This window comes from Mustela nivalis (genome assembly GCF_964662115.1).
Source record: "Mustela nivalis genome assembly, chromosome: 12".
NCBI classification, from domain to species: Eukaryota; Metazoa; Chordata; class Mammalia; order Carnivora; family Mustelidae; genus Mustela; species Mustela nivalis.
The window spans coordinates 9,973,208-10,243,590 of record NC_139031.1 but is presented as its reverse complement, the minus strand read 5'-3'; the positions used below and the strand labels follow the sequence as shown (position 1 = coordinate 10,243,590).

Sequence of the window (270,383 nt, the reverse complement as noted above, 5' to 3'; positions counted from 1 at the left end):
ATGTTGGATTCTGCACCCGGTGGGGAGGCTGCTTGAAGATTCTCTCTCCCTCTCCCTCCGCCCCTCCCCCTGCTTACTTTCCATCTCTAATAAGTAAATAAATCTTTAAAAAATATATAGAATTCCAAACCTAGAGAACAGCCCCACCATAGGCTGCATCTGTTTAGGAATTGGCATAAAAATTCCCCCTGCCCAAGCTCAGAGCAGAGAATGAAGCACAAAGCACCCCACCAGCCCCTTGAACTTCCTGGCTAGGGGCTATTACTCAAAGGAATGTGTAGATGGGTGAACTGCAACGAGGAATTTGAGATGTAATCCCATCTTCATGCTCATAAAGCGGGATAAAAATTTCCACCATGCAAAGGTGGTATCACCGAAGACTCAGACGCACCCCATCCCCTTGAGAAATTAAAGTTTGGAGAGCTCCTTCCCATGCTCTGGGAACAAGGGAACAAAACCTGGATTTGCAAAGTGAAATGTAGGTTAGGCTGTTTGGTTCAGAAGTGACCAGACAGAGGGGGAGGGAAAATAAAAGAAATCTCACAAACAAAGCATAATTGGCCCCTTGAGATTTCATGACAAAAGTTGGAGAAAGTTACCTGTTCCATTTGCACTTGCTTCAAATTTCACAACTTGCCCACCTCTGCCATCACACAGGATGGCCTCCTCCACTCTGCAGAGGTGAGTCACCCATTGCCAGGCTCTTTTTAGCACTTATTTAGCAACATAAATTATGCAACCAGCTTCCTGTTATCTGTAGTCCCTCCTGGTGCATGATGGCTTGACGTATTTGTCCTCTCCTAGAGATTTGTCCTAAGTATGTGTCTTCTGGCTATTCAAATTAGGAAACCAGAATTTTCAAGTCACTGAAGGGTTCCCCCACCTGTGGTGGCCTGAGGCTGCTAACACGCTGGCAGCAGTCCTCTTACCTGCTTTTCACCCACCTACTCCTGGTCTGTGCAGCAGGCACCAGATGGGCCTTTTCTTTGCTGATGCCTATAGAAAGAGGACTCCCTCAGAGACTAGCTCTTTGCCCTCCACGCAGAATTTCTATTTGGGGAACAAGTACAACTGCCCATCTGGGGCTGGTCAGGAGTCTAATGTAGCTTTCCTAGGTCCCACTCGCACACCAAATAGGCTGCTTAGCTGATATATGTTGTTAAAATAGTAACTTTCAAGTTTATTTCCGTTTATTTATTAATTTAATGAAGCATTTTTGTTTTTTTTTTATTGCTGGATAATTATGCATATACTCCTCCAGGAAAAGCACTGTTTATGCTACTATCTTTATTTTTCAGATATAAAAACTGATGTGCTAGGATTTTAGAGGAATATATGCTTTTCCACAACACTTCATTCCAGTGGAAGGGGTCTTTCAAAATAAAAATCAAATGTTCAAGATGCATGAAAATGATCCAAAGATGCAGAGCTGTTGGTAATGATAAACGCAGCCTCTCTATCCACCCCCCCTTCCTTTCAGTTCTCTGTGCATTTTACTTCTTTTCTTTGTCCCATGACCCTCTCTTTTCAAAACTATTTTAAAGGCTCAAAGAAACAGATACAGGTTTCTGATCCTCTCCAGGGTACTTTGGCAATGCAGAGATGACCCTGGTGAAGTATTTGTTCCTCTTTGCAAAGCAGATTATGATAAAGTGACTGAAGAACAGAAATAATTTAATAATGCCAACTATATGTACCTTAGCTAAGTGTTTTTGAGTCTTCCATCTTTTGGTGAGGAATTTGGGGTTTTTCATAAATGTAACTGATGAAAAATTTGTCCTGATGATGTGTGTGGGGGGGAGGTGGGGGAGGTTGTCCTGAAAGATTTCACTCTTCCTATTATCTGAGAATTCATCAATTTCCCTGGTAAATCTATTTTGAGCAGGATTTCTACCACGATAGAACAAAATTCTAGAAAATTTCACTGCAAAGTACTAAAAATAACACTCTGGGATTGAACACTAAGATAAATAAAATATGGGAAGCTCTGGTATGTAAAATATTGGATAATTCTAGCAATGTGTTAATTGATTAATGTCAAGAAAAGGGCATCGGTAAATATTTTAATTTTCTCTTCTCCTATTTTCATTGTTCTATTTCTTCCTCATTTGGTTTCCTTTCAACTTCCTGGCTTCTTCACTGTACGCTTTTTAAAATTTTGTCTTCCTTTCTAATTTTTTTTCCTTTCTGACCATTAATTCTCTCTTTGACTTTTTCCCTTTGTCCCTAGAGAGCTTGTCAATGACTATGCTTTTATTTATTCTTATTTGCATCTCAATATCCTCTCTTCTTCTGCTTACCTTCTTCATATCTTTCTCTTTCAGATATTTATTTACTACTTGTTTATTTAAATTTGCGTAGTTTTAATTTTTTTAAAAGGTATATAATGAAAGAAATTAATGAAGGTTTTTAAAATTGAGGTATAGTTCATATTACATAAAATTAAGCATTTTATAGTGCATAGTTCAGGGTCAGTACATCCCAGAGTTGTGATTTTATGTTATGAATGTACAGCTAAGTAGTTAGGACAGAACTGTGAACAGCTTTGGCATGAGTGAGTGTGTTTGTGTGTGGAACCACAAGGGGGCGCCCTGAAAGCAGTCCTCCGGCAAGAACTGCATCTCTTCACGTGTGTAATGATTTGGGCTTACTTACATGGTCACTCAACATTTTACCTCTCTGCCTTGAGTGTGATTACCAAGTAGCCCTCTTTTTATGTTAGTGTGACAGTAACTACTTACACAAACAGAGGGGAGATATGTTGGCACTATTTGTAAACCCTCACCACTAAGGAGAATGGAGTCCAAGTTCCTTCCGAGAGGCAGATCAGAAGGGGCAAGTCTTCCAAGCAGATGAGACTCATCCCCACAGTACAGAAGCCTTGTCATGACTCATCTTTTTCTTGTTAGGGATAGTCTTCTGGCTAGACAAAATTGTACTTAGGTTTATTCTTCTTTTGCAAGCTGATTTTTAAAAATTAGCACATACTTTTATCCACTTCTGATATTAGGTCATTTTTGTTTCCATTATTGTCTATAACCATAGGCCTTCATTTTTTCTTAAGGGAGAAAGAAAGGACCCCCTGCCGTGGACCCATCTTGTAGTGGTCACCATATGAGACACAAAGTAGAAGCATGATCACCTTTCTGAGTTTGTAAAAGAAGCCAGTGAATCACGATCTACAAGAAGAATAGAGTTTCTAAATGAAAGAGATACGCTTTGTTTCTCCTTGTCCTGTTGTGGGCAAGGCCTGAAAGCCAGACTTCAAATTCCCAAGTAAACAGTAGGCACTTGCTCTGCTCTACCACAACTTGGAAGTGAATGGGATCCAAAGTAGGACCTCAGTCCTCTTGGTATGTCTCCTGATTTTTTTAAAGGTTTTATTTATTTTTCGGAAAGAGAGAGAGAGAGAAAGCACAAGCAGGGGGAGTGGCAGGCAGAGAAGAAGGCTCCCTGCTGAGCAAGGAGTCCGTTGTGGGGCTCCATCTTAGAACTCTGGGATCGTGACCTGAGCTGAAGGCAGATGCTTAACCAACTGAGACATCCACGTGCCCCACTATGTTTCCTGATTTTACGTCAGGTGAATCCACAGCCCTTAAACAGTGACTATTGCTGTATGGCACACGGGTCACGCTGTGTGTAGAAGCACTAGGGATGTCCCTAGGTTTCAGGTAACCCTGTTTACCTGCTGACTCTTCATCTCCTTTACCTCCTGCAAATAATAGGCCAAACTTCAGAGTGTTGTTGTGAAGATTTATATTATATTTATTATATTATATATTATTAGGTATATAGGATATTTAGTATAATTTGGTACACAATAAGAAATAAAATGTTTGTTCAACTTGATACAGAAACAAATGCAGTTATAGTTTTTAATTCTTCTCATAACATTTTTCCTACCCAGTGAATTTTTGTACTCTGGGTGAGCAAGAGTGTTTCAGGAGCTTGTTTTCCTCCCACCATCTGCCCCCCAAAAAGCAGATAATTTAAGATTTTCTAAAACTGACTATTCAGGGATTCACAGGGCAATTGATTGGGTAAGTCATTTGAAACAATTTTACAAAGAAACAGGATTTACTTTGACTTTAACACATCACTTTTTAAAAAAATATTAAATGTATTTTACTAAAAACAGCAAAATCACTCACACAAATTATGTATCACTTAGAGATGTACTAGTCTGACTGTGTCACTGAGCAAGTATGACATGACTATAATAACAAATACCCACCTTGTGGATATGTTTTTGGAGACAGGTAGGAAAACACTTACTTGTTGAGTTACTGTTTGATTTGTTAAAGCTGACATTTGAGTCCTGGTTATAGAAGTGTGAAGAGTGTAAATGAATCTACCATGACCCATCACCTTTGCATTCCCGCCACCTGTGGGCGTATACACCCCTTCTGACATCACGTGGGAAAGTGGCTGCCTCACAGTTGTATCTGAGCCCTCGGCAGTCAGGACTGAAGAGGGTTAGGTGGAGTAAGTCTTACGTACAATGTGACACAAGCCACTGGCATTGCTTTAAAGAACCGGTTGCAATAAAAATACGCCTTAGAAACAATTCATCCCACTTTGGTATATTTCAGGTTTTATTAAGTGTGATTTATACAGTTGTTTGGTTTATTTCATGAAATCCTAACACAAAGCTATAAGTGCAAAATAACTTTTTCAACATCTACCTTTTCAGCAATTCTTGAAATATATATGTGTATGTATATGCACGCACATGTAGAAAGAGAGATAATTCTCTTCTAAAACTGCAGATTTGTGGATGTCAGAGAGAAACCTGTGTTTTCTAGTGTGGTCTCTTTAGTTCTTGGTGAATCTATAAAAAGCATTAGAGTGTTAACAATACATTTATGTAGGGATAGGAAAGCACTGTAAATATATCGGTCCATATTTTTATCAGGGTTTTCATGACTAGGAAATTTTCTAACCATTATAATGACAATATTTTTTTTATTTCAGTGTAAAATAATGGCAAAATGAAAAGAAGCTGATGTATAAATAGATATAGTGCAACAGAAATTACAAGCAAGGGAACACAAAAGAATTAAGACTATGCTATTGGTGTATAGCCATGAGGTTAAACAACCTGTTAAGTTTTAAATATTCTAGAAAAATATAACTCTTGATTACGAACTACCTATTTGTCATGAAGATTTTGAATCCTGTATCTTATTACATAGTGAAGAACTTTACTTACACTGTAAGCATTGTGACTCTCTTTGCCAATCTCATTCCAGTTAATTCTGGTGTGAATGACTGGAAGGTTCCACTACAAGGCCTTGAATGGGCTTTCTGATGTTGTTTGATTATTTCCACTATTTCATGTGTAGCACCCAGTTTCTGAAAGCTCAGTTTTTAGTAAATTCTTTGGCATTTTGGATATTACTCAAAACAATACTAAATCCTGAATATTTAATGACAAATGGTCTGAAAATTGCTCTTTTCATGACAATGAATTTCAATTTTAAGTCCCCCAAACACCTATGTTAGAAGAAGCATGATCTCTAACAATTATTCTAAGTTTTTAGGCTGAAAGTGGAAGTCTTTGATAAATGCAGTTATAGTCTTTCTGTCCTTCAATAATTATAGCATGAATAACATAGGAGCCAGTGGAGTAAGAATCTTTTTTTTAAGTTTTTATTTAAATTCTGGTTAGTTAACATACAGCATAATCATCTTTCATGTAGATCTTTCATCACTAAAATAGTCTCTAAGACTTCAGACTCCTATCTGTATACTTGAGTTATGGATCACTTTTTTTCTTTTGTAAGTAAATGGAAGAAGAACATTGGTTTGGGGTCAAAGAATTACTGCTTATGTCATCATGTTCTATAATTAGGACCTGATCTTCTATCCTGTCTTCACTGGTGAGGACTGATCAATGTTGTATTGAGAAATGAATGAGCTGTTCCTTCCTTGAGAAAGCATCATTGTAAAGTGATAACCTCACATCATTAAACACGTTATTAAACTCCCTTTGAAGGGCACAGAAGATTAATTAGCAGCTATGTATACTTTATGCAACACCCAATTCTTGAAGTTAGCTATCTTCTGTTGATCTCGCCCAGTGTGGCCACTGGTGTGACATAGGTAGAGAGGAGGCCTTCCATTTGACACTCTCAAAATGACAAGTTACAGCAAATGTATTCAAAATAACCTATTAATAAAAACATAAGAATATTATTTAAAACATCTAGGGTTTCATGGATGCATTCCACTGAGGAGTAAGTAGGGTTGTGTCTGAGATATTTAGAGGGTAAATCCAATAAACAAAATGAAATTAAATGGGACTGGACATCATTCAGGATTCAGAAAAATATATCTTTCATGTGAACCAAAATGTTTCTCACTAAGAAGACATGAATTCTCGATAATAACTACTAAATTGAGTAGGATTTTAAGTCTAAATATTCATTAATTTCCTTCCTTCAGTTAAGAGCTGATGTTTCAGAGAAGAAATTATGATCCAGTAAATGGAATTATAAGAATATAGCTTCTTTACTCCTTGATTTCCAGTTACACAGTTGGGTTCTATTGTGTTCCTCATATATGGATGCATTCAAGCAGAGTTTGGATGATGATTTGGCTGAGATGTTCTAGAAGAACTTTGGTTCAGATGGGTAGACTCTCTCTATATGGTCTAAAAACCAGCCTTCTAATCCCAAGTTTTCATGATTTGTTTTTCCAACATCTTTAGAGTTTGGTCCTCAGAAGCTCATGGACCAGGAAAATAAAACCCAGATATGGGTGAGTGAGTTTATTCTGCTGGGTTTGTCCAATGACCCAAAGACTGAAGTCTTCCTCTTTGTCCTGGTCCTGACCATGTACTTGGTGACTCTTGTGGGAAATACCCTCATTCTTCTTCTGATCAGTCTGGACAACAGGCTTCATAATCCCATGTACTTCTTCCTTGGTGTTTTATCTTTTGTGGACCTTTGTTATGCAAACAGTTTTACCCCACAAATGCTAGCCCACATGCTCTCAGCCCGGAAGTCCATCCCGTTCTATAGCTGTGTGTTTCAGCTCTACCTCTCCCTAGGATTGGGTGGATCTGAGTTCTTCCTGCTGGGAGCCATGGCCTATGACCGCTATGTGGCAGTGTGCCATCCACTGCACTACACGGTCATCATGCATGAAGGGCTGTGCGTGGGCCTGGCTGCTGGCTGCTTGGTGGCTGGTTTCACAAATTCGCTAATGGAAACAATCATTACCTTCCGGCTTCCCCTGTGTCACAATGTTATTAATCACTTTGCCTGTGAGACCCTCGCAGTGGTAAGGTTAGCCTGTGTGGACATCTCCTTCAACATGGTCATGATGGCCATCTCAGGATTTCTGGTGATCATGCTTCCCTGTTCCCTTGTTCTGTTCTCCTATGGTTGTATAGTTACTGCCATTCTGCAAATTCATTCTGCTCAGGGACGTAGCAAAGCCTTTGGGACTTGTGCCTCCCACCTCATTGTGGTTTGCATGTGCTTTGGGGCTACCATCTTCACCTACCTGGTTCCACGGTCAGCCTCCTCCATGGAAGTGGAGAAATTTGTCACTCTATTCTATGCTCTGGTGGCACCTATGTTGAACCCCTTGATCTACAGCTTGAGGAATAAGGAAGTTATGGCTGCTTTTCAAAAATTTCTAGAGAATTTCAGAGATAAAGAGTAAAGACTATAAGATCTTCCTATTACCTATAATCAAAACCAAAAAGGAGATGGGCTGGAGGTATACAGGACTCCCACATATGACCTTGCGTTGGGGTAAAGCATCACTCTACCTGATTAATGAATTTCCTCATACAGGCCAATGCAAGATAAACCACATGCCAGTGATCCATGAGAGGGCCTTTCTTAGATCATCTTCGGTCAGCTATCCAGTGGTATTTAGACTTCATTGGCCCATTTTTACAATTTCATTAGCATATCAATGCATAAAGAAATGATCTGCCTCTTTGTCCAGCAGATCTGGTGTGGAATGAATAGAGAGATGAATTCCACCAATTAGGTCTGCTTTTACCTGGTGCAGCAGAATGGAGAATATCTGTTCCTCTTTCCACATGACAATGTTCCATTTATTTGTAGAACAACCTTATTTCCTCCAGGATAATCACAATAGTTTCTTTAACTCTTTCTCAAATGATGACAGTTTTAGAACTTTCAACATCATTTGTGCCTTAGTCTAGAGTGTGATATGATATTCTGAAATAAATAATATATGATGCTTTATTTGTTCACTCCAGTATGTTGGTTCTCATTCGCTTTTCAAGAATTGAATTTGCGGGGCACCTGGGTGGCTCAGTGGGTTAAAGCCTCTGCCTTCAGCTCAGGTCATGATCTCAGGGTCCTGGGATGGAGACCCATATCGAGCTCTCTGCTCAGCAGGGAGACTGCTTCCCCCTGCCTCTCTGCCTACTTGTGATCTCTGTCTGTCACATAAGTAAATAAAATCTTTAAAAAAAGAATTGAATTTATTTGTAATATGCAAAATATCTGTGGCTTCACTATAGTCTTTTTTTATTGTAACAAAATATACATAAAACATAAAATTTGCTAATTTAGCCAGGATACAATTCAGCGACATTATTTTCTCAATGTTGTGTAAGCATCACCATTATTTCCAAAATTATTCATAACTATGGTTCTTTATTTAACTAATTTTCCAAGATGATTTTCCTATAAACTGCTTACAAAATCTCCATATTCTCTGCATTCTTATTTTATTAAAACTTAAATGAAAACATGTATATTTAGCTCTGCTAATTTTTATTATTGATTTTCATGCATCACACCAACCCACCAAGAATATTTTGAATCTTGATTCTCAAATTTATTCCGTTAGTTTGCTTTCTCTTTCTTTCTCATAGACATAATAAACAGAAAAAGTCATTAAAAAATTACCATGTAGTACATGCCAATTTTATACCACTGTGAACCTACTTTCACATTGAAAACCAATAGAGCAGATTTTGTGAATGCTTTTAAATCTACTTTAAAATAGATTATTCAAACATTTTAATCATTTTATCTAGAAAGATCTAAGACTTTGCCAAATACCTTTATTATTTTCTGATCCTTGTCTGTTTGCATATAAGTGGCAAAATTCACATAGTAACAATTCCTGATGCTCTTAGCTCCATCTGATTATTATCTGGAAGTGGGGTCTATTCTTGTCTTCCTATGCCCAGATCTGGAGCATCCCCAGAGATGTTAATGTGTAACATGAAGGTCTTTATATGGCACTAATCTTTGGCTCTCTAGAACCCCTGCAAGGATAGGTATCAGGTGAAGTAAAAACAGATTTTGCACATCAAAACCAATGCCTGTACCTCTGTAAAATTCCTCTAGACTCATCTTTTAGTAACAGATTTTCTTCAGCTTCTCAAGAGTATGTTCTTTAAAGCATAGCTATAGGACTAATGAATCAAGTTCTCTCTTTTATGCTAGAGCATTTATTGAGGGTGGAATAAAGGGAGAGAGGGAAGGAGGGAGGGAAAGACTGGCACGTGGTCAGCCATTACCTGAAAAAAGACTAACTCAACTATAGTGAAATTGTTTACCAAGAGAAAATCAAAGACTAAGTCTGGGTATTTGCATCTGTGTGCTGGACATTCCATAGCAGTAAAAAAAGTCCCTCTGATATTCTTTGATGCTCAGAGACTGGTCTGTCCAGCCTTCCTTGAAGACCTCTAGTGAGCAATAGATGCTGTATTAGTTTGCCAGGGCTGTCTTATTAAAATATCACAGATTGAGTGGCTTAAACAACAAAAAGTTATTTTCCCACAGTTTTAGAGGCTGGAAGCCCAAGATCAAGGCATTGACAGCATTGTATCCTTGGAGGCCTCTCTCCTTGGCTTTAGATGGCTGCCTGCTTGCTGTGTCCTCAGCTGGTTTTTCCTTTGTGTGTACATATCTATGTCCTAATCTCCTCTTCTTATAAGGACACCAGTCATATTGCATTAGGGCCTGCACATGTGACCTCATTTTACCTTAATTACATTTTTAAAGGCCTTATCTCCAAATACAGTCATATTCTGAGGTATTGGGGGTTAGGACTCTAACATATGAATTTTGGTGGGACACAGTTAAGGCTGTAACAAATAGTAACCCCACATTCTGAACTTTCAGTCAATCCGCTCTGATAACCAAAACTAACCTATACACTGTGTGGTTAAAATAAAAAAAAAATTTTTTATCAACCTATAAACCTATCAACCATAAAATATTTTTATGATATAAAAATCAATAGTTAGTATGCATTATTGGTTATAACGGAACTTCAACTTGTTTCTGGTGAGTACTAACAATAGGCTGCTGAATGTTCACAAACACTGCTCGATAGTTAATCCTGGAATTTTGCCATGCCAATATGCCTGTGTTTTTAAACCCAAACTCCTGATAATTTTGAAAATCTTAAGTAAAAATACTTTACATTTGTTTGTCCTTAACTTCCTGGTACAGATCCTCTTCTCTGTGGTTCCTCACAGATTACAATCGGGGGCAGTGAAATAGTGTACACTCATCTTCTAGAATCCGGGGATAAAACTCAGAATCCGGATGAATGCAATTAATTTAAAATAGCTAGTTTGTTCTTTTGTGCATCTTGGGAGGAAATCATTTTCTTGTGCTGCTTTTTCTTTCCTTTATTATATAAAGGTCATTTCATTTGATGAAAAGATTAGCTTACCCTTCTGTCTTACCCCTTTTATCTGTGCATTAACATCAGATCTTCTCTAAAGGGAGGCTTGGTTTTTTTTTTTCCCCCCTAGGCCTTTTACTTAAAATATCACAAACTCTTAAAAAAAAAATCACAAACTCCTTAAGTTCTTCACTTTGTTTCTAGCATTTTAAGTCACATCTTGCTAAGTTTTCCTGTTATTAACTGTAATTACTGAAAACTTAAAGAAAGGAGGAACTGATATAAAGAATCTCACCATATTAAACAAAAAAGTCTATAGATGCATTGGCGAAATAACTGAATGTCAAGGGTAATGAAAGTTTACAAAGATCTAGAACATAAACAAAACAAAAGGGTCACTTAGAAAATATTTTTTTTCTATTGCTGTGTAACAAATTACCACAAATTTAGCAGCTGAAAGCCACACAAATCTCTGTTTCTGTTGGTTGGAAGTTCAGGCACAGCCTAAACACATTGTCTGCTGAGGATCTCATTCAGCTCAGGTCAAGATGTCAGTCAGAGCTACGACCTCATCTGAGATTCAGGGTCCATTTCCAAGTTCACGCTCTGTTGGAAGAATTCATTTTCTTGCAGCTGACCAACTGAGATGAGCATTATTTTGTTAGTCATTAGTTGGGGAACATTTATAAACTCCTAAAGGTCCCCTTCATGGCTTTGCTATTTATGTCTTTCCTCACAGCATGGCAGTTTGCTGCTTCTAGAGCTGCAGGAGAATCTCTACCATTCTGAATCTCTGACTTCTAGGAAAGCCTGGATACCTCTAAAGGGTGCACCTGATTATGGCAGGCTCACTGAAGATAATTTCTCTTTTGAAGGTTTCTTTCTTTTTTTTTTTTTTAAGATTTTATTTATTTACTTGACAGAGAGAGATCACAAGTAGGCAGAGAGGCAGGCAGAGAGAGAGGAGGAAGCAGGCTCCCTGCTGAGCAGAGAGCCCGATGCGGGACTTGATCCCAGGACCCTGAGATCATGACCTGAGCTGAAGGCAGCGGCTTAACCCACTGAGCCACCCAGGCGCCCCGATAATTTCTCTTTTGAATAAATAAAATTCAACTGATTAGGGATCTTAATTAATCTTCAAAATCCCCTTTTCCATGTAGTGTAATATTATCACAGAGTGAAACCCCATCATATTCACAAGTCATCTTCATACTCAAGATGAGAGAACTCTATAGTGCGTAGACAGTAAGTGGTGGCAATCCCCGAGGGCCAAATTAGTAGTCTGCCTATGACAGCTGCAATCAGCCTTTGCAATTTTAGATGACAGAAGACAATGGAATAATACCTATTTACAGAATCCTGAGAGTAAATGTTAGTAAAGAAAAATTCTTATTTTTTTTTTTATTTTATTTATTTTTTTTTTAAAGATTTTATTTATTTATTTGACAGAGAGAGATCACAAGTAGGCAGAGAGGCAGAGAGAGAGAGGAGGAAGCAGGCTCCCTGCTGAGCAGAGAGCCCGACGCGGGACTCGATCCCAGGACCCTGAGATCATGACCTGAGCCGAAGGCAGCGGCCCAACCCACTGAGCCACCCAGGCGCCCTAAAGAAAAATTCTATACTAGATCAAGTCATTATTCACTATAAATAGGCTTTATTATTTAGAGCGGTTTTAGGTTCACAATAACTGTGAGCAAAAGATACAGAGATTTCCCATATTTTCCCTGTCCCCTCCATGGCCCCCCATTCATAGCCTGCCTCATGACCAACATTCGCCACCAGAATTGTGCGTTTGTTACAACTGATGAACTTATATTGACACATTATTATCCAAAATCCATCATTTACCTTAGGGTCCACTCTTGCTGTTGTACATTATGTGGGTTGGGACAAATTTATGATGACACAAATCCAGTATATAGGCTCATACAGAGTAGCTTCACTGATCTGGGAATCCTCTGTACTCCATCTTCTCATCCCTCTCTCGCCCCAAGTCCCTGACAACCATTGGTTTTTTAAAAAATTTTATTTATTTATCAGAGAAAGAGAGATAGAGAATGAGTGCACATAAGCAGGGGGAGCAGTAGGCAGAGGGAAGCATACTCTCCATTGAGCAAGGAGCCTGATGCAGGACTTGATCCCAGGACCCTGGGATCATGACCTGAGCTGAAGGTAGACGCTTAACCAACTGAGCCACCCTGGGGGTCCCTGAAAACTGTTAATTTTTTATCGTCTCCATAGTTTTGCCTTTTCCAGAATATTGTTGAGTTGAAATCATACAGTTTGTAGCCTTTTCAGATAGGCTTCTTTCACATAGTAATATGCATTTATGTTTTTTCCATGTTTTCTTCATGGCTTGATGTTTCATTTCTTTCTAGAGCTGAGTAATATTCAAAATATTTTGAATAATAATTTGGAACTGTATAATTGTCTGTATGTTCCACATTTTTTTTTCAAGAGAACAATGAAATTCAATTTATTTATTTATTTATTAAATTAATTTATTTATTTTCAGAAAAACAGTATTCATTATTTTTTCACCACACCCAGTGCTCCATGCAATCCATGCCCTCTATAATACCCTCCACCTGGTAACCCAACCTCCCACCCCCCGGCCGCTTCAAACCCCTCAGATTGTTTTTCAGACAATCTGAAAAACATGTTCCACATTTTGTTTATCCATGCATCTACTGAAGAACATCTTGGTTGCTTTCAGATTTCGGTAATTATGAATAAAGTTACTATAAACATTTGTGTGCAGGACCTAAGTTTTTGACTCCTTCAGATAAATACCAAGAAGGATGATTGCTGGATTGTATGGTAAGAATATTTACTTTTGTAAGAAACCTCCAAGCTGTCTTCCAAAGTGACTACACCATTTTGCATTCCCACCAGCAGTGACTGAGGATTTCTGTTGCTCCATATCCTCACCAGCATTTAGTGTGGTCAGGCTTCTGGATTTTAGCCATCTTTATAGGTGGATAGTGGTATCCCATTGCTGTCTCAATTGACATGGCCCTGATGATATGTGTTGCAAAGTATCTTTTCATATGCTTATTTTCCATCTGGGTATCTTCTTTGGCAAGGTATCTGTTAGGGTCTTATATCCATTTTTTAATTGACTTCTTTGTTTTCTGATTGTTGAATTTTAAGAATTCCTTGTACATTTTGGATAATAGTTCTTCATCAGATGTGTCATTTGCAAAAATTTTCTCTCAGTTTGTGACTTATCCTATCATTCTCTTGACATCATTCACTTTTAAATAATGAGAGACACACATGTTTATGTATGCGAGAACTCAAAATTATTACCCATTCCTCCTGAGTTAAAACTATAACCTTTACCCAGAAAAATGTGAAAGCAACTTCAGGCAACAAAAGATGATTTAAAAGAAAACTGGGGGCATGAAAGTGAAACAGTTATGAAACGGGCAACAAGCCAGAACCTTCTAAGTGTAAAATTAAGTTTCGAAAGCTCTAATTGCCTTGTGTTGAGAGTGAAGAAATAAAGACCAGAGTGGTAAGCACAGAGTGAAGCTGCTGCCCCAATGGAGAGTGAGGACAGGGATAGAGCCCAGCGTCTAGAAAGGAGTCTTAGTTAACTCTAATTAACCACTTTCTCTTAAGAGAGGATCCCAAGTGATTCCTTCACACATCACCACCCTGTTTATCTGAGGCTCTGCAGGAAGCCCATGCTTCACAGGCTGTCCGCCACCTGGACTTTTGTCCCAATTTGATCTACACATCTGACCAGAATATTTCCAATACCACATCCATTCCCAAGTGTCCTCTGAAACCTGTGCTCCGTTATCAGCAAAATACTCTATATTCTGAGTGTCTTTTTTCTGCGTTCATCTCTTGCTTGATTCAAACCTGACTTTTCTTATGAACTCTGATTCCCCTCTGCTCTTTCAAATACAGAGTTGTTTTCTCCCATTGTTTCTCTAATACTGGTGTCTCTCTATCCTCTGCAACTTCCAGACCATTGTTTTTTACTCTTGCCCAAATATCTCGAGTTCCTTTGATGCATGGGCTATCAGACCATAGCACTATCACCTCATCTTTTTTTTTTTCTTCATTTACTACCCAGTGTCCTCATTTTACACTGTTTACCACTAATTCAATCGTGCATGTGAACATTTCAATATCTATTAGGATCTTTCAGTGTCTTGGCCTGTCTTCTGCTAATGTTTGGTTTCCTTATTCATGTCCAGCCACCCTCTTTTGTGATTGTATTCAATCCTTTCCATTGTCAATAATTGCACTCCCACTAACACCTCCATCTGAGCACTCCACTCTAACCACTCACTCCTATTTCTTTTTTCCAGTTCATACCACCTAATGCAATTCCAATAAATTTTGATCCCCACTATGACCTCTATTACATAACTCTAACACATTTTCCTCATCCATTACCAATGGCCTCCGCCCACTTTGTCTTATTACCTCTTTCTCGGCATAGGTTCCAAGCCCTCTTGTACGATCATCCCTCACATTATACCTCACAGTCATCCCAAGGACACTGTCCTTGCAGTTAACTCTCCCCTCCTACACCCAGAAGTGGATTTGCCATGAAGCTAAAGAAGTTTAAGCTTCAGAGTTCCTTATTTGCATGAGGTTCTCCAATACGCATGGCCGTGTAAGGGTTTTTTTGAAAAATATGCTTAACGAAGCCTATTGGTTGAGCTGATGTCACTTCCCATTTTTATTTTCCATCTCTCACACTTAACCTAGGGGGCAGGAACTCAAGCAGCTGTGAGCATTTTGGGGATCCAGATAAGGGAAAATTGAGGTGGGGGTACTGTAGTCACTTCCTAAGGCTTCTGTAACAAAGGACCCAAACTAGGTGGCTTAAAACTACAGAAACTTATTCTCCTACAGTTCCCGAGTACAGAAGTTCAAAAGCACGATCTCAGGACCATGCTCCCTCTGTAGATTCTAGGAAATAAAACTTCCTTATCTCTTCCAGGTTGAGGTGGCCCCAAGTGTTGCCTGGCTGTGTCAGCATAGCTCCTTTCTACTTACGTCTGTCATTCCAAGGGCAACTTCTCCATGTGTCTCTTTGTATCTTCTCTTCTTATAGAAAGAGGATTGGTTTGAAACTCACTCTAAATTCAGGATGATACCACTTCAAGATCTTTAACTAATTAATTACATCTGCAAAGATGCTATTTCCAAATAAGATAACATTTCTGTTATCTGGCTCTGGGTGGACATGTATTTTGGGGGGAGGGTGTATACTAATCAAACCAGTATAGGTATATTTAGTGCACATTCAGTCGAACACATTTTAATGTCATTCATAATCACTCCAATGTATAGTTTAGTTAATGTTAGTCACACTGGTTAGGTTTCAGGAGTGGCTTTCAAGAATACCCCTACTCTCCACTCTGCTGACTCACCCAGAGTCATTTGTGGAAACAGGAATTAGTCTGTGGAAACTTCTTCCAAAACTTATTGCTCACTTGAAAGAGGTTTAACCAATAAGCCAATAAATGTAAAATAACTAAGATAATTAATATGAGAATGCAGAGAGGCAGAAAAGAGAAACCAAAAAAAAAAAAAGAGACAAAAATAGAAAGCAAATAGAAAATCAATAGATCGAAATGTATGTTTATTCATAATAATATTAAATTAAAATGGCCTAAACACAGTTATTAAAAGACAAGGACATCATGTAGGATAACGTAGAAAGACCCAAGTATGTGCCTTCTAAAATCAATCCATTTTTAGTATAAAGACATAAATGGATTCAAAGTAAAAAGATGAAAAGTATATACCTTGCAACACTAAAATCAGAAAGCTAGAGTGACAATATTAATATCAAGTGCTATAATCAACAATTAAATATTACCAGGGGAAAAGTATATTATTTAATGGTAAGAGCATTAATTCACCAAGAGCACATAAATATTCTAATAATCTAATTACAGAGCTACAGATACATAAAAAATAGATAAATCCACCACTATTATTGGAAATGTTAACATCATTCTTTCAGTATTTGATAGATCAGTTAGGAAAAAACCAATAAATACATGCAGACTCGAACCAGCTTGTCCTAAATGACATGTTTATGATACTCCAGAATACAAACGTCAACACATTTAAATAATTGAAAAAATGCAGAATATTTTCTTTAAACATAATGGAATTAAATCAGGAACAAGTAACAGAAAGATCAGAGGAAAATCCCCAAATATGTGAAAATTAAACTCCTTTCTTCTAAATAGCCCATAAGTCAAAGAAATCACACAAAAAAATAGAAAAATATTTTGAACTGAATAAAAAGAAAATGCAATATGTAAGAACTTTAATCTGTCAGCTGAAAAAGAGGAAAATTTTAAACATTAAATCCTTATTAAAAATGTCTCAAATCAATGACTCAAGCTATCACTTTAAGAAACTAGACGGAAAAGATCAAATTAAGCATATAGAATGCAGAGGGAAGAAAAAAAAACTATTTAAGAAATCCTCAGAAAAAAACAACTGAAAAAGTCTATGAAACTAAAAAACATAGTTTCTTTGAAAAGTTTAATTACACTGAAAAACCTCAAGCCAGATTAATCAAGAAACAAAGAGGAAAAACACAAATAACCATATTAAGAATTAAAGAGAGCATATTTCTAAAGACCCATTCGACATTGAAAAAATATTATGTTGCATCACCACTTCCTCATATCAGGGAGATCATATGATAGTTGTCTTTCTCTGCTTGACTTATTTCGCTAAGCATGATACGCTCTAGTTCCATCCATGTTGTCGCAAATGGCAAGATTTCATTTCTTTTGATGGCTGCATAGTATTCCATTGTGTATATATACCACATCTTCTTGATCCATTCATCTGTGGATGGACATCTAGGTTCTTTCCATAGTTTGGCTATTGTGGACATTGCTGCTATAACAATCTGAGGGTTTTGAAGGGGTGGGGGGTGGGAGGTTGGGGTACTAGGTGGTGGGTATTATAAAGGGCACGAATTGCATGGAGCACTGGGTGTGGTGAAAAATAATGAATACTGTTATGCTGAAAATAAAAAATAAATTAAAAAAAAAAGAAAAAATATTATGGCAATATTTTAATAGATTTATATCAATCATTTGAAGAAGATTGTTTCACATGAAATAGATAAATTTCTGGAAAATAAAATAACTACCAAAGCCCTCATAAGAAAAATGTAGGTAACCTCCAAACTTTCTATCTATGAAAGAAATTGAACATAGAGTTAAAAACCTTTCCACATTGAAAACTTCAAGTCAACTAACAAATTTTATGAAACATATAAGGAACACATAGTATTAGTGCTATACAAACTCTTCCAGAAAATAGAAAAGAAGGAAACATACTTTTGGCAAATGCCACCATTGAAGCCAGGGTTAACTTCACATCAAGACCAAACCAGTACACTATAAGAAAAGAAACCTACAGAATGATAACCTTCATGAACAAACACACAAACATTCTAATAAAATATTATCAAATTCAGTAACTTACAAAAATATAATAGATCATGACCTTGGGGAGTTTAAGCAAGGAATGAAAGTTTGGTTCAACAATCAAAAATAAACCAGTGTCTTTCATTATATTAATAGACTAATGGAGACACCCAGTTAATCATCTTAATAAAAGCAAAAAAAAATAGTACAATTATAAATTAATCATAGTAAAGTTCTTTACAAACTAGGTATAGATGGGAGCTTTTAAAACCCTAATAAAGTTATTCAAATAACTTACAGCCAACATCATACTTAATGGTGGAAGACTGAATGACTTCCGCCTCAGAGACTGAAAACAAGACCTGGCTGTCCATATTCATCATTTTCCTGCAACTAGAGATACTCGTCAAAATGATAAGGCCAGAAAAAAAAAAATGATGTAAATTAGAAAGAAACAAATAGAGTCATTTCTATTCTTAGGCAGTATTATCATCTACATAGAAAATCTCCAAGAATCTACAATAAATAAATTTGTAAGGGAGCTTGGCAAGGTTGAAAAATGCATTCAATATATAAAGTATATGTATATCAATATACTGAAGTATAAATTTTTACTTTAAGGTAGTGATGTTTCAGTAAACATCACTGAGAATGGTGGAGCAGGGAATCCCAGGACTCTATCCCTCTATAAAAATAGCTAATAAGTTGTCAAAAACTGTCAGAATTGCCTTTTGTAGGACTCTGGGATCTAGTATAAAAATGGCAATGATGGGAAAGATTACGAAGTTGTTGCACTGTGGTGCCCTGGGGCTGGGGCACTCAAATTGCCCACCTATCATCTCCCACCTGTCTGACCATGGACTGGTTACAGCCATGAACGTGACAGCCCACACTCTTGGTGTGGGTTAGTAGACAGAACCAGTAATATGGACCTTATTTCCAGAGAATTTTGGTTGAACAGTTCACCCTATATGGCAGCTAGCAGAAGGATTGACATAAAGGCTTACCTTTGCTTCACTGACTCAGCATTTTCAGGGCTGGGGTGCTTCCCAGGTGGCATCTGCCAGAAGTATTTAAAGGCAGAAGAATTGGTTTTAGCAGCTTGAGGCGAGGGATAACCATTGAGATGAGCAATAGGCTGACAGATTGGGAAAGAGGAGGTTGGGAAAGGACATACATGGCAGAGAAAGGGCTTTTATTTATTTACTTATTTATTTATGTTTAAAGATTTTATTTATTTATCTGACAGACAGAGATCACAGGTAGGCAGAGAGGCAGGCAGAGAGAGGAAGGGAAGCAGGCTCCCTGCTGAGCAGAGAGCCCGATGCGGGGCTCAATCCCAGGACCCTGGGATCATGACCTGAGCCGAAGGCAGAGGCTTTAACCCACTGAGCCACCCAGGCGCCCCGAGAAAGAGCTTTTACAACCTCAGGTCTGAGAAGACTATATGCAGGCCCAGGACTGAACATATGCTTAGAAAAAGCCTGCAAAGACCCCGAGATTTTAACTCTGGGTGACCTTCAGTCTCTGTACTCAAGGGAGCGAGGGTTGACGCAGAGTTGTGCATGGCCTGAGTAAGGGTTAAAGGAGTTTTCCAACCAGAACAGCCCATCAAGAGGTGAATAGATAACACGCTGTGGAAATATCCATATGTTGGGATATTACTCAATAATTTAAAAAAAAATGAATATCCTCTTACTCTTACAAAACCTGGATATAATACAACAGACAAGACTGACAATAAAAACAAACAAAAAGAAGGCAGATAGCCAACCAGATCTGGGGACCTGAAGAACAACACGACAGTCAGTGTTTTGGATTTCCTTATTGCTTACCAGCATATCCTAGATTGGAGTCTGCAGGATTCTACAACCTGGACCTGCCAACAGATACAAATGAAAAAAAAAAAGAAAAAACTCCAAAAAAAAGCCCGTATAGCTGAATTCTAGGATAAGACAGTGCCAGCATGTTGTAGAATATACCATTTGTATCAGCTGAACATCTCCAAACTATTTGGGGGATTATTTGTAGGAAATTCAGATCCCAAAACTCTTGTATCAGGGATCACGGTCACAGTGGTTCATAGAACCTGTTCATTATAGATGTGCGTTCCCTGTCTTTGAGGGAAAAGTATGCCTCCCCACCCCCATTCAGCCTGCCTAGCACACAGACAGCACAACAGGTGACCAGAACAATTAGTGCAACTGTTGTTTGGTAGGCACTCTGTCATTTCTGTTTCTATCACAATATATTTAAAATCCTATTGGAAAGTTGTGGATAATATCAAATTATACATTTTAGGGGATGTCAGAGTTTTTACAGAACTTAAAGATAAATTGAGGCCAGTGATTTGAAAGGCCTGGCTTAGTATTATTAGTTTTATTTGCTCCAATAGTTTTGTCTTATGCTTCAGTCCTACAAGAAATCTATATTAAAGAGTGCTTATGAGTCTTTTAGCGGGGAGTTCTGAATTCTAAATAACAAAATTTATCATTTCCTCTTTAAAAAAAAGCAATTACCATAACCCCATGTTGCGCACTGAATTGCTTATAACTGTCACTATCTCCATTTATCATTTCCTGAAGGCACAGTGAAATTGACAACTTTTCTTTCTGTGAGAGCTACTTTAGCGTCCAGCAGACTGCAGAGAAGTGATGATCAGTAAACAGAGTTTTGTTTCAGAAAGTGAAATATTGGTCAAGGAGTTCCCAAAGGCAGGTGACGAAGTAAGGATGATCACATCATGATAAACATATTTGGCACACAATTATGGCATAAACGCTTAAAAACTTTTATTTAAGATTTTCCTGAAGAGAAGAGCAACTGTGTGGCTCAGTTGGTTAAGTGACCGACTCTCGATTTCGGCTCAGGTCATGATCTCAGGGTTGTGAGATCAAGCCCTGTGTTGAGCTCCACGCTCAGCCCAGGGAGTCTGCTTAGGATTCTCTCCCTCTCCCTTAACCCCTCCCCCCACCACTCTCTAAAATAAACAAAATCTTTAAAAAAATTTTTTCTGAAGTGCAATAATGTTAGTCTACTTTGGGTACTAATGTCTCCCTTGAAGCACTGATCAATTGTCTGGTTTCCAGTAACCTGAAGACTGAATAATAATTGAAAATCTGCAAAGAGATTAAAAGTAGTAACTTTTTTCCTTCATGTTTCAGCAAAGAATAAATTCAAATCTGATTCTTTTCAAAGCGTGTGACCATAAGTGGATATTTCCCCCTATGGAACTACTAGTACATAAAACCAATAAGACTGCCACAATAGGCAAGTAAGAATTTCTCATGGTTCCCACAAGAGACCTGGACTGGCATCATCAAGGTAGTTTTCTCCTGGGTCTTGGTAGAGATGTAGAGAAAGTCTTGATACCATTTAAAGCCCTCAGAATTCAGAGCTCTTCATAGGTTGGTGAGCCTAAGGCTAAGAGCACTGCAGCTTCCCCTGGGCAGGCAATGGGTGCTGTGGCCCTGGGGTGCCAGGAGAGCCACCCTGGTGACGCATCAGGCACAAATGTGATCCTAGAGCCTGCGGTTCACCTCTCATTTAGTCCTGGCTCTCGGTCTGAAGGCATTTGGGTACTCTGTGCCCACTTACCTGTAGGTTTGGAGAGTGGGGTCCTCACATCTATTCAGTACCTGGATCTTTCTTTTGTACTTCTTCCTATTTTAGAATCGGTGAAGAATTTCTTTTCCTGTTCCACCCCAGCAGAGGCTGCTGAGCCAAGGTAAGTGTCTCCTCTCGAAGCATCACTTTCTAACTACGCAGGCAGCCCCCTTTCAGATTCCCATGGCAGAGTAATGTTTAAATCCCAAATATTTAATATTCCTGTTCTGCCCCTCTCTTGTATTCACCCCCAGTTCCTGTCAGTTGGTCAGGGTGATACTCGCATCTGTCACACGGTCAGTACAGCCCTGCATGCAGTGAGCAGAGACCACACACACTCCCCCTGCTGCATTGGAGGGACATCTCTTGGTGCTGGGTCAGAAATAGGCACCCCAGACTCTGACCCCAACCTGCAGATCCTGACCAGGGCTCCTGGGGCCCCTATGCTGCTGCCTCCCCACAATAATTCCTTTATGAAGGAGGTTACAAAATCCCTGGACTCTTGGCAGGGACAGAGGTTATATGTTGATCAAATTCTAATTACTGAAACCTACGGTTAAACAGAATCCAAACAAAATTGAGGGACATTGCATACACAGCAGGTACAGGAGTGGAGAAAGAAGCTCTGATGTTTGATTCTAAATCCATGGGAAAAATCTGCCATAAGGGTCACTCTCATGGAGTAGGAACTATTATGAATGGGAGCTCACAAATCTCATGGCGAAATAATGCATTGACAATAAATATGGCCAGCTCTACTTACTAGTATGCAATAATGAGTGCCTATATATTCTTCTTTTAGTTAATGAGAAATAGGGCAATCTTTTTTCTTCCTTTTGGGTGGTTTGGGTTTGGTTTGGCAGTTTCAAGCTTCCTCTAGGAAAGCAAAATTACTTGTGTAATTTATGAACGGGTGTGTCTAACGGTTAACTTTGTTTCTATAACAAACACTGTAAGTAGTGTTATTATGCTCTCGTATGTCTTCAAGTGTCTGTTATGCATGTGTCTTCCAAGGAGCCTCTTGATCTTTGGTGTACCAGTTCTTTCCCGTGCAAATCCATCTCCCTGCATCAAAAGCCAGGGTGAAATATAAGGATGTTAACAGCTACTGAAAACATTCAGCAATTATTTACTGTTTATACATCAGGACAGTTTTTATATGCCTTGATATTTCACATGGAGGTCACCGACTGGTCCTTGAGACTGTTTCTGTCTGTTTCTCTCTCTCTCTCTGAAACCCCTTTTTCTACTCATTCATTTTCTTATAATTTTCCCACCCAACAGCAAATAGCTTTTAATCAGCTGCTTCCCTGAAAATGACAGGCTGCTTCATACTCCTATGTCTTTGTTCACTCTGATTCACCTCCTTGAAATGCCTGATCCTTTCCTTATTTATATTTCAGGTCTTAGTCCAATGACTGCCTCTTCTCTTACCTACTAAGCATTTCTATATGTTTATTTCTGGTCTTGTGTTTACATGACTGAATATGTATTTATGTCATATTATCATTATTATTATTTTATTTTATTTTACAGCTTCTTCTGTAAATAATAATATTATCATTATTATTATTTTATTTTATTTTACAGCTTCTTCTTAAATTTATTGGGAAAGATGAGATGGGACAATTGCATGGTGTTAAAAAGCACTCATAAGTTTTGGCTTGGTTTTTCTTTTTGTTGTTGACAGAGATTTTTTATATATATATATTTTCTTTTTCATATATCATTACAATTTAAGAGTTCTTATTTTCTTTTATTTAATTTTTTTATTTTTTATTTTTTCAGCGTAACAGTATTCATTGTTTTTGCACCACACCCAGTGCTCCATGCAATCCGTGCCCTCTCCAATACCCACCACCTGGTACCCCCAACCTCCCACCCCCTGCCCCTTCATTATTTTTAAGTTTGGATTCATGTCTAATAGCCAGTGTCTATAATGAAATTTCAGTAGAATTAGAGACTATTTCCTAAAATAAACACTTTAAGTATAACAAGGTGGTGATGAGCCTCAAATCGGGTATTGTCGTATGTGAGTTGGCCTAGGGGACATGCCTCTCCTGTCAGACAGGCCTCAGCTTGGCTGTCAGGCAGATCTCATCACTCTCTAACTTGGAAATCTTCCTTTCTCTGTCTAAACTGGTGTCTTCTGGAGAATTAGAATAACAATACCTCATTAGTATCGTTTTGTGGATTAAATGGGATATTTTATGAAAAGGACTTAGAACTGAGCAAAATTCTCAGCAGGTAGTAAATGCTCAATAAATTATTGTTACAATTTATAATAAATCACAATAATTTATTATAATTATATTATAATATTAAATTAAAATATTATATAATTATAATTTATAATAAATATTCTGGACTGATTGCTTAAGCTTCACCTTAAAGTGAATCAAAACACAACCCTACCTCATTTTTGCTCTTTGCCATTTCTTCAACTCTGAGGAAAATGGCTGTAAACATCCCACGTTTCCCCTATCTTTGTAAATGGCATCCCTTCCATGTAACCCAGCCATGTACCTGAGATTCCTCCTATATTCCTCTCTTTCCTTTTTCTTCTGTATTCAACCCATTGATTACCATTAAAGAGTCTTCTAAAATGCATCTGAAATCTGCCCACCTCTCTGAAACCACTGTATTCAGGGCTACCAGCACCTTCTCTGAATAGCCTGCAGCCAGGCTCCCCACCATTCTTGCTTCCAGAGACTTGGGCATTGACAGAGTTATCTTTGCCCTCATAAATCATAAACCACACTGTGCCCCTATGGGGCTTTCGTGCTTCTTGTGTTTCTCATTGTATTGAGATTGACATTCAGAGCTTTATTAAGACCTCCAGGGCCCTGCCTACCCGTCTCACCTCTTGTATCCCTTCCCTCACTGACCACAGTGCTTGGTGGCGGCCCCATTTCAGCCAGTGGTGTCCCTCCTCAGCAACTCAAAGGACTGGGGTCATGGAACTGTTCTCAGTGGGTCACTTCCGCGGAGGTCTAAGTGAACTTCCCTAATCACATTCGTATCACTTTCTGTTTTGTAATCTTCATAAAAAAGGTCTCAAGTTTTATTATGCATTTCTTTTTGCCTGCTTAAAGACTCCTCCCAGAGACCCCTGCCCCATCTGTGAGGACTTACAGCTCCTTGAGAGCAAAACACATGTTTGTGTTGTCTCCACTCTGCTTGGCTCACTGCACCTCCTCTCCTTCCTCCTGTTAGCCCAGGTTCCCTTCCTAATGCCCTAATAATAGGGGGTCAGAGCCCCTTTCACACTTTTTGTCATTTACAGTTCATATAAGCTTTCATTCATATTTTTCATTTGGGTTTTGATCCATGGCAACATAAGCAGAATGACTATTAATATTCACCTTACAGAAGACAAAACTGGGTTTCAGAGAGGATAAGATGTCAAGGTCATATAGCAAACCAGGACAAACCTGGTAGTTCACTGAGGTCCAGTTCTTTGACATGGAAAGCCTAGCTCTCCTGATCTCAGCACTCACATATCTCAAATGATCGTCATCATGCGTTCATGACAGCTACAATCCATCTCCCTGGATGGTGAAGGGAAAGGATGTAATGGTATATATGAGGGATAAGTGAGTTGGAAGGAAGAACTTCCAAAGCACTGCGTAGACATGGGCCAGGAGCACCAGGCATATCCTTTGGAATTGGCAGTGGTAACATGGAACATGGAGACTGCGTATTGTTTAACTTGGGAGTGGCTGTGAAGGCAGTGTAGGATATGAGAGCATGGGCTTTGGTCATAGATGTCAATGTGATTCTTGCCCTGTTACCTGTGGGAAGTTGATAAGTTGCTTAATGTCTTTCTGAGACTCAGTTTCTGTATCATTAAAATGGGTATAGTAACATGTAAAGGGGCTATGTATGAGTTAAATTACATTACTGGGTGCCTGGATGGCTCACTGGTGGCTTAACCAGTGGGTTAAGCCTCTGCCTTCGGCTCAGGTCATGATCTCAGGGTCCTGGGATTGGGTCCCACATCAGGCTCTCTGCTCAGTGAGGAGCCTGCTTCCTCCTCTCTCTCTCTCTCTGCCTGTCTGCTTCTATGCCTACTTGTGATCTCTGTCAAATAAATAAATTGAACCATGGACTCTGACCAAGTGATATTTTTCTCCCCAGGAGAGCTAAGTGCTGTATCTCCAGTATGGAAGTGGAGAACCAGACCCAGGTCACCAAGTTCATTCTGGTGGGATTCCCTGGGAACTGGGGCATGCGGTTAGCAGTGTTCCTGATGTTCCTCATGGCCTATATTGTGACAGTGACTGAAAATGTGGTCATCATCCTGCTGGTGCAGCAGAATCGGCCACTGCACAAGCCTATGTACTTCTTCCTGGCCAACCTGTCTTTCTTGGAGACCTGGTATATCTCTGTGACTGTGCCTAAGTTGTTATGCAGTTTTTGGTCTGTGAACAACAGTATCTCCTTCACTCACTGCATGATACAACTTTACTTCTTCATTGCCCTCATGTGCACAGAATGTGTGCTCCTGGCTGCCATGGCCTATGACCGTTACGTGGCCATCTGCCGTCCACTTCACTACCCCACTGTTATGAGCCACGGACTTTGCTTGCGCTTGGCTCTTGGATCCTGGGCCATTGGCTTTGGCATCTCTTTGGCTAAGATCTACTTCATCTCTCGCCTCAGCTTCTGTGGCCCCAATGTCATCAATCACTTCTTCTGTGACATCTCTCCAGTCCTTAACCTCTCCTGCACAGACATGTCTGTAGCTGAGCTGGTGGACTTCATCCTGGCACTGGTCATCTTTCTCTTGCCCCTCTCTATCACTGTCCTCTCCTATGGATGTATCCTGGCCACCGTTCTGCGCATGCCCACTGGAAAGCAGAAAGCGTTCTCTACTTGTGCCTCCCACCTCGTGGTGGTCACCATCTTCTATTCAGCCACAATTTTCATGTATGCCAGGCCCAGAGCCATCCACGCCTTCAACATGAACAAAGTGATTTCCATCTTCTATGCCATTGTCACCCCAGCTCTCAACCCTTTCATTTATTGCCTAAGGAACAGGGAGGTCAAAGAGGCTCTGAAGAAACTGGCCTATTGCCAAGCTATCCAATTGGACTAGGACTTACAAATTATTAGGAAGACATGGTTTGATTTGGTGCCTGCTCTTCCATCCTTGGTCCTTTCTTCTTTAATGCCTGATCTCATAGTACTCATATTGGTATCCTATCACCACATCCACATCAACTACATGTTCTTGGCTGTGTTGTGAGGCCTGCATTAGCACACGTGGTCTGTGGTCTAAGGGCATACCCCTTGTAGAGAGAACTCTCTTTGGCTGAGACCTAAGATAAGGTTTCTGACACTGGGGGTAAATCCCTAATGGAGTAGAGTGGGTGAGCATGTTGGTGGCATCTGAGTTAGCTTTTTTTGGGGATCTAGCAAGCATTAAGTGTTGTGGGCCAACAGATCTGAGATGGCTTCCTGACTGAGACAGAAGTAGCAGTGTCTTCCTGGTTATTGTGCTGACTGTCAATCTTGGTGGCAGAGACTAGAGTTTGCTCCTCTAGTTGTGCTGGCTGTCAATCTTGGTGGCAGAGACTAGAGTTTGCTCCTCTAGTTCTCCCCCCGCAACACTTTTCATAAGTAGCTGCTTCCCTGCATTATAAACATTTCTGCTTCAGGTAGCTAGAGTGTTTCCTGTACATGAACTATACATAAAACAATTGTAATTTGTCTTCTGATATAACTTATACTGTTGTTTTGTACTGAATTTCATATTTCCCTCCTAGATGTTACAGTATGTTTGTTTGTATCTGCTAAAGGCTGAGCACAAAATAAATGATAAATAAATAAATATCAGCAAATATATTATTTGCTGAAGGAAACTTTGCCCTTATGAAGCATCTTTTCTTTTGACCTCAATGTTTTTCTTCCTCTTTAATCTACTTTTACTCCCCCTGTCCTCCATCTCTCAGCACGTCATCTCAAATACAAACAAGTTGTCCAAGTTTAGGATTTGACAGATTTCCATCCTATGCCACAGTGACTCTCAGCTCTCCTACTTGTTTATCGGACACCCTACTGATGAACACTAGACTTGCTGATCAAACATGTCACACCCACAGAAGGTATAGATGTACCTACTCTTGGTTCACAGTTTTGTCAATGGCAAAGAGAACCACACTTTAAGCTACATTCAATATAATATGCCAATATCAATATGCAGGAATTTAAGTCTTCCTTTAAAACAGTTGAAAATAGAATCGCTTTTAGCATTTTCAACATCTTTTACCCCCTCCAAAAAAAATTAAAAAAAAATTTTTTTTAATAAGAGGCATTAAGAAAGATTCATTTTATAGACTGCATTTTATAGACATGTGGACTAGAAGCTTAGGAAGTAAATAATGTACCATCAGAGTGGGGAGCAGAAGTCAAAAACCCAGATCTCCTGACTCTGAGCCCTGGGTCTGTCGTTGGCTCATGGCATCTTTCTAGAGAGAAAACATGCTTCTTCAGCAGACTAAATGTGTAGGGCTTTGGTTAGAATCATTAAATGCTATACCTGGAGAAATTGTTAATAAAATAAAAATGGACAAATGTGGAATATATTCCTCAGGAAAGCAAAGAAACAAAGATAAAATGCAAGCTTACCTTACTTTAGAGAATAACATTCAAAAGAAAATGACTTTCATAATGGAAATGATTTAATATTTGCTCCTGGAACTTGATGTAATAAAGAAGTGATTATACATATATTTCCATTTCAAACCAAACATATAAGGAAAAGTTATTATTTTCTGAGCTAAATCAGATGAACCAATCATAAGGTTGCAGTCTAATAGGGCTATGAAATGCATGTGCTGAAAAAAAACAAGAAGTAGTGAATGGGCAATAAAAATTACCAACTGGCTGCTGACAATCTGAGTTCTGGTCCTGGATGTCTTTGTGATGTGACATGAACAAATCATCTAAACTCTCTGAAACACTGATTCTTCACATGTAATACAGAAATAATAATGCCTTCTTTGCCTCCCTTCCACGATGGTTAAGAGGATAAGCTGACATGATTCCAAAGACTGATTGTTCAAGATCTGGGCCAGTGTAAGAGCTAAGCAGGCCAAAACTCGGTTACAGTTTATTGGGGAGAACTAACAGAAGTCTCTGTAGACCTCCAAAACCATCTGTACGGACTGAACTCCACCTCCTAGAGTCTGGGAGACTCCCAATAGAGGGTTGTTTGCTTCTTTATTATTTCTACTAAGTGTCTGGGTGAGAGAGAGAGTGTGGAAGTAGTTCTATTCAATTGTGTTTCAAAGAGCAGTTGGGAATCAGTTATGTAATCTTGAACTCATGAGAGGAACACCTAAATGCATGAACTCAGCCAATGAGAGAGTAAAGAACAGACCAATGTAGGAATCAGCCTCAACAGAGGAAAGATGATGTACAGCAGTATAATGGATAAATGCACACATAGGATCATTATTTGTAAAGTGAGCCACATAAAGCAAGACATTTTGAACAAGTCATCTTGGGGGTAGGTAATGACCTTGTAGACTCTGGTAGTCAGTTTAAGCAATTTACTTGGAGACCAAGCCTCAGATCGGTCCGTTTAGACCAATGATTGATTCGTTTAGACCAAGCAGCCCATAATGGAGTTCATTAAACCAATGAAAAAATATTTTTATAACAAAATATAAAAACTTGTATTTAGGAACAGATGGCAGACAATATAATTATACATACAAAATTCATACATAATATACATAATGGAGTAGGTTGAATGGCAGCCCCCAGAAAGATTTGTCCCATCCTCAAGCTGGAATTTGTGATTGTGAACTTATTTGGAAAAGAAGCCTTGGATATGTTAGTTAAGTTAAGGTTCTCAGAGTGCCTGGGTGGCTTAGTCAATTAAGCAACTGCCTTCAGCTCAGGTCATGATCCCAGGAACCTGGGGCTGGGAGCCTGCTTCTCCCTCTGCCTGCCACTTCCCTGCTTGTGTTCTCTCTCTGTGTGTCAAACTTTAAAGTCAAGGATCTCAAAATGAGGCCATCTTTGATTATCTATATGGGCTGTAAATCCAATGACAAATTTGTTGTAAGACAGAGAAGGGGAGAAGGCAGAGGTAAAGACCATGTGAAAATGGATGTAGAAAGGACTTAAACTTCCACAAGCCAAGGGATGCTTGCAGCCCCCAGGAACTGACAGAGCAAGGACTGATTCTCCCCTAGGGCTTTTGAAGGAAATGTGTGTAGGAGGAAGATGGTGCATGGCAGGAAACAGCGCAGAGTGATGCTAAGTGCTCGCGGAGGTAAATCGGGCAGTTACAAAAGCCCTTGTTGAAAAAGTGAAGTCTGAGCAAACCAAATGTTGCCAAATGTTTGACTAACAATTTACAACAGACAAAGGTACAGAGTTTAGATCCCCATATGGTTAGAGTCAATTTGCAGACATTGATGGGATATTATAATCTGGCAGCCTAGTTAGAGAAATTGAACCAAAGCTGACATGTAAAAAAATTCACCGGGCTTATATCTAATTTAGAGGTTATTTAGCTATTTTTTTTTTTTTAACTGACAGACTGTTCTTCAGTGCTGTTGGAACACACCAATTTGTCCTCTCTCTGCTGTTTCTCTTGCTAACAGGTTAAATGAATACTTGCACATGTTTATTATTTGTCAGAGACTGGATTTGGGGCTGCGGGTGTGGCAAATTGCAAATGAGCAGTGGTGGTAGTGTGTGACTGGGGAGTAGAGTAGAATCAGCCATCTGGGAAGGTCTATGAGGAGGTAGCATCTTGCACAAAGCCTGAATGAAAGAGGGAGCCAGTTATGACAAGTAAACCTTAGTGACTGAAAAGCTCGGATTCTGGGTCCAAACGACCTGGCTTGAAGTTAGTTCCTATTGCATAAACTTGGGCTAAATAACTGTACATATTTCATTGTCTCATTTAGAAAATTAAATAAATAAATACAGAGAAAATACTAAGATGAGTGCTTGGCACAGAGTAACTGCTCAATAAACCACTAGTTTTATTTTATTTAGGGTGAAAGTTTTACAGACAGAATGAACACTGAATGCAGAAGCTTGTAGTGAGAGCCACAGTGGCATGTTCTGTGAAGAAGGCCAAAGCTGGCAATCATTCAATTAGACAATTAGAATTGGAACTGGAATTGGAATGTGGAACAATCATTCCAATCTGAACATCTATGCATTTACATGGGAATGATTAATGAGATGTTTATTGTAATGTTTTTTATAACAGAAAAAATTGAAAAAAGAAACCCAGCATGTTAAAAAATAGAGTTAGATGGAATGAAATATGGCCTATCCCTATGATGGAAAACCTTGTAGCTAAAAAAAAAAAAAAAAAAAATGACATGGAAAGTGGCTCATAAAGTATAGAGGGGGAAAATAATTTACCATTTACCATTAACTGATTACAAAAATGATGTACACAGGATCCCGTAAAAATACATGTGTATATGGTTAATGGGTACTTCCATGAAAAGACAGAAAAGAAATTAGAATTAATAAGATTTAGGATGCATAGGAGAAAATTGATGGTCAAATATTCATCAAATGAAGGTTTAAGAGTCTCACAGTGTTTCAGAGAACCGAGGCAGCTGATACTTCTTAGCACCTGGGTGGCTGAGTCAGTTAAACTCCGACTCTTGATTTTGGCTCCTGTCATGATCTCAGGGTCTTGGGACTGAGCCCCACGTTGGGATCTGCAGTCAGCAGGGAGTCTGCTTGGGGATTATCTTGCTCTTTCTCTAAATAAATAAATCTTAAAAAAAAAAAAAAGATAAATGAGTGGAAATATATACAGAGTGATTTCACTCTTTTACTTTTGTTCACCGCTAGATTCTTCCATGGTCCAAAAGTATCAATGGATTGAGTCAGTTATGACCCCGTAAGTCTATACGTAGGGAAACATTACACTGCTTCATCAACCTCACCTTTTGCTGGGAAGGTTGTTATGGTAACAGTAGGGCTCAGAAGCAGTAACAGGCTGATGCAGCTATTACAACTCTACACAAAATGTGTTAACACCATGACTAGGTGGGATTCATCCCTGGGTCATCCCTGGGTTACAAGGATGGTTCAACATTCACAAATCAAACAATGTGATAGAACAAATCAATAAGATAAGAGAGAAGAACCACATGGTCCTCTCAACTGATGCAGAAAAAGCATTTGACAAAATCCAGCATCCATTCCTGATTAAAATGCTTCAAAATATAGGGATAGAGGGAACATTCCTGAACTTCATAAAATCTATCTATGAAAGACCCACAGCAAATATAATCCTCAATGGGAAAAAGCTCACAGCCTTCCCGTTGAGATCAGGAACACGACAAGGATGTCCACTCTCACCACTCTTGTTCAACATAGTATTAGAAGTCCTAGCAAGAGCAATCAGACAACAAAGAGAAATAAAAGGTATCCAAATTGGCAAGGAAGAAGTCAAACTCTCTCTCTTCGCAGATGACATGATTCTTTATATGGAAAACCCAAAAGACTCCACCCCCAAACTACTAGAACCCATACAGGAATTCAGCAATGTAGAAGGATACAAAGTATCCTTTGTATCCAATGTACAGGAATACATTGTATTCCTGTATACAATGTATACAATATCCTGTATACAATGTACAGGAATCAGTGGCTTTCTTATACACTAACAATGAAAATACAGAAAGGGAAATTAGGGAATCGATTCCATTTACTATAGCACCAAGACCCATAAGATACCTGGGAATAAACCTAACCAAAGAGGTAAAGGCTCTGCACTTGAGGGACTACAGAACACTCATGAAAGAAATTGAAGAAGACACAAAAAGATGGAAGACCATTCCATGCTCTTGGACCAGACGAATAAACATTGTTAAAATGTCTATACTGCCTAGAGAAATCTGTACTTTTAATGCCACTCCGATCAAAATTCCACTGGTATTTTTCAAAGAGCTGGAGCAAATAATCCTAAAATTTGTATGGAATCAGAAGAGACCCCTAATCGCTGAGGAAATGTTGAAAAACAAAAATAAAACTGGGGGCATTACGTTACCTAATTTCAAGCTTTACTACAAAGCTGTGATAACCAAGACAGCATGGTACTGGCATAAAAACAGACACATAGACCAATGGAACAGAGTAGAGAGCCCAGATATGGACCCTCAACTCTATGGTCAAATAATCTTTGATAAAACAGGAAAAAATATATCATGGAAAAAAGACAGTCTCTTTAATAAATGGTGCTGGGAAAACTGGACAGCTATATGTAGAAGAATGAAACTTGACCATTGTCTTATACCATACACAAAGATAAACTCAAAATGGTTAAAAGACCTCAACGTGAGACGGGAATCCATCAGAATCCTAGAGGAGAACATAGGCAGTAATCTCTTCAATATCAGCCACAGCAACTTCTTTCAAGACATGTCTCCAAAGGCAAAGGAAACAAAAGCGAAAATGAACTTTTGGGACTTCATCAAGATCAAGAGCTTCTGCACAACAAAGGAAACAGTCAATAAAACAAAGAGGCAACCCACAGAATGGGAGAAGATATTTGCAAATGACAGTACAGAAGATATGAACAGACACTTCTCCAATGAAGACATACAAATGGCTATTAGACACATGAAAAAGTGTTCATCATCACTAGCCATCAGGGAGATTTAAATTAAAACCACATTGAGATACCACCTTACACCAGTTAGAATGGCCAAAATTAGCAGGACAGGAAACAACATGTGTTGGAGGGGATGTGGAGAAAGGGGAACCCTCTTACACTGTTGGTGGGAATGCAAGTTGGTGCAGCCACTTTGGAGAACAGTGTGGAGATTCCTCAAGAAATTAAAAATAGAACTTCCCTATGACCCTGCCATTGCACTCCTGGGTATTTACCCCAAAGATACAGATGTAGTGAAAAGAAGGGCCATCTGTACCCCAATGTTTAGAGCAGCAATGGCCACAGTCGCCAAACTGTGGAAAGATCCAACATGCCCTTCAATGGAAGAATGGATAAGGAAGATGTGGTCCATATACACTATGGAGTATTATGGCTCCATCAGAAAGGACGAATACCCAACTTTTGTAGCAACATGGACAGGACTCGAAGAGATTGTGCTGAGTGAAATAAGTCAAGCAGAGAGAGTCAATTATCATATGGTTTCACTTATTTGTGGAGCATAACAAATAGCATGGAAGACAAGGGGAAGTGGAGAAGAGAAGGGAGTTTAGGGAAATTGGAAGGGGAGGTGAACCATGAGAGACTATGGACTCCGAAAAACAACCTGAGGGTTTTGAAGGGGTGGGGGTGGGCGGTTGGGGGAACCAGGTGGTGGGTATTAGGGAGGGCACGGATTGCATGGAGCACTGGGTATAGTGCAAAAACAATGAATACTGTTATGCTAAAAAGAAATAAAAAATTTAAAAAAATGTGTTAACACTTGGAGCATTTCCATTTTGATTCATGGTTAGCCTGGGCCATTAAAAGATTCCATGTGGGGCGCCTGCGTGGCTCAGTTGGTTAAGCAACTGCCTTTGGCTCAGGTCACAGTCCCAGAGTCCTGGGATCAAGTCCCGCATCGGGCTCCCAGCTCCATGGGGATTCTGCTTCTCCCTCTGACCTCGCTTCTCATGCTCTCTCTCACTGTCTCTCTCTCAAATAAATAAATAAATAAATAAATCTTTAAAAAAAAAAAGATTCCATGTGTGCTGAGACCATGTGGTCAATAACAATTTAATGAGAAAAGAATCTGGAATTCTAGACAAAAAATTTTAAAAGTCTTTGTTTAGGAGTGTATGGATTGCAAGTGTTTGTCTTTCTTCCTCCTCACCTGGTCTTAGTTCTCCTTTTTCACTTACTTCATGTTTTCTACTTTTTTCCCCACATAAAAATGCTATATTGCTAGTTTCTAATATAAAATAATTCCTCCAAATTAAAATGCTGCTATGCCCCTGTCATACTCCTCTTTAAATCAATGTTTCCCTCCCTAGACTGTAAAGACATAGTCCTTAGCGTGGTCAGAGGCTCTTGTGTGCCTGCTTCTGCTTCCAGCCTCAACACCTTCTTCTCCAGCATCTTTGCCTGGTTCTCCCACCTAACACTTGGCATTCTCAAACTTCTTGTAGTTTCTGCAAGATGCTATTTCAGGCACCCCATCTTTGCTCCAGCAATTTCCTGAGCTTACAACATCTTTCTCTGTCTTCAAGATTAATGTGTACTTGCTTGGTTTTTCCCTTTCTTCTAATTCATCTGTCCTCTATTCTCTTCTCTGAGCTCAAAGGAGCAGGAATCATGTCTTATTCATCTCTGTGTCTCTAGAGTCTGCACCTGGGATGTAGTTGGTGTTTCTAAGAAAAATGGAAGGAAATAAATTTCATAGGACCATACATGGTATTCCTTTCCAACTACTCTAAATGTCTTGAAAAGCTTCCTTAAGAATTCCAAATACCCAACTTTTGTAGCAACATGGACGGGACTGGAAGAGATTATGCTAAGTGAAATAAGTCAAGCAGAGAGAGAGTCAATTATCATATGGTTTCACTTATTTGTGGAGCATAACAAATATCATGGAGGACAAGGGGTGTTAGAGAGGAGAAGGGAGTTGGGGTAAATTGGAAGGGGATGTGAACCATGAGAGACTATGGACTCTGAAAAATAATCTGAGGGGTTTGAAGTGGCAGGGGGGTGGGAGGTTGGGGTACCAGGTGGTGGGTATTATAGAGGGCATGGATTGCATGGAGCACTGGATGCGGTGAAAAAATAATGAATACTGTTTTTCTGAAAATAAATAAATTGGAAAAAAAAAAGAATTACAAAGATCAGGGCATCTGGGTCACTCAGTCAGTTGAGCATCTTACTCTTGGTTTTGGCTTGGGCCATGATTTCATGGGTCATGACATGATGGGTAGTGGGATCCAGCCCCACATTGGGCTCCTTGCTCAGTGGGTAGTCTACTTGAGATTCTCTCCCTCTGGCCTTCCCCCCACTTGTGCATACTCTCTTTCTCTGTCAAAATTAAAATAAATCTTAAAAAAAAAAAAAAAAGAATTTGAAAGATCTACACATTCTGGGGCTCCTGGGTGGCTCGGTAGGTTAAGCGGCTGCCTTCAGCTTGGGTCATGATCCCAGAGTCCTGGGATCAAGCCCCACATCAGCCTCTCTGCTTCTCCTTCTCCCTCTGCCTGCCACTCTGCCTATTTGTGCTCTATCAAATAAATAAAATCTTTAAAAAAAAATCTACATGTTCTTTTTCAAAAATTAACATACAATGTATTATTTGTTTCAGGGGAGACCTACACATTCTGTAGCTATTACTAACAGTCTCAACAAATTCCAAGCTATGAGTTATCTGCATTGGATGGTGCTGCAGCCGTAACACTTACTCACCAAATCCCAGAGCTTTTTCAATCCTCAGCCATCGCGTACCATGCTACCATACCAGAAATTGGGAACTACCGCTGTTGCCGAGAAGAACCTGGGTTTACTGACAGAGAAACTGTAGTGTCTGCCTCTAAAACTCAAGATATCCATATTAATCCTTTTCGAATTCCCTCATAACCCACACGAGCACAACTGACTCCGCTTTTCTCCAGTTGTTATCCAGTTACTATATTTGCTCTTGTTTTTCTTGTCCTCCATTCCACTCCATCCTCCGCCATGTTCCCTGCCTGATACACTTCCTCACCGTGGCTGCCACTCACCATTCAGCTGTCATAACCCCTCACGGAAACGTACTGGCACAGCTCTTCGCCCTTTTCCGTCCTCCTCTTTTCACAAACAGCTACACCCCAAGCAGATGTATTTTTTTTAGACCACTTTATTGAGGAATAATTGACATGTGAAGAGCTGTATATTGTTAACATACACAGCTCGATGAGTTGGGGATAAATAGACACCTAAAAGAATACCACCATCATGGCCATAGACACGTCCATCACCTCCCAAAGTTCCCTCCCACCCACCCCATTTATTACTGCTATTATTGTTAATTATTGTTACTTTTGTAACAATATAAGAGCATTTAACACAAGATCTATCCCCTCAAAAAGTAAGTATACAATGCAGTATTGTTAACTATGGGCCTTGTGCTGTGTATTAGATGTCCAGAATTTATTTATTTATTTTTTGACTAATTGAAATTTTGTACCCTTTGACACCACTTCCCCATGTCCCCTGTCAATCGCCACTCTACTCTCTGCTTCTGTGAGTTTGTCTATTCTAGATTCCATGTAGAGGTGAGATTGTACAGTCTTCCTGTGAGCACACATAACTATAAAACACTCTGATAAGGAAACTATGGAAAAGACTTCAATTTTGTTTCATTTTCTGCCAAATGAAGGTCACAGACCTTAGTTTGAAATTCAATATCCTCCACTATCTGCTTCAACATGTTTTTTATTTTATGTGACACAACAAATTGAACCCATAACCCAAAATTAATCTAAAATATCCCAATTTCTTTGAAGACATTGCTGATTTCTGTAGCTGAAAGTATATTTGCACCTTCTGAATGTTTTCATTTTTTATTTTTATTATGGTTTTTTAAAAAATATATTTATTTCTCATTTTCCTTTATAAGAGCATCCCACATGGTTTGTTTTTATGTGGTCACAGACAGCTCTCACACTGCACTCAGTAAATATTTGTGTAATAAGGTATTTGGGGTTGATTTAATAAGCATTACTTCAAGTAATATTTCCTTGGGGATATGTGTTAAGCTGTTTATTAGCAAATATCTGTCCAGTTTTTAAAGTGGGGAAAAATCTATGATTTTCTATCATTTATTTCACAAATTATAACTGTTATACTTAATAGGCTACCTGTTCTGATTATTCATTTCTCCAACTCACCTTAAAAAGTGGTCAGTGTTTTCCAGAAGTGTTTATTTGGTGTTGGTACCATCTAGTGGGAAGTCTGAGTAATGCTCAATGATTAAATTGGCTTTGGAGAGCTAGTTCTGAGCTGAACTTGAAGATAATCTGGTCTAACACTCCTCATTATACAAATGATAAACTGAGATTTTGAAGATTTAAGCAGTTTCTCTCAGTCTGAGTATGGCTGAGTATCTATTATGTGAAATGAACTTGCCAGGGATACTAAGAATCATAAAGCATTCTTCCTACCTCACATAATTAACCACCAACACAGTGACATAAAACATTAATCTGTAAAAGGTGGCAAGAAAAATTATTTAAATTATTCAATACGAGTAAAAACTTGGTAAAATTTTATTGTTTGGTAAAATATACAGACAAAAATATCTGTAAGAAAAATGTGCTAAGTGCACAGTCCATTAAACAATAAAGTTTCTAGAAGAGGTGGGGTTTGTGCTGAATCCTGAAAGTTGTGTACACGAAGATTTGGACAACGAGGGGAGCAAGGAAGGAACATTTAGTGTGATGGAAAGGATAGAACAAAGACATATTTAGGGGACACTAAGCATGAGAATAGAGGAGATAATAACAGAGCATTAACTGCTTTAAGTGGAGTGGAGGCTGGTGGAAATAAGATATAAAGAACTGCACTGAATCCATTTGGGATGAGAAAGTAAATAATAAACTGGTAACTTGGGTCACAAATTGAGTCAATCTTGGGAATGCACTCCAAGGCAAAATCTTGGAGTTTGGAATTTATTTTAAGTGACAGTGGTGAGATTCAAAAATTATGATTATATGAAGAATAAATTAAAAGGGCGCTTAGGGTAGCTCAGTTGATTGAGTGTCTGACTCTTGATCTCAGCTCAGGTCTTGATCTCAGGTTGTGAGTTCAGGTCCCGCATTGGGCTCCATGCTGAGTGGAACCTACTTAAAAAAAAAAAAAAAAAAGAAGAAGAAATTAAAAAGACGAATATCCCTCAACGTGAGACAGGAATCCATCAGAATCCTAGAGGAGAACATAGGCAGTAATCTCTTTGATGTCAGCCACAGCAACTTCTTTCAAGATATGTCTCCAAAGGCAAAGGAAACAAAAGCGAAGATGAACTTTTGGGACTTCATCAAAATCAAAAGCTTCTGCAAAGCCAAGGAATCAGTCAAGAAAACAAAGAGGCAACCCATGGAATGGGAGAAGATATTTGCAAATGACAGTACAGACAAAAGGTTGATATCCAGGATCTATAATGAACTCCTCAAACTCAACACACACAAAACAGAAAATCATATCAAAAAATGGGCAGAAGATATGGACAGACACTTCTCCAATAAAGACATACAAATGGCTATCAGATACATGAAAAAATGTTCATCATCACTAGCCATCAGGGAGATTCAAATTAAAACTACATTGAGATATCATCTTACACCAGTTAGAATGGCCAAAATTAGCATGACAGGAAGCAACATGTGTTGGAGAGGATGTGGAGAAAGGGGAACCCTCTTACACTGTTGGTGGGAATGCAAGTTGGTGCAGCCACTTTGGAGAACAGTGTGGAGATTCCTCAAGAAATTAAAAATAGAACTTCCCTATGACCCTGCCATTGCACTCCTGGGTATTTACCCCAAAGATACAGATGTAGTGAAAAGAAGGGCCATCTGTACCCCAATGTTTAGAGCACAATGGCCACGGTCGCCAAACTGTGGAAAGAACCAAGATGCCCTTCAACGGATGAATGGATAAGGAAGATGTGGTCCATGGAGTATTATGCCTCCATCAGAAAGGATGAATACCCAACTTTTGTAGCAAAATGGACAGGACTGGAAGAGATTATGCTGAGCGAATATCCTATTGTTAAATGAAAGAGCACTTGTAGCACTACGGTATAATACATTGATTTGAAGACATTGTATTTTAAATAACTCAAAAGAAGGTAAAAATGGTGTGCTTTAGGAAAATCATTAGAGAATTCATAAAGTAGCCCTGATGATGGATGCTGATGTTAAAGAAGGTGGAGAGTTGGAATTAAATCGGACATGAATGTGACAACATAGATGGATCTAGAAGGTTTCATGCTAAGTGAAATGCATCAGACTGAGAAAGACAAATACCATACAACTTCACTCATATGTGGGATATAAAAACAAGGGAATAAATAAGTAAACAAAAAGCAGAATCAGACCTTTAAATACAAAGAACAAACGATGGTTGCTAGAGGACAAGGAAGTGGGGGATGGGCAAAATGGATGAAGGGGAGGGGAGAGTACAGGTTTCCAGTTATGGAATGACCAAGTCAGGGGAATGAGAAGCACAGCATCAGGAATATAGTCAACACCATTGTAATAGTGTTGCTTGGTGACAGATGTTAGCTACACTTGTAGAGAATGTAACATAATGTATAACCTTGAACCACTGTGTTGTACATCTGAAGGTAATGTAATGTTGCATGTCCACTGTACTCAAATACAAAAATTTTTTAAAACTTGGGGCATGAAAGTTGAAGAAGTATTATGTCTAAAATATTATATATGACTTAAGTAAGTATAATTAGTAAGTTAATATCATACAAAGAAAGGAAAAGATAACTAAGCTGTTTGCTTTCTTTTTGCATTATTGAGATTATTTTTTATTCTGTTTTGACACTTTCCTATATGTTCTATATTCCTTGTGTTTCTACAACATATCTTCCTTTTATAATCAGAAAAATACATGATTTCAAAACTGAATATAGCAAAAGGCTCTTTGCATTTCATTTTTAAAAAACATTTAGCATTAACCATGGTTTAAAATTTCATGAAGAGTATAGGGTGAAAATGTTTCCTTTGTTTCCCCATGTCTTGGGAATGAATTTGGCTTTCTGGGAGATAAAATGGTAGTACAAAGTGACAGACATAAATCTAATTTTATTATTTTTCTCATACTTTTAGTGGGTTCAGTACCTTCATTGTGTAATCCATCTCTGCATCACTGATTTGAGATACCATTCTTATCATGAACACAATCAAATATATATATATATATTTGTTTATTTCCGGATTTTTATGGTTTCAAGTCTCACACTTAGTTCCTTAATCCATTTAAGTTTCTTTTTGTGTACGGTGAAAGAAAATAGTCCAATTTCACTCTTTTGCATATGGCTGTCCGGTTTTCCCAACACCATTTGTTGAAGAGACCTTTTCCCATTGATATTCATTCCTCAAAAATTAATTGACCATATAATTGTGGATTTATTTCCGGATTTTATGCCTATGTATCTATTTTTATACTAGTACCAAACTTTTTTTTTTTTAAGAGTTTAGTTGTTGTTTTTTTTTTCCTAAGAGTTTATTTATTTATTTGACAGAGAGAGATCACAGTAGGAGAGAGGAAGGGAAGAGATCACAGAGAGAGAGGAAGGGAAGCAGGCCCCCTGCTGGGCAGAGAGCCCGATGTGGGACTCCATCCCAGGACCCTGAGATCATGACCTGAGCCGAAGGCAGCGGCTTAACCCACTGAGCCACCCAGGCGCCCCAGTACCATACTTTTTAATTACTACCACTTATAATATAACTTGAAATCTGGAATTGTGATACCTCCAGTTTTATTTTTCTTTTTCAAGATTGCTTTGGCTGTTCGAGGTCTTTTCTGGTTCCATAAAAATTTGAGAATTGTTTTATTTCTGTGAAAAATGCTGTTCATATTTTGAGAAGGATTGCGTTAAGTGTGTAGATTGATTTGGATAGTATAGGCATTTTGACAGTATTTGTTCTTCCAATCCTTGAGTGTGGAATGTTTTTCCATTTCTTTGTGTCGTCTTCAATTTCTTTCATCAGTATTTTATACTTTTCAGAGTACAGGTCTTTCACCTTCTTTAGTTAAGTTTATTCCTAGGTATCTTATTATTTTTGGTGCAGTTGTAAATGAGATTGCTTTCTTTTTTCTTTTTTGTTTTTTTAAGATTTTATTTATTTATTTGACAGAGAGAAATCACAAGTAGTCGGAGAGGCAGGCAGAGAGAGAGAGAGAAGCAGGCTCCCCGCTGAGCAGAGAGCCCGATGCGGGACTCGATCCCAGGACCCTGAGATCATGACCTGAGCGGAAGGCAGCGGCTTAACCCACTGAGCCACCCAGGCGCCCCGAGATTGCTTTCTTAATTTCAATTTCTCCTGCTTCATTATTAGTGTAGAGAAATGCGAAAGATTTCTGTACATTGACTTTGTTTCCTGTGACTTTACTGAACCCATTTTTCAGGTCTAACAGGTTTTGGCAGGGTCTTTAGGATTTTCTATAGATAGTATCATGCCATCTGCAAATAGTGAAGATTTCACTTCTTCCTTACCAATTTGGATGCCTTTTTTTTCTTTATGTTGTTGAATTGAATTGCTGTGGCTAGGACTTCTAGTACTATGTTGAATAAAAGTGAAAATAAAAAGATCCTTGTCTTGTCCTTGACCTTAAGGGAAAAGCTCTCATCTTTTCACAATTGAATATGATGCTGTCTGTGTATTTTTCATATATGGACTTTATTATGTTGAGTTATGTTCCCTCTAAACCTACTTTGTTGAATGTGATTTTTTTAAATAATGAATGGATGCTGTACTTTGTCAAATGCTTCTTAAGCATCTGCTGAAATGATCATATGAATCTTATCCTTTCTCTTATTGATGTGATGTGTCATGTCGTTTTGTGAATATTGAACCACTCTTGCATTGGAGAATATATCCCAGATGATCATGGTGAATTATTTTTTTAATGTATTGTTGGATTCCATTTGCTAATGTTTTATTGAGGATATTTGCATGTATGTTCATCAGAGGTGTTTGCCTGTACTTATCTCTCTCTCTCCTTTTTTTTTTTTTTTTTTTTTGGTGACATCTTTAGCTGGTATTGGTATAAGGTTGATACTGGCCCTCATAACTCTTCTTTTATAGAATTTTTCTGGTGATTCATGCTTTTTTACTTTTCCATATGATTGTAGCATCATCCTTTCCAGTTGGGAATTGCACTATATTTATTGATTTGCTTAGGGAATTGGCAAATTTCTGATACTCAGTTTCCCTATTCAAGAATATTGTAAGTTCTTCCATCTGATTAAATTTATTGCACTAGGAAGTGCTTTGCAGTTTTTTTCACAGAGTGTTTACACATTTTGTTAAGCTTTTAAGATACTATGGAATTTTAATTTTCCTATTTTATTAGTATTTTCTATTTTTTGAATTGCTTAGAAAATATCTATATTCGTTCTACTTTTAAAAATTATTTTCTTTGAGGTTTGATATATGGCTCCCCCACCCTGCCTTTTTTTTTTTTTTTTTTTTTGAGAATGTCTATTGGCATTTGAAAATGCCAAATCCTAACCATTAGACCACCAGGGAGGATCTTGTCTATTGGCATTTGAAAGAAGGTTCATTTTTTTCAGGATTCAGAATCTGTGAAATGTTTATTAGATCTACTTTATTAGTTATGCTATTTTTAGTCCTGTATATCTTAAATTATTCAGTGATCTGGTATGAACTGAGAAAGATGAATTAATGTCTCCCACTGCATTTGTTTTCCTTGTATATCTTGTAGTTTTTGCATTATGAAGGTTGACCTTATTTCATTTGGAATTACATAGTTATAACTATTTTACCTTCTGTGTTAATCATAGTATTTAGTGTTATTATTAGTACCCTTGTATGACATATTAATGCTTCTTTTTGGTCTGAATTAAATCTTGTCTGATATTAATATTGCTTTACTTTTGTCTGTGTTTGCCATTTGCCATTACCAACACTTTTTTCCCTAAATATTCGGAATCCCTTTGCTTAATCTGTTTCTAGTGAACAGCATAGAATTAAGCCTTTTTTAAAAAAATTCAGTCTCTAAGTTCTTTAATATGTCAGTTTAAGTCTATTTTTATTTATTGTTATAACCAAAATTATCTGGTTTCTATCATCTGATTTTATGTTGGGCTTGGTGTATTTATAACTTTATATAGCTCTGTTGTATATTTTATATTTTGTGTACTTTTCTATTAAAAATTAGGAGAATTGTGGTTTCATTCTGGAGGCTATGTTTGATATCTATTATTTTCTATAGCATTCTTAATCTTCTAGTTCTTTATATTGAATTTAATATACTGCCATATGTAAGTAATAACCTGGTATGGGCAATAATGAAATTTATCTATGTACTCTTTATCCTTTCTTCTTTCTCCCTCCTCACTACCTGGTTTTACTTAATCATATTATCATTCTTGGTAATTACTTTCATCAGTTAAATGTACTTATATCTTTTTCACTAGAATTGTCAGATTTAAGTAAAATACTTTGTTGCCAGATATTAAAGATGAGGAAGTCAACATTACACAATCACTGTCTTTTTTTCCTCTCAACTTTTGTTACGTATAATATGTTTCTACAGGGCATGTTTTAAGCATTTGAATTCTGCTCTCCACCTTAATCCTCATATTTATATTCATTGCATACCTATAATGAAAAACGATCCAATGCTCATTGCCACTTCTTTTACCACGGATTTTCCAGGACCAATATTCTTTAAATTCCTTCTATTTCTACAGTATTTGTGCCTTTGCATTTGTATAACTGTTTGGCTGGGTATGAAATTGGATGATACTTTCTTTCCTCAAGAACTCTGTGCAAGTAACTTCACAAACTTTAGCATTGAATATTGCTGTGGAAATGTGTAAGTCCAGAATGATGCTTTTTGATTTATAAATGGCTCTTTTTGGGCTTACCTAACCACATGATCCTTTATCTTTTTAATCTAATAACATTACTAGACTACTTCCTTATATGACCACTTTGTATCAGTTTCTCAGGGACATAGTTTTCCATTTTTATCCCTAGATTCCTATGTTTTTACTTCAGGAAAATTTTTTAAATTATATTTCAAAAATGTGTATTTTGTTATTTAGATTTCCTAGAAAATGAATGCATTAGGTCTTCTATGCCTATCTTCCATATCTATCATTTTACTACTAATTCATTTTATTTTTTTTAATTTTTTATTTTTTAGAAACATAATATTTTTATCCCCAGGGGTACAGGTCTGTGAATCACCAGGTTTACACACTTCACAGCACTCACCAAAGCACATACCCTCCCCAATGTCCATAATTCTGTATTTTAATTTGACTATATTTGCTTTCATTATTTATATGCTCAATTTTTCTTCCTGTGTTTCCAGCTGTATCTCTATTCTCTTTTCCCCATTGTACTCTCAAATTCATTTCTGGAGTATTTTTCAAAGTTTTTCATTTCTACTTTAAGCCTTATTTTTTCATACTTTGTTTCCTTCTACTATATCAACATACCAGTCCTAAATTCTGGATTCTCTGGGAAGTCTTAAGTCTCTACAAAGTCTTCTTGTTTTATAAAGAAAAGAGTTTCATTTTTTTTTAATTATTGAGAAATGTTTAGTTACTACTGTCACCTGTTATGTGAGAAAATGTCTTTTGTGTATTCTCTATCAGCCATTAAGTTTCTGGTTTCTTTCCCTTTTTCTTGCAGAATATTTTCAAAGATACAGTCAATTCTCATTATTTGCTAGATTCTATATTTGTGAGTTTGTCTACTGGGTAAAATTTATTTGTAACTCCCAATCAGTACAGGGGATGCTTTCATGGTATTCATGAGTATGTGCAGGATGGGGAAAATTGCAAGTCTCCCAACGTGTGTATTTCCAGCTGAGGCTGAACAAGCGGATATTCTGTCTTCTTGTTTCAGCTCTCCTATTGTAAATTAATGTCCTTTTCATCGTCCAGTTGATGCCACATTTTTCCATTTTGGTGGTTTTTGTTGATAATTGCTGTTTCAAATGGTACCCAAGTGTAATGTAGTGCTGAAGAATTGTCTAGTGTTTCGAAACACAAAGAGTCTGTGATGGACTTTATGGAGAAAATAACCATAAATCTGGTTGATGAAGGCTAGCTAACCTTCTTTAGGCATGATTTATAGTGCTGCTGGCCATGAATCCAATATTAATGAATCAACAGTACAATACATCCTGACGAAGGAAAAGGAAATATGCCAGTCCGTACATGAGAGCTCCCCAGAAAGTGCTAACCTAACAACTATAGTGCATGATAAAGCTATGGAAGAGATAGAAAAATGACTAAATTTGTGCATTCATGAGATGACAACTGATTTTTTAAAAAGTGTAATGGACAGCATTATTGTGAGGCCAACAGCAAAATAAATTTATGATCATGTTACCTCAAATCTGGAAAATGTTAAATACTTCTTAAACCCTTCTCAGCTAGGCTGGCTGGCTGACATTTTTAAAAAGGCAATGTACCATGGGAAACATTAAGCTTGCAGGCAAGATGTCCTGCAGATATGATGGCTGCAGAAGAATTTTAAAAATACTTGCTAAGTGTTATATAAGAAAGGGGTTAGGTGTAAGAATGGCTTTTCAATGCTGATGAGATCGACTTGTTTTGCAAGGATGTTGGTAAAGTGCCCCATATAATGCAAATGGCATTTTGGTTAATTAAAATGCTATAACCAAATACTTGCAAGAACCTAACTCTGTATATCCCCAGGAGCAATAGTTCAATATTTGTTAATTCAGTGCTCAAAGCAACTTTATAGAACATAACCACTGCAAATACCAAGAATCAGCTGTGCTATTATGGTTCCCTTTGACTATCTTTGAAGCAGATGAATTTTCTTAGGCAAGCAAAGGAAGAGGCAAATCCAGTAGGAAATTTCCTTATGAACCAGAGTAATAGAGTTGATTCCTGTTATTTTTGGTAGTTATGCTCTATAAAGTTGCTGTGAAGACTGAATTAACACATACTGAACCATTGCTCCTGTGGGAAAAACAGAACTAGGTATTTTTGGGACTTGTTTAAAAAATTTTCAAAGTTTTATAGCAGTTTTAGGTTCACTGCAAAATTGAGCAGAAGCTGCAGAGATTTCCCGTATATTCCCTGCCTCAACATGAATTAGGTATTTTTTGGACTTGTTTAAAAATTTTTTAAAGTTTTATAGCAGTTTTAGGTTCACTGCAAAATTGAGCAGAAGCTGCAGAGATTTCCCGTCTATTCCCTGCCTCAACATAGGCATTATCCCTCATTATCAAATTCCCCAGCAGAGTGATATATTTGTTATAAATGATAAGCCAACACTGGATTTGGATATCATCCAAATCCCATAGTTTATATTAGGGTTCACTTTTGGTGGTATACATTCTATGAGTTTGGACAAATTTATGATGTCTCGTACCCACAGTTATGGTATCGTACAGAGTATTTTTGCTGCCTTGAAAATCCTCTTTTCTCCACCTGTTCATCCCTCCCTGCTCAACCTCTGGCAACCACTGACCTTTTTCCTGTATGGACATTTTTGCCATTTCCAGAATGTCATAAAGTTGGAACCATACAATATATAGCATTTTCAGGTTGGCTCCTTTCACTTAGTAATACACATTTAAGATTTATCCATGGCTAGGTACCTCATTTCTTTTTAGCACCGAATAATATTCCACTGTCTAGGTATAATACCAGTTTGTTTGTCCATGCACCTACTGAGGGGCGTCTCAGTTGCTTTTAGATTTGTGCAATTTTGAATAAAGCTGCTCTAAATATCCACATGCAGATTTTTGCAAGATGTAGGTTTTCAGCTACTTCTGGTAAATACCACGGAGCATGATTGTTTGATAGTGTGATATGACTGTTTTGTAAGAAAACATAATACAGTCTTCCAGGATGGTCATAACATTTTGCATTCTTACCAGCAATGAATGAGAGTTCCTGTTCATCCTTACCTGTATTTGTATTGTCAGTGTTCCGGATTTTGGCCATTCTAATAGTCACATAGTAACATCTCACTATTATTTTACTTTACATTTCCCTGATGATATATGCTGTGTTTTTATATGCTCATTTGCCATCTATATATCTTCTTTGGTGAGGTGTCTTTTGAAATCTTTGGCTCACTTTTAAATTTCATTTCTTGTTTTCTGATTTTTTAGCTTTAAGAGTTCTTTGAGTATTTTGCACAAGAGTTCTTTATCAGATATGTCTTTTGTAAATTATTTTCTTCCAGTCTGTGTCTTGTTTTCTAATTCTCTTGATATTGTCTTTTGCAGGAGAAACTTTTTAATTTTAATAAAGTCCAGCCTATCAATTATTTCTTTGATGCATCATGTCTTTGGTGTTTTACCTAAAAAGTAAGGGAAACTCATAGGATCATCTTAATAGATGTTAAGGGAAGTCTTTTTTTTTTTTTTTAAGATTTTATTTATTTATTTGACAGAGATCACAGGTAGGCAGAGAGGCAGCCAGAGAGAGAGGAAGGGAAGCAGTCCCCCTGCTGAGCTGAGAGCCCGATGCGGGGCCCGATGCAGGGCCAATGCGTGCCTCCATCCCAGGACCCTGGGATCATGACCTGAGCTGAAGGCAGAGGCTTTAACCCACTGAGCCACCCAGGCACCCCTGTCAAGGGAAGTTTTTAAGATCCACTTATTTATGGGATGCCTGAGTGGCTCAATTCATTGTCTTCAGCTCAGGTCATGATCCAGGGAGTCCCAGGATAGAGCTCTGCATTAGGTTCCTTGCTCAGCGGTGAGTCTGCTTCTCCTTCTGTTCCTCCTCATGCTCAAACTCTCTCTCTCCCTCTCTCTCTCTGTCTCAAATAAATAAATAAATACAATCTTTTTTTTTTTTTAATCCACTTACTTAGGAATAGATAGGAACTTTTTCAACCTGATCATGGGTAACTATAAATACCTACAACTAACATAACGGTGAAAGACTAAATGATTTTGCTGAACAACAGGAGTGAGGCAAAAATGACTACTCTCACCACGTTCATTCAGTTTTGTACTGAAGGTTCTAGGATGTGTGATGAGTCAGGAAAAAAAAATTAAAATGTGTATAGATTGGAAATGAAGAAAAATGTCATTATCCTCAAATAACGTGTGTGTGTGTGCGCGCGCCCGCGCAGAGGGAGGGACTATAAATAAAGCTACTGGACTAACACATTGCTTCAGCAAGGTCACAGAACACTAGGTCAATATACAAGATTAATTATATTTCTAAGTACTAAGCAATAAAATTTGAACTTGAAAACTAAAACTATTTATAGTAGCAACACAACTATGAAACACTGGAGGATAAATTTGACAAAGGAGGTACAAGACCTCTATTCTGAAAACTTTGAAATATTTTTGAGATAACTTAAATAAAACCTTAAAAAATAAAGATATGATATGCTCATGTAAAGGAAGATTCAGTATTGTTAAAATGCTAATAATTTTTTACAAAATTGATATATTAAAATTCTAGGTCCCGGTGTGATGATGTTAAGAGACAGGACCTTTGGGAGGTGGTCAGATCACAAAGGGGGAGTCTTATGATTGGAATTAGTGGTGCTATAAAAGTGGCTCTACAGGGATCCCTGCTCCCTTCCAGGATGTATGGACACTTCTAGAAGGTACCTGTCTTTGAACCAGAAAGTGGGCCTCGCTCCATGCTGAATCTGCTGGGACCATAACCCTGGACTTACTAACCTTCAGAACTGTGGGAAATAAATATCTGTTGTTTATGAACCAGCCAGTCTATGGTATTTGTTACAGCAGCCTGAGCAGACGGTGACAAATGTAAACCTCAATGTTAAAACTGGAAGTCCCCCTTTTTTACTTCTGAGATTTGGGGGATTGAAAAAAAATCTAAGAACTAAGGTGACATCTAAAACATTTAAGGCTTTAAATGCTGTGAAATTCACTAGTAACTTATTAAAATAATTTTAGTGGGGTTTTAGTGAAAAGTTGGGTTTTAGGATACATCGAAGGAAGGAGAAAGAGGGTAGAAGAGTTCTTCCACAATTCTGGCAGTGCAGGAAAGGACAGGCCAGGAGCTGGTGAGACAGGCTTGCTGGTATGTGCTCTTTGGGAAGAATGGCATCAAGAGCCAATAAAGAGGAAAAGTGAAAACTGAAGTCATTCATTTCTTGAGAAAAAGAAAGAGATGGGGTCAAGAGCATCCGTGTAGAAAATGGGAGGAGTTTCTCCATTGGTTAGAAAGAATGAGGAAAGCATGGCATCAATCAAGGGACATTTGAATGTTTTGTGCTGAGAAGTCAAAAGGTGTCTGTGTATTGTCCTCTGTTTTGCTCCGTGAAAAGGAGATAAAGTCACCTGTCATGTGTGACAGGGGATGTTGGTGAGTTGGGTGGGTGGTCCAAGGTTTGAATAGAGTGAACATGTTTAAGGTATCAGTGTGGAGAATGATAGAGATGATTGCTGGTGGACCGGAAGAGACTGGATTTTATGGATTTTATTGGAAACCACTTCTCCAGCAATGTTGTTTTTTGTTTGTTTGTTTGCTTGCTTGCTTGTTTTTCCAGCGGTGCTCAGCCTGAGCACCATGGAGAAGATGGTAAGATAGCAGGATTGATCCCAGGATGGTGTATTTTCCTGTCACTTTCAGTGAAACAGCAATGAGATTGAACTTATTTATTAAGAATGTTCTTTATTGATGGAGCATGGACTCTAAGCAGGGTAAGAAAAGCAGTGAAAACTAGGAAAAGAAAATGTTAGACTAGAGGTTGCTATGAGGTCAAAGAACCATGACCAGTGGACAAGTGAACAGGAGAGCTGATGAGTGGATTTAATATTCAGAGGTTATGCTTGGCCCCAGGGCTCAGGATAGCAACCCTAAAAATAAAATAGCCTGTTACTTTACGAGCAAAATGAACTTATTTGGGAATAAGAGGAATTGGAACTGGGGAGAAGCAAACTATGCCGAGGCTGAAGACAAAGGGAAGGTCAACTTTTATTAGGCTCGGGGGGAAACTGGAGAGGGTTGTTTTGCACTGAAGTTCATTGGAGATGAACAAGAGTTCGGGATTGTGAGAGTTTCTCGTTGGCTGTAGGAGGTGGTTAGTGCCTTGTTGTTGGGGTGGGAAGAGGTCCTCCTTCTTTTCCTTAAAGAGGAGGTAACGTTCCTATTCAAAAAGGAACCCCCCCCACAGCTAGTGAGGCAGGGTGCAAGGAGGGGTGCATGTGTGGGTGCCCCTCCAGGGATCCCCACTTCATTTTCAGTGAGTTTCCTTTCCTCATTTCATGGCCGCTGGTTAGAAGACGGGAAATAAAGGCAATTAAGTGACCCGCATGGTGCTGCTTCTTTTTCTTTTCTTTTCTTTTTTTTTTTTGTCACATTGGTCTGATTCTAAAATACAAGCTTGGCAAAATTATTAAGCTTTCGTTTAAGTGACTGAATTAAAATTAGCTGAAGCTGAATGACCTGAGTTTCATTAAACTCAGGAGTTCCACGTGAGAGGAGAGCCTGGCAAGGGGAGGCGGAGAAGGAGAGAAGGTGGGTGTGCGGGCACCGAGCAGGCTGGCTGGGACGGGTGTGCTCCTCCATGCCACTGACACTCCAGGGTAGGGCTCCTTTGTTTGCATATTAGTTTGATTATTTTCCATAAATAAGACACCAGGTTCTCAACCCTGGAGTCGAATATGACTAGGGATGACGCTGACTCTTGATGGCTGCCTCGGTGCCAAGTAACTAGCCTGTGCTGGGCAATTTAAAAGAGTAAGAGAAAGAAAATGTATATGGACAGATTCTTTGTGAGCTTTTGCCTATCAGAAAAAAAAAAATCAACATAAGTAATGAGAGAAGGAAAGCATTCTAAATGGTGTGGTTTCCCTGGTCTTATTTTTGTGTTACATTCGTTTGCCAACTCAGTTGATGTGTTTTTTGATTAGGTTTTTTTCCTACATTTTTTATTGTGAAATTTTTGTAACTAGAATTTTGGAAAAAAATAATATAATGAATATCAATAACTCCTCTCTTTTTAAAAAAAAGATTTCATTTATTTATTTGACAGAGAGAGACACGGTGAGAGAGGGAACACAAGCAGGGAAGTGGGAGAGTGAGAAGCAGGCTCTCCACTGAGCAGGGAGCCCAACACAGGGCTCCATCCCAGGACTCTGGGATCACAACCAGAGCCGAAGGCAGATGTTTAACAACTGAGCCACCCAGGAGCCCCCATAACTCCTCTGATTATTTACTAACTGCTAGTAGTATTTTGAAATATTTTCTATCAGTCTGTCTACCTACCTACCCAACTACTTATCTACCTACCTACTAATGTTGCTTTCTATTGGTTGCTAGCTAGCTGGGTATACACACACAGATATACTCAGAGGTAGATGAGTAGAGATTTTCACTAGTTCCTCAGGAGACATATAACAATGTCTGGAGATATTTTTGATTATTATCATAAGGAAGGGAGGTGCTACAGGTGACTAGTGGGTAGAGAACAGGGTGCTGCTAAACATCCTACAGTATAGGGGACAGTTAGTCACAGCAAAGAATTAGTTTCCCATCTAAAATGTCAATAATGCTGTTTTTTTTTTTTTTAAAGATTTTCATTTACTTACCCGACAAACAGAGATCACAAGTAGGCAGAGAGGCAGGAAGAGAGAGAGAGGAGGATGCAGACTCCCCAGGGAGCAGAGAGCCTGATGTGGGGCTCGATCCCAGGACCCTGAGATCATAACCTGAGTTGAAGGCAGAGGCTTTAACCCACTGAGCCAGCCAGGTACCCCCAGTAATGCTGTTTTAATGGAGTTTATTTTGGCGTTATTATGAGATATGTTATAGTCAAAAAAATTTATATGATTTGCAAATATATATTTTGACTGAATCTTTTAAAAGTATGTTTTAGACAGTATGAATGAACCTTAGTAGAATGTATGTACATAAACACCCATTCACTCCTGAATAATTTAGCATGAATCTCCTCGAAGCAAATATTAAACACAATACCATTATCACACTCACAAAATTTAACATTGATACTTTCTTCGCTCCCTTTGTTTTTTCTTGTTTTTTTTTTTTCAGTTGGAGATCCAATAAAGATCGTGCATCGTATTTACTTGATTTCCTCAGCCTCATTTAATCTCTAAGTGTTCCCCCTCCCTTTGTCTTTCATGTCATTGATACTTCTAGAGTCCAGATAGTTGTAGAATGTCCTGAAATCTGGATTCAACATATCTACATTCAGATGAAACTTTTTGGGAAGGAAGTCTACATAGATGAAGTTTTATTCTTCCCTATGTGTTGTATCATGAGACACATGATGTCAATGTGTCCCATTATTGATAATGTTAAGTTTGGTGATCTGGTTAGGTGATTTCCACCAGATTTCTCCATTGTAAAGGAACATTTTCCTCCATTGAAATTAATTAGTATTCTGCATCATGAATCTTGGAGACTATATAAGGATTCTGTTTCCTAATAATATTTTCAGCCAATTATTTTAGAATTCATTGGCTGCCTGAGTCAATCATTAAGTTGGCTAAAAAATAATTTTTTTTCAATTCTGTCATTATTTTTTATAATTATTAGATGATAATCTTTTCTAAAGAGGAACTTTCTCTTCCTCTTTTCTTTATTAAATCCTGTACTTTTTATTTCTAACTCCTTGAGATTTCTGATTTATGGAGTCTAAACTTTATAGAGTCTAAAATCATGACCAGTTCTGATGAACATACAAATCAAGTTATGTATGGACATCTTACCTTATGCCCCTTCCATATCCATGCTTCACCTTTCTCTGTCATTCTCTGTGCCAGGTAAAACTGATCTGTGTATACTACACCAGAGGGCTTTACTGCCCTCTGGCTTCTTACTGGGTTTGGCTCATTTGAAACAAAGATAGGAGACTGGAGAAAGGGAGGAGAATGAGGTCTAGTATTTATTCATTTCCTACAGGATTAGCATGGACTAGTCAATTGACTTAAGATTCCCGCTTCTATCAGCTGCCCTTTTTACACATTCCTCTTTGTCTCCAGGTTCTAGTAAAAATCTCCTCTTCTTTAGGCCTAGAGTTTGTAAAGAAGTTTTATTACCAACCCAAGTCCCGGCATTATCCTGGGATCTTGTTCTTTCCCTTCTGGTTCCCATACCCTACACATAGCTTTGTGCATGTCTATATGTCCCTCTCTTTCTTCGCTCTCTCTATCCTCCCCAGGAATCAGACCTGGATTAAATGGCTCTCCAAACCTTCCCTAGATCCCTTCTCATTTTCTCTTACGGTGTTTCTGCAGTAAATACCATGGATCCAATCATGCCATGGCATCAGCTCTTGGAGGACCCAGACAAACATTGTAACATTGTTACAAACATTATAACAAACATTGTAACTTATTAACCCCAAGCCTTCCTCCATGCTTTGGGCCTTAGTTAAGTCTTACAGAAAAACTGAGAGCATTGAATAATTTGGTATCAGTTTAGTATTTATCTATTGAGAAATATTCAATTGTATTAGTGGACCTACAAAGGTTTCTAAATGGACCATGTAGCAAGGAGATGATGGAATCAGATCTGGGGTAATGTTACTTTGAGGAAGTTCAAGCTTCTATCCTTTCTCGTCATCTTTATGTTCTTGCTATTGCCAAGGAAAAAATATACAGGGTGGTTGTTTGGGTGGCTGAACTGGGGACTATGATTTGGTGTAGGGAGACTATGCTTGAGTTCATCCTAGACTCTCTCAGCAGAAAAATAGAAAAGGCTTTGGAATCACTTTGAAATTTTGGACCTCACAGTTATATGACCTTGGGTGAGTTATTTAACTTGACTGAACTTGCTTCTCCTTTTATAAATAAAAGGGCAATAAATATTCACTTGTAAAAATTATTTTGATGATTACAATACTTCATGTAAAAATCTTAGTACTGTGCCTGGAATACATTGGCAGTTATTTGGTTTATTATTTTATTTAAATGTGTGACTAGGAAAAGGAGCTCCATCCATCGATAAGACGCTTGGAACTCCATTCTCCAAGGAGTGGGTGTCCACATTCCTTTTAACCTTAACTCTGGAGTCCCACAGTGTAGCAACTAGAACAGTTTCTCAAAAGGCATTTTGGCCCATGGTCTCTTGAGCAGTTGCCTGCAGAGAGCACTGCTCAGTAATTAATAGAAGCAAGGCTTAATGAACTCCACAAGGAGATTTTTCCTGACACTTATTTTTTTAGATCCTGAAATAGTTTCTATTCCTTTGAGATCAATTAAAAAGTTTTTTTTTTTTTTATCTTTGCCAAAATACCTGAGGCAATTTTCCAGCTGTGTCTTTTTAATGAGTTCTCTAAATGGCTCCATGAGGTTCTTTAGTGAACTAACTGAAGTTGTAAGAGCTCTCTGGGAGCAAGAACAAGAAAGCTTCTGAGAAACCCTGAAGGTGATTTCCCTGGGCAGGCTCAGAGGTGCACATACCTTTCAACTTAAAAACTTTCAGGATTCTTCACAGCTATTCGGGGAAGGTGAAAGGAAACAAGGGAGAATATGCCAGAAGGCTTTAATAAGTCTCTAATGGGTGAGGTTCTTCCACTTAGGTTCATATTTGAATACAGCCTTTGAGCTTCTCAGCTTTGTCCTATTGGCTAACAACTAAAGCCAGAACAGTGACTGTTCTTAGTGAGGAGAATAAATGATAACCACACTCTTACCAACCCCATCCCCAGACTCAGACTACCTCTGGCCTTTAATTAACCTGACGAATGTGTCAGGTGACTCTTTCATCTCCAGGAAAGCAGTACACAAAGAGAGAGAGAGAGTGAGAGTGTGTGTGTATGTGTATGTGTGTGTGTATGTGTGTGTGTGTGTGTGTGTATTTATACAAACCAGATTGGATATCATTTGAACTAACAGATCTGTTCATGATGAACAGATTTCATGATGAGAAAGATTTAATTCAAATTCTTATAGAAGTAAATTTGGGCCCATGAAGCCAAGTAATGAAACAGCTTTACTGAGGAATAGATTACACACAACCAAGTGTATCTGTTTTAAGAGTCAAGTTCAATGAGTTATGACAGATCAACACAATGAAGATATAGATCAGACTGAACAGACTGGTATTTATTGTTGAAGTGACCAATTTTGAGTTCTTTAATCTTGCATTTATATCAGTTCTCATCTATCAAACATACCACTGGAGAAAGGTTGGGACTAAGGTGAATGGAAGAAGAACCCAGATGGATTCAACTCATTATACACAGTCCAGACAGGGAGATACTGACAGGGTATCTATGATGGAATTTAATAATCTTCACATCATATTTAAAGGTAAACAATTCCCCCATTTATTAAGTAACTCCTGAAAAAAATAAGCCAGCAATTTACTAATAGTCAAATACTTTCCTGAATATGATAAGGCAATTTTCTTAGTAAAAAATTAGATAAATTCATTTTAGAGAAAATTCTTAGAGTGAAGCATTAGTGAGAGAAATAAATGATTTTAAGTGATAACAAATGGTCTTCTAGAATAAGGAAGATTTATCATACATATTTATCTCATCTTCCCAGATACCACTGAAATAGAGCACAATGGGTAAAGTACAGGAGAAAACAGAATGGCAGAGGAGACATCCTGAATAAGAGGAATTGCTGCATTTTTAAAAATATAGATAGAAAGCAGAGGGAAGGGTTATAACTAATTTATCAGACAAGAAGCTACCAACTAATGAGCATGGAGAAGGGAAAACCAATAAAAGGTAAGACACATTACCTCCAAGAGCCCCTGAGAAGCTGCAGACTTGAATCCATCAGCAGCAGTGGACCCTGGGGGTACACAAAGGGGAGAGAACAGGGAACAAGTTGAAAGTCTGTTATTACAGTGGTTGGATCTTCTGATTCTGCACCATTCCACACAGCTGGTAACAGCTCATCCTGGGCAGGAGCCTAGAAGTTCATTTTACAGAGAAACTGTAAGGATAGGAATTCTAAGTTTTGGGATCCCAGATGAAGCAGAAACCAATGAGGCTTAGATCTGAAGACAGAGGAGTTAATTAAAGTCTGAACACTGAAGAATGAGAGCGTCCCCCGATTATTCTCCGTGCACCCCAATCTCTCACGCTCAGGTGCATTCTACAGCTCCTGCTCACAAGCAGACAAAAGACCGAAGACTTCATTGGATAAAACAACTAGTCCAGATGACATGCATATTTGAGGGAATCTCAACAAAGTAGATAGCTGGACCCCATGCATATGTGTAAAACTCCACATATGCAGTTTCCAATGAAAGACAAATATAGAAAGAAAAGAAAGTATCAGTGGAAACAAAGATGATGATGAAGAAAAGAGCATAAAGCTATAAAATACAATAATTAGATATTCCCACTTTTCCCACCTTCTTTTCCTAGAAAAAGAAGCCAGCAGTTGGCCAGTTGCATGGTGTGGGTGCGATGGTCATGCAGGAATCTGTGCCTCTGTGTGGGAGGCACTCCAGAATGCAGAGTGTAAAGGTAGCATGGTTGGGAGACTGAATGCATTGAACAAAGAAGTAGTTGGCCGAACAAATAAGCAAACATTTGGAGGACTTTCTCACAATTGGAAAAGGTGTTCACAGTTACGGCATGGTGATAGACTAGTTAGAAGCACCCAGTAGAGTAGGACTGGAATTGGAGCAAGCACTGTGAAATCATTTTGTTTTTTGGACAGCTTTACTGAGAAATAAATTACACACAACCAAGTGTATCTGTTTTAAGAGTCAAGTTCAATGAGTTATGACAAATCAACAAAATGAAGATATAGATCATTTCCATCCCTCAAACAATTCTCCTGGTGTCCCTTTACAGTTGATTTATGTCCTTAACTCTCTGTCCTAAGCAGCCACTGATATGCCACTATAGACTTCTGTCACTCTAGATTAGTTTTGCCTGTTGCATAATTTCATATGAATACAATCATACAGAATATATTTTCTGTCTAGCTTCTTTCACTTAGCATGATTTTGTGTTTTGTCCATGTTAATGCATGTATCGGTTCATTTATTTTTATTGTTGAGTGATATTCCATTGTATGGACATGCCATGATTTTTTAATCCATTCAACTGTCGATTGGCATTTGGACGGTTTTGCTATTTTTTTAGAAATTGCTCTGAACAATTACACAGATGTCTTTACACCTATGTTTTCATTCTCTTTGGAAAACACCTAAAAGTATTCACTTATTTTTCGACATAGAAGTGTACGTTTTAGTTTATATGGCACTGAAAGGTTGTTCGATTTTACACTCACCCCAGCATGTAAGAATTCCATTTGATCAACATCTTCTCCACAGTTAGATTTTTTATTTTTAACCATTTATTTTTAACCATTGGATGTATTATGTTACCTCCTTGTTTTAATATGTGTTTTTCTGACAGTTAGTGATGTTGAACATTTTTTAATGTGCTTATTGATCCTTGGCATACCTTCCTCAGCAACGGATTTGTACAAACCGTTCGCTCATTTATTATTTGGGTCACTGGTCTCCTTATTAAATTTAAGAGGCCTTTATAGATTCTTGACAGAAGACTTTTGTCAGAAATATGCATTTTAAATATTTTTTTCAATTCTACATTTCTTAATGATGCTTTTCACAGAAGTTTTTAATTTTGAGGAGGCACAAGTTATCATGTTTTAGTGAAATGGTGTTTAAAATATAGATACATAAATAAAGAAATATTTATAGATGTATATATTAGTGGGTGTAAAGATGGGACCATGTAAATGCACTTCTTTTCCAGCCCTGTTTGCTGGTCTCCTTACAAACACTGACACTCTTCTCACAGTGAGCACACTGACAGCCTGGATATGGTCTTTAAACTTCTCCACTAAAGGGAACAGGGCTTCCTAAAGAAATGGCTAATTCCAGGATAAGATTTAAAAACAAAAAAAAAAATATACGAAGCTCCTGTAACACTTTTACTCCAGAAAATAAGAATATTCTAAAAAAATGGTGGGAATGTAATAATAGGATATAGGAATCACCTTGAAGGGACTCTCATTGGCCAAATAAAAATAAAAAAATTAAAGTAACAGTTTATAACCATTTAAAAATCTAGGGATTCATGAGTCCATACTGATATAAATAAATAAATGACCAGCAAAATGAGATGTGTAAGCTCTTTAGCAGAAGAATGACAACTCATAAATGTAGAAGAAATAATGGAAAAAGAACTTGTCTGTCAGTGACCATTATAATGGTGGTTGATTTAGCAGGAGGTATCCACTGAAGCTAAACCTGGTACTTAAAGTTCTGATGAGGGTCATAATTTTGGTATAGCATCAGAATATCTCCTACAAAACTTTAATAAATTACAAAGGAAAATTTATGACTTTGACAGAGGAACTTGGCAGAAATCAACATGATCAGATGATCAAGGTTTAAATACTGCCAGTAGTGAGATGGATAGATGCCGGGTGGCCTCAGATGTACTGAGAAGAGCATAGCATAGTTCCTAGTCATGACAAATATGCAGATTTAAAACATACAAAAGTCTAACAATTATTATATACATGTACACAGAAAGACAAGCCAGCAAGGAGATGTTAAGAAATTCTTGTATACTTAAGATGGAAAAATTAATTGGATCAAACTTTTTAGAAAGCACTTTCATAATACAATAAGTAATAGTAATTTCTCTTTATTTTTCTATTTAGATATGACAGGAACTGTGAAGTATGATGTTACAACCAATTTTAAAATGAAGAAATAATTGAGCCATTTAAACATCTTACCTAAAGTCACACACTAATAAGTGGTAGAGCAAGACTCACTGATCTAAACATTTGTACTGACTTGTGTCATGAAAATATTTGTGATCTTTCAGTAAGTATATATATATTTTAAAATTTATTTATTCATTTGAGAGAGAGAGTTGGGGGGAGGGACAGAGAGAAAGAGAGAATCTGAAATTTTTAAAGGAAACTCCTTGCTGAGAATGGAACCTCAAACAGGGCTTGATCTCATGGTGCTGAGATCAGGCCCTGAGACAAAATCAAGAGTTGGGCACTTAACTGACTGAGCCACCCATGCACTTCTTATTCAGAAAGTATATTTCTAAAAATTAAAACAATAATCCCAAATGAAGAAGTTTTATACACAAATGTATTCCTCTATTTGTAGTATGTGCATATACTCTTAAGTTGTATAATATTAGTATAATATTTTAAAGTAGTATAATATTTTTAGCATATGGAAAAAAATCTAAGTATCCAAAAAAGATTAAGTAAATTATGATATGTTCATATAATGGGATATCATATACCTATTGAATTTAAGTTTGTTGATAGATTACCTGGATTATTATGATAAATGGTAGAGTAGCATAGGAAGTTTTGTATAGAGTATGACCTCAACTATGTTAAAACTACATGAAATCTGACAAAAAATACAGCAAATGTTAACAAAATTTACCTCTGAATGTTTGCCTTGTGGGTGAATTTCGTTATCTTCTACTTTGAGCATGTATGTTAATTTAAAATCAAGGAAGGGTGAAAGTATTTAAAAAATGGTTTTACATAATAAACATTAAGACAAATGGAACTCAGACGGCATGACCCTCTTGCAGATGGTATGCCTATTCATGTCCCTCCTGGGCTTATCAAATGCAACATACCAGTCAAAGACTGGGGCAGTAGTTTAGTAGTTTATGAGATTTGTAATCAGACAGACCCGGGTTCAAGGTCATTTAACTTCTTGGAGTCTCAATTTTTTCATTCACATGAAGTTATTCAGTTTGGGGTGTATTTTGAACAATTGCTGCATGAGAGTATGTATGCAAAGTTCCTGGCACAGTGCCTGACACACACCAAGAAGTGAATTATCATACCAGTTGAGCTCTTAGAAGATGGAGGATTATGTCTCTAGAGATAAATGTGAATTCAATTCAAGGCTTTCAGATGTAGTTAGCAACTAAATGTGTGCCCAGATAGATGATACAATTAAGCAGAATCTACAAATTTAAACTAGACAATTTTTATTTATTTCAAAATAATTTATTATAGGGGCATCGACTGGCAAGGAATTCACTGTCAAGGGCAATTCTCACTCATCTTTCAGTGTTGTTCACATGAATGTTGAGCAGAGTACACCAAACCTCAAACGTCTGACCTCACATAGGTAAACATCTCATGGTCTTCAGGGGTTGGGAATATTTAAGATACTGTCTGTGGGACAATTTCACATCAGCAATCATTAAATCATAAGAATTTCCCCTAGGTCTCAACCTAAGAAGCTAAAGAGAATCTTTACCTTGAACTTCAGATTCTAAGCTCTCCTGAATTTTCTTTTGACTAATCCCCATTCTAGTCATAGTAACATGAAACCCTCTTATTCTCTTGACTAATGATAAATCAATTATCTTTGATTAATATACCAGTATTACAGATGTTTTATATATTATGCAAGTTCTCATGGAGAAGAAGGAAAATATATTTATATCAACACCTTCCACTACTATAGTGTGTCCAGAATTGGCATGAAAGAGCATAAAAGAAAAAAACTTAGAAAAGAGCCCAAACTTGAGTGTTATGACCACTATTTCATTTTTACTGATGAATTATAGCACAAATCCTCCTCATACAGATGTTAGCTCATGCTCAGCCATAGTCAGTGAGGAACATTGATATATTTACAAGGAGTCCAGTGTTAAACTGTTTGAAAAACCTATTCTTTACCTGTGTTACTAAAGATGCAGCTATAGGCTATTTGTCAAGAAAGAAGGAAGGACAAATTATAAGTAGATTTCTCTTCATATGAAAAATTGGGCCTTCTGGGAGAGAAGGAAGAGCTAAGTCAATAGAGCTTCTAACTCAGACAGCCCATGCATTATTCACACTTATACCTTCTTGGAGGTAGCTAGGAAGGGGAAGTTTGGGCCTTCGTGCCCCCTGAATTAGTCAGCATCGGAGCTTTAAGAGCTGAGGCTGCGAAAGATTTATCACCGTTGTTTTTTTGTTTGCTTTGATTTTTGCTATTTGGTATCTTGTTATCTCAAGTCCTATTTGACATTCTTCATTAAACTGTGATTCACACCATGCCTGAACATCATTTACGTTCAGAAGCGAGAAGAGTGTTGAGGGAAAGGGCCCAAGAAAACACACAAAAGAGAGGTAAAAGGAAGAGAGGGGGCGCAGGAGGAAGAAAACAAGGAAATGGGAAGGAGGGAGGGAGGAAGATAACTGGGGGAGAAGGAAGTGTAAAGGATATCCGGAAAACAAACCACCTCAGCAGTAACTGAAGTTAGGCAAAGGGAGTTTTGTAACTAAACATCTTACAAGTCTTGCTCAGTGTAATGAAAATGGTGATCCATGAGCAAACATATGAGGAAAGTCTGCTTTGCTAAGGCTATGAAAATGTAATCTTTTTCAATAAAAATGTATATTTCACAAAAAAACACGAAGTGACTAATATATTATGTTCTTAACTCTTTTCCATTAGCCACTATGAAATAAGCCTAATTATCAGATATGTGACTTATTTATGCAGCAAATTAATTGACCGCCTGCTATAAGAAGCCACTGGGATTTAGTGAAACAAGACATAGTTCCTAGCTTTAAGGACTCTGTGTCTAGTAGAGAAGACAAAGAAGCAACAATGAAAGGCCTACGAATTTCAGTTTGTGACATGTGCTGCTGTGCTACATGAGAGCGCGGTGAGGGACAGAGGGACAAGCGACAGTTAATCTGAGAACATACTCCTGGTGTAGTGACCAGTGAGCACAAAAACCCTAAGGCTGCCAGGATTTTTTTTTTAAAAGATTTTATTTATTTATTTGTCAGAGAGAAAGAGCACAAGCAGGGAGAGAAGGAGACAGAGGGAGAAGCAGTCTTCCCGCTGAGCAAGGAGCCCAGCACAGGACTTGATTCCGGGACTCTGGGATCATGACCTGAGCCAAAGGCAGACACTTAACCAACTGAGCCGCCCAGGCGTCCCACTGACAGGTTTTGATGTGATCTAGAACTTGCCTCGGTCCAGTATAACTTTAACACCCTGATCAAAGAGGAAGGTTTCCAGAAATAGAGTTTGAGAAGCAGGACGGGCCAGAGCATTTAGCACTCTCATAACCCTCAAAGGGAATTTGGATTTTATATGGTTCAAAGAGAGGACATGGAAAATTTTTAAGCAGGAGGGAATGGAGTGGGACCTGGAAGTCATTAAGAGACTTTACATCAGTTTAGTGGATTTTGTCCACCATCAACAAGAATAAGGCCTCACAGAGGTTAAGAAAGGCACAGATCAAGTATTTTTATTTGACTAGTGAATAATGGAAACAATGTTAAATGTATGTATTTAGGCCTATTATACTAGGAGGGAGGGTCAAACCTTTCTCCCTCCCTCTGATCCAGACACACAGACCTCCAGCACCTCATGGTGTTCAGACTATGGGCTGCCATGAACAGAACTCAGATAGCTTTTGGAGAGGAAGAAGAATCAGGAATGACTGTATCTCACTTGAGTAACTTGGCTGGTGGGAAGGGGATATTGAAGCAACTTACTATGATAGAAAAGGCAAGAAGAAGAAAACTGAAATTTCATTTTAAATACACTAGATCTGATGCTTGGGCTCTTAACAGAAATCTGCCTTTAGTCTTGAAAGAGTCATACCTGTCCTAGCTTTAGTATTATCATCTTTAAAATGAGTTCTCTAAGCTTCTTTGTATGCATGAAAGATTTTTTTTTAAGTAGTACCATACATAATTACTTTGAGTTTTAGACTTTGCAAAGTGCTTTTCCTTCCTTATAAAGAGTGAGGTGCTTTTCTCATGCTGGTGGTTCTTGGACCATGCTTTGAGAAACATTTCTCTATCACCTAAGCACACTATGAAATGCATAATAGTTGAAAGGTTAAGGGAGAATTGAATGGTTTTCTTAAAAAACAACAATTTAACAGACATACAATTTGTCCTTCAAAATCATATCATTAATGTGGGACTATCTGATGCCAACTCTGTGTTTAGAGTGTCCTCACTCCTTCCCCCTCCTTTTGAGTCTATACTGTAGTTCTGGAGATAGGAAAGATCATGTGGACTTTTGTCCCCTAGTGGGACAAAAAAATAAGAAATGGTGGAATCCACTGTTTTTCCTATTCATCAGGTTTCTGTGTGTGTATTGAAGAATTAAGAATAATGTGATGAGTTACTGGGGGATGGGTGTGCTTCCGGGGGGCTAACAGAAGCTTCTTTTGAATGTGATGGATTCTTAGCAGGATGAACTATGCTTCTCACCTTGGATATGTTTGGTCATGTGCATCTTTATCCTTGGTATCGTCTGCTATCAGTTGAGTCCTTTTTTCATACAGGGTAATAACTACTTCTCATTTTCACAATGAAGTCATTATATATTTGTACTGTATTATATTTCTGATTAGCACCTTAATACCAGGCTCTCTGGAAATTAAAATTTCCTCTACATGCCACATAATGTCCACCCTTGTATACAGGTCAATACAAATGGGAAATGGCACCCAAAAAAGTGATGTATTTTTCTTGAAAGATAATAATGGCTTTCTCTCAGTAATTTTGGTCTTATTTTTTCCATAAACATTTACTTCAGTGTAGCTCTGCGCAGAAGAATATTCTTGTATTTAAAAATGGAATTACTCATAGGATTAAAGTGAATGTCTTAGTTTGTGTCCTGGCATAATACAGAGCATAGCTCGCCGATTTCCTTCTCTTCTATTTTCTGGCTTGCTTTCTATTTCTCTGATCTTTCTTTTTGTTCTTCTTTGGGGACTTATCTTTTTCTGTCCATCTTTTAAATATTGGCCATTCTTAAGATACTGTTCTTATCCTTTCTTCTCACTGAAACTGCTCTCCTAAAACACTGTTTTTTAATTATCATGGCTTTAACTATCACCTAATGTATATGATTCCCAAATCTATGTCTTTGAGCTAGATATCTTTAATAAACTCCAAAACAATCTGGTTAATTCCTTATTAGTCACTTCCACCTGTATGTGCCGTAGGTACATCAGACACATCGTATTAAAAACTATGTAAAAACTCTTTTTCAGCCCTTACTGTAATTCTCCCCCAGGTGTTCTCTGTACAAGTGAATGAAACCATCTATATAAGCCACATAAGCCAGAAACCTGGGAAGAACCCAAAATCTGCTTTTTGCCTCAGCACACACACGTGACATCACTAAATACTGATAATCAGATTTCACATGCATTCTCTCTCCCCATCCCCTTGGTTATCTCCCTAACTCAAGTACTCATTGTCTCTCACTAGAACACATCAACTCTGCTGATAGCTTGGCCTCATGGTCTCCAATCACATTCTTTTTTTTTTTTTTTAAGATTTTATTTATTTATTTGACAAAGAGAGACACAGTGAGAGAAGGAACACAAGCAGGGGGAGCAGGAGAAGGAGAAGCAGGCCTCCTGCTGAGCAAGGAACCCGATGTGGGGCTCAATCCCAGCACCCTGGGGTCATGACCTGACCCGAAGGCAACCACTTAACGACTGAGCTACCCAGGCGCCCCCAATCATATTATTTTAAACAGACTTATACACTAAGCAAGAAGTAATCTTTGTAACTACATATTTAGTCATTTAATTCTACTCTTTATTCAAAAGGAAGGTCAACGTCTTTGATCTTGTACCGAAGCCTGTTTGTGAACCCCCTTTCCAATATCGTTCTTTTGCCTTTTCCTCCTCGTGCCTTAAGGGACAGCCTGGCATGTCCTACACACCTTCCATCCTCCTGAAGAATGGGAAAGCCCATACCAGTTCCTTTTCAGAATGATCTAGCACACCCTCCTTCAGCCCAGGGTATACTGTGCACACTTCTGTCACAACTCCTATATTGCTTATTCGTATGGCTCACTCTGAAGGGGACTGGAAGGCCCTTGAAGGTCAAGGCAGTATCTCATTAATGTTTGCTTTTCCAGTGTGTAGGACAGTGCCCATATATAACAGATGCTCAGTAAATATAAACTGAATGAGTGCTTGAATAAAAGAATGACTTAAATTATTAAGTATCTACATGTAGGTAATTGTGGATATAAAGTATCCACATATGGATACTATATAGAAACTAAAAATCCTCCTGGAAATATTTTATTTAGTTCTCCAGTTTCAGGTAGTCAATAAACTTATCTTAAATGCTTCAATTAATTTTCTAACTACTGTATAGAGCTTCTTACTCCTTTTCAGGATATTTATCCCTTGAGCTTCTTTTTTCTGCCCATGGAAAGCCTAGGCTTTGAATCCTTGACTAGCCTGTCAGTCAAAAACCAAAAGCATATATTCTTTCTTCCCTTATTAATAGTGAACTACATTGTTCACAATTAAACAATCCATTTCTCCTCTTTTAAGTAAAGAACCAAATGTGATCTGATAAGAGAGTTTTGAATGTTTCTTTCCAAAACTTTGTCCATTGAGAACATAAATACACACACATACACAGGTGGGACTGACACACATAAGAGGGAAAATCAGAAAAATTTTCATGAAATTCTGTGTTTATGTTTTATCCTGTTAATCTAAAGTCAACACCTCAGTCCAAGGCAATCAGACACCTCTTCAAGGTCAGCTACTTTGGTTTCTGTTTTCCCTTACTTCCAACATCCCATATCAAATCTCGGGTACTACATGGAGAGGACTCAGCACAGTGTGGGAAGGTGGACAGAAGAGTTTTCTTTGTGTGTACCATCACGCAACTTAGAATTATCTAGGGAGGAAAGTAAAAAACATGAATGCCAATTTTCAACCTACTGCCTCATGAAGATGGGGCTCTGCCTCCTCCAAGCTCTACAAATCCATCGGGACAAGATAAAGATCCAGGAACCTGTCACCATCCAAATACTTGGGGGGTATAATTTGCAATGCGGTCCCAGGAGTATGTTTGTTCTTATTACTATAGAAGTTTCACGTGTGTGGATTCAGCTGGGTATTAAGTCATCATTTGCCAGCTCTTTTTTTTTCTGAATGTCCATCCCCAGGGCCCAGAGAAATGGAAAGAGAAAGACAAACAATTTTGGTTCTCCTGATAGAGGTGTGTGTCCTTGTCTCATCACCCCCAGGGACACTCAGAGACAGTCTAGGTGGGCTTGGGTGAAGAGGAGCTTGCTATAAAACCTTTACTGCTGGTGCTCCCGATGAGCAGACCCCAGTACCTGCATCAGCCTGTGTCAAGGGAACGAGGACAAGCCCTGCACTTCAAAGGCCCTCTTTCAGAGACAGTTGGAGGGGCAGGATCATCCGCTCTCACCTTCAAAATCTGCTGACTTCCGTGCAGTTTCTTCTAAATCTAATCCAACTCTAAGATAAGACAGGCCGGTATCACAGTGAGTAAAGGGCCTTTTTCAAAGTGTGTTAGTTGAGAGAACTGGGCTTTGGAGGAAGGAAGAGCTCCAGAAATTAGCATCCTGAACAAGAGGCACATGGTCAATTTATGGACAGGCAGCTTTCTGGTCTTACACAGGGCTGAAATTTGGGGCGCCTGGTTCTCCAGGCTCAGTGGGATAAATAGGGCTGAAATTTTCAGAGTTGGAATCATAAGCTGCTTATTGAGAATGATCAAGTATATCATGAAATATCATACAATAGGTGTCTATAATCGGTTCTAGGGAACATTTCAGGACTCCCTCTCTGTCATCCCTGGGGCCATCTGCTTGGTGAAATGGCAGCCAGAAAAAAATGAAAGAAAAGTCAAAAGCCTTGATTAAATTCTGGGATAGGCACTTTGGATGTTATTCCTAATGGGACACCTTCCATCCATCTATCCATCCATTCAACAAATGGGTGCTATATTGGGTACTGTCCAAATGCAGGGGGACCCAGAAATAGCATCTGCACAGAACCAAGGAAGCATTCCTGCAAGAGGGTGGGGGTCTGGCAGATATAGAAACATTGTATAATGAAGTTTTCACATGATAACCACTTCCCTGAACCTATACCTAAGTTATGTCTAGGAATGCCGATCAGATTCATTCATTGCTCTACCCATGCTCAAGAGAAACAGCCAGATTTTCCTATGTAGCATCAGGAGTCAAAAAGTTCGTGCTAACTTCATTTGCCAAAGCCCTAAAGCTAGTGAACAGAGAGAGAAAACAATTCTCCTTGAAGTTACATTTATAAATCTTATTCCCTAATTCATTCATTCATTTATTGATTCTGTCATTTATTGAGCACCTGGTACGTGCAATGTACTCCACAAGTTATAAAATAAGAGCAAATCAAATGATAAAGAGAAAGTGGAAATGAAATCTGAAAACTAAATCAATTAGAAAGTAAACATATATGACAATATGGCTATGGAACTTTCCCTTAAGTGAAATAATTGGTCATTCTGGAGAACAAATGATTCTGTGTCTGCCATCATGATAGTATATATGTGGATCTTGCAATCAAAGTCAAATAAAATTCTGTAGACCTCAAAATAGTACATGCAACCTTGCGCTCCTTAAATAGGTTCTCTTCCTGCGTTACTGTGGATTAAGGATTTGACATCATGGCTCTGAAAAGGATTGCCAGCTGAGGTAACACACAAGATATACTTTAACCCCCCTCTTTCTGTTTGAGAACTAACCCAGATCTGTGTTCGCTCCTTAGCACACAGCCTCCCGCAGCAGCAGAGACTGGTACAGATACTGTTGCCAGGGAATGACAGAAAACCAAACATGGGTCACAGAATTCATTCTCCTGGGATTCCCGCTCAGCCCAAAGCTGCAGATGCTCCTCTTTGGGCTCTTCTCCCTGTTCTATGCCTTCACCCTGCTGGGGAACAGCATCATCCTGGGGCTCATCTGGCTGGACTCCCGACTGCACACCCCCATGTACTACTTCCTCTCCCACCTGGCCGCCGTCGACATAGCCTATGCTTCAAATAATGTCCCAAAGATGCTGGCAAACCTTCTGAGCAAGCAAAAAACTATCTCGTTTGTGCCATGCATAATGCAGACATTTTTATACATGGCTTTTGCTCACACTGAGTGCCTCATCCTAGTAATGATGTCCTATGATCGGTACGTGGCCATCTGTCACCCCCTACATTACTCCAGCATCATGAGCTGGAGAGTGTGCTCCGTTCAGGCGGTCACTTCCTGGGCCTGTGGCTCCCTGCTGGCCCTGGTCCATGTGGTTCTCATCCTGAGGCTGCCCTTCTGTGGGCCTCATGAAGTCAACCATTTCTTCTGTGAAATCCTGTCTGTCCTCAAGTTGGCCTGTGCTGACACAAGGCTCAACCAAGTGGTCATCTTTGCTGCTTCTGTGTTTATCTTAGTCGGGCCCCTCTGCTTGGTGCTGGTGTCCTACTCACGCATCCTGTTGGCCATCGTGAGGATCCAGTCCGGGGAGGGCCGCAGGAAGGCCTTCTCCACCTGCTCCTCCCACCTCTGTGTGGTGGGGCTCTTCTTTGGCAGCGCCATTGTCATGTACATGGCCCCCAAATCCCGCCACCCTGAGGAGCAGCAGAAGATCCTTTCCCTGTTTTACAGCCTTTTCAACCCTATGCTGAACCCACTGATCTACAGCCTGAGGAACGCAGAGGTCAAGGGTGCCCTGAGGAGAGTGCTGCGGAAGGAGCCATCAGTGTGAGAGAGGCCGGAGACAGTCTGAAAGGTGGAAGACTTGTTTTCTATGAGATTTGGAACAACGGTAGTATAAATGCTTTAAGAATCTAGTGTCTCAGATTTTCAATATTAAAAATATATATTGAACTGATTTGGTCCCTAACCATGGGATACTTCCAGACCACAAAGTCCAGGCATAAGAGAAAAATTGTGTCCTGGTGAAGCACAGAATAGAGTCATGGACTCCACCAGCCAGGTCCCAGTGCTACCTAGGATCCAGTTTCTTTTCTTTTCTCTCACATCTCCCCTTAGATTCATCTAAGATTTCCATCTCCCTTATTGCTCTAAGTATATGCTAAAAATGCCACCATATATTCTGTACAATGGTGCACCTCTAATAAGAGAATAGAACTGATCTTGTTATGAAGTCCTCTCCTGGGAAATGTACGAAGGAACCGCAAGTCTAAGGATGATGACATCAGCTCTGAAAAATTATCTGAATCTGAGCCCACAGAATCTATTTCTGTGAAAAGCAAAGTTTGACTTTATGGGTTTTTTGTTTTTTGTTTTTAATGTATGTGACAGGCAGAGAACTGTTAGACTCTTTGTTTCATTTTATTGAATTCTGCTCTGTTTAATTTAAGTGTGTTTGTGTTTAGAATAAATATGAGAGTCAGGTATCTGAGAGAGTTACCATTTGCAGCGTTCAGAGTCAAATCCAGGTGTAGGTAACAACTGACCATTAAGATGGTGGCATAAAATATCACCAGAGTAAGAAAATCTTCTAGAAGGAAAACAACATGAAGGGAGGCCAGTAGCTTAACATCCTGTTGTAGAGCCACGTTTGGAGCCACTAGCACGACAAAGTCGGGTAAAGACTTGTAGGAACCTCAACAAAATTCCAAGAGCATCTGGTCCAGGAGATACTAGTCACTTATTTTGGGCCCAAGTGGTCAGAATGATGAAGTATAATTTTTTTTTTTTCTGCTTCTAACACATGTCTGGGAACTAAGTGGCCAAAGGAGTATGAAAACAGTGATTTCTTTAACACATGAAGTATGTCATCTTTTGAATTCTCTTCTTCTCTGGTAGGCTCGTGTGCCATTCCAGTGTGTGGCATATATGATTGTGTATTATTATCTGGGTTCTGGAGATCTTTCTATTTTTTTCACATCTCCTCATGTACCATTATCAGTCCCCATTTTTCTTCTTCCACAAAATTAAGATGCACCGGAGAAACTTTGCCTTCCATCTCGCTCCTAAAGCATGATTTTCCTCTCGCTTCTTAAACAGCCGCGTCGCTGATTATTCATCTCCTGGACTATTCTACTCATTAGTTAACTTAGGCAAAACGTTTTTCTCTGGCCGTTATCTGAGTCTCCATGTCTCCACTGTATGAGGAGGTCGCTTGCTCAGGCACACTCCGCTTGCTCTCCTCCCTCCTTCTCCATCGACCCCCACCTTCTTTCCCCCTCCCCGCCCCCCAAAATAATTTGAATAAAAAAATATTAGCCCTAAATGGAACAATAAGCATGATGGAGCTACTGTGAGACCTATTTTAAAAGTAGAAAAAAAAAAACCTGGCGATTCACGGACCTGTACCCCTGGGGATAAAAATATATGTTTATAAAAAATAAAAAATTTTAAAATTAAAAGTAGAAAAAAAAACAAGCAATATTTTTATAAAAATGATATTTTAACTATACTTGGAAAATCATTATTCACTAAAATATGTATACCTTAAATTAAGGTTAAAATTCAAAGAGGGAAGAGGAAGAGGCAAAATTAGGATAATGTGTCTCAGAAAATATAAGCTCTTGGTTTGGATTCAGAATGTTTCTACAAGGACCCATTAGAAAAATCAGGGGATTGCATTCACGTTTATGTCAGTTCAAAAATACTTGAGAAAATGTAGACCAGAAAGACCAAGCTTCTGTCAAGGTAACTGAGATGAATGAGTTAAAAAGAGACATCCTTCAGCAAGTCTCAGAAATGGCTCTGGTTCAAAAAGGGAAAACAAAACCAAGAACTATATTTTGTCAAGAAATTACAGAAAAGCCTGAGTGTATGAGAGATTCCTCTTAATTGTTTTAATATTTGAGGTAGAGGACTTTAATAAACAGATTCTATTTTGTTGACTTCTTTTTATGTATATTCTTTTGATGTTAGTCACAGTTTCCAGAGAGCTGAGGGTGAGGGAAAGAGGGTACACTTCCTTAATGTGGAGGAGTCTGGTGGGCGCTTCCCAGGCTTTATCCCGTCCTTCCCCAGTGACACTGGAATGTAGACACTGTTCACAGAGGACTTCTCCTCAGCAAAACAGGTGCCAGAAGAGAACATTCAGAATGAAGGGGGGAAGCATCACTCTACAATTTTATACTTGGCCTAAAATTCATTAAGGAATAAGAAAACCAAAGGAGAGAAAGTCTTATGAGATAAAGTCTAGCAAAATATATCCCCCACAGGCCTTGGTGGAAGAACTCTAAATAGATGTACTTGGGTCTTTTTTGGAGTGAAAGCGTATGATGTAAGGAAAACTTGCCAGGCACACAAGTTGCTAAAACATGCTAGTAAATGTAGCTGTTAATGTGACAAAATTAGGTTTTTTGTTTTGTTTTGTTTTTTGTTTTTTGTTTTTTACAAATTATCTTTTTATATGAAAAAAAGGAAAAGGGAAATGTTTATCAGCCATGAAAAGTTGATTAATACCAATGAGTCATTGAATCAAAGTAAGTCCCTTGTTATGGCTAGCAAGAAGATGAAAATCTGGAATAATTGTAGATGTCATTAGAAAATTTTAGAATTAACGTATGTGTTAAATATTTTAAGGGGTGCCTGGATGACTCAATTGGTTAAGCATCTGCCTTTGGCTTCAAGTCATGATCCCAGGGACCTGGGCTCAAGATCAAGCCCCACCTCGGGCTCCCTGCTTCTCCTTTCCCTATGGCTCCCCTCCCCCAATCATGCTCTTTCTCTGAAATAAATAAAATCTTTTTAAAAAAATTCAAAGTAGATCACCTTTGCTGCCTCTGAACTCCTGCCTCATCAGGTGGTTGCTATAACTTCAAAGTCTACCCGCCCAACAGTGATGCCGTGGACTTCTAGCCACAGACAAGGACCATAGTTCTGGTGCACAGAGCTCCTGAACTCTGTTGCCAGCTGGGTCAGATCAGTGTCTGTGCTGCCCAGCTGCCCTGACCCCAGTAATCCTGACCTCCACGGAGGATTGTTCCCAAAGGATTTGAGGCAAGAGTGAATTTCATGGGAACTTTGGAAGAGGCACCATGGAAATGGGCACAGCTAGCTAAGAGGTTGGGATTTCCTGATAAGACCAGCAGGTCTGATGTTCTAGGGTAAGGTAAGCTAGCTAACCTGAGTTGGAGGTTTGTGATCAGTGTATGTTAGAATTCCTCCATAGGTGTTTCCTGCAAGTGAAGGACTTAGGTTTAATTTTTGACGCGGATCAGGCCATTGGGCTAGCCTCTGTGCTGTGGGTCCTGATATATGAATTAACTATCACAAATATGCCGGTGAGGAGATTGAATAGGGTGATCTTTATCTGAGGAGGCAGAATAAGCACATTTTTGAGGAGTGATGAGGGATAGAAGAAGAAAAATGTTCACTGTTAGCCCAGAAAGCTGACCTATATCCTGCATAGTTTAGATAAGAATCAAATACACACTGGTTTCTACATTCTTCAAAGGTCTCATGATTGCCTGTATATCTCACTGATAGTTAATATGGGGCTGAATGATAAGCACCAGAGAAATCTTGCAAAAGTAGTTTTATGAGAAGAAATTGGAGGAAACATTTATGATCTAATACTCCCTGCATATCCCCTTGAGCACTAAACATATAACCACCAGCTTCATACAGCAAAAGTTGAAGCTCTTTCTCCTCCTGGATCCTGTCCCTGTGCTACTTAAATTAGCTTACAAAGTTGCACCATGAAATGTCTCAAGAATTCTTTCTTGGCCACTGGGCTTGAAGACTCCACAACACGCAGTTATATTTTTCTTTGAAGGCGTTCAATTTGTGACTCAGAATTTTGCCTTTCATTTGAGAATACTGATGATGTTAACCATAAGAACAATGATAATTGACAACATCCAGTCCTTGCCTGGAATGGATTAGCACCCAGTTAATGTCATCAAGATACTTCCAGAAGAGTGAGCCCAAATAGGACAAAATTAATGATTCTAAAAGAAAATATGCTGTTCTCTATTAATCTGCTAGATAAGCAATGGAATCTATCAGTGTGGTTTATGAACCTATAGGAAACCAGGTGTTGAAATGAGAATTTTTGAACAAATGAAAGAAAAGACAAAGACCAAGGAAGAGAAAAAAAATGAAAAGAAAAAGATAATCTCAAGATATGGTCCTTGCCCTTGGCTGACCTTGGGAATTGCCTGGGAGCTTTAAAGAATCCTGAGGGATTCACAAATTAATTAAATCAGAGTCTTCAGACATGTGTCCCAGGGTCAGCATTTTTTTTAAGGCCCCAGGTATAGTTAGATTTGAGGACCACTACTCTAAAGAAGTACTTTATTTTCTTGATGATTTTTTGAGAATGGAAAGTTGCTTAGAAAGAAGGTTCATAAACAGAATAAAAATATCCTGGAATCCTAAAACATGTCCCAGATTTAAAAAAAAAAATACAGATTCTGGAAAAGCTAAAATTTTCCTGGTAGGATTTCTGTTTCAGCCCAATGAATATTTAATAAGTGAAATATTGACCTGTGATGTGATTTATAAGAAATATGTTTGGTCTTCATCCATGCTTCCTGGCTCACAGGTCCCAAAACTTTTGTAATTACCTGAAGGATAAGAGCAATGGGAGAATCTTTTATTATAACATTCAGTCTCTTATCCTCAGTTCCTGAAATTACTTTGGAGCCATTAAGGTGAAATGTGTGTCTTGTTATTCATAATAAGCCCCTTTCCACCATAGCCATGTTTATATTAATGAGGTGACTTTTGGAAAATACTAAAGTGCAGGCTGGTTGCCAGGAGAATCAGAGGGGCTGGATGTCGGATCCATCACCAATGGCTAATGATGTAATCAGTCATGCCTGTGCAATGACGCTTCCATTAAAACCCAAAAAGACAGGGTTCAGAGAGCTTCTAGGTTTGGGAACCAGAACTTTTCCATGTCCAGATCATCTGTCCAGGACCTCACCTTATGTGTCTGTTCATCTAGCTGTTGATTTGCAACCTTTTTGTAAGAAATCAGAACCTAGTGAGTAAGTCTGTTTCCCGAGTTCTGTGAGATATTCTGGAAAATTAAGCAAACCCAAGGAGGATGTCATGGGAACCTCTGACTTATAGCCAGTTGGTGAGAAGCCCATAAGTTAGGACATGGACTTGTGGTTGTCTTCTGCAGGCCAAGGAGGCAGTAGTGGGAACTTCTGGTCTGTAGCAGGGAAGTCAGAAGCCTAGGATGGACCTGGGATTGGCATCTGAAGAGGGTGCCAGTCATATGGGGGCTGAATGCAAAATCCAGAAATCTGACACTCTCTCAGGGTAGATACTGTCACAACTGAGTTAACTGTGGAACACCTGGCTGGTGTCTAGAGAATTGTTGCATATGCAGGGGCATCCCCCAACACATACTGGGTGGAACTGGGTGCAGAACCCTTCTGGACCATAGCAAACATAATGAGGTCAGACACAGATAATTCTCATCCTTTCCTCTTTGATAGGGCAAAAATTACACACCACCTCACGTTTCTAATATTGATGAAAGAAAAACTCTTCTTTCTTTGTAAATCACTATAATTGTCCATAAACTTTCTTCAAACCAAAAAGCCTGATTTATGGCTTGCCAAGCATGCATTGTACATTGGCTTTGTGAATGAATCGCCTGAAAGAAAACCATCTTATCCTTGAGGTATTGATCAGTGCTCCTACTCCCTGCCTTCATACCTTGAGTGAAAACCCATGATTCCTGCCTATATGCTAATGCATAATCTTTTGAGCTTTTACTAGATGTAAAAGTGTATATTATCCTGTTTATTCTCTGGAGCACTTTCTCCCTTGTGAAGATGGTGTCCCACTTGGGCTATCCTACCTTGGGTTCTGATAAAACTCTATTTCTTTTTATATTAGAGTTTTCTCTCTCTGGTAAATTTGTGTTGACAATCGGATATGAAGAAAGGAAGTCACCCTGGAAACTACAATGAACAGCAGAAATGTCAGCCATGTGGAGTTACCAAACCTAGAGTAGAAAGAGTCCTAGTGATTCTTGCTTTGAATAATTTTGTCCCTCTGAAGCTCTTCAGAGTAGGGACCTGTCAGCTGCTGTCAATGTTTTCCTTCTGCAGATTATGGATTGGGGATACTTTTCCAACAGGAATAGCTCCATGATAATGTAATTAATGGGAAAGGCTATTGAAAATAATGATAACTGAGATAAAGAAGCCCAAGATGAAGGATTTCTCGTAGGACCACATTTAATAATTATAAAATTTGCTTCTTTGAAGATTTTTTTTAAAAACTTTATATGATCTTGGAACTTTATATGATCTCTAAGGAACATACTCGGTCCTACTGTAGTGGCATTTTATGGTGACAGATGGTGGCTACATTTGTGGCAAGCATAGCATAGGTACCGAGTTGTGGAATCACTATGTTGTACCCCTAAAACTCATGTAACACTCTGTGTCCACTGTACTAAAAAAAAAAAAAAAAAAAAAAAAAAGCTTTGTATGATAGGAAAACTAGTAATAGTAAGGTTTTGGTTTTTTTTTCTAACATTATAGTGTTACTAGTTTTTGCTAGCTGGAGTAAAATACCCTTGAAACATCAGTATTTAGGAAGGGATTAGCATTCACTTTGAATATAAATCAGGTAACATTTCATGATAAAAACAAAACCTCTATCAGACTGTGATTCTCTTTGGGGGGTTCTGACGCCTCTGTCAGAGAGTCTGTGTGACAATGAACATCATCATCAGGCAGGAAAACTACCGTATTTACAAAATGTCAACTAGCGTTTACTGACCTTACGTGGAAGCTGGTCTAGAAACAACAATATGATACTTACACTACAGTCCTTTGTGGAGAGTGTTGGGTAATGTCTGTGTTGGGGACAATGGGGTATGATGGAGGTGATTCCCTTGGAGGAATCAACGTGGAGGGGATTCCTGTCAGCTTCTGAGACACAGCTGTGCTTGGCTTCCAGTCTTCCTCTCTCCTTCTCTCTGGGGGTCAACTATCAACACGAAGCACACATTTTCCTCTGCCCCTCTGTGCTGTAAGTTGTACGTAGGCTGTGTCTTGTAAGGAAGGCCAGTTTTATAGTGTTTCCTGTGTCTTCGCAGTGGGTTCTGTTCCGGGTAAGGAGTTAATAAGTCATTTGGGTAGCACATTTTTTTTTTTAATTTTATTTCTTCATTTGAGAGAGAGAGAGCATGCACAAGGTTGGGGGGGAGGGGGGCGGAGTGAGAGGGACAAGCTGACTCCCCCCTGAGCAGGGAGCCAGATGTGGGACGTAATCACAGAGCTCAGAGATCAGGACCTGAGCTAAAAGTAGATGTTTAACTGACTGAGCCACCCAGGGGCCCTTTGGGTACCACATCTAAACCACATTCTCCACATAGTGTTTCTTCAATAACTCCTGCACCTCTTCCTTAATTAATTCTCAATAGGAGTGATGTAGAAGCTTGTTCTTTATTGACAAGCTTAAAAACCCCAGCATATTGTACCCAGGCCTATAGTAGAGATTAACCACACTGGGGCATTTGGATTATTGGTTTCAGTGGCTTACAGTTGCTTGTGCTGTGTGGGTAGGGAGCTCTAAAAGTCACTGGGAGCTGGGGCTAGGGGGACAGGGACTGACTTCTTCCTGTTTGCTTGCTGGTCTCGTCCAGATTGCTCAACCCCTCTTTACTTGGTGGGTGGCAGCTGGTGCCTGTTCCTCCAGTCTTTATTTTCTGACTTTCCCAGAAGGAGCCTTCTTCCTTCCCCTGGAGGCAACAGTGCAACCAGGGGAGCACCTCCCCCTCAGAAGTAAAGTCTGAACCCTGACTCCTCTGACCTTCTAGTTTGTAACTACGCCAACCTCTGCTCTGGGTCTTAGCCCTAGGGATGGTGACTGCTTCACTCAGCTCCTATCTGTGTATCACAGAGCTCCATTTTTAGTGTTGAAACTCTGCAACATCACTTTAACCATTTTGTTACATTTAAATCGCTATTGAAATATCTATGTGACTTCTATTCCTATGGGATTCCCATCTGATTCAAAGAGAGGTTTGAAAAACACTCTGAAATTTGGGACAGTTATACCAGTGATTACATACAATATCTGGGCAGGTATGAAGATTAAGGAAAAGAAAATTACTATGTAATATTTCTAAAATTACCTAATGTGTTTCAAGGTGATCCAGTAATTATTAGGTGTGGTGTGTGTGGTACCTGTGTCTTGAGCGAAAATGCCCAAGACATTTACAAGTTTTGTTCACTAAGTGAAGACAAAACAATGAAGTAAAAAAAAAAATAAAAAATAAAAAGTGGGCACCAGGTCAGACAATGGTACAGTATCTCTTTTTAAAAAGAGCAGAAAAAAGAAATATAAAGGTCAAGAAAAAGAGTGCTGAACAGAAAACAGAAACGGTAGTCTAGTTATCTCAATATTTGCACTGAATGAAAATATATTACATTCTCCTATTTCCTCATTGATATTTTCAAAACCCATAAAATACAGCTTTATATATTTATAAGAGCAACTAAAATGGGTCACGAAGAAAAGCTAATAAGGGTATTGAAGAACATATTCTGTGCAAATATATGATGAATTGAAGCAACAATGTAAATACTAGGCAGATATTTGCATTTATGGCTATATAAGGCGGAAAGCATTAATATAGATAGTTACTATATACAAATACACATAATAGGCTGTTGAGAAGATGTAACAATCATAAATATGTATGTATGTGACAACATAACTACAGTATAGAAATAAGGGGGACAAAACCCAGAGAATTATCATGAAAAGTTTTTTAAAATCCAGTGGGATTTAGCAAAAGTTCTCAGAAACAAACTGACAATCTTAGAAAAAAAATCAGAAATACAAGTTCTGAAAAAAAGGAATTAACAAGCTTGATGTAATACATAAAGAATCCTGCACCCAAGAAACAGAGAGGTGGCTCAGTCAATTAAGCATCTGACACCTGATTTTGGTCATGATCTCAGTGTTGTGAGATTGAGCCCTGCGTTGGACTCTGGGCTCAGCATGGGTTGGCTTGAAATCCTCTCTCTCCCTCTGCCTGTGCCCCTTTCCCCACTCGTGCTTGCTCTCTCTCTCTCTCTCAAAATAAGTAAAATCTTGAAAAAAGCAATAGAGAACATACATTACATTCAAATAATATAAAAATTGAAAAATCTGAATATATACAAAGCAACAAAACCTCTCTGATTTTCAAAGAAAAATATCACAAGGATTCATTATTTTACCACAGTGATAATACATTTTAAATTAAAAATAAAAGGTTATATAAATATTTGGAAACCTAAAAATATACTTCAGCATCATGTAAAAACGAAGTTAATAGGGGCGCATTGTGGCTCAGTGGGTTAAAGCCTCTGCCTTCAGCTCAGGTCTTGATCCCGGGGTCCTGGGATCGAGCCCCGCATCGGGCTCTCTGCTCAGTAGGGAGCCTGCTTCCTCCTCTCTCTCTGCCTGCCTCTCTGCCTACTTGTGATCTCTCTCTCTGTCAGATAAATAAATAAAATCTTAAATAAAATGAAGTTAATAATGATGGAAGTTGTGAATACCAAACGAGATGGATGGCTAAAATGGTAGAAAAAAGCAAATTTATATCTCAGTTTACATTTATTTAAAAAAAATAGGACACAAAAAGTAGTTCAATAGTCAACTCAGGAAGATGATCAAGAATTAAAATAAAAAGGGGCATCTGGGTGGGTCAGTCACTAAAGTGTCTGCCTTTGACTCAGGTCATGATCCTGGAGTCCCAGGAATTGAGCCCCACATTGGGCTTCTCACTCAGTGGGGAGTCTGCTTCTCCCTCTAACCTCCCCCCCACCATGTTCTCTCTCTCTCTCTCACTCACTCTCAAATAAATAAAATCTTTTTAAAAAGAGAATTAAAATAAACATAGGAGTTTATGTAAGAGCAAACCTTACTGATGAAAATAAAGAATTTTGAAGATCATTAAAATATAAACCTAGTTCTTGTTAAAAATACCAATAAAATAAATAATATTTGTGAGGGAAAGAAAGAGAAAAGGTCTATATATAAAATTTTAAGTATAATACATTATCTAACCAAAAAAGTAGAGATTAAAAACAGAATTCTATGAAAAAAATTATTTTGATAAATTTTAAAGTTAGAAATGTTACTAAAACTTCCTTATGTAGAAATAGAAAATCTGAATAATAATGATTCAAGAAAATTGAATCAATGACCAAACTTATCCTAAAATCAGAGTCAAACAGTTTCAAAGGCAAATTTTTCCAATCTTCAAGAAATGCCTAATTTTCCTATCATGTAAAACCTTTTTGAGAACAGAAGAAGAGGGACAACTATTCAGTTATTTTATGAGGCTAACACAACATCGATGACAAAACTAGTAAAGGGTCATAGAAGAAAAGTAACAATAAATTTCAAAAGGTAAAATAAATACAAAAATCTTAAATAATTAGTAAAGCAAACACAGCATTTTCAATATCAAACAAAAGATATTTTTCAGATAAAATAAATTATTAGCAAAAAATTTTTTTGAGAAAAATAGGAGCTTTAAATGCTAGTAGAATTAGAAATGGAAGAAATATGGTAAACTTATATGTTTAATAAATTGGACCATGAATAACATACAGGTAATGGTGACTGTTTCTCTTTAGGCATCAGAGGCCCTTGGATATTATCAGTATGGGAGAGTAGCATCTTTCCAGCATGTCAGAGTACACATCTGGATGCCAGTTACCAATAGACCTCTCCTTGAACAAGTGTGTTGGAGAAAAACCCATTTCAGATCTACTGTTGGTCAGTGCTCTCAAGGTAAAAAAATAATTGGTCTATCCATGATTTACTTGATTGGCATGTACAGTAAAATAACTTTAACTTGGGAAACTCTACTTCTTTTATATTTGAGTATAAGATAGATTTGGATAAAAGAACAAAAGAAATTTAAGTCACAAAGTCACCATCAAATTGACTCTGTTGTATTTTCTAATATTATACAATGGAGCTAGTTAATTCCATTTTAGGAAGAACAGAAAATGTCATAGCTACAGACCTAGGGAGCCTTGGTCTTTCCACCCACTTGAGCTCAGAATCTCTGGAAATTAAAAAATAGAGATTGTTTCCTGCTGAGAATTTTCCTTCCCTTTCTGTACTCTAGTTAAATTCTACAAAACAGGATTTAACAAGTCCCATTGGGATACTTTATCCATTTCCTGACTCTTTACCATGTTCCCCGTAGCTACTATAGGTCCTGCTACCTGGTCTTACTTTATAAATGGTATTCCTTGTGGTGACCTGATGAAAAAATAAGGTGCATGGTTAGTTGGGTCAGATGTGGTATAAAGCTTAGACAACACCAAAGAGCATGGGAGAAATGTATGAGTTTCTTCTGCCCTAAATACCACATAATCTATTTGCGGGGGTTGGGGTGTGGGTGCATGGGGCTGGGGGGACGTTGACGTTTTTGAAACTGAAATAAATCCAAGATTGTGTTAATTGTGATATACGAAGGAGCCTGGAAGACATCCTCATACTCCTTACATTTAGGATCATGGTGGACCCCACAGTGAGTGAAGAAATCATCATCAGCAGCATCTCGTCATGAATGTCCCTGTAAGAAAACCAGAGGTAAATGCAGTGACAGCCCCTCTTCTCCAGGAGCAGTAGTTGGCGGTGTGCAGGGTGGGTCTTCATCCCTCCCCTTCCACCAAACACTCAAAAACATCTTGAGAGGTGGGTGCGCTGAGCAGAGAATGGAATCCTCTCCTCTGAAAGAAATCTCATTGCCTCTGTTGAGAAATTTTTCTTTCAAGAGATCGTTGGAAGAAAATAATTTCAACACTAACATACAGATCCTGTTTACTTTATTGGCACACTTGTGCTTCACCCAATTTCTACCCAGTTTGTCTCCTCATTTCTTAGCTGTAAATCTGAGATACGTTGATTATCTAGCCTTTGTTCACTGTACAACATCAGACAGGCTGTAATGAACAATCACAATACAAAATGTAATTGCTAGTGTCTGTCAATGCCAAATTTCTGCTATTTATAGACTTAGCTAATAGGATAATTCAAAAGTTAACATCTCTTTTAGATACACTTACTATGTGTCATTTACTCTCCTGAATTTAGTGCTGAGTTTCTTGTTTAAATGGTAACAGCTGTTTGAGAGATTTGCTGGAAACCTTTTCCATGGCCTCAGGAAATTTAATGGTGTTTTCATGAAATAATGGGCTTGATTGACCAAAAGGGAATCTGTTACAGAAAAGGAGTTGTCCTGAAGGTTTTTATTTTTAAAATATGAAATTTCTTGTGGTGATTTATTTAAATATAAGAATTACCATCTTTGCGAATCCTTTTAACAGTGCTGTCATTCCAGCCAGCTGGTTATATACACCAGCAGACGTGAACAGCCTTATATAACATGAAGCAGGACATAGACTGGGTTCAGTAAATATCTGTGGATTTTAGATTTTGTCTTTTAGGTATTTGCAGGTAGGAGGAAGATGAGGTAGTCATTGGTCCTTCTACTTGGGTTTATTGTGTGCCTTCATCATATGAAATCTTAGAAATAGCGTTGTGATCTTCATTGGCTCTAGTTAGTGCAAGAAAGTTGAACTGAATATGACTAACATAGGGGCCAGTGAATCCTGTCGTTGGAAGGGACCTTAGCATTCTTCTGGTTCAACACAGGAATGTTATCTTGAATAGATGGTTGGTCAATTTTTGATTTAAAACATTCACTGACTAAAGTCCACCTCCAATAAAACAGCTAGTTTTCAAGGAGGTGATTCCAGTTGTTACAGCTATTTTTTGAACTAAGATAAAATCATCCTTCAATAATTTCTACTATGAATTCTGATTCTGTCTTTGATTCTGTCTTTGAAGCAAGGCAAAATGTTAGTTGCTTTTATGATATCTTTCAAGTATTAACAGAAAAGTTAAATGAGAAACTGATAGATAGGAACTCAATTATGAATTCTTCTAGGATTCTTATTTTAGTGAAATTCAGATGAATTCTGGACTGAAGAAAGATATGGAGTCAGAAAAAATAGAAACAACGGCTTAAAAGTTACAATGATTCAAACTTCAGAGTACCTACTCTGTTATGGAAAGATTCTTTTAAAATTTAATAAGCCACAAAAACCTAAAGATTCATGATAAATAATAATAATTTTTTATGTAACGTTAAACTATAAAATAAGTTAATGATCCTATGATTATGACTCCCTAGTCAGGGCTCTTGCCCTAATCTTGGATAAGAATCGGGACTTGTTAGGTCCCAGGCTATGACGCACCCTGAAATCATTCAACCACCATTTTTGCTAATTAAATAGAATAAAATAATACAGAAAATACATTTCGCCTCATAAGGACACAAGAATATTAATGCATGTATGTATATAGTAGATGTTTCTTACTATAGGATGTGGCAAAATATTTGGGAAAAACTAGATAGGTAGGTAGGCAGATAGATAGATACAAAATTTAAATGTAACATAGAGTGTAAGAGGGGTGACAGAGGTAGCATCCTGATGATGAGATGACACAATCAGAAAGGAACATCTGTAGGTACAAAAATCAAAAGATAAAGGTCTCCATTTCAAATCTAGCCAAAGTCGTGGCAAACAGCCTGCCATTCTCTTATTTCATTCAAGATTATGCTCTCAGTAAAGATCTCAAGTAAAGATCTCAAGGCTAAAAAATAATTAATATATTGAAAGCACAAATTCATGGGAAAACCTAATGGAAGAATCACCGACAGGTACCTTCCCTTCTTCCCATCCCCATAGATGAGCACACATGAGTCATCCTGTGATAGAATCGTTACAAACTGAGGGAAGTACCCAGTCCTGTGAAGGCAATTTAAGTATTATTAACATTTTGTACTATGGTGAAAGTTGGTCAATAAACATAAGATTTACTGAAGACTGTAATAGAATGCTAGGATTTAGCCTATTGCTGTGAAAAAAGTTTCCTTCTGTGTCATTTGGAATGTATCCTTTTCACTTAGTAAGTGACAAACAGGACAAAAATCTCATTGAAGATGTTTTCTTAGGAAATAAAGGATGACACACAGAGACCCATCCTGTTTAAACACTTCCCCCAGGCATTCAGACTTGGTGAGCTCTGTTATCTCTTTCACAGGGAAATGAGGGGAAATCAGACATCTGTCACAGAGTTCATCCTACTGGGATTTCCCCTCAGCCCAGGGATTCAGATGGTTCTCTTTGGGCTCTTCTCCCTCTTCTTTGTCTTCACCCTGCTGGGGAATGGGCTCATCCTGGGGCTCATCTGGCTGGACTCCAGACTGCACACCCCCATGTACTACTTCCTCTCCCACCTGGCCATCGTCGACATAGCCTATGCCTGCAACACCGTGCCCCAGATGCTGGTGAACCTCCAAAATCCAGATAAGCCCATCTCCTTTGCTGGCTGTGTGACACAGACCTTTCTTTTCTTGACTTTTGCTCATATTGAATGTCTTCTCCTGGTGGTGATGTCCTATGATCGGTATGTGGCCATCTGCCACCCCCTCCGGTATTCTGCCATCATGAGCTGGAGGGTCTGCATCATCCTGACATTGACTTCCTGGATTTTAGGAGTCCTCCTGGCTCTAGTACATCTAGTGTTACTCATACCATTGCCCTTCTGTGGACCCCAGAAAGTTAACCACTTTTTCTGTGAAATTATAGCTGTCCTTAAGCTTGCCTGTGCAGATACTCACATTAATGAAATTGTGGTTTTAGCTGGAGCAGTATCTGTGCTGGTGGGACCATTCTCCTCAATTGTGATGTCTTACATTCATATTCTATGTGCCATCCTAAAGATTCACTCCGGGGAGGGACGCCAGAAAGCCTTCTCCACCTGCTCATCCCATCTCTGTGTGGTTGGACTCTTTTATGGCACAGCCATCATAATGTATGTTGGGCCCAGATATGGGAACCCCCAGGATCGGAAGAAATATCTCCTCCTGTTTCACAGCCTTTTCAATCCCATGCTCAACCCCCTGATCTATAGTCTCAGGAACAAAGAAGTCAAAGCTGCTCTGAAGAGGATGCTTGAAAAAGAGAGAACATCACGAAAACCTGTAGAATAAAATAACTGAGTTTAAAGGGGCCTGAGAAATCATCTCATCCAATATTTACCAGGATTCACAAGTATGCTCTACGGCATCCTTTTCATCTGCAGATTTTCCTAGCACTCTCTCCCAAGAAAGATCATTCTACTTTCCCTACTCTGGCATTGAAAGTCAGTGCTATACAAGAAAATGAAAATAACTTCCTGCTAGCTGCACCATGGACACACTTTTTTTTTTTTTAAGATTTTATTTATTTATTTGACAGAGAGAGATCACAAGTAGGCAGAGAGGCAGGCAGAGAGAGAGAGAGAGAGGAGGAAGCAGGCTCCCCGCTGAGCAGAGAGCCCGATGCGGGACTCGATCCCAGGACCCTGAGATCATGACCTGAGCCGAAGGCAGCGGCCCAACCCACTGAGCCACCCAGGCGCCCCACACTTTTAAAAATTATATGAAACATTCTGAATAAGAGGAAATAAGTTTGTATATTGTTCTGTAATCAGGGCTAGTAGACAACATTTTATAAAATAAAGCAAAGTATTGTCAGAACATTTAAGACACAGCAATTGGGAGAGGTTGATACCATAATAATTTCAATATTTGAAATTCAGCAGCTGTCATCTCCTTCAAAAATAAGTCTACACTTAAAATGGAATTCCTGTGTAAATTCCTGTGGTAGCAATGTTTTCTTAGGCAAAATCAACAAGTGGGGAAGAGCATGAGCCAAGGCTTCAAGGGAAAGAGAATGAAAAATGTAACTCTGATGCTACTCCCAATAACAAAGAGCCCCAAAGGAAGTCTGGCTGGTAAATATATGGACATTGGTGCGCTCTCTGTTACTTGTTTTCTCTGCTTGGGGAATGGAGGTGGTGCTATGTGGAGGAGAAGAGAGCAGAATGGTTGGGTCATTTGTCTCCGATGGGAAGGGACCAACACTTGGAGAAAACTTCCTCGCAAATGAGAGCAGACTATAAAGCACCTAAAAATACTGGATAAAATATTTTAAAAACCATAATTTTTAAGTACACAGCTGGGCTTGCAAGAACGTAAATAAAATTCGCGAAGGACAAAGAGAAGGCATAATCACCAACTGAGTGGTGAGACTGGAAACCAGCGCCTGGCTTTCAGGTCACTTTGAATCCCTAGGATTCCAGGTTGCAATGACTGCAATAGGCCCATGAGAGATACAGCTCTCATGGCAGGAGATTAGAATACAGACGCCTTCGTGAGACTGGACCCTTCCTCCATTACCGTCAGGAATACAGTAATAAGCAGTTACTTGAAAAGCTAACTTCTCAGTGGAATCTACAGAAGTTAGAAGTCAGAGGAGAGCAGGAGAATACCTTTAAAGCAAAACAGAGGTCACTCAAAAATTTTATATATGGAAGAGTACCCTTCCAAAACCCAAATGAAATAAACACATTCCCAGACAAAAGCAAAAATAAAACCGACAAGCAAATAAATGAATCTGAGTCTTTATTGCCAGTTGGTCTACACTGCAAGAAATCCTAAAGAAATACCTCTTTCTAGCTGCAGGAATGCTCCCTGATCATAATGGGTATAATTTTTTTCTCTAAATATTAAGAATATTTACTTTATCTCTGGTTTTCAAAAATGTTACTGCAGTATTTCCAGGTATCTTTTACATCAATTTATCCTGGCTGTGATTTGCTGAGATTTCTGCATTCACGGGAGCATACTTTCACCATCACTGGGAAAGCTCAGAAATAACTTCTTCAAAATTTGCTTTTCTCCCCATTATATTTTTCTTTCCTCTTGAGAATATGTTAGAATTTTTTTTACCATACTCTTTTATATCTTTCAGATTCAACTTTATTTTTCCATTATTTTTCTTTTTATGTTTTTATTTGATAGTTTCCTGTTAATCTTAATATGAGATCTTGGTCCTGCTCTCCATCAGGGACAATCATCTGTTAAATTCATCCAAGGTTTTTTAATTTATTATTTATTACTGTTTTAGAATGAATATTTTATTCTTTCTGTAGATTCTAATACCTCACTGAAATATTACATTTTTTTATTCTTTATATCTTCATTTCCCTTTCCTTTGACAAATTATAGTTATTTGAGTTTTTATTTGTAACTTTAGTATCTGTTCTATCTGGTATCTCTACTGTTGACTATTTTACTTCTTGATTATGGATAACTGTGTGAAATGATTCATTTTAGAAGCTGTAAATTATGTCATACTCCTATAAAGATTATTGATATGTTTTATTTCCCTGAATAAGCAGTGAATTTGTTGAAGACCACCTTGTTTCTCTTGGGGTTCCATTTTAAGTTGGCTAAAACTATCCAATTTCGGTTTTACCCCTACTGCTCAGGCATCATTTCTGTGCCTACACCAAGGTTTTTATGATGAGCTCTTCATCCTGGCTAGACTGTAATTCTAAAATCCCCTGAACATTTTGCAACTTCTGAAGTTTCTGTTCAGCTCCTTTCAGCTCCTCTCAGTTCTCCTCATCTTTCGGCACTTCAGCCATTGGTCTCTGCTAGGTTTCAGCATCCATGTACTTAGGACTAAGAAATGCCTAAGAAAATTCCCCGCTCCTCTCACAGAGTTCCTTCCTCTTGCACTTATCTAGGCCAATTCAATTCCCAGTTCTCTTATTTTTCTGTAACTCCCGTTTCTGTTGCTTGCACCCAACAAGACTGCCCCTTTCTGCTTGGACTCTACTTTTACAGCCACTGTTTGGGAATATCTTCTGGAAGAAAGCCTCTGTGAATGTGAGCTCATTTTGTGTATCTCTTTTCCTCAAGGAGCACAACTCTGTACTATTGGTGTTTACTTCCTAAACACCCTCATCTAAAGCCTAATTCATTTCCAGTTATCTTAGCGACTTCACCTTGCTCAATAAATCATTAAATATTATCAAATAAAAATTTTGTGAGAAATTGATCTCATTAATGGTTAAAGCTGCATGAAAATAATGTTGCCAGTTTGAAGAGTTGAAATACATATAAAGGCTAGGGCCTTTATATGTAATTCACCCAAATGGCAAAATGCTCCAGTTAACAGTTTTGTATTTATTACTGAAGTCTCTATTTATTGGTAAGTAAGAACTGGGGCAATATAACCCTGAACCGTATTCCAGAAGATGTGATTCTGAAATATCAAGTCATGTACCTGAGAAGTAAATGTTAAGGAAATTGATTTGTGGTTGCTAATCATAGATACCATGTGATAAGGTTTCATTGTCTTAAAAGTGAGTAATTAGCTGGGTTGGACTAAATTGTGTTCACTCAAATTTATATGTTGAAATCATGGTCTTCTAATACCTCAAAGGGGGGACTTTTTGGAGACTGGGTTTTATAGAGGTAATTATATCAACATGAGGTATATAGAGAAGCTCTAACCAATACAGCTGGTGTCCTTATAAAAAGAGATTAGGACACAGACATAAACAAGTGAAGACTCAAAGAGAAGATAGCCATCTACAAGAAGACAGACTTTGGAAGGAACCAACATGGTCCACACCAAAATCTCAGACTGACTACTAACCCTCAGGACTGTGAGGAAACAAACTTCTATTGTTTATGCATCTCATACTGTGGTATTTTGTTATGGCAGCCCTAGCAAACTAATAGAGAAGTGAAATAGCCAAATGAATATTAATTAGCAGACAGCCAAGCATAGTTTGGTACAAATAAGTTACCAAAGATACCATTTTGGGGTTATGGACATTATGGGGGTGTGTACTGTGGTGAGTGCTGTGAAGTGTGTAAACCTGGCGAGTCACAGACTTGTACCCCTGGGGCTAAAAATACATTATATGTTTATTTAAAAAAAAATACCACTTAAGCAGCTACTAGAAAATTCTTCACCATGACAAAGAGTTTATTTTAAGTTTGGAAAAAATTTTTTTTTCTTAATTGTCAAAGTTTTTTATTGAGATCTTTTGGAAAGAAACAACATCTCTAGTATCATTACACAAAACTAATATCCTAGATATTTTCAAGTTAATGTTCATTTTATGAAAGCACAATGACCACAACAAAACTATTTATAAATTTGCCAAGGATTGCACTTCTCTGAGATGCTCTAAAAGAATCATATAAGCAAAATTTACCTTAAAAATTAAAGTAATATGAAAATAAATACCATTATGGACAGTATGGATTTATTGTGATCTATATCTATATCTGTATCTATATATAGATGCAGATATATGTATTCTTCAATCACCAAACCATGTTGATGATTAATAGATTGAATTCAAAAGAGAAAAAAGGAATCTCATCCATGCTAACTGTTCCCTAACTTCATGTTTTAAACACCAAGTGCAATAAAGTTTGGAGAAGTCATCAGAAACCTTAGTTAAATAAGGTTTCTAAACAGACAAGAGTTAGACATGTGAAGGGCTAGAAAAGTTTCTTCCCCTTTTTGTAAGCTTATTCATATAAGCTGTGAAGAGCAGCTGTATGTTATCTGTGGAGACAGGAAATATGCTTTTTCTTCAAAAAATTATAAGCCCTGTTCAATAGAAATAACGTAGTAAGGATCTCCAAAAATCCTCTGCTCCATAAAGAAAAAAGGACAGTGACAAATTTGTAGAAATCAATTCTTTCAGAGCTCGGGGTGGTCAGGGGAGACAATAATCTAGGGAGTGTGCATGCAATAACTGCTGATCTTGTTAAGAACCATGAACTTTAGGATGGTTAAACTTGCTGTGTTTCCATCTCAAACTCCCCAGCTTTGCAATATCCTTGAAAACCAACAGCTCCGCAATTGTCATGGAAACCAGCATTTCTACAGTCTCTGGAGGGAGAAAATAAGGTTGAAGCAATAAAAGAGCAAAGATTGGTAAACTATTGAAATTAAGTTGAATTAACCTGAGTCATATTATTATAAATTAAAATGCCACTAAGGAAACAACTCAAATGTGTGTGTGTGTGTGTGTGTGTGTGTGTGTGTATTGAAATGACAAGAGAATTAAAGAAACAATAAGAGAATTAAATAGTGCACTACAAAATATTTAACAAAAAGGGGCCAGTAATGAAGGAAAGAACAGAAGAACAAAACACTGTAAGATATATGGGGAAAAAAATAGCAGTTTGTGTACAAATGTTGATGTTGATGTTGAGTGCATCTAGGTGGTTCAGTGGGTTAAGCAGTCGGCTCCTGATTTTGGCTAGGTCATGATGTCAGGGTCGTGGGATTGAGCCCTGCATGTAGCCCCTCCTGTCAAACTCCCCACTGAGCTGCAATTTGGGAGTCTGCTTCTCTCTAGCTCCCTCTGCCCCTTCCCACTCTCTAGAATAAATAAATAAATCTTTAAAAAATTAAAAAATAAATGTTGATGTTTTGGGCGTAGAGCCTAGGTAGGTCTTAGATCCTGTACTGTTACACTCTCATCCAAATGATGGAATTAAGACTAAATTTTATCAACATTGGGGAATATAATACTTTATAACACTTTAATTAGCAGTAAAAACTTTAATTAGCAGTAAGAAATTACATAAGTTATAGGAATCACAAAAGACAACTAGAAGAAGGGAAGAGAGAAAGAATAGAAGACATGGGGTATAGAAGTGCATTTCTTAATTTATACTGCAGAACGGTCTCCATATAAAGCAGGCACTCTCTCAAAAACAACAGAAGGAAAGCATGAGAGGAAGCTAATAATTGGGGTCATCTAAGTGGATTTTAAGATGTTGAACTTACTCTTTTGAGACAGGAGGTCAGTGGGCGCTGCTGATTCACTTGACGTGCACTGGGCTAACATTCAGTCTGGACACTGCATTTGGGAAGAGGCCTGGTGGGACATACGAACTGAAGTGTTATCAGCATGTAAAATGCAGTGAAATCCTTGGGACTGATGAGGTCCCATAGAAAATGGACAGAAACTAGGTACAAAGAGCAAACCTTGAAAAATGCCAGTGTTCATAGGTCGGGGAAATGAGGAGAAACCCACAAAGGAGACAGAGAAGGAGCAGTCAGGAAGGTAGAAGGACCACAGGGGGAGCAGAACAGCATAAGAGTGGAGGGAAAGGAACGCTTCAAAGAGAGAGCACTGTTGACTGAGTTATATGGTGCTGGCAGGTCAAGTCAGATAAGTACGAAGAATTGGTTATTGGGTTTAGCAAAGTCAAGATAATTAGTGTCTTGGAGAAAAAGAGTTTCACATGCTGACTGGATGCGTTCAAGGGAATAGGAGCAAAGACATTTGAGACAAATTGCTGGAGAGGAGTTCTTGAGTAGGCAGGAGGGACAGGACTCCGTATAAGTGGCGGCTGTCCTTCATGAGGGTCGAAACCAGGAACTTCACAGTAACAGCAGAGGAGCTGGCAGGGAATGCAGATCCAGGCCCCTGGTCAGTGTTTTAGTTAGATTGTGAATTGTTATCTGGTCACTTCTGTGTTCCCAGTGACTCTCAGTAGCTGGGGCTGTGGGTGGGCGAACTCATAGAAGGTTTAAAGAGAGAAATTATGGAGAAAAATCATCTTAGAAGACTAGGGAAACAGGATGAGTTCTGGTGGCATCAAGGACCAAATTGATGTGAATAGTCATGAACTTAAAGCGGCCTGAGTTGTCAGGGTTACGTGTTTTTCTCCAGATGTGTGGAGGCGGGCAAAGCCACCCACCATTTAAATTCAGTCTAACACCTGAGGGCTTAGAACAGAAGCATTAAAATTACCTCTGTAAGTACAGGATGGAAAAAGAAATGTTAAAAAAATGGACAAGTATTTAGGGGGTGGCTTATAATCAAAGGAAGACAGGAAAGTACTGAGTTTCATGTAAAAATTCATGATTCAATCTCTGAGTTTCCATGTAAAAATAAATATTTACAATGGAAAGTTTTTTTTTTTTTTTAAGATTTTATTTATTTATTTGACAGAGAGAAATCACAAGCAGATGGAGAGGCAGGCAGAGAGAGAGAGAGGGAAGCAGGCTCTCTGCTCAGCAGAGAGCCCGATGCGGGACTCGATCCCAGGACCCTGAGATCATGACCTGAGCCGAAGGCAGCGGCTTAACCCACTGAGCCACCCAGGCGCCCTGGAAAGTTTTGATAATTCACTTTACAGTAACACTTTTCAACAGACAGAGATTATTCACTCCCTAGGGAGGATATAGTCCTTTGAGGTGCGGCCTTAACAAGCCCCATGGGGGGCACCCATATATCCTAACATTTAAACCATTCCAAGAGGGGACATTGAAGCAGGCACCCTTGAAAATCAAGTCCGTAAGAAGTCTGAATATTTGAGGCTTGTACTATGTGACATAGGCCATCAAGTATGACTTGCGTCTGCTACATTTTCATGCCAATGTTCTCCTGAGTAGGATCACTCATGCCATTCTTCCTGAGTTCTCATTTTTCTGCATAAGCAGGTGCACAAAGATGCGTACACGCTTGGATAACAGAGCTGGAGAACTCTGCACAGGCTTCACACTGCTGTGTAGGGAAGCCGTAGGATGGTGGGAAGTCACTTTGTCATGTGTTCCCTGAATGCCACAGGTACGCCTCTGGGGAATGGGTTGTTTTTAGGTGATGAGAACATAGAGCCCTCCCACCTAGACACCTCCTGAGCAGCCCTGAGTACTGTCCTCTTGGTCAAGGTGGAAAGGAAACCTGGGACTCATCATCCACCAAACCCACTTCAGGGAGGAGGTGACTCATTTGCCCATCTCTGTGAGTTTTCCTGTATATTCAAGATGAGTTTAAAAGATATACCAGAAATAGCACCTCCCTTTGTATAAATCGTTATAGAGACACTGGTTGATGAGTAACAGAAGAGCAAGGCAGAAGGATGGCAGAAATCATCAGGTTAAAGAGAAGAAGAAGAAGCCACTTTTGTGAGACCCCTTTCTCCCACTACGCTGGGGGTCTCAGTAATACCAGTATTACTAACCATTACACTCTCACAAGCCCTCCTCAGTCTCACGTATGGGAAGAGGCAGATGGAATTAGATGTCTGTGACTCATGGTATCAAACCGAAAGGGGCATAAGTGCTATCTAGTCCATTTGCCTTTTTCTACAATTGAAGAAGATGAAGCCAGAGGTCTTACACAATTTTCCTTGACCTGTCATTTCTTCCCCGGCTGCACTATCTGATCGTACCACGGCTTAGAAATATCTTCCAACCAGGGAAGTAACAACACGGGGGGCGGGGGGAGGGGTGCTCCTTTTATATGCTGCCCAGGAGAGAAGTCTTAATCAGTATCAGGGAGAAATCCCATTGTTACTTGATAAAATTCCATTATTATCTTTTTTTTAATCGGTAAAGCTGGAAGAGGTTCCTGATTAGCTTTTTCTTATTTGGTGTCTCAAGCTTGCTCTTACAGGATGGCAGTCCTCATCCTAGGGGTGAGGTTCCCCAGGGGAACACGTTGATCCTAGAATGGAATTATGTGATCACTAGTTTCACTTAAAGTTAGGAAGTAAGTATAGATGGTGGAAATATGGTAAAACACACCCACGCGCGCGCGCGCACACACACACACACACACACACACACAACATAAAAAAACACTACTACAGAGTTTCTCTACTTCATCTCTATTCTGTATCTGGCACTATATTCAGTGAAAACATCTGCGCTATAAAATTTTAAAAATTTAAATGCTCTTTACTTTTTAAGGCACTTTTGAGAAGTGTGGGTTTTTTTAAACAATGGAACTAAAGTAAAAATGTGTTATTCTTATATTTAAAAAATGCAAAAAGAAAAATAGGAGAATCCAGGTCAGTGGGAGTAATATGATGTAATGAGATGATCTTCTGCTTGTTTAGATTCTGTGTAAGGAGTATTTGCTACATTTAGGATCCTCTCATTTGTATTCTGACAGGTTGGCTTTCAGCTCTCATATTTAGATCTAAAATCTACCTGGAATTTATTGGTGTATTCTGTGAGGTAGGGGCTATGTTCTCACTTTGTTTCACATGGATAGTTAACTGAACCACATTATTAAATACCAGTGCCTCCTTTGCTAGACATGGTTGAGTGTGCATATACAAATGCATGCGTGTGTTTCTGAATTTCCAAGTTAATCACATTGTTCTGTTGATCTGGTTGTTTATCTTTGCCCCAATACTATGATGATTTAATTACTGTGGCTTTATGATAAGTGTCGACTATGGAGTAACTTCTACCTCATTCTTCCTTTTCAAGATTTCCATGACCTTTTGCATTTCATATTACATTAAAATGAGATTATTAATTTCCACACACTAAAAAAACCTGCTGGGATTCTGATTTGAAAGTACAGATCCATCTGGAGAGATTTAGAACTTTATAAATCATCTAATCTGTAAACACACACACATACAATTATCCTTCATTTTGTCCATTGACCTTGAATTCAGAGTTTTTATAAAAATCACTCATTGATTTCAAGAATTTACCTATGATTTTTTTAAAGATTTTATTTATTTATTTGAGAGAGAGAAACATGTGAGAGAGAGCAAGACCATGAGTGGTTTTTTTTTTTTTTTAAGATTTTATTTATTTGACAGAGAGAGATCACAAGTAGACAGAGAGGCAGGCAGAGAGAGAGCTCCCTGCTGAGCAGAGAGCCCGAGGCGGGTCTCGATCCCAGGACTCTGAGATCATGACCTGAGCTGAAGGCAGCGGCTTAACCCACTGAACCACCCAGGCGCCCTGAGTGGGGTGTTTTTATTTTTTTTCCCAACTTTTCTTTCTTTCTGTCTTGTAATTTTGAATTTTTGTTGTTCTTCACCCAGCTCCATGGACCCTGCTTATATAATATGTAATATATAATACAGGAGTGTCTCAGTCTCTGGTGTTCTAATGAGAAAGGCAGAAAGCATACTGACCTCTTGATAGTCACTTTATTCAATGGCCCAATACCTGTTTTATATCTCCTTTTATATCCAAACACTTAGTTTCAAGCAATCATATTAGTATATTCTATCTCCCAAAACTTGCCTTGACTCTGTAAGAGTTGCAGGTCTCACATCCCACTTTCATACTTGGAGCATACATGTTTCTGATTCATTTCTGATGTTGCAAAAATGATCTCATTGTAGGCTTTGGCTATCTATCTGGGGGTTTGTATTTTATATTTTGATTTCTCATCTCCATGTGTTAAGAACTCCTCTTGAGCACAGATCTTTCTTCTTAACTAAATATATAACCAATAGTGTAGTACAATGTTAAAATTGTTAGTGTCAATTATTATTGTTCATATTTCTGGGAGAAAATAGAAATTAGTGGAAGAAGAGGTAAATGAAAGAGAATCTGACCCTATTTCCTTATTAGCTTCAGCTGATTATTGCTTACAATGAATTTCAAGAAATGACATATCTTCTATTTTTGAAAAGCAGCCAGAGACCCTAATTTGTATGTGAAATCTACTAATTGTGAATATTGGTCAATAACTAAATTTATTAGATATTTCTAAAAGCCAAATGTACAGATCAGTATCACAGACTTTGGCCTAGATTGGATCCATGAATTAGCGACTTGCGGCCTTTGCAAAAATTCTTACTCTGTATGAATGTATCATTCCTTTTTCCTTTCCTATCACTCAGCTCCAAAATGCCCGTGCTAAGAGCAGCACTGTACCTATCTGCCAAAAGAGCATGGGAGGCAACCAGACATGGGTCACAGAAGTTATCCTGCTGGGATTCCAAGTTGACCCCAAACTTGAAGTTTTCCTCTTTGCATTCTTCTTGCTATTCTATAGCCTCACCGTGATGGGGAACAGACTCATCCTAGGGCTCATCTGGCTGGACCCCAGACTGCACACCCCCATGTACTTCTTCCTCTCAAACCTGGCCATTGTTGACATGTCCTATGCCTCAAGCATTGTCACCAAGATGCTGGCAAATCTTATAATGGAGACGAAAACCATCTCCTTTGCTCCATGCTTACTTCAGACATTTTTGTATCTGGCCCTTGCTGTCACAGAGTGTATGAGTTTGGTAGTGATGTCCTATGACCGGTATGTGGCCATCTGCCATCCCCTCCATTCCACGGTCATCATGAGCTGGAGGATATGTACTATCTTGGCTGCCACTTGCTGGATATAAGCTTCCTCTTAGCTCTGGTCCATATTACTCTCATTCTGAGGTTGCCCTTCTGTGGGCCACAAAAAATCAACCACTTTTTCTGTCAAATCATGTCAGTATTCAGACTGGCCTGTGCAGACACTAGACTCAACCAAATTGTTCTCTTTGCGGGCTCTGTGTTTGTTTTAGTCGGGCCCCTCTGCTTGGTGCTGGTGTCCTATATGCACATCCTGTTGGCCATCCTGAGGATCCAGTCCAAGGAGGGTGCAGGAAGGCCTTTTCTACCTGTTCCTCCCACCTCTGTGTGGTGGGGCTCTTCTTTGGCAGCGCCATTGTCATGTACCTGGCCCCTCAATCCAGCCATTCTCAGGAACAAAGAAAGATTCTATCACTGTTTTACAGCCTTTTCAACCCTATGCTAAACCCACTGATCTATAGCCTGAGGAACTCGGAGGTGAAGGGTGCCCTGAGAAGATTCCTGGGGAAGAAGTCATCGGTGTAAGGGATGGTTTGGAGTATTTCAAGACTGTGAGCTTTTTCCACATGATTCTGGGTTCTTGAACGCACTTTTTTGTCCCTTAATTTAACAAACCCAGTACTCTTTATCTTTGGATTTCTTGTAAAATGAGACTATAAATACTCTTACGTTTTAAGTCATTGATACAAAACCTGAGATAAATAGTATGAAACAGAAAATCACAGTCTAATGAAGAGAGTTGCAAAGAGCTTAAAGAAAATATTAGTAAAATAAGTCCACAAAATAATATTACATTTTGATACAGTTTTATCCTCCAAATGCAAGAATTATTCAACATTAAAACAATGAAAATAATTTGCCACATTAACAAATTAAAGGATATGTATCACTTCAACATCAATTCATGATAAAATTCTTTTTTTTTTAAAGGTTTTATTTATTTATTTATTTATTTATTTGACAGACAGAGGTCACAAGTAGGCAGAGAGAGAGAGGAGGAAGCAGGCTCCCCACCTAGCAGAGAGCCCGATGCGGGGCTCCATTCCAGGACCCCAAGATCACGACCTGAGCTGAAGGCAGAGGCTTTAATCCACTGAGCCACCCAGGTGCCCCCATGATAAAATTCTTTACAACCTAGTATAACAGTAAGTATTTCTTAGAGGATCTACCAAAAAACAAAAAACACAAATAATAAGTATAATACTTAGTGGTGAAATGCTAGCAGCTTTCCCAGTAAGTTAAAAAATAAAAGACAAAGATGTAGACTCTTACCACTGTTTTTCCTTGTTTTAACTTTTTTACTAGAGACCCTGAAGAGTATAGTTAAACAATAAGAAGAAATATATGAGTTGTGTGCATACACACATTTGACAAGGAATAAATGATTTGTGATTATATACAAAATAGCTGATTATATATGTAGGAAATCTGAACTGTAAGGAAGTAAAGTAGCTTGATATAAAATCAATATGAACATAAATTACATTTTTATATAACAACAAATAATTAAAGTGAAATTTTACACAATGTTTGTATAGACTACGGAACTTACTTTGAAATGAATGTTTCATTTCATGAAATGAAAACTCTTGAATGTTGTCAAGACCTTATTTTGAAATGCTTAAGAATAAATATAACAATATACAAAGTAAATTTAACAATATATAAAAACTATAAAGATACACTTAGAAAAATGTATTGAGTCCCTATAATAACCAAATACACAAATGTACAGCATACGATACGCTGACTTCTTGAACTGGGAAACATAAAATTACAAAGATTCCATCTCCTCAAGCTGATTAATATATTTAATGGAATCCTAGTCAGTATCCCACAATATTCCAATGGTGTGGCTATGTGCAGAACTTCCACAAGCTGATTTTAAAATGCAAAGGGCCAATCCCAGCCCAAACACTATTAAAAAGGATAAAGGATAAGGTGGGAGATTTAGTTCTCCTGAAAAGAAAGTGTACTAAAGTGCCAGTAAATAAAACAGTGTGTTGTTCCTGCAGGCGTTGACCAATAAATAAACCGAACGGAATACAAAGCACAGAAGCAGACTCGTGTCTTTGTAAAATGATGCTCGTCTTGTTCAAGATGTGGCAGGGCAGTTCGGTGGGGAAAGGAAAGGTTTTGTCGTAAATGCAGCTGCCACAGTTAAGGAACCGCGTCAATGCTCAAACTCAGTTCCCAGTGTTTTCAAGACCTTATTGTCAAACACAAATTGTACAAAAAGCTTTTAGAAGATAAGAAAGGGGAGGACTTTAAAAATAATATATACAAAACTGTTAGTCCTAAAAGAAAACATTGATAAATTTGACTAGATTGAAATAACAAATGTCTGTCAATCAATAAAGAGCATACAAAGAGTGAAACGACCAGACCCGGCAGTCTCTCCTACCCACTCTTCTGATTTATCGGGTTTCAAGCCGCACGTCCTCAGAGACCAGCATATTTCAGAGTCTCGCCTCTCTGCGCTAGGTGACTTTCCACCCTATCACTCCAGTTTATCTTTGTACCCAAATCACTTTACGAAATAAACAGACCTAAGGAATAAAGGCAGAATGGGTCTTTTTTCTTTCCTGGACCTATGGTAGATGAGGCATTTTCAGGTGTTTTGGTGGTAGAATTTTCTGGCATATCAGTGTTTCAAACGATAAAGAACAAAAGAGAAACTCTTTCTGCCTGGCTTTCCCTCTTTATCAAGAAGGAAGATCTTTTCTGGAATTACTCCCCCTCGGCAGGTTTTTCCTGGTATTCCACTGGGCAAAATTGGGCCAAATGCTCGTCTCTAAACATCTCTGACGAAGACAATGAGATGAGAGCTTGGCTTTGATCCCTGTAGCTCAGAGTGAGAGCCACTTTCTGGATAAGTTTACTATTTGCTACCTCAAGACTATCAGTACCAGCTCAGCAAGGAAGGGGGAATGGCCATAGGACAACCAACAGTATCTGCTCAATGGTTCAAGTTGTGAAGCAAGACTTCTTGAATCTTCAGTAAAGCGAGAAACTCACAGTAAAGCATAATGTTTAAAACTTAATGCTGGGTGCCTGGGTGGCTCAGTTGGCTAAGCAACTGCCTTCGCCTCACGCCATGATCCCAGGGTCCTGGGATGAGCCCTGAATTGGGCTCCCTGCTCAGTGGGGAGCCTGTTTCTCCCTCTCCCTCTGCTGCTCTGCTTGTGCTCTCTTGCTCTCTCTGTCAAATAAATAATTAAAATATTTTTAAAAAATAAAAAATAAATAAAATGTAATGGTTACAACCTCTAAATATATCAAGAGATTGTATTAAGAATCAGAAGATTAAAAAGGCTCTCAATTAGAATAATTTAGTTACATAGTAGGTACTTTTTCTTCTGCTAGATTAAAAAATATATACACTTAAAAATAGAAGTATGGGGCGCCTGGGTGGCTCAGTGGGTTAAGCCGCTGCCTTCAGCTCAGGTCATGATCTCAGAGTCCTGGGATCGAGTCCCGCATCGGGCTCTCTGCTCAGCAGAGAGCCTGCTTCCCTCTCTCTCTCTCTGCCTGCCTCTCCATCTACTTGTGATTTCTCTCTGTCAAATAAATAAATAAAATCTTAAAAAAAAAATAGAAGTATGAACCAATTTTCACTAAAATACTATCTGTTTATCCTTCCCTCCTTTTATTTCTCTAAACATACAGAGATATATGGGGTCAACTAACAAAATGTTTGGGTAATGTATTTTTATGAATTGCTTATTTTCATTTGGGGAAAATATTCCTTTTACACAAATAAGAAGTCAAAATACTTTCCTAAAACATCATGAATTAGCCCTGAATCTGTATATTTACTTGAAGAAATCTCTGGGATACTGAGTTATTTAGTCATAGTAGTTACCTCCAAGTGCTTTATTATGGAATAATTTTAGATTTTCTATGTACTTTTCAGGATTGCTTTTTTACACATGGAGCTCATTTCCTATTTACAACAAAGAATTCCATTTTTTCTCCTAAAAGTGGGTAGAGAGGGCTGGTAAAAAAGCATAGAGACTTAAAGAAGGTAACATGAATGCAGCTCTTCTGTTTACCACTAGGATGTGAGCAAAGGGAATGCAGATTTTATCTCGATCAGTTTTATCCCTTAGTGTCTGACACATTACTGGTCGATGAGGAACATCTGATTAGGGACGATAGTGGTGGTAAGCACCTACTCTCTGGTCCTAAACAGGGTACAATGCAATGTTGTTTTCCCATTGATCAGCGCAACAAAGAGATGCAATTTCAGGAATAGTCTTTGGGTGAAAGAAACAAAACAACACCCCATTGGAAGCCCATTCGTCCATAGCACATCAGCAGTGGCAAAAAGTTTGTATAGAAGAGAGAAAGGGGGGAAGGAAAAAAGGAAGGAAGGAAGGAAGGAAGGAAAAGAAAGAGAAAAAAGAAAAGACAAGACTCAAGCTCTCTGAAGGAGAATTTTCTGTCTCATTGATGGCAAAATACTAAAATGATATTTAGGGGCAGCTGTAGTTATTCTATTTGTGATCTTCAAACACTTCTCTCTCTAAATTGACATTCTTTAACAGAGGTCCATCCCTAATGATAGAGCCAAGTAGGCTTTGTAACATTTATTCTCACTAAAATATTAATCAATATAAATACTGATAATAAAAGAAGTCTAAGACTCCTCACAAGAAACGCTTTTTCTTTCTCCACTTCAAAGATTAGAGACAAAAAAGAGAGAGAGAGAGAGAGAGACAAATCATGACACCTCTTTGCATCAACAATGTGCTGTGTTAAATATCATCATATTGTCAACCAAAAAAAATAAAAGTGGTAAATAAACATATTTTTTTAAGAGGGAGAGGTGGGAAGGGGCAGAAGAAGGGGCAGAGAGAGGAGAGGGAACCTTAAGCAGGCTCCAAACGCAGTGTGGAGCTCAACATAGGGCTCATTCTCACAACCCTGATATCATGACCTGCGCTTAAGTCACGAGTCAGACATTTAACTGACTAAGCCACCAGGTGCCTGAGCAGGCATCAACTTACTATCCTTGGTTCTATCTGGGTATTGGTGAGTGAAATTTATTTTTCTGTAATAGTCTTGTTTTCCTTGTAAAATACAGGAAATACAAACAATAAATAAAATAATAAAAGTATGCAATTACTTAAGCACAACTTGATAAGTGCTTTTAGTCTTCCGGAGAAGGAAGACCAGTCTGGGTTTAGATAGTCGAAGAGAGCTCCCTGAGTGCTTTGAGGGATTGTTATTATATTTGAAGTCAAGTGGGTACCAGGACAAAATTGACTTGGAATAAGGAAAAGTATTTCCTGAGTGGGAGCAATTGAGTAGCACTTGAATAAAGTGGAGTGTCTTGAAGAATGAGAAGGTATGTGGAGTGAGGCTCTATCCAACACAGATTACTTTAGGAAAAGAAATAAAACCAATATCCTCTCCTTAAATATATTTTCTCTGCTGCCCAATAGATTAAATATGTTACTTTTATTTCGAAGTGGCTTTTCTACCAAAGTTTAAGAACTAAGACTCCACATGGGCACTCTGGAAGTTAGAAATGGAAGGACTTTACAATCATCAAACATCACTTAGCACACAAGGTTGGGACCCATTATTTATTTGTTTGAAAAGAGAGCACAAAATGTGCTGGGCGGGGGGAGCAGAGGAACAGAGAGAAGCAGGCTCCCTGCTGAGCGGGGAGCCTGATGCAGGGCTCGATCCCAGGACCCCAGGATCATGACCTGAGCCAATGGCAGATGCTTAACTAGACTGAGCCCCCAGGTACCCCCTGCCCTTTATTTTTTCCCAAAGATTTTCTTGAGATTCATTTTAACTGTAGACCTTAACCCAGGATGAAGAAGCAAAAAATGGGATTCAGAATTCTTGAGAAATTTGAAATGGAGACAAACTAAAGAAAATTAAGGGAGAAGTATATCTAAACTTCCAAGTGAGAAATGTGCAGTGATTTCCTGGCAATAACATTTCTCCACTGTTTCTCTAAAATGATGTATTAACAGGGTCCATGGTGTCCCTACCATGAAACATCAAGAAATCACAGCTTCTCTTCTACAAACAGGAGGAATTACAGAGTGGAGCACTTTTAAGGCTGATAAAATACATAGAGAGAGAAATTAATTTATGATATGATCTTGACTTTTTTATTTTCTGTGCCAGAATCTTGTGTAATTTAGAGACATTCTGGCCTCACTCAATCCCAAGCAAACACAAATCCCAAACAAATGCACATAAAAAAATCCCACAGGACCCTGAAAGATCAAAATGAATACACATGGGAAATGCATTTATTGGTTCACCTGCTGATAGGAAAGTGGCGAACTCTTCAAATCTCTCTGAGGAGAGTGTGAGTGGATGTAATGCCACAGGGTTCTGTCCCCTGCATCATTATTCGTGTCTGTGGGGACGGAGCTGGGTTCAAATGATGACAGAACAAAGCCCTCACTTGCAGAAGCGAATCCATCATCAGGTTCTGTGTATGTGGGCTTCCCCTCCCGATGAGTTCTCTTTAGACAAGAGGCTCATTCCCGGGCCTTCCCTGTGAGATTTCTTCTAAACCCAAGGCCACATTTGAAGAAAAGAACACAGATTCTACCACTGTAAGTAAATGTGGTTCATTAGCGATAGGACGGGGTTTGCAGGAGAGAAATGGGAAAAGGCAGGTGGGAATGAAATCCCTGGCTTTGGGCATCAGTGACTAAATGCTTTTCATGTGGCCCTAAACCTATCTTCACAAGTAGGGCCCTGATGGGGATCTCTAGGTACCACTACTAATTCCCATGGTGTAGCCATGGCACCTCTGACCCTCTAAGACCCTCAATCCACATTCCCCTCATGCGGCAGCTCTTGGCTTTGTCATGACTGTCAGAAAAGAGGAATCAGCTAACCATCCAGTGGGATCTGATCTGACTGACGAAAGGCTTACAAAGAACTTTAGGGGTCACGTGGCACAGGTGCCTCCCCTTACAAATAATCCTGAAGTCGGAGGTAAGTGGTTACTTGCCCTGAGACTTCTCTTCCTTCCCTGCTTTGTTAACTGCCTGCCCCTGCAGATGCTCAGAAACATTGCCTTCCCCAAGAGGACCCACTTGTCACTTGCCTGGGAGATGACATTCTCTTAGAGAGGAGACCCTGGTCTGTTGGTGTACAGATTCTCTTTTTGTCCCCTGTTTTAGCAGAGGAATATTGCGATTCTCAACCTGTTTGCTTATGATTATCGGATGCAGCAGTTACTCTGTGTGTTGGCTTTCAAATCCCTAATATGTGTTTAAGCACTTACTATCTTACGTGAGTTAACTCATGAGGTTTATTGTTCACCCCACTTTGCAGCTGGTGGAGCTGAGGGCCAGAGAAGATCAGAGGGGTCACAAGACCAGCATGCGGCAAAGTCGGGATTTGAACACAGGCCCTTGAGCTCAGAACCCATGTTTCTTTGTTACACTCTGCTACTCATTAGGACCAAGCTGTGTCTCTAAGTAAGTATTGGAGATGGTAAGTAATTTCTGAGTAAGTGTGTGTTTCCTTTAAAGGATTTTTCCATTTTTTTAAAATCTTTTTGAAAATTAATTTTTTTAATCAGTATATAAAAACAGTAACAGAAATGAAAATAAAATGTGTGTGTGTGTGTGTGTGTGTGTGTGTGTGTGTTTATTTATTTGGTGTGCTTTCTATTTCAACTAAAAAAAATAACCAAAAAAAAAAAGGCAAAATACATGTGAAAAGGTTTACAGTACCATGATTTTGTTGGATTTCTAATCCCGATGATTTGGACTCTTTCTTGAATTTGTGGTCTTATTAATATTGTTAATAACAATTAACATGAATATAACTCCTAATATATGCCGGTTTCGTGGTCATTATCCTTCACATCAGCCCTTTTAGACACCTGTTGTCATTATTTTGTGGACAAAGACAATGAGGTGGTGACGAGAGTAAGTGGCTCCAGGTCATAGCGTCCACCTTGCAGATCAGAGATTGGAACGACGCTCTGACCAGCACTGTTAACACTGTTAACCATGCTGCTTTCATCCTGGTTCTGGGATCTTGCTGTTTTCAGTCCCTGTGAATGTTTATGCTGTTGAAGAACAGAGAAATGTATCCATGAAACTGTCCCTTATTCTGTGCACTGAGGACTTTTCTTTAACATAGAGCTGGAGCAGATACTTAAGTCATTTACGATCTCTCTGTCTCTCTGTTGTTATCTGCCCCAGGCTTTTTCTCAGAGGAGAAAATAAATCTGGTTTCTTGAACTGTGAAATTCAAAATGCAAGATCATGCCAATATTTAAAAGGAAATAATGCTTCCACCTCATGTATTTTTCTACTTTTCTTGTCCTCCACAAAGGAGCTGACTGACAGTGTGTGTAGATAGTGACCATTACAGAGTGGTCTCCTTGTGATTTTCCTACAAAACTGTACAAGGGTGCGACTGGCAGCCAGTGTGACCTGTAGTTTCTTAATAGCTCACGTTTGATAAAACATGTTGTTTCACTAAGAATTCTGTTTGCCTCCTTTTGGAAGGCGTTTTGGACATTTTGGAAATTGGTTACTGGATTCTCTCAGAAATATCTTGGGGGAAAAAAATTACACGTAAAATTATAATTCCAGATTATTTTAAGTGTGAACTTTGATTAGTCAAACAATTTTAATCATTTCGGAAAGGGAAGCTAATAACTGGCATATCTGAAAGCTGAAGGATCCGTGTCTCTCCTGTCCTGGGTCACGGGCCTGGGTGTAACAGGAACACGGAGGGACACATCACAGATGAGCCCATCAGGCTTTCCCTGGATCTACTCTCAGCATCTCATCTCAGGCCCAGACAGGCTTCCTTGGCCACAGGCCCTGTGCTCAGCCGCCTGGCCTTCCCCTTCAAGCTCATGTCACACTTCCCCTGCAGGAGGTCTCCTAAGACTGATCCAAAGGCAACCCTTGGAAAGAAATGGTCTTTCCTGCTTCTGTGTCTTCATTAGCTCTAAAGACATGCATACAAGACTCCGGAAAGCGCGATCTCATTTTCTGTCATGACTTGTGCCTTGCTTTCCATGGTGAGAGAATGTACTTATTTCAGAAGAGCCTTAAAAACTTACAAAATGTCATATTCCTGGAGGCTCTGGCATTGAGAGCTCTCTGAGCCCTCCTATTCAGCTTGATTCCCTGGGACCCATTTCCATTTTGTCTGTCCACAAAATGCCATATGCTGTTCAGAGAGAAAATGTACCGTTCAGACAGAATTTGTATTGTCCAGACCGTTTCCGGTTTCCTATTTCATACCCGCTAATTAGTAATTCAGTATAAATCCTTTAACTGTGCTCTCCTTGCATGAATTTAAAAGTAAGTCAATAAGTCAAAAGTACATCTATCGGCCCATATAAAATCAGTAATATTTGAGTGACTTTGTAAGGTATTTTACTGATCATAATTTGCTGCTAGTTCCTGGGTCCTCCAGTGAATGTTCACCCAAAACTTAGGAAGTTAACTTAAGACAACCACTTCCTTTTAAGGGAAACACCAACTTCACAGAGGCATAGACACATAAGTTCACATGAAAGAGAGCAAATGCCTCTCGAATTTACAATTCCATTGCTTTCTGCACAAATGTTGTCTGCTAGTAAGCATGTTGGTCAACTACACGATTATAAACAAAGGGAATTCACAAAAGCAGACATTAGTCTGCAGCATCAGAGCAGTATCCAGGGAAAGAGGAGGCCTTCATGAACTGGCTTGGGACAACTGCCACTAGTAAGCAAGCTGATTCTAAGTGACTTTTTCTAAGATACTGATGGGAAGTTTCCTAGCAGACAGCTAAATTCTCTGTCCCTCCTGATTCTGCTTACAGGTACTGGTTTTATTGTTGTTTTCAGTGTTTTGGTCTTTAACTTCAAACCCCTAAAAGCTACATTGCAGATAAGGAAATTAAAGGGGCTTCACAATGTGCTTCTCTGAATGACAGACGCCACCGTCTCTGACCTCTGCCACATCACAGCTCTGCCTGTGCTCGCATCACATTTTGGTGGGTGTTGCAATAGTTTTCAACATAATTTATGATCTATTTCTACTTTAGTCCATAGAAGATCTTGATCTTTTTCTCTGTTAATTCATAGAAAAAAATCTGTATAAAAAAAATTGAATTTGAGGTTTTTAGTTTCCCCTTTCCTGTCAAAGGTTAACTATTTTTCGTAATGTAGTGATTAATTGCTCTCGTATGAAACTGTAAGAAAATCTGCTTAGATTTGAGATTCCTGTTAACATCTGGTGAGGATTACTCTCAAGATGAGCAGGAATAATGTGAATCTAATAATAATAATAATAATATGCATCTTTGGTTGAATATTACATTGTAGATTTTTCAAAAATGAAAATATTTTGCTTTTTTTCTCCCAGTAATGCATGAAGTTTATTAAGCAATGAGCAAATAAGCAAACAATTTATACAAAAGAGAAATCCCCATACAATCTTTTGCTCGGTTTCTTCATTCTCCATCATTTGGTCTTCTGTATCACTAATTCTCTCTTCTGCCTCAATTATCCTAGCAGTTAAGAGCCTCCATTTTTTATCGCATCTCATTAATAGCTCTTTTAATTTCAGCTTGGTTAGACTTTAGTTCTTTTATTTCTCCAGAAAGGGCTTTTATTTCTCCAGACAGAGTTTCTCTAATATCTTCCATGCCTTTTTCGAGCTCAGCTGGCACCTTGAGAATCATCATTCTGAACTCTATTTACCGATGTCCGTTTTGATTAGGTCCCTAGCCTTCAGTACTGCCTCTTATTCTTTCCTTTTATGGTGACTTTTTCCGCCTTGTCATTTTATCCAGATAAGAATGTATAAACAAGAGAATAAAATACTAAAAGGGTGGCAAAGACTCCAGAAGAATGTACGCTAACCAAATCAGAAGAGACCCCAAATTGAGGGTAGAACAAAGGGGGTAAAAAGAAGTATTAAAAAAAATTTTTAATTTAAAAAGTACATATATATACTAGCCTGGTGAATAGAACGGAGTCACCCACTTGATTCTGGGTGTATTTTGGTCTCTTTGAAGAAACTACCTCCCTAAATTTAAAAAAAGAAAAACTTCTATATATACAAAAATAAGGATAAACATGATGAAGGGATGGAATATGACTGTAAAGACGAAAATTTTTAAAAGAAATTCTAAAAAAGGAATTGATAAGTTGATTGGAAAAAGAAAGTGGAAAGAATTTGCTCAGTCTGGAGACTAGAACAAAGCCCTGTGCTAGATTTAGGATATATTTTGATCTGTTGGAAGAAATTGTATCCCAAAATTTTTTAGAAGAAAAAACCCTATATGTATGCAGAAAATAATGTTAGATACAATGAAGCATAAAATTATGACTATAATACTGAAGGCTTAAAAAGATTTTTTTAGGGTGCCTGGGTGGCTCAGTGGGTTAAACCTCTGCCTTCGGCTCAGGTCATAATCTCAGGGTCTTGGGATCATGTCCCACATTGGGTTCTCTGCTCAGCAGGGAGCCTGTTCCCCCCACCCGCTGCCTCTCTGCCTACTTGTGATCTCTCTCTGTCAAATAAATAAAATCTTTTAAAAAAAGATTTTTTAGAAAGGTATTGTTAAGATAAACTAGTTAAAAACATTAAAAGAGGAAAAGTTTAAAAAAATTATTATAAGAAAAAAAATAAAATTAAAGAACTTTAATTAACTTTGCAAGACTAAAGAATCATGGGGAGAAAGCCATGAATTCCATGCTTTGCTTTCCCCTCCTCTGGAATTCTGCTGTTCTCTTTGATCAGTGAGCTTGGTCTTGGCTGGATGCTCTAGCTGATCTTCTGGGGGAGGGGCCTGTTGCAGGGATTCTCAAAGGTCTCCACCTGAGGCGGAATTGCACCGCCCTTGCCCGGGGCGGGGCTAGGTAATCTCCTCGAGTTCACTCTTGGGAGCTTTTGTTTCCTGAGCGCTTTCCGTAGAGTTCCCTAGGACGGGAATGAAAATGGCGGCCTCCTGGTCTCGGGCCTGGAGGAGCCAAGAGCTCGGGGCCTCACTCCTCAGTGCGCCCTCAGAGAAAAGCGCTCTCTGGATCACTCCCGTCTGCCTGGTCTCCAGCCGCACTTCAAGCTCACCCGGCCTGTGACTGTGCATTTCTGTCTCTGGCGCACAGCCCCGTTTGGAGTCTCCAAACCGGGCAGATGGAGGTGCTCTTCTGGCAGATGGAGGTGGGTCTCCCCAGATCTGCCTCTTGTAGGGTCCCTGCTCAAAGAGCAGTGACTTGACTGTGCCACGGATCGCAGTTTAATGTAACCCCAAGCTGAGCGCTCACTCCTTGGCTCCGTCTCTCTAGCTGGCTTCTCGGCTCTGATACCTGCGAGCTCTTCTACATTCAGACACCCCCGATCCTTCTGTGACCCCACAGGACCTGAGACCACACTGTCCCCACAAGGGCTCCACCCCGCTTAGCCTCTGGAGCAACGGCCCTCAGTGGAGCAGACTTTCAAAAGTTCTGATTTTGTGCTCTGTTGCTCTGCCCCTTGCCTGGAGCCAGCCCCACCCCCCACAGTCTATCTTCCCATCGCTTTGGATTCACTTCTCCACATGTCCTACCTTTCAGAAAGTGGTTGGTTTTCTAGAACTGCTGCTCTTCTTCTCTTCGATCTCCTGTTGCATATGTAGCTGTTCAGAATGGTTTGATAATTATCTAGCTGAACTCCTGCGACCTGATGTCATCTCAGTCTGCTACTCCTCTGCCATCTTGACTCCTTTGGTTCATATATTTTTAATGGTTGCTTTGAATTCTATGTTATAAAAGTAGCCAAATATCTGAATCCGTCTCCAACTTTTAAACTTTATATCAATTCCAAAATTTTTAAAATATAAGCAGGGTTATAATGAATATTTAGAACCTTGTGGTCATGACGGTTCTGGTACACTGGATATTTTTATTTTATTTTTTTTCTAAGTACTTCCTGCCCAGGGATTTTGTCTATACTGTTCCCTGTGCAAGGAACAGTCTACTTTGGCTGTAGTTATGGTGGACTCCCCTTCATCATTTGGATTCTGTCCATGTGTCTCCTTGTTAGAAAGGTTTTTCCTGTCAGTTCCATCTAAAGGAACCCCCCCATACCAAGTGACTCTTTGTTATATTACCCTGTTAATTTTCTTCATTGTACTTTCCACTATTAACAAATACTTTATTTCTTTGCTCCTGTTGTTTTAGGGATGATAATCAACCATGATGTCTCCTTGTTCCTGATCTGAAGAAATAGAGAAATAGACCCAAGAATCAGGTAGAAATTTAAAATATATGCTTTCTTAGTGAGGCTTATTGGAAAACATTATCTATAGCTTTAACATAATGTCTCTCCAAATTAAAATCACAATCATTAGCCTACCTCCACCCCCTAAATAGGACGGTATATGCTCCTGTAGGCTTTAGCAAGAAACAACAGAAATACATAAGACCAAAAAAGGAGCAGAGAAGGGGCATTCTCACTTCCTGTTTCCTGTTCTACAAATCCTATAAATAAGAGAGCAAGGGAGGGGCAGGTCTCCTCCAGTGTTTCCATTCAGGGGAAGAGAGATTCCTCCCCTAAAAGGAAACATGAAGAATAGATGACAAATACACTACCTGACTTTTCCAGTATCTGTTTCCCCTGTAGAATATGTCTACTTTCTCTCTTCTGATCCTCCAGAGTTTAAAAGAGAGGCTAGAACAGATGATGTGTTTGAGGACTATGTGTTAAAGAATTGTGAATTTAAACTATATAAAACTACTCACATATTCTATTTTCAAAGTTGATAAAGGGAGACACTGGTACATTTTTCCTGCAGGGAAGCTGACCGTAGGTGTCACAAGCTTTGAAATGTAGCCTCTGCAATTTGACTTTTAGAATATATCCTGAAAAATGAACACAGACCAAATTTCAGTTTGAAAGAATATTTATCTTGATGCTAATAAACCTAAAAGAAATAAGAACCCCAAAGTTTTCAACAGTAAGAAATAAAATAAATTGTAATATAATAAAATCACATTAGTTTCAAATAATGCTTATAAAGTATTACTTTAATACATGAAAATGTTTATTAAATTAAGGGGAAATGATAGTAAAAAATTGTCTCTATAATATGATTCTGATTTTAAAATATGAATTTGAGGATTTAAGTTTTTACAAAGAAAAATTGAAATTATTTTTTAAAATATTCTGTTGGATTTGAAACTACAGCCTAATTTGAAGTTCTCAGGTTGTTTCTGGGGACAAGGTGAAGAGAGTGCAAAGGCACAGCAAGCACCAGTTTACATGGGTTCAAGACTGTTCCATGACCATTTTTCCTCTTGGATAGACCCAGCTACCTCCCAGGAAGAGCTTCCTAAAAAAGAAATATCCAACCAGTGCCCACATGTTCCCACTCCCTGTTACCCTTAGAACCCATTAGAACAGCAGGGGCCAGTGAGCATGTTAACAGGTGAGGAAGGTTCTGAGGGAAGTTCATGGCCACAGGAGTTGCCAAATCTGGGAAGATATCATGTTGACAATTCTGTCACACCAGAAAACAAGATAAGCTCCAAGATTTTTCTTGGAGAGAAAATACCCCAAAAATAACATTAACAGCTATGTTGTCATTGTAATTCATTTTCTTTTCTGAGATTCATTGTTGAGAAAGCTGTAGAAATGTCCGCCTTATTTACCAGAATTCAGGATATGTACACGTGTTCGTTGCAATTAGCCAAAGAATTCTTTCTCTTATGCCTGAATTTCAGTATCCATTGTTGATCAAATAAAACTGCAAACACTGGAGATGGGAAAAGAGGTTCTAGAAAGAAGCTTGTAGGGAGGATTTTTAGCTGAAAATAGGGGCTTACAAAGTAATAAAGATACTACAAAATTGAGATTTTATTTAGAAGGCGTTTCAAATCTGAAATAAATAGGTAGAAAAGCATCTGAGGAGGTAAATTGATAAGTAAGCAACACATGAAGAAGAGAGGGCCCTAATTACCTCATATCATGGGCCAAGAAGACAAGCAACCTTAGGAAACAAGACTACCTCCTGCTGCATACACTCTGTCAGGGCATCTCTCTTCTAACTACATTAGCAATCAAGATTTGCACCCTTGAAGGGAAGCCAGAGCACTTTAATTCTCCAAAACAACATATCTGTGCATGTGTGTATGTGTGTGTGCATGTGTCTGTGTGTATGCTTTAGTTACAGAACGTAATCATGTATATTATGTTGTAATATATTTTATTTATAATAAATTATACACAGCTCTATCCTGTCATTCCATTGATACAAGGGGAATTTTTTTCTGATTTATATGAGCACACTGAGTTTTTTAGACATATCTAAAATAAATGGCAGAAAATCAGTCCAGAGTAATATATTTCCAAATGATCATTCTGTAACATATAGTGATATTTTGAATTTTGATTACCCTAGAGCTCTGACCTTTCTGTTGTGAATGTGGACTTGTCAGTCTCTGCCATAGGAGCATGGGAGGCAACCAGACATGGATCACCGAAGTCACCCTGCTGGGATTCCAAGTCGATCCAGCACTGGAGCTCTTTCTCTTTGGGCTCTTCTGCCTCTTCTATACCCTCACCCTTCTAGGGAATGGAGTCATCCTATTGCTTATCTGTTTAGACTCCAGACTGCACACTCCCATGTACTTCTTCCTCTCTCACCTGGCCATTGTTGACATGTCCTATGCCTCCAACAATGTCCCCAAGATGCTGGCAAATCTTGTGAATCTGAAAAGAACCATCTCCTTTGCTCCTTGCATTATGCAGACTTTCTTGTATCTGGCTTTTGCTCACATAGAGTGTTTAATTTTGGTGGTGATGTCCTATGACCGGTTTGTGGCCATCTGCCACCCCTTGCATTACACTGTCATCATGAGCTGGAGAACATGTGTGGTCCTCGCTGGTGCTTCCTGGGTGTTTAGCTTCCTCTTGGCCCTGGTCCATTTAATTCTCATCCTGAGGCTGCCCTTCTGTGGGCCTCATGAAATCAACCACTTCTTCTGTGAAATCTTGTCGGTCCTCAAGCTGGCCTGTGCTGACACAAGGCTTAACCAGGTGGTCATCTTTGCAGCCTGTGTGTTTATTTTACTGGGGCCCCTCTGCTTGGTGCTGGTGTCCTACTCACGCATCCTGTTTGCCATCGTGAGGATCCAGTCCGGGGAGGGCCGCAGAAAGGCCTTCTCCACCTGCTCCTCCCACTTCTGTGTGGTGGGGCTCTTCTTTGGCAGCGCCATTGTCATGTACATGGCCCCCAAATCTCGCCACCCTGAGGAACAGCAGAAGATCCTTTCCCTGTTTTACAGCCTTTTCAACCCTATGCTGAACCCACTGATCTACAGCCTGCGGAATGCAGAGGTCAAGGGTGCCCTGAGGAGAGTGCTGTACAAATGGAGGCACATGTGAGGGACAGTGGAAATCAACATGGTGAGGTGCCTTTTGCTCCCCATGAAATATAGTAGGTGGCATTTTTTCACCTTATGCTACAATAAATGCCACATTAAGATAGAGTATTTTAGCCTAAACACACAACCTGAAACCATACAGACTTTAGAAAATAGATGAAAACCTTCAGGACCATGCATATGCAAAGATTCTTAGAAATGAACCAACAAGCACAAGACAAAAAAATTGAAGAATTGATAAATATTGGGCCTTTTCAAAATTAATCATTGTGATCATCAAAGTCATTATGAAGAGAGAAGAAATGCAAGTCACAAACTGCTTTGTATTTTTTTAAATGCAATAGTGAGTTGGGTATGGCCACAAAAAGAGACACAGGGAAGTGCCTGGGAAACACAAAGTTTGTTTTCCTCTTAAGTTCTGGAGAAGGAGGCATGTACGTCTTGCAGGGCCATATAGGAAAGATACCAGGGTGGTCAGGAGACAGAAGACCGGGTCAAGGGAAGATTTATATCATTGCCTTCATGAGCATTTCCACAGAAAACACCCAGTAAATTGTTGTATAAGAGCAAGCTGGAGTTCCCATAATGGGTAAATCATTACCATGTACAGACAGGGCATCATGAAGACAATGGGCCAGGAGAATTCTAAAGCTGAGAATTTATGTGATCTTCAGAGCTAGAGTTACCTTACTTCCAATAATCTCCTTTAACTCCATCTGGCTTCACAGGGCACCTGGGTGGCTCAGTCAGTTAAGGGTCTGCCTTAGGCTCAGGTTATGACCCCAGGGTCCTGGGATCAAGCCACTCATCAGGCTCCCTGTTCTGCAAGGAGCCTGCTTCTCCCTCTCCTCCTGTTGCCCCCTTACTTGTTCATGTTCTCTCTCTCTCTCTCTCTCTCTCTCTTTCTGTCAAATAAATATATAAAATCTTTAAAAAAATTAAGTATATCTGGCTTCTCTTCAGCTTTGAACTATAGAGTCCTGTATAATAGTATGTCCTACTGTTTGCCCTTACTTTCTCAAAAACCAACATACCCAATTTTGACCTTCATACAAGTGGGGTGGATTTCCTCTCAGGTCTCCCAAACCCCTGGTATTAAAAAACAATTATAATAAACCATTTTCAAATGCACAGTTTGCAACTGTAAACTTCAAAGTCATGAAATGTTGAATCTCTGATCTCTAAAAGCAAAACAAAATGAAAATAAATAAATTCCTTTTGCTTGGAAATGGAGTTTTTAAGCCCTAAATAATATAGTAGATGATCTCTTCAGATCTCAAAGCAAATTTCTAAGACACTGCCTCCAACTATGAGAATAAAGTCAAACAAACAAACAAACAAAATCCAGTCCTTTTGTCACCAAATTGTAACTACCAAAGGTGAAAACAATAATGGGGCTTTTCAGTACAACTGCTGAGAAGGGAGGGTTTATGAGGCACTCGCAGCCATGCAGGCAGGATGGTGACGGAGACTCCAGGCCCCACTGAGAGCTTCTTCAAAGAGCAACAAAGCCCATGAAGTTTTTGTTTTATTTGTTTTTGGTTTTTTTGTTTGTTTTTTATGTCCAGTGAGCCAGCATATAGTACATCGTTAAGTTTTTGTTGTAGTGTTCAGTGATTCATTAGTTGGGTATAACACCCAGTGCCCATCCCCACACATGCCCTCCTTAATATCCATCACCTGGTCACTCAGACCCCTCACCCTCCTCTTCTGTAATCCTCAGTTGGTTTCCTGGAGTCTAGAGTTCTCATAGTTTGTCTCCCTCTCTGATTTCTTCCCACTCAGTTTTCCTCTCCCTTCCCCTGTGGTCCTCAATTCCTTATGTCCACATATGAGTGAAATCATGTAATTATCTTCCTCTGCTTGACTTACTTCAGTTAGCATAATCCCCTGCAGTTCCATACATGTTGATGCAAATGGTGGGTATTCATCCCTTTCTGATGACTGAGTAATATTCCATTGTATATATGTACCACATCTTTATCCATTTGTCTGTTGAAGGGTATCTTATTTCCTTCCACAGTTTGGCTATTGTGGACATTGCTGCTATGAACATTGGGGTGCAGATACCCCCTTCTTTTTTCTACATCCGTATCTTTGGGGTAAATACCTAGTAGTACAATCACTGGGTCATAGGGTAGCTTTGTTTTTAATGTCTTGAGCAAACTTCATACTGTTTTCCAGAGTGGTTGTACCAGTTTGCATTCCCACCAACAGTGCAAGAGGGTTCCCCTTTCTCCACAACCTTGCCAACACTTGTTGCTTCCTGTCTTGTTAATGTTGACCATTCTAACTGCTCTGAAATGATCTCTCTCTCTCTCTTTTTCTAAGATTTTATTTATTTATTTTTCAGAGAGAGAGAGGGCACAAGCAGGGGGAGCAGCAGAGGGAGAGGGAGAAGCAAACTCTCACTGAGCAAGAACCCCAAAGTGGGACTCAATCCCAGAACCCTGGGATCATGCCTGAGCTGAAGGCAGATGTTTAAATGACTGAGCCACCCAGGCATCCCAAAGATGATGTCTCATTGTAGGTTTTATTTTAATTTCCCTGATGGTTAGTGATGAACATTTTTTCATGTGTCTATTAGCAATTTGTATGTCTTCTTTGGAGAAGTGTCTTTTCATGTCTTCTGCCCATTTCTTGACTTATTATTTTATTATTTGTTTTTGGATATTGAGTTTGATAAGTTCTTTATAAATCTTGGATATCAGCCCTTTATCAAAAAATGTTATTCGCAAATACCTTCTGCGATTCCATGAGTTGCCTCATAGTTTTGTTAACTGTTTCCTTTGCTGTGCAAAAGATTTGTATCGTGATCAAGTCCCAAAAGTCAATTTTTGTTTTTGTTTCCCTTGCATTTAAGATGTGCCTTGAAAGAAGTTGTGCCCAGTGTCAAAGAATTTACTGCCTATGTTCTCCTGTAGGATTTTGATGGATTCTTGTCTCACACTGAGGTCCTTCATCCATTTTGTATTTACATTTGTGTATGGTGTAATAGGATGGTCTAGTTTCATTGTTCTGTATATGGTTGTCCAGTTTTTCCAGCACCAGCTGTTGTAGAGACTGTCTTTTTTCCATTGGATGTTCTTCCTTGCTTTGTCAAAGATTAGTTGGCCATAGAGTTGAGGGTCCATTTCTGGGTTCTCTATTCTGTTCCATTGATCTATATGTTTGTTTTTGTGCCAATAACCATACTGTCTTGATGACTACAGCTTTGTAATATAGCTTGAAGTCAGACATTGTGATGCTCCCACTTTGGTTTTCTTTTTCAACATTCCCCTGACAGTCCAGAGTCAATTCTTTCCTGATTAAAACTCTTCGAAGTACAGGGATAAAGGGAACATACCTCAATATCATAAAAGCCATCTATGAAAAGCCCACAGTGAATATTATTCCCAATGGGGAAAAACTGAGAGATTTTCTCTTAAGGTCAGGAACAGGAAAAGGATGCCTGATTATTCTTCAATGTAATACTAGAAGTCCTAACTTCAGCAATCAGACAACAAAAAGAAATAAAAGCATTCAAATTGGCAAAGAAGTCAAACTCTCTTTCTTCACAGATGACATGGTACTTTATGTGGAAAACCCAAAAGACTCCAACCCCAAGTTATTAGAACATATACAGCGACTCAGCAATGTGGGAAGTTACAAAATCAACGCACAGAAATCAGTTGTATTTCTGTACACTATCAATGTAATTGAAGAAAGAGAAATTAAGGACTCAATCCCATTTACAACAGCTCCAAAAACCGTAAGTATTCTAGGAATAAACCTAACCAAAGAAGTAAATGATCTATACCCTAGAAACTACAGAACACTTATGAAAGAAATGGAGGAAACACAAAGAGATAGAAAAACATTCCTCATGGATTGGGAGAATAAACATCATTAAAATGTCTATCCTGCCTAGAGCAAATTACACATTCAATGCAATCCCTATCAAAGCCCATGGGTTTTTAAGATGTATGAAGGTGATCAGCTGGGAGGAAAAGGAACTGCTCTGAATACACCATGTCCTCAGTGATATGTAATGATACGCAATAAAAACTAGTTTCAGTACAAGCCTTTAAACTGAGATAGGTTTTGTCTTTGACTGATTGGAACTCTGAAATCAGTAAACCATGGCTAATTGTAATGACATCTATCATCATAATAATCTAGGATATGGACAAGGGCTAAATCTGTTGGGATGTCACAGCAAATACCTCTGTAATTCTTACTGACTTCTGTAATGAAACCTAATGGTACCATGACCATACTCTGCTATGGGGTGCCATTGGCATGATTGATAAAATTCAACTACCTTACGTAAATAAATGGTATGTCCATGCTGACACTGATGAGCAAATATACTGAGATCAAGTTAAAGCCTCCTCAAGTTGTAATATCAAAGAAAAATGGCTGGTCTGGGGAAGTACTTGAGTCGGCTGACCATCAGCTCATTTCTATGCTAAATAGCTCTGTTCAAGGTTATTACAAGGTACAAACAACATAGCTCCAAGGGGAACAAGTAATCAAATAAGTACAGAATGTGAAAATGTATACCATAGCTTTCGAAGACATTGCCGTTTCTTTGAATCTATCCCTAGTCTCCACTGGCTCCTTCAGACATGGGGCACATTCATGGTCTTGCTTTATCTATCCTATTCAGTAAAACATTGCTGTCCCTGCTACATAAGTGCTCTTAAAATGTAGATGCTCAGAAAAATATGGTCCTTTTGCTGTAAAAGCACCTAGGCTGAGAACCAGGCGTGTGGACTGTGCCGTAAAAAAGGGTTAACTCAGTTAAATTTGTATAAGTTAGGAATTAAAAGGAACTTTAAAATATTCTAATCCTAACAGTTAGAGTGAGGCACAGAAATGGAAACCGTGTCCCTCTGAGCTGGGATTCAGAATTGCTTTGATAATTCGGGTTAGGAGTCCTCGAGACACATGGGGCTGATGATGAAGAGCAGAGACAGGATAGCCTGTGTCTGAGCAAACACATGGGATCCAAGTGCTGCTCCTTGGTTATGAGGAAAGACTGCAGGTGGCAGGATTCCCAAGATGACCCCCTAAGGTACCTTCCCGCCCTTCTTTATTAATCAAGTGTTAATCTGGTCTCTCTGTGGAGACATTTTGCAAGACAGTGAAGAGAGTAGGTATGTTTTACATTTAAAAATATTTATTTATTTGAGATCATGGCAGGGGGAGGAGAAAGAGAGAGCGAATGGTAAGAGAGCATGGAAAGGGCAGAGGGAGAGGTAGCTGGAGTCTCCTTGGCCAACTTGGCACTGAGCAAGAAACCTGACAAGGGGCTGGATCTCACCCCGCTGAGATTACTCCCTGAGCCAAATTCAAGATGCAGACACTTAAACAACCGAGCCACCTGGGCAACCCTGTTTACATTTTGAACAATCTTACATGTTGGCTTAAGCAAGGAGAACTGAATTCTCTATTTCTGCTGCATTCTATCTGATGCAATATCACAGGGGTCATGTTTTCTCTGGAAAACTCCACGGGGCACTCATGACAGAGGAAGGGTAAAGAAGGCCAAAAGTGTAAATAAAATTCTGAAAATAGTTTTGATCATATGGACCCTTTGAGAGATTCTCAGACATTCCCTCCGGTTGCGGGACCACACAAAGAGAACCAATGACTTAGTATATTCAAGCTCAGTCTCCACATTCATAAGATGGTAATGCTGATCAGATTAAACCATGTAGTCAGTATAGAGCATTTGGCACGTTTTCTGAAACAGGACGAGGGCTCAGTAATTGCTGCTTATGAATAGCAGAAACCTTCCTCATTTGTATTTACCAACCCTTCGTACAGACAGAGATACATCTCAGCTTGGGGATCTGTTCTCTCTCAGGTTTCCATAACAGGTTCCATGGGAATCCCTTTCTCATGCACCTGTGATCAATTTGAGAGTTTGGGCACAGTAATTTGTGCTATTTGTCTCACATTTATAACCCTTGAGATAGTTGGAAGTTTGTGTACAGACAGTGTGATGCCAATATCCACCCTGTTTGTTCCCCAGAATTTTCCTCCAAGGACCATTAGACACAACCTTAGGTCTCCCTCAGAGGAAATTCAGGGAATTCCCTCCTCCCAGTCTTAGGAAGAAGATAAATAGATATCATATCATAAGATCATTCTGGGAATTTGAATTCTCAATAGAAACTCAGGAATGTTTTAAATTCATCTGACTCCAAAATAAAAGCTACACTCCTGGGGTTCTTTGAAGAACCTTCAGCAAGTCTGGTGAGTGACTCTGTCTATATCTGGGACTCAATCCTCTGAAAGCTACCTAGGGAACAGGGCCCTACATCCATTTTAGAAGTATGTCTCTCAACTCTGTGGGATTTACTGTAGGTTAAATTTGCTTCTTGTGAGAAAACCCAGGGCTGACATGTCCTTATGTAGAAGAGATTATTAACTTGTGCTGAGAGATGATTCTCAGTAAAGGACAGGTTATGTGGCCAAAAATGACATTCCTGGGTAAACTTCCCTCCTGACTCACACTTTCCTCCCGAACTTCCCTCCTGACTCACACTTTCCTCCTGAATTTCCCACCTGACTCTCTCTCCCCTACCCTGGAGACCATCTGTCCACTGTGTGGTGGGCAGACATCCTTGAATTCCCCTGGCATCTCTCTCATGGTTTCCTCCTAATGTAACTGAGTAGTGATGGGCAGAGCTAGCACAGCTGTCTCAGGGCTGTGTGAGGGGCTCAGACAATGAGAAGCCTTATAGTCAGCCATTGACTTTGAACATGTTTTCCAAATGGCCAATTAATGAAAGGACTTTATATATCACGTAGCTTAAAGGGAGGTTTGGGTTTTGGTTTGTTTTTTATTTTTTAGATCTATTTATTGACTTTAGAGACAGAGCAAGCCCAGGAATGGGCTTGATCCTGGTACACCCAGATCATGACATGAACGGAAATCAAGAGATGGTCACCTAACCAACTGAGCCATCCAAGAGCCCAGAAGATCTTGATATCCAGACAAACCTGTCTTAATGGAAAAGAATGTTCTAGTAACATTTACAGTAAATCTTTGCTGAAACACTGTAAAATGTAAGTTTGCCGTATAGTTATCCTTTTTGGAACCATAGCAGTTTTTCACTCTTTTGTGAAGATTTTCAAGCTTAAAAACCACTGAGTTTATACACATGTCTTTCCTATAACAAAATGGGATAAAAGGGAGTGCCAATGGTTCTGACGAGGGTTGGAGAAAGAGATATAGCTCCCTCAATTAGGAAACCTTCTGGGCTCCAGACAGCCCATAGAGAGCTGCCCCTACTAACTGAACAAAGGTTTCCTTTTGAGCTGCTATTATTTCATTTACTCCATTGGGGAGATGAAATTTTAGGTATCACTACCATGACATTTTCTTCTGTATGCCAGTACTGTATCTGCTTAAAGTTTTTTTTCTGGAAAGAGAGGGTGGGGGGAGGGTAGAGAGAGAGAGTCTCAAGCAGCCTCCAGGACCAGCACGTAGCCCAAAGCTGCTCCATCTCAGGACTCTGAGATCATGACCTCAGCCAAAAACAAGAGTCAGATGCTTGACTGATTGAGTCATCCAGTTGCCCCACTGCTTCACAGTTTTAATACAGGTTTATTCTTATTTTTATTTTATTTTTTTCTGTTGTTCATTCTTTAACAGCAAGATGGTGTTAATGGTAAATGAAAATCTGAATGAAAAGATTCACCAATTCAGACACAAAAATAACTAGGCTAAAAAGTTATTAAACAAATGTTCCCACTGAACAGTGATGGATTCAATGCCTTCAACAGTATTTTTATCCTTTCTGTTCAGAGAGTAAATGTGGTTCAGACATTGCTTTGTGTATCCCACTGTGCCTCTGTAGAATTCTGCAGTACTGATATTGCTGTCTCCCACTTTACACAAGGTAGGCATATTCTTTAATTGTAGCAAAAATCCATGCCACAAACATAAAGCACATTTACATAGAAGCTTCCCAAAGGCAATCATACTCATGGAGGTGAAAAAAATCTAGGAGTTTTGTCTCTCTTTCCATTTTCCAGTGATCATATTCTAACTTCTCTAAGGAGGGAGAAACCACGTCTTTGTCAAATAAAACTGGCAGATAGAACATACTTAGTACCTCCATTTTTTGAACTAAAATGACAACCATCCACCTAACAAACATTTCCTGAGTGCCTGTTTCATTTAGCACTTTACCTGTTATTTTGAGATGTAAAGATGTTCAGGACATATTAAACACCCACAAGGCTTCCTATTTGGTGAGGGAATCTCAGTTTGAATACACAATACTTGGTATAATCTCCTTTTTATCTTTGATTTCTTCTTGAGGATTATCCAGATCTTCATAGTGAGGATCTACCTCTTGACTGTTAGTATTGACCAAGCCCAGACATTTAGTAGGTACCTGAAGAGCCTCTTCATGTGAATCTACTCTGATTCACAAGAGTAGAAAAAAGCTTTTTTGCAGGTTGTTTTATCATTCATATTTCAGTGGGGCCAAGAGAAGATCAAGAAGGCTGCCTTCTTTCTCTTTGTAGTGGTACCTACAATAAAATGGTTTGATTGAGGAGGACCATGACAACACCCATGGCAACACCCCACCAGAATTATACAACGAGGGTAGTGATGCACATGGTTTATAACCACACTGATACTTTTGAATGTCGCATTTTTGTTTTCCAATCCAATATATACTAGATTGAGAATTTACAATTCTCTAACCCTAGTATGCTCTTAAGTGTTATACAATAATTCTCAGTATTTAAAAAGTTACTGAATTCATCTTACACTCAGAAAAAGCACACAATGGTGGCTAAAAAGAGAATAAAGTAAATAGGAAAGAGATAGTAACATTTGTTGAATCTGTGTGAAGGCCTTTGGGAGTTCTTTGCCTAAGTCTTGACCCTTTCTTGGAAGTTTCAACTTTCACATTAAAAGTTCAACCAAGAAGGTAACCAGTTCTGGGGAGTAGGGGGCGCTGGCTAGAGAAAACCTTTCTCCAAACTCATTTTGAGATAAGTAACTCTAATTTTTGTTGATTCTCCAGCTCTGACCTTTTCTCATTCTTCAGTCCTTGATAAACTGTCACTGAGAAATGGGAAGCAATTATTCAGGGGTCTCGGAGTTCATCTTGGTAGGACTCCAGCTCGGTGCAGAGATGGAAGTCTCCCTCTTCTGGATCTTCTCGCTGTTCTACATCTTCAGTCTGTTGGCAAATGGCATGATCTTTGCGCTCATCTGTCTGGACCCGAGACTGCACACGCCCATGTACTTCTTCCTCTCACACCTGGCCATCATTGACGTGTCCTACGCATCCAATAATGTCCCCAAGATGTTGGCAAACTTAGTGAATCAGAAGAGAACCATCTCCTTTGTTCCATGCGTAATGCAGACGTTTCTCTATTTGGGTTTTGCTGCGACAGAGTGCCTGATTTTGGTGGCGATGTCTTATGATAGGTTTGTGGCCATCTGCCACCCCCTCCAGTACACTGCCATCATGAGCTGGAGAGTGTGCTTTGTTCTGGCTGGCACTTCCTGGGTGTTTAGCTTCCTCTTGGCCCTGGTCCATTTAATTCTCATCCTGAGGCTGCCCTTCTGTGGGCCTCATGAAATCAACCACTTCTTCTGTGAAATTCTGTCTGTCCTCAAGCTGGCCTGTGCTGACACGAGGCTCAACCAAATGGTCATCTTTGGGACCTGTGTGTTTATTTTACTGGGGCCCCTCTGCTTGGTGCTGGTGTCCTATTCATGCATCCTGTTTGCCATCCTAAAGATCCCATCAAAGGAGGGCCGCAGAAAGGCCTTCTCCACCTGCTCCTCCCACCTCTGTGTGGTGGGGCTCTTCTTTGGCAGCGCCATTGTCATGTACATGACTCCCAATTCCAGCCACCCTGAGGAACAACAGAAGATCCTTTCCCTGTTTTACAGCCTTTTCAACCCTATGCTGAACCCATTGATCTACAGTCTGAGGAATGCAGAGGTCAAGGGCGCCCTGAGGAGAATGCTGTACAAGCAGAGGCACATGTGAGGGACAGTGAAAATCAACATGGTAGGTGGCATTTTTTCACCTTATGCTATAATAAGTACCATGTTAAAATAGAATATTTTATACCTAAATATACAACCTGAAGCCATATAGAACTTAGAAAATAAAATAGATTAATAGCATCATGACCATAGGTATGCAAAGATTCTTAGAGATGATCTAAGAAGCAAAGACAGAAAATTTGAAGTATTAGTAAATATTAGGCCTTTTCAGAATTAATCCTTGTGATCATCATTGTCACTATGAAGAAACAAGAAATGCAAATCACAGACAAAGTGTTCTGTATTTTTTTAAATGTTATGGTGATTTGGGTATGCCACATAACGAGACACAGGGAAGTGTCAGAGAAACATAAAGTTTGTTGTCCTCACAGGTCCTGGTGTAGGAGGTCCTCACAAGTCCTAGAGAAGGACCTCGTAAGTCCTACATGCACGCCTCACAGGACAATGTAGGAAAAACACCAGGATGGTCAGGAGACAGAAGACAGGAACAAGGGAAGGTTTATATTATTGCCTTCATGGGCTATTTCACAGAAAGCACCCAATAAAGGGTTATATAAGGATAAGCTAGAGTTCCTATAATGGGTAAATCTTTCCTATATACAGACAGGGCATCGTGGAGAATGATGGTCCAGGAGAATTCTAGGGCTGAAAATTCCTGTGATCTTCAGAGCTCAAGTTACCTTACTTCCACAATAATCTCCTTTAAATCTGTCTGGTTCCTCCTCTGCCTTAAGCTATTGAGTGCTGTGTAATAGTATGTCCTTCTTTTGCACTTTCTTTTGCAAAATTCAACATACCCAATTCTTACCTTCATGCAGCTGGGATGAATTTCCTCTCAGGTCTCCCAATCCTCTGGTATTAAAAAAGAATTATAATAAACTATTTATAAGTGAACAGTTTATAATTGTAAACTTCAAAGTCATGAAATATTGAATCTCTGATCTCTAAAAGCAAAACAAAATGGAAATAAATAAATACCATTTTTTTTTGGAAATGGGATTTTTAAGAAATTATTTTTATTAACATATAATGTATTATTTGCCCAGGGGTACAAGTTTGTGATTTGTCAGGCTTACACACTTCACAGCACTCACCATATCACACACCCTCCCCAATGTCCATAACCCAACCACCCTCTCCACACCCCCGGAAATGGGATTTTTAAACCCTGACTGATACAGTAGATAATCTCTTCAGATTTCAAAGCCAATTTCTAAAATACACTGCCTCCAACTATGAGAATAAAGTAAAACAAACAAAACCCAATCCTTTTGTCACCAAATTAGAATACCAAAGATGAAACAATAATGGAGCTTTTCAGTACAACTGCTGAGAAGGGAAGTTTTATGAGGCACTCACAGTCATATAGGCAGGATGGTGATGGAGACTCCAGGCCCTACTGAGAGCCCCTTCCAAGAGCATCAAAGCCCAGGAGTTTTTAAGATGTATGAAGCTGATCAGCTGGGAGGAAAAGGAACTGCTCTGTATAACACTATGTCCTCAGTGGTATGTAATGATACACAATAAAAACCAGTTTCAGTTCAAGCCTTTAAACTGAGGTAGGGTAACTGGTTTTGTCTTTGATTGATTGAAACTCAAAAATCAGTAAACCATGGTTAATTGTAATGACATCTGTCATCATAATAATCTGGGGTATGGACAAGGGCCAAATCTGTTGGAATGTCACAACAAATACCTCTGTAATTCTTACTGATTTCTTCTGTAATGAAACTGATTGGTACCATGACCATACTCTGCTGTGGGATGCCATTGGCATGATTGATAAAATTCAACTACCTTACATAAATAAATGGTATGTCCACGCTGACACTGATGAGCAAACATACTAAGATCAAGGTAAAGCCTCCTCAAGGTGTAATACCAAAGGAAAATGGCTGGTCTGGGGAAGTACTTGAGTCGGCTGATATTCAGCTCATTTCTATGCTAAATAGCTCTGTTCAAGGTTATTACAAGGTACAAACAACATAGCTCCAAGGGGAACAAGTAATCAAATAAGTACAGAATGTGAAAATGTATGCCATGGCTTTCGAAGACATTGCTGTTTCTTTGAATCTATCCCTAGTCTCCACTGGCTCCTCCAGACATGGGGCACATTCATGGTCTTGCTTTATTATCCTATTCAGTAAAACATTGCTGTCCCTGCTACATAAGTGCTCTTAAAATGTAGATGCTCAGAAAAATACGGTCCTTTTGCTGTAAGAGCACCTAGGCTGAGAACCAGGTGTGTGGACTGTGCCATAAAAAAGGGTTAACTCAGTTAAATTTGTATAAGTTAGGAATTAAAAGGAACTTTAAAATATTCTAATCCTAACAGAATGAGGCACAGAAATGGAAACCGTGTCCCTCTGAGCTGGGATTCAGAATTACTTTGATAATTCGGGTTAGGAGTCCTCGAAACACATGGGGCTGATGATGAAGAGCAGAGACAGGATAGCCTGTGTCTGAGCAAACACATGGGATCCAAGTGCTGCTCCTTGGTTATGAGAAAAGAGAAAAAGAGAAAAAGAAAAAAAAAGAGAAAAAGAAAAAGACTATAGGTGCCCTCCTCTCTTTTAGTAGAGTGCTAATCTGGGCTCCACTGTGGAGACATTTTAAAAATCAATTGATATTAAACTATGGAGCTATGTTAGTGGGCCAGCCCCAGTCAGTTGAGGTTCCTGAAAGCAGGGAGTTTTCTCATGTAGCAACAGAGGAGAAGGTCAGGAGATCTGATGTGTGAGGATGGAGAGTGCTGTGTTCAAGGACTGGAGGTAAGGACTGCAGAACCATCCATGTCCTTGGTGTCAGCCTGTGAGAAAGGGGCAGAGACCCCAGGTGCCCGATCCTAGAACTCTGACCCATGGAAGCTGGGACAAAATGCATATGGGCTTGTTTGTTTGTTTTTTAAAATGTGTCCGGTATTTTTTTTTTTACATTGTATATGTATGTATATATATATATATATATATATATATATATATATATATATATATATGTATTTTTTTTTTAATTTGTTAAAAATTCCATGCTAGAAGTCAGGTATACAATACGGTGTCATGCTAGAGTCAGGTATACAATATAGTGATTCAGTAATTCTGTACGGTGTCATGCTAGAGTCAGGTGTACAATATAGTGATTCAGTAATTCTGTATGGTGTCATGCTAGAGTCAGGTGTACAATATAGTGATTCAGTAATTCTGTACGGTGTCATGCTAGAGTCAGGTGTACAATATAGTGATTCAGTAATTCTGTACATTATTCAGTGCTCATCAGAAGTCTACCCTTAATCCCCTTCACATGCTTCTTACCTCCTTCCACCCACCTTCCCCCTGGTAACCACCAGTTTGTTCTCTGTAGTTAAGAGTCTATTTTTGTTTGTTTGTTTGTCTCTTTTTTCCTTTGTTCATTTATTTGTTTTCTTACTTAAATTCCACACACGAGTGAAACCATATTGTGGTATTTGTTTCTCTGACTTATATCACTTAGCATGATACCCTCTAGGTCTATCCATGTTGCTGCAAATGGAAAGATTTCATTCTTCTTTTTGGCTGAGTAATATTTCATTGTATATAGATATCAGTTGTGTGTTGCTTTAAGCCGCTAAGTTGTCTTCATTTGTGGAAACAACAAGAGAAAACTATAAAGCTTTTGGTATGAGAGAAAATCCATTTGTTTACAATTCTGCCCCGGTGAGATTGGTGATCTACCATTTCATGCAATGGTACTTTACTTTTCTGGTCTTGGGACTTCCCTGAACTCATAAAAATCTCCAAGGACCAAAAGATATATTATTTATGGGGTTATATTTGTTCATAGACATCATATTAGAAATCAAAAGTAAGAAGTTATTAAATACTTCAAATCATTTAGAATTATTTCTATTATATATTAATATAATGTATTTTATGAAAAACAACTTTTATAAAGCAAAAAAAAAAGAGCGAAGAGAATAGCTGTGTTTGACATTTAAAAAAAATTATTTATTTTAGAGAGAGAGAAAAGAAAGACAGAATGGCATGAGAGCAGGGAAAAAGCAGAGGGAGAGGTATTTGGAGACTCCTTGGCCAACTTGGCACTGAGCAAGAAACCTGACAAGGGGCTGGATCTCACCCCGCTGAGATTACTCCCTGAGCCAGACACTTAAAGAACTGAGCCACCTGGGCAACCCTGTTTACATTTTGAACAATCTTACATGTTGGCTTAAGCAAGGAGAACTGAATTCTCTATTTCTGCTGCATTCTATCTGATGCAATATCACAGGGGTCATGTTTTCTCTGGAAAACTCCACGGGGCACTCATGACAGAGGAAGGGTAAAGAAGGCCAAAAGTGTAAATAAAATTCTGAAAATAGTTTTGATCATATGGACCCTTTGAGAGATTCTCAGACATTCCCTCCGGTTGCGGGACCACACAAAGAGAACCAATGACTTAGCATATTCAAGCTCAGTCTCCACATTCAAAGATGGTAATGCTGATCAGATTAAACCATGTAGTCAGTATAGAGCATTTGGCACATTTTCTGAAACAAGACAAGGGCTCAGTAATTGCTGCTTATGAATAGCAGAAACCTTCCTCATTTGTATTTACCAACCCTTCGTACAGACAGAGATACATCTCAGCTTGGGGATCTGTTCTCTCTCAGGTTTCCATAACAGGTTCCATGGGAATCCACCTGTGATCAATTTGAGAGTTTGGGTACAGTAATTTGGGCTATTTGTCTCACATTTATAACCCTTGAGATAGTTGGAAGTTTGTGTACAAACAGTGTGATGCCAATTCTGGGGAACAAACAGTGTGATGCCTGTTTGTTCCCCAGAATTTTCCTCCAAGGACCATTAGACACAACCTTAGGTCTCCCTCAGAGGAAATTCAGGGAATTCCCTCCTCCCAGTCTTAGGAAGAAGATAAATAGATATCATATCATAAGATCATTCTGGGAATTTGAATTCTCAATAGAATTTAAATTCATCTGACTCCAAAATAAAAGCTACACTCCTGGGGTTCTTTGAAGAACCTTCAGCAAGTCTGGTGAGTGACTCCGTCTGTATCTGGGACTTAATCCTCTGAAAGCTACCTAGGGAACAGGGCCCTACATCCATTTTAGAAGTATGTCTCTCAACTCTGTGGGATTTACTGTAGGTTAAATTTGCTTCTTGTGAGAAAACCCAGGGCTGACATGTCCTTATGTAGAAGAGATTATTAACTTGTGCTGAGAGATGATTCTCAGTAAAGGACAGGTTATGTGGCCAAAAATGACATTCCTGGGTAAACTTCCCTCCTGACTCACACTTTCCTCCTGAATTTCCCACCTGACTCTCTCTCCCCTACCTTGGAGACCATCTGTCCACTGTGTGGTGGGCAGACATCCTTGAATTCCCCTGGCATCTCTCTCATGGTTTCCTCCTAATGTAACTGAGTAGTGATGGGCAGAGCTAGCACAGCTGTCTCAGGGCTGTGTGAGGGGCTCAGACAATGAGAAGCCTTATATTCAGCCATTGTCTTTAAACAAGGTTTTCAAATGGCCTAATTAACTAAAGGATAATGCACCTAGCCTAAATGAAGACCTTGATTTCTAGAGCAACCTGTCTCAATGGATAAAAAATGTTCTAGTAACAGTTATAGTAAATCTTTGCTGAAACACTGTAAAATAGAAGTTTGCCATATGTTATCCTTTTTGGAACTATACTAGGTTCTCACTCTTTTGTGATGATTTTCAGAATTAAAGTCTATATACATGTTTATATACATGTCTTTCCTATAACAAAACAGAATAAAAAGGAGTTTCAATGGTTCTGACGAGGGTTGGAGAAAGAGATATAGCTCCCTCAATCAGGAAACATTCTGGTCTCCAGGACAGCACATAGAGAGCTGCCCCTACTGACTGAACAAAGGTTTCCTTTTTGAATTACTATTATTTCATTTACTCCATTGGGGAGATGAAATTTTAGGTTTCACTAGCATGACATTTTCTTCTTTTTGCCAGTACTGTATCTGCTTAAATTTTTTTTTTCTGGAAATGGGGAGGGGTGTAGGAGAGAGAGTCTCAAGCAGCCTCCAGGACCAGCACGTAGCCCAAAGCTGCTCCATCTCAGGACTCTGAGGTCATGACCTCAGCCAAAAACAAGAGTCAGATGCCCTAGTCACCCAGTTGCCCCACTGCTTCACAGTTTTAATACAGGTTTATTCTTATTTTTTTAATTTTTTTTGTTGTTCATTCTTCTAACAGCAAGATGGTGATAATGATAATGAAAATCTGAATGAAAAGATTCACCAATTCAGACACAAAAATAACTAGGCTAAAAAGTTATTAAACAAATGTTCCCACTGAACAGTGATGGATTCAATGCCTTCAACAGTATTTTTATCCTTTCTGTTCAGAGAGTAAATGTGGTTCAGACATTGCTTATTGTATCCCACTGTGCCTCTGTAGAATTCTGCAATACTGATACTGCTGTCTCCCACTTTACACAAGGTAGGCATATTCTTTAATTGTAGCAAAAATCCATGCCACAAACATAAGGCACATTTACAGAGAAGCTTCCCAAAGGCAATCATACTCATGGAGGTGAAAAAAATCTATGATTTTGTCTCTCTTTCCATTTTCCAGTGATCATATTCTACTTCTCTAAGGAAGGAGAAACCACGTCTTTGTCAAATAAAACTGGCAGACAGAACATACTTAGTACCTCCATTTTTTGAACTAAAATGACAACCATCCACCTAACAAACATTTCCTGAGTGCCTGTTTCATTTAGCACTTTACCTGTTATTTTGAGATGTAAAGATGTTCAGGACATATTAAACACCCACAAGGTCCTATTTGGTGAGGGAATCTCAGTTCGAATACACGACACTTGGTATCTTTGATTTCATCATCTTTGATTATCTTTTATTTCATCTTGAGGATTATCTAAATCTTCATAGTGAGGATCTACCTCTTCACTGTCAGTATTGACCAAGCCCAGACATTTAGTAGGTACCTGAAGAGCCTCTTCATGTGAATCTACTCTGATTCACAAGAGTAGAAAAGACCCTTTTTTGCAGGTTGTTTTATCATTCATGTTTCAGTGGGGCCAAGAGAAGATCAAGAAGGCTGCCTTCTTACTCTTTGTAGTACTTAGTGGTACCTATAATAAAATGGTTCAGTTGAGGAGGACCATGACAACTACGACTATGGCAACACCCCACCAGAATTATACAACGAGGGTAGTGATGCACACAGTTTGTAACCACACTGATATTTTTGAATGTCCCGTATTCATTTTCCAATCCAATATATACTAGATTGAGAATTTACAATTCTCTAACCCTAGTATGCTCTTAAGTGTTATACAATAATTCTCAGTATTTAAAAAGTTACTGAGTTCATCTTACACTCAGAAAAAGCACACAATGGTGGCTAAAAAGAGAATAAAGTAAATACGAAAGAGATAGTAACATTTGTTGAATCTGTGTGAAGGCCTTTGGGAGTTCTTTGCCTAAGTCTTGACCCTTTCTTGGGAGTTTCAACTTTCACATTAAAAGTTCAACCAAGAAGGTAACCAGTTCTGGGGAGTAGGGGGCGCTGGCTAGTAGGTATAAAGAGAAAACCTTTCTCCAAACTCATTTTGAGATAAGTAACTCTAATTTTTGTTGATTCTCCAGCTCTGACCTTTTCTCATTCTTCAGTCCTTGATAAACTGTCACTGAGAAATGGGAAGCAACCATTCAGGGGTCTCGGAGTTCATCTTGGTAGGCCTCCAGCTCGGTGCAGAGATGGAAGTCTCCCTCTTCTGGATCTTCTCCCTGTTCTACATCTTCAGTCTGTTGGCAAATGGCCTGATCTTTGCGCTCATCTGTCTGGACCCGAGACTGCACACGCCCATGTACTTCTTCCTCTCACACCTGGCCATCATTGACGTGTCCTACGCATCCAATAATGTCCCCAAGATGTTGGCAAACTTAGTGAATCAGAAGAGAACCATCTCCTTTGTTCCATGCGTAATGCAGACATTTCTCTATTTGGGTTTTGCTGCGACAGAGTGCCTGATTTTGGTGGCGATGTCTTATGATAGGTTTGTGGCCATCTGCCACCCGCTCCACTACTCTGTCATCATGAGCTGGAGAGTGTGCATGGTCCTGGCTGGCACTTCTTGGTCATGTGGATTTACTTTGTCTCTGGTACATGCAATTCTCCTTCTAAGGTTGCCCTTCTGTGGACCCAGGAAAGTGAACCACGTCTTCTGTGAAATTCTGTCTGTCCTGAAGCTGGCCTGTGCTGATACATGGATCAATCAAGTGGTCATTCTTGCTGCCTGTATGTTTGTCTTAGTCGGGCCACTCTGCTTAATGCTAGTCTCATACATGTGCATTCTCTGGGCCATTCTAAAGATCCCGTCAAAGGAGGGCCGCATAAAGGCCTTCTCCACCTGTTCCTCCCACCTCTGTGTGGTGGGGCTTTTCTTTGGCGTAGCCATGGTGGTTTATATGGTCCCAGGGTCTAATCAACGAGAAGAGCTGGAGAAAATACTGTCCCTATTTCACAGTCTCTTTAACCCAATGCTGAACCCCCTCATTTACAGCCTGAGGAATGCTCAGGTGAAGGCTTCTTTGTATAGAATACTGCAGAAAAAACCCATATGAAGCATAGATAGAACATTGTTTGAGTAGCGTTTCCTTTTAAATTCAGTGGTTTGCTGAGGCAAAAACACAGAAAAAATTCCCACTTAGAAGTTTGAATTAAAAATGGCCACTTTCCATCTTTAGCTTTAAAAATAGGGAGAAGTTCAATGAAAAGCATATCATCTAAAATTGAGAGACCATATTGGGATTTTTTACATCTAAATTATCAGAATATTTAGTCTTTTTTTTTTTTTAAATAGATTCATTTACTTATCTATTTGAGAGAGAGAGGGAAAGAGGAAGAGTAGGGGAAGGGACAGAAGGAAGCAATGTGAAGCAGACTCCCCACAGAGTGCAGAGCCTGACTCTGGCCCTGTCTCGGGATCCATGAGATCATGACCTGAGCTGAAACCACGAGTCTGTCACCCAACCGACTGGGCCACACAGGCACCCCTAGACTTTCTTTTAAAAAATATTAAATGTTCTTTATTTTTTGAACCCAGGAATATTAATGTATGGAGAAAAAAATTCAAATGTAAAAAATTATATCAGTGCATTTCTCTGGCTTATGTACTTAGACATATGTGATTTTTTAATCACCTTGTGGTAGCTAGAAACAGCACAGTAAGATTAATACCATAAGACAGAACTTCCAGAGTAGATATGAAATTTCAGTAGAGAAAATGTTGCAGAATTATATGACTCTATCTTACCAATTGTGAGGCCAGTGAAGTAAGAGATTAGAGAAACTTTAAATTCCTTGATGGAATAATTTATGAGTAAAGGGGAGAAAGTTAGGGAAAGCTCTAGTCCAAGGAGAGCCCATACAAAAGTATCCTAAAATATATTAAATATTTAGGATTTGGTGACATGAAGAACATTCATTAGTAAATGTTTAAATGGTTTTAGAGGTAAGAGTTTTGAGCGTTGCTCAAATATTACATTTATTATTGGGTTATAATTTCACTGTTTAAAACAATTTCTAATAAGATTGAATTACCTGTTAAAGTTCTTCAAATAGTTCCCACCAACTTTTTTTGTAGTATTTGAACCAACTTACTTGAAGATGGTTTGGGGTAGCACCAAACATCATGAGACGATTATGATTAGATAACATCGTCTTTCTTTCCTGGTGGTGGAAATTCCTCTGAATTTACCATATTGAACAACTGTCTTCATGATGCTAATGGTGATAAAATAAGTAATAGCTGCTTTTTTATCATTCAGTATTTGTAGATATTGCAAAATGATCGCAATAAGTATAATTAACACCTGTAACCATATATAGTTAGAATTATTTTTCATGTATTGAAAACTTTCAAGATCTGCTCTCTTAAGAGAAACTTTTAAACATGCAATACAGTATTATTAACTATAGTCACTTAACTGTGCATTCATCTCCGTGAGTTATTTATTTCATAACTGCAACTTGGTGCCTCTTGATTCTCTTCACCCCTTTCACCCATTCCCCACACACTGGCCTCTGGCAATCATCAATCTGTTCCTTGTATCTATGAGCTAGTTGGGTTTTTTTCTCTTTCTCTTTCTTTCTTTCTTCCTTTTTCCTTCCTTCCTTCCTTCCTTCCTTCCTTTCTTTCTCTTTTTTCTTTCCTCCTTCCTTCCTTTCTCCCCGCCTTCTTCTCTTTCTCCCCTTCCCTTTCTCCTCCCTTTCCTCCTTCTTTCTGCTTCTCTCCCTCCCTCCCTCCCTTTTTGGCTCCACATATAAGTGAGATCAGAATGGTATTGGTCTTTCTCTGTCTGATTTATTTCACTAGTCTAATGCCCTCAAGATCCATCCAGGTTGTCACAAAGCAAAGCTTCCTTCCTTTTTATGTCTGATTAATATTTCATTTTATACATACCACATTTCTTTATCCATTCTCCCATTGATGGGCACTTATGTTGTTTCCTTGTCTTAATTATTGTGAATAGTGCTGTAGTATCATGGGGGTACAGATACCTTTTTGAGTTAGTGTTTTCATTTCCTTTGGACAAATACCCAGGAATGAAACTGCTGAATCAAATGGTAGTTCTATTTTGAATTTGTGGAGGAACTTCTATAACTGTTTTTTACAGTGGCTGTACCAATTTATATGCATAAGGGTCCTCTTCCCCCCACATCTTCACCAACACTTGTCATCACTTGTGTTTTTGATGATAGCCATTCTAACAGGTGTGAGGCGACATCTCATTGTGATTGTGATGATGACGTGTGATGTCAAGCAACTTTTCATGTGCCTGTTGGCCATCAGGATGTCTTTGGAAAAATGTCCATTCCAATCTACTCGTTTTTAAAATGGATCATTTGTTTTTTGCCATTGAGTTATATGAGTTCTTTATATATTTTGGATATTAACCCCTATTGTATAAGTGATTTCCAAATATTTTATCCCATTTAATAGGTTGTCTTTTCATTTTGCTGATGGTTTTCTTTGCTGTGCAAAAGCTTTTCAGTTTTATCTTAAAATGTATCATGATGTTAATTATCCTCTATTTTTTGACAAGTTATGAAAACTTCAATTAACTTTAAGAGTTATAAAATTCTAGAATAGGTACAAAATTAAGCATATTTAACTTTCATTAAAAATATATAGTACCCAATTAAATATATATATGTAGTACTCAAAGCATATAATATATAATATTCAACAATATAAGCAAATATATATGCTGAGAAAGATAATCAAAGACATTTAATAAGCTTAAATAAGTAAACACATAAATAGAATTCAGTTTACTTGGCAGAGGACCATCATCTATGTCCACTGCCTATTTGTTGCCAGTTTTTTCCATCATAATTTTATGTCTAAATTGTTCACATGTATTCCCAATACATGATTGTAACTATAAAAATAAAGTCAATTCTATGCTTCTTCCACTTTTCTGAGAAGATAATTATATTTCCTTGGAATATAAATTGCCACCATTAGAGCTAGAAATTTTTCAAAGAATAATTTAATCTTTGCAGAAACATGAAATAGAAGATGGTTCGAGAGAAGATGACCCAGAAAGTGACTTCGTTTCATTTCAATTCAGTGCTTCCAATGAGAATTAAAAATTTGCCTTAACTGTTGCCCAAAGTCAATATCTCAGATTCTAAGATGTCAGTCTATATATTTGGAATGAGCTTATATATTCAGCAATATAAACAAACTTCATAAACCATAAAAGTTATTTGAGCAAATCAAATGTTTATTTTCTATATATAATTGAAAATAGTAAAAGTCATATTGTTCTAATATTAACCACTTAATTAAGCACTTTAAAAGTTGAAAACATTGCTCCATTGTCTTATTTCTTGTATAGAAAGAAAGAATGGAAAAAGAGAAATCAAGTTATTTAAAGTTCTTAAAGTAAGGCTATAAAAAAATCTGTGTTTCTAAAATCTGGTTCAAAATTGTTATTTGTAGGATATAACTTTTTGAGTAGAATTTCATTTTTACACTGGTGCTTAGTTATATACACTTTGGAGGGGTCAGAGCTGTGTTTTTGCTGTTCCAACATCGTCATGAATACTGTACTGTAAGCTGTATTATAGGAAAGCCTATAGAACCTTCCATCTGAGGAAGAGACCAGCAGTGGCAGCCTTCTGGTGATCAGAGGGTCTTCCAAAAGTTACGAAGGGTCAGCAGAGTCACAGCAGGGACAAGCTGTGCCCCGCAAGCTCACTGATCTCTCTCATTCTCACGAGAAAGCCGTGGAAGAGGGAAAACACACACACACCTGGACACAACACTGGCATTAGAGGAAGCCAGAAAGATACCCCAGAGGATAGTCGGAGGTCAAGAATTCAGAGGTACATGAGGTTAAAAGGGCAGACCCCACCACTAGATCGGAGTCACGGAGACAGGAACGAATCTCATTTCCTCTACTCACTGTGTGGCTGGTGCAAGTACTTAAAATACAGAGTCCTCATCATGAAATTAGGAATAACACTTCTGCTCCAGAAGATCAAGGTGTGCCAGCAGAACACGGCCTCAGCACAGGGCGCGACACAAAGACACACCTAGAAAATGACATACATGGTATCCAGAGACCACAGGTCAGGCATGAAGACTGAGGACTGTTCCCAGTTGTAGACATGACATGACCAGATCATGTGTCCCTTTGTCCAGAAGTCTCTTTCCACTTGAGCTCTGCCTCAAAGAGCAGAGTCTCACTATCAGGACTGTCAAACATAAAGAAATGGCTTTATAGGGAGCAGGTCTATGCTTAGTGGTTATCACTGGCGTGTCTGATCATTATTCTTTTGCCGCCTTTCAGCTCTTCAGAGATCTGTTTTCCTGTCCTCAACAGGGACCCTTTCATTCTACTCCCTGAGACAATGATTTTTTTTTTTTAAAGCTTCAAGAAAATGTCAGGGGCTCTAAAAACATCAAGGCAGTAATATCTTCCATCCTGAGATGCTACTTGTTTTCCCCCTGGGTCTGAAGGTTAGCTATTCTCAAGTTACACAAGCATTAACCAAACACTGCCAATTTGTAGGAATAATGCAGAGAACCTGCTGAGAGGATGAGGAACATCTGTGTAGCTGGGGAACCCTCCTTTGTCAGAAGAGGGCCTTCTGGGTCACTTTCTCTATCTGCTTCTGGAATAACAAGGGGAAGCTCAGTGCCGATGCTCAGACCAGGTGTAGCAGGTTCAGCCAGGGACGGAGGGCTGTCATATACATGGACAAGCATCTGGGCAGGCAGTCGGCGCACAGTGCAATACAAGGAAGTGACCTAGCTTCAGTTACCTGAACTAGCTGTTTCATTCCCTCCCACTCTTTGAAGTTCAACTTCTTTAAGGTCATCTGAGGTCCTTTGACCCCTGACAAGGCCAACCTGATTGCTGGAGAATCAAGCAGAATGACAGCACATCCACTAGTGAGCAGCTTTAGAACACGGTCTCTAGAGGCAGCCTTCCTGAGTTCAAATCCAAATCCTGCCACTTACCCCTGTGTTGACCCTGGGCTAGTTCTTTAACCTTTCTGTCTCTGCTCTATCATCTATAAAATGGAGATAATTGTACCTACCTCACAGAGTAATCACGTGGACTGAGTTTTTGTAAATGCATAGAACATATATAACACATAGCAGAAACTGTGTGTTTGGTAAATAACAGAAAAATTACATCTACCCTGGGCTTGGTGTTACGGCTGGTATTGGAATCCCAGAATAGAAAATATCTTGTATTACCTTTCCCCTGTAATGCATAATGCCGATTAGTCAATCAGAGATCTTGGAAGACTCTAAAAAGATAATTATTTTTTTCCTAGACCTATTCTTTCATTTGGGTTAGAAATCATTTTCCCTACTTAACAGATGAAGCAGTTGAGATTTGGAAGTTTAAATTACTTACTAAAAGCAAAAAGGAAAAAAAAGAAACTTAGCGAGAAGAGATTAAAAAGTGGGAGAAGTTCTCCCAAACCTGCTAGGAGACAGAACATTTTTACAAGATGCCATTCACAGCCACTCCTGAAAAGTAATGAAAGTAATTAGAGCCCCTGATAAGTCTGAGCAGTTTTCTAACAGACGTTCATAATATTTCAATTGCCTTTCTGGGCATGTAGGGTTACCCACTCAGCTGACTGTCGGTTTGGGGACTTGCCTACATTTTTAACCTATTTTGTGACAAACCTAATAATCTTTATTTTTTTTAACCTTCCAGTAAGTACTTTATTTTTTAACTTATTTTTGTTATGTTCAATTAGCCAACATATAGTACATCATTAGTTTTTGGTGTAGGGTTTAAGGATTCATTACTTGCATGTAATCTTTAATCAGACATTTCCATATTGTATCTGCGCTTTTTCTTACAACATGAATGTTTTTACCAGCAGGAGGCAGCACTGAGTTTATTTTCCTCAGCAACCTCTCTAGCAGCTTGTTGGAAATAGAATAATGAGGTGAGCTCAAAGTCACTTTACCTCTCACCCTCTCTCTCCCCTACTCTTCGCTTTCTTCTCCTCCCCCCTCTCCTTTTCCCCTTACTTTTTTTTTTCCTTCTTTTTTTAAACAAAGTAACCCAAGGTCAGAAGGGAGGAGCCCGGAGCCAGTTACTTCTCTGTGGGTGCTGAACTATTTTGCTCAGGCCTTGAGGAAATGCCTGCGCAGGGCTGGTTTGGGAGCAGGGAGGTTGCAAGGGTGCTACATGCAGGGGAAAAGACAAGACTGGGGAGTGGAAAAGCTCTTGAGAAAAGGAGCCGCCATCACAGACCAAGGGACTCTGGTAAGAAACTTTGGAAAGTCACGCATGGCCTCAATGATGATATTTTGAATAATGTACCACTGAAAACCTCAGCTTTCCCAAGTTGGCTAGATTTCCATTCCAGCTCTGGGTCTGCACCCGGGTGAGGGAGAGACTGAATGTAAGTGCTAGAAATTCACCGCAGGTGTCTTCCTTTATTATAGGGCATAGTTTATGCAATTCTAAAGGCTGCCCTAATTATGCCTTCTTTATAATTGAGGGGCTTAAAGGCATCTGCACTTGGAGGATGTCCACCAGATAAGACAGTGGTTTTTTTCACACAAGATGAGGGTTTTGGTTTTTAAATTTGTAAGAGAGTTGTGGTTTGAATTTCTCCTTGAGGGACTGTTGATCACTTGTGCCTTTTACGTGGTGTATAGAACACAAATTTGAAATATTTTGTTAAAATCTCTGCTTATTCATGAACTTAAAAAAAAAAGAAATTCACAGTGACCCACATAGTGCATAAACCCTACATCTTTAGGCATGAAAAAAGCAATTTCTTTTCTAAAGACTTTTTCCTGTTTAGCTGCTTTAGAATTAGTTAACCCAAACAGTCCCCCCAACATTTCTAGAAAATGGGCTCCTAGGGTGAGCATGTCATGCTTAAGTATTTTTCTTGACCTGTACAAACTCCTCATTCATAGAGTTGGTTGTATTCTCAACTAATTAATTTTCTACTGGTCTCTGGTATTCAGAAATTGTGTAGGTGAGTGTTTTCCACCAGTTTTCAAATATTAAGTCTGTTTTTCTTTCTGACAAAGAACAGGTGGATCATCAAGGCCAGAATTTTCCTTTTTTTTTTTTTTATTTAATTTTTTTTCAGTGTTCCAAGATTCATTGTTTATGCGCCACACCCAGTGCTCCATGCAATACGCGCCCTCCTTAATAACCCACCAGCGACCTCACCCAACCGCCAACTCCCCTCGCCTCCAAAACCCTCAGTTTGTTTCTCAGAGTCCACAGTCTCTCATGGTTTGTCTCCCCATCCAGTTTCCCCCAACTCACTTCTCCTCTCTTTCTCCCAATGTCCTCCAGGTTATTCCTTTTGCTCCACAGGTAAGTGAAACCATATGATAACTCTCTCTGCTTGACTTATTTCACTCAGCATAATCTCCAGTCCTGTCCATGTTGTTACAAAAGTTGAGTATTCATCCTTTCTGATGGAGGCATAATATTCCATTGTATATATGGACCACATCTTCCTTATCCATTCATCTATTGAAGGGTATCTTGGCTCTTTCCACAGTTTGGCAACTGTGGCCATTGCTGCTAAGAACATTGGGGTACAGATGGCCCTTCTTTTTACTACATCTGTATTTTTGGGGTAAATACCCAGTAGTGCAATTGCAGGGTCATTTTTAATTTCTTAAGGAATCTCCACACTGTTTTCCAAAGTGGCTGTTCAAATTTGCGTTCCCACCAACAGTGTAAGAGGGTTCCCCTTTCTCCACATCCTCTCCAATGCATGTTGTTTACTATCTTGTTGATTTTCGCCATTCTAACTGGTATAAGGTGGTATCTCAATGTGGTTTTGATTTTAATCTCCCTGATGGTTAATGATGATGAACATTTTTTCATATGTCTGTTAGCCATTTGTATATCTCCTTTGGAGAAGCGTCTCTTCGTGTCTTCTGCCCATTTTTTGACGTGATTTTTTATTTTGTGTGTGTTGAGTTTGATGAGTTCTTTATAGATCTTGGACATAAGCCCTTTGTCTGTAGTGTCATTTGTGAATATCTTCTCCCATTCCATGGGTTGCTACTTTGTTTTGCTGACTGTTTCCTTTGCTGTGCAGAAGCTTTTGATCTTGACAAGTCCCAAAAGTTCATTTTCACTTTTGTTTCCTTTGCCTTTGGAGACATGTCTTGAAAGAAGTTGCTGTGGCCAACGTCGAAGAGGTTACTGCCTATGTTCTCCTCTAGAATTTTGATAGATTCTTGCCTCACATTAAGGTCTTTTACCCATTTTGAGTTTATCTTCGTGTATGGTGTAAGAGAGTGGTCAAGTTTCATTCTTCTACACATAGCTGTCCAATTTTCCCAGCACCATTTACTGAAGCAACTGTATTTTTTCCACTGTATATTTTTTCCTGCTTTGTCAAAGATTATTTGACCATAGAGTTGTGGGTCCATATTTGGGCTCTCTACTCTGTTCCACTGGTCTATGTGTCTGTTTTTGTGTCAGTACCATGATGTCTTGGTGATCAGAGCTTTGTCGATAAACCACTGGCCAAACTAATCCAAAAGAAAAGAGAGAGGACCCAAAGTAATAAAATTATGAATGAAATGGGAGAGATTACAATTCACACCAAGGAAATAGAAACAATCATCAGAAATCATTATCAATAGTTATATGCCAATAAGTTAAGCAACCTAGAAGAAGTGAATGCATTCCTGGAAACCTATAAACTTCCAAAACTTAGTCAGGAAGAAACTGACAACCTGAATAGACCAATATCTGGTAAAGAGATTGAAGCAGTGATCAAGAAGTTCCCAAAAAACAAGAGCCCAGGACCTGATGGATTCCCTGCAGGATTCTACCAAACATTCAAAGAAGAAATAACACCTATTCTCCAGAAGCTGTTTCAAAAAATAGAAACAGAAGGAAAACTTCCAGACTCTTTCTATGAAACCAGCATTATCCTGATCCCCAAACCCTGCAAAGACCCCATCAAAAAGGAGAATTTCAGACCAATATCCCTGATGAATATGGATGCTGAGGTCCTCAACAAGATCCTAGCTAATAGGATGCACAGTACTTTAAAGAGACTATCCACTGTGACCAGAAGGGATTTGTCCCTGGGATGCAAGGGTGGTTCAACATTCACATATCAATCAATGTGATAGACTAAATCAATAAGAGAAGAGAGAAAAACCACGTGGTCCTCTCAATTGATGCAGAAAAAGCATTTGACAAGATACAGCATCCATTCCTGATTAAAATGATTCAAAGTATAGGGATAGAGGAAACATTCCTCAACTTCATGAAATCTATCTATGAAAAACCCACAGCCAATATCATTCTCAATGGGGAAAAGCTGACAGCCTTCCCTTTGAGATCAGAAACATGACAAGGATGTCCACTCTCACCACTCTTGTTCAACATAGTACTAGAAGTCCTAGCAACAGCAATATAACAACAACACCAACAACAAAAAGTTATTCAAATTGGCAAAGAACTCTCTCTCTTTGCAGATGACATGATACTTTATATGGAAAACCCAAAAGACTCCACCCCCAAACTACTAGAACTCATACAGCAATTCAGTAATGTGGCAGGATACAAAATCAATGTACAGAAATCAGTTGCTTTCTTATATACTAACAATGAAAATATAGAAAGGGAAATTAGATAATCAATTCCATTTACTACAGCACCGAGAACTGTGAGATACCTGGGAATAAACCTAATCAAAGAGGTAAAGGATCTGTACTTGAGGAACTACAGAACACTCATGAAAGAAATTAAAGAAGACACAAAAAGTTGGAAGAGCACGCCATGCTCATGGATCAGAAGAATAAACATTGTTAAAATGTCTATACTGCCTAGAGCAATCTATACTTTCAATGCCTCCCTGATCAAAATTCCACCAGCATTTTTCAAAGAGCTGGAACAAACAATCCTAAAATTTGTATGGAACCAGAAGAGACCCCAAATTGCTAAGGAAATACTGAAAAACAAAACTGGGGGCCTCACGCTGTCTGATTTCAAGTTTTACTACAGAATTATTTTCAAAGTAACATCCCCGTGCTTAGTCATGACTGACTTACAAGCCACTTGGTCCCTTCATATTAATGAGGTGCTCTCTCTGATCCTTCTTTAAATTCTTGTTCTTTCTTCACACCTGTTTTCAAAACACAGTAAATGATATTTCAAATGATATTTCAAGTTCTCTTCTATAAAGTCTATATTCCAATTCTAGACATTCAAAATTCATCTTCTGGAAGCACACGTTTCATTTCTCATGATCTTTCACCAGGGTGATCTTCTTGCTATTTAAGTGGCAAGACCATTGCCTGTTCATCCTCACCTGAGGACATCATTCATATAGTTTTTCTTCCTGGAGTGGTCCTACCCTCTCTATCAGCAATGGACTGCTGGCCGTGGCAGCCAGCAGCCACAAGAGCACTATTATAACCACTCAACTACCAAAAACCTTCTCATTGATCCACTTGTTCCAGGAAATTGCTGGCCATAGAAAATACTGCCCCTCTAACATTGAATAATCCTTCTGCCTTTGGCCCATAGAAAATACTGCCCCTCTAACATTGAATAATCCTTCTGCCTTTGGCCCTAAACTGTGTGTTTAGCCCTTTATGGCCAACCAAGGACTGCCTAATACCCCTGAAACCCAATTAGACTCCTTGACTTAAAAAAAAAAAAAAAAAAAGCAACCAGAATAGAATGCCTCCCAACCATAGACTGTCTCAGTGTCTCCACGTCTTACTGTCTAAAACTTACTCTCCTTGCTAACTCCTTTGCACCCCTGCTGATATAAAGCATGAGCAGATGGGTTACCTTGCCAAAAGTCTATGAATAAACAGCTTTTTAAAACTGTGTCTCAAATCTAGCTTTGTGTTTGACATTAATCGTCTAAATCCTACTAACTTTTCAGAAGCAACTTCTGAAACTTCTAACTTCTCTATAGCTGTCCAGCACTAAGTTTCCACTTTCCTATGTTACCTTCCCCTGTCTATCCCCTGTGTAAACTGGTCCCAAGCCACCCCGACACAGGCACTGTGAAGTAATATTAGGAGTTGAAAGGAGGGGAGGTTATCTTCTTTCTCCCTGTCCACCCTCTCAATCATCTCCCTCTCTCCATACACCTAAAACCGAACCTAAGCTTAAACACATAATGTCATGTCAATACATGTTTTTGAGTATGTCCATATTCACCTCCCAGGGCAGTGAGAATAAAGTAGACCACATTACCATGTTATTTTATATATATAATATTTAGTCATGCTACAGAGCTTTTAAAATCCCATTGACTTTGGGAGAAACATCAATATTCCAAACACTAGAGTAAAAGTGTTAAATAAAAAACCTGTAAAAACCTTTTAAAACTTTTTAAAAAGCAACCCTTCTGTTTTAGTGTTCAGTCCAATTTTCATAAATGCTTGACCTATAGTAAGGTCTTCATAAACATTTCTGAATGAAAGCATGCATGAATAAATGGCTGAAGGAGGGGAGGCCCACAGAATATATTTGTAAATGTATAAAGTAACTTGGATATAGAAAAGTATACAGGTTTGGGAGAAGGAGCACAAATAGAAATTGAAGGGTGATCAAGGCCAATATGGTGCCACAGGTATACTCTTCTGATCAACCGTTTTGATGGACATTGTAGTTAATGTTTGTCAGCTACAAGGTGGCAACCTGATTATTGCTTATCAACAATCCTGCAAACAAAATGTATCTAGTGTCCTGTGAAAAGCAGCTTTAATCATTTAAAATACTAAGAATCCTGAGAAGAGAGGAGATAACCCCAAATAACAAGAAATTATTTTTTTAAAGGATTTTATTTATTCATTTGTCAGAGAGATAGAGTACAGGCAGGCAGAGAGGCAGGCAGAGTCAGAGGGAGAAGCAGGCTCCCTGCAGAGCAAGGAACCCGATGCGGGACTCCATCCCAGGACCCGAGCCAAAGGCAAATGCTCAACCGACTGAGCAACCCAGGCATCCCAAGAAATTATTTTTTAAGTTAAAAATAATATATCTAGGAAATATTCCATGGCTGGATTATTAGTTTCAGAGATAGAAACACTCTTTCTAATTTTTGTAATCTGGTCATTGCTTTGTATGATATTAGACACACAGTAGGGACTGAAATAGAGACTTGTTAAAAAAGGGTGGATAAAGTGAATTAAACCCTTCTTCCAGTTCTTGGTGACTCTCAGAAACTTCTTTCATATTCTTTCTATAATCATTTTCCTGTCTTTCTTTTTTTTTTTTTTTAATATTTTATTTATTTGACAGAGAGATCACGTGGGGCTCAATCCCAGGACCCAAGCTGAAGGCAGAGGCTTTAACCCACTGAGCCACCCAGGTGCCCCATTTTCCTGTCTTTTATTATTTTTTTTCATTGAAATGTATTTGACAAGTAACACTGTATAAACTTAAGGTATACAATGTTAACTATTTACATTTAATGTTGTGATATAATTGCAATTGTAGTGATAATTAGCCCTTTTATTGCATTACATAAATATCCTTTTTTAATGGTTGAAACAATTAAGTTCTAGTGTCTATTAACAAGTTTATTAGATATGATACAATATTGTCGATAGTCACTATACTGTGCTTTAACTCTCAGGAATATGTACTACTCATTGCAAGTTTATATCCTTAAAAACATTTGTCCTGTCTCCCAACCCCAAACCCCTGGTTAACAAGTTTGGATTTTTTAGATTCCACACATAAATGATGTCATATTTGTCTTTCTCTACCTGACCCCTCTCACTTAGCATAATATGCTCAAGATCCATCTGTGTTGTCACAAATGGTAGGATGCTCTCCTTTTTCATGGCTGAGAGTTTCCAATATGTATATATACCACATCTTCTTTATCCTTTTGTCTTTTGGGGTCTTAGGTTATTTCCATATCTTGGCTATGAGGAATAATGCTACAGTAAACATGGGAGTACATATATCTTTTCAAAATCTTGTTTTATTTCATTGGCTATATACCCATCAGTTGAATTGCTGAGTCATACGATAGTTTAACTTTTAATTTTTTGAGGAGCCTCCATATTGTTTTCCATAGTCGTTGAACCAATTTGCATTCCCTTTTCTCCACATCCTTGTAAGCGCTTACTATGTCTTGTCTTCTTCTTCTTTTTTTTTTTTTTTTTTTTTTTTTTTAGGATTTTATTTATTTATTTGATGGGAAGAGAGCGCATGCACATGCATACAAGCAGGAGCACAAGTAGTGGGGAGGGACAGAGGGAGAGAGAGTGAAGCAGACTTCCTGCTGAGTAAGAAGTCCAGTGCAGGGGCTCAGTCCCAGGACCCTGAGCTCATGACCTGAGCTGAAGGCAGAGGCTTAACCAACTGAGCCACCCAGGTGCCCCCATCTTGTCTTCTTTTTTTATTTTTTTTTTCTTGTCTTCTTTTTTAAAGATTTTATTTATTTGACAGATAGAGATCACAAGTAAGCAAAAAGGCAGATGGGGAGGGCGGTTGGAAAGCAGGCCTCTCGCCAAGCAGGGAGCCCGATGCGGGGCCCGACCCCAGGACCCCGAGACCACGACACAAGGAAAGGCAGAGGCCCAACCCACTGAGCCACCCAGGCACCACCCCCCCTGCCTTGCCCTGTCTTGTCTTCTTGATAGCCATTCTAACAGGTATGAGGTGATATCTCATTGTGGTTTAGATTTGCATTTCCCTGGCAATTAGTTATTTTGAGTGTGTTTTCATGTATCTGTTAGCCTTTTAGACCAACAGATGTCTTGTTGGGAAAGGCATCAGTTTAGTTCTTCCCATTTTTAAATTGGATCTTTCATTGTCATTATTCAGTTGTATGAGTTCTTTACATATTTTGTGTATTAACCTATTGTCTGATACATTGTTTGCAAAAATGTTCATTTTTTGCCTTTTCATTTTGTTAATTGTTTATTTTGCTGTGCAGAGCATTTAAGTTTGATGTAGTCCCATTTGTTGGCTATTTGTTTATTTACTTCCACTTGTGCTTTGGTATCCTATCCAGAAACTCATTGTCAAATGGCAAAAGGGGAAAGGAGGATACAGGTCCTGTTTGGAATGAATATGTCACAGGTATGAAAAGCAGAGCATAAGGAATATAGTCAAGAAAATTATAATACTGATGGAATGAGATAGATGGTAGCCACATTTTCCATTAACATAGTATAATGTATAAACTTGTCAAACAATTAAGTTGTACATGGGAAACCATGAAACATTGTGTGTCAACTATACTCAAATTTAAAAAATTATAATTGGGGTGTCTGGGTGGCTCAGTCAATTAAGTGTCTGCCTTCAGCTCAGGTCAGGATGCCAGGGTCCTGGAATCGAACCCTGCATCTGACTCCCTGATCGGCAGGAAGTTTGCTTCTCCCTCTCCCCCTCCCCCTGCTTGTGCTCTCTCTGTCAAATAAATAAATAAAATCTTTTAAAAAATTTAAATTATAATTATTGCAAAGATCAATGTTGAGCTTCTTCCCCATATTTTCTTCTAGGAGTTTTATAGTATCAGGTCTTAACATCTAAGTCTTTGATCCACTACAAGTTAATTTTTCTGACCGAAATAACATAGGGGTCCAATTTTCTTTGACATATGATATCCCTTTTCCTAATACCACTTATTGTAGAGCTCATCCTTTCTCTTGTCTCCCTTGTCAAACTCTAGTTGACCATATGTATTGGGGTTTAATTCTGGGCTCTTTATTCTGTTCTTGGTCTGTGTGTCTATTTTGTGCCAGTACCATACTGTCTTTATTATTATAGATTTTTAGTAAAGTTTGAAAGGAGAGCTTTGTCATTTTCCTCAGGATTGCTTTGGCATTTCTGGGTCTTTTGTGGTTCCAGATGAATTCTATGATTGTTTTTTCTATTTATATGAAGAACGCTACTGGTATTTTGATGGGAATTGCTTTGAAACTACAGATGGCCTTGGGTAGCATGGACTATTTAACAACAATTTTTCTCCCAATCTGTGAATACAATATGTCTTTCTATGTTTTTGTATCTTCTTCAGTTTCTTTCAACAAAGTCTTCATAGTTTTCATAGTACAGAACTTTCACTTCCTTGGTTAAATTCATTCTGAAGTATTTTAGTCTTCTTGATGCAATTATGAATGGGATAGTTTAATTTTTGAGATGTTTCATCATTAGTGTAAAGAAATGCAACTGATTTCTGCATGTTAATTTTTTTACTTTGCAACTTTACTGAAATCATTGATTAGTTTCAACAGTTTTTGTTGAGTTTTTTGAATTTTCTGTATTCAAACCATATTATCTACAACAATAGCAACAATTTTGCTTCTTCCTTTCTGATTGGATGGCTTTTCTTTGTCTCACATAATTGCTCTAGTTAAAGGACTTTCGGTACTACACTTAGTGATTGGTGGAAGTAAGCATCCTTATCTTTTCCTGATTTTAAAGGAAAAACTTTCAATCTCTATTGAGTATAATGTTACCTGAGGGTTTGTGGTAGCTGAGCCTTACTATGCTGAGGTGTTTCATCTATACCCAATTTGTCAAGTGTTTTATCATGAAAGACTGTTGGTTTTGTCAAATGCTTTTTCTACATCTACCAAGCTGATTATGTGGTTTTCATCTTTCATTTTATTAATGTGTAAATTACATTTATTGATTTGCATGTGTGAACTATCTTTGCATTCCAAGGACAGATTCCACTTGGTCATGGGGTATAATCCTTTCAATATGTTCATGAATTTGATTTGCTAATATTTTCTTGAGAATTTTTGTACCCATATTTATCAAAGATATTGGTCTATAGTTTTCTTATATTCTCATCTGGTATTGGTATTAGATTTATGCTAACCTCATAGAATGAGTTTGGAAGTGCTCCCGCATTTTCAAGTTTTGGGAATAGTTTGAGAAAGGTTAGTGTTAATTCTTTTTTAATGGTTTGCTAGAATTTGCCAGTGAAATTATCTGGTCCTGGGGTTTTCTGCTTTGAAAGGTTTTTGGTTACTGATTCAATCTCCGTATTTATTACTGGACTGTTCAGGTTTTCTATTTCTTCCTGATTCAGTCTTTGTAGGTTGTGTTTCTACAATGTTACCTGCTTTTTTTCCCCTAGAAATTTATCCATTTTTTAGGTTACCTAATATGTTGGCATATAATTACTTGTGGTAGTCTGTTATGATCATATGTGTTTCTATAGTTTCAGTTGTAACATACCCTCTTTCATTTCTGATTTTGAAACTTACTAGTCTAGCTTCAAGTTTTATCAGTTAATCTTCTCAAAGAACCAGCTCTTCTGTTTATCTTTTCTGTTTTTCCAGTTTCTATTTCATTTATTTCTACTCTGATCTTTCTTTCTTTTGTTAACTTTGGGTTTAATTTGTCCTTTTTCTAGTTGCAGGAGGTATAAAGTTAAGCTGTTTATTTGAGATCCTTCTAGTCTTTAGATATATGTACTTATCACTTTTGCTGTATCCCATAAGTTTTGATATGTCATATTTCCATTTTTATTTGTTTTAAGATAGTTTTTTTTAATTTCCCTTTGATTTCTTTGGCCAACTGGTTATTTAGAAATGTTTTTACTTTCCACATATTTGTGAGTTTTCCACTTTTTCTCTTGTTGCTGATTTCTAGTTTTATACCATTGTATTCAGAAAGTTGCTATGATTTCAAACTTAAATTTGCTAAGATTTGTTTTGTGTTCTGTGTTGTATCATTTGATCTACCTGTGGAATGTTACAGGTGCACTTGAAGAATGTGTATCCTGCTGTTGTTTGACGAACTGTTCTATTAAACTTCTATTTGGTCCATTTGTTCTTTTTTTAAAAAAATATTTTATTTATTTATTTGAGAGAGAGAGACAGTGAGAGAGAGCATGAGCGAGGAGAAGATCAGAGGGAGAAGCAGACTCCCCGAGGAGCTGGGAGCCTAATGCAGGACTCTATCCCAGGACTCTGGGATCATGACCCAAGCCAAAGGCAGCCACCCAACCAAATGAGCCACCCAGGCACCCCTGGTCCATTTGTTCTTAAGTGTGGTTCAGTTTCAATGCTTCCTTGTTGCCTTTTTTTTTTTTTTTTTTTTAGTCTGAATGAATTATCCACTGCTAGTGGTAGAGTACTGAAGTCCCCTACTATTATTGTACTGTGGTCTGTCTCTCCCTTTAGATCTGTTGGTATTTAATATATTTCAGTGTACTGATATTAGGTGTGTATATACATATGAATCTTTTATCTTCTTGCTATAGTGATACTTTTATCATTATATAATGACCTTCTTTGTCTCTTGTTTCCATCTTTGGCTTGAAGTCTATTTTGTCTGACATAGGTATGGCTATCCCACTTTCTACTTTGTTTTGGTTTTCCACTTGCATGAAATATCTGTTCCCATCTCTTCACGTTGAGTCTATGTGTGTCTTCAGAGTTCTAATGAAAATCTTTTTCTACATTCTTATAACTCATTAAGATGAGCAGCACCAAGAATCTAAGAAAAAATATTTATCTTCCATAAAAGAAAGCAATCTGAGGACTACTTCTTTAAGTTATTTTTAAATGGATGGTTTTAAAAGACTATGGGTAGGGCACCTGGGTAGCTCAGTGGGTTGAGCCTCTGCCTTCAACTCAGGTCATGATCTCAGGGTCCTGGGATCGAGCCCTGCATTGAGCTCTCTGCTCAGCAGTAAGCCTGCTTCCCCCACTCTCTCTGCCTGTCTCTCTGCCTACTTATAATCTCTCTGTGTCAAATAAATAAATAAAATCTTCTTTTTTAAAAGCCCATGGGTAGCAGGAAGTGATTTTTTAGTCTGATAACTGATACAACAAGATACAAAGCTCCCTTTATTGAGGCTTTAGCCCAAATATCACCCCTAAGAGAGGACAGCTCTGATCATCCTTGAGCAAATAGTTCTCCATCTACCTACACTGCTCTATTTTATCCTACAGCTATTATTCAAGTGTGTATCTTCCCTACTAAAATTAAGTTCCCAAAGGAACAACACTTCATCTCTTTTGCTTATCATTGTATCATCAGGACCTAGAATGGTACCTAAATATTTCTTCAGTGAATGAATGAATTGATGGATGGATGGATGGATATACTGCTTTGTGCTGTATCTTTATACTGTATTTAACCATTGAGAGAGAATTATTAGGACATCTGGGCCTGATACAATTATTTTGAGGACAAAGGTAACACTTACGTGATTTACTTTATCACGTGGTATTCTACTAATGTTCACTCTCTATAAATGAACATCTTCATCCTCTTTTTATTGTGTTAATGATTATTGCTGACCTCTGATATCCCAGAGGGGATTTTGAGAAGAGACCTTTCTTCCCTAAACCCTCCTGATTATGTGGAGATTGGGTTGGGTTCATGTGTATATTGCTACAATTCTTGAATATTTGTAACAGGAACTACCAGATTCAGAATGAAATATGTATAGAGCAAGAATGGGGAGATGTAGAAAGTTTAGTTGAGATAAAGTATTATTTAGCTGAGTAGTAGGAGATAAAGCTGAAAATGAAGACTGGGCTGAAAGGTAAAAGGTCTTGTGAAGAGGATGGTGGGTAAGAAATTTATATTTATTAAGTAAAAAAAGAAATCTACACCCTTACTTCTCCCCTCACCCCTAACCAGAAATAAATGAAAAAAAGTAAGATTTATTACATGCAGGGGAGAGAGGTTGACAGAAGCAAAACTGCTATCTTTTTTTTTTTTTGAGGAAAATAACCATAATTATAAATTATTATGGTGGTCTATTGGTGCTGATTAATAATCATGGTGTTAAGTTTCAAACAGTATCTACTCATATATGGTTCTTTCAGTACTGAAGAATTCCTGATACTTAACAAAAAGATATGCTAAGCAGATAATGAAGATATGAAGCAAATGTACCAAAAATGTTCCTATTTTCTTTGACATAAATTAGTTACTTTGAAGTCTTTGTATGGAACTGCAATATCTGTGCTATATCTGGGACCACTTCTATTGAACCCTTAATCTCTTATTAACTTTTTCTGCTTTTCCACTTGTTGAATGATAACACTGTAGGGGCTATACACTTTATATAAAGATTATTGAGGCTTTTTTCTCCCTAAAATAAGCCTGTTGAAGATACCCTTTTTCCTTTTGGGAATTGTATTTTAACTTGTTAAAACTCATATATCTCAGTCTTATTGTAGTGGTATTGCATGATTTTTGTGTTTATGTCAAGGTCTTTATGAAGATCTTTTCCATTCGAGCTAGATTGTAACTCCAGTATCTCATGAACACTTTGCTATTTCTATGGAATACCTGTTCATCTCTGTTCATCGTTTTTTGGCTCTTAACCTCCCAACAATTGTTTTTTCCTGGGCCATTCACATTTTTTACAACTTAGGAAGACATGGCAATGCCTAAGATATTCCTATACATGTTTTGGGACTCCTTTTGCACATATACTTCCCCTTTCAAATTTCCTTCCTGAAAACTCCAGCTTTTTTATTAGCTCTTGCCTGCAACCCCTTTTGCTTATACCCTGTGAAATTTCAGTTCCATGTTTGTCCTCCATTTTCTTGATTTATTTTTTTGGAAGATACTTCTTGGAAGAAAGTCTGTGTGTATGTGAGGCTTACTTGTACTTCCCTTTAAACAAGCATCACAACCTTGTACTAGCCATCAAAGACCCACTCATTCAAAGCTTAAAAACTCACTTCTGATTCCTTAAACAATTTTATCTTCCTGAAAAAATATTGTGAAAATATTTTTGGAAAAATTATTCTTTAGCACATAACAAATGCTTTCAAAGCTGATTAATAGGTAAAGCAGGAAGAAAATAATAAATTGCACTAGTTTGAAGAAGGTTTGGCAAGGACATATACATGCAATTTACACAAGCATCAAATAATTCCAGTGAACAATTACAGCTTTATTACCCTGTCTGTATGAGTAGGTAGGTTAGAACAGAGGCAATATAATCCTGAGTCCAAAATATAAGATTAATCAGAAATATGGATTCCTATACCAGAGAAATAAATGTTGAGCAGGTTGATTTGCGGCTGTTAATTAACTACATGCTGTGTATGATTTTCATTGATTTAAGAGAGCAATTCATTGTTATGAGCATAATCAAATATTGGTTAACCAAGTGCCAAGCAATGTCATATATAAATCAATTATTATTACATTAAAGAAGCTATTGGAAAATTATCCACCATGGAATTAAAAAAAAAAATGACAAATGGTGCATTTATTTCAAGTTTGGGAACAAAATCTTTCCCAATTATAAAAGTCTTACAATTGGGGATCTCTTAGAAAATAAGATTATCCTTTGTATTGTTACACAAAAATATTTTTATTTTTTATTTTTTCTTATTTAAATTTAATTAGCCAACCTACAATACATTAGTTTCAAATGTAGTGTTCAGTAATTTATCATATCACCCAATTACCCTATCTCCCCACCCACCCCCTTTCCAGTACCCCTCATTTTCTTTCCTAGAGTTAAGCTTCTTTCATGGTTTGTCTCCCTTTCTGATTACTTCACATTCAGTTTTCCCTCCCTTCCCTTATGATCCTCTGCCGTTTCTTATATTGCACATATAAGTGAAAGCATATGATAATTGTCTTTCTCTGATTAATTATTTTGCTCAGTGTAATACCCTCCAATTCCATCCACATCAGTATAAATGGTAAGTATTCATCCTTTCTGATGACTGAGTAATATTCCATGGTATGTATACATACCACCTCCTCTTTATTCATTCATCTGTTGATATACATCTTGGCTCTTTCCACAGTTTGACTATTGTGGACATTAATGCTATGAATGTTGGGGTGCAGGTACCCCTTTGGATCACTACATTTGTATCTTTGGGGTAAATACCCACTAGGGTAATTGCTGGGTTATAGGGTAGCTCTGTTTTTAACTTCTTGAGGAAACTTCATATTCTTTTCCAGAGTAGTTGCACCAGCTTGCATTCCCATCAACAGTGCAAGAGGACACCCCTTTCTCCACATCCTCACCAATATGTGCTATTTCCTGTCTTGTTAATTTTAGTCATTCTGACTAGTGTGAGGTGGTATCTCATTGCAGTTTTGATTTGAATTTCCCTGGTGGCTAATGATGGTGAACATTTTTTCAGGTGTCTGTTAGCCATTTGTTATGTCTTCTTTCCAGAAATATCTGTTTATGTCTTCTGCCCATTTCTTGAGTGGATTTTTTTTTCCTTTTTGCAGAGTTGAGTTTGTAAGTTCTTTATAAATCCTGGATTTTAGCCCTTTTATAATATATCATTTACAAATATCTTCTCCCATTCTGTAGGGTGACTTTTAGTTTTGTTTACTATTTCCTTTTCTGTGCAAAAGCTTTTTGTCTTGATGAAGTCCCAGTAGTTCATTTTTGCTTTTGTTTCCCTTGCCTTTGGAGATGTGTCTAGCAAGAAGATGCTGCAGCCATGGTCAAAGGAATTGCTGCCTGTGTTCTTCTCTAGGATTTTGATGGATTCCTGTCTCACATTTACGTCTTTCATCCATTTTGAATTTTTCTTAGTGTATGCTGTAAGAAAATGGTCCAATTCCATTCTTTTGCATCTGGCTGTCCAGTTTTCCCAGAACCATTTATTAAAGAGACTGTCTTTTTCCATTGGATATTCTTTCTTGTTTTGTCAAAGATTAGTTGACCATAGAGTTGTGAGTCCATTTTTGGGTTCTCTCTTCTGTTCCATTGATCTGTGTGTCTGTTTTTGTGCCAGTACCATACTGTCTTGATGATGACAGCTTTGTAATATAGTTTGAAGTCTTGCATTGTGATGTCACTAGGTTTGGTTTTCTTTTTCAGCATTCCTCTGGCTATTTGGGGTCTTTTCTTGTTCCATACAAATTTTAAGTCATTTATTCCATCTCTATGAAAATGTTGATGGTCTTTTGATAGGGGTTACTTTGAATGTGTAGATTGTTCTGGGTAGCATAGACGTTTAAACAATATTTGTTCTTCCAATAAATGACCATGGAATGTTTTTCCATCTCTTTGTGTTTCCACAATTTCATAAGTATTCTTTAGTTTTTAGAGCACAGATCCTTTACCTCTTTGCAAAGGTTTATTCCTAGTTATCTTATATTTTTTGGTGCAATTGTAAATGGAATTGATTCCTTAATTTCTTTGTTCTGTCTCATTGTTAGTGTAAGGAGATGCAACTGATTTCTGTGCATTGATTTTTATTTTTTTAATCCTTCCACGTTGCTGAATTCTTATATGTGTTCTAGCAACTTTGGGGTGCAGTCTTTTGGGTTTTCTGCATAGAGTTTCATGTCATCAGCAAAGAGTGAGAGTTTGACTTCTTTGCCAACTTGAATGCCTTTTATTTCTTTTTGTTGTCTGATTGCTGGAGCTAGGACTTCTAGTGCTATGTTGAACAATAATTGTGAGTGTGGGCATCCTTTTTCTGTTCCTGACCTTAAGAGAAAAGCTCTCAGTTTTTTCCCATTGAGAATGATATTCATTGTGGGCTTTCCATAGAGGGCTTTTATGATATTGATGTGTGTTCCCTCTATCCCTACACTGTGGAGAGTTTTAATCAAGAAAGGATGCTGTATTTTGTCAGATGCTTTTTCTTCACCAGTTGAGAGGATCATGATTCTTGTCCTTTGTTTTATTAAAATGAGGTATCACAGTGATTTGTTTGCAAATGCTGAACTACCCTTGCAGCCCAGGAATAAATCCCAATTGGTAGTGGTGAATAATCCTTTTTTTTTTTTTTTTGAAGCTTTTATTTATTTGAGAGAGAGTGAGCATGAGAATGGGGAGCAGCAGAGGGAGAGGGAGAAGCAGACACCCTGCTAAGCAGGGAGCCTGACACAGGGCTCAATCACAGGACCCTGGGATCATAATCGGAGCCTAAGGCAGCTGTTTAATTGATGGAGCCACCTAGGTGCCCCTTAAATAATCCTCTTAATGTATTGTTGGATCTTACTGACTGGTAGTATCTTGGGGAGAATTTTGGCATCCATGTCCATTGGGGATATTGGTCTTTAATTCTCCTTTTTGTTGGGGTCTTTGCCTGGTTTTGGGATCAATGTGATGCTGGCCTCATAGAACAAATTTAGAAGTTTTCCTTCCATTTCTAATTTTTGAAACAGCTTTAGAAGAATAGGCATTAGTTCTTTAAATATTTGGTAGAATTCCCCTGGGAATCCATCTGGCTCTGGACTCTTTTGGGAGATTTTTGATTACTGCTTCAATTTCCTCACTGGTTATGAGTCAGTTTAGGTTTTCTATTTCTTTCTGTTTTGATTTTGGAAGTTTATTTTTCCAGGAATGCATCCATTTCTTCCAGATTGCCTAATTTGTTGACATATAGTTGCTCATAATATGTTCTTAAAATTGTTTGTATTTCCTTGGTGTTGGTTGTGATCTCTCCTCTTTCACTCATGATTTTATTAATTTGGGTCCTTTCTCTTTTGATAAGTCTGGTGAGGGGTTTATTGATCTTATTTATTCTTTCAAAGAACCAGCTTCTAGTTTCATTGATATGTTCTGTTCATTTGATTTCTATTTCATAGACTTCTGCTCTAATCTTTATTATTTCTCTTCCCCTGCTTGAATTAGGCTTTATTAGCTGTTCTTTCTCCAGCTTCTTTAGATGTAAGGTTAACTTGTACATTAGAGACTTTCCTAATTTTTTTAGAAAGGCATGTATTGCTATGTCCTTCCCTCTTAGGACCATCTTTACTGGTTTTGAATATTTATGTTTTCCTTTTCGTTTCCATGAATTTTTAAACTGTCCTTTAATTTCCTGGTTGACACATTCATTCTTTAGTGGGATGTTCTTTAACTTCCAAGTATTTGAGTTCCTTCCAAATTTCCTCTTGTGATTGAGTTCAAATTGTAAAGCACTGTAGTCTGAAAATAAGCAAGGAATAAAACCAGTCCTTTGGTATCAGTTGAGACCTGATTTGTGACCCAATATGTGATCTACTCTGGAGACTGTTCCATGTGCACTTGTGAAGAATGTGTATTCTGTTGCTTTAGGATGGAATGTTCTAAATACATCTGTGAAGTCCATCTGGTCCAATGTGTTATTAAAAGTCCTAGTTTCCTTGTTGATCTTCTGCTTGGATGATTTGTCCATTGCTGTGAGTGAGGTGTTGAAGTCCCCTATTATTTTTGTATTATTATCAAGTTGTTTCTCTGATTTGGTTATTAATTGGTGGATGTGATTGGCTACTCCCAAGTTAGGAGCATAAATATTTACCATTTTTAGATCCTCTTATTGGATAGACCCTTTATTTTTTTTATTGTGTTACGTTAGTCACCATAAAATGCATCATTAGTTTTTGATGCAGTGTTCCAAAATTCATTGTTTATGTACGACACCCAGTGCAGTATCCTTCCTCATCTCTTATTATAGTCTTTGGTTTAGAATCTCATTTTTCTGATATGAGGATTGCTACTGCAGCTTTCTTTTGAAGTCTTTTGGCATGATAAATGGTTCTTTATCCCCTCACTTTCAATATGGAGATATCTTTAGGTCCAAAATGAGTCTCTTGTAGACAGCATATGGATGGGTCTTGCTTTTTTTTTTATCCAACCTGATATCCTATATTTTGATTGGAGCATTTAGCCCCTTTACATTCAGAGTAAGTATTTATAGATATTAATTTAATGTCATTGTATTATCTGTCTGTACAGGTCCCTGTTTCTGTAGATTATCTCTGTGTCTTTCTGATCTGTGTTACTTGTAGGCTGTCTCTTTGCTTATAGGATCCTTTCTAATATTTCTTGCAGGTGTGGTTTAGCGATCACAGATTCTTTTCATTTCTGTTTGTCCTGGAAGCTCTTTATCTCTCCTTCCATTCTGAGTGACAGCCTTGCTGGATAAAGTATTTTTGGCTACATGTTTTTCTCATTTAGTAAATTGAATATATCATGCCAGTGCTTTCTGACCTACTAGGTCTCTGTAGATAGATCTGTTGGCAGTCTAATGTTTCTACCAATGTAGGTTAAGGAGGTCATGCCCCAAGTTGCTTTTAGGATTTTCTCTTTATCTCTGAAATTTGTAAGCTTTTCTATTATATGTCAGTGTGTTGGTCTGTTTTTTATTGGTTTTTGAGAGGTGTTCTCTCTACCTCTTGGACTTGAATTCCTGTTTCCTTGCCCAGATTAGGGAAGCTCTCAGCTATGATTTGCTCAAATAAACATTCTGCCCATCTCTTCTTCCTTTGGGACCCCAATAATTCTAATATTATTTCACTTTATGGTATTGCTGATTTCTTAAAGCCTGCCTCCTAGTCCATTAGTTCTTTTTCTCTTTTCCTCAGCTTCCTTCCTTTCCATTATCTTGTCTTCTCTGTTACTCTCTCATGCCTCATTTACTCCAGCTGTTAGAACATCCAACTTAGACTGCATCTCAGTTAAAGCATTTTTAATTTCAGCCTAATTAGATTTACTTTCCACACTAAGAGATTCTCTCATGTCTTTTAGTCTTTTTTTCATGCCCAGCTAGTAACTTTATAATCATTATTCTCAATTCCAGCTCTGACATTTTACTTATACCCACATTGATTAGATCTGTGACAGAGAATATTACCTCTTGTTCTTTCCTTTGCTGTGAATTCCTCCTTCTAGTCATTTTTCCCAGAGAAGAATGGATGAATGAGAGAATAAAATAAAATATCAACCACGACCCACAAATACACACTAGACAAATACAAAGAATTCAGAAACCAAAAAAGAAAAGAAAAGAAAAAGGAAAGAAGAGAGAATATAACCTCTGGGTGAACAAATAGGGGGCTTCACTGGGTTCTGGGTATATTTTGGTCTTTTGTTAGAAGACACTAACTCCCAAAAGTATTAAGAAAGAAAAATTTATATATATGCAAAAATAAAATTGATTACAGTGAAAGGAAGCAAAAAATGAAGAATATATAAAATGTAAATATAAAAATGAAAGTTAAAAAGGATTTAAAAACAAGTGTTGATTAAAAAAACTAGTTGAAAGGGGAAAAAAGGAAAATTATAAACTGAAAGATTTAAGAATCAGGAGGGAAAAAACTCAAATTCTATATACTATTTTCTTCTTAGCACTGGAGTTCTGCAGTTCTGTGTTCTTGGTAAACTTGATATTCCCCTGATGTTATAGCTGGTCTTCTTGGGGAGGGGCCCACTGTGCTGATTCTCAGGTGTCTGCCTGGGCAGAGTTGTACCTCCCTTTGCCAGGGGCCTGGGCTCAGTGTAAGCTGCTTTGAATTCTTCTATGTGGCTATTGCTCCCTGAAGGCTTTCTGCACCACTCAGAGAATGAAAATAAAAATGGCTGAACCCTGATCTCCAACTCTAGAGCTGAAGGTAAACTCTCAGAGAAAAACAATCTTCACTTTTGTGTGTGCCAAACTCTGTAAACTGCTGTGCTGTGCACCTGTGCCATTCCCCCAGGGGAGGGAGGAGGGTCATGCTAGGCCTGTAGCTTGCAGGGCCCCTGCACAGAAAGAGGTTTTCTGATCATGCTGGGGTTTGTGGTTTATGGAAAACCAGACTGAGAGCCCACTCCTGGGCTTACCAATCATAGATAGTTTCCCTGCTCTAATGCTGGGGAACTATGCTGGTTCAGCCAACCCTATTTTTTCTATGACCCCAGGGACTCTGAGACCACACCGTCCCACCTAGAATTCTGCCCCACTTTGCCACCTGAGCACCTTCAGGTAGGGACATCTCTCACTGGAGCTGACTTCTGAAAGTTCCAGTTTTGTGCTCCAGGGCTATATCACTTTCAGGTAGCTGGTTTACAGAGGTGCCCTTCCCCTGCCCCCATTGTATCTTCAAATATAACCCCTCAGTTTCACTTCTTTGCAATTCCTGCCTTGCAAAAAGTGGCCATTTTTCTATTTGTAGAATTCCAGAATTTGTAGAATTTGTAGAAAATTCTTTTCTTACATCTCGGTTGAATTCATAGGTATTTAGAATTATTCAATAGTTATCTCACTAAATTCAAGGAAACAGATGAGATGAGGTCCTCTACTCTTCTGCCATCTTACCTCCCTCTGAAAACCAAATATATTTTAGATGTTTCCAGTTTTACTCTCATTTTATAAAGTCACAATACCAAGATTCCTTAAGTTGCTTGAGCCTTGCATTTCTCTGAGATCCTTTAAAAGGAGCGTGGAATCATAATTTACCTTAAATTTTAACTAAAACCTTGGGGACATAAGTGCCAGCATGTGAACAAATTATGTGTGTGTGTGTGTGTGTGTGTGTGTGTATTTTTTAATCAGCAAATCAGGTAATCAGGTTGATGATGAATAGCTTGAATTCAAGAGTAAAAAGGAATCACCTCCATGCTAAATCTTCCCCAACTTTATGCCATAAGCACCAGATACAGTTGTATAGTTGTAGCACAGTTTGGCACAATTCTGAATCGGTACTGAGTTCTCAGGCTTCTACACAGGAATATGTGATATGAAAGGCTGGAAAAGATTCTTCATGTCTATCTAACTTACGTAATATAAAAAATAGTATTATCTCTCTGCACAGACACAAAATACACTTTGACAAAAAATAAGCAGTGTTCAGTAGGAGTGACAAGTGTACTGACATATACAGGAGACCCAGGAAAAGAAGAGATAAAAATAGGGAGACAAAATATTTTAAGTAATAGTAGCAAAAATCTTCCCAAATTCATGAAAGAGCATTAATATACACTTTCAAAGATATTAACAAACATCAAATAGGACAAATTCAAAGAAATGGGACTTAAAAGGCAAGTAAATACATAAAATTTTAAAATGTGTGTTAATAGACATATTTTAAGATATAATTTGTACAATAATATAGCACAAGGGAAAAGAGGGAACTGTGCTTTATATGAGCAGTTTTTGTAAATGATTAAAATAGTGATATTAATACAGACCAGATTATTATGGATTCAGATGCTAATTTTTAAAAAATGTGTATTTATTTATTTATTATTTAGGAAGGTGGAGTAGAGAGAGAATCTCAAGAAGAATCCCTGTTAACTGGGGAGCCTGACGTAGGGTCTCTAATCTCATAACCCTGATATCACTACCTGAGCCAAAACCAAGAGTCAGATGCTGAACCAACTAGCCACACAGGTGCCCTAAACTCAGATGTTAATTATAATTGCCAGGGCAAAAACTATGAAAATAACTCCTAAAACAAAACAAAGGAATTAAAATAGTCCACTAAAACATATTTCCTCACCAAAAAGGAGCCAGTAATGGAGGAACAGATGTATACTCTCTCTCTCTCTCACACACACACACTACACACACACGCACACACACTAGCAGTTATAGTCTAAATGTTGATGTTGGGGTTAAAGCCTAGGTAGACCATGAATTCTGTACTCTTACACCCTCATTACAGAATTGTGGAATTAAGACTAAATTTTTATCAACATCTGAGAATACGATGTACATTTTCAATGTTAGTTAGCAGTACAAAAATATATATAAACTGATAGCAATCACCAAAGACAGCTAAAAAAGAAGGGAGAACAGAAGGCATAGGGGTATAGACATGCATTTCTAAATGTACATTGCAGAACAGTCTCTATATAAAGCAGACACTCTATCAACAATAGAGGGAAGGCATGAGAGGTAAGCTTATAACAGGAGTCTTGTAAGTCTCTTTAAAGGTGTTGGATTTATTCTCTTGAGATAGGTGGTCAGTGGGCACCGCCGATTCACCTGACATGCACTAGGCTAACGTTCAGTCTGGAACACTGCATTTGGGAAGAGGCCTGGTGGGACATACGAACTGAAGTGTTATCAACATGTAAAATGCAGTGAAATCCTTGGGACTGATGAAGTCCTATAGAAAGTGGACAGAAACTAGATACAAAGAACAAACCTTGAAAAATGCTAGTGTTCGTAGGTCAGGGAAATGAGGAGAAACCCACCAAGGAGTCAGAGAAGGAGCAGTCAGGAAGGTAGAAGGACCACAGGGGGAGCAGAACAGCATAAGAGTGGAGGGAAAGGAACGCTTCAAAGAGAGAGTACTGTTGACTGAGTTAAATGGTGCTGACATGTCAAGGCAGATAAGCACAGAGAACTGGCCATTGGGTTTAGCAAAGTCAAGATAATTAGTGTCTTGGAGAAAAAGAGTTTCACATGCTGACTGGATGCGTTCAAGGGAATAGGAGCAAAGACATTTGAGACAAATTGCTGGAGAGGAGTTCTTGAGTAGGCAGGAGGGACAGGACTCCGTATAAGTGGCGGCTGTCCTTCATGAGGGTCGAAACCAGTAACTTCACAGTAACAGCAGAGGAGTGGCAGGGAATGCAGATCCAGGACCCTGGTCAGTGTTTTAGTTAAGACCGTGAATTATCCTCTGATAGCTTCCATGTTCAGTTACTCCCAATCAGTAGCTGGGACTAGGGTGGAAACTAGTAGTAGGGTGGAAACACTCCTGGGAGGTTTAAAGAGAGAAAATAGGGGGGGAATATTCTCTTGGGGAAGCAACTAGGGAAACAGGATGCATTCTGGTGGCTTCGAGGACCAAACTGATGTGAACAGTCAAAAATGTAAAGGGATCTGTGTCATTATGACTATTTCCCTCTAGATGTGTGGATGCTAGCAAGACCACTTCATCTTAATTTACATCTAAATGCTTAGAGGGGGCACAGTGGCCTTTCTAATGTAGAATGTGTAATTGGGGGAGAAATGTTTTAGAAATGGGACAGATACTTGGGCAGTAGTTTGAAGTCAAAGCAGATAGGAAAGCACTGAGGGAATGGGATTCAATCTCCATGAATTTCCCCAATAATAATTAATATTTGCAATAGAAATTCCTGATAATTATTTTGCGTTAACACTTTTCAGCAGGCAGAGATTGTTCATTCCCTAAAGAAAATATAATCCTTTGAGGCTGCCTTAACAAACACCATGGGGATTACATTCATCATGAAGCTTTCCAAAAGTAGAATTTGGAGACAGGAAATTTCAAGAGCAAGTAGCCAATACATTCCTATCCTGGGGATTGTATTAGGTGACATCATAAAATATGACTTATCCATTAAATGTTTATACCAAGATCCTCTTTAATACAGACCACCATCGTAGGAAAGACATAGAATGGTGGGAAGGCACTTTGTAATTCCCATAAGTATGTCTCTGTGTTGGTTCTGGGTGATCAGAGTATAAATCCCTCAGGTCTAGAAGCCTCTTGAGCCCCCCTGGGTCCTGTCTTGGTGGTCAGGGCACAAAGAGTATCTGGAACTCCTCATTCCCCAAAACTGCTTCAGGGAACAGATGACTCAGCTCCAGACATTTCCTGTCTCTGTAGGTTTTCCTGTACATCAAAGCCCAGTTTGAGCAATGCAGGAAATAGTACTTCTGTTTGTCTAAGTCATTATTTATATATTGGTTAATAGTTTACAGGAGAGCAGGCCAGATTGCTGGCAGAAGTTATCAGGTTTAGGAAGGAGAAAAGGCCACTTTTGTGAAGGCCCACTTTCCCCCACTACATTGGAAGACTCGGAGCAGTATCCATTAACCATGATGACAGGTGTCTCACTCTTCTGAATCCCACTCTGGTCATTCATGGGAAGAGTCTGGTGGCACTAGCTGTCCCTGGCTCAAGCCGAAAGAGGCATAAGCGCCATCTGATCCTCTTATCTCATATTACAAATAATGGTGAACTCAGAGGTGTTATGTCCTTTGTCCTTGATCTACATTTCATTTCTTCCCCAGTGAGAACCAGGTGTTCCTACTGTATCCAAGAAATCTTCTACAGCCATGGAAGTAAGGAACATTAGGATCCTTTACTTTGCTGCCCAGAAGGGAGACATTAATAAGTTGCAGGAAGAAATTCTATAGCTACTAGATAGATTCTATAATTCCTTCTTATAGCACTGAAACGGTATAGGTGCCAGAATAGCCCCCTGCTTTTATTTGATGGTCCTCAACCTAGGGAAACCCTTTGTCAGATCCTAGAGTGGGATAATGTGACCACCATTGGCACATACCAGATTTGGGGGCAAAGTTCTAGCTGGTGAAAATATGGTAAAATATTCTTACACAGAAACAATTTCTTTGGGATGCCTGGGTGGCTCAGTGGGTTGGGCATCTGATCATGATCTCAGGGTCCTGGATCGAGTCCCGCATCAGGCTCTCTGCTCCATGGGGAGCCTGCTTCTCCCTCTCTACATGCCCGCTTCTCTGCCTACTTGTGATCTCTCTCTGTCAAATAAATAAATAGTCTTTAAAAATAAATACATCAATAAAAATTTTAAAAAACAATTTCTCTGATTTACCTCTGTTTGTACCTAACAACATATTCAGTAAAGACCTTTCCTTTTTATGTTTTTCACATTTATTTTAAGCCCCTTTTTAAAAAATAGTAAATGAAAATATTTATACATATTTTAAATTTTACAAGGAACAAAAGTAAAATCAAGAAAATCAAGGAAAATCCTGGCAGAGCTTATAATGTTGGGATGAGGCATAAATCTAAAACCTTCCTCTTAACTGCAATAATGTGGTACTTTTGTCCGTATTGTCAACATTCTTATACTTGAGATTCAAGTTACTACTTATTAGCCTAAAGGGCTTTTGTATTGATATTAACCCAAAATTTACTCTGTAAAAGGAGAGTATTGATGATCTGTTAACAGGAAATTATTGGAAAGACATTCTAGGTAGCACCTACTGAGTTTATAAGCCATTAGAGTCCACCAAGGTGGTATGATGTGTTAGAATCTATAGGGTTTCACTTCTACAACAAGTCAGGAAAAGCAGTGATCAGTTCTCTGTAGACATGAGGGAGGTGAGAGAAGTTCTAGGAAAATAAAATATTAAGGACAAAGCCCTCCAGCGATCATTTTATAATATCATATTTATTAATGCTATTTATTTTTTACTAAATATTTTAAATATACATTAAAATTATGTAGACCTTTAAACACATTAACTAAATCTCCTATAAGGTAGATTTTTATGTAATACACAATGTGACAAATGTATTCTTTTAATCTATGAAGACAACATGCTTGAAACATCCAATAAATTTTGGAGTGATTGCATCTTTTGAGAGCTGGACTTAGAAGCTAATAGCAGAAAATTGGGAGCATTGGAAAAAGACAATGAAGAAGGATAACCATTTGAAGGTCTTAGTCTGCTCTGAAAGTCAAAGAATCAAGCAATGTTGTCAGGATACTATTAGTAAGAGGGGAAAAGCTATACTTTTGATTCATGTATAAATTTAGAAATTTGTATGGAAGAAATTCTACATTAAACTAAGTAGCTAAGGCCCCAAGCAGTCTCAACTAAGGACACAAGGGCAGACCAGAACTAGCAATTAAAGCAGAAGCCACCATGGAGGCTTTTAATGGTTAGGCTGACATTAATAACATTTAAAGGTTTAATGACATTAATTGTAACATTATTACCTAAACTTTGGTTGTCAAGATATGCACTGAAATTGAATGAAAGCCTTATAATCATTTTAACTAGTTAGCTGACTCAATATTGCTTGAGGGACTCATAAGCTATCATTAAATAGGAAAGCCACTGGCCTCTTCTCCCTGGCATACAACACAGAGATTTGTCAGTATAAGAAGTTAATTGTAAATCAGTGCCTACAATATGCTATATTTGCCATTTGATCTTTTTATTTAGGGCTCATATCTAAAATCAATGTATTTGTTTTACCCCAATGCCAATGCTATAAAAAAAAAAAAGTTTCAGGTTTTGAAGAATGACCCTCTTTTCCTTCCTGTCTCCTGAAAATGAACATTTTTTATAAGCTATACACCCTCCTAAATGTGCCTTCCTAATTGTTCATCTGTTTTCATGTAATAAACTTGAAACTTTAATTCATTTACACAGGTTTGCCACATCATTCTCAACAGGACTGAATACACAGAATAATTTTTCTCATTTATGATGAATTATAGGAGCCAAAATTAGATGGTATCCTATACATTTATCCAAACAGAAATTTTATAAAGTTCTTCAGGTATGAGACACATAATTGAGGCTAGTAGGTTGACTATATGTAAAACCAACTTTTTTTTCCTTTTTTCTGTCCACTTAAAACCAACTTTTGAAATTAAAAAACTGTGTTTTTACTTAACTATGGATACATATCTATGCTACTATAATTTTTTTAAAAAAATCATTAAACATATGTATTTGTTTTTTCATAATTATTCATCTCCTTCAATTTAAAACCAGAAAATCAGGCCTATTTTTCTGCCTGATGTCCAGTCAGATTTGGGATATTGATATACTATAATTTTTAAAATCCTTATTTATACCATTTTATTTGTATAATAAAGACAAATCATGTTAATTGATGTTCATAGATTCTGAAATCAGAGAAACCTGTTATGGAATTGAGTATCGATCCCACAGTTTTGCATGGATTTTGTACCTGGTGCTGTGGGTGCCCCATCCGTAATACCTTGTCTTCCTCCTTCAACATTCATGGGTCTGACTTCCAAATGCCAGCATTTGGATTGCTTTACCTGATCACTTTCCCTGACCTCCAGAGCCACTTTTCTAGCCCACTGGGCTGAGAAAGACAGCCCTAATGCTTGGTGCCTCTACCCCAAGGCTTTCAATTAACAACTGATTCTTCTTAGTGTATCAGTTCATCTTCATGGAAATTCACCCTCCTTGCCCTACAGGTAGCTTCACACCCAGATGCATATTCTATGCTGCCTCCAAGATTTTTCCAATAGGCGCAAGCTTCTGTTAGTCTAGTTTTGGCCTACATGATCATCTACCTTCAGGGACTGGATTTTCTTGGCTCTCCCCATTTCCCACACCTCTACCTGTGTTTCCTGGGATTACCTTCTAAAAACCATCCTAGATGAATAATTGCCTCTGGATTGGTCTCTGGACAAACCCAAATGAAGATAGATATTTAAATAGAATCAATGTTTTCATTTATTCAATTCATAATGGGAGAAGATATTCACGAACAACAGGAAATTTTGAACATAGAAATTTGACACGATGATTTTTATGTTTATAAACATAAAAGCTATTTGTAGAATTCTGGGTATTCTAGCACCAAAAAATTTGATTGTCAGAGTATATTGCATTGTAATTTTAAAAATTCTCATTTATACCATATCTTTCATATAATAACTGAACAGTGTTAAACTGATGTTCATAGATTTTGAAAGCAGTATTGATCACAAATTTTGGGGAATGTGCTTAGGACTCTCTTTTTTTATTTCTAGAAACTGATTTTATAAAGAGAAATAGTCCAGGTTGTTTTTGTCAAGTAAACTTTCCAAAAACTTAATTTTTCTAGAAGTAGGTAAATCATACATTTAAAAAACTTATTATAGAAGTGCCCACAATAAGTACTGTGTGGTTACATGGATTGTACCATCAAGCAAAAAGATAATCCTTTGTTTCAATCTTCTTTCATAAGATTCCCACACCCTGGGATGTTAGGAAAAAAGTTATTATAATCTTATGAATATTCATATGTAAATATATGTAGAGAAAAAACAAGCTTAAATAAATTAAAAAGATTGAAATTATGTCATGCATCTTTTCTGATCATAATAGAATAAAACTAGAAACCAATAATAGTAGAAAAAACAAAATCATAATTATGTGGAGATGAGAGAATATGTTTTTTAACAACCAATTGTTCAAAGAAAAAAATACAATAGAAATTAGAATATACCTTATAACTATTCAAAACAAAAACAGAATAAGTCAAAATTTATTGGATCCATAGAATGCCATGCTACAAAGGAAATTTATAGCGATAAACATGTGTGTTAAAAAACAAGAAAGTAGTCTAATATAACCTAATATTATATCTTTTTTTAAATATTTTATCTGTTTATTTGACAGACAGAGAGAGATCACAAGTAGGCAGAGAGGCAAACAGAAAGAGGGAGAAGCAGGCTCCCCGCTGAGCAAGACTCAATCCCAGGACCCTGAGATCATGACCCAAGCCGAAGGCAGAAGCTTAACCCACTGAGCCACCCAGGTGCCCCCCTAATATTATATCTTGAGGAAACTAGAGAAAGGAGAGCAAGCTAAAGACAAAACTAGAAGAAAGAATAAAAGTTTAAAATTGAGATATATGAAGCAGATAATAGGAAAAAGAGAAAATCAAAGAAATCAGAATTCAGTTTTTGAAATTATCAATAAAATTTTTAGGTAGATTAATGAAAAATGAAATTATTAAAATCAGAAATGATTGTGGGTAGATTACTACTGATTTTATATAAATGAAAAGTAATATAAGAGTACCATGAGTCAGTTAGGTGCCTACTCTTGATTTTGGCTCAGGTCTTGATCTCCGGTTGTGAGATTGAGTCCTGCATTGGGCTCCTTGCTCAGTGGGGAATCTGCCTGAGACTCTCTCCCTTTCCCTCTCTCCCACCACCCCCACTCGTGCATGCTCACTCTCTCTCAAACTTTTAAAAAAGAGAGTACTGTGAAAACTGCATAACCTGATGAAATGGGCAAATTCCTAAAAACACAACATATAAAGGCTCCACATGAAGAAATAGAAATTCTGAACGGATCCATAATTAGTAGAGTTTAAGTCAGTAATTTAAAACTTCCCAGCAGGATGCCTGGGTGGCTTAGCTGGTTAAGCAGCTGCCTTCGGCTCAGGTCATGATCCCAGCATCCCGAGTTCGAGTCCCACATCGGGCTCCTTGCTCAGCAGGGAGCCTGCTTCTCCCTCTGCCTCTGCCTGCCATTCTATCTGCCTGTGCTCGCTCTCTCCCCCTCTCTCACTCTGATAAATAAATAAAATCTTTAAAATAAAATAAAATAAATAAAAATAAAAACAAAAACTTCCCAGCAATGGAAGTCTGGACCAGTTGATTTCACTGGTGAATTCTACCACTATTTAAACAAACAAACAAAAACAACAACAATGGATCTCACTGTTTCTATGAGTTGGAAGTCCCTGATACAGACCATCTGGATTCTCTGCACAGGTCTCATGGATGTCCCAGAAGGGGGTGGCCTTAGTTTGCAATTTTCATGTGAAACCCAACACTTTTGATTGAAAATGGACCAAAAAGGAGAAGAGGGTTTATCTATGGTTTTTCTCATGGTTCCTTTCTTATTCCTAGATCCTGGAGTCATTTTCTCCTTTTTCATCATTAAAGGATATTGAATTTTGTCAAAGCTTTTCCTCCATTAATTAGATGAACGTGTGGGGTTTTTTTTCCCTTCATTGTACAAATATGATGTAGTATAGTACACTGATTGATTTTTGTATGTGGAACTAAGGCTGCCTTCTAGGAATATTCTCTTCCCCCCGACTATACTGTATTATGTTATTAGCATGCTCCTGGATCCAGATTCTGATTACTGGGAATCTTTACCTATTTCTATAGAGATGCAGTTTTCTTGTTTTGAGTCTTTGACCTTTTTAACAGGATAATACTGGCCTCATAGAATAAGTGAGGAAGTGTTCCCTCCTCTTCAGTACTTCAGAAAAGTTTATGGAAGACCTTTTTTTTTTCACACCTGAGGGGGATTCCAGCTCAGTGAAGACATTCAAGTGCTCCTCTTTTGTATCATCTCCCTATTATAGATCTTTAGCCTCTGGCAAATGGCATGATCTTGGGACCCATTTGGCTAGACCTCAGACTGCATACCCCCATGTATTTCTTCCTTTCTCATTTGGCTATGATCAACATATGCTGTGCTTCCAGCAATTTGCCCAGTATGCTGGAAAACCCAGTGATGCACAAAAATACTCTTCTTTGTCTTATGCACTATGCAGATAATTTTGTTTGTGACTTTTGCTAGAGCAGAGTGCCTGATTTTGGGTGTAATGGTCTACGACTGGCTTGTGGCAATCTGCCTTCCACTCTAACACACTGTCATTGTGAACTGGAGAATGTGCATGGTCCTGTTTGTCACTAGCTGGGCATGTGGGCTTTCCCTGGCCATAGTGTATCTAATTCTCTTTCTAAAGTTGACCTCTGGGCCCTAGGAGGTGACCACTTCTGTGAAATCCTATCTGTCCTCAAACTGGCCTGTGGTGATACTTGGATCAGTGAAGGTTTTGTCTTTACTGGTGGTGTGTTTATCTTAGTTGAGCCCCTTTCCCTGATGTTGGTCTCCTACATACACATCATCTGGACCATCCTAAAGATCCAGACAAAGGAGAGGCACAGAAAAGCCTTTTCTACCTACTCCTCCCATTTCTGTGTGGTTGGATTCTACTTTGGCTTAGCCATAATGGCTTATTTAGTTCCAGACAATAGCCAATGTGAGGAGGAGCAGAATATCCTTACCCTGTTTTACACCCTCCTCAACCCATTGCTGAACCCCCTCATTTACAGTCTGAAGAATGTTCAGAGGGCACTATAAAGGAGGTTAGAATTTTACCTCAGGGAACCTTTCTCCTTAAGTGATGTGATTGGTAGTGCAATAAAACTCAAGAAAACTCCCCCAAAAGAGGTGTGATTTGATGATGAGAATTATCAGGGTTACGTTACCAGGTAGCAGAATAGAAATCCCTGGGCCCTTGTTCTCCATGGAGATAATAATATATAGATCAAATTGCCCTTGTGAAAAACCAATTAAGAGGCTGTAGCACCAGGCAAGCACAAAGCCAAGAAGAGACACAGTAGAGTAATCAGACAAATCTATGGCATTTTTCTGGACCTAGTCACTCCCCATCCCTGGCCCAGTGTAGCATGATCAGAAGATTCCTCTGGAGGGAAGACAATGAGTGGACCATGGGTATCACATTCTGGCTTTCAGTGGATGGCTTGAAGGATTGTTTTCCATCTGGTGTGTTTTAGAGCCCTGATGGGAATGGCAGCTTGGGGACCATGTTGGGGTTACTGAGAAACAAGGCAAACACTCCAACTTCCTGCCAAAAGGGATATTGTAGCATCTCAGACAAACACCAGGGGGAGCAAAAGTTTACAGGCCTCACTGTAGAAGCAGGCAAACACCTCTTTTACTGAAAAAATACATGCTGGAGTGCAGTGGAGCTATATACCCACTAAAGGTAGGCCCCCAGAATCTCTAGCAGGGTGGATTGCCCAAGATCTTACCCTTCATGAAGGCAGTAAAGACTAGGAGAGATAGCTGTTTGTCCAAAACTCCAAATTTCAACTAAAATTCACAAGATATGCAAAGAAACTGGGAAACCACAGGCCAAAGAAGCAAAATTAATCTCCTGAAACCACCACTAAAGAAATGCAAATTTGGAAATTGCCTGACAAAGAATCCAATATAATCATTTTAAAGATAGATGCAAAATGATATAAAAGAGAACACAGATAAACAATAAATCAAGGACAATGACACATGAACAAAATGAAAATATCACTAAGGGATTAAAAACCGAAAAAAGAACAAAACAAATTCTGGAGCTGAAGAATACAATAAGTGAAGTGGAAAAACTCACCGAGACTCAAGAGCAGAATTAGAAACTCGCTGGAGAGAGATGAAAACAAAACACACAGACCAAAATGGGATATTGCAAAAGAAGTACTAAGAGGGTAGTTTATAGTTAAAACTCCTACATTAAAATAGAACAAAGGGTGAAAATCAGCAGCCCTACTTTATACCTCAAAGGACTAGAAAAAGAAGAAAAATCAAATACTGAATTAGCAGAAGGAAAGAAATAAAGATGAGGGCAGAGGTAAATGAACTAGAGAATAGAAAACCCTCAATAAAAGAAAGAATGAAAGTACAAATTGGTTTTCAAAAGAATTCAACAATATTGTCAAGCAATATTTTTTTATTTGCTTAGCAAGCTAACAACAAAAAAGATACCTAGAATAGTCAGAGTTATAGAAACAACTAGAAGAGTAGTTACAGGGACTGGAGGAGGGAGGAGTGGGGAGTAATTTAATGGGAACAAAGTTTCCATTTAGGATGAGCGAGTTCTGGAGATGGATGCTGATGATGGTAATGATACACAATGTGAATAATTTAATGCCACCAAACTCTACATTTAAAAACCATTAAAATTTTACGTATATTTTTCCACAATAAAATGTTAAAGAAGTGCTTCAGTTAATAACTATACAAAAAGCTGTCTTTGTTGATTACATCACCATAATGAGAGGTGCCCAATCTGGCTTCATAGGACCATAATTTTAAAAAGACAATACTGAAGAGTAATAAGCTTCTATCTCACCAATTATGAAGACAGTGAAATAAACAAGGAAGAAACTCTGAATTCTGTTTAAAATGGCATCCAAGTAAATGATGAAACGGGAGTGAGCGATACTCAGGCTAATGTTTTTGTAGAAAATGTGTTTTTCTATAGTCATCAACTAAGCATTTCCTTTAGTTTTGAAAGCATTCTTTTTATTAAGGACTTTCACTTGAATAACAGTTTTTTTTTTGTTTTTTTTTTAAAGATTTTATTTATTTATTTGACAGAGAGAGATCACAAGTAGATGGAGAGGCAGGTAGAGAGAGAGAGAGGGAGAAGCAGGCTCCCTGCTGAGCAGAGAGCCCTATGCGGGACTCGATCGCAGGACCCTGAGACCATGACCTGAGCCGAAGGCAGCGGCTTAACCCACTGAGCCTCCCAGGCGCCCGTTAAATAACAGTTTTAATTTGATGTTCAGTTGTTTGTCAGATAAGTCATTAATGACTTTTTTTTAATTAAGGGTTTTAATTTTAGTGCAGTTTTTAGTTTACACAAAAATCGAGTGCTAAATTGAGAAAGTTCTGTATACTCCCTCATCCCTCCCTAATAGGTTCTCCTATTTTTAATATTATGGTACATTTGTTATAATATATATAACATATATATATTTGTTTTAATATTATGGTACATTTGTTATAATATATATAACAAATATATATATATATATATATATATTTGTTTTCATATTATGGTACATTTGTTATAACTGATGGGCCAATATTGCTATATTTTTATTCACTAAAGTCCACAGTTTACATTAGTATTCACACTCCTGTACATGAGAGTTGTACGTGGCATGAGTTTTGCCAATGTATAATGACATGTATCCACTGTGACAGTATCCCGCGGAATAGTTCCACTGCTCTACAAGTCTGCTGTGTTCTACCTACTCATCTTTCCCTCTCTTCCCACCAAACCCTTGGCAACCACTGATCTTTTGAAGTTTTTATTTAAATTCCAGTCCATTAACACACACTGGAACATTAGTTTCAGGTGTAGGATTTAGTGATTCAACACTTCCACACACCGGGTTCTCATTCCAACAACTGCACCATCATCCCCATCCCCTATTTCACCCGCTCCCCTGCTCACCTCCACTCTGGTAACAGTTCTCTAGTTAAGAGTCTATTTCTTGGTCTATCTTTCTCTTTATTCCCCCTTTCCTCATTTGTGTTGTTTCTTAAACTCCACATGAGTGAAATTATATGGTATTTGTCTCTTTCTGACTTATTTTGCTTAGCATAATACTCGGCAGCTACATCCACATCCTTGCAAATGGCAGATTTCATTCCTTTCGGTGACTGAGTAATATTCCATCGTGTGTGTGTGTGTGTGTGTATGTGTGTGTACATGTACCACATATTCTTTATCCATTCATCAGCTGATGGACACTTGGGTTGTTTCTATGATTTTCTATTGTAGATAATGCTGCTGTAAACTTCATGGTGCATGTATACCTAGCAGTGCAATTGCTGGATCATAGGGTAGTTCAATTTTTAGTTCTGTTTTTTTGAGGATGCGCCATAATGTTTTCCAGAGTGGCTGCACCAGCTTGCATTCCCACCAACAGTGCAAGAGAGCTCCCCTTTCTCCTCATCTTCACCAACACCTGTTGTTTCTTGTGTTGATTTTAGCCATTCTGAGAGGTATGAGGTGATATCTCATTGTAGTTTTGATTTGTATTTCCCTGATGATCAGCATCTTTTCATGAGTCTGTTGGCCATCTGTGTGTCTTCCTTAGAAAATGTCTATTTGTGTCTTCTATTTGTTCATTGGATTATTCATTTCTGGGGTATTAGGTTTGATAAGTTCTTTACAGATTTTGGATACTAGCCCTTTATCAGACATGTCATTTGCAAATGTCTTCTCCCATGCAGTATGATGCCTTTTAGTGTTGTTAGTTATTTCCTTCACTATGCAGAAACTTTTTATTTTGATGAAGTCCTAACAGTTTATTTTTGCTTTTGTTTCCGTTGCCTTGGGAGACATACATAGGAGAAAGTTGCAATGGATGATGTCAAAGAGATTACTGTCTATTCTCTAGAAGTCTCATATTTAGGTCCTTAATCCATTTTTAATTTGTTTTTTGTATATGATGTAAGAAAGTGGTCCAGTTCATTCTCTTGCATGTTCCTGTCCAGTTTGCCCAACATCATTGGTTGAAGAGACTTTTTCCCTTTGGATGTTCTTTCCTGTTTTGTCAAAGACTAATTGACCATACAGCTGTGGGTTCCTTTATGGGTTTTCTGCTCTGTTCCATTGATCTATATGTCTCTTTTTATTCCAGTACCACCCTGTCTTGATGACTGCAGCTTTGTAATATAGCTTTAAGTCTGGAATTGTGATGCCACCAGCTTTACTTTTCTTTCACAAGGTCGCTTTGGCTATTTGGGGTCTTTTGTGTTTCCAAACATATTTTAGGATCCTTTGTTCTAGCTCTGTAAAAAACACTGGTGGTATTTTGATACAGATTGCATTAAATGCATAGATTGCTTTGGGTAGTTCAGACATTTTAGCAATATTTATTCTTCCAATCCATGAACATGGAATGTCTTTCTATTTCTGTGTGTCATCTTCAATTTTTTTCATCAGTATTTTACAGTTTTCAGAGTACAGATCTTTCACCTCTTTGGATAGGTTTATTCCTAAGTGTTTCACTGTTTTTGGTGCAGTTGTAAATAAGATAAATTCCTTAATTGCTCTTTCTTCTTTCTAATATCTCCATAGTTTTGCCTTTTCCAGAATGTCATGTAGTTGAAGCCATAAAGAAAGTAGCCATTTCCTATTGGCTTCTTTCACCAAGCAATATGCTTTAAGGTTTCTCCATGTCTTCTGTGGCTTTATAGGACCTTTCTTTTGACTGGAATAATATAATAGTTCATTGTATGGATGTACCACAGCTTGTTTATCTCCTTTATCAAAAAACATCTTTGGAACTTTTAAGTTCTGATAATTATGAGTGAAACCACTATAAACATTTATATACGGGGCTTTTGTGGCCATAAGTTTTCAGCTCCTTTAGATGAATACCAAGGAGCATGATTTTCTGTATCAAATGTTAAGAGTATGCTTAGTTTTGTAAGCAGGCATTAAACGATCTTCCAAAGTGACTGTACCATTTTGCAATCCCACCAGCAATGAATGAAAGTTCCTCTTGCTCCACATCCTTGCTAGCATTTGGTATTGTCAGGGTTTGGGACTATTGTCATTCTAATAGATGTGCAGTAAGTGGTATCTCATTCTTGTTTTAATATGAAACTCTCTGATGACATATGCTACTGAGTATCTTTACAGGCTCTTCCTTGCCATCTGTATATCTTCCTAACACCTAAGGTGTTTCTTCATATCTTTTGCACATTTATCCAAGCACTTTATTCTTAGAGCAATTTTATATTCTCTCCAAAACTGAGTGGAAGGTATAGTGATAACTTATATACTTCTGTCCTCCACAGATGTATAAACATCTCCCACCAGAGTGGTACACTTATTATCTTTGATAAACCTACACTGGCACATCATTATCACCTGGAATGCATTGTTTACCTTAGGGTTCACTCATAGTGTACAGTCTGTGTATTTAGACAAGTGTATAATTATGTGTATCCACCAGTATAGTATCATACAGAAAAGTTTACTGCCCTAAAAATCATATGTACTCTACCCCCTCCCCTTCCTCTCTCTCTCTCTCTCTCTGCTAGTCCCTGGCAACCAATGATCTTATAACTGCTTCCATAGTTTTGGCTTTTCAGAGTATCATAGAGTTGAAATCATATAGTATGTATGTTTTTTCAGATTGGCTTCTTTCAGTAGTAAGAAAGTAAGTAAGTAAGTTTCCTTTATGTTTTGTCCTTGGTTGATAGTTAATGTCTTTTTAATGCAGAATGCTATTCCATTGTCTGGATAAATGGTAAATTTATCCATTTACCTACTGAAGAACATCATGGTTGCCTTCAAGCTGAGGCAGTTCTAAATCTGCCTTAAACATTTGTGTGCAGATATTTATGCAGATATAAACTTTCAAATCATTTGGGGAAATACCCATTAGTGCAATTGGTAGATCACATGGGAAAAGAATGTCTAGTTTTGTAGTAAACTATCAAACTGCCTTCCAAAGTGGCTGTGACATTTTGCATTCTCTCCAGCAATGAATAGAAGTTCCTATGGCTCCACATCCTAATCACTATTTGCTGTTATCAATGTTCTGGATTTTAGCCATTGTAAAGACATATAGTGATATCTTATTGTTTTAATTTGCATTTCTCTGATGACATATGATATAGAGCTTCTTTTCATGTGTATATTTGCCATCTGTATATCTTCTTTGAAGATATGTCTGTTAGAATGTTGGCCCATTTCTAAATTGGGTTGTTCATTTTCTTGTTGAGTTTTGAATTCTTTGTGTATTTTGGACTCAAGTCATTTTTCTGCATGTGCAAAGGTTTTCTCCAGTCTGTGGCTTGACTTGTCATATTTTTAACAGTGTCTTTCACAGAGCACAACTTTTTAATCTTAATGAAATGCAACTTATTAATTGCTTTTTTTGATGATGAAGAGTTTTTCGTTTTCAGTGTGTTCAGATTGTTTCTTCTTTGAAGACAGGACTGGTGAGTTCCCAGCTCTTTAAAAGCTCAAATAAAAACCAGAAATCACTAATTTCTCTTTGAATTTTTATTGGGATGCCCACCAAGTCAGAAATGGATTTATTTTTATAACAATACTGAAAATAAAGCATGATCATTCCTATACTACTTTATTCTTACTGCTGAAACATATTACCACAACTTAGTGGCTTAAAACACCATAAACATATATCCTGTAATTCTAAAGGTCCTATGTCGAGAGTGGGCCTGCAGGGTTGTGTTCTTTTTGGAAGCTCCAGGGAACAATTTTCCTGTCTGCCTACATTCTTTGGTTCCTTTCTCAGAGCCAGCAGCATAGCATGTTTCTCTTCCTCTCTGACCTCCTGCTTCCCTCTTACAAGGATTCCTGTGATTATAGTGACCCCTGTGAATAATGCATGATAATCTCTGCATTTCAAGATCTTTAACTAAATTCCTGGAATTTGGATGTCGACATCTTGAGGGGGGCTGTGTTATTTCTCTCTACAGATGCCCCAAAGATGCACTTGCTAATAATAAAGATGTTAGCTCTCAAAACTTTAACAATGAATTACTTTAAAAAATATTATCTCATTTGACTATTATTACCAAATAATTTCAAGAAGATAATGTGCTAGTGTGTCACACTAATTCTACATCTCTACATCACACTAATTCTTCATCTATCTCAAACAACAGGTTACCTAGTTTTCCTGTTTTGCTTTCTGCTTATAAAGCCCATAGAAAGAACCAATTTGCATTTCTTACATAATCATGTTTATGTCTCATGTGGATGTAAATGTGCTAAGAAAAATGAAAAATAATGTGGATCTTTTCTTATATAATATGCCCAGTGGAAGCACTGGGGCAACAATCCTAGAACTATAAGACAATAAAAACATTTTTTTTTAAAGATTTTATTTATGTATTTGACAGACAGAGATCACAAGTAGGCAGAGAGGCAGGCAGATTGAGAGGAGGAAGCAGGCTCCCTGCTGAGCAGAGAGGCCTATGCGGGACTGGATCCCAGGATCCTGGGATCATGACCTGAGCCGAAGGCAGAGGCTTTAACCCACTGAGCCACCCAGGCGCCCCGACAATAAAAACATTTTAAAGACATTTTTGAGATTAGATTCATAAGGATTGTACTCTGAAGAATCATACAGCAAGAGACAGAAAAGGAAGTCATTCTCTTCCAAGGTTATGAATCCTACCAGGGACATATGAGTGGGAATTCTGGAAGGATTACAAAACCAGTAAGAGTTCATAAGCATTGAGGGAAGCAGGTGAAGGCTTTCTGAGAGATCACTTGAAGAACTTTTGAAAATGAGTATATGTTCAGTAGTTAGAGCAAAGGATTTAGTGTCTGTACTATTCTTCATGCTGGTGGTTGAAAAACAGGACAATGTATGTATTTCTCTAACTTCATAGTCCACATCTATAATGTACATGGCTGAGGTCGTGAAACACAATAAATGCTAAACCAGCACCAATGTGATTATGATAATCTCACTGCTTTACATCCCAGTCTGATTCTTTAGTAGATGAAAATATGCACCTTCTTTTTTTAGGGGGTGAGATGAGTTTCTCCTTTTTTTTTTAAATTTTTTATTTTTTTTATTAACATATAATCTATTATTAGCCCCAGGGGTACAGTGTGTAAACCTGTGAATCACCAGGTTTACACACTTCACAGCACTCACCATAGCACATACCTCCTCCAATGTTCATAACCCCACCCCCCTCTCCTTACCCCCTCCCCCTGGCAACCCTCAGTTTGTTTTGCGACATTAAGAGTCTCTTATGGTTTGTCTCCCTCCCAATCCCATCTTGTTTCATTTATTCTTTTTCTATCCCCCAATCCCCCGCATTGCCTCTCAACTTCCTTATATCAGGGAAATCATATGACAATTGTCTTTCTCTGACTGACATTTCTCTAAGCATGATACCCTCCAGTTCCATCCATGTCATCACAAATGGCAAGATTTCGTTTCTTTTGATGGCCGCATAGTATTCCATTGTTTATATATACCACTTCTTAATCCATTCATCTGTTGATGGACATCTAGGTTCTTTCCATAGTTTGGCTATTGTGGACATTGCTGCTATAAACATTCGGGTGCACGTGCCCCTTCGGATCACTACATTTGTATCTTCAGGGCAAATATCCAGTAGTAAAATATGCACCTTCTTGAAAGGATTTATTCCCTTAGGGGTGCCAGCACAGCCTCTATAGGCACCCATTTATTCGCTATTAGCGCAACAGATCTTATAAACCACCTTGGGGACAAGAACTTTGAATCAGCAGAACTATTTTACATCCAAGTGATATCTGCCTCAGGTTATAACCTTTGAGATATTTGCAAATCTTTCTGCATTCTATAAGAATCTATCTGTTCTTTCCCTTCCCAAATATATTTCCTCCAAAGATAAATATAAATGATCCTTGTTTCCATCCAGGGAAAATGTGTAGCAAAACTTTTTCCCTTAGGAAATTGGTATATAGGCACAATGAGTATGGGCATGCCCCACCTCACCCCCTGCCCTGGGGAAAATCTACTTTCCAGAGACAGTCATGAAAATTGTGTTGAGCTGATCATAAAATAAGTGCAGAGAACAATAGCTACATTATTGTCCAACATCATCAGGAAGTGAGGTAAATATTTTCAATCTTGGGATTTCTCACTTTAGAGACTGCTGGAAGAAGGAATAGGTCTACCCTCTGTGGGATTCCCTTTAAGTTGAAGTAGAATCTTAAGGCAACAGCCACAGCTAAAATCACCTGGGCTATGGTGAAAGAAAAATCATATCCTGGATGGCTGCCTTCCCGAGTCAGTTTGTGTTCAAGGCAGCTGCACTGGCAAAGAAATTCTCATGGGGAGCTCTTCTTAGCTGGGCTTCAAGCATGGGTATTCTCACTCCACTTGCCATCAGTCTCTGCATTAGGAGGCCAGACTGTGTGCTCTTATGAAAATGAATAGGAGGCAAAGAAAATAAGAGAAAATTTTTGCCCAGTCTGTGGTTCTATGATCTCAGCCACAGAGATGAAAAGACTTCACACACCTAGATGAAGGTATTGATGTACAGAGATAAGGTTAGGAATATGTAGCTATGAAGACCTCCACCAGTAGAATTTTCAACATAAAATTGGCTATTAATCTTGTTATCACTAAGTGACTAACAATCAGCCTAAAAACGAAAGTCTTAGTGAGTGTTTGTAAGCAATATTTTATTGCCTTTCATGAAACAATGACTTAGTTAAAGGTGACTTATAGTTATGCCTGAGTTATATTCTCCTGGTTTTTTTTTCTCCTCCTTCTTCTTCTCCTCCTCCTCCTCCTCCTCCTTCTTCTTCTTCTTCTTCTTATTCTTCTTCTTCTTCAAGATTTTATTTAATTGAGAGATGGGGAGAGAGAACGAGAGAATGCAGCCGCATGTTGGGGGGGAGGGGCAGAGAATGAGGGAGAAGCAGACTCTCCACTGGGCAGGAAGCTTGGCCCTGAGATCATGACCTGAACAGAAGGTAGACACTTAACCAACAGAGCCACCCAGGTATCCCTCTCCCAGCTTATTCATGAATATTACTATATATTATACTATGATAACATCTTTCTTTTAGGAAACATTTTTCTGGTCCCAGAGTAGGATAAGAAGGATACCAATACTGCTAGATTTTCTGAAACTACCATAGAGATGGAGATATATAGTAAAGCTCCTTAGCTCATGAAACACTTTTGGGGGGGGGGTACTGTTGTATGTTTCATGAAAACACAACAGGTGAGGAAGTACTTTTACTATTTATTTTCTTGAACTGAGGTACTTTAATTATGTCAATTAAACAAATTGAGTGGTTGTTCAACTATTGAATGCTTTCATGTTTCCTTATCTCTTCCATTGCTATAATGACTTCATGTTCTGTGATACCTTAATTTTTATTTTTAGCTTTGGTCAATTTTTAAAAAATAATATTGACATAATGATAACCAAAATAAGAAATAACTGATTTAATAATTCAAAACAAAAAATAACCACAATTGAAGGAAAGATAATCTGGAAAGTAAGATTGTAATGTGTAAGAAGCAAGTGTTCCTATTCAGTAGAAATAGGGTTTTCTTACTTAAATTAATCTTCCAATTTATAGATTAAACATATTTTATTTTATTTTTTTTTAAAGATTTTATTTATTTATTTGACAGAGAGAGATTACAAGTAGGCAGAGAGGCAGGCAGAGAGAGAGAGAGGAGGAAGCAGGCTCCCTGCTGAGCAGAGAGCCCGATGCGGGACTCGATCCCAGGACCCTGAGATCATGACCTGAGCCGAAGGCAGTGGCTTAACCCACTGAGCCACCCAGGCGCCCTAGATTAAACATATTTTAATTATCATTGATCATTTCTAGTAGTGTCTAAAATTATTGATATATTCCTGATGTTTCTTAACTAATTCTGAACTCCAGACAATTATTTTTGTAGCTGAATTTAATACCACATATGCAATACATTGTTATATAGAATACTCCCTCACTTAATCATATTTATAGAAAATAAAATGTCTAGGGTTCCTTGGTGGCTCATTCAGCTAAACATCTGCCTTGGGCTCAGGTCATGATTTCAGGATCCTGGGACTGAGCCCTGCATTGGGCTCCCTGCTCAGCAGGAGCCCGCTTCTCCTTCTACCTACTGCTCCCCCTGCTTGTGCGCTCTCTCTCTCTCTCTCTGTCAAATGGATAAATAAAATCTTAAAAAAAAAAAAAAGTGTCTATGTGAGCTTTTTGCCCACAAAGAGACACTACTCCATCTCAACTGATGCTTCTCTCAAGTTCATAGTTTAAAATCTTAAAAGGTCTGCTATGCATTGAAACTGTAATTTCAAAGTTACTTTAAGCAGCTCTTCCTTTTTCTTCAGATTTCTCCAAACTGTAAGTGCAAATCAGATATAAACTACAAAATGCATTTGTTATAATTTTTTCATAGGTCTGTGATAGTCTAATACATGAGACCAATTGCAATTTACACTTAGGAAACAATATATTATAAACTGATTAGTTGAATTATTATAGTTTTTCAAATAAAAATATTGTCAAATTATTAACATCTATAACAGTAAAAATTTTCTTTAAAGCAAAAGTCACAACTTTGCAAAAACAGATCTGCTCCTATTTTGCCCTCAATGTATGTGTTTTTCATTGAATCTGACATTCATTCAACAAAAATTGTGAGAGTCTTTTACATAATAATGAGCAGGGTGATCACTCAAAAGGACAGAAGGATGTATATGATAATACATGTTCCCAGGATACATTTTATATGGTCAGTGCAGCATGTGAATTCCACTGAATGGCCTCTGTATCCCATTCTTCACTATTTCATCATTGACTGTTCTTTGAAAATAGCAAGAGATTCATATTGACAATATAATTATTTTTACTGATATCCTTGACCAAGATTACACATTAATTATTGGCTTATAGAGACTCTGCACTCATAGTAAGTCGGTGCCCAGAACAGCCTGAATCCACCAAGCATTTAGGACATCTTTAGACTAGTTAACTAGGCTTAGAAAAGATGAGCTGCCTGCCTGTCCTGTTCCTTATGGGAATTGTTTTTGTATAAGCAAAGAAAGCTCTTGAATGAAACAAGTCAAGGCTCAGAATATCAAAGGACTTTCATGCACTTTAAGGCATCCCTTTGAACTTCTGCAAAGAGGTCGGTTGCCACACCGTGGATAAACAGTGAGTACCTATGTGTGAGTCCAAGATGGATCTCACAGCAGTCTCCATTCAGTATATTTCCATCCTAAATATATGGAAGATTGTACAGTCACTACCAATATGTTTTCATTACTCAGAAAATCCTATTGCATGGGTCTTAAAAACAAACAAACAAACAAAAAAAACATACATATGAAGAAAAATTACAATTTTAGTACAAGTGAATTTAGCCCACAATGATGTACTGAAAACTATTTATGTAGAAAATTTGCTACAACTGTGGAAAATAAAAGAACATCTACCATATAGATTCAAATGCTAATATGCTATGCTAAATAATGCCTGATAAATTGATTCTCTTCTGTGTAGAGGATAAGGTCCAGTTAAGTCTTACTTTTGATGTCAGTTACATAAGGAAAAAGAGTAAGTCTTAGAGTAGACCCTAAAATTGAGAGAAAAATCACTACACTGGATAGAGTTTTTAAAAATATTATTAAGTTTGGGGTGCCTGGGTGGCTCAGTCGTTAAGTGTCTGCTTTCGGCTCAGGTCATGATCCTGGGGTCCTGCGATTGAGCCCCGGATTGGGCTCCCTGCTCAGTGGGGGGGCCTGCTTCTCCCTCTCCCACTCCCCTTGTGTCCCTTTCTTGCTGTGTCTCTCCCTGTCAAATAAATAAATAAAATCTTTTAAAAATTATGATGTATGAGGAATAGTAAATGTTTAACAGTGAGCTTTCTAGGGAGAAAAGGGGCCTTATTTATAGCGTTTGCCAATGTTATAGTGTAAATACTCCTACCTGGGCCAATTTCACGCAACCACTGTGTCACCACTGTGCATGAAGTGGGAAAGGCATTAGTATAATCAGTGTTAGTAAGCCAGTAAAAACCAGTTCCATCAAATATTTGGAAGTTACAGACAGAGACTATAAAATATCCATGTAATTCCCTGTATTTACTAGGTTTCCTTAAAATGAGAATGAATATATATGATTGTTTCTGGCCTAAAAAAATGAGATGTGATGTGTGCCATGTCTAAGCTACAGTGGTTGTAAGCAGGTAACATCTTCCCTCTATTTCCCTGCTGTGGTCCACAAGGAGAACTCATGTTCCATAAGGCAGAGCTACAAGATGAGAAAGGGCTGCCTTGCACATGTCTGACTTTGTGTAAGTGTGAAATATATATCAGTATAAGGCACTGAGGACTTGGGATGTATCTGTTGTGTGGTGGCATCTGAGTATCATGTAGGAAGATGAAGGGTGGTATATGTGATGGAGTTGCCATTTGGAGAACTCCAAAAACCTAAAAAGAAAAATACTAAGACAAGGTGTGTCTGAAGTGTTTCAAGTCCTTTGAGATTCAAGGTAGATCAAGGCAGAGGATAAGATGAGAAAAGGCCTCAAAGCTGGTGATTATGGGGGTGCCTGGCTGGTTCAGTCAGTAAAACATGAGAATCTTGATCCTCAAGATCATGAGTTCAAGCCCCATGTTGGGTGTAGAGATTACTGAAAAAAAGATGATAGATGATTGAAAGATAGATAGATGATGATGATAGAGGACAGACAGATAGACAGATAGTCAGACAGATAGATAATAGATAATTATAGGAGGATCGAGGTCTGCCTGTGGTTTAGTCAGATTATTCCAAAGTGGATCTTCCAGAAGTGGCCTTTGAGATGGAGTTCACTGTTAGGATATTTATTAGGGATCAACAGTTATAGAGGTGGAGGCAGGAAACCTTCAACGTCAGTGTAACAAAGGCTCATTCAACCCCACAGGCACCTCTGAAACACTTAAGGTCTACCAGTTGCACCATGATGGCTGGGCTCTTGTATCCCCACCACAGACACAACACCAGAAGCACATGCACTAGGACAAATCATCGCTACACCGAGTCAATCCAAAAGGGGCTGATAGCTGGCTGGTATCTACTGGCAGCTAGAATGAAAAAGTCTTCCCTTCAAGTTATGACTCTCTATATGCACAACACAGGTTGAATTCAAATTGGAAGAGTCTCTGTTTTCTTTTCTTGCTGCTGTTTTCTCATTTTCCACTTATCAGGTAATCGTAAGAATAACCCCAAGATAGGATATTATTCCTAGTTTGAGTCAGAGATTTAAGTACCCATCCAGGGGGGTGCCTGAATGGTGTGGTGAAGTTGGTTAAGCCTTGGGATAGAGTGTGGTGTTGGGCTCTGGATGCAGCAGAGATTCTCTCCCTCTGCCCCTCCCCCCACTTGTTGTCTCTCTATCTCTCTCTCTCTCTAATAAATAAAATCTTAAAAAAATAAAAAATAAGACAACTACAAGAGAAGGATGAACTAACTCAGCTTTGCAAAGTCTAAAGTGTGGAGTCAGCCACCTTTTCTACTTAGGAATTCTTGTCCAAGTTAAGCTTTGAAATATCTATTTTTCTTGACCTTAAGAAAATGAAAAAAGTGTCCTTTGATTCAGCCACTCCACTCCTAAGAATATATCCTAAGCTTTTAATTAAAAAACAATTGTTTAGAGTTTATTTATTTACTTATAAGAGAGAGTGTGTATGGCGGTGGCGGGGAGAACCTGATGCAGACTCCATGCTGATTTTGGTGGCAATGTCCTATGATGGGTTTGTGGCTATCTGCCACCCCCTCTAGTACACTATCATCATGAATTGGAGAGAGTGCACAGTCTTGGCCATTGCTTCCTGGATGTGTGGATTTATTCTGTCTCTGGTACATGCAATTCTCCTTCTAAGGTTACCCTTCTGTTGGCCCCAGGATGTAGACCAGGTCTTCTCTGAAATTCTATCTGTCCTCAAACTGGCCTATGCTGACACCTGGATCAGTGAAACTGTTATCTTTGTTGCCTGTCTGTTTATTTATTTGGGCCCCTTTGCTTGGTGCTAGTCTCCTCTACTAGCATCCATTGGCCCATCCTAAAAATCCAGTCTAGGGGAGGCCAAAAAGAAAGCTTCTCCACCTGTTCTTTCCACCTTTGTGGGGTTGGGCTTTTCCTTGTCACTGCCATGGTAGTTTATATGATCTCATTTTTCTAGTCAAAGAAAGGAGAAAGAAAACAATCTTTCCCTATTTCATGGTCTCTTCAATCCAATGCTGAATCCCTTCATCTACAGCTTCAGAGATGCTCAGGTGAAGAATGCCTTGTATAGAGCATTGCAGATAGGGTCTGTATGAGGGGAAGACAGAACTTTTAGCTAGGTCAAATCTTTTCCTTCTGAGGTTTTGTTTGAGAATGACTTAAAGGTCAGAAAAATTACCTAACAATAAAGTTTGATAAGAAAATGTAAATTGCCCGAGACTCTACCTGAAAGTAGAAAACTTGTTTTTTTAAAGATTTTATTTATTTGACAGAGAGAGAGAAAGAGATCACAAGTAGGCAGAGAGGCAGACAGAGAGAGAGGGGGAAGCAGGCCACCCAAAGAGCAGAGAGCCCGATGCGGGGCTTGATCCCAGGACCCTGAGATCATGACCTGAGCCGAAGGCAGAGGCTTAACCCACTGAGCCACCCAGACACCCCAAGAAAGTAGAAAACTTTTTGAAGTACAAGAATAGTTGCTCATTCTGAGCATGTTTGTTTAGAGATGAGGCACCTGGATTATCAATACACTTAATGCTGTAATAATCCATAGAGTCCATTTCTTCAAGAAATAAATTAGTATCTTAATTAAGATGATTTTTGTTTAATTGTTGAAACAAAATGTCAACACACTGCTCTAAGTTATCAGTTCAATTATAAACTTTCACATCACCTGATAACAAGCAATATTTTTCAGAAAAATTAGCACCCAGAAGGAAAGCCTTGGACTATGGTAGCTTATGTGTACAGTCATCACCGAACTGTGTATTTCCACAATCCCACCAGTGAGTCATATGAAGAAAGGACTGAGATTCATTGCTGGATAGCTAATAAATGCCAAGTGTTCTGACTAGAGTTGAGAAATTCTTAGTAGGTAACTAAAACTATCTCACAGCTCGTTATAGAAATTTCCTCATCCCCCTCTACTGTGCTTTCATTTTCCCTTCCCACCTACTCTCTCCCTTGTAGTCTCCCACTTCTATTTTACAACACATGTAATTAAAGACAGATTTATTCTCTAAGTACCTCACTTCCACATTATTTTTATATGTCTTGACAGGGTTTCCCTCAAAGCCTCTGCATTTTTATTTTCCAAAGCAGCAAAATATTTCAGGCAGTAGTATTTCACCTTGCCATGACTTTCAGTCATTAAAAAAAAGAAAAACTAGGGACGCCTGGGTGGCTCAGTTGGTTAAGCAGCTGCCTTCGGCTCAGGTCATGATCCCAGCGTCCTGGGATCGAGTCCCACATCGGGCTCCTTGCTTGGCAGGGAGCCTGCTTCTCCCTCTGTCTCTGCCTGCCTCTCTGTCTGCCTGTGCTCGCTCTTGCTCCCTCTCTCTCTCTCTCTGACAAATAAATAAAATCTTTAAAAAAAAAAAAAGAAAGAAAAACTAGTAATATAAATTAATAAATATATAGTGGAATAGAGTAACATTCTACACTCGGCTTCTCAATGGATAAACTACATTAATAGTCAAGGAGGGTGTTGCCTGGGTGGCTCAGTGTGCACTCGGCAAGGAGTCTGCTGGAGATTTTCCCTCTCCCTCTCACCCTTCCCCCATGCATGCACACGCTCTCTCTTTTTTCTAAGTAGATCTTTAAAAAATAATCATCATCATCATCATTGAGGGACTGGGACTTCCAGGCAATGTCATCAAAGCATCTAAGACATACTTTTCATTACTAAATGAGTCTCCTTTTCTTATGAAATTAAATCATTAAGACCCCTTTTATTTGGTAATCTTTTGACTATATTTTTAGTTAAAATTTTAGGTACAGGAAAAGGATTTTATAGTTTTGCATTAAAAATAATATATTGTCTTGAAAAAAACTAACTGGTATCAGACATATCCTCCTGCTGTAAATAATGACATGATCTCGACAACCTGTAGTAAGCAATGTTTGACAGTCATTGAAACAGTGGAGAAGATGCGCATGAAGGAAGTACCACATTTTCCACAAGTGTCCCAGGAGGGCAGCTTCCCTGGTCTTCAAGCAGGAATATGGAACCCAAGCAGGGGTCAGAGAAAGCAGTGATCAGAGTCAGAGTTCAAGTCTGGTAGGTAGTTAGGAACTGGGGGTCAGTGTACCACTAGAGGGAAAGCGATAAAGAGAAAATCCTAGAAACGTAAGTGAAAGTGTCATTTGAGTTCTTAGTTTTCCCCTTCGTTATTTGGAAATAGGTTAAGAAAGAGAGATCTAGTAGGAAAAACCTGCCAGGAGATCAAATTTAGAACAGAGAATCTGGAACTAACAAATGCAGGAGAAGATACTAGAGTTCAGATCCAGCCAGAATGGGAGATACAAACTTAGAAACTCAGTTAGGACTCCAGAAATCCCACATCTTGGGTGAATTGCCATGTCCTAGGAGAAGATGCTATATCCCAGCAGTCAGGGAGAAAATAAAATACACTCACCATCTCATAGCCTAAAACCCAGACATAAAGATATCTTCAAGTATTTTAACTGCTCTCCAGGAAAAAAAAAAATCTCAAAAGTCTTGAGAGTTTCTCTTACATATAACTTATAATGTCAGCATAAAATTTAAAAAACTCTTCAACAGGTTAAGAAGGCAGGAAAAATTAATGAGATAAATCAGTTATTAGAAACAAACTCACAGATCATCCAAATAATTGAAATTAAAAGACAAGGACATCAAAATACATATATATATATATATATATATATATATATATATATATATATATATAAATTTTTAAAGATTAATTTAATTTATTTGACAGAGATCACAAGTAGGCAGAGAGGCAGGCAGAGAGAGAGGGAGGAAGCAGGCTTCCCGCTGAGCAGAGAGCAGGGTGCGGGGCTCAATCCCAGGACCCTGAGATCATGACCCGAGCTGAAGGCAGAGGCCCAGCCCACTGAGCCATCCAGGTTCCCTGATATAAAGAAAACTTTTATTGAATGACAAAGCAGAATATTTCAACGGAAAATAAGAATCTGTTAAATAATCAAGTGAGCATTCTAAATCTTCTCCTAAAAAAAAAAATAACAAAAATAACTCATCAGATACATTTTACAGAAGACCGGATACAACTGAAGCCAGGATTGGTGAATCCAAATACAATTCAATATATATTACCAAAACTAAAGTAGTGGGGGAAAAAAGAATGGAAAGAACTTGAGAGCAAAGTAGCATTATGGGAAATACTCCAAGAGTCTAACAAACCTTAATTTCCTAGTCCCTGAAGGAAAAGAAAAATGGAAGAGATGAATTATCTGAAGAAATAATGATAAGAACTTATAAAGTCTGATAAGCTTGTCAATATACAGATTCAAGAAGCTCAAAAGAACTCAGGCAGGATAAACCTAATAATACATCACTGAAAATATAGTCAATGGTATTATAATGAATTGCATGGTGACAGATGGAAGCTACACTTGTGGTGAACATAGCATAATGTATAGAGAAGTCAAATCACTGTGTCGTATACCTGAAACTAACATTGTGTGTCAATTACACTCAAATTTTGAAGAAAAAGAAAACCTCTCTGGAAATGTACTAGTCAAACTACTGAAAATGAAAGATAAAAAAAACTTAAACTTTTGAAACTTTGTTTCAAAAGAACAGTAAGATTTTAGCTGACTTCTTACCAAAAATCATGGAAGCCAAAATAATGGAATACCATCTTAAAGTAGTGAAATTTAAAACTATCAACATAGAATTCCATACACTATAAAACTGTTCTTTAAAAATTATATCTCTAAATAGAAAACAGAAAAGAAGGAAACTGGGAATATCAAGAAGAAAGAAATAACAAGGGGCGCCTGGGTGGCTCAGTGGATTAAGCCGCTGCCTTCGGCTCAGGTCATGATCTCAGGGTCCTGGGATCGGGTCCCGCATCGGGCTCTCTGCTCGGCGGGGAGCTTGCTTCCCTCTCTCTCTCTCTCTCTGGCTGCCTCTCTGTCTACTTGTGATTTCTCTCTGTCAAATAAATAAATCTTTAAAAAAAAAAAAAAGAAAGAAAGAAATAACAAGCAAAATTAGAAGTAAAACTTCATAAGTTTTTCTTATACTCTTAAGTTTTCTAAATTACATTTGATGGTTCAAGCAAAAATTTTAGAATTATCTGGTGCTATTCTAAACTTATGTAGAAGAAATATTGATGACCATTATACTATAAATTGGAGAGAGTAAAGACAAAATGAGATAAGCTTTCTATACTTCATTCAAACTGGGGGGAATATGGCATCAATTGAATGTGATCACATATACATAATATCTAGAGCAATCACTGAGCTATGAAAAACAACCAAAAAGCTATACAAACAGATACAACAAGGGCACTATTGGTAAATCAAAATGGAACTCTAAAAAAATGGTCAAATAACCCACAGGAAGTCAGGAAAAAAATTTAAAAAATATAGTTGAGACATTTAAGAAATGAAATATCAGACTTAACTCTCATGGTGCCAATAATTAGATTAAATATAAATGTTTAGAGTATATTAAAAAGCACAACCCTTCTGTTTCTTGCTGTCTTTAAGAAACTCACTTCAGATACAATAATACAGATAGACTGACATAAAAGGACAAAAAAAGGAATATGCAAACATTAATGAAAGGAAAGCAAAAATGACTATATTAATACCAGAGAAAGCAAAGTGTTAGAAAGGGATATGATATGACGACAGAAGGTTTAATCGACCAAGAAGGCATATCAATCCTAAATGTCTATTTCCCAAAGAGCAGAGCTTCAAAATATGTCACGTAAAAACTGGTAGAACTGAAAGGGAGATCTAGACCAGTTCACACATGGTTAGAGGCTTCAATACCCCCTGTTTTCAACAACTGATAGAAGAGCTAGACAGAAAATCAGCAAAAATATGGAAGAACTCAAGAATGCCATCAACCTGAAGAGTACTAGTCAGCTTTTATAAAACACAGCTTCCAACAACAGCTGAATACACATTATTTTTAAGGACTGACAAAACACAAACCAAGATAGACTTAGTCTAGGCCATAAAAAATATCTCCACAAATTTAAGAGAAATAAGAATCATATAGAGCGGGTTCTCCAACCACAATGGAATCAAACTAGAAATCAATATAAGAAAAATAGAGAAATCTCCCAATATTTGAAAATCTTAAAATTACTTTTAAATCTATAAGTCAAAGTCATCTCAAGGGAAATTAAAAAAAATACATTGAAAGGAACCCGGGTGACTCAGTTGATTAAGTGTCTGACTCTTGATTTTGTCTCAGGTCGTGATCTCAAAGTCATAAGATTGAGCCCTCCATAGGGCTCTATGCTGTGCATGGAAGCTGCTTGGGATTCCCTCTCTCTCCCTCTCTCTCCCCATCTCCTGCTCATGTACTCCTACTCATTCTTTCTCTCCCTAAAAGAAGGAAGAAGAAGAAGGAGGAGGAGGAGGAGAAAGTAAAAATATATATACATTGAACTGAACTGAATGAAAATGAAAACATAACAGTGTTGAGAGGGAAAAATTTCAATAAGTGCTGATGTTACAATAAATATGCATTAGAAAAGAGGAAAAGTCTCAAAACTACAATGAGATATCACCTCGCACCAGTTGGGATGGCTAAAATAAAAAAAACACAAGAAACAAGTGTGGCAAGGATGTGGAGAAAGGAGAACCCTCTTGTACTCTTAGTGGGAATGCAAACTGGTGCAGTCACTGTGGAAAACAGTAAGGAGGTTCCTTAAAATATTAAAAACAGAACTACCCTACAGTCCAGCACTCACACAACTGGATATATATCCCCAAATACAAAAACAATAATTTAAAGGTATACAAGCACATCTATGTTTATTGCAGCATTATTTATAATAGCAAAATTATGGAAGCAGTTCAAGTATTCGTTGATAGATGAATGGATAAAGAAGATGTGGTGTGTGTATGTATATATACATACACACAAAATGGAGTACTATTCACCCACAAAAAAGAATGAAATCTTGCCATTTGCAAAGACATGGGTAGAGCTAGAGAGCACAAAATTAATCAGAAAGACATATACCATATGATTTCACTCATATGTGGAATTTAAGAAACAAAACAACTGAGTACAGGAAAGAAAGACAAACCAAGAAACAGAACTTTTACTCATGGTTACCAGAGGGGAGGTGGGTGGGGTGTGGGTGAAATGGGTGACAGTGATTGAGGAATGCACTCATTGTGATGAGCACTAGGTGATGTATGAATTACTGAATCACTATACTGTACACCTGAAAGTAATATAGTACTGTATGTTAACTATATTGGAATTAAATGAATGAATACATAAATATGTAAGTGTGTAAGTACATAAAAAGTCTCAGATAAATGATAGATGTACCTACCTCAAGAACCTAGAAAAAGAAGAGCAAAATAAAATCAAAGCAAGCAGGAAGGGGAATAATTAATTAATATAAGAACAGAAAACCCTGAAATTTAAAACCAAAAGTGAAGGTAAATCAATAAAAAAGAGTTGGTCTTTTGAAAGATCAATAAAACTTAGAAATCTAAAAAAAAAAAAAAAAGAAGAAACTTAGAAATCTCCAACAGTACTTGTAAAGACACGACTTTAAAATATCAGAATAAGGGCACCTGGGTGGCTCAGTGGGTTAAGCCGCTGCCTTCGGCTCAGGACATGATCTCAGGGTCCTGTGATCGAGTCCCACATCGGGCTCTCTGCTCATCAGGGAGTCTGCTTCCTCCTCCTCTCTCTCTCTGCCTGCCTCTCTGCCTACTTGTGATCTCTCTGTGTCAAATAAATAAATAAAATCTTTAAAATATATATATATATCGGGGCACCTGGGTGGCTCAGTTGGTTAAGTGACTGCCTTTGGCTCAGGTCATGATCCTGGAGTTTCAGGATCGAGTCCCACATCAGGCTCCCAGCTCTGCAGGGAGTCTGCTTCTCCCTCCGGCCTTCTCCCTCTCATGCTCTCTTTCTCTCTCTCCCTCTCTCTCTCAAATAAATAAATAAAGTCTTTAAAAAAAATCGGAATAAGATGGGGGATATCACTGCAGACATCAAAGGATGATAAAGGAAATTACAAATAACTCAGATTAAATGAACCACCTCCTCGAAAATCGCAAACTACCACAACTCACCTAATACGAAGAGTTCATTCACATAATCCTATAACTACTAAGGAAATTTAATTCCAAATTCTAAAACTACCAAAACATTCATCTCAGGAAAATCACACACACACACACACACACACACACAGCCTGCACACAAATGTAGAAGATTTTTTGCTAATAGCTAAAAACGGAAATAATCCAGATGTTCACCAACAGATAAATGTTATCCAGTGCAGCACCCACACCATAGAGTATAGCTCAGCAACAAAGAGCGACTGTTGATATATGCAAAAGTGCATGAATCTCCAGAGGGGGAAAAAAGACAATCCCATATGATTATATACCATATGATTCTGTTTATGGGACAGTTCTGAAATATCAAAATGATAGAAGCAGAGAATAGGTTTGTGGTTAAAGACAGAGTGAAGGTGGGCAGAGATGGGCGTGGCTAAAAAGACACCGGGAGAGATTCTTATTATGATGAAAATGTTATGCACCTGGACTGAATCAATGTCAATAAACTGATTGTGATTTTTTATCACAGTTTTGAAAAATGTTACCAAAGGGGAAAACAGTAAAGAGTGCACAGTATTATAATAGTAATATAATAACCCCTGTGTTATTTTATACCTGCATGTGAACCAACAATTATATCAAAATAAAAGTTCAACTAAAAGTGAAAATTTTTACTTAAGAACAAATATTAGAAACATAATTCTTACAGAAAAATTCACATGAAAACTTAAGGAAAGTATCAAAATAATTTTGGAAAAAACAAAATTGGAAACCTCCCACTTCCGATTACAAGGCTTAACATATAGTTCTATACTGACCATATTAGTTTAAGGATAAATCAACAGGAGAGAAAATAGAGAATACAATAATAGATCCACATGTATTTCATCAGTATTTTTAACAAAGTTGCCAATGTAATTCAATGGATCAATAATTCATCTTTGCAGTTGGACATCTTTACAAAATAAAAGAAACTCTGTCCTTATTTCATACCATACACAAAGATAATTTGAGTTGCATCTTAGATCTAAACATAAAAGCAGATGATTACTCTTCTAAGAGAAAAATTGGAGTATGAGATTTGGGTAGGTTGTTTTCTTAAGCAGGAAGCTAAAAGCACTAGTCATAAAAGAAAAAATAAAGCTGCATGTCATTAAACTAATGATTTCTGTTTATCAAAAGAATCAGAAAATGAAGAGGCAAGTCACAGTATGAGAGAAGATAGCTTCAGTACACATTATTCAGTAAAGGACTTAGATCCAAACTCTGAACAGAATGTCTACAAATCAATGACAGGAAAATCTCAATTAAAAGCTGGGCAAAGGGCGCCTGGGTGGCTTAGTGGGTTAAAGCCTCTGCCTTCAGCTCGGGTCATGATCCCAGGGTTCTGGGTTCGAGCCCCACATCGGCTCTCTCCTTGGTGGGGAGCCTGCTTGCTCCTCTCTCTCTGCCTGCCTCTCTGCCTACTTGTGATCTCTGTCTGTCAAATAAATAAATAAAATCTTAAAAAAAAAAAAAGCTGGGCAAAACTTTGAATAGGTACTCCATACAAAAGGTTATTAAAAAGATGGATAAGCATATAATAATGTATTCAGTATAATTAATCATCAATAAAATCACAAATATTATAATGGCTAATATTATAAAATTAATATTAAGTGGTGGGAAACTAAAATTATAAAACCATACTGGAAAACCGTTTGGTAATATCTACTAAAATTAGACATATGCCTGTCCTAGGATTTGGCAATTCTATCCTTGGTACACACCCACTGAAAACATGTATAAAAATATTCATAGGGGTGCCTGGGTGGCTCAGTCGGTTGTGTCTGCCTTTAGCTCAGACCATGATTTCAGGGTCCTGGGATTGAGCCCTGCATTGGGCTCCCTCCTCAGTGGGGAGTCTGCTTCTCCCTCTCCTTCTGCCCCTCCCCCCAGCCCATGCTCTCTCTCTCTCTTTCAAATAAATAAAATATTTTTAAAAAGAATATTCATAGAATGTTTTAGTTACAATAGCCAAAAAGTAGAAATAACCCAGATTTCTATAATAGTAGAATAGTGAACTATTCATATTGAATATTATGCCACATAAAAAATGATAAAACAGAATGGATAAATCTCAAAGACATTATATTGGGTCAAAGAAGCAGACATAAAAACATACATATATACTGTATAATTTATTTATATGAAACTCAAAAACAGGCACAGCTAATTTGTTATATTATGTCAGATTTCCTTCATCAGAGCAAGGAAGTGATTTTGAGCAGGATTCGTGGAATGAGAGAGAAGACAAAGGAATTTTCTGTTGTGATGAGGATATTAAAAGTGAAGAGATGGAGAAGCATCTTTCATGCCAATGGGCCTCAAAAGAAGGCTGGGGTAGCAATTCTCATATCCGATAAATTAGATTTTAAACTTAAGACTATAGTCAGAGATACAGAAGGACACTACATCGTTCTTAAAGGGTCTACCCATCAAGATCTAACAATTGTAAATACTTATGCCCCCAATATGGGAGCAGCCAACTACATAAGACAATTGTTAATCAAGATAAAGAGTCATATTGGTATGAATACATTAATAGTAGGGGATCTTAACATGCCATTCTCAGTAATAGATCATCCAAGCAGAAAATCAATAAAGAAACAAGAGCATTGAATGTTACATTGGACCAGATGGACCACATAGATATATACAGAACATTCCACCTGAAAACAACAGAATACTCATTCTTGGCGAGTGCACATGGAACCTTCTCCAGAATAGACCACATACTGTGTCACAAATCAGGACTCAACCAACACCAAAAGATTGAGATTATTCCCTGCATATTCTCAGATCACAATGCTTTGAAACTGGAACTCAACCACAAGAAAAAGTTCGGAAGGAATACACCTCCATCTGGTTGGGGCTTACACAGGTGTGTTAATATATACAAATTATTGGATCTATACACTTTATAGCTCTAGCTCCTGGGCCATTTGATCAGCAGACCACATGGATTGGAAGATATCTCTAACAGATAAAGATGTCGTGTGGAGTCTATGGCAACCGTCAGTGAATCATAACACAAGCAACAGGGACTCTGCATCAGGGTCTTTCTTTCTGTAAGAGAAGACAATACACTTTCAAAACACAACTCTTCATATACTATTAAACCTTAGCAAAGACTACTCATAGTCTCAAGTAACTATAAATGCAGGATTGCCTATCTTGAGCTGAGATGTTATCTAACCCACCAAATCATAGGACTGATTGGCCATGGCAGCCAATGGCATGCCTCGCACGAAGTCAGGACCAGCAAGCACAGAAGACAAAAGTAAGCAGAATTGGCCCAGATCCCCACATCCCTGTATCACCTATACCACTGAGGGCTCTCCCCTCTCTGTGCAGTGTATCTGCCATGCGGGTGTGGGGCCTTAAAGTTAATTGACAAGGGTAAATCTGTCATTGCCCAGAGCGGGCATTCACCTTGTGGAGACAGAAGTTGCCAGAAGTGAGAATATGCACACATTCCTGGAAATTAGCAAATGATATAATTTGGTTGGTCATGGACCTGGAAGGAGCACAGTTGGAATATTAGGTCAACTGAACACAAAGTAGGAGAATCTGCATATCCTGCATTAATGCCAAACAAGCAATTGACTCTGTGACATAAATGAAGAATGGCCTGGAATGTTGGACCTCTCTTCGCAAGGTCAAATGGGATGCCTAGAATGAGCTAAAAGGTAGTTCCAAGGATGATGCCAAGAAAAATTACATGTATGAAGCAGAAGATGTAAAGAAAAAAATAGAAAATAGAAAATAAGGGACTGGATTTGGCTAGTAGGCACACATTTCCTCTAACTGATATAATGCCTGTTTTTCTAATACTGTGGATGAATTCAAAGGATGAAAATAACTGATTAACCCAGTTCCTCAAGACCATCCAGGATATAATTCTAACCGATTATGGCCTGAAGCAGCTTCTGAGTCATTTTTTTCTGTATATAAGTTAAAAGTGCATTTGTTAAAAAACCCATTATTAAATAATCAGGTACAAGATGCTTCAGTAGTAATGTCAGCCAGCCTTTATTCTTGGCCATCCCAGTGACTGCAGTGAGCACACAAATGCAGTAACCATGGCAATGGTGATGGAGCCTTTGCATGAATCCAACAGCTGCCCCTCGCCAAGACAGCACTACTCTGCTGCTCTGCTCTGCTGAATATACGTTCTGTCAACAGCAGAGACCAATGTTGGGCGCTCAATATGACATCTTCCCCTTAAGGAGACCAATAAGTCAATCATTGGCATTCCAATTCCTTCCACCCTATGTGGAGCAATAATTCATCGTGATTATGGACGATGTGCATTACAACTATGAACTTCCCTTTCTTGTCTGCAGTACCTTGGTCAGTACCTCTGTTGGAGGGCTATCAGAATATCTGATTTCTGATAGGATTTCCAACACAACATCACCTTAGTCCATTAGACCTGTTTCACAGCTAAGGAAGTAACAACGGACAAATGATCAAGGGGTTCATTGCTCCCAGCTCAGAAATTGTAGACCTGACAGAAATTGGGACCTGACACACAGATTTAGGGCACTGGATTGTTGATAACATCCTGCAGAATATACTGTGATAGAATATGCCTACTTTGGTAGGTAGATTGCATATATTTAACTTCATCCATAAGGGTACAGAGGTTAGGAGTTGGGTCTCTGCTTTTACAGACAGAGCTCTATCTATCCCATGAAGGCAGGATCAGAATTTATCAAAAAGGGAACATTTTCTAAAGCAAACTTTGCTTAGCTCTTGTGCTCATCTGTTCTTCCAGACAGGTCAGCAAATACCAGGGCATGCCTAACATCAATTCCCAGCATGCCCACACATCTCTAGATCTATGCTCAAGGATGTAGGATCTGAGTTGCTATCTAAAATGATGTAACGATTAAGATCTTTGAATTCAAGTTCATTTTCCTACCACCTTCAGGATGGTTGGAAAATTAGACTACACTAAAGGAAATAAGGCTGCTTAAATTAATGTCAAGTTTCTATTTCACTATCAAAGAATAACCAGGGGGTGCCTGGGTGGCTCAGTTGGTTTAGTGATTGCCTTCAGCTCAGGTCATGATCCTGGAGTCCCACATCAGGCTCTCTACTTGCCAGGGAGTCAGCTTCTCTTGCTGACCTCTCTCCTCTCGTGCTCTCTCTCATTTTCTCTCTCTCCCTCTCTCAAATAAATAAATAAAATCTTGGGGGGGAAATAAAAGAATAACCAGGCATGGATCTTTGAATCTCCCAAGTGCTTCCTGAATGTTTAGGACCTGGAACAACATAAAAATTCATGAAACTGTAACAAATTCATGTATTTGGGTAGCTGTAATATTCATGTGGTGCCAGAATATGGCTTTATATGTGTTTATTTTTTTTTTTTTTAGTTATGAAGGGACTACTTGTTTTTACCTTAACTTCTAAAGTTCTCACTATCTCTCTGGGTTCCTGAAAGAGAGAAATAGACAGGGACTGCCCATTTTCTCCCCTCTCAGGAGGATAACAGTGGTTGGGATCTTCACGTCTCTGTAGAGATCATGCTGGTACAAAGTAGACCTACTGTCATATACCCTACAGAGAGCTCTCATGGCAATTGGGAAGGTACCTTGTGGAGACAATAAACTAATAAAGCCTTCTCTTAAAGGCAATTTGAAGAGCAAGTTCAACAGATGAGCAACAAGGCTTTTAGCACCATCAGTAACTTCACCACACTAGATAGGTTTGCCTTTTCTGCATGAAGATTTATTGGGGTTTTTCTACAACAATCATCTCTAGACACACAGGTCTCCTAATCACGTTTGTGAGTTCTGGTCAAATATATTTTAACATCGTTTTCTCTGCCTGTTAGCTTTTACCATCACAATTTAATATCATGCAAAAGTACATTGTTATTAATGCTTAAAGTTTGCTCATTGATAGTTTAAATAATAGGATATTCTGAGTAAAATATATTATTAAACTTCAATATATTAATATAGCCAATGTATTAATAATGGCTATTTTTGACTGGTAGCTATTTTTAAGGCAAGGAGGGACGTGTGTACAACTGACTTTCTCAGAGATATTTAATATTAAACAAAAAAAAAGCACTTCTTTATTAAAAAACTAGATTTAAAGTGTCACTCACAGAGGGAAGTCAAATATCTAAATGTAAAGGAAGACTATCCAGAGTTATTGAACAAATGTACGAATACTTATCTATTTAGTATGTACAGTAGTGTGAGGCCAGAGTCCCAGCAGTGAGTAGGAGCTCAGAGTTCCTATCATGATAGCTCTTCCCACAGAACAATCGTAAGTATATCACAGGAGATCAGTAAATACCGAAAAATTTTTCCAACATCCTGCACATGATACTTATTATTGGAATGGTAATAAGAGAGTTTTGGTTCAAATAGGATCATTTTCAAGCAGGCTTATAATTTTGTAGCCATTTAAAGTAAGGATTTATTGCTTATCCTTGCTGTCTCCAAGACAACATTATCTTGCATAAAGAATAGGAATCAAGTTTAAATGAGATGGGCAGTATCATGTTTATCCTTACTTTTCTTTTTTAACTTCAAAACATGTTTAATTTAAGCAAATTTCTTTTTTTTAATAATTTTTTATTTTTTATAAACATATATTTTTATCCCCAGGGGTACAGGTCTGGTGATGCAACATGGGGGCTTAAGTGGGTAGAAGAATAAATGAAATAAGATGGGATTGGGAGGGAGACAAACCATAAGTGACTCTTAATCTTACTTTTTAACTGTGGAATCATAGAGTAAGAAAGATGATTTAATTCAGTCTCTCAAGGACTTCAGAGACCCCTGCTGCAAGATCGTTCACAGTAGCTATTATCACCTGCAGAGACAGTATCTAAAACTGGGTATTTCTAGAGTATTTATCAATATTGATTCAAAATTTTAAAAGTTACTAATTCTGTTTTTATGTTCAGATAAACAACAGTACAAATCTATTCAGTCAATCATGTAAATGTTCATCTAAATATTACAGAAATCCAAATAAGAAAAAGTGATATTTTAGGCTGAAAATAAATCTTTATACTTGACTAAGATGAGATTTGCTGATATTGGTTGTGGAGGTGACAGTAGATGCAAGAGTGGAAAGTGTGTTTCAACAGGCAAGTGAGAGGTTAATGGCTAATGATGAATATGGTCAATGGTATATCTAACCTTAATATATTCTATCCTTAATGATCCCTTCCAATTCAAGATTAGAGTTACTGCAGTTTAAGGACTTGGGCATGTGTATCAGTTAGGAGTCAGTTTAAAAGGGAAAAAAAAGAAAAAACAGAATAATTCTGACTAATATAAGCAAAAGCAGAATTTATTTGAAGAACACTCACTGAATGAAACAAAAACCATGTATTTGATTAACACGTGACAAAATATTTATTTTGAACATTTAACCTCTGCCAAAAACATTAATAACAACAAAGGAAACATGTATTTGTCTGTGTGTATATCTATTTTTAAATTTATTTCGGGACTGTTGGAGTCTTTAAATATTCATTAAAATATACAAAAATTTACTGAAAGTGTTTCTGAACACTTTTCTATCCTATAAAGAGGTTTCAAATAAGTTAACATAAATCTATTTTTAAAGATTTCTTTTGAATATAAATATTAACCTTTTATTCTGTCATAGGGATATGGTAGACAATATAACATCTATCACAGAGTTCATCCTACTGGGATTTCCCCTTGGCCTGAGGATTCAAATTCTTCTCTTTGGACTCTTCTCCCTGTTCTATGCCTGCACCCTGCTAGGGAATGGGGTCATCTTGGGGCTCATCTCACTGGACTCCCGACTGCACACCCCCATGTACTTCTTTCTCTCCCACCTGGCCATTGTCGACATAGCCTATGCCTGCAACACCGTGCCCCAGATGCTGGTGAACCTCCTGAAGCCAGACAAGCCCATCTCCTTTGCTGCCTGCTTGACACAGACCTTTCTCTTTTTGACATTTGCTGTCACAGAATGTCTTCTCCTGGTGGTGATGTCTTATGATCGGTATGTGGCCATCTGCCACCCCCTCCGATATTCTGCCATTATGAACTGGAGAATCTGTATCACCCTGGTGTTGACTTCTTGGACCATCGGAGTCCTCCTGTCTTTGATTCATCTCATGTTACTTTTACCTTTACCCTTCTGTAGATTCCAGAAAATCAATCACTTTTTCTGTGAAATCATGGCTGTTCTCAAACTTGCCTGTGCAGATACACACATCAATGAAATTGTAGTATTGGGTGGAGCAATTTCTGTGCTAGTGGGACCCTTCACCTCAATTGTAATCTCATATATGTGTATCCTCTGTGCCATCCTTAGAATCCAGTCTGGGGAAGGTCAAAGAAAAGCCTTCTCCACTTGCTCATCCCATCTCTGTGTGGTTGGACTCTTTTATGGTACAGCCATCATAATGTATGTTGGGCCCAGGTATGGGAACCCCAATGAGCAGAAAAAATATCTCCTCCTGTTTCACAGCCTTTTCAATCCCATGCTCAACCCTCTTATCTATAGTCTCAGGAACTTAGAAGTGAAGAATGCCTTGAAGAGAGTGCTGGGAATTGAAAGAGACTTATGAAAATATTACAGCATCAGGGTTGATAGTGATCTAGGAAGATATTATCTCAAGAAATTCCAACTCCAACTTAGCATGAGAATTATCTGAGACAAAATAAGATGAAAACAGGGAAGGAAACCATAAGAGACTCTTAAATCTAGGAAACAAATTGAAGGTGGCTGGAGGGGAGATGGGTGGAGAAATGGGATAACTAGATGATGGGCATTAGGGTGGGAAGTTGATGTAATGAGCACTGGGTGTTATATGAAACTAATGAATCACTAAATTCTACCCCTGAAACTAATAATACACTATATGTTAACTAAATTGAATTTAAATAAAAATTTTTTAAAAATAGAGCCATCTTCTGGACATCACTTAGATCCCTAATTCAATAGAGGTGGGATGTATCCTAGAGATCTGTATCTTCAAATATTACCAATAGCAAATTGTGATGCAGCTAGTCCATGAACCAGGATTTGGAAGCTGCAGGTCTAGAATAATACCCTTTTTAATACCTTCTTCAAGCTATAATCTAGCCTCATGCATCCCAAAATGTTTTTCTCAAAACACTAGCTTCTCAAGGGCTTTAAATTCTATGGCCAAGTAAGTTTGAAAATTATTGCAAATGCCTTACTTTAGAGCTCACAATTCATATTAGCCTAGTGAAGACTAAACATTTTTATGGTAAAGAAGATTTTTATTCCAATTTCTAACCAATATTTTCCAAATTTATTTGGTCACATAAAAAAATTTTTTTTATAACACCAACAGTTTCCTGGAACAGGAAATCTTGATCTTGATTGACTCCTCGTGAACACTTCCTGTAACTACCTTCTAGAGCAAAAAATTTTTTTTCTCTACAAGGTAAGCCTCTGAAGAGGATGTAGGTCTAAGCAGAGTACCCTGAATCAGCCCTTGAGAATGTGTGCTCTCTTTGGGTAAAGGAAGTGAGGGTGAATGTCTCTGCTCTTCACTGCTAGGTCATCTGGAGACAATCCAACCCTCTGCTTCATCTTGGATCAGCATTCCTAGATATATTTCATGGGCTAATTTCATTTCACAATCTTCTATATCTGAGTTTTAAAAATGCATGCATTTCCCTATTTACCCATTACACTCAATCTTTTTTTTTTTTTTTTTTTTTTTTTTTTTTTGGTCTTCTTGGTTTGAAAGATAGAACCAAGTTTCTCACAGAAATCTGGAAGGATTTGCCAAAGCCCCTACCTACATAGTATATAAGCTTTAGAAATATTTCTCCACTGTTGTGTTAGGGTTAGGGTTAGGGCTACACAATGAATGATGGATAAAAAAGAAATGAATAAGGGATAGAATGCCCAAGGAGATAGTTGATCCCTTGAAGATTAAATAGGAAAAAAATAAGGAAAGTCCATGGTTTATTATATGTTGGTTATTCCTGAAATGAACAAGTCTCAAATGATAGCCTCACACCCATGAATTTCCTGATACTCTATATGGAATCCCAAATGCACTACTGCAATCACAAAAGAAAAGGGCTCAGTGAGCACAAAGGAACACATGGACGGTCTTCAGGGGCTCAATGGATCCTAGAAAAAGGGAAAAATGAAAGTCAAATCAACTTCTCTTAAAAAAAAAAAAAAAACCCTAGGGGCTTAAGTCCTGGTCATTAGTTTGGTAGGTTCATAAACTAATTTTGTATCTGTTAACCTGGAATAGGTCAGAATGGTCAGAATTTAATGACCTTCACAAAACTCACAAAATAATCATGGTCAACCTAGATACCAATTTCAACCTTTATAACAAAGGATGTTTCTCCCCAGAGAAAGGAGTGCCTGTACCCTTTATTCAAGATAGCTCAGTTCTCTTTTCAAAAATCTGAGAAATGAATAAAAAAGATATACGACTCAAAGAGCCTAGAGTCAGAGCAAATGGAATGGAATAATATAGAAGGGTATTTTTTTAAAACTGCAGAAAAATTCCCCCCAGTAGGTCACAATTCTCATAACAAACCTAGATGTTTGTCACTGAAATTTTTATACCTTGGACATAAATAATAATAAACACAGTAAAAATCAACTTTAACAAATTCTGCCTCTTTGTTTCCCCCGTTTCCAAGATTCCCAGTGCAACGTTAATATAACAATTGTTACTTTCCATCAGTTGTATGTGTTACAACTTTCTGAAGATACATTCATGCTTGACCCAGATACTTATTTCATCAATTAAAAGCCAACATTTTGGGGGTGCCTGGGTGGCTCAGTGGGTTAAGCTTCCTCCTGTGGCTCAGGTCATGATCTCAGGGTCCTGGGATCGAGCCCCACATCAGGCTCTCTGCTCAGCAGGGAGCCTGCTTCCTCCTCTCTCTGCCTGCCTCTCTGCCTACTTGTGATCCCTGTCTGTCAGATAAATAAATAAAATCTTAAAAAAAAAAAAGCCAACATTTTGCAAACCAATTATTAAGGAATTTACTTTGGAAAGTGTTTAAAAGTTTTTACTCTACTTCCAAATGGAAATTATGTCCAGATTCTGGTGGACCTTGCTATAATCACAAGTTATAAATGCGGCTCAAATAAGGTCCGTGTTTACAGAAAATGCTCAATGCCGACAGGTAATGTAAATATTTGAAAACATGTGTATTGTATTTATGAGTTAACTATGTATTCTTTTCCTTTCTATACATTTATGTTTTATATATGTTTATGTTTTACTCTGACCACTTTTTTTTCCCCTAAAGATTTATTAATTAATTTATTTATTTATTTGACAGAGAGAGAGAGAGAGAGATCACAAGTAGGCAGAGAAGCAGGCAGAGAGAGAGGAGGAAGCAGGCTTCCCGCTGAGCAGAGAGCCCGATGTGCGGCTCGATCCCAGGACCCTGGGATCATGACCTGAGCTGAAGGCAGAGGCTTTAACCCACTGAGCCATCCAGGTGCCCCTGACCACTTTTTATTTTTAAAGGTAAGCTCTATATCCAACATGGGGCTTGAACTCATGACCCCAAAATAAAAATTCCTCCTATACCCTACAGACTGAGCTAGCCAGGTGCCCCTCCTCTGACCATGTTTAGAAGTTGTCCACAAGTTAAAGCAATGCATGTAATTTTGAGATGATGCATTTCCCAAAGTTAAAGTTTGATATCATAAACATTTATATTTAATTTCCTTATTATCTTAGTTCAAAGTTTTTACTTTTGTATAACAGATGATTGTGCCGTAGATAAACTAGAGAACTATATCCTATTGTTTTCAAGAATTTCAGTTTGCTATTTTTTATATGTCAGTTTCCAGATTTCCACATTTTCTGCAAGTCACCTGAAACATATAAAAAATAAGGTCCCGGTATTTATAGATTGCCTAGTGTGCACCAGGATTTTCACATGATTAAGAGCCATTTTTTTGGTGTCCCTGAATGTGTGTTTTTTCCCAGAGTGGATGTGTTCTCCAAACTTGATAATTGTGACCAGTTTTCCCCAAGTGTTCATGAGAACCCCAGCAAGAGACACTGTAATAAACTAATTGCTTTGTAAATCACATGATTGACTGATAAGAGATTTCCCAAATAACATCTTGGTCTCCTTACATCCAGTACAAGAAAACAGTGGAATATAAATAAACATGACAAGATCATAGGTCGCTCCCAGGAAGCTTGAAGGGGAAGCTGCCTTAGAGAAGGTTCTCTCATCCCCTTCCCTGAGGGACTGGACCTGGAAGCTCCTCATTTCAGAGCAGAGACTAGAGAATGCTTCCGAGGTTGACCTACCGGGCGGTTTGTGCCCTACAAAACTCTTCCTCAGGCATGTTCTAATGAGCCCCACTGGGACACCTTGGCTCTCCTTGGACTCCGTAACCTGTTCTCTCCAGTATCTCCACACCTTGACTTGTTGCTTGCAACCAGCTGATGTTTCAGGGTCCTTCCTTCTGGCTTCTGCTGCTCCCCAAGGGGCCCAGATGGCAGTGGGGAGGAGGGGAAGGACCGAGGGGAAGGCCTGGAGCTGCTTCACCATCACACTGGTTCTGCTTCCTTACAGGTTCACCTGAACCATCTGCCCGTTTGGGAATTAGGACAGGGCTGGGGTTCATGAACTCCAGTAATGCCAAGTACTCAGGGACTGTAATGACTGATGTCTCAGAGGTGTGCTCTGTGGCTGGCTGTGTGGTCTAATCACGGGTCCTGCTGGGGATGAGAGCAGAGGTAGAGAACGGCTTTGTCCCCCCTTCCCAGTGCAGGTGGGCTTGCACGCATCTCACGGCTCACCCCTCCAGGGAGCCCTCAGGAGCTACCGACTAGGTTGAGGCCATCAGAGAATAAAAGCTCCTTTTCTGAGGATTCTGCCACATTTTTGATCAAGCAGAGAAGTGAGGTTCTGCAGTTCCCACAGAAGCTCCCAGAAAGCAGGATCCTGCCCAACCTTTAGGTGCTTTTCCTTTCTGAGGTCCTTGAGTCCAAATGTGGGAGCAAACTGGGTTACACTGTGTTTATCATTAATGTCTGTTATATGGGGTAGGAGCTACCCTTTTGTGGACTATCAGTTTGATTCTGCCAATCTTTATTTAAGTGTTAGAAAGAGAAATATTATTTTTTGTTAATCCTAAACCTATATGCTCCTCTTTTACATTCTATAGGAATAGTTTCAGGGGAAATTGAGATGCACATTTTATAGACAAATTATATAACGTCGTTTAGGATTTGTTGATTTGTTACATTGGTGGAGAAATATCCTTGTAGTAGACATACACTTGAAAAAGATGGCACAACAAAAGGAGTAAGACATTTCTGTGTCATGGATTTATATAGAACATAAGGAGGGGTACCTGGGTGATTCAGCCGGTTGTGTCTGACTCTTGATTTTGGCTCAGATCATGATTTCAGGATCATGAAACTGAGCCCTGAACCAGGCTCTGCACTTGGACGGGTGCCTGCTTAAGATTCTCTCTCTCTCCCTCTCCCTCTGTCCCATTCACGTTTTCTCTCTTTCTCTCTCATTCTCAAAATGATAGATGATAGATGATAGATAGATAGATAGATAGATAGATAGATGTAGATAGAACATATGGAATAATCTTCCTAGCCAAAGAAAATGACAATAGGTTATATTACAGAATGATGTTATATCAGGAAAATTAACATGTTGGTTATTGTATAAATTATGCATTTACTTATTGTCAGCACAGGCGTAGTTCATACGAAATCTATGAGATACATATCGCAATGGAAGAGGAAGCCAAATGGATACTAAATCTATGTCCTATGCTTATGTCTCATTAAGCTTAGCATTAAGGACAGCTAGAATGTATTCAGTAAATATGTGTAAATGTTAGCTTTTTCATAGCTTAGAAGATTTGTTTTAGCAGTGGCGATGGGAAAAGTGTAGAAAGGAACCAAAGTGTTATATGATGGCATGGGAGGTGGAAGGAAGGCGACCTAGGCGATAACACCTTAAATCTTCTTTCTATAGGATTTTTATGTTTAATGTCTATCTTTTTCTATTAACCTTTAACAGATTCTCAAATAGGTTATCATTACATGAAACTCACTCGTTCTTTATGATTCACAGTGGTTCTTCTATCCAGAAAAATCACTTATCCTTTCAACCCTTATTCCATAAGACGAGTTGGCAAAATCTTGGCTTATAACTACATAAGCAATAAAATGAATGTTTCCAGTTTTTCCTCGCTACTTGTAGGTAAGCAGCCCTACAGTTCAGCAGAGCTATGAATTCACAATAGGTGATTATTTCAGGAATTCAGCTTCACCCAAGTCCACTACTTTAGAAGAGAACTTGCCGGCTCACCTCCCCAAAAGATGTACTTTTTAAAACATAGGTTCTATCCAGTTCTGATGTTTATATAGGACATGATTTCCTTCTTAGATATTTATTTTAGAACTTAGTTTTGCCTAATTATTCATTAACCAGACAACAGTGTACCACTTTTGAAATTCTGAAATTTTGCATAGATAAATTCATGTGCCTCTTGTGCCCAAAGGTGACATTTGGACCTGGAACACCTCACGGTGTTGAGCCACCACCTAAACTCCCAACCAGCCCAGAAGAAATTTAATCTGTTTGCATCTCATTTGACTGTTTTTAACTGATACATGTCAGATAGATATCAAATAAAATAAAAAATAGATAAAAGAGGAGTATATTTAATTATTAAGTGTAATTTAATTATTTAAAATACTTTGCAAATCTTTCAGTTAGTTTTATCAAATTTTTAACAATCAGTTTTAATACATATCTCTAGAGGTGCAATTCTTCTGAATTGCTATACTTTACTTCCTTTGGGAGGAATAGGCTGAACTTGGCAGGAATATGATATTTTATAAATTTTAAACAAAATCAAATCTAGTATAAAGTAATCAATAGTTAGACATTTGTTCATTTGTACTCATTTATTTGTCCCTTTGACAAATGTTTATTAACTGCAAGCATATAAAAATTGCCCAGTCTATTCCACCACTTTAAAAGAAATAAAATTTGAAACAGAACTACTGTATTGAAAGAATACTAATGTACTCTAGCCTCCTTTTTGTCTTAAATTTAGCTGTCAGAAAACCATGGTTTATACTCTCTTTTTTCATTTAGGTTTTCGTGTTAAGAGAATAAAGGAAAATTAGAAAAAAATTACTATTATATAAGTGGGTAGTTTTGAATATTTCTCACAGCCAAATATTTTCCTATGCCTGTGTATTTAAAAAATAAACTTAGAAGGTTTGTTAAGCACAGAAATTGTTAATATTAACCTAAAATCAAATAAACCCTAGTTACATATGAGGAATTTTTATATGTTGTTTTATATATTTTAATATATAGATAACAATAATTTATTATATATATAACAATTATTTATATAACAATATATTTATATATAACAATATATTTTAATATATTGTTATATATATAATTACTTTTATATCCAGATGATTTGATAATTTATCAATAATGCTTATAAGAAAACAGGTATCTCATCTGTTCTGTTCAGAAGGGTTCAGTTTCTTTTCCTGGGTCTTACTTAGGTGAGGTGACCCAGGTCTGGGATCTGGTCCTCGCTTCTAGATCCCGCTTTAGAAATTCTGTTCAGGAACTGCATCATGGAATCTGCAGCACAGTGGGACAGTGTGTAAGCTAAAGGATCTAAATGTTCGTATCATTAAAACTCAAGATGAGGCTGTATAACAAACAAAGACCTTTGATGATCAACGCAGCCCTTCTTTGTGGAAATATCTACTCAAAAACATAATTTATTGTTTAATGTTTTGATTGGTGAACATGAAATTAAAGCAAGAGAGGCTAATCAGAGATCTTTCCGAATAGGAGTGCTGGTCACCCATGCTGTCTATCTAGGCTGGGTCACCGTGACAATTGGTCAGGCTTCTGTCCCTAAAAGGCATTAAAGATGCACAGGCAAATGCTGCCTCTCTGACCTTGTGTCTATGCTCCATACTGATCGTCCCCTTTCTTTCTCCCACAGCCTGTCTCCAGACGGGTAACCCACACACCTGACTATGCTTGGCTCACTGTCGCATCCTTCCACTCTGAGATTGTATCAAAGCACCTTGGCTGGGCTTGTGGAGGCTCCCACAACTCTCCAGTCAAATATTTCCTGGTACTTTCCCGTTTATCAAGTCGATGATAAAATTTATAGGCCAAGTATTTTAACACTAACTTGTTGGTATGTCCATTTCTTAGTAGGCAAACTGAATTACCAATGTGTCGATAGTTTGTTTCTGGTAGCAACTTATGAAGTGTGCTGCGGTCAGTCACTAGTTTTTGGTTTAAATAGAACTTCTTATGTTTTGGGTCTCTGTTAAAATGCATGTTACAAATATGAAGGATTGAATTAACAGCAAGATGATTATATTTCCTCTCCCTATTCATTCCAGGCTATGACCTTTTATTTCTTTTTTTTAAGATTTTATTTACTTATTTGACAGAGAGAGATTGAGAGATCACAAGTAGGCAGAGAGGCAGGTGGAGAAAGAGGGGGAAGCAGGCTCCCCGCTGAGCAGAGAGCCCAATCCCAGGACCTTGAGATCATGCATGACCTGAGCTAAAGGCAGAGGCTTAACCCACTGAGCCCCCCAGGCTCCCCAGGCTATGACTTTAAAAAAAAAAAAATTCTTTTCCAGTGTTACTGAGATAAAATTGAAATATAGTGCTATATAAATTTAAAGTGTACAAGTAGTGCCTGGGTGGCTTAGTCAGTTAAGTGTCTGCCTTCAGCTCAGATCATAACCCCAGGGTCCTGGGATCAAGCCCTGGCCTGGGAGTCTGCTTCTCCCTCTGCTCCTCCCCCTGCTTGTGCTCTTTCTCCCTCATTCTCTCTCTCTCTCTCAAATAAATAAAAAGTAAAGTGTACAAGCACAAGGATTTGACTTACAAGAATTATGAAATGATTACCACAGTAAATCTCGTTAACATTTATCATGTCATATAGATACAAAATGAAATAAAAAAGCAAATCTTCCGGGGTGCCTGGGTGGCTCAGTGGGTTAAGCCTCTGCCTTCGGCTTGGGTCATGATCTCAGGGTCCTGGGATCAAGCCCCACATCGGGCTCTCTACTCCGTGGAGAGCCTGCTTCCTCCTTTCTCTCTGCCTGCTCTCTGCCTTCTTGTGACTCACTCTCTCTCTCTCTCTCTCTCTCTGTCAAATAAATAAATAAGTCTTAAAAAAAAAAAAAAAAAGCAAATCTTCCATTTTGGAATGAGAACTCTCAGCGTTTACTCTGGTGACAACTTTCAACCATACCACACGTCATTGTTAACTCTCGTCATCCCGTTGTACCTGACATCCCCAGTACTTGTTTGGTTAACGTGAAATCAGAACCTCCAACCCCCTTCCTCCGATTCCTTCTCCGCCCACCTGCCTCCTCTGGTAATCACAGGTCAGACCGTTTTTCCCTACGAGTTTGGTTTTGCTTGTTCGTTCGTTTTAGATCCCACGTATAAGTAAGACCGTACAGTATTTGCGTTCTCTGTCTGATTTATTGGACTCCGCATAATGCTCTCCTATTGAGTGTGAGGCTGCAAATAGCTCTTCTTCATCGTGTCCTCGTTCAGGTCCGTTCCCAGAAGTGAAGTTGCTGGGTCGTATGGTAATACTATCTGTAATTTTTTAAGTGACTTCCATGCCGTCTTCTTTAGTGGATGCACCGATTTACATTCCCACCAACCATGCACAGGGGCTCCCTTTCCTCCTCCTCTGTTAACTCCTGTCTTTTTAATGCCACCATTCTGACAGGTGTGATGACTAGCTTACGGTGGGTTCCATCTGCATTTCTCTTAGGATTAGCGATACTGAATACCTTTCCATGTATTTGTGGGCGAACTGTAATGTCTATCAGCTTCTTTGCCCATTTTGATGTGATTATTTGGGAGGATTTGTTTAGGTTTTCTTGTTTTTGCTACGGAGATGTATTAGTTCTTCATATATTTTGGATTCTACCCCCTCATCAAATATATGGTTTACAGATACTTTTTTCTCTTTTCATAGATTGTCTTTTCATTTTGTTGATCATTTCTTCTGCTGTACAGAAGTTTTTAGTCTGATATAATCCCACTTATTTATTTTTATTTCGTTGCTTGTGCTTTAGGTGTTATATTTAAAAATCATTGCTGGGGTGCCTGGGTGGCTTAGTCTATCATGCGCTAGACTCATGGCCCCAGGGTCGGAGACGGAGCCCTGCACTCGGCCCCGCGCTCAGCTGGGAATCTGCTTGAGACTCTCTCCCTCTCTTTCTGCCCCTTCCCCTACTCTCTGTAAAATCAGTAAATAAATCTTTTTTAAAAAATTAAAAAATCATTGCATGTCAAGGAGCTTTTCTCCTATGTTTTCTCCCAGGACTTTCATGGGTTTTGGTCTTCTGTTTAGATCTTTCATCCATTTTGAGTTAATTTTTGTGAACCGTGTGAGGAAGGGGGTCTAATTTCATTCTTTTATATGCAAATACCCTATTATTCTAGCTCTATTGGTTGAAGAGAATATCTTTTCTCCATTGGGTACTCTTGGCTCCTTTGTCAAATATTAGTGGATCATATTTGTGTGAGTTTATTTCTGGGCTCTTGATTCTTTTTCACTGGTCTGCATGTCTGTTTTTATGCCAGTATAATATTACTTTGACTACTATAGCTTTAATATATAGCTTGAAATCTTGCTTTCTTCTTTCTCAGAATTGCTTTGACAATACAAGGTCTTTGGGGGGCCCTTAATTTTTGAATTCTTTTTTTTTACTTGAATAAAAATGTTCTTGGATTCTTGCCAGGGATGGCATTGAATCTACAGATGGTTTTGAGTAGTATGGAAATTTTAAAAATATCAGTTCTAATCCATGAACACGGAATTTAGATTCTGAGAGTAGCTCAACCATGATTTCAGCTGAAATAATTAAAATTAATTTCTTTTCCAGGACCAATCTCACTGAAAGCTCCTCCGTTACTAATTATTTTCCCTGTACATTAATTCTCTCACAGATTTGTACATACGTAGCTCTGAGGCAATCCATATTTCATGATTACTTTCTATTCCATCTCAGTGTCAATGGCTCAATGTAGGTAATCACTGGAAACATATTCCCCTTCTATAAAACTAAGAATTTAGCTTAAAGACAGACTCATAATTTAAATTTGTTTAAATAGGTAAATGATTCTTTTTTCTTTCCTTCCTTCCTCTCTCTCTCTTCCTCCCTCTTTCTCTTTCTTACTTTCCTTACTTCCTTCTTTATAATTCAGTGAGTTCTTAAATAAAGTTGTTTCTTAATAATTTTGCACACACCCAAAATTTATGAAACAATAAATAAAAGAGTTGTTTTAAAACCATTGTGTCCCATAGCTATCTGGTTCTCTCTTTAATAGTAAAATGGAGAAAAATCAAACAATGGTTACAGAATTCATCCTACTGGGATTTCGTCTTGGTCCGAAGATTCACATATTCCTTTTTGGGCTCTTCTCCCTGTTCTATGCCTGCACCCTGCTGGGGAATGGCATCATCCTGGGGCTCATCTGGCTGGACTCCCGACTGCACACCCCCATGTACTTCTTTCTCTCCCATCTGGCCATCGTCGACATAGCCTATGCCTGCAACACCGTGCCCCAGATGCTGGTGAACCTCCTGAAGCCAGACAAGCCCATCTCCTTTGCTGGCTGCTTGACACAGACCTTTCTCTTTTTGACTTTTGCTCTGACAGAATGTCTTCTCCTGGTGGTGATGTCCTATGATCGGTATGTGGCCATCTGCCACCCACTCCGGTATTCTGCCATCATGAGTTGGAGGGGCTGCTTCACCCTAGTGACGACCTCCTGGGCCTGTGGCTCCCTGCTCGCCCTGGTCCATGTGGTTCTCATCCTGAGGCTGCCCTTCTGTGGGCCGCATGAAGTCAACCACTTCTTCTGCGAAATCCTGTCTGTCCTCAAGCTGGCCTGTGCTGACACGCAGCTCAACAAAATGGTCATCTTTGTTGCCTGTATGTTTATCTTAGTCGGGCCCCTCTGCTTGGTGCTGGTGTCCTACTCACGCATCCTGTTGGCCATCGTGAGGATCCAGTCAGGAGAGGGCCGCAGAAAGGCCTTCTCCACCTGCTCCTCCCACCTGTGTGTGGTGGGGCTCTTCTTTGGCAGCGCCATTGTCATGTACATGGCCCCCAAATCCCGCCACCCTGAGGAGCAGCAGAAGATTCTTTTCTTGTTTTATAGTCTTTTCAACCCTATGCTGAACCCGCTGATCTACAGCTTGAGAAATGCTGAGGTCAAAAATGCTCTGAGAAGAGCAATGTGCAAGGAAGGTCATTCCCAATTGGAATGACATTGAAATCACCAGCCTAAGTGATTGCTGCCTAAATCCAGAAAATTTCACTTCTCTCATCTTAGATGTGTCCAAAGGACACAAGAGCAAGACCTCCCTCTTCCTTTGAATGAAAAATTTTAGATATGTTACATTCATTGATTATCTTGCAAGTATGATTTTATCAGATACGATTTTTTTCTTTTCTTGCTCATTGAATTTAGTATCTGTGTTATTAAAAATTATTTTAATTCATTTTCTGGGCCCCAGAAGTTGAATACACTATATCTACCTCTCTAGCCTAAGTATTTAAATTCACTAACTGCATGTATCATAAGGTTTGGAAGAAAAAAAAAAAAAAAGCTGCCATGAAGAACAGTCATCTCCCAAACCCACAGGCATACTTATCCATTCTCCTAAAATCATACTCGCCCTGTTAAAGATAACTGTAAAAGAATAACTCAGAGAGATATGTATTTAGCGTGTTGCATGATGGTGAGAAATTTGGGATGAAATTATTGATTCAGGAAGTAAATGAGCAGGCTGAGTGAAGGATCAAAATTAATGTAAAATATATAGGACAAAGGAGAGAAGAAGAAAAAAATCTGTAGACAACATGAGAACAGTATCATAGCTTCAGAGATAAACTGATTATTAGTAGCTAGCAGAGGAGCCAAACTGGCCATTCTTTCCATGAACAGGCTGATAAGAGGTATCAAAGAATATAATTTGGGCTGTTTGTGGATTCTTCAGAAACTTTTGAGTGTTGATCTATAAATGATGTAGATATGCAGACTATCTCGATATGTAGTTTTCTGGTTATAGTGTAGCCGGCTGTTCCATTTTGGTATTGGATTGGTTTTTACTGATTCATTCTGCAGTACAGATCCAATGATGAGGAGTGACTCCTCTACATTTCAGGTGGCTTTGTAGGCTGTTACTTTAAAAATCCAATTTTTAAAAAATATTTTATTTATTTATTTGAGAGAGACGGACAGAGAGAGAGAGTGCAAGTGGGAAGAGGAGCAGGGGGCCTGATTCCAAGACAGATCATGACCTGGGCTGAAATCCATAGGGGGACACTTAACCTACCGACCCCCCCCCAAGCACTCCTGAAATCAACTTTCTAACCCGTCTTGAGACTAGGATGCCCACTTGCATCCAGTCTTAATTACTCAACCCAATTCTTAATTATTATGCGTGGGCAGCAGAGTTTACTGGATTTTTATAAGAGTAACATTTTGGTTAATTGCTCTCCCAGTGCTCTACACTGTGTATTGATAGCACTATCCACGCACCATCTCATTTAGTCATCATAACAAAGCCATGAAGAAGGTCCCATGATCACTCTGTCATATACCTACATACCAGAAACTAACAAATGTTAGGATTTTGCCTTGACAGTCTGACTCAGACAACAGTCTGTTGTGGTGAAATTAAGCCTCAGTACTTAACCACAACAATGTGCATTGTCTATACCAACATCAGGGTCATCAATAAAGAACAAAGCCAAATTATCCCAAAGATGGATGCATTACATAAAGGAGGGTGTATTTCCAGCCTCATGTGCCACAGTGAGCTGATCTGTGCTCTATAAGGCCTAGAAGATAAGATCATTTATGAGAACCTGATTGTCAAGGACAATGACTCCTAAGGTCAGAGTCACAAAAATCTTTGGACTTTAGAGGAACACAGAACATAAAGAAGATGGGAATCAAGGCCGTTCTTACTGAGCTTGGTGAGTTAGTTGAGCTAAAACCCAGAACCAATACACCAAGATAACGACACCATAATACCTCCCTCTCTCATATTCCCTCTCTCTTTCTCTCTCGGCCAGTCAGTGTACTTTACATATGTATTTACTTAATCCTCAGAACAGTCCTTTGAGGCAGAAAGCAAGATCCCCACTTTACTTTAGGGAAACTGAAGTGCAGGAAGGTTGAGTAACTTGCCCAGTATCACAGATGTTGACTGTCCAGTCCAGGGTAGAACTGAGGCAATCAGATTCTTGACCTCATAGTCATAACCACTGGGTAACATGGCCTCTTTGGAGCTATCTGTGGATATAAGGGTCAGAGAAATCAAGGCAGTGAAACAAAACCAGTGACTAAGACCAAGTGATGGATGTCAGGCTTCAGACAGAAGCTTTCGTTTGCTGGAGGAAGCACCTTGACTGTAAACTGAAATGTAAATAGTGGGTGTGGTAACAAGGAAGAACTTGGCTCTAAGGGTCAGAGATCGCGGAGGGCCCTGACCATGACCTGCCCATGGAGCAGAAAAGTGGAAGAGAAGACAGATTATTTGGTTTCACTTTGATGGAGTAGAATTAAGAATGGATACTTGATAGTATTTTATCTAAAGGAACCCTTTCCCAAGACAAAGGAATTTAGATTTCATTTTTGGTGTTGAAAATTGTTATGATCTTCCAAGAGGCATTTATAGTACATTGCTCAGGTAGGTCTCAAGTTTCTCAGGTAAGACGGGAGCTCCCCGAGACTGGGAACTGGAATCTGTTTGCCACTTTTTCATCCATATTAGCCTACTGCCTAGCCCTTAGGAGGCACCCAGCAAGCACTGGTTGGGTACATTCATGAACCTTTATCAATTAACTACACAGTCTTCAACGTTAAACTATCTTAGGACTTCTACATTTTCCAACCTCCTCTTATTTGCAAAACAGAGTATGATATAAAATAACTACAACTAAAATTTATTTAGTATTGGCTATGTACCAGACACTATGTTAAATCCTCTAGATGCAATCCTCACATCAAAACTTTCAACTATTGTATTTTCATTTTCAGAAGGGAAATCGAGTTCTGGAAAACCAAGTAACATATTCAATGTCATAAAAATATCAAGTAGTGGAATCAGAATTTAGAGCCAGTCAATCCAATCTAGATTAACTGTGAGTGATCTTTTTGTAAGGGACCTTTTTTTTTTTAAGATTTTATTTATTTATTTGACAGAGAGAGATCACAAGTAGGCAGAGAGGCAGGCAGAGAGGGGGAAGCAGGCTCCCTGCTGAGCAGAGAGCCCGATGTGGGGCTTGATCCCAGGACCCTGGGACCATGACCTGAGCCGAAGGCAGAGGCTTAACCCACTAAGCCACCCAGGCACCCTATAAAGGACCTTCTGCAGACATATATCTGATCATTTAGTCTAGACTACTATCCAAAAAAAAAAAAAGGTAGCATCATAAAATATTTAACTTAAATACAGCAGCCACTACCCTTTCAAAGTTAGACATCTTCTTGTCCATTAGTCCCTTTAAGTTTTGAATGCACTCAGTTCTTGCAAAAGTTTCTCCTTGTCGGAGGAATATTAGTGATTAATTATGTCTCATTGGCCAGTGATTGCAGGGGAATTACAAACAGATTATAAGTATTTCCTCCTTAATATAAAAAAAAAGTGTGTACATTCATGTCTATCATGTAGAACAGAGGATATGAGCCTTTTAAAAAAGAGCATGCCAAGTTGTGAGAGTCTCTGGTTATACTATGCCAGGCGGTGCTGTGCTAGCTGAGCAGCTATGCAGAGGGTGTGAACCCTCCCACCTCTTGCAAGTTGGTGGACAATTAGGGGTTGTACCTACTGAAAATGATAGGATGGGGTGCTGTAGGTGAGAGCTAGTTCACAAGCCATTTAGCATTGGATTCCTCAGTGTCTTTGGCATGTGGAGTGGGCACTGAGAACCACTGACCTGTAGGACGATTGTTTATTCTTTGTTAAGGGTTGGTGTGCATACAAATCAAGGAAGATCTTGCAGAAATGCAGGCTATGAATGGGATGGGCAGAGATTTGCATTTCTTCTCGGTGTTCCAAGATTCCTTGTTTATGCACCACACCCAGTGCTCCCTGCAATCCATGCCCTCCTTAATACCCACCCCCAGATTTGCATTTCTAACAATCTCCTCTATCTTGCTGATGATGCTGTAGACCACACTTTGAATGTTAATGTGAAAGAGAAGCATTGTTAACTCTATGGTTCTTAGGGAGGAAAAGGGAAAGAGAGTTGGAATGGGGTTGCGGGGATGTCAGAGTTCTGGGTTGCGGGGATGTCAGAGTTCTGAAGTCTTTTCCTAGACCACATGGAAGGGTCGGCTTCCCTCCCTTCTTAATGAACTTTGACAAGACCACTGCTTCAATTTCATTTGTTTTTTTTGTTTTGTTCTGCTTGCTTTTTGTTTGCTTTTAATTTGTGTAACACCACTGGGCCACGAGAAGACGTGCATTTGTTAGCACAGTCTGGTTTCACCCTCAGAAGCCGGGCTCAGACACAGGACATCGGGTTCCTATCTCGGTTCTGCCAATCCTACCAGGTCACTGTGTGACCCTAGAAAAATCACTTAATTCCTCTGTGCATTGGTTTTTCCCACCAGTAAAACAAAATGTCCTACTAGATGATCTATAAGTACTTCTAATTCTGTGCCTCTTTTCTAACCTTCTGGCATTTTGATTTTTTTTTCTTTTACTAGAAGACACAGTTAAATGGATTATTTTGAGAATAACTGAATACAATTAATTCCTGAACCTTGCACATAGTAGGAATTCAAAAGTAAACATCAAATAAATGAAGAGTTTGTATATATTAATGATCTTGGAACTATGGATGGTATAAGATATAGAGAATAAGACACATTCCATATAAACTGTCATCCCTTTAAAAAAAAAAAAAAGGTTCGTTATCCTGGTTGGAAAAGATTAAGATTACTGTTCATTTGTAAAGGGTCCCAGATCTCTGTCTGGTGTTGAATAACTGGCATAATAATATTAAGAATTTGCATTTATTGATGGCTTATTTCACATCAAGTACTGTTCTATGAGGACACATTCATTAATATCAATCTAATCTTTACAAAAATTCCCAGAGATAAGCTTTACCATTAGAGTTCATTCATAATGAAAAAAATCCAGGCACAGATGTTAAACACCTCAGGGGTCACAGAGCCAGTGTGGCAGAGCAAGACTCTCACCTAAGTGTTCCAAAGGCCAAAAACCATGTCTATAACTACTATGTGAGACTGTCCCCCGCATACAGCCTGAACTATGGAGCCCTGCCTAGCTACAATAAACTACGGCTTAAGAAAAGTAAGACTGGATTTTTCACTGGCCTGAGAATTCATCCTAAGAAAGGGGATAATAGTATACCTAATATATTTTAATAAATATAAAACAGAAGGGTAATATACAAATCCATGAAAAAAGTGAACAAAAACTTGTAGAATATTTATTATTTATTACTGACATGTTTATTTTGTGAAGTAATGTAATTGCACAAAGAAACATGCTCAAGGATTTTGAATTGAAATTTATTCTAAAAAATTCCACATAATCTACAATTTATTAAGTTTGGACAAGTATATATGCAATATATTAAAAAGAACAAGTATTATCTATAATGGGCTACAGTAGAAATTATTTATCAAATATAGTTGAATGAAGAAATTAAGTCATTTTTTAAGGAAGGCATGTGCTGTGATGAACCCTGGGTGTTATGTGCAACTAATGAATCATTGAACACTACATCAAAAACTAATGATGTAGTATAAAAAAAAATACAAGTAAAAACAATTAAATTTAAAAATATTATTTTTCATTTTGTAGGAGAAACTTCTAGCTCTTCCTGAACTCATACATCTGTATGCATACACATGGGTACAATGGGTACGTGTGTGTGTTTTGTTTTTTGTTTAAGATTTTATTTATTTATTTGTCAGAGAGACAGAGAGAGTACAGGCAGGCAGAGTGGCAGGCAGAGGCAGAGGGAGAAGCAGGCTCCCCGCAGAGCAAGGAGCCCGATGTGGGACTTGATCCCAGGACGCTGGGATCATAACCTGAGCTGAGGGCAGGCGCTTAACCAACTGAGCCACCCAGGTATCCCACATGTGTGTGATTTTAAATGTGAAATGTAAGGATGGTGCACACTGAGTAATCAATAGAAGTTTCTTTTAGAAATAAGCTCGAGAAATACATACTTCTGTGTTTTTTGTCAATTTTTTTTTTTTAAGATTTTATTTATTTGCTAGAGATAGAGAGGAGAGTACACACAAGCAGGCAGAGAGGCAGGCAGAGGCAGCGAGAGAAGCAGGCTCCCTGCCGAGCAAGGAGCCTGATGGGGGACTTGATCCCAGGACCTTGGGATCATGACCTGAGTCAAAGGCAGCAGCTTAACCAACTGAACCACCGAGGCATCCCTGTGTTTATTGTCAATTTTACAGTGCATGTGTATTGATAGATTTTTTTTTTTAAACTTATCTCAAGACACCTCTGGTCCCTTAAGTGCTCAAATATTTATCAGTATATATCTTTCACATATCTTAGTGAAATCATAAATTAAGTAATTAAAAGCAGTTTAGAATCTTGTTGGAATGTTAAATTGTACCAAGGCATCTCTGAAAATATCCTTTTTGTATCTATTTACTTCATTGTTCAATATTATGCTGTAACGTTTGGGTAAGGTAACCTATTAACTGAAATCATTTGAATGAACAACCAAAATAACACGCCAGGTAAACTGTGATTCATCAGACTCTAAGACAAAACTGTCTGACATAAATAAAAACCCAATTTATTGTGCCATAAGGAGATGCTCTTCACCATGTGAATTGATCTTGAAAGCTACTAATACTTTAGTTTTGGAGTTACCAGGCTTTTCCTCATTTATTTAATCCCCACAATGTATTTATGGGTAAATAAATAAGGCCCCACATGAAAGTGACTTTACAGATCGAAAGTGTACTTCTCACTCATGTTAATTCCTATGCAGGTAAACGGCAGAGTCTGCCATGCGGAGACGCAGAGACCTTCTGTCCCATCACCCCACCAACCTCCTGGCCTTGGAGACCTTCACTTCCAGCCAGGGATGGGGAGAGCAGTTGTGCAGGACGCACAGCCCGCTTCACACCCACCGCAGCCCTCCACGTGGAACACATCTTTAATGCCTCCGCTCCTTTTGCAACAATGTGACTCCACCTCTCACCCCCACCCATGTGAAGTGCATCCAGGTGCAGACAGGCGCAGCCCCAAGACAACTGTGTCTGAGGAAACCAAGATCACACCTTTTCAGGAGCTATGTGCTCCTTAAGATACCACGAGCAAATGACATAAATTGCCCTTGTAAATTCTGCCTCTTTCTCGGGTTGTTAAGGATTCCAAACACAGTTCTGACCTTTTAACTCATAATTTGTTAAGAAATGCAACTGAGGGGCGCCTGGGTGGCTCAGTCGGTTAAGTGTCCAACTCTTGGTTTGGGCTCAGGTCATGATCTCAGGGTCCTGGGATTGAGCCCTGCCCCCGGCTCCGCGCTCAGCAGAGTCTGCTGAGTACTCACTCTTCCTCTCTTCCTGCCCTTCTCCCTGCTCATTCTCTCCCTCTCTCTCTCTCTCTCTCAAATAGAAAAATAAATCTTAAAAAAAATTAAGAATTAAAAAGGAAAACAAATACAATTGAGAACATTACCATTTGCATTCTCTACCAATATATCTTTGTCAGGCCATCCTGAAAACGCATTCGCTCATGTCACAACCTTATTTTCTGCTTTTTGTGCAGAATATCTATTATGGTCATTGACTATGACAGACAGTCAAATCCACCCATTTTATGCTGATTTCTTTCTGTGTTACAGTCAAATGAACTCTTTCAACAAATTTGAGCAGGACTTGACTTTACGCATAAAAGGTACAAAGGTCAAGGAAGGTCCAGGGAACTCAAATGCCTGATGCCAGTAGATGTTTTCATCTCAATTAATCCTCACTGTGTTTTTCTGTATGTTAGTTCCTCTGTGTATTTATGCCATTGTTACTCTCTTTAAATAGCAAGCAGGATCAAGACAAAAGTTATTTCAGATTAATTTTACAGAATGTTGACAATTTTGAGTTTTGAGATGTTGACATTTAGGTTCTTGAAGGATTTTCCTAAATGTTTGTTTATGTGATAACCCCAATGGTATACTATGGGAATTACTGGCTAACTTTTAATTTTTTGTTTTTATCAAAATGTGTATTTATAACCAATATTCCTAATATGTTGATAACAGAAATATAGTCTCTGAAGCCATTCTCTTCACGTCAGTGCTTGCTTATGAAAGTCAGTTTCCTGATTTCTGCACTCTGGCACATAAGGTGAACTCTTGAGAGAATATCCATATCAAATAGGATCTGTCCGTTCTCTGTGTTAGTTTCCTTTGTATAAATTTATATTTTGCATATGGTCCTGTCTCAGCCACTTTTAGAAGCTGTGCACAAGTTAAAAGTTGCAGCAATTTGATACATAACAGAAAACATCTTATTTTGAGGTGATGCATTTCCTACATTTTAGTTTGTTTGGTATCATAAAATTTTATATTTAATTTCTTATGATGGTTTTAGTTAAAATTTTCTATTTTTGTACCCTAAAATGACTTTTTAAATTTTTTTTATCTCATAGGTTCAAACTTTTTGAAATTTAATTTTTTCAGTGTTCCAAGATTCATTGTTCATGCACCACACCCAGTGCTCCATGCAATCCGTGCCCTCCACAATACCCACCACCAGGCTCACCCAACCCCACAAAACCCTCCCCTCCAAAACCCTCAGTTTGTTTCTCAGGGTGCACAGTCTCTCATGGTTCTAAAATAACTTTTTGTTTAAAAAGACTTTATTTGAGAGCACTTGCGAGCAGTGGGAAGGGCAGAGGGAAAGGAAGAAGCAGGCTCCCGGCTGAGCAAGATGCCCAATGTGGGGCTCGATCCCAGGAGTCCTGTGATCCTGACCTGAGCAAAAGGCAGACGCTTAACAGATTGAGCCACCCAGGTTCCCCTAAAATGACTTTTTTAACTGATGTTTTCATAGTGCTGAATATAGGAAAACATGTCCTATTTTTTTCACAGGAGTTTTGTGTTTACCTGAGTAAAAACACCAAACAAAATGGCTCACATTTTCTGTGTTCACCTGAGTGTGCAAAGAGAAAGAAGAAAGGATTCTAGTGTTCAAGGATTGCCTACTGCACACCAGCTTTTTTACATAATCAGGAGCAAAATTGCTGTGTCCCTGGATGGATATGTGGTTCCTCTCACAATGGACATGTACAACTGGAACACAGGTAAGCATGTTCTCAAAACATGATAACCTGTGCAGGACTTTCCTTGCGTTTCTGCCATAACCGCAGCAGGCTGAGGATCACACTAGAGCAAACTCATTCACTCGTAAATTGCAGGGTTGCTTGATATGAAATTCCTAGCCCTCCTATGCCTGCTATGAGAGAGAAAGAGAACGTGAGAACACTTTCCACAGCAAGGATCTCCGCGCTCCTGGGAGAGATAGTGGCTTGTAGGGGAAGCTGCCTTGGAGACGGTTCTCTCCTCCCCTTCTCTGGAAGGTCCCTGGAAGGGACCCGGAATCTCCTAGCTTCAGAACAGAGATTACAGAATGCTTCCGAGGTTGACCTACCTGGGTGGTTTGTGCCCTACAAAACTCTTCCTCAGGCATGTTCTAATGAGCCCCACTGGGACAGCTTGGCTCTCCGTGGACTCCGTAACCTGTTCTCTCCAGTATCTCCACACCTTGACTTGTTGCTTGCAACCAGCTGATGTTTCAGGGTCCTTTCTTCTGGCTTCTGCTGCTCCCCCAAGGGGCCTAGATGGCAGTGGGGAGGAGGGGAAGGCCTGGAGCTGCTTCACCATCACACTGGTTCTGCTTCCTTACAGGTTCACCTGAACCATCTGCCCGTTTGGGAATTAGGACAGGGCTGGGGTTCATGAACTCCAGTAATGCCAAGTACTCAGGGACTGTAATGACTGATGTTGTCCCAGAGGTGTGCTCTGTGGCTGGCTGTGTGGTCTAATCACGGGTCCTGCTGGGGATGAGAGCAGAGGTAGAGAACAGCTTTGTCCCCCCTTCCCAGTGCAGGTGGGCTTGCACGCATCTCACGGCTCACCCCTCCAGGGAGCCCTCAGGAGCTACCGACTAGGTTGAGGCCATCAGAGAATAAAAGCTCCTTTTCTGAGGATTCTGCCACATTTTTGATCAAGCAGAGAAGTGAGGGTTCTGCAGTTCCCACAGAAGCTCCCAGAAAGCAGGATCCTGCCCAACCTTTAGGTGCTTTTCCTTTCTGAGGTCCTTGAGTCCAAATGTGGGAGCAAACCGGGTTACACTGTGTTTATCATAATGTCTGTTAGATGGGGTAGGAGCTATCTTTTTGTGGACTATCACTCTGTTACCTACTATTCTTTTTAAAAACAGGTAAGGAAATTCAGTCCTGTCTAAATGTGGGCTGATTGTTATCCTGCTACGAGGCTAGTTTGAGGGAAAAAATCAGTGCTAAGTTAGTTGAACAAATTGCTCACAAATAATGTAAATATGTGTAGAATTTGGTTCGTATCATTTTATACAATGGAAAGTAGCTGCATGAAAGCAATAATCTATGGACGGTGATGCTAAGTAAAGAATAGGAAATTTTTGTGTGATGGATTTAGGTTAAGTATGGAAAATAATTTTCCTAAGCCAAAGAACTTTACACTGAGATATATTACAAGTGGTTTTACATTTGAGAAATACTGAAATTAGTTTAGTCCTGGGGTTTATGTCAATAAAACCACAATACATAATCTATGCTGCCCATACACAGCTCTACCTTCACCTGTAACTTGGAGAACAATGTCAGGCACACAGAAAGTACTCAACTTAAATGTTAGACTTTCCCAAACCTGGAATATATGTGAGTGAGTGAGTGTGTGTGTGTGTGTGTGTGTGTGTGTGGTGATGTGGTTAGATGAGTGCAGGAAAGGAAAGGAGTTGTTTTGTAGATGATAATCTATTCAGTTTTAAATAGTTTATCACAGTTTTGTGTCCTTTTAATCCCTGATATCTCTTCAACTGATTGTGCTCTTTCCCAAAAAGGACATCAGAAGGTCAAGAGGCAAAATCTGCTTTACTAGTCCTTCCATAACATATTAGCCACAAACTCACATTGTAGGCTTACATTGTTATGCAGACTTCACAAAACGGACATGAAAGGGGTAATGTCTAGGGATGCCTGGGTGGCTCAATCTGTTAAGCCACTGCCTTTGGCTCAGGTCATGATCCCAGGGTCCTGGGATGGAGTCCCGTATTGGGCTCCTTGCTCGGCAGGGAGCCTGCTTCTCTCTCCGCCTCTGCCTGCCGCTGTGCCTGCTAGTGCACTTGCACTCACTCTCTCTCTCTCTCTCTAACAAATAAATAAATAAACAAAATCTTAAAAAAAAAAAAAAGGGGTAATGTCTGATAAGGGGAGTGATCCCAGGGACTACTGGCACCAGGAAGAAGCGATGCTTCTCAGATCCCTACAGTCACAGGCTAGTCAAGAAACTGTTAAAGATTGATGGTAATTGATCCAAGTTATTGAGCATTCACCGTGCATCAAGAATATGTTCAGGGCGCCTGGGTGGCTCAGTGGGTTAAGCCGCTGCCTTCGGCTCGGGTCGTGATCTCAGGGTCCTGGGATCGAGTCCCGCATCGGGCTCTCTGCTCAGCAAGGAGCCTGCTTCCCTTCCTCTCTCTCTGCCTGCCTCTCCGTCTACTTGTGATTTCTCTCTGTCAAATAAATAAATAAATCTTAAAAAAAAAAAAAAAAGAATATGTTCAACGTATTATCTCAACTAATTAATTGAATTAACATATTATCTTCATTAATATGTATTATCTCAATCTTCACAATAACCTTATAAAATACTATCACATCTTTTAAAAAAGTGATAAAATAGGGTTAAGAAATATATTCAGGGTTATAAAAGTAGCAAATGTGTGTGTGACCCCATGCTCTTTCACTGCTATTCTATGGTGCCTTTCAATATTTGGGGATTTTTGTGTGGGTTTTTTGGATCTTTTTTGTTTCTTTTTTGCTTGAGAATCTGGCTTATGGCAGAATGTGGAGAGCTCGTTAACATTTCGTTTTCTTGCATTTAATCAAATTGGTATCATTAGTCAATAAATATTTAATGCATACTTACAGTGTTATGGGATTAATGCTTGATCCAATATATGCTATTTTTATTATTGACCAGATTAAAAAGATTTCTTCAATCTAAGAGTATATTTTAAATGCAAGTTCTTGTTACATTAATTCTGAAGTCCAAGTAGAAAGGCCTTATTGGCCATTATGGTATCAGAGATAATATTTCCATATCCCAGATAAATGTATTGACAGATACTATTGCTACTGTGAATAAGATAGTATTTTCCAAGGTTATATATTTAAAAATATACCTATGTCTTGTAAAACAATTAACCTGGATAAAGCCAATTAACCTGAATGTAGACTTTCTATGTAATCAAAATCTTCTAGACACCACTCAAATATGGAACTATTGATACATCTCTAGAAATACCGTGGAGGAGAAAATAAAGATTTTGAGAATGGGAAATGTAGACGAGAGATAAGGAATATGTGAAACAGAAAGAGAATATCATAAAGGGGACCAGGAGAGAAGGAGATCGGAGTAGAGGCAGTGATGGAGTGAGGCGGAGGAACAGAGACAGACAGACATAACCATCAAGAAGGAGGAGGGGTGCGTGAGCGCCTCAGTCAGTTAAGCGGCTGCCTTCTGCTCAGGTCATGATCTCAGAGTCCTGGGATCGAGCCTCACAGCGGGCTCCCTGCTCAGCGGAGACCCTACTTCTCCCTCTCTCTCTGCCTGCCTCTCTGTCTACTTGTGCTCTCTCTCAATCTCTCTGTCAAATAAATAAATAAAATTTTTATTTAAAAAAAAAGGAGAGAAGATTCAGAGCAAGGAAGTTACCAGGAATAAAGATGATGAATTCTCTAAGAAGACATAATCCTTAATATGTAGGCAACTAACAACAGAGCATCAAAATACATGAGCCAAAACCAGTAGAATTGAAAGGAGAAGTAGATGAGCCACTATTAGAATTGGAGACTTCAATACCCCTTCATCAGAAATAGACCCAGCAGACAGAAAATCAATAAGGATACAGCTGAACTCAACACCACCATCAATCAAATGGATACAATGAACATCTACAGACTACTTCATCCGACAATAAGGAGAAAATACACGTTCTTCTCAAGCTCACGCAGGACATCCATTCACCCCAGTAGATCACATTCTGGGATATAAAATACACCTGAACAAATTAAAAGGAACAGAAGTCACACAATGTGTGCTTTCGGACTACAACAGAGTTGAAATGGAAATCAGAAGCAGAGAGTGAGCTGGAAAATCCCCCAAATACTTGGAGATTAAACAACATTCTTCTAAAGAACACATGGGACAGGGAGGAAAATCTCAGAAATTGTAAAATATTTTGAATTAAAAGAGAGAGAAGGGTTCTATTGAGTACATGAGTAGCAACAATTATTTTCTCTATTACTTAGAAGTAAGCCATCCAATACTTCGGTTGAACTAAGGATTTAAAAAATAGTTTTTATTTCAGGAATGCCGTGTGAGTCATGCCTACAGCATTAGAAGAGGGTTTGTCAGCTCTTCAGATCTTAAATTTTACTTTTGAAACTAGGCCCCATCGAGTACTGGCAGGTTTGTTCCTGTGTAAAGATATGATTTCAATCTTAGAAATTTACTTTGAAACCACAAAGACACTGGATAGTTTATTAGTCATCAAACAGTTTGCCAATTTTTAAATTGCTAATCGGTATATACATATATACATATACGATACACCATTTATAGCACAAAACAATGTCTGAATGTTGCATTTAGAACTGAGATGTATTTAATTTCTTTTTCAGTTCCTCCTCTCACTTCTGCTCGTCCTTTAGCGAAGTTAATCCATTGATTCAGGTAAGAGGCTTTCAGTATCCTGCAGAATAAAATAAAATGTGGGGAAAAAAGAAAACAGAAGTGTCTTTCAACTGTCTGATGCTTAAATATTTTGGAGATTCTAGTTTAGTGTTCTTTTTTTCCCTTGGGAAAAATGTCCTTTATTGGACATGCAAGATTTAAACAAGGCAGAAATTCCAGACCCAGTGCAAGGATAGTCCAAAAATTCAATATTTAGGCATTCACTTATTTTGTATGTTCATTCATTCATTTGTTCCCTCAATAAATATTTTGTGCCAGAATTGCAAAAATGAATAAATTTATTCCTGTTCAAAGTTTGTAGTATGACCCACTTCTGTGAAAGAAACCAGACTTTCAGCCCATATGGCTACTGTTCCTTTTTTTTTTTTTTTTAAGATTTATTTATTTTCGAGAGAGAGAGAGCACATGAGCATGAGCAGGGGGAGGGGCAGAGAAAGAATTTCCAGCCGACTCCCTGCTGAGCAGGGAGCCGGAGCCAAGACTCTATCTCATGACCCTAAGCTCATGACCTGAAGCCAAAATCAAGAGTTGGAGGCAGGTGCCTAACGGACTGGAGCCACCCAGGCGCCCCATGGCAGCTGTTCTTAACTTTAATGTATTCATCAGGCCCTCCTGTCTCTTGTCTGTCTCGTTAAGTTTCAAAGAGATTCAGACTTTGCAAGTAATTTTTTTTTCTTTATGTAACTAACCATTTGGAAGTGGCAAAATGAATTAAGGAAGAACTGAATAGAGAGATTGTGCTTTTTCTAAGATGTGGGTTCAGGTGCATTTTCACAACTAAGTATTTTCATATGCTTTGTATGTTTTCTAAATCAGTTCAAAGGGCTGTCCTGGCACAGTAATTTTTTATATAATTCTAAAAAAAAAAAAAAAAAAAGCCCTGGTCATGTGTTAGGAGTTCATCATATCTGTGAATGACTTGATGTACCCTTTACTTAATCCATTTGTGACTTGATGGTATCATTTATTGATAATGGTTATTCTAAAAAAGTCATTTGTTGATTCTAGAGAAGGATCTAACAGCGATGTTCTTCAGGTCCCAATTAGCCACTCAGATAAACTTTTGGGGGATTGTATTTTAATGAGATGATCTCTGTCCTGGGCCTGATCCTCACCTATAAATCCAGCTTTGGAAATTTGGTTAGGCATATACATTTCCATCTGTGTCACACTATGCAGACTAAACGGGAAAAAAAGAAGAACCATGCATAAACCTGAATGCAATTTTTTATTATAAAGATATTGGCAAGAACTTTGCTTAGTAGCACATTCCCTCTTTGTCAAAATATCTGCACGAGAAGGCAAATGAATACCTCACGGTTAATTGGGGAGCAGGGACTCCGAGCAGAGGGCATTCACCGGAGATCTGAGAGCTGGGGTTACTGATTGCTGCTCACTCAGGCCACCTGGACTGAGGATGCAGACCCAGCAGGAGGACAGCTCTCTCACTCTCTGGACGGTCCTGAAGAGGTGCTGGCCAACTCCAGCCCTCATGGATAACCCCTTCACTATACCTCAGCCTTTATGTTGACATGCACCTGGTGACATTTGGGTCCCCTACTTACAGACAGACCCTCCCCCACTCTAGTTCCTTGAGATGGTAGCAAAGCCCTTTGAGTGAAGTTTGGGATAGACTCATACTCCCCAACGACATGTTCACGTGGGTTGTCATGTTTCCTCCTCCAGTTCTTCTCAACCACGATGAGTGGATTTTGCAAGTTTTATTTTTCAAGAAGAAGTGTTATTTCCCTATTCTCAAGTTCCTCAGGGAGCCTCTCATTAACATCTCCACTGGAAGTAACGACAGCTGGACCAGGGTCTTAAAACAACAACATCTTTCCTTACGTGAATCCCGGAGAGACTTTTCTTCAGAGGCAAGAAGGCACAAGTCCAACAGCTCAGCCTCAGGTTATTTTTGCCTACTAAAGGCACAAGTGCGCGCACTAGAAAGATGCTGATTTCTACGTGGTGTATTGAGGAAGCTGTTACTAAGGACGTAAGGACAAGCCGATCACTATTTGGCCTATCACCAATTCACAGAAACCTCAAACACCTGACCCTCAGGGTGTTGCTATAGCAATCCAGAAATGATAAATTCACTAAGTTATCTCTTTGCCAACAGTTTTTAAATAAGCTATCTATAAATTATTTAGCGATTCTTATATTATTAAAGTAAGGCAGACTTCATTTTTTTTTAAAGTTTTTTTTTTTTTAATTTATTTTGAGAGAGAGAGAGACAGAGTGAGAGAGGGGAGCATGAGAGGGGAGGTCAGAGGGAGAAGCAGACTCCCCATGGAGCTGGGAGCCCCGTGCAGGACTCGATCCCAGGACCCCGGGACTATGACCCGAGCTGAAGGCAGTCGCTCAACCAACTGAGCCACCCAGGCCGCCAGCAGACTTCATTTTTTAATAAGCGGCTGCTTCTTGTAATGTGGGGATTTTTTTAAAGATTTTATTTGTTTATTTGACAGCAAGCGAGAGAGAACGCACAAGCAGGGTGAGCAGTAAGCAAAGAGAGAAAGGAGAGAAAGGAGCTCCTTCCTGAGCAGGGAGCCCAACATGGGGCTTGATCCCAGGACCCTGAGCTGAAGACAGACGCTTAGTGACAGAGCCACCCAGGAGCCCGTTTCTTACGGTTCTGAATTTCACAAGGGCACATGATGCAGTTGCTCAGCCGTACAACGTCCTTGAAGGTACGGCGTGTCTTAGTTATGTTAGCACTGGATTTACTCTTTAACAGAAGGAGCGATGAGATGAAACACAAATAGGGCATAGGAACTGCATCTTAAAATGTCTTTACACAGATCCATTCACACCACAGCCTTCAAACCAGGCGTGAATGCCTAACCTCCTACTTGTTGACACGCCTGCACACAAAGTCAAGATTCATGATACATGAACACTGGGCAGCTTGCCAAAAAACAATTCCTACAAAGTTTATAGCTTGTATTTGGAACCATTTTTTGGTAAATCAGTAACTAGGAATCAATCAGTAGACTGCTAAATGGCCAATTGTCGGTTGGTATCGTCACCCACTGTAAAATATAGTCAATAGAGCCCCTATGCACACAGCCCTTGATTCCTTCTTAGCAACTTAAACGGTCCCCGAAGATTCTCCTGCTTTCATCACATAAGCTCCTCTAGAGTACAAAGGTGGGTTTCTGATGCTGAAAGCAGCATGGCTGATATTTCTAACGAGATGCTGGATTTTCACATCTTTTTCCTAGGCTACACTAATTCTCATATCTAGAGTCCTTCCGTGACGGATGACCTCTACACTCCAGCAATGCTCTTCATAATTCTGTCATGTGCCGCTCCAAGATAATCCGTATTTGAGGTTACTTTATTTCCTCTTTGGTTTGACATTCTTCCATCCCATTAGAGTGTCACTGGCTCTAGGTCAATCCTAGAGGATTGACAGTCCTTGGAGCCAATCCTCTAAGGACTGTCAATCTGTCCTTGGAGACATAATCCCCTTTCTTAAAACTGGTTGTCAGATTAAGTGATTAATTAACTTAATATGTCACTAGATTGTTAATTTTAAAAGTTTATCTTCTAAAAATGACAAAATGTATACTATAATGTCTAGTTGTTTTGGACAATTCTTTCCCCAGCTTTCCATTTTACCTTTTTCATAGTGAAATGGGGGAAAATCAGACAGCGGTGACAGAGTTCATTCTACTAGGATTTTGTCTTGGCTCAAGAATTCAGATGGTTCTCTTTGGGCTCTTCTCCCTGTTCTACGCCTGCACCCTGCTGGGGAACGGCATCATCCTGGGGCTCATCTGGCTGGACTCCCGACTGCACACCCCCATGTACTGCTTCCTCTCCCACCTGGCCGTCGTCGACATAGCCTATGCCTGCAACACCGTGCCCCAGATGCTGGTGAACCTCCTGAAGCCAGACAAGCCCATCTCCTTTGCTGGCTGCTTAACACAAACTTTTCTTTTCTTGACTTTCGCTCATACTGAATGTCTTCTCCTGGTGGTGATGTCCTATGATCGGTATGTGGCCATCTGCCACCCCCTCCGGTATTCTGCCATCATGAGTTGGAGGGGCTGCTTCACCCTAGTGACGACCTCCTGGGCCTGCGGCTCCCTGCTCGCCCTGGTCCATGTGGTTCTCATCCTGAGGCTGCCCTTCTGTGGGCCGCATGAAGTCAACCACTTCTTCTGCGAAATCCTGTCTGTCCTCAAGCTGGCCTGTGCTGACACGCAGCTCAACAAAGTGGTCATCTTTGTTGCCTGTATGTTTATCTTAGTCGGGCCCCTCTGCTTGGTGCTGGTGTCCTACTCCCGCATCCTGTTGGCCATCATGAGGATCCAGTCCGGAGAGGGCCGCAGAAAGGCCTTCTCCACCTGCTCCTCCCACCTGTGTGTGGTGGGGCTCTTCTTTGGCAGCGCCATTGTCATGTACATGGCCCCCAAATCCCGCCACCCTGAGGAGCAGCAGAAGATCCTTTTCCTGTTTTACAGCTTTTTCAATCCTATGCTGAACCCACTGATCTACAGCCTGAGGAACGCAGAGGTCAAGGGTGCCCTGAGAAGAACAATGTGCAAGGAAGGTCATTCCCCACTGGAGTGACATTGGAATCCGTAGCCTCAGTAGTTCCCTGGAGCCTTGGGTACTGTGTATCACCTAAGCTTCTCACTCTTTATATATGAGGCTGAAAAATCCAAGGTATTCTGTAAAGCATTCCCTTTTTCCAGAAAGTATTTAGGTTTTATTGAACTCATTATATGTAATTCTATCAAATACATCCTTTCATCTAACTGCATAGTCAATTGAGAACTCCTAGTGGAATAAATTGATTTCATCCACTGCTGTGGGTCCTAAAAGGTTAAAATAGACGCTCTACCTGTGGCCCCATCATGTGGGCTCATTAACCGCAGAAGGCAGGCTTTCCTGGACATAGCCACGTCAGTGACCACTTTTAAAAACAGTAGCCACAGAGACTTAAGACCTGTTGATACCTTTTTCCTTTTTTTTTTTTAACCCCATATTAGGATGTTTTCCCTTAATTGTACTTCCTCTTATAAATAGTAAATGTACCTAAATGCCTACATAGACTTAGGGGGGCACTGATTTTGTTGATTAAACCTTATAATCTGTCCTATAAATTTCCATGGTCAGAAAGTAAGTCTGCACACATTCAACAGCTGGCGTCCCTGGGAATTACCCAGTGAAATCCGCTTTCCAGCCTGCCCTGAGCTTTTGAAGGCCACTGGTTTCTAAACTCTTCTCGCCTGGTTGAGAAGAGTATCTGTGATTCTCTCTGGACAGACAAGCACTCTTCACTAGAAGGAGTTGGCAAGCGCTACTACCCAACTCAGAATGACCAGGTAGGGGTGGAAAGCCCCATTTTCAAATGGGAAAAAAAAGTTTTAGCAATAATAATAGTAGTTAACATTATTACTATGTACTTACTCCATACCATCCACTGCGCATAGATAGCTAATTTACAGAGATCACTTCATTTTTATTATAAAAATCTATTTCTCATTACCATTCCATTTTACAGATGCAAACACGAAGCAAATGGCAAATGCTAGACCCTTGCCCCAGTGATCTCACCCCCAAACCTTCTCTATGCAGTGTGGTACACCATTATCAATATTATCAGATTAAGAATAAGGCTAACCTCTCCCAACCTAGGATACGCTAAGTGAATATGAGTTTCTTCTCCTTCTAATACACGCCACAGTGAGGCTGGGAGAGCCAGGGTTTATTTGTGGAAGTCTTGTTCCGTTGGTGAGTCCTACGGTCTCGGTCACAGAGAACATTAGGACCCTCTGCGCACAGAAGAGAATGGATGGAGGCTGTTGTCATTGAGGTGAGGAGTTTGGTTTCGAACTCGGCTGGTGGCAAGAAGCAGAAGCAAAGGCATCTCTAGTTCCACACACAGCACGCACATGTTCACGCACATCTGCGTGGGTGAGTGCAAGCACACACTTACAGAGTCCTTACAGCGGTGACATACTCCATTCTAAGTACCTTACATGTATTATCTTTTTTAATCCTCATAACAACCCTGTAAGATAGGAGGTATTAACCACTCTTTTGGGGGTTAAAACAGAGGCACAAGGAGATTGAGTAACTTTAACCAAAGCCTTGCAACTGGTAGGTGTCTAGTCCAGGATCAAACTTAGGTGATCTGACTGCTAAACCCGTAGACATAACCACTAAATTAAAGTCAAAGAAACTGAAATTTCAGAAGCAGGAAATGGAAATGGAGGAAGAGAGTAGGAAACTTTCAGCCTCCAGCCAGAGAGAGGCATTGGGCTCCAGACAGAAAAGGTATTATGTTTGGGAAAGAACGCATCTAAAGCCCTCTTCCTGGGGGTAGTGCCACAGGGGAGCAGCTCGTCTGCAGTACGAGGGGGCCGGCGGTCCGGACAGGTCTCTGGACTCAAGGAGGCAGCCACAGCCAGTCGCACTGCAGACGTGGCAGCGGCCACATCCACGCGAATGGGCAGCGCCTGGAGGTGATTAAGGCACACCCACTGCAGGACAAGCTACAGGAACCTGCTCTGCGCCAGGAGCAATTTGCCGGGCGGGACATCTGAGTCTGAGGGCGGGTGGTCATGTGGTCCAGACTGGCACAATCTGCTGGTCAGCCTCCGAAACCCTGGTGGCCTGATACAGGGGATGAGGCTTCCAAGAAGGCAACCCGAGACATTCTCATCCAGCACGACCTGACTCTGCTGGAAGCGGATCCCCAGCAGGGAATCCGAAAGGTCTGGCGGCCCTGCTGCCCGTGCTCACGACCAGAAATCCTGCCAATAAACCCAGCATGAGGATCAGGGGTCACCTTTATAATAAACAAGTGTCACGGGACTTAAGGTTAACACACACACACACCCACAACTTGACTTTATACTGGAGTGCATTAAGGGGGAGATAGTTAAAGGGGCCAGGGATGGAAACAGGGCCCTCTGGGAGTCTGGACCCCAAAACAAAACAGTGGTAGAAAGAAGTTAACAATGCGGTGTTAGATGGATGCTTCATCAAATGGAAGAGCCTTGGATAGTGATCTTGTAATTTACCTAAACTGGATATACTTTGTACTTTGGATATTGCCTAACACGGTCATTAATCCGATGTTTCATGACCAGTGCCGAGTGCTGTACGGCAAGGTTCGGTGGGATGCAGGACCACAGCAGAACAGAGCTGTGATGTTACTGACGGGTGCCAAAGGAAAAAAGCTCTCCTGATACAAGGTTCGGCACAGAAAAGTGTGGGGCGCAGAGAGCATGCCCCAGGAGCCACTGGTGTGGCTTCCTAACTCGGTGCAGTGCTCTCCCAAGGTTGGCCTAGGCATCTGGCCCCGTAAACATGCAGGATCTGAGGCTAGAGACCTGGGTTCTAGTCCCACCTCTACCATTTGCTAGCTGTGCTCTTTCCAGGAAAATCCCCTAAGATTGCCCGAGTGTGTGCTCCCCATCCACCAGCATGCTGAATGAGAGCTGCTTAGGTGGCCCCACAGGACTGCTAAAGGCCTCAAACAAGAGGGGTGCAAATGGACATGATTTGAAGACTTAAAGTGCTGTGCAAACATAAGATATTGCTATTATTATAGTTACCATTAGGTCAGAAATTATTTTAATATTGTGAGGCTTGCAAACTTTGAGTCTGGGATCAAAGCTGCTCTTTAGCCAGGGGAGCACTGGGGCTGGTAAGTCACCCAGACTTTTGCCTGCATGCCTTCTGCATCCCCCCTTCAGCCTTGGAGGGAATAGCCTTCCCCAGAGTCCAGGCTGCAGACCAGACTCAGTAACCTGTCTGTGAGTCAGTGGGCAAAGGCTCCAGGGGGAACCTCTCTCTCTTTGAACCTGTTCATAGCCTCTCTACTAAGAAAGCATGGGGGATCTTTCTCAAAGCAAGGGAATTCAGATTTCAGGGTTTGTTTTCTGTTTCTTGTTCTTTGTTTTCAGATTCTGTTTATTTCCAAAATGTACCATCTTTAACCTGGGATTGACGGTACAATTATGTGCCATCTCTCTACAAGGAGAAGCACAAGAATCTGGTCATCTCTTCATCCCCGATATCTTCACATACTCACTACACTTTTGGTAAGTAAATGACCCTTTAGCCGTTCGCCTCATTTCCAAATTTTCAGTGTTGAACCATCTGCTGATTTCTAACCTTTTTTACATTCCTCAGACAGCAGATTATAGTATAGTATAAATATAATTGTAGCTGAAAATTATTGAGCACTTACTATACGACATGAAATGCTTTAATATCATCTTTGCATTGAATCTGTAGAGTGGACACTATTGCTGTCATTAGACAATAATGAGGAAATAAAGTTTAGAGAAATGAATTATCTACCGAAGAATTATCCACTGGTGGAAACGTAATTCAAGACTAGGCAGTCTGGCTTCAAATTAACTCTGAAATGCTCTTTTGCCACGATCTACTGCTATTTTAACCCAATGACTGACATAAGGACTGTTCATAGTATGTACTTAGTCAACCTCCACTGAACTAACAAATATTCATTATATTTAAATTTCCACCCATAATTTATCGGACTAGACATGTGTTACCCTTCATTTCTTTAAATTGGGGCATCTTATTGTCCATTAGATTTATCCAATTCTTGCCTCTACTCTATTCTTATGCAATGGATATTAATAAATAAGAATATATTATGGCTCTAAAATCAGAGAAGAAGGGAAAAAACTGGGGTGGAAATTTAGCACTAACTATAAAAAGTCCTGGGGATGTTTATTCATTTCTGTCCTAGGAAGCAGTGGTCATTGACTTCTCAAAGGAGTGTGCCAGATTGCTGAGCCTATGATTCTGGAAGGCTAGGAGGCTGCTGGTGCCAGACGCGAAGCCATGTTAGGGTGTTGCTCTTGAAAACTGGCAAGAGGGTGGAGACAATTATGGGCGGTAACTACTGGAAATGACAGGAATGGGAATCCGTGTGTGGTAGCTGCTTCCCTTGCCTCCCGAAATTAGCACCTGCAGCATCTTTGGCATGTGGACCAGGATTGCCAACCACCAACCTACAGGATGGTTGTTTACTGTTTGCTGTGAATGTAAAGCAGCATCGTTAAATATGGGTTGTTGAGGGCAGACAAAAATGAAAGGAGGGTTGGAATGTAGTCCCACGGGATGAAAGCGTGACTGTGTTTCTCCAGCTAGCAAGGAAGTATCTTACTCTCCTTGCTTTCTTGACAAACTTTGTTGGCTCATTTTGATATATGACTTTTTTGGTTTTTTAACAGTGTTTCTGTTTTTTTTCTATTTTAATTTTTGAAATCATGTTTGGACCAAAGAAGAGGTGGATCCTTGAACACCCTTGGATTTAGACAAGAGTGCCGGCTCGGAGTTGGGCTCTCTGGGTTCCCACCCCAGCTTCCCCACTCACTCACTGTGTGACCTTAGAAAAGCTGCCTAGCTCCTCTGGCCTTCAGTTTCTTCACCGATAAAATGAAATTTGATTTAGACACTTCCTAAGATTCTTCTTATTTTCTTGTTCTCTCTCTGTTGATTTTCTCACATTTCATCGAAATGTGGATTTTCACTTTTTCAAAGGAATGTAAATTAAGTTCCATGCAGAGAAAATGAAGTGGACTCAAAAGATAATTGAATATCCTGGGCCTTCAACATAGTAGGAACTCAACAGTAACTGCTGAGTCAACGAGCGATCTGACTATTTTAGTGTTTTATTGAAATTGTTTAAGGCTGGCTGAAACAGGAAGTGAAATGACTACTCTTAGAAAAGTCAGTTTTATTAGCCTCCTAAGGTCTTATTAAATATAACTTTCATTGGGAAAGGTTCTGGGACCAGAAATCAAACTTTATATCTCCTTTGGTATCTCTGTTGCCCACATTGTAAGTAATAATAATAAATTTCATACCCAGTAGGTACTGACCACTTACCAAGCACCAAGCATTGTGCTGAGATATATGCATTATTATCTTGTCTGAATTCCATGATAATTCCATGAATTTAATGAGTTTAATACTTTTATTGCACTCATGAAAAAGGGAAGAAAGAAAGGAAGAGAAAGAGAGAGGAAGGAAGGAAGGAAGGAAGGAAGGAAGGAAGGGGCAAAGCAGACAGAAACAACTTTGCTGTGATGACAAGTATGGGACAGCCTGGGCTCTCATCCAGGTCCGCCTGACTCCAAAGACCACACCCATAACCAGCAAGCACACCGCCTCTCTGTAGCCTGGATGCTACACTCTTTTTCTGTCTATCATTAAGTGACATTCAAGAAAATCAGCCTCAATGTTCTGAAAACACATATTTTTAAAAAGACACAAATAGAGCTGACAGAGTTTTCAATACATAGAGAATGGGCAAAATAGTAATAGACGCATCCGTTTTTTAACTGGGCAAAAATTAAGTAAATATAAGTGGAGACAAATGAGCCATGTACCGTAGAACAGTAAAAACCATTCATGAGTACGATGCGAGATGTGCAGGCTCTCTAGTAATTACAGAATCAAATTTTAAAGCATGAGATACCATTTCCTGTCCACCAAATGGGACAAAAATAAAAAGATTGATATTTTCTAGCATGGCTGAGTGTGTGGGTAATAGTCTGAGGAGCAGTGTAAATTGATTTGGTGCTAATTTGGAAAGATAGCTTCAAAAATTGAAGTTTGTACCCTTTTTAAAAAATTTTTTAAGATTTTATTTATTTGACAGAGAGAGAGAGAGAAAGAGCATGAGAAGGGGGAGGGTCAGAGGGAGAAGCAGACTCCCTGCCAAGCAGGGAGCCCGATGCAGGACTTGATCCTGGGACTCCAGGATCATGACCTGAGCCGAAGGCAGTCACTTAACCAACTGAGCCACCCAAGCACCCCGAAGTTTGTACCCTTTTTATGCAACAACTCCAATTCTAGGAACATATCCTGCAGAAATATTCATATGCATGTGCAAAATATACACATGTATATTTATTTTAAATCAAAGAATTACTTACAGTGGCAAAATGTTGCAAATAAGCTAATATTCTTCAATGGTGGGTCCATTGAATAAACATTATAAATCTATACCATGAAGTATTATGCAACTATTAAAAGAAGTTTTCTCTCTCTAATGTCCAGGGAAGGTTCTCTTAAAAAATAAGTGAGTAAAAGAAGTCGTAGTGATGTAGTATTTTCTCATTCATTTCGGGAAATGTTATTTGTGTGTGTGCATGCGTGTGTACAGACATATTAAGGCATAGGAAAATGTTCAAAATGATAACCATTAAAAGGTTAAAGGGGTTGACTCTCAAAATGGAAAGCGTACTATGGAAAATAATACATTATTAGAAAATTTTAAAGTAATCAAGTGTTAGTGTTGCAATTTTTTAAAAAAGAAAAAGAAAAGCGAAGCAGGTCCTTACACCTTGTGGAAGGAAGCGCTCCTCCTTTCATGTGGCTCCCAAGCTTGTCCTGGATGTTTGGAAGGAGAAAAAGCATGGTGGCTTTCAGGGGGCCTGACCTAAAAGTGGACTGGACATTTCTGCCCGCATCCCTTTGTCTAAAACTTGGTCATATTGGATGTAGTTTTTGGAATATTGGTGTGTTTGGTGAGGGCCAGAGCCCACGGCCAAGAAAGAATTCTTGAAACGTCTTTGGTGCATAAAGGTGGCTCTGTTACAGCACGGGGGCAGGCCCCATGGGAAGAAAGGGCTGCCGCCGCCGCCGCCTGCCGCTCCAATATTGTGAGGAACAACTGATAATATACCTTGGCTTTGGGAGAAGTAAAGATAAAGGAGGTTCCAAAAGGACTTTCCTGTGTCAAAGAAGACTCCGGATCCTGGAGGAATGCTATTATCTGCTTATCTCGAGTATTTGTCAATGGGCTGCAGGTTATAAGCACATGTAATTTTATCTCCCTTTCCTCCTGCCTTTGGTTCTCACATCAATATAGTCACACAAGAATGCAAGGCATTCTGGGAGATAGGGTCTCTACAGGTACCCAGGAATAAGAGGAGACCGGTTCAATAAACATCTACCAGTCTCTGCCACAAGGACCCAGAGAGTCCATGTTTCTAGCTCTGTGGTTCTTCAGGACAACAGCAAAACTCTAGAGAGTACTGAGAGAAGCAATCGAGACATGTGAGCCTCCTCCACAGATCTTCAAAAGCAACACCCCCACTGATATATACAATGGATTTTTTTATCTTCAATTTTATGTGAAATACAACTCAAAGCTTCCAGACAAATCCCCAAGACCCCTCTTCAGTACTGCTCCCCAGGTCACTTCCTGAGGGACTGGGCCAGTATCAAACCTGAGCCGCCACGCTGCAATAGAGTGGGTAATCCTGGAACCCCAGGTTGAGATATGCCACAATCTGCTGTATCCTTGTTCGGCTTCCCCGTCTAGGCATGGCGGTAAGACACGGCCCATCCTGTCGGCTCCAAGGGGACATTGTGAGCTTCAGAAAAGGTAATATACTTGCCAGTACTTTTTAAACTGAGAAGTTCTAAACATTGCTCCTAGTCCTAGAGTAGAGAGCTGCATCAGTTATCTTCTCTTACCTTTATTTCCTCTTCCCTACTTTCTCTCTGTCCTTTTTTACCCAACCCCTTGTAAAACCGTCCCTTAGGACGGTTCAGTTCTAAGGAAGATACCAAAGAGCCAAAGGACAGTGTCTGAACAGAGATATAACTGGGCAAAAGGGTTACATTGGGGGCACCCAAATTAGACAGTTTTATGATCTTTTCTACCCAGAAAGTAGGCTGTGATGGGTAACTGGACAGCTGATACTTTAAGAGGGCAGGGGAATGGAAAGGCTGAATTTCTAGCTGTCCAAAATGATATCCCCGTGCTATATGCACCGAACTGGAGGAGCAGGAGGAAGTAATGACTGAAGTTGGTCACAAGTGAGAGTTCTAAGGGATCGAATCTCCTGGCGTGCAGAAGACATCCAGCACTCCATGCCTGGGAGGTTGGATCCTTCTCCGTGAGGTCCAGCAGAACAGACGGTTAGTGTGTGTGCAGCGGGTTTCTTTCTATGGGCTGCGGCAGCTCTGCTGACAGAGTGACGACCTCGCGGGGCTATTTGCCCTTTTGCGAAGCCGACGCCTATTCCGTATCATTTTAGCAGCAGCCTGGGCTTGCGATCACCTCTCTCTACTATCTTTAGATACTCAGAATTTCTTTATCAAGACAATCTTGGGTTTCACAATCATAGATAAACTTCATATGCAGATGTACTTATACCGGCTCGACTGTGAATCCCCGGTGCTTGGGGATCTGTCTGGTTAGGAGAGTCCTAAATACCCAGAGAGCCCAGGGAGGGAGCGAGGCTGGGACTCCCACTGCAATTTCACCTATTGTAATCGTTACTTCTTCTGAAAACTGTGGCCACACCAAATTTTTCAGCTGCCATTGAAGTCTCTGGAAACAGCCAGGAGATTTAGAAAATGATAAAAACAAAACAAAACAAACAAACACTAAGTTCCACCAGGAGGGAGGCTGATTAAGTAAAGACTGGTACCTCCCTGCAGTGGCATACCATGCAATTTTTAACAAACAAGAAGTATTAGGGATGCTCCTCATATCTTAGATGGGTGGTCTTCATATCCTGGGCGAAAATCCCTAAGATGCATTGAGTAAAGTCAAGGTCATTGGAAGAGGGATAAACACCCTATATTTATATGTGGTTATATGTGCATAAAACAATTCTGGAGGACTACTGAAGAAAACTAGCACGCTAGAAACAAAGATGATGGTGACAAGCAGAAACATATCCATGCTAAAGCTTATACAATTTGAGGCAGCTTCTTTAAGAAAAAGAATATTAATTTATGACTACAAAATTAGTGGACAGCCTCAGAAGGGGCCCTTGGTAGGGCTCTGAAGCTTAATTTTCTCTCACACATGGCAAATCCAGCACTGGGGACAAGCAGGCGGGAGAGAACATCAAAGAATATTTTGAAAGCTGCTAGACATTTGGGCCATTTTCGCCTAGTCAAGGAATGAAATTTTTAAGTAATCAGTGTTTTACCAACATGGCTTTGGAGAAAGAGAATTGATTAGGTGACTGAGCCGTGTGAAAAACTTGAGTTCATATAATCCGATTCATAACGAGGAAATTGTGAAAACTATCATGGTAACTATCTGAAATACCATATTTCATCTATCGGGTTGGCAAAGATCAAAACGTCCTAAAAACAGGTAGTGTGGGTACGGCTTGTCATTGACTGCCTTCATCTGGTCTGAGTGACCTCCACGGGGAATGATTTGCCAATGCCCCCCATGATTACAGATGCACATACCATCGGATCCAGCAAGTCAGCTTTCAGGAATATATCCTACAGGTGGACTGGCGCATGTGCAAAGCGACAGATGCCGAGGTCACTCACGGCAGCATTGCTTGTTCTGCCAACCTGATGGGGCTACCTCCATAGGAGACTGGCTAGATCAACTATGCTACTACCTCCATTCAGAATGTGGCACAGCTGAAAAGTAAACCAGATATGATAGAACAATCTGTATATATTTAACCCCCAAAACAAACAAACAAAAGAAAAACAAACAACAAACAAAAAACCCCCGCAGGTTCCAGAATACATTGTGGGCTACCACGGATATAATGTGTTTCCTATCAGCGCAGCATGTTTTTGCGAGCATCTCACAGACCACCTGCAAGACTGGAGTGACCAGAGGGGACACGGGTAGAGGAGGGGGACACGGGTGAAAGGAAAACTTTGGTATTTTTAAATTTTGGAACATGTCAACGTGTGACTTTTTTGAAATAAGATTTTTGAAGACGTTAGGACAGAGTTTTTAAATTCTGCAAAATCCCCCTTAAACTCCAGTGAAGCCTGATGCAGGTCAAGGACAGCCTGTTGGAAGTCCCAAACCCTGGGGAAGTTCCACTTTGGATGCAGACCAGTCTGGGGAAAGGGAAGATTTGAGGAGACTGGGCATTGCTTCCTGCTGCTGGAGGGTAGAGCACTCGCATTTAGAAGTCTCATTAGTTATTCAGTGAGCCAATGAACTTATTATCCAAAAGGAAACCTACTCCTGAGGATGAACCCAATTAAATTTCTAGGAAATGATTCTTCTGTAAGTTCGTGACAGCTATGAATTCTTCTCTGAGCTCCCCGTTATTGTGCATTAGCTCTTTAAAGACGAAGGGACCTCCTCTTCCTAACTCCTGGAGGAGACGGAAAAGGGCCACGTGAGCAGTGTTTCTTCTTGTATTTTCCTTTACTCTCCTTGGGGACTTAGAGTTGCTTTGCTGAACTCAAAGAACACAAGATCCCTTGGGACATGGTTAAAAGCCAAACCCCAGGACACAGCCTAAAAGAAACAAGTCTGAGCCAGGGAGAATATTGGATCCTAAGTATATGTAATTCTTTTGAAAATAAGAAAGCTGTTACTGGGGAGCCTGGGTGGCTCAGTGGGTTAAGCCTCTGCCTTTGGCTCAGGTCATGATCCCAGGGTCCTGGGATGGAGCCCCACATAGGGCTCTCTGCTTGGCAGGGAGCCTGCTTCCCTTCCTGTCTCAGCCTGCTTCTCTGCCTACTTGTGGATCTCTGTCTGTCAAATAAATAAGTAAATAATATCTTTAAAAAAAAAAAAAGAAAGAAAGAAAGAAAGAAAAGAAAGCTGTCACTGATGGAGAACTGCTAAGGGAGCCTTCAAAGACCGAGAATATAGGAGATGCCTTTTGTTACTCAGAAACTGTGTATTCCAAGAAGGATCTGGGGCCAAGAATGAGTTGCCAGATTGATTTTTTAAAAGAAGACGAAAGGTTCCACAACGGAAAGGCGTAGGATTTGAAGCATTTCTTTCCACGAGATGGCGCTATAGCTTCTGCCAGAGAGGACGCAGCACTTCTTCAGGAGCTAGAAATCCAATACACACTCCTGAGGGGAACCTGATCTCTGTGTGCTTTGGTCAATCTGTCGGAGAAGCACGTTGTGCAAAAAGATTCTGGTGGGGTCGGCTTGGCTCCAAGGGTGAGTGAAGGCTGTTCAGGTCGGAACGCCGTCCACCACCTCCACACATGCCAGAGCCGGTGTCTCTAGGCTTCGTGCTCACCTTCAGCCCCTCCTTGCCCAAAGTGCTCCTCTTCCCGCTGTCAGGGGTGTCTGTGTGTCAGGAAGGGAACCAGCTATTAAGGAGTGGCATGCAGGTCCCCAGCCATGGAAATGCATCTCCCACACCCACCCACACGGTGCACCCAGGGGCGGCTCGAGACTCGGCTCTTCAGATCTCGGCCTGTCACTCTGGCCCCGTTTGATCATACTTTCCTTTGAATTTCCCTGGCATTTGGAATATTATTTTACCATTTCCATGTAAATTCCCCAAGTTCTTTTGAGACAGAGTCCGTGTCATAATCCCCTTCGCATACTTCCTGTACAAGGACAAGCATTCTACCTTGAACGGATGCATGGTGAGGAGACTGTGAACACAGACAACCTCAAGTGTTCAATGACCTTGGTCGGCAGCCTGAGTAATGGGGAGGGGGCTAGCCCCAGGGGCCCCCACCTAGGAGCTAGGAGTGTGTTCTCCTAAGTCCTAGCCTCTCCGATGCTGTTTGGTCAACTCTAAAGGGATAAGATTAAACTGTTGTCCTAACTCTGTTTTTCTTTTTAGTGTTTTGCCTCTATGACTTTACTGCCTTCAGCATCTCTGCCTTGAGGGAGCCATGGAGGCAAAAATATTTGTATCCTAAGTAGAATGTTTCTGCTCCCAGGAACGGCATCTCTCTGTTTTTATTTTTCTCTCCATTTTTATGTCTTCCATTCTGTCTCTGTGCCTCACAGACAAAGAGACAAAACCACGACATGGTGATACATGGTTCTCTTTTTTTGTTCCCACAACCTCTCTACTCCCTCAGGGAGGAAAGGGCAGGTAAGTGGGAGCCTAGGGGCAGAGTGACAAGAGGATACCTTGGGCCGACTCTAATAAAGAAATGCATGTCTAGGGATGCCCGGGTGGCTCATTTCGTTAAACCTCTGCCTTCAGCTCAGGTCATGATCCCGGGCTCCTGGGATCAAGTCCCGCATCGGGCTCCCTGCTCAGTGAGGAGTCAGCTTCTCCCTCTCCCTCTGCCCCTTCCCACTGCTCATGCTCTCTCTCTCACACCCTTTCTCTCAAATAAATAAAATCTTCAATAAAAAAAATAAATGCATGTCTATATAGATTACAAATAAATAAAACAGTTGAATATTAGGGATGCTTGTTGAATTTTTTTTAAAAAATAGAAGGTAGGATAAAAGATGTTTTAAAATCACTGCTACAGATCAGAGGGTCTCCACTCTCATTAGGCATCCAAATCAGCAACGGGCTATTTTTCAATAGTTCTGCTTGACCCCACACCTCCAGAACTGACACTCCTATATTTTGAGCAAGGGCAAATTCATAAAGCTCGCCAGGTGATTGTGATGGAAACCTCTGGGGTAAAGGACCACTGCTCACATCACAGTTCCCAAATCTGGCTTCTGGTCTTCATCGCACTTAAAAACAAACAACAGCAAACTAATAGTCTTTCCTGGAGGGTGTGCTGATTTGCCAGGTTTGAGAACCACGGCGAGAAAGCCAGAACTCCTCTAAAGGGATGTCATCCGTTTTAGTCTCCTTGCAAAAAGAGATCATCCCCACATCCTCCAAGAATCTGGGGTGGAAAACTTCTGAAACATCCTGAAACTAAATACACACCAAAAAAAAAAAAAAAAAACAAGACAGTTTGAATGAAGGATAGGACCCTGGTGTCTCTCCATGATGGCCGGGACTCTACCACAGCTGGGACCATTCCCGGGGAATACTTGGTCTTTCTCAGACAGGATTTGCCAGACATCTTAGAGATTCGACTGAATAAGATGCAGAGGCATAGGTATTTTCTTCTGATCCCTGCACCCAAGGTAAGAATACACCTTCAGGAGAAATTTCAAAAAGTAGGAGCCCCCAGCGACTGGATGATGAAGGGGCTTGTAAGCCAAGCCTGCTACTGAGCTCAGACCTCAGACCTTCAGAGATGGGGCTCTTCTAAAGGATTTCATTCAGTTTTACTGGGGTATGATGGACAAATAAACATTGTCCATATTGAAGGTGTACAACTTGATGTGGTCATAGGTATATCCATTTTGCAATGATCAGCAAAATCAAGCTATGAAACCTACCCGCCACCCTACACAGTTAACTTTCCCTTCTTTTTCTTCTCTGCCACTCCTTCCCCGTACCTCTCGTTATGCCCACAGTATTTGCCCTTGCCTGCACAGAATGTTCTCAGGCTTCTGTTTTTACATATCCCATTTCTGCTCTTGGTTTGCCTTTCCTCTATTCCTCTCTCCACCAGGTACAGAGTACTTTTCTAGGACAAGTCAACTCCAAAAGCACCTTATCCATTAAGATTTCTTTTTTGTCCCCAAGCGGTGTTCTCTCCTTCATGCCTACCGTTGCACTCAGTGTGTATCTCAACACTGATCACACTCTGCTATCATTATTTGCTACTTGTTTCTCTCCTTGATTAGACTGAGAGCTCCTTGGAGCACAGACTTGTTCTTTGTGTATCTGGTTTCCAAAAAAATGCATACGGAGTACATGAATTTTTAAAAAATGAATCCGGTAATTCATAGCTAACCCCTGAACACCATTAAATGGAGACTCGGGCCAATGAGCAAAGACGGAGAAAAGAAATAAAGGGAGACCACGATGGGAAAGGGAAAATATGTTTTTCAGAAGGGGGACAGAACCGCTAAGAACCACAGCACCCGGGTCAGCAGGGATTTAAAGGAGAAGGATGGAGAGACCGTGGTCTCTTAAGCCAACTTAAGAAAAGAATGGAGTTCAAAGTCACTTCAGAAGGGTTCAAAGGTGGGTCATGGGATCAGGCAAAAAGCAGAGTCATTAAAGCCGGAGAAGTATTCAAAGAACTAGTACGGGATCAGCGGAGAGTCCGAGTTAAGTGAGTGAGAAATCAAGTAACCAAGAACACGAGAGGATGTCTGGGCAGAGTAGTGAGAGCCAAGGGCAGAACTCAGCGAGTTCCTGCTTTTAAAAAGGTCATTACCATTCCTTTAGCCCTGATGCCCGAAACTATGCGGGAGCCCTTCTCTGTCCTTCTCCCCCTTCCAAGGCTGGGTCTCAACCTAGACTTTTTCTCCCCCCAGCTAATACAGCTCTCCTTTAACAATTACTTTATGTTGAATCTGCTCACCTTTCCCAACCGTTATCGCCTTGTTATTTTAAGTTGATTCGTTCAATGCTGCTAGGAAAGGAAACTAATCCCTGTGGATCACCTCTTACCCTTGTCGCGAGGAGACCTCTGTCTCATACCTTACTGAAGCACCACAACAGCCCAGTGAGGCGGGTGTTGTTAAACAGAACGATCTGCATTTAGGACGGGAGGGAGGTGGAGCGCAGGAAGTTAAGATGCCACATTTTTGCGTTAAGTGGGCGGTGAAGGTAGGATTCAGACCCGCCCCTGCCCGCATCTAAATCCAATCCTTTCCATTGTATCATTCTCTCTCCTCTCTAGGACTTTACAGAAGAAATATAAGCCCAAAGGAAATTTCAAAATCGTAGGATAGGATGAAAGGCCTGATCAGGGCACCCCAAGCAAGCTTCAAGAAATAGAAAAAAAGAGAAAAGAATAAAATGAGAACTGTTCTTTGCCAAGTGAGGGGACAAGGAGCCTAGACATGGATTGGTCCCCAAATGTGTCCCCCCTGCAGACAGAGATGCTCCCTGGGGAGAAGCCAGCCCCCTAAGGGATACATTTTAACTTTCTTACATCTCACCACTGGCTGAAAAGTCAGGGGCAGCTATGCCTAACCCTCTGGACGACAGCCCAGAGGTCATGGAATCAAGGGTGGTGACTAAAAGAAAAAATGCTGATAGGTCGGAGCTGGCAGAACAAGAGGAGTTTGTTTGGTAAGACCTGACATTCAGCGGAAACTAAGTCACACTGAGCTGTCACTGGGGCAGGGGGACCAAGTCAAGACAGAGGGGAGCGAGAAGAATGGCCGGTGGGTTTCTGGGGCCGCTCCAGCACCTCCCACGGCATTGACCACTTCTGATAGGCAGTGCGGAAGAGCAGGGATCTGCAAGCTCTGCCCAAGGATTAGGAGTTTATTTACTTTGCTTTCTGCTAGAAATCAAGGGCCCCCTTGTGCCCTGGACTGAGTTTTCTCTCCTAGCCTAGACAGAGAGAGGGTTTTTTGATTTTTGTTTTGTTTTGTTTTTAAAGATTTTTTTTTTTATTTATTTATTTGACAGAGGGAGATCACAAGTAAACAGGCAGAGAGAGGGGCAAGCAAACTCTCTGCTGAGCAGAGAGCCCACCGCTGGGCTGATCCCAGGACTCCAAGATCATGACCTGAATCGAAGGCAGAGGCCCGTCCCATTGAGCCACCCAGGTGCCCTGAAAGAAAGAGTTTTTTACCTGAAACTCTTTGATTGACCACACTCCCCATTCTTACCCTCTCGCTGAGCTTAGGACACTTGCAAGGCCTGCGGGTACCAACCTGAACTCCTGATAATGCTTTCCTCACTGCTTCCCACACCTTAACGCAGTAGCTTAGAGGCAGTGGTAGGTTGTTGAACTGTTTAGGGCTTAACCCTTCAGAGTAATAATGACCAAAGCAGCTCATTCTCTGAACACAGAGGTGCTTCAGGACTTTCCCCGAGAAGACACCCTTCTACCTTAATGATAATCTATCCTAAAGTCTTCAAAATCCTAGTGGGCACACTAGGATCACTGGAGCAGTCAATGGGCACAGTAATCTGGAAATGGTCTAACGCACTAGCTATTTGGGCTGATAGATCGTGGCACTCCCGATAACAAAACAGCCCGAGAGCCTGTTAAGACTCTACTTGGAAATCCCTGGAGTAAGGAACAGGGCAGGGGGCGTGATCTGACTAGAATGAGCAGATCGGGAATCTCTGGCCCCCGAGGTGAGGGGTTCTCACTGTGTGGGGTTGGGCCACAGAGCATCGTGGCTTTCTCTGGAGTCTATGGAGAGGCACAGAGCGCCGGAGACCAGCAGAACCTAAGGCTTCCCTAGAAGAATCAGAAAAGAAAGAGGAAAAGCATGCAAGCATGAGAAGCACTCAGGCCCGAGACCTAGACGTCTGCCTACAGACACGCGTCCCGGAAGGGCAGAGAAGGAACGCACACCCTGAGACGCATCACCGACCTGAAATGAACTTTAAAAAATGCAAAAGCAGACGGTCCGCGGAGCAAAGACACGGCCACGCTGGTTTAGAGGTGCGCGTTCCTAGGCCCTAAGGGATGGAGACAGGTGGGCAGCGAGGGAGAGGAACGAACCCGGGGGCCCGAAGACAAAGCGCAGGAACGCACAACCTCGGACATCCCGGGACCCGGAGCCGCCGAAGGACGATCGCCCGCCGCGGGCAGCTCGGCGGGGCCCAGGCGCAGGCTTCGGCGGCGACCCGAAGCGATCCCGGGAGAAGAAACACCCGGGCCGCCCGCGGAGCCACGCGCGACTCACGAGGGGCCCCCTCGGTCCCCCACCCCCCGGGCCCCGCCGCGCGCCCCGCGCGCCCCGCGCCGCTCTCCCCGCCGCGCCGCCGCCTGCGCCCCGCGCCCCGCGCCCCGCGCCCCGGGCTCCGCTGCCGGCCCGCCCGCCACTTCCCAGCGCTGACGCGGGAGCCGCCTCCGCACCAATGGGGCTCGCGCGCCGCCGGGCCCTGCCCCTCCCCCAGGAAGGTGTGTCCCCGGTTTCCACACCTGAAACTTCCGAGGAGAGTCGGGTCCCTCCCTCCCGGCCGGGCGGGGAGGGGCGGGCCGCGGGTGGGGCGGCTGGGGCGGCCGGGCCTGCGCTGGGGACGGCCGGCCGGCGCCGGGGACCCGGAGGGGACTCTCGGGCCGAGACAGCATGTGACACTGCCCAGGTGGGTGCCCTCCTCCCCCGCGGCCCGTGGCTCGGGGCGGGCGGCCGGAGCGCCCCGGCGGAGGTAAGGGAGGCCCCGGGGAGGACGGGAATCCGGGCCTTCGCCCTGCGGCCAGCCCCGGCCGGGGTCGCGGGCCGCGGGCTCCGGAAATGGGGGGGGGGGGGGCAGGGCCGTGAGGCAGAGTTGGGGTGTGTGGCCGAGTACCCTGGTCCGAAGAGGAGGGAGGCTGCAGGAAAGCTCTTGCCTGAAAAACTTGCTTCCGGCCTGGTCCCCGCCTCGGAACCGGGCACCCTGCCCCCAGAAGGTCCCTGGGCCAATGGGCCGGGCTCTCCTAAGTCCCCGGCTCTGGGGAAACCTAACCCCCGTGGTGAGAATTAACTGAGACTCCCTTTGTGGCCCTATTGCCTCTCTAGACGTGTTTTATTGTCCCCTTTTTCTTACCCAGGCCTGGGCCTTCTTCCTTCATTTACCTTCCTGTGGATTTGCGTACGGTGGAAGGTGTATGCCCAAGTACACGCCTCTCCCTGCTCCCAAGGTGCCTGAACCCGTAAAAGTGACTCTTGCCCTGCCCCCGCCCTATTTCCCCATAAATTGGAAGAACTTCCAAAGCTTCTTGATTATGGTGACTTTGCATTCTGACGTTGGGGAGGTGGGAAGGGAGCTCTTGGAGCCGGGAGTTGGGGTGGCGATGCTAGAACAGCGCTGGTTCTGGAGCATCGCTTACGGTGGCCTTCCAGCACGACTGTCCCGGGAAGGCTAGTCCTGGTGCCAGCGGATTTTCAGATCTCAGGCCCCATCTCCTTCCTGGATCTCGGATTCCCAAGACAGATTTGGTCTCCTGTCTGCCTAGAAGTGAACTCTGGCCAGGACTCTCGTCAGGTTGAGGGGTAAGGGTGTGTCAGACACACCAGGGAGAGAACTTTCTTTTCCACTTTCTTGCCTCCTTTGCTCCCCAACTTGCATTCCCTGGTCTCGCATCCTTGGCTAACTCCAGAAACCCCAGCTCCCAACTAGACAGCTCCAGATGGGGCCTCTTTCTCAGGCTTCCTGTTTTATCTACACCAGAGCGTGAAGAAGCTCCTGGCCTAGACCCTAGCAAAGTGGGGATCATTTGTTAACAAATTTGGGTTGACGGAAACTGAAGCCATGTCTGTTGGGGGGGTTCTTGGGGACTGGGGAGGAGAAAGGGTGGGGGTATCAATTCTAAGAGAGACTGTTCAACAGGATTGCCTGTTAGTATCCTAGTGAGGAGGAGAGAGAAGTCAGGAGATACGAAGGGAGTCCCTTACAAAAACTAATGATGTACTCCTGTATGTTGGCTAATTGAATTTAAGTTTAAAAAAAAAAAAAAGAATACAGTAATTCTAAATATAGTCAGGAGTCGTCCAATGTTAGGGGTCCCCAGTGTGTATGGCTCCCCATAACGCAGTCTGTCTGAGGTTGACTAGAACCACATTAAGCGTGGCATCTGGTGGATAGACAGGCACATGTCATTCGTGGTGTCTGCAGTGGTCAGTCACTATGCGGTGTGGACAAGAATGGGGTCACACACGGAACATGGGTTGAACAGGAGCAAAGTCGCTCAAGTGTCAGTAGTGTAAACTCTAACAGGCGACTTACTGCATCTGGCGTAGACAGGGATGAGTCACTCTGTCTGTGGAGCGCACAGGAGCTGGTCATTTATAGTGTCTGCAAGGTGGACCCGAACAAGGTCACCTCAGGGTCTCTGTTAAGGACACAGAGAGGTGGGTCGCTCATCCTCACATTATCTCTGGGGATGGCACCAGGGCCACAGATATGTGGGGCATCCGTCGGCGTTGGTGTTCTGGGTCAGCCGATGGGGTCTACAAGACAGTGGATAATGTGGTATTTTCAGACTTTAGGGAACAGATAAGAGATGTTTATTACACTTTTCACTGGTTTGGTGGAGCTTTCCTCAAGCGGGTAGAACGCAGGTGTTAGCAGTTATAAGTCCAGAAAGCTGCTCTCATTTTCCTATCTTTGTAATATAATGTCAAACAGTGAATAAAGGCGCACATCCATATGGTGTTCTTAGGCTCTAACCCAGAAAGAGAACATTTTGATTTGGGAGATATTTTCCAAACGTGAGCAGCAGTATAAACAAGAGTGTAAATTCAGTCACATTGTAAGTTCTAGACTATCATAGTGATTTTTGGTGTCAGTCAGAATATTTGAACCTGGTGCTGCTAGAAAATCCAGGAAGCACGCTCCCCAAAAACACACGCGGTGCGCAACGCAGGTTCGAAGAACAAGCAGTGTGATGGGGAGGAGGATCTCTTTGAAATACAGTTGTCTGTCTGGTGATTAGAAATGGCCAAGAGCTCGTGTGCTGGGGGCTCCCAAGGAGATGCTGAGCTCTGTCTGTCACATACTGTGTTCATAGAGTGACTTGGGGCTGGAAAGTAGCGGCATGTGGACGGGGTCAGCAGATGCAAAATGTTTCTGGTCCAGAGGAAGGCCGGGTCACCACGATGCCATGCCCGGTCTTTGCGTGTGCTCAGATAAATAGTGAGTAGTCACCCCCGGTGGAGAAGGAGCTGAGGAGGGTGACCAGCACATGGGCAGGGCAGAAAGGCGCTCTCCTGGTGCCTTCTGCACATGGAACCATGTTTGGAGTTTTCCTTGAGCTTTCTCACCTTGTAGCTTTGTCATGCCTGATTGCAATCAGATCAGGACAGGATCAGGTACATGGGCCATAGAGTATGTTCTTCCTTCGTGGTAAACAGTGGCTGATCTGGTGACCTCCACTATTTCCAGATGGGTAAAGGCAGTGGTAGAAAATAGTGTCCGTGGGCTTGTAGGGGACAGACATGCGAGGCGTGACTGGAGCGGAACTGAGGGTACCCACGGACCCCAGGGCGCGTGGAGACACGGTCTGAGGGGAGCAGCAGATGTTCACGTGTTTAGGGGCCACCCGATTCGAGGACTTGAGCGTGTACTTGGGGGCAGGGCCAGCACAATACAGATGTGGGTGAGGCAAGACTTCAGGCGAAGTCACGCAGCCTCCTTAGGTAGGCGCCAAGTTTCAGAAAGTGTTTATGGTGAGCAACTGTAGTATTTAATGTGCGGTTGAGAGAACAGGGTCACGTCACAGTATCATCTCGTGATTATAGTGTTTTGCACTTGGGTCTAGAAATAGGGAGTCAATCACGCACTGTGTCAGGTAACTGGAAGAGGACACAAAAGTCCTTCCACACAAGTGTGCTTACGTTAGACGTGGCTCTTTGCCCCATATAGATGGTATCTATGTCTGTGGGGTGGCCAGGAACTTGTCGCACGCTGCCTCTGCAGGGTGGCTAGGGACCTGTCTGTTTGGTTATGTCAGGCTCTGTTGCATGGGAGCAGCAAGGCTGGCCTACTGTGTATGTGTGTGTGTGCGTATACGTGCGTGTGCTTGGGTGCTCATGCAAGCATGCTTGTGTGAAGGTGGATGCTTGTGTAGCAAGGACGGTGGGCATTTTGCGTGTGGGCTTCCATGTTAAGCCCAGAGAGGACAAGAGAAATATGTGGGTCAGGGGGGCAGCTTGGGTTCCACAGGCCCCCCGAGATCTTCTCTAGGCCAGTGACCTGCCGGCTTCTCGCAGCCGGGCTCCTGGTGTCCTATAGTAGACGGCCACCAGCAGGCTTCGGTTTGAGCTCACCTGTACCATTTGCTCAAGAAGTTTGAGCAAGAGCTTATGGGACCTCCGCTTTCCCCATCTGTAAGGGAGGCAGAGCTTCCTGGGTGTCTCTGAAGGACCTCCCTGCTCGTAAATCCTGTATTTCTCTTTTCTACTTTCTCCTCAGCAGTAATTACAATCCCTAACGCTTCTGTGACCCTGGAAGTTAACAGTGTACTTTTTAATGTTACCTAGTCTTCATTAGAAATCCTTGCAAAAGAGGAATTTAAACCCCTGCTAAAGGTAAGAAAATGGGTGTTTGCGTAAATTAATGTCTGCAAGTGTCTAAAACGATAGTGAGCAAAATTCACAAGATGCATACAAGGCAGGAGTAAAAACTGAGCAGCATGCTTTGGACTCTTCTTTCCTTCTGCATTCATGCGACACATCTTTGGGGAGGACAAAGTCAGCTGCCGGCAAGGAGACTGAGCAGTTAACATGGCAGCCTTTGTGCGCTCATGAAACTCACGCCCCAGCCTGGAAAACAGACATTAAATGTGTAATTACAAGTGCAGTGAGTGTGAGAGAAGCCAAGGGTGCGCTGGGCCAGTAAAGGATTCCCGGCTGAGGGGCAGCACACAGGGAGGCCCAGGGCGCAGGCGCAGGGGGCGGGGGTGCTGACCGCTGCGGAGGCCCCTGCCGGGGAAGGCAGAGGTCAGGCGTGGAAGGCGTGTAACCCAGACTGAACATTTGGGTTTCATCCCAGTCATCATCAGAGGCTACTGAGAATTTAAACTAGAAGTGAGGCACGGAAGCATCACTCCCATGCCGGCTAGAGAGCAGCGTGGTTTTAGGGCAAGAGGAGCTGCGTGGAGGCGGGTGGCCAGGCTGGGCCCCCGCTGCAGTGGCCTGGGTGAGAGAGGGCAGGAGAGCGCACCCCAGGGGCTAGCAGTGCGGGTGGAGAGAAGGGGACAGACTCGAGGGATACGTAGGAGGTTCGTTCAGCAGGACTTGACAGCAGGTTCCATCTGGGGAAGGTGAGCCAGGAGGGAAGCAACGCTTTAATTCCATCATTGAAAAGTACGTATTGAGGGACGCCTGGGTGGCTCAGTCGGCTCAGGTCATGATCCCAGGGTCCTGGAATCGAGTCCCACATCAGGCTCCTTGCTCAGCAGAAAGCCTGCTTCTCCTTCTGCCTCCTCTGCCTGTCGCTTCCCCGGCTTGTGCGCGCTCTCTCTCTCTCTCTGACAGATGAAGAAAGAAAACCTTAAAAAAAAAAAAAAAAAGAAATGAAAAGCATGTAGTGAGCTCTGAGTATGGGCCAGGTGTGGTGCTAGGTGCAGACAGTCGAGCACGATGGACGTTGATCTGGTGAAGCTTACCACCGTTGTTGGGGCTAGATGACAAATCGAAATACACATGTAGTTGTAATTGTATACATGTTGCGGAGGAGGAGTGATGCGCATGAGCACCGGTGAGTCCACGGAGAGGAGTGCCGTCCCCTGGTCGGAGGCCTGGAGAAGCTTCCGGAGCTAAACCAGGAGCCTGTGGTCTCACGGGTAGAAAGGAGGAGAATCTCTAAAGGCAGTGGTGCCAGACTCCGACAAGAGCCACCACACTAAGTGTCCTCGGGCGTCAGCATGGGTGATGGTGGGGGGGTGGGCAGTGTGGGGCCTGGAGAAGCAGGAGTGGAGGCAGCTGAGACGGGCAGAGGTGAAAACCTCGGCTCCTTCCACCGTTGAGGTGAGAAAGCCAGGGCTGTGCTGCAGCTGTGGGATGGCTCTGACAGAGAGGGGGATGGTGCGAGAAGAGACAATCCGTCGCAGGAGGTGACCAAGAAGACCAGCTAAAGAACACGGGACGGAAGGGGAGGGAGGGACACCTGTTGGGCCGTCAAGGCAGGAAGAGAGAAAGAGTGAAACTCAGGGTGCTCCGAATCGCCAGGAACTGAAGTAGTTCCTCTCCGTGGGTTTCTAAATTCTTTGCAAGGTGGGAGATGATGTTTTCTGCTGGAAGTGAGAAGGCAGGTGGGAAGCTCAGACTTTTAAGAAGTGATGGGAAGAGTTCACAAGGTTGTCGGAAGCAGGGGGCAGTAAGCTCGTGAGGGCAGCACCGTGTCGTGGACCTGGCTGAGGGGGTAACTTCTGTGCCTACTGCAGTTCTAGTCTGGTTAGTCTAGTTATCTTTCTGCTTTATAACAGCTGCTTCTGTAAACATTTTTTACTTTTAAGATTTTGTTTGGTGGGGGGGCAGAGGGAGAAGGAGAAGCAGACTCCCTGCTGAGCAGGAAGCCCAACAGGGTTGGGGGGGTTCCATCCGAGGACCCTGGGATCAGGACCTGTGCCCTTACCGACTGCAGCACCCGGCGCACCTACGACAGCTGCTTCTGTAATGGAAGACAGAATTGCTCATTAGTTACGAGGCGCTGCTGGATACCATGCAAAATAAGATGAGTCAGGTCCAGACGGTGCCTAGGGAGATCACACGACCCTTTCGTGCCTCGGACACTGGCTGCAGGGGCCAGGCCCATTTTAATGCCCTCGGCAGCCTGAGGAAGACCACCCCGCTCCTTGCTTCTCTGGGCTGTTGGGTGTAGGGTGTGTCGCTCACGGTGTCTGGCAGTTATACAGGCCTGAGTCACGCTCGGTGTCCAAGAGGAGACAGGGAGAGACAGTATGACATCATACAATCTCGAGAGTAATGACCACTGGGAGTGCTCCCTGCTCTTTGACAACGGTCTTACGCTCTCATTTAATCATTTATTATCTGTCTCCTCCACAAGACAGCAGGCTCCACGAGGACACAGTCTTGGTCTGTCTTATTTACCGCTGAATGCCCTGCCCTTAAGGAGGTCACCTGGTAAATATTTATTGGGTGAATAAATCAGTGATAGATTCATAGAAGCTGTCGCTGACCCTGTTGACAAAGAATGACTGGAAATGGATGCAAGGGAATGTGCCACTCGTGTTCTCTGTGGTGTGTCCCTTTGATCGATACAAGCGGAAAGGGTGATACAAACTGTGTTCTGTTCCCCTCTAGGGCTCAGCCCTGATGGAGGCTGAGGAGCCCCAACATGGGGTCTTGACCCCCATCCCTGCCTTAGCGGAGCTCAGTGTTACCCCAGAAGCTCTCAGGAGAAGCCGGCAGACCGCTGCCTTGAGACCCGAAGCTCAGGAAGGCTGGGAGCCGTCCTCCGCGTGGGCAGAGGGCCGAGGGCTCTCAGAGACCCAGCGGGGAGCCTCAAGGGATGTGAAGAGCTGTGCAACCAAGAGTGTGACGTCTTTCCCCAAGGAAGCCCCTGCGGGTGCAGAGACCACCCAGGAAGCCTCCGTGGGCGAGATGGGGGATACCCCAGAGTGCCAGGAGCTGGTGCCTCACAGCCCGACCGGTGGGGGGGCGAGGACGCCGACGCCCTCCGAGCTCGGGCCCTGCCTTGTTCAGGGTGAACATCTAGACATGGCCCCAGGATCTGGTGAGCTGGGTGGTGGCGTGGAGATGGAATTTCGACCAGAACCCACGTCCTCGACTGGGGAAACGGGACATGCAGAAGAGGAGGAAGCTTTTCCAGACGCCTCTGCTCAGCCCAGATTTGGTCCTTCCTGTGAACAGTGCCCAGAAGAGACCCACCAGCCAGGAGACTCTGTCAGGCACAGGGAAGAGCCGCAGCTCACGGCGGCACGAGAAGGTCCAGGGAGCGGGGGACCCGAGTGCCTTCTAGCGGCCGAGGGGCTGGGGGAGCAGGGACCAGCAGACGCGGGCTTCCAGGAGGAAGCAGCTGTCGGGGAGGGTGGGCGTTCAGGGGAGCAGGAGCAGAAGGGGGAGCAGGGTGACCGTACCGAGGGAGAGCAAAGGCTGAAACAGCAGCAGAGACAAGGTGATCCGATGCCTGCAAGACAAGGAGAAAGAACGGGGCTTTGTGGGGACTCGGAAGGTCTACACTGTCGTGAGCAGGAGATGAAGACTCAGGGCCAGGGAGATCCGCCGCAGGGGGAGGAGGGGAAGAGGGAGTTCGGGGGGCCACAGGAGCGCAGCGTGGATGCTCAGAATGAGGAGAGGCGAAGCTTGGTGGGGAGATCAGGGAAAGGAACCGGAAGGCAAGAAGGTCAAGGTCTCCAGCGGAAAGTGATGTTCGCGCAGCGGCAGGAGGAGGAGCCGGGGAACTGGGATGGGGACCCGCTGCGGCGAGAGGCCGGAGAGCGGAGTACAGAAGAGGGGGAGGCACGCGATGGCCCCTCCACACAGGCTCCGGTAGCCTCTGAGGTCTCTCCCTGTGACTTGTTTCTAGACACCTGTCATCCCAAGACCAGTGTTCCTGGGACTCAGAGGGAGCCTCGGGCTGAGGAACCACTGCCTGTAGCTCCGGTGCCTGCACTGGAGTCAGGACAATGGTCCTCCCAGCCCGTCTCTTTACCAGGCTCTTTCCCTGCGGGGGAGTCACCGGATCAAGAAATAGCTCTGGACAGCCAGCAGGAGGGATCCGAGCTGGGGAAGGGGGCAGTGTTCACCCAGGACACTGAGCTGGTCTCTGCCGGTACATCGGCAGCTCCTCCGAGGACACCCGGGGCAGCTCCTCCGAGGACACCCGGGGCAGCTCCTCGCAGTCCTGCCGACGTCTCCCCGAGCACAGCCACACCATCATCTGCCAGCCCCCCCGTCGCCTCTTCCAGGAGGGAGTCCTCTCTTGCTGCACATTCTTCAGAAACCTCCAGAGCATCTGTTTGGACCAACAACACATCTCACGCTGAGGCTTCTGAGACTCCCCCAGCTCCCCTCCGTGGCTTCCTGACTACAGAGGCCACCGTGGAAATATCCACCAGCTCCAGCCAGGCCAACCCTCCGAGCCCCCTAGGCCACTCCACAGGGGCTTTCCAGCACCTAAGGAGCCACTCCTTCCCAGGCTCTCATAGGACAGAGCCAACTCCGGACCTGCTGGGACTCTCACTTTCCTTCTCCCATTCAGAGTTGCCCCAGGAGGCCTCCAAACCTGCCATCTATGGCTCTGTGATCCCAAGAAGGGACAGGAAAAGTGGCAGGGACGGCAGGATCATTCCAGAATCCCCTAGTTCATTATCTGCTCTGGGGCAGGACTCTCAAGAATTCACCTCAGATCCAGAAAGATCCGGGAGTCCCTGCAGCACCCAGCCATGTGGCTCCCGACACACTTCAGCCTGTGCCCCGGAATCTAATGCCTGTGGCTCTTCCCCACCCCTTGTCTCTGTAGATGCGAGGATCCACGAACCTCTGCCCCCTCCTCCCCCAGAGAAGAGGCGTGTCCACCCCTCCATGGTAGAGAGAGACAGCCATCTCCACGCAGGAGTTCCCATGCTGAAGCGGTGTGGCCAGCCTCTTCCTTTGGCCCCAGGTTCGGGGCTACATGGTCCCCCCAAAGGCCCACTTCCGCCCGTTCCTGACTCCCTTGTGGCAAGGCAGCACCGACCTCTGCCCTCTACCCCGGACACTCCCCACCCTACTCAGACCTCCCCCTCCCACAGGCTGAGATACAACAAGCCATTACCCCCAACCCCGGATTTGCCGCAGACCCACCATTCTGTTCCTTCTTCTAGTAGCCCAAGGACCTACAGGCCTCTACCCCCTGTCCCTATTGTGGATGCTCCCACTGAACCACCCCCATTACCCCCGAAGTCCAGGGGGAGGAGTAGGAGCACTCAGGGAGAACTCATGAATTCAGGGGGTCAGGGCAAGCCAAGGCCCATTTGTCCGGAGCGGACAGTCGCCACTCCCCATTCTGGTGGACGTACCTCCTGGCCCCCAGCCATGGGCCGATCAACAGACTCCTCGGCCCCCACCAGCAGGAGCAAAAGTGAAGGGGCCCCTGGCATGGCTTTCAGCAACGTGGCAACCCTTCTAAGTCCCTCTTCCCCAACCACCCCCTGGAGTCTGGAGCTCCCGGGACCCACTTCTGAACCAGGACCCTCAGAAGAGTCAGGGGCCCCTGGCAGAGGATCTTTGAGAAGAACAGCCCCTCAGGAAGGAGCCAATGGCCTGAGGAGGTTGGATGTAGGCCAGGCAAGGCAGCCGGCAAAACTCAGCCATCCCCACCTGGAGAAGGCGTCCAGCTGGCCCCACCGGCGGGACCCAGGGAGACCACCGGCGAGCAGCAGCGGGCAGGTTGTAGACCCTGGTGAGGGATCCAGTAGGCACAAGGGCTGGAACCGCCAAGGCCTGCGCCGACCTTCTATCTTGCCTGAGGGCTGTTCAGGTAAGCGACCCGTGGAGCGTGGTCAGCTCCTGGCGGACCAAGCTTTCTCTCTCAGCACCGCACCCATCTCTGTCCCCAGGGCCTCTACTGTTCCCTCTGTGACTTCACTCATGCACATACCCAATGTCAACACAGAGGGAAGCCCTTGAAGACCCCACTGAGCTCCCTGCAATGCTCTCCCTTCTCCTTCCCCGCGGTCTCTCTCACCCAGCCGCGGTGGCCTTTTACTGTGTATCTGCTTTTCCCAAGGTGGTTGTGGATGTCCCCACCTCCCCTCCGTGACGCACACACTCTCCAGCTAGCAACACCTGCTGGATGTCCTCCTTGTCGTAGAGAGGACATCCTCTTCTTGTCCACTTCACATCTGCTACCGGGGATGGGCCCGCCCCTGGTAAAACAGTGTGCTCGAGTACGTTCTACTTCGGCACCGCTCCCCGGCACAGACTCCCAGTTAGCCCTTCTGTTCGCTCACGTGCCTGCATCTCCTGCTCTAGGTCTTACCTTCTTGGGCTCTCTGAATGTCCCTCTAAAATCTCAGTGACTTCCCCATCTCCATTTCCAGATACAAGAGGTCCAGCCGTAGAAAAAGTGCTTGGCCCTTCAGACACCATTGTTTTTCGGTGAGTCACCTTCTCTCCTGACGGACACGCCTGGACTGTCCTTTCTTAGGATCCTGAGATTTCCGTTAGCTGACAAGCATTTGGGGACACTGTGCCTTCCCGGGGTGGGCAGGGTAAGAGACATACACCAGGACTCCAGGGTAAGGGCATCCTTTCTCTGCCCGGCTGTCGGCGGGCTCTGACCCTCCCATCCCCCTAGGTTCTTGACCATGAACGAAACCCCCGGTTAAAGTGCAACATGACGTCCAAGACAGCTCTGAACTACCTCAGAGTGGGTCAGGCCGCAGCTTGCCTCCCGAGGGGATGTGGCCCTCACATCCCAGCCCGTGTCTCAGGGGTCGGGAGACTGTCTCATCTCCGGTCACCTAGGGCTTCTCTGCCTCAGTGTCCAGCAAGCCCCCAGAGCCGCCCTTGCCTCCACAGGGAGAAGAAACCAAAGGAGGTCATGGGAGGCTTTTCGAGACGCCGCTCGAAGCTCATCAACTCCTGTGAGTCCCTTGAAACCGAAGTAGACCCCCATGGCGTTCCGCCCCAGACGAGCTCCTGGCTGTCCTCAGCAGGGCTGTGACCTCTACAGGGGAAAGGATCTCTGGGACAGTCAGAAGCAGCTCGGTGGCTTCTGTCTTCGAGCCTCACCCTCCCTGCCTCCCTGATTCTCTCCCTCTGCCGTGCTTCTGTGCCCCTGTAGCCCAGCTGCTGTACCAGGAGTATAGCGATGTGGTTCTGAACAAGGAGATTCAAAGCCAGCAGCGGTTGGACAGCCTGGGAGAGGCGACCGGGCCGGCCTCCCCCCGGCAGCCCCGGAGGACCCTGGTCTCCTCAGAGTCTTACCTGCAGCGCCTGTCCGTGGCCTCCAGCGGCTCCCTCTGGCAGGAGATCCCCGTGGTCCGCAACAGCACCGTGCTGCTCTCCATGACCCACGAAGACCAAAAGCTACAGGAGGTACCCGGTGGGCGGGAGCGGGGCGGGGCAGGGGGTGCTATCGAGGGAGAGCAGAGTCTCCTGACTTCCTCCTCGCTGCCACCGCCACCGGCAGGAGCAGGCTGTCCCCATGACACGCTCTGTGCCCGCCACAGCGGTCGCTTGCCTTCACTGGGGGGGGCATCTGGACTGCTTTCGGGGTGTCAGCACTGGCCCTCCTCCCCACGGCCACAGGCGCTTCCTCCTACAGTTGCTGACTGGGGCTCACACAAAGTGACCGTGGCCTTGAGTCTGTTGGGAGGAATGCAGAAATGATCCCTTCACAGCCGCTTCAGGCTGGACTCAAATCTCCCTCCTCAGCTGGGCTTCCACACTGCGCGGGAGCTTTTCTCTTCCACCAAGGCGTGTATGTGAGTGGCTTTTCACTGTGGCCCTTGCTCGGCCTCGGCTCGGTCCGTACACCCAGCGGCAAGACTGTAGTAGAGGCTGCTTGTCGGACGTTACAGGATGTTACAGGGGTACGATTACTAGGTTTCACCTGGAGGGCTTCTCTTTTTTTTTTTTTTAAGACTTTATTTTTTTATTTATTTGACAGACAGAGCTCACAAGTAGGCAGAGCAGCAGGCAGAGAGAGAGGAAGGGAAGCAGGCTCCCCGCTGAGCAGAGAGCCCCATGCGGGGCTCAATCCCAGGACCCTGAGATCATGACCTGAGCCGAAGGCAGAGGCTTTAATCCACTGAGCCACCCAGGTGCCCCTCAAGGGCTTCTCTTAATAGTTCACCTGACATGGGTCAGAACCCTCTTCCCAGGAAGACGACCCGGCACCATGGACAGGCATCATGGAATCATGCGTACATACTGGGCTCTGGAATAAATGACCCGGTCGTGAGGCCCACTTTGCTGTTTGCTGGCAGTTTAACTTTGGTCACATCGCTTGATCTTTCTAACCTTCTGCTTTCTCATCTGTGAAACTGGGTCACAAAAAAGGGTGAGTGCGTAGTGCGTAGCAGTCACTCCGAGAATGTTCTCTGTTGTACTGTAATTTCAAGTCAGGCCCCCCGGGTTTGAATCCTGGCGTCAGCACTTGCAGGCCGTGTACCTTCAGGCAAGTTATAGAACCACCAAACCTCAGTTTCCTGGTCTAAAGCTTGAGGATAACGTCTGTCTTTCAGGATTGCTGTGTGGTTTAGGTGAAGTATCCGTACCTAGCTTTTAGCGTGCTCTACTAGTTTGGTGCATCTTAGTGCCGTGTTCCCCCCCTTTCAGAGGTGGGAAGGAGTCAGATGTTGGCCAGAAGGACTTACGGATGAACAAACAGAGGCCACTATAAATGTTTAGGTTTTTTGGAAGCTCAGACTTGGGGGCCTTTTAATGACCTCAGCTTTCAAGTACATGAGGGTTACGTAGAAAATCAGTGACCTGCCCAGTGCTTACGGACCCAATGGCAGGACACAATATGAACCCTCGCTCTCTGTCCGCAGCTCCAGCACACCGGGAAAGTCCCCCAGGCCTCCCCGGCCAGCCTGGTCCGCTGTTCTGAGAAGAGAGGCCTCTTGTGTGCACACAGTCCTTCCATGAAACAGCATCGTGGGTGCACAAGCACAAGGTGCTTGCACCAGCTCCATTTCTTTTGACTGTCACCACATCTCTGTGACATGGGGGTCACTGTACCTACACAAAAAGACAAAAAACCTGAGGATCTGTGAGGTTAGCTGAGCCACAGTCAGTGAATGTCGGAACCGGTATTCAAACGTAGCTTGTGTCCCCGTTCAGTGTTGTCTGTGATGGTCCTCAGCCAGGTGTGTGTGTGTCTTCTCTTGTCTTTTCTGTCCCTGCATCTACCTTGAAGCCGCGTGCTTGGGTGGAGAACCTGAGCAGCCCCCGTGGAGGAGGGCGGGCCCGGGAGCCGCGGCGCCGCCTGCTGGAACCTCCGCCTAAGTTCACCGGTGCTGGACCATCTCCATGAAGCCACAGCAGCACACCCTGTGCTCACATCTCCTGCTTCCTCCCGTCTCTCCTCAGGCCCCAAATGACCTTCACCCACTAAATCTGTCCCTCTTTCAAAGTTCCTCGGCGCAGTGGGTGAGCCCGCCATTTCCTCCGTTACCAAACTCCAGAACCAAGACATTAAATGTGACTCTGGAGGCTCGTTCAGGCCCCATTTCCAGCAAAGAACCAAGTTCTTCCAGATCTGCCTCCTCAGTAATTAGGAAGCTGGCCCGCCTCTCCCCACCCCCATGGCCATTCAGACCCGTCCGTCACCTGGAATGACTGGGGCAGTTTCCTAACGGGGCTCCCTGGCCCCCCTCTACTGCTCTCCACAAAGTGCTCAGAAATACCCTTTATGAAAACCAGATCTGACCAAGGCATTTCCCTACACGAAGCCTCTTTTAATCTTCCCATTGCCTCAAGTCCAAGCTTTGTTTGCGCAGCCCTCTGACCTCTGTCCGCCTCCCCAGCTTCGGCTCTGCCGCCGCTGCAGCATAAATGCTTGGTTCCCAAAATGCCCCATTTATTTGAGCTTCTGGAAAGTATCTTTTTCTCTTGCACCTGTAGGGGCTTGTACTCATTCTTCCCTCGGGCTCCAGGGCTCTTTCCTTATCCTCCGGATACCGCACTGGGCTCTGATGTGGCCGTGAGCTGTGGGAGGAGGAGCCGTGTTCCCGCCTCTGCCCCCAGAACGTTATGCAGTGGCTCACGTACACCGGGGACTCAATACCTATTCTATTTATTTATTTATTTATTTATTTATTACAAGATTTTATTTACTTATTTGACAGGCAGAGATCACAAGTAAGGCAGAGAGAGAGGAGGAAGCAGGCTCCCCTGCTGAGCAGAGAGCCCGAGGCGGGGCTCGATCCCAGGACGGCAGAGGCTTTAGCCCACTGAGCTACCCCGGCGCCCTCGATACTTATTTTTTTAAATCAATCTCCTCTACACCTTCCCAGGCCAAATTCGAGCTGATCGTGTCAGAAGCGTCGTACCTGCGCAGCCTGCACGTGGCCGTGGATCACTTCCAGCTGTCCGCCCCGCTGCGGGCCACCCTTTCCAACCAGGAGCACCAGTGGCTCTTCTCTCGGCTCCAGGACGTGCGCGACGTCAGCACCACGTGAGCGTCCTCTTTAGCCTGTGAACCATCGCTGCTGCTGCTGCTGCTGCTGCTGCTGCTGCTTCTCCTCTCCTGGCAGCCCTGGTGGCCAGTGCCTTGGGGGTGGGGAGAGCAAGGACGAGGAGAGGGGCGGGGGGCGGACAGATCCATTCATCGATGAACAGACATACAGACAGTGCTTCCGAGGTTGCAGACGGGGTGTCCTGTGGGCAGGCTCTGCACAGAGATGGGCTGTGGGAAACAGGGAAAGATCAGAAAGCCAGAAAAATTTAAAAAGACTAGGAAATGGACTGTAAGGATCAGAGGGTTATATGGGGGCAAACTAGGGATTGCCCCGGACAGCAGGGGCACGGAGCTAAGAACAGGCCGTAGAAGTCACCGACAAGGAGAAGGAAGGAGTCACCCACTCAAGGAGTAGCAGGGCTCAGCCCACGGCTCGCAGGAGGCTCACGAGCCTCAGGCGACTTGTGTCGATGCGGCGCAGGTTCCTTTCAGACCTGGAGGAGAACTTCGAGCGCAACATCTTCACCTTCCAAGTGTGTGATGTCGTCCTGAACCACGCTCCCGGTTTCCGCCGGGTCTACCTGCCTTACGTCACCAACCAGACCTACCAGGAACGTACCTTCCAAGGCCTGCTGTAAGACCTCCTCCCCGTCCGCTCCCCCTGTGGGCTCTGCAGTGACCTTGCCGCAGAACCCCCCAGCCCCAACCCTGAGTCGTGTCCCCAAGGCACGTGTTCTCGTGCCCGCTCGGAGCCCAGCCGCGACCCATCTTTCAGACGCCCCCGCCGCAGACATAGCCCTGCGGGTCCGCTCCCCGGGCCGCCGCCGCGCCTCCGGTCCTCTCCAGGTCCCTCCTCACTCGCTGCCCACACAGGACCAGCAACAGCAGTTTCCGGGAGGTCCTGGAGAAGCTGGAGAGCGACCCCGTCTGCCAACGCCTTTCCCTCAAGTCCTTCCTGATCCTGCCCTTCCAGCGGATCACGCGCCTCAAGCTGCTGCTCCAGGTACAACGGCCCCCTCCGGGCCTCTCCCCTCCACCCGAAAAGGATAATCTCAGGGAGCCCCAAGGCACGGCCCTGGCCATTCTTCTGCCCCCTCTCCCACACCCTGTGGACGCCGTGTGCCCTCTCCCCACGGCCCACACCCTTCTTCCTCCGGGTGAATTGGCTGCAGAGAATTTGTTCCCAGACTTCGTTAGCCAACCCTCAATTTCCTCTTCCTGGTCTCCCCTCCCTTCTTTCCCTCTGGCGCCTGCCTCCTGTTTGTTCTATAGAACATTCTGAAGAGAACACAGCCGGGCTCTTCCGAGGAAGCAGAGGCCACCAAGGCACATCATGCCCTGGAGGAGGTAAGCAGCCACCCTCACTCAGACCCCTTGACTGGCCTTCTCAGAGATTTCTTCTTCTGCACAGTCCCATGACTCCAGAGAGCACAGGACCATGCCAGTGGGATTGCTCAGCCACCTCAGGAACCCTCTGGAAGTTCCCTCAGGAACCTCCAAACACCCTCTCCCTGGCCCCCTCCCCCTCTCCTTCCCACGCTGAGGACACTCCACACCAAGGGACTGTGCTCTCACTACCCCCATCCCCAGATTAAATCTTACATTCACTCCGCCCAGGAATGTCCCCTCAGGTCATACAAGGCTTCGAACTTCAGTCTGATGCTGCCGTCATGCCCTCCCAGCCTGCTGGAAAAAAACAGAGGCCGTCACAGCCAACCTCCAGATTTCTTGGAGGGGACTCCAAGGTCACAGCCTCTAACACAGTGCTCTTCTCTCTCCTCACCCTGCTCGACCCTCAGCTGATCCGGGACTGCAATAACAACGTCCAGAGGATGCGGCGGACAGAGGAGCTCATCTACCTGAGCCAGAAGATTGAGTTCGAATGCAAAGTGAGTGGGTCCCTTGCACCCCAACCTCTCCTGCCAGAGGTTCACTTCAGCATCCCCTACAGGGCACCCTCTAACGCCAAACCGCCGTTCTCACAGTGACCGGTGTCTGCCCTCACTCCTGCCTTCTCTTCTGTCCTGGCTCTGGGGCACCCAAGTGTCTGCTTCAGTCTCCAGAGTATTAAGTATTAAGTGAAAAAGGATAAACACAGGACTGCGTGTATTATGGCATACTATCTTTGGTGACCGAGTAGGAGGGTACAGATCTGGGTCAGTGTTTGCTTGTGTCTAATAGAGAAACTCTGGAAGGATACAGGGAAACAAAGGACAGTGGCCGCCTGGCGGGGGGTTACCTGAGGGGAAGAAAGTGCGTTCAGGAAGTGGGCAGGTGAGGGAGAACTGACCAGGGTAAACCTTTGTGAGGATACGTTTAGTGCTTAAGCCATTGAGTATTTTACCAAGTCTTTGCCTACTCTAACCAAAGCAATATGAAATTAATTCCAAATACAGGGCCAAAAGCTCCCATCAAAATACAAATGTAAATAAACATTCCTCACTCAGATTCCTCCTCAGAGCAGGGAACTGTGCTTGCTTCCCTCGAAGAGCGGGGAAGATCCCTGATGCGCGTGTTCTTGTCGTCCAGGACCCTTGTCTGCACCGGCTTCCGGCGCCCAGCAGACCCCACCTAGTTCTCCGTAGTCTCCGTCCCACACACGCCTCCACCTGCTCCCCTCCAGGGGCCGGTCCGAATCAGAGAAAGAACAGATGTCAGAACCGACCAAGTCTTTAAAGATTTTTTTTTTTTAATTTATTTGACAGACAGAGCTCACAAGTAGGCAGAGAGGCAGGCAGAGAGAGAGGAAGGGAAGCAGGCTCCCCGCTGAGCAGAGAGCCTGTTGTGGGGCTCCATCTCAGGACCCTGAGATCATGACCCGAGCCGAAGGCAGAGGCTTTAACCACTGAGCCACCCAGGCGCCCCGACCAAGTCTTTTAACTTCTAAGACACTCAGCTCCTGTTCCCTGCCTTACAACCTCACATGCCCTGATGGGGGTCTCCCAGCCCCCCCTCAGTTCAGGCTTCCTGGGCTCACTCTCTCGTGTAGTCACTGTCTCGGGTTGGACCACAGGCACCTGCCACTTGCCTGTGCCGTGGACGCGGGCGCCGCACGGCAGTAGACAGTGGTAGGCAGAGGGCTCTGAGGGAAACAGCGGTTGGGTCATGAGCAGGAAGGAGGACCCGGAAGAGGTGTCCGTGGTGGCACTCCGGAGCAAGAGGCACGTGGGGAGGGCAGGACTGAGGAGGGCTCACGCTAGCCCTGTCCGTGACACTGCCTTTGTGTCTTCCTCGCGCTGCAGATATTCCCGCTCATTTCACAGTCACGCTGGCTGGTGAAGAGCGGAGAGCTCACCGCGCTGGAGTTCAGCCTCTCCCCAGGGCTGCGAAGGAAGCTGAACACACGTCCGGTCCACCTGCATCTCTTCAACGACTGTCTGTTGCTGTCTCGGCCCCGAGAGTCAGTGGCCGGAACGGGAGGCCCGGGCACAAGCGGGGAATGGGATGAAGCAGGAGGGCAGGACTCACGGGGGCAGAGAAGGCTCGTGGGCCTGGAGGAGCCCTCCTCGGTGGCTCAGCCCGTGGGGTGCAGGTCCTGGCCTAGAGAAGAGAAAGAACGGGGAGCCCACCGGATTCTGTCCCGAGATCACGTGGCGGGGCTTGTACTGTGTTCCGGACACAGAGCAAAATGGAGCGAACTAGCTTACCACATTCTCAAATCAAGTTTATTTGGGCTAGACTCTGCCTTAGCGTAGACGTTCTTAGCCAGTTCCAGATCCGAACTCTTTGGTTCTAAGGGCCTTGGAAAACGTATGTTGGTTCTGTCTCACCAAGTCTTTAACGTGGTGAAGTAGTCCTTGCAGTAGACCCATGGTTTGCCAGATTGGTGACAAATCCCCGGGGGACTCTGGAGCTACCATCTGGGGAGCGAGGCAGCACCATCCCCTGGTGTTTGGGAGCATGTGCAAACTGCAAAGGATAGGGATTTTGAATCCAGAGACGGGAGGGTAGATGAAGTTTAACAGTTACAGAACTGGGTTGACGAGCCTTGTGTTTCGCAGGGGTAGCCGGTTCCTGGTGTTCGACCATGCTCCCTTCTCCTCCATCCGCGGGGAGAAGTGTGAGATGAAGCTCCACGGACCTCACAAAAACCTCTTCCGACTCTTCCTGCTGCACAACGCGCAGGGCACCCAGGCCGAGTTCCTCTTCAGCACGGAGACCCAGTGAGATGGGGCCGGACAGGGGCTGGGGAGGACAGCCTGGGAAGGAAGTGGGGCCGGGGCAGAAAATGGGCCCAGAAAACAGCCACAGCCCTGTTTACCCTATTCTGGTCTGGGGGGCATCCATAGGGCACCCCAAGTCCGAACTCTTAGAGCTAAGAGACACCTTGCAAGAGATAGGGTAGGAAGGGTGCAGGGTTACTACCAAAGTTTATCTGCTTTATGCTCTTCAGTCAAGAGAGACAAAGTCTGCAAGACAACAGGAAGGCGGTGGGCCGGTGTGCAGTGACTAAAGGACTGAATTACTGATGTCCCCGAGTGGCCACGTGTATAAGCCAGAATCTCTTCAGTCCCAAAGGCTGGTGGACATACAGGGGAACAAGACCAGCGCTGGGGTGTCTCCAGCTCGCTTTACCTTCCACCTTCCAGCCCTCTCCTCTGTTGAACGGAAATCTGTGGTGCTGAGAACTTTGACATGCTCATCTTTTTAATAATAATAATAATAATAATAAATATATTCACACACACATACATACATTTTGGAGAGTATTAAAGAATAATACCTATAAACCCTAGTATACAGTACCTAAAATAATGAACAACTACAGCACCGTAACTACTATTGCTGTTGTAAGAGATACAAGAAGCCTCTTCTTTAGAAGTTTGACATGACACCACATGGTCCAAGGACCATCGTGTTGTGGACACTTTTCAGTTTTGTCTCTCGGAAGACCCCTCAGGGTAGGTTCAACCATACCTGTCTTCACTTCTGGAACATGGGGGCTGACATTAAGGGTTTGTGTACAAAATGTCACCGAAATCAAGCAATCAGATACAGACTCGTATTCTTTATTTAGCGTTTTGGGCAGCATCTTCCTGGAATAGAAACAGTGTCAGCTCTCAATGACTCCAGTGTTTTTGGAAGCAGAGCCTCACATAATACAAAATCCTTCAGATAATTACAAAATCAGTTTGGGTTATATTGCGTGATGAAAAAAATAACAGATAGAGTTCCCTGACCTAATTATGATTACAAAATAATTTTTATCTCTGAGATGTTTGATGGAAGGGAGGTGGGCGGTAGAGTATGGAGAATTATGCAAAGGCATAGAGGGACTCAACTGAGATGAGCATTTTGCTCAGCACAAAATGGAAAATCTCATGTGCATAAATCGACAGTTGACATTAAGAGGATAAGCTTAGAAAGAGAAGGAGAAAAGCAAAGGGTGATAAACACAGTAACATACAATTCAAGATCTCGTGTTCCCAGGCTTGCAAAGTCCCATTGGCTTTTGTCCTAGATGTCATTGAACTAGGCGTTTTGAACCAGAGAGTTCTTTTCCCACAGTCATTCCCCTTCCCCATCTGGCTTTGACCCTACACCCCAGAGCTGCCGTTGAGGCATTGACCCCGCTTTGTTTCCTCAGAAGTGAAAAGCTTCGATGGATCTCAGCCTTGGCCATGCCCAGAGAGGAGTTGGACCTTCTGGAGTGTTATGGTGAGTGAAGGGATAAAAAGGAGAGGAAGAAGGCAGGGCTGGAAGTCACCTTCGGATGCAGGAGCTCAGGAGGCCGGATGCTAACTCTGAGACTCCCACTTACTGCTTCGGTCCAGAGGGTTAGAGTGGAAGTCTGGCCACTGGAGCTTAAGGCCCTGAGATGATCCACTTAAAACTACTCAGCACAGGGGTACTGCCTCCTCCTCAATATACTTCCTCTCTTGGGCAATAATTTGCTCTTTTTTCAACATTCGTCCCCTTAGGTCTATCCTGCTTAGATTTCACCTGCTTAAAGGTCTTGGAGAAATACGGGGAGAAAGTAGGGCTGGAGTGGGAGCTGTGGAAGAAAGCAACCTAGATTTGTCTTAACCACGCCCTCTCCTGTACAGAATGACCTGAGACCGCTGCCCTCAGCCCAGGCTTCCAGGGACCCCCAGGTAGCCATAGACACACACACACATATTATGAATGTGTTTTGCATTCATGTGAAGCCTGGATTTCTGGCTCTCATGTAAGCCCCACAGTTGTCTTCCAGTAAGAATTTCCTAATTGCTATCCAGAGAGGAACTGAACTCAAAGGAGCACGGGTAACTCAAAAAAGAACAAGCGAATACAAGGAACCTCGGAAAAGGAAGTAGGAGAACCAGGCTGTAAAGCGAGTCTTACTAACTTGTTCGTTCCGTGACCCGTCTGGGGGCCTTCAGCGTCCCTGTTGGAAGGAAGGCGAGATGAGGCTTCCTCCTTCGCTGTGGTCTTATAAATGGCAGAAGGAGATAAGCTTTAGAAAAAGAAGTGCAGATAATAATGGAGTGTTCTGTTTGTTTTCTGAGGGAACCAGCGAAGTGTGTTAATGTAGAAAGAGTGATAACCCCACGGAAGCTGGAATGCTTGTCAGTCAGGAGTCCTCTGAGGCTTGTTATCTTGAGCTTGAAAACTGTGGAAATTTCCTCTGGTTCACAAAAATACTGAGAAAGAGAAAATCCAGAATTTCCTGAGGAATCATCTTGGTCCACCCCGTCACTTACAAGGGAGGAAACAGAAGCTAGAGGGGGTTAAGGTCCGACCTGGAGGGCGTCCCTGGAGCCCACGGCTGCCTCTCTCCGTCCCGCGGCTGGTGGGGAAGGAAAGGAAGACGGAGTCACAGAATCCGGTTTTGCCGTCTATGTGGGGAAGCGGAACACAGACACAAAGCAGCTGGATAAGTGGTAAATGGGTTTGGCCTGGACAATTCCTTTTAAAGGAATTCAGAATCCACCGAAGACCAGAGTCAGGGAAAGGTCCAGAAGGAAGACGGGTCTTCCGCAGAAGTTGAGTATTCGTGATCATGAGTCACTGAAGGTGGTCACAAGCGTATTTCTCAATTCATCTTCCTTGGAGAGAGAGAATTTTGGATTCATTTCTGTTTTAGTGTTTCCATTTCCTTTTTGACTATTTTGTTTCCTGGTAGAGAAGGAAGATTTTTGCCGTGGCCTCATTTGTCTGTGACTTCCTAAAGCCTGAGCACTGCGTCTCACGAGTCCTCCTTCCAAACCCTTGTACTCCCCCTCAGGGCTCCGGCCACTTGCCTTTCCTAACTTCCCTTCACACTCTTCTCTTCCAAAGACTCCCCCCAGGTACAGTGCCTTCGAGCCTACAAACCCCGAGAGAACGACGAGTTGGCGCTCGAGAAGGCAGACGTGGTGATGGTGACTCAGCAGAGCAGCGATGGTAAGAGAGAACATGTGTGACTAAGCTGGGCGTCGGAGGCGGGATTCTCCAGGTGGACGGATTTGTTTCCTACCTAACAAAGTACCACAAGTGGGGGGACCTCAAAACAATAGAATATATTCTCTCATGGTTCTAGAAGCCAGAAATCCGAAATCAGATTGTTGCCAGGGCCATGCTCTCTCTGACATCCCTTCGGAAGAGGAGATGTCTCTTCGACCTTCTGGTGGCCTCAGGTGTTCTTGGCTTGTGGTAGCCTAACTCCAGTCACTACCTCTTTCTTCCCTTTCTTCCCCAATTCCCTCTTTTTATAAGGATGCCTGTGATACGGGATTAAGGCGCACTTGACTCAAGTGTGACCTCACCTTAACTTGACTAATTACACCTGCAACAACCCTATTCCCAAATCAGGCCACATTCTGAGGCACTTGCGGTTGAAATATCCATATATATTTTGTGGGAACACAGTTTAACCCACAAGAGTGGAGGAGGCCCAAGAGTAGGCAGCGGTAGACCTTGTCAGACCTAGAACAGCCAGTGTTAACCCGCAGGGAGGCTGGGGTTCCCATGCCCCGGGGTTTTCCAGTGCTTTCAGCTCGACCATTCAGAAGAGCTTTAGGGCAGGAGATCAGGGGGAGGTTTTTATGGTTATTCTGTCCTGGGTAATTCTTCTTCCCACCGATCCTGTGCCCCTAGGCTGGCTGGAGGGCATGCGACTCTCAGACGGGGAGCGAGGCTGGTTCCCTGTGCAGCAAGTGGAGTTCATTTCCAACCCAGACGTCCGTGCACGGAACCTGAAGGAAGCCCACCGAGTCAAGACTGCCAAACTGCAGCTGGTAGAACAGCGGACCTAGCTATTTTCTGGGAGGAATTCCCTGAACGTAAGGACAAGATGTTCCTGGAAGGGGCTGGCCCTAGAACCCTGCAACAGAGGCCTTCTGGGGACCAAGAAGCAGACCTTCTGAAAACTCGAGGACTCAATGCAGCTACCAGTCGCTGGTCCCAAACCTCCTTTCTGTGCTTTGTGCTTGGTGGAGGGATTTTGAGGGACTTTGCACTGGACTCTGAGAACCTTTTCTCATCAGAAAAGGAACAAATGGGGCCTCAGCCAAGGAACTTTACCTCTACTACCATATAGTACTTAAACATTCTCTGTTTCCAGAGTGCAGATTCAGGACTGACGTAAGTTTCCATCGTGGCTACAAGTTAAACAGAATCTGACCTCAGTCCACTGGATGGAGATGTTTAGGGGGGATTCGCACATCAGATGAGAGGGTCATCCTTGTCACCTCTAAGGTATCTTCCAACTCAAGAGATTTTCCATAATTATCGGTGTGAGGTCAGGGCATGCGTCTCTGGGATCTGTGTCTGTTGGTGGCAATGTGAGGGTAGTACTCTCTCACTCTAATAAACTTGGCACTTCTCTGAGTGTTTTCTTCTCAGACTCCTGAACCCTGAACAAGGTACAGAACATCACACCCCATGCGGATTCCAGGCCACTTGATTTTAGGTGCCATGAAAAACCAAGATGGTGCCTCGGTCACAGCAGATGCCGACTCTTGCTTTATGATTTCTAAGAGTTTGGGCGGCTTTTCTGATTGTTTTGGTCTCAAATGTTGTATAAGGACTTAGAAGGAACTGATGAGTGATGAAAATCCCATTCAAACCTCCTGTTTTATTGAACCCATAAATTAAGGCATAGGTTAGTTGGAGTGGATTTGGAAATCCTACTCAGACATTCACAGTTTTATGCTTTGGCTTGAATTACGGTGAAGGTATCTTCACAGCTGTTTCATCCTCTTTGTGAAAAGCAGTGTGTATAATGGAAGAGTCCTAGAACCCAAGTCAGGGGGCCACCTCCAGGTACTGCACTGCCATGACTCAGCCTGTCCATCCATGTCTCAGTTTCCTTAAATGCAGAAGACAGGGTTGGACCAAGTAACCACAAAGTCTTATCCAACTTTGCCAAATAAGATGAGAATCTTACTATATCCTAGTGGATTGTCTTTCTCAGTTGAAGAAGGTCACTCTATGTTATTTCTCACATAGAGACCTCATACAGCCATAGTGTAGTCATCTTTTAAGCTGAATCATTGTAGTCCTTTCCTGGACATTTACTGCTCTGTCTCATTTTTAGGAAACTCAGAAGTAGAATTGCATTGCAGCTTTGTGCGGAGGTAAAAATAATACAACAGACTTTGTCCTGTACCCAGTTAATGATGATTCCACACGATAGTATCACATTTGATAACACGTTCTGTTTTTTAATCCATCCTAAAATGTAAATTAGCTTGCTTAATTCTTAGGAAAGTTATCACTGTGTAACTAGGATGCGACTAATATTCACTTATCCTAAACCTACCAAAAAATCTAAAATAGGGATGGTTTTAGAGAAGTTCAGTTGACGTTTTCACTATTTTCATAAAGCCAGCTTTTTATTATTAATAATTGATAGAACAATATGTACATATTGTATTAATAGCAATAACAATTAATATAATCCAAATTATTTGTTCAAACCGGTATCTGAATACTGGCCATATGGCTCAAACAGACAGCTGTATCCAACCTTATATTTTATAAGCAAATTCTCCCTTATTTTCCCAAAGAGGTAAAATGTCAACTTCTGAATGATAAACAGGCAAATCATTTTTTTTGGTTGAATGACTGCTGCTTTGTGTGAAGTTGCTAAGGCTTTCTGAGCGCCTTTGAAGCTGACATCTGTAACACTAAAACTGTCTTTAGATATTTAATATGTATTCATTTAATTGGGTTACCATAATCTGGGAGATTAAAAGTCAGTTGGTTGCTCCCTGTCTTTAGATCCTTGGTTCTAAAAACAAAAGTGAAACAAACAAAAACTTAGACATGAGCCATCTCTACTCCGTTGAATTACTAAAGTTCCTATCCTTTGGGTTTTGGAGAACTAGGTACGGGTCTACTTCT

General features: G+C 40.4%; 11 protein-coding genes and 2 long non-coding RNA genes across 16 annotated transcripts; 12 read left to right on the top strand and 1 right to left on the bottom strand.

Annotated features, from left to right (window-relative positions):
- Positions 1-6,732: 6,732 nt before the first annotated feature.
- LOC309844589 (olfactory receptor-like protein OLF3) lies at positions 6,733-7,674 on the top strand (the record flags this gene model as incomplete). The annotated part of the gene is made up of 1 exon (XM_082691666.1): positions 6,733-7,674. The coding sequence occupies one exon, from the start codon at positions 6,733-6,735 to the stop codon at positions 7,672-7,674; it is 942 nt and encodes a 313-aa protein (XP_082547792.1).
- Positions 7,675-21,514: 13,840 nt separating this feature from the next.
- OR6B1 (olfactory receptor family 6 subfamily B member 1) lies at positions 21,515-27,550 on the top strand. Its single transcript, XM_082691656.1, has 2 exons — positions 21,515-21,804; positions 25,824-27,550. The coding sequence occupies exons 1-2, from the start codon at positions 21,533-21,535 to the stop codon at positions 26,782-26,784; spliced, it is 1,233 nt and encodes a 410-aa protein (XP_082547782.1). The 5' UTR covers positions 21,515-21,532; the 3' UTR covers positions 26,785-27,550.
- A 40,381-nt stretch (positions 27,551-67,931) lies between these two features.
- On the top strand, positions 67,932-68,864 carry LOC309844594 (olfactory receptor 2A5; the record flags this gene model as incomplete). The annotated part of the gene is made up of 1 exon (XM_082691671.1): positions 67,932-68,864. One exon carries the CDS (start codon positions 67,932-67,934, stop codon positions 68,862-68,864), a length of 933 nt encoding a protein of 310 aa, XP_082547797.1.
- A 14,331-nt stretch (positions 68,865-83,195) lies between these two features.
- On the top strand, positions 83,196-121,491 carry LOC309844618 (olfactory receptor 2A5-like; the record flags this gene model as incomplete). The annotated part of the gene is made up of 2 exons (XM_082691716.1): positions 83,196-83,557; positions 120,921-121,491. The coding sequence occupies 2 exons, from the start codon at positions 83,196-83,198 to the stop codon at positions 121,489-121,491; spliced, it is 933 nt and encodes a 310-aa protein (XP_082547842.1).
- Positions 94,686-95,616, top strand: LOC309844593 (olfactory receptor 2A12-like; the record flags this gene model as incomplete). Its single annotated transcript, XM_082691670.1, is given in 3 exon segments — positions 94,686-95,127; positions 95,130-95,378; positions 95,381-95,616. Coding segments are annotated over 3 exon segments (927 nt in total).
- LOC309844591 (olfactory receptor 2A14-like) lies at positions 110,538-111,470 on the top strand (the record flags this gene model as incomplete). Its single annotated transcript, XM_082691668.1, has 1 exon — positions 110,538-111,470. The coding sequence occupies one exon, from the start codon at positions 110,538-110,540 to the stop codon at positions 111,468-111,470; it is 933 nt and encodes a 310-aa protein (XP_082547794.1).
- Positions 121,492-129,203: 7,712 nt separating the features above from the next.
- Positions 129,204-130,133, top strand: LOC309844617 (olfactory receptor 2A2-like; the record flags this gene model as incomplete). Its single annotated transcript, XM_082691715.1, has 1 exon — positions 129,204-130,133. The coding sequence occupies one exon, from the start codon at positions 129,204-129,206 to the stop codon at positions 130,131-130,133; it is 930 nt and encodes a 309-aa protein (XP_082547841.1).
- A 6,085-nt stretch (positions 130,134-136,218) lies between these two features.
- On the top strand, positions 136,219-231,813 carry LOC309844606. The gene is made up of 4 exons (XR_014300788.1): positions 136,219-136,325; positions 218,822-219,033; positions 223,675-223,726; positions 231,682-231,813. It is a non-coding gene; the product is annotated as an uncharacterized lncRNA (long non-coding RNA).
- Positions 197,282-198,214, top strand: OR2A7 (olfactory receptor family 2 subfamily A member 7; the record flags this gene model as incomplete). Its single annotated transcript, XM_082691669.1, has 1 exon — positions 197,282-198,214. The coding sequence occupies one exon, from the start codon at positions 197,282-197,284 to the stop codon at positions 198,212-198,214; it is 933 nt and encodes a 310-aa protein (XP_082547795.1).
- On the top strand, positions 209,032-209,973 carry LOC309844588 (olfactory receptor 2A1/2A42-like; the record flags this gene model as incomplete). The annotated part of the gene is made up of 1 exon (XM_082691665.1): positions 209,032-209,973. The coding sequence occupies one exon, from the start codon at positions 209,032-209,034 to the stop codon at positions 209,971-209,973; it is 942 nt and encodes a 313-aa protein (XP_082547791.1).
- Positions 227,390-228,331, top strand: LOC309845777 (olfactory receptor 2A1/2A42-like; the record flags this gene model as incomplete). The annotated part of the gene is made up of 1 exon (XM_082694131.1): positions 227,390-228,331. The coding sequence occupies one exon, from the start codon at positions 227,390-227,392 to the stop codon at positions 228,329-228,331; it is 942 nt and encodes a 313-aa protein (XP_082550257.1).
- An 11,886-nt stretch (positions 231,814-243,699) lies between the features above and the next one.
- Positions 243,700-245,200, bottom strand: LOC309845066. Its single transcript, XR_014301013.1, has 3 exons — positions 244,865-245,200; positions 244,638-244,728; positions 243,700-244,089 (listed from the first exon to the last, which is right to left on the bottom strand). It is a non-coding gene; the product is annotated as an uncharacterized lncRNA (long non-coding RNA).
- Positions 245,201-245,466: 266 nt separating this feature from the next.
- ARHGEF5 (Rho guanine nucleotide exchange factor 5) lies at positions 245,467-268,865 on the top strand. 4 transcript variants are annotated; one of them, XM_082692219.1, is made up of 16 exons: positions 245,467-245,582; positions 252,242-252,887; positions 253,488-255,422; positions 255,985-256,042; positions 256,466-256,530; positions 256,731-256,984; positions 259,912-260,072; positions 260,557-260,709; positions 260,949-261,078; positions 261,348-261,422; positions 261,875-261,964; positions 263,318-263,475; positions 264,077-264,238; positions 265,663-265,733; positions 267,336-267,440; positions 268,134-268,865. In XM_082692219.1, exons 2-16 carry the CDS (start codon positions 252,254-252,256, stop codon positions 268,289-268,291), a joined length of 4,209 nt encoding a protein of 1,402 aa, XP_082548345.1. In that variant the 5' UTR covers positions 245,467-245,582; positions 252,242-252,253; the 3' UTR covers positions 268,292-268,865. The 4 variants fall into 4 exon arrangements, with proteins under 4 accessions (XP_082548345.1, XP_082548343.1, XP_082548344.1 ...); XM_082692220.1 differs by having other exon boundaries at positions 245,469-245,645; XM_082692217.1 differs by having other exon boundaries at positions 252,242-255,422.
- Positions 268,866-270,383: the final 1,518 nt, after the last annotated feature.

Coding starts and splice junctions, on each gene's coding strand:
- OR6B1 (XM_082691656.1), top strand. CDS start 21,533: ATGGGTGCTGTGGCCCTGGGGTGCCAGGAGAGCCACCCTGGTGACGCA. Junction 21,805..25,823: donor GCAGAGGCTGCTGAGCCAAG/GTAAGTGTCTCC, acceptor TTTTCTCCCCAG/GAGAGCTAAGTGCTGTATCT.
- ARHGEF5 (XM_082692217.1), top strand. CDS start 252,254: ATGGAGGCTGAGGAGCCCCAACATGGGGTCTTGACCCCCATCCCTGCC. Junction 255,423..255,984: donor CTTGCCTGAGGGCTGTTCAG/GTAAGCGACCCG, acceptor CTCCATTTCCAG/ATACAAGAGGTCCAGCCGTA. Junction 264,239..265,662: donor CTCTTCAGCACGGAGACCCA/GTGAGATGGGGC, acceptor TTGTTTCCTCAG/AAGTGAAAAGCTTCGATGGA.